The sequence below is a fragment of the Lissotriton vulgaris genome, chromosome 8 (assembly GCF_964263255.1).
Source record: "Lissotriton vulgaris chromosome 8, aLisVul1.2, whole genome shotgun sequence".
Classification (NCBI taxonomy): Eukaryota; Metazoa; Chordata; class Amphibia; order Caudata; family Salamandridae; genus Lissotriton; species Lissotriton vulgaris.
The window spans coordinates 595,939,174-596,227,531 of NC_141696.1; the positions used below are offsets into that span (position 1 = coordinate 595,939,174).

The window sequence follows — 288,358 nt, forward strand, 5'->3', positions numbered from 1 at the left end:
TTCAATGATTTTCAGTAAAGCCACTACAGCATCGGGGGGTAACTTGTATTGTCGAATTCGTGGTAAAACGACACCTGGCTTGAGTGTGACTCGATATGGTGTAATGTGCATACAACCTACATCAGTGGGGCCTTGCGCCCATAAATGTACAGGTACATTCTGTAATCGGGGATCAATATCTCTCAACACATAGTGACCTTTAAAGTCACGTAGAAACAACCGTACTCCTTCCGGAGAACAGCAAATAACAGCTCCTAGAGCTTTCAGAGTCTTGATACCTAACAGGTTTTCTGGACATGACTTTGTGAGCAGTAAATCTGTAGTACGTGTTAAAGGACCAACTGCAAGGGGAAGTGGTTGCGATACTTCATTAATAATAGGCTTGCCTGAAAAACCAAGGGAAACATTCTGTGAGCCTGAGAGGGGTGCCCCTGGGACCTCATCGTGACTTATCGTTGTTCGGCTTGCCCCTGTATCAATTAAAAACTTTCTGTCTTTCCCTAATACTTGACTGTGTACATAAGGACCCTCTTGATCTACAGGAACCTCGATAAGAGGCAAGCCAACTTCCCTCTCTAGGCTGTTTCATGTGTATCGCTGATAATCGGGGTAATCAGTCTGAGCATACTGGTACATCTGCTGTGATGCGTGTTGAGTTGCAGCAATCGGTTGGGGCTGTGGTACCGCTACTGTCTGTACTGTCTGTTGTGAGGCTTGCATAGGCTGGATATTCTGTGGTACTTGTTGTTGGACCTGGTCCTGTCTAGGAGGACGCGGTCTCTCTTTAGTTTTACCCGTAGCTATATTATGTTTCAAAACTGCACAATCGTTTATATAGTAACCTGGCTGTTTACAATAGTTGCATGTCCCTTTAACGGGAACTGTTGTATTATTAGACTGTGTCGTGCCCTTTTTCTGACCGTCAGCTGGAACTGACTGAGCAACTAACATTTTCATTTTTGTGTCTTTCATGCGTCTCTGTTCGTGTTCGTGTTCCTCTCTAATTCTATTCTGGTGGTACTGTAACATTTGTAACATTTGTGAGGGTGTATTTGCTTGCCATGTGCTCTCGACTTTCTGTACACGATTCTTAACTTGGGGCAGGGAATTTTTGACTAGTTTCGTTACGAAAAGATGTGGATATGACTCGCTACTTGCTTTTAGGCCACTATTGATACCAAAACATTTCTCAAAACGGGAATAAAAATCGCTAGTGTCTTCATCGGGTTTCTGTTTACAGGCTGAGATAGCATCCCAGTCCTCCTTTTTAGTTGCTAATAAACGTGGCAATACTTGCACTAACAATCCTGGTAACGCTTTAACTTTGTCTCCAAGCCCTAGGCCTGGAACTCGGGTGTTTTCTTCATTTTCTAATGCAGCCCAATCAATCTTTGCATTTCCAACTTCCCATTCTTTTTCTTTGAGTTTCTCGTAAATACCAGCAGGCAGTAGTACTTTCAATATTATCATAAGGTCAGGATAAGTGTAATCACCCATGAGTAACATGTCTTTTATTTCACGATGAAAACCTGCTGGATCTTTGTCATGGCTGGGCACTAATTTTTTCATTTCCAATAATTCTATTTTAGTTATGGGCGTGTACACAAACACGCGTCTGAGCGTATTATCGGCATTCTGGACCGGATGCACTTCTCGCAAGGGGTTCTGTCTGTCTATGTAATACGTTTTTCTGTCTATGGGTGGAGCTGGAACAAAACGTGTATTCAGAAAAGTATTGTACCTGTGTCGATGTTCTAGAATTACTTTAATTAAGTCAGTACCTAAACCTCTCCATTGTGGCGAGAGTAGTTCTATTGATATATCAGGTAAGGGACTTGGATCAGAATGTTGTCCCTTGAATAATGTAATGAGATGCTGAACCATGTATATACCAGCCAATTTCTGTTCGTCAGGGGAAAGGTTTAAAAAAGTCTGTACTAAACCATCATCACTATATGTATCAGGATCGTCAGTCCATTGTACGGCTGACCTGGCCAATTCTTGTTCATCCATGGAATTGAGTACATGGTACCCCATTCGTTCTTGTAGTATTCTGTCAGTGGCCTGGAATAGGTGTTCGGGGGTCTTTGGATTTGACATGGCAGTTCGAAAGACTCTTTTACTTTCTGGACGTACCGGACGCATTGAGTTATTATAGGGTCTTCCCTTACCTACATATGCTATCATTTCTCTAACTGGTAATTGTGCTTGTCCTCCTGTCTCTTCTGGTGCGTCCTCCTCCCCCGAGGATTCAAGTTTGTCTGAATCTACTTCTGGTGCTGGCTGTCTTCTTTCATGTATCTTTATTACTGCATTTCTGATCCTTCGGTACATATTTTCTATACAAGCCTGTTTATCATGATTCCCGTCGGCTATATTCTGACCACATCTATGAAGTGCTTTTATTTCCTCCGGGTTTGCACCCGGCCTATCCTGTTCTCTTATTAGGCAGTTTATGAAAAAACGTAATATCTTGCCTTGAGTATCGACTTTTTGGTAAGCCATGGCTTCGCCAATACTTTCAGGGCCTACCCCTGTTTGGACAAAATGATATATTCTATCTAGATGATCAACCATTCCAGGTAGTGTCAATAAAAAGTTTGTAACTCGTCGCAATCGTACTGATGCGAGCATCATTCTATCGTCATTCTTTTTACCGGGTACTGGATCATATCTACAATCTGCAAGGCGTTCTTTGTATATATCAAAATCGGCTGCTTGAGGTGTACGTTGTTGTGCTAGATCCCTATAAGTCCATCGATGTGTTGGTGGTGGGGTTTGAAAACCTATCGCCCCTCCTGACGCGCCTCCTGAGGCGCCGGATCCGAAGGGATTCGTGGAGTGTAAAGTAGGAGGAATGGGTGCGGGAAGAGATGGAAGGACAGCCGGAAGTGTTGGAACGGGAGGAGGAGTAACTTGTCGCGGAGGTGGGGGTTGACTATCTCGGGGTCGAGCGCCGCCAGTAGGGGGTGTGCGGGGCGGTGCGGTATTAACGTATTCAGGGGCTACATCGTCTAGATAGGAAGAAAGGAAAATGTCCTTTGTGGTCTTGTGATATACTTTAGTCGGGAGCAAGGGAGGGGGCAGATCCTTCGGTATTTCTGGAGTGGCTTTAGGTAAACCCTCGGCCAGTAAAGGATACATACCATTCATAAGAGTGTTTCGCTGTCGGTCTACTTGTTCTGTTTTTACTCGTATCCCCTCTTCGACTAATACGTTTTCTTGGGCCTTGTCTGAATCCTCTTTATGTTTCTCTGCTTTTCTGAGTGCTTTCTCTGTACGTCTGTGCGATTCTTTACGCCATAGTTCAATGGCGTCTTTCTGAGACTGTCTGGCTTTCTTTTTCCATAATGCTTCTTCTACTCTCATGATGCACTCGGCATCCCATGTCCCAGTAGCGGGCCATCTTTGATTCTCTGCTAAATCTTTAGTGTAGTCTACCCACAAATCGAGATATAATACAGCGTCTAGGCCGTGCTTGTGGTACATAAAGTGCCCTGGAGTGTCCCTAGGTGGAACGGGCACTGCTTCTTCTAGAATCCCTTTTCTGGTTCCTATCTGTCTTAGTTTGGAGAACAGCGGCATGTTTCAGCCGTGCTACTCTGGGCTTGATACTTACTCGACTTCGGACACAAATAAGACAGTAAACACAATAATGCAGATCGAACAATCACTCATACCACGACATTAAAACATACTAAAACATTTCAGAGCGAACAATAATAATTATAATAAAACTAGCTGATGGCATGATACTGGATGTACTGCTAAACAGTACAGATACACCGCTAAACAGTGCAGACAGGATATACTGCTAAACAGTACAGATACACCGCTAAACAGTGCAGACCAGGTCTGTGTACCCAAACCCGTCTTGACCGGCACAAATTAATGCGCTCGTCTAGATGCGTCCCCCGCAATGGTACTCACCGGGAAGCACGGAACGGAAGGCCTCGGAAACTTGACACTGGACTGGACTCGACTGGACTCGACTCGTGACGTAAGCACTTCGGAACTTCGGAACTGGTGGGCCTCCGGATACCTCGGACTCTGCTCTCTCAGCTAGGCTCTGGTCGGGATCCTCCGCACTCCTCACCGCCTCGTCTGGGTGTCGATCGCAGCCTCAGTCACCTCCGTTGGCCTGAGGGAGATACAGGAAATCCTGCAGGTACGCGTAGTTGTCCGTCAGTGCTGGGGCAGGGGGCCAGGCCTGCAACGCACCGCCGGCGCGTGAGGTGGGGGAGAGTCCCTATTCGGGCGCCAATTATGTGGTAAATTTTAATTACCTATACGGAATTTATGCGGTAAAGTTCAATAAGAATAACTCAGTCAAAATAAGAAGGCAGAATCCGTGGTATCTGAGGTTGAAAAAAGGGTTTTATTCCTTAACAAAGGAATTGGCTCGAGCCAATGGTAGCATGACCCATCGCCACGAGGGTTCAGGGTGGGAATTGCAATGGACATGTACAATGATTTATTATCATGGAATCATATATATAGTCATTTCATACAGTAGCTTTGAATGCAGAAGGCGTAACAGCTGAGAGAAACGAGATAAGAACAGAAATACGTAACAGAAGGCGTGCACTAGGGCGTACACGGAGGTGTGTGCTGGAAACGTCACATAAAGGTGTCATAAGTGGGTGGATCCCTAGAAGGATCCTGCAGAGTCAGCAAAAACATGTGGCAGAGATGCGCGCGCAGCAGCATGACGTATGATTGACGTGGAAACTGGAGGGTGAAGGGGACTTGACATTTAGCCCTTCATGAGGAGACAGAAGTCTGGGATGTCAGAACAACCTAATCCCAAATCATATCTAATATCTTGTATTTGAGGAACTGTATTATCTAGAAGGAAAGGTCTCTCGGGCAGAGGCTATTCTATACTGACTGCTAGTGCGTGCATATGCGACTACGTGTCTACATGAGATGTGAGGGGCCATGGGCCTACCATGGTAACGGAAGCTATGAATTACTTGCATGGAGACAGTGAGGCCGGGCCCTTTTCTCTGCAGCTGGGGAAGGATGTTTACCTAAACTACTAGACAGGAATGTATTTTTCGAGGAGCGGAGCAGATAACATGAAGGTTGAATACGGTCTTGGCAGGCAAGGCTGGCTGAACCTGGCACAGCTCGCCGCGCAGGGAGTAAGTCAAGGGTCAGGAAGCAGCAGGCTGCGGCCTTTAGAGGCAGAAGGGAGAAAGAGGCTCGATGGCAGAAATCAGGGCCTAACTCGCCAGAGCTAGAAATCATAAAAGTGTACCACATAAAGACGTTGGCAAGGCACACTTAGGAACTGAATATCGGACCCATTCATGGTGCATCTGAAAGAGGACATGTTAACGTTGGACGCAAATGTATTTGCGTCTTCATGGCAGGTTGTGGAGGGAACTTACATGTACTAGAAGCATGTACATGGAGCCGTTGGGGTCTACGATAGGGGACACAATGGATCATAAAATTTATATTACCTCACTCCAACTCCAACTACACCCTCCAACTCCACCATCCAACTCCAACTCCACCCTCCAACTCTACCATCCCACTCCACCCTCCAACTCCAACTCTACCCTCCAACTCCAACTCCACCCTCTAACTCCAACTCCACCCTCCAACTCCACCCTCCAACTCCACCCTCCAACTCCACCCTGCAATTCCACCTTGCAACTCCACCCTGCAACTCCACCCTCCAACCCCACCCTCCAACTCCAACCCCACCCTCCAACTCAACCCCCCCCCTTTAACTCCACCCTCCAACTCCACCCTCCAACTCCACCCTCCAAACTCACCCCTCCGACTCCACCCTCCAACTCTAACTCCAACTCCACCCTCCACCTCCACCCTCCAACTCCAACTCCAACCTCTAACTCCAACTCCACCCACCAACTCCACCCTCCAACTCCAACCTCCAACTCCAACCTCCAACTCCAACTCCACCCTCCAACTCCACCCTCCAACTCCAACTCCAGCTCCACCCTCTAACTCCAAATCCACCCTCCAACTCCAACTCCACCCTCCAACTCCACTCTCTAACTCCAACTCCACCCTCCAACTCCACCCTCTAATTTCACCCTCCAACTCCACCCTCTACCTCCAACTCCACCCTCCAACTCCAACTCTAATCTCCAACTCCAACTCCACCCTCCATCTCCAACTCCACCCTCCAACTTCAACTCCGCCCTCCAACTCAACCCTCTAACTCCAACTCCACCCTCCAACTCCACCCTCCCACTCCAACTCCACCCTCCAACTCCAACCTCCAACACCAACTCCACCCTCCAAATCCAACTCCACCCTCCAACTCCACCCTTCAACTCCAACTCCACACTCCAACTCCACACTCCAACTCCAGCTCCAAACTCCAACTCCACCCTTCAACTCCAACTCCGACCTCCAACTCCAACTCCAGACTCCAACCCAAACCCACCTCCACCCTCCAACTCCAACTACACCTCCAGCTTCTAACTCCACCCTTCAACTCAACTCCACCCGCCAACTCCACCCTCCAACTCCAACTCCACCCTCCAACTTCACCCTCTAACTCCACCCTCCAACTCAAACTCCACCCTCCAACTCCAACTCCAATTCTACCCTCCAACTCCAACTCCACCTTCCAACTCCAACTCCATCCTCCAACTCTACCCTCCAACTCCACCCTCCAACTCTAATTCCATGCTCCAACCCCACCCTCCAACTCCACCCTCCAACTCCACCATCCAACTCCACCATCCAAGTCCACCCTCCAACTCTACCCTACAAATCCAAATCCACCCTCCAACTCCAACTCCACCCTCCAACTCCACCCTCCACCCTCCAACTCCACCCTCCAACTCCAACTACACCCTTCAACTCCACCCTCCAACATTACCCTCCAACTCCAACTCCACCATACAACTCCAACTCCACCCTCCAACTCCAAATCCACCCTCCAACTCCAACTACAACTCTACCCTCCAACTCCACCCTCCACCTTCCACCCTCCAACTCCACCCTCCAACTCCACTGTCCCACTCTACCCTCCAACTCCAACTCCACCCTCCAACTTCACCCTCCAACTCCTCCCTCCAATGCCACCCTCCAACTCCAACTCCACCCTCCAACTCCACCATCCAACTCTAACTCCACCCTCCAACTCCAACTCCACCTTCCAACTCCACCCTCCAACTCCAACTCCACCCTCCAACTCTACCCTCCAACTCGAACTCCACCCTCCAACTCCAACTCCACCCTCCAACCCAAACTCCACCCTCCAACTCCACCATCCAACTCCACCATCCAACTCCACCCTACAACTCCACCCTCCAACTCCAACTCCACCCTCCAACTCCACCCTCCAACTCCACCCTCTAACTCCAACTCCACCCTCCAACTCCACCCTCCAACTCCAACTCCACCCTCCAACTCCAACTTCACCATCCAACTCCAACTCCAACTCCACCCTCCAACTCCAACTCCAACTCCAACTCCAACCTCCAACTCCAACTCCACCCTCCAACTCCAACCTCCAACTCCAACTTCAACCTCCAACTCCAACTCCACCCTCCAACTCCACCCTCCATCTCCAACTCCAGCTCCACCCTCCAACTCCAACTCTACCCTCTAACTCCAACTCCACCCTCCAACTCCACCCTCCAACTCCAACTCCACCCTCCAACTCCACCCTCCAATTTCACCCTCCAACTCCACCCTCTAACTCCAACTCCACCCTCCAACTCCACCCTCCAACTCCAACTCCACCCTCCAACTCTAACTCCACCCTCCAACTTCAACTCCGCCCTCCAACTCAACCCTCTAACTCCAACTCCAACTCCACCCTCCAACTCCACCCTCCCACTCCAACTCCACCCTCCAACTCCACCCTCCAAAACCAACTCCACACTCCAACTCCAACTCCACACTCCAACTCCAGCTCCAAACTCCAAGTCCACCGTTCAACTCCAACTCCGACCTCCAACTCCAACTCCAGACTCCAACTCCAACTCCACCTCCACCCTCCAACTCCAACTACACCTCCAGCTTCCAACTCCACCCTTCAACTCCAACTCCACCCGCCAACTCCACCCTCCAACTCCTCCCTCCAACTTCACCCTCCACCCTCCAACTCCACCCTCCAACTCGAACTCCACCCTCCAACTCCAACTCCAATTCTACCCTCCAACTCCACCCTCCGACTCCAACTCCACCCTCCAACTCCAACTCCACCCTCCAACTCCATCCTGCAACTCTACCCTCCGACTCCACCCTCCAACTCCAAGTCCATGCTCCAACTCCACCCTCCAACTCCACCCTCCAACTCCACCATCCAACTCCAACTCCACCCTCCAACTCCACCCTCTAAATCCAAATCCACCCTCCAACTCCAACTCCACCCTCCAACTCCACCCTCCAACTCCAACTCCACCCTCCAACTCCACCCTCCAACTCTACCCTCCAACTCCAACTCCATCCTCCAACTCCAACTCCACCCTCCAACTTCAACTCCACCCTCCAACTCCAACTACAACTCTACCCTCCAACTCCACCCTCCACCCTCCACCTTCCACCCTCCAACTCCACCCTCCAACTCCACCCTCCCACTCCACCCTCCAACTCCACCCTCCAACTCCACCCTTTAACTCCAACTCCTCCCTCCAACGCCACCCTCCAACTCCAACTCCACCCTTCAAATCCACCATCCAACTCCAACTCCAACCTCCAACTCCAACTCCACCCTCCAACTCCACATTCCACCCTCCAACTCCACCCTCCAACTCCAACTCCACCCTCCAACTCCAACTCCACCCTATAATTCCACCCTCTAACTCCAACTCCACTCTCTAACCCCAGGAAAAAAAAGAAAATGCAAAAGAAAGTTTAATGTCTGCTTTGTCCTGTATTCGAATAGGAAAGTCACCAGTTAGAAGAAAGGCATAAATAAAGCTTTACTTAACTGACACTGGTCTCCTCTTTCTTCAGTATCTGGTGTGCAGGGAAATCGCCTTGTTCCAGTCTGTATTAAGCGTGTAGGGTATCCACAAACATCCAAATATCCATGCGATAAAGATACCCAAAAGTATTTAGGGAATTCAATAAATAACTCTCCAATACTGAGTTGCTAGTTCGTTCGCAAGCAAGACTCAGAGATTATTGTTGGGGTTAAAAAAGAACGAGAACCGACGTCCTCAAGGTACCAGGCAGAAGCTCTCACTGTTCTGCTAGCGAAGAGAGACAGGTCCTCGGAGCAAGGCTCACAGACGCTGCAAAAGGGCAAAGTTCGCGTATGCGCTCCAGCGCGATCGCAGACTTGCAAGGGTACGATCAAGACAGTCTCACTGATGTTTGAGCATTACTCGCGGCTCCATGGAAAATGCAGTGTATTGCTCAAAGGATTGCCTACAAGAGATTTCCAGGTGGGTAGAGAGTTCAGGCTCTGATGGCTCTTCCGGGATGGACTTCACTTCTAGGAATGGGTGATAAGCCCGAGCAACCTGAGGGGAGGAGCCTAAATAGGAAGTAGAGTGCGATGGACAGAGAAAGAAGACAGAAAGAGATGCAGGCATGCTGGGAGATGTAGTCCCAGTATTCTACTGTTATACTTGTGCCATTCAGACCTCCTATCTTGCTACAATCGTGACATTCCAACTCCAACCTCCAACTCCAATTCCACCCTCCAACTCCAATTCCAACTCCAACTCCACCCTCCAACTCCAACTCTACCCTCCAACTCCAACTCCACCCTCCAACTCTACCCTCCAACTCCACCCTCCAACTCCAACTCCACCCTCCAACTCCACCCTGCAATTTCACCCTCCAACTCCACCCTCCAACTCCATACTCCAACTCCAACTCCACCCTCCAACTCGACCCTCCAACTCAACCTTCCAACTCTACCCTCCAACTCCAACTCCATCCTCCAACTCCATCTCCACCCTCCAACTCCACACTCCAACTCCAACTCCACCCTCCAACTCAACCTTCCAACTCCACCCTCCAACTCAAAGTCCACGCTCCAACTCCACCCTCCAACTCCATCTCCACCCTTCCACTCCACCCTCCACTTCCAACCTCCACCCTCCAACTCACCTTCCAACTCCACCCTCCAACTCCAACTCCACCCTCCAACTCCACCCTCCAACTCAAATTCCACCCACAGACTCCAAGTTCACCCTCCAACTCCAACTCCAACCTCCATTTCCACACTCCAACTCCACCCTCCAACTCCACCCTCCAACTGTACCCTTCAACTTCAACTCCACCCTCCAACTCCAACTCTACCCTCCAACTCCACCCTCCAACTCCAACTCCACCCTCCAACTCCACCCTCCAACTCCAACTTCACCCACCAACTCCACCCTCCAACTCTACCCTCCAACATCAACTCCACCCTCCAACTCGGCCCTCCAACTCCAACTCCACCCACCAACTCCACCCTTCAACTCCAACTCCACCCTCCAACTCCGCCCTCCAACTCCAACTCCACCCTCCAACTCCACCCTCCAACTCCACCCTTCAACTCCAACTTCACCCACCAACTCCACCCTCCAACTCCACCCTCAAACCCCACCCTCCAACTCCACCCTCCAACTCCAACTCCACCCTCCACCCTTCAACTCCATCCTCCACCCTCCACCCTTCAACTCCAACTTCACCCACCAACTCCACCCTCCAACTCCACCCTCCAACTCCACCCTCAAACCCCACCCTCCAACTCCACCCTCCAACTTCAACTCCACCCTCCACCCTTCAACTCCACCCTCCAACTCTACCGTCCAACTCCAACTCCACCCTCCAACTCCACCCTCCAACTCCAACTCCACCCTCTAACTCCACCCTTCAATCCCAACTCCACCCTCCAACTTCACCCTCCAACTCCACCCACCAACTCCAACTCCACCCTTCAACTCCACCCTCCAACTCCACCCTCCAACTCTACCCTCCAACTCCACCCTCCAACTCCACCCTCCAACTCCAACTCCACCCTCCAACTCCAATTCCACCCTCCAACTCCAACTCCACCCTCCAACTCCACCTTTCAGCTCCACCCTCCAATTCCACCCTCCAACTCCAACTCCACCCTCCACCTCCAACTCTACTCTCCAACTCCACCCTCCAATTCCACCCTCCAACTCCAACTCCACCCTCCAACTCCAACTCCACCCTCCAACTCCAACTCTACCCTCCAACTCTACTCTCCAATTCCACCCTCCAACTCCAACTCCACCCTCCATATCCGCCCTCCAACTCCAACTCCACCCTCCAACTCCACCCTCCAACTCTACCCTCCAACTCCTCCCTCCAACTCCACCCTCCAACTTCAACTCCAACCTCCAACTCCACCCTCCAACTCAACATTCCAACTCTACCCTTCAACTCCAACTCCACCCTCCAACTCCATCTCCACCCTCCAACTCCACACTCCAACTCCAACTGCACCCTCCAACTCAACCTTCCAACTCCACCCTCCAACTCAAAGTCCACGCTCCAAATCCACCCTCCAACTCCATCTCCACCCTCCCACTCCACCCTCCACTTCCACCCTCCACCCTCCAACTCACCTTCCAACTCCCCCCTCCAACTCCAACTCCACCCTCCAACTCCACCCTCCAACTCAAATTCCACCCACCATCTCCAATTTCACCCTCCAACTCCAACTCCACCCTCCATTTCCACACTCCAACTCCACCCTCCAACTCCACCCCTCCAACTCCACCCTCCAACTGTACCCTTCAACTTCAACTCCACCCTCCAACTCCAACTCTACCCTCCAACTCCACCCTCCAACTCCAACTCCACCCTCCAACTCCACCCTCCAACTCCAACTTCACCCACCAACTCCACCCTCCAACTCTGCCCTCCAACATCAACTCCACCCTCCAACTCCGCCCTCCAACTCCAACTCCACCCACCAACTCCACCCTCCAACTCCACCCTTCAACTCCAACTCCACCCTTCAACTCCGCCCTCCAACTCCAACTCCACCCTCCAACTCCACCCTCCAACTCCACCCTTCAACTCCAACTTCACCCACCAACTCCACCCTCCAACTCCACCCTCCAACTCCACCCTCAAACCCCACCCTCCAACTCCACCCTCCAACTCCATCTCCACCCTCCACCCTTCAACTCCACCCTCCACCCTCCACCCTTCAACTCCAACTTCACCCACCAACTCCACCCTCCAACTCCATCCTCCAACTCCACCCTCAAACCCCACCCTCCAACTCCACCCTCCAACTTCAACTCCACCCTTCAACTCCACCCTCCAACTCTACCGTCCAACTCCAACTCCACCCTCCAACTCCACCCTCCAACTCCAACTCCACCCTCTAACTCCACCCTTCAATCCCAACTCCACCCTCCAACTTCACCCTCCAACTCCACCCACCAACTCCAACTCCACCCTCCAACTCCACCCTTCAACTCCACCCTCCAACTCCAATTCCACCCTCCAACTCCAACTCCACCCTCCAACTCCACCTTTCAGCTCCACCCTCCAATTCCACCCTCCAACTCCAACTCCACCCTCCACCTCCAACTCTACTCTCCAACTCCATCCTCCAATTCCACCCTCCAACTCCAACTCCACCCTCCAACTCCAACTCCACCCTCCAACTCCAACTCCACCCTTCAACTCCACCCTCCAACTCCACCCTCCAACTCTACCCTCCAACTCCACCCTCCAACTCCACCCTCCAACTCCAACTCCACCCTCCAATTCCACCCTCCAACTCCAACTCCACCCTCCAACTCCACCTTTCAGCTCCACCCTCCAATTCCACCCTCCAACTCCAACTCCACCCTCCACCTCCAACTCTACTCTCCAACTCCACCCTCCAATTCCACCCTCCAACTCCAACTCCACCCTCCAACTCCAACTCCACCCTCCAACTCCAACTCCACCCTCCAACTCCAACTCTACCCTCCAACTCTACCCTCCAATTCCACCCTCCAACTCCAACTCCACCCTCCATATCCGCCCTCCAACTCCAACTGCACCCTCCAACTCCACCCTCCAACTCTACCCTCCAACTCCTCCCTCCAACTCCACCCTCCAACTTCAACTCCAACCTCCAACTCCACCCTCCAACTCAACCTTCCAACTCTACACTCCAACTCCACCCTCCAACTCCATCTCCACCCTCCAACTCCACCCTCCAACTCAACCTTCCAACTCCACCCTCCAACTCAAAGTCCACGCTCCAACTCCACCCTCCAACTCCATCTCCACCCTCCCACTCCACCCTCCAACTCAAATTCCACCCACCAACTCCAATTTCACCCTCCAACTCCAACTCCACTCTCCACTTCCACCCTCCACCCTCCAACTCACCTTCCAACTCCACCCTCCAACTCCAACTCCACCCTCCAACTCCACCCTCCAACTCAAATTCCACCCACCAACTCCAATTTCACCCTCCAACTCCAACTCCACCCTCCATTTCCACACTCCAACTCCACCCTCCAACTCCACCCCTCCAACTCCACCCTCCAACTGTATCCTTCAACTTCAACTCCACCCTCCAACTCCAACTCTACCCTCCAACTCCACCCTCCAACTCCAACTCCACCCTCCAACTCCACCCTCCAACTCCAACTTCACCCACAAACTCCACCCTCCAACTCTGCCCTCCAACATCAACTCCACCCTCCAACTCCGCCCTCCAACTCCAACTCCACCCACCAACTCCACCCTCCAACTCCACCCTTCAACTCCAACTCCACCCTCCAACTCCGCCCTCCAACTCCAACTCCACCCTCCAACTCCACCCTCCAACTCCACCCTTCAACTCCAACTTCACCCACCAACTCCACCCTCCAACTCCACCCTCCAACTCCACCCTCAAACCCCACCCTCCAACTCCACCCTCCAACTCCAACTCCACCCTCCACCCTTAAACTCCACCCTCCACCCTCCACCCTTCAACTCCAACTTCACCCACCAACTCCACCCTCCAACTCCATCCTCTAACTCCACCCTCAAACCCCACCCTCCAACTCCACCCTCCAACTTCAACTCCACCCTTCAACTCCACCCTCCAACTCTACCGTCCAACTCCAACTCCACCCTCCAACTCCACCCTCCAACTCCAACTCCACCCTCTAACTCCACCCTTCAATCCCAACTCCACCCTCCAACTTCACCCTCCAACTCCACCCACCAACTCCAACTCCACCCTCCAACTCCACCCTTCAACTCGACCCTCCAACTCCAATTCCACCCTCCAACTCCAACTCCACCCTCCAACTCCACCTTTCAGCTCCACCCTCCAATTCCACCCTCCAACTCCACCCTCCACCTCCAACTCTACTCTCCAACTCCACCCTCCAATTCCACCCTCCAACTCCAACTCCACCCTCCAACTCCAACTCCACCCTCCAACTCCAACTCCACCCTCCAACTCCAACTCTACCCTCCAACTCTACCCTCCAATTCCACCCTCCAACTCCAACTCCACCCTCCATATCCACCCTCCAACTCCAACTCCACCCTCCAACTCCACCCTCCAACTCTACCCTCCAACTCCTCCCTCCAACTCCACCCTCCAACTTCAACTCCACCTTCCAACTCCACCCTCCAACTCCACCCTCCAACTCCAACTCCACCCTCCAACTCCAACTCCACTCTCCAACTCCACCCTCCAACTCCACCCTCCAACTCCAACTCCACCCTCCAACTCCAACTCCACCCTCCAACTCCAACTGTACCTTTAAACTCCACCCTCCAACTCTACCCTCCAATTCCAACCTCCAACTCCAATTCCAACTCCAACTCCACCCTCCAACTCCAACTCTACCCTCCAACTCCAACTCCACCCTCCAACTCTACCCTCCAACTCCACCCTCCAACTCCAACTCCACCCTCCAACTCCACCCTGCAATTTCACCCTCCAACTCCACACTCCAACTCCACCCTCCAACTCCAACTCTACCCTCCAACTCCAACTCCACCCTCCAACTCTACCCTCAAACTCCACCCTCCAACTCCAACTCCACCCTCCAACTCCACCCTCCAACTCCATCTCCACCCTCCAACTCCACCCTCCAACTCCAACTCCACCCTCCAACTCAACCTTCCAACTCCACCGTCCAACTCAAAGTCCACCCTCCAACTCCATCTCCACCCTCCCACTCCACCCTCCACTTCCACCCTCCACCCTCCAACTCACCTTCCAACTCCACCCTCCAACTCCAACTCCACCCTCCAACTCCACCCCCAACTCAAATTCCACCCACCAACTCCAATTTCACCCTCCAACTCCAACTCCACCCTCCATTTCCACACTCCAACTCCACCCTCCAACTCCACCCTCCAACTCCACCCTCCAACTGTACCCTTCAACTTCAACTCCACCCTCCAACTCCAACTCTACCCTCCAACTCCACCCTCCAACTCCAACTCCACCCTCCAACTCCACCCTCCAACTCCAACTTCACCCACCAACTCCATCCTCCAACTCTACCCTCCAACATCAACTCCACCCTCCAACTCCGCCCTCCAACTCCAACTCCACCCACCAACTCCACCCTCCAACTCCACCCTTCAACTCCAACTCCACCCTCCAACTCCACCCTCCAACTCCGCCCTCCAACTCCAACTCCACCCTCCAACTCCACCCTCTAACTCCACCCTTCAACTCCAACTTCACCCACCAACTCCACCCTCCAACTCCACCCTCCAACTCCACCCTCAAACCCCACCCTCCAACTCCACCCTCCAACTCCAACTCCACCCTCCACCCTTCAACTCCACCCTCCACCCTCCACCCTTCAACTCCAACTTCACCCACCAACTCCACCCTCCAACTCCACCCTCCAACTCCACCCTCAAACCCCACCCTCCAGCTCCACCCTCCAACTTCAACTCCACCCTCCACCCTTCAACTCCACCCTCCAACTCTACCGTCCAACTCCAACTCCACCCTCCAACTCCACCCTCCAACTCCAACTCTACCCTCTAACTCCACCCTTCAATCCCAACTCCACCCTCCAACTTCTCCCTCCAACTCCACCCACCAACTCCAACTCCACCCTCCAACTCCAACTCCACCCTTCAACTCCACCCTCCAACTCCACCCTCCAACTCTACCCTCCAACTCCACCCTCCAACTCCACCCTCCAACTCCAACTCCACCCTCCAACTCCAATTCCACCCTCCAACTCCAACTCCAACTCCACCCTCCAACTCCACCTTTCAGCTCCACCCTCCAATTCCACCCTCCAACTCCAACTCCACCCTCCACCTCCAACTTTACTCTCCAACTCCACCCTCCAATTCCACCCTCCAACTCCAACTCCACCCTCCAACTCCAACTCCACCCTCAAACTCCAACTCCAACTCCAACTCTACCCTCCAACTCTACCCTCCAATTCCACCCTCCAACTCCAACTCCACCCTCCATATCCGCCCTCCAACTCCAACTCCACCCTCCAACTCCACCCTCCAACTCTACCTCCAACTCCTCCCTCCAACTCCACCCTCCAACTTCAACTCCACCCTCCAACTCCACCCTCCAACTCCACCCTCCAACTCCAACTCCACCCTCCAACTCCAACTCCACTCTCCAACTCCACCCTCCAACTCCACCCTCCAACTCCAACTCCACCCTCCAACACCAACTCCACCCTCCAACTCCAACTGTACCTTTCAACTCCACCCTCCAACTCTACCCTCCAACTCCAACCTCCAACTCCAACCCCACCCTCCAACTCTAACTTCCAACTCCAACTCCACCCTCCAATTCCACCCTCCACTCCACCCTCCAACTCCACCCTCCGAATCCACCCTCCAACTCCTCCCTCCAACTCCTCCCTCCAACTCCAACTCCAACTCCACCCTCCAACTCCACCTCCACCCTCCAACTTCAACTCAACCCTCCAAATACACCCTCCAACTCTACCCTCCATCACTCAGGAACACCAACACAACACTCAGGGACACCACCACATCACTCAGGGTCACCACCACATCACTCAGAGGCACCACCATATCACTCAGGGTCACCACCACATCACTCAGAGGCACCACCACATCACTCAGGGACACCACCACATCACTCAGGGACACCACCACATCACTCAAGCACACCACCACATCACTCATGGACACCACCACATTACTCATGGACACCACCACATCACTCGGGGACACCACCACATTACTCAGGGACACCACCACATCACTCGGGGACACCACCACATCACTCAGGGATACCACCACATCACTCAGGGACACTACCATATGACTCAGGGGCACCACCACATCACTCAGGGGCACCACCACATCACTCAGGGACACCACCACATCAATCGGCGACACCACCACGTCACTCGGGGACACCACCACATCATTCGGGAATACCAGCACATCACTCGGAAACACCAACACATCACTCAGGGCACCACCACATCACTCAGGGGCACCACCACATCACTCAGGGGCACCACCACATCACTCGGGGACACCACCACATCACTCGGGGTCACCACCACATCACTTGGGGACATCATCACATCACACAGGGACACCACTGCATCACTCAGGAACATCACCACATCACTCAGGAACACCACCACATCACTCAGGAACACCACCACATTACTCGGGGACACCACCACATCACTAAGGGACACAAGCACATCACTCTAATACACTACCACATCACTCAGCCCAACCACATCATCACTCAGCACCACAACAGCACTGTCCTTGCTTGCTACAAACAAGCATTGCCATAGCCAATAGGACTTGCATTAGGAAAGTGTAAGCTGAGGCTTTGTGAATAACAATGCTATTAATTTATATAATTTGAAAGCCAACACATATTTAAAAAATGTGTAATTTACAATACCAATAACTCACACTTTCCTAATGGGAGACCAATTGCATTGCAAATGCTTGTTTTTAAAATTGTATTTATTGGCATTTATATCAATATAGAATAGTACAGGAACCATAACCATACAGACGGGGGGACGGGGGTGGGGGACATCGGATAAGGGAGTGTTCAGGAGGGAGAAAGGGGGAATGGAATCGGAGAGGGGTAGGATAAGGGATTACAGTATTGATCAAAGTTGAGCAGTGAGTGATCCGTGCACAGCATTCCCATTTGCAATATTACAACAAATAGGTAGAGGGGAAAAGGCAAAAAAGAATAGATAATGACATGAGATACTTACGCGTTTAAAGTAGTACCCTTGCACAATACACTGATCATGACTGAAACATAGTCATCCCCTCTCACCTAGGGATCGCAAACAATTGCAACAGATCAGTAGTGAACTCAGTTGACAAAGTGGTAGGCTGAGTTCTCTCAAGTTCAGAATTGTCACCTGTATCAGTGTCCTCTGTATCCGGCAAGGGGGGGTCTCTTAGGTGGAGAAAGCAAAGAAAAGGTTTCTATATGACCTTGGGGCAGGAGTGTAGTGGCACCCACTCCCAAAAGTTGGACAACTGCTCCAGGCAGTACCGTAAATCATATAGCCTTGTACGTATGGAAACAACCTTCCCTTACCCATTCGACTCATTCAAGAAGAACTACCATTCCGAAAAGCTGTAAAATCATTCCTATTCTGTTAAACCTCGTTAGGAACTTGTAACACTATACTCACACACAACGAGCGCCGGGACACCCCGTTGGGGTAGCCGTGCGCTATATAAGATACACTAAATAAAATAAAATAAAATAAAATAAATATGGTGGTAGCTGGTTTTCGAAACAATGCATGGCCACTTTGCTTTTGGCCAGAAGGAGCAGCCTGGCAATGAGTCTGCGGTTGTTAGTTGGTATGTTCTTGACATATCCCATCAACCCCACCAGGGGAGTGTAGAAGCTTAGCTGCCCGGTCATTGTGTGCATAGTCGAATATACTCCCAACCAGAAGACCGCCACTCTTTGACATAGCCATGCAAGAAGGATGAAAGAGGCATGATGTGAAGCGTGTTGAGGACAGTGTAAGTCGGGGACCAGTCCAATTTTGAGGAGTTGCAGTGGGGTGTGGTAACGGCGGGGGAGAACTTTGAAATATATTATGCGCAGCCTATAGTTGGAGGAAGCGTGCCCCTGGCTGAAGGTGCCAGGAGAAAGCATGAGGGCTCAGTAACTCAAGCAGGACCAGTGCGTGATCTGAGAGGGTTGGGGTAACCCACATCTAGAAGTCATGAGGGACTAACCAATAGCTACTTAGGGACCATGTGTTGAGGTGCACCGCAAGACAAGTGCCCTCCAAAGTATCCTCGTATGCGTGTCTCCATGTGACCTGTAAAAAGTTGTCCTGGAGAAGCGTGTTTAGTTTTAGTTGGGGTGCGGGTGTTAAGAAATCCCTGACAAGTCTAGTTGGGTGTCTAGTGCCACATTAAAGTCCCAGCCCCATACTACATTTCCAGGCCCGACTCCACTGATCAGCCTCCAGATCCCAGAGAAGAAGTCGCGATCATCCGTGTTTGGGCAATATATGGCTGCCAGCACCAGTGGTTGTCTATACAGTGTCCCTGCTAGGATGACATAGCACCCATCCTTGTCGATTATGGTGTGAGTCTGGTGTCATGAGAGCCCTTTACCCAGGGGTAGTGCAATGCCTCTGGCGTCATTTGAATAAACTGAGGTGTGCATTTCCCCACGCCACTTGGGACACAGTACCATGGCAGTTGAACAGGTTAGGTGGGTCTCCTGTAAGAAGCAAATATCAACCGTATGTCTAGAGAGGGAGGCGTTGACAAAGCGTGCTTTAATGTGGTCATTAAGGCCATGATGTTCCAAGCAATGCATGTTGTGGTGATCATGTTGCCTGATGACAAGGGAAAATGATCAGGACAGAGCTTTGTAGTGTAGCTTGCGAAGTGCAGATGGCTAGTAGAGAGGTAGCGTACTGTGGCAGAGAGAGAGGGAAAGGAATAAAGCAGCAACAATCAACAAACCAAACACTCAACATCATACCAGCCTCATCCCACTCCAACCCAAAAACATGGTTGAGAAAAACATTACCACCCCCCACCCAAACATCCCATTCGCAATTTGATTATTCCTGTGGGAATTATCCCTGGAGGCGGAGAGTATCCAGACATACTGCCCTGCCAGGAATGAGTGGGTGGCCGAACAGGGGGAATCTTGAGGGGTGACACACCGTGGGCATTCTGTGGATATCTCGGACACAAAGTTTGAGGTGGCTCCAACATGAAACGCAGACTCCTGGCATCTATATTGCAAGAGGAGTGTATGGAGCAACAACACCAGCCCTATCGACCTGTGGAGGCAGATACAGGTCATTATTGTTAACAGAGTTGCAGGCCATTAGTCATTATCACTGAGAGGTTGCTTCAGATGTGTGCTGCAAATCCCTAGGTGTTCGTTCCTGTTTGGTAACTTGTTTAGCGAATTTTCAGGGCAAATTTGGAATCTGTAAAAAAGTGAGGTTTGCCTTCAAAAGAGATTCATAATTTGGCTTGGTAAAATTAGTGCGAAAGGAATATCTGCTACTTGAAGTAGACTTTTGGTAGGCAAGAATCTACGATTGGCATGCCTGGACTGATCGAGTAGAATGATAGGTCATTTCCCTGATACTGCATCGATCCGAGCTCACACGCAAATTGCAGGACTATCTCTCGGCTCCAATAGTTCAAAAGTCATGCAACTATGGAGCGAACTGGCGCACCAGGAGAGGGTTGTGGACCCAGCGATTGCTGAGTCCACTCCACGATAAAGACTGCGGACAAGCCCTCTCCTAAAAGGATAACGGAGCATGGTCTCCACAAAGTCCTCCATTTTGGAAATTGCAGTGGATTACTGGATCCTTGTTATTCGAAGGTTGTTGCGTCTTGATTGCGCTTCAGGCTCTTTGTTTTTTGTTTGATGATTTCAAGAACTTTGTCCATCCACAGAAGGTCTTCTTTGGTGTGTACTTGTGCAGCGTCAGCATCTGAGAAGCTATCCTCCAGATGCTCCAGTCTATTTTCATGCTTATAGACACGTTGTTTAACGTGATCCAGACATCTAGTACGTCCAGTTTCACATTGTTGGCATTTAGACTGGTCTTTATGTCAACAAGGAGTTCCGTAAAGTCAATGTTATGTTGCCCATCTTTCCCAGACCGATCCAGGGAAGCACCAAGTTGCGATCCCTGTTCCACCTGGCGGGTGAGGTGCCTATCCTCAAATGAGAGTTTTGATTGTTTAGCCTCGTGCTTGCCCATGATAGCGGTGGGTGAGAGTGCCTGAAAATAGAGGCGCTGTGCTGGGTAACCGCCAAGCGTATATTATACGGTCACAGATAGTGTGTAGAAGGATAGACCACTCACCAAGCCCGGGGGATGGGAGTCAAGTCTAGCAATCCGATGCAGAGGACGCAAAACTACTGAGAGTCCGCCACACCTCAGAGTATCCTCCATTCCAGTGGGCACGAGCAGGCTCATGGTCACAACTTGAGGCAGATCAGCAGTGTGGCACAATAATGAGCACTGGCAAAGAGTGCGTGCACGCCCACAGTCAAAAAGCACATGAGTTTATTATCAAGATGGGGGTGAATGGGCAGTGAGACAGGTGCATCAACACCAACAGGGATGGGGATGACTGGAGTGCCCCACATGGCCCTCCCTGTGTTGTCCAGTATGTGATTGGAGGGGGGAGAGCACACTCACCAATTCACAAGAGTAGATGCAGAGGGGGGGCAGGGCACCTGAAGAATGAGCCAGAATCAAGGGCGTTAGCCAAGGTGAGCCCATTCCAATAAGAGGAGTTGTCGTGGCAGGTGGGAAGGCAAAAGAAGGCTTAGGTGGGCGCAGTCCCCCCACAGCACACAGGCGGGCGGAGGAGCCGTGTTTAGTTGGCCCACAGTGCCCACCATTCCACAGCCAACAAGTCAGGTGAGGCTGAGCTGGCAGGCATAATATCCAGTTAGGAGGAAGTGGGGTGGGGGACCAAGCAGCAGTCCATGCGCTTCTGCCGCACATCGAATTATGATGAGGGGCCACCAGCCTGGGGCTCAGCTCCTAGGGCCCAGCCGCAAGACACACATCGTAGACCACCCCTGTGTAGCCCAGAGACTCTGCTGGCCTTCTGCACAGACTGCCACAGGTAGCTCCAGAGCAGATGATACCAAGTGTGTATCATCTGATATCCTAAGTAGATAGCAGAGCCAATTTCCATCCCATGGCAATAGTGAATTTGGGATGAGGAGGTGTGACAAGCCCTAAGATTGTAGTTGTGTCTCCTGCACTCCCAGTAGAGTGTATATTGAGAAATGATCTTGAAGCGTCTGACTGGTCACGGTGGACAGAATAGTCCATGCCAGGATGCAGAACCTCTGTGAGTGGGTATGTGCTTTGAGTAGGTCAAGGCTGCACGGAAGGGAAACACTAAACACTTGGACAATGGGCCAAGCATCCAATAGCAAGGGAACAGGCAATAGGTCAGGTGAGCCAGCCCAAAAAACTCCAGAGGTGCAGTAGAAATCTGACCCTGAAGGGGAGGATCTGACCTCTGAGGAAAGGATTCCATCCCTTCAAGGTCTGTCAGATTTTGCGTAATTGACAAGAGCCAGTGAACCCTCCAGAGAGCAGTTTTGTCAGGGACAGAGAGAGTGCTCTACCCTTGGGGGCTTACAGTGGACTGCCTCAAAGTGAGAAGAGGGGATGACAGTGGATTCCACAGGGTCTACTGGGAGGATTAAAGTTTCTACATTGAGGCCAGAAATCTCAAGAAAGGGACCATGAAGAGGTTGGTGGTCCCCCAGAAGTACAGATAATTCCTCCTGACCTCAAGTCATGATATCTCCATAGCAGAATTTGGGGCATAACAAGACTTGGAACTGGTTGGTAAACCATTTCTACTGGCCCCATGTGTCTGAAGAGCTAAAGGAGTTCTGTCATTCCTGTGTCACTTGTTATGCTAGTGGTAAGACAAAGCCAAAGATCGTTTGATATTACTGTCAGTGGGTGGGACTCCCTTTGAGAGGGTGTCAGTGGATTCTATTAGACCCCTGGCACTGCCAACTGCAACAGGGAACAAGTATATCTTGGTGGTAGAGGACCATGCCACAAGAAACCCTGAAGCAATACGCCTCAGGAGAGGAACTGTTCCGACAGTGGATAGGGCCCTACTTGGTGTGTTCACCAGAGTGGTTTTCACCAATTAGGTGGTTTCAGATAGAGACACCAAATACAGATAGAGGCACAAAATGATGTCCAAATATCTGAAGGTGATGTTGGATGAATGTGGTGTTAGCTATAAGTTTACCACCCCATATAATCCATAGACTACTGGTATGATGGAGAGGTTCAATAAGACCCTGAAACGCATGATCAAAGGTTTGTCTTACAAACTCAGGAGGAGATGGGATGTCCTTCTCCCATGCCTACCATTTGCCTACAGGGAGGTTTACTAAAACATGGTTGGCTATAGCCCCTTTGAGTTGTTTGGGCACCCTGTGAGGGGACCATTGTGCCTGGTGAAAGAGGGTTGGGAAAAGCCTCTCACAGAAGCCAAGAACAATGTGCTAGATTATGTACTAGGCCTGGGATCTCGCATGGCAGAGTACACATCCAAAGCAAATAGGAAACTGGGGGCCAACCAGGGTCTTATGAAGTACTGGTATTACCAAAAGCTACCATGACTGAGTACAATCTATGACGTGGGCGTTGGAGCCTGTAGTTCCTAGGGCCCTCCTGGACAAGTGGACTGGGCCCTATCTAATCCTCGAGAAAAATGGTGAGGTTACCTACCTGGTAGACCTTAACACCCCCAGGAACCCTCACAGGGTCCTACATGTCAGAATGTTGATACCCCACCTCAAAATGTATCCTGCTAAAGATATGCTCCATCCATAAACATCCCCCGACATCGCCTTCCTCACGGATACCTGGATGAGCTTCACCTCAGCCCAGGACATCACCACCGCCATTCCGGATGGCTTCAAAATCATCCACAAGGACCGGGCCACCCGACCGGGAGGAAGCATCGCCATCAAACACAGAAACACCCTCCACGTCACAACCAGCTCGGAATACAACTCTACCATCAGGGAGCACCTGCACTTCCAGATCCAGACCAACCCGAACACCACCCTTTGGGGCACCCTCACCTACCGGCCTCCCGGACCCTGTCTCCCTTTCAACTAATCCCTAGTCAACTTCATCGCACATCACGCCCTTGCCTCCTCTGAGACCTCAAATTCTACCAGGACAACCTGAACAACCAGAACATATGATCCCTACTGGAGAACATCACCACCATTGGACTTAAGTAACTGGTCACCTGCCCAATGCACTCAGCAGGACACACGCTCTACCCCATCTTCTCCGCAAGCAACAACATCTCCTTTAGCCACACCTCCGAACTACAGCAGGTCGGCCACCGCTACATCCGTTTTCCCTTCACCAAACACACCGTACACCATCATGCCCACCGCTACCCTAGCAGAAGTGGGAACAAGGTCCCCAAAACCAGCTCACCACCTTCCTAAGCAAAACCCCACCACCGACATTCAGGGATGCCAACGCCTCAGCATGCAACCTCCACCCCTGACATCTAACTGCACCAATACACTGAGCCCCCCTCAGGAAACTCTCAGGAAAGCAAACCTCCAAGCAAGCCAGCTGGTTCTATCCCATCCTCCAAGAGTCCAGGTGCACCTGCAGATGGCCCGAGAAAAGATGGAGAAGCAGCAAGACCCCTGCAGAACACACTGCAGTCACGAACATCACCACCTCATCAAAACAACGTAGAAAACTGCCATACAGGAAAACATCAACACAACTCACACAACAGCAAACAACTCTTCACCATGGTCAAAGAATTCACCAAACCGGCATGGAGACAGCAGACATCGCCCTTCCCAAGACCTCTGGGACAACCCCGCCACCATCTTCCACCGCAAGGTCAAGGCAATCTACAACAGCTTCACAAACTAAGACCCACCTACATCACATGCAACCACCACACTCAAATGCCTCAGACCCCAGCAGACCCTGCTCAACTGGTCCTCCCTCACCACTGATGAGACCCTCAAGGGCCCTCGGATTCCTGCCCCAACCATATCTTCCACATAGCCAGAACTTCCATCGCACCAAAACTCTTCCACACAATTGACTGCTCCATCAAATCCTCCACCTTCCCTGAAGGCTGGAAACACACAGAGATCAACCCCCTGCTGAAGAAACCCTCTGCCAACTAGATGGACTTAAAGAACTACAGACCCATCTGCCTGTTCCTTTTCACAGCCAAAGTTCTCGGAGAGGCCATGAACGCCCAACTCTCAGCGTTCATCAAATGAACAACATCCAGCCCATTCCAATTCTGGACTCAGAAGCAACCACAGCACCAAGACTACTCTCCTCACCACCACTGACGACATCCACATCCTCCTCAACAGAGGCGAGACCAGAGCCCTCCTCATCCTGGACATCTCAGCCGCCTTCAACACCGTCTCCCATTACACCATCTCCGCTAGACTTCATGGCACCAGCATCCGTGACAAAGCTCTTGACTGGACCTGCTCCTTCCAAACCAGCTGAACACAGAGAGTCAGACTTCCAAATTCTTCTCACAGAACCCAAAGAAATCAGCTGTGGAGTGCCAGAGGACTCCTCCCTGAGTCCTTCCCTCTTCAACTACTGCATGGCCTGCTTGCAACATCGTCAGAAATCATGGACTTAACATCATCTCCTACGCCGATGATACCCAGCTGATTCTATCCCTCACCAATGAAGCCACAGCCTCCAAGAACAACTTCCACAGAGGAATGAAGGCAGTATCCACCTGGATGAAGGGCAGCTGCCTCAAGCTCAACTCAGACAAGACTGAAGTCCTCATCCTGGGTCCGACTCCCTTCATCTGGGGTGACTCCTGGTGGCCCACAGCTCTCAGAAGCTCCCCCACACTCACGGACCACCCATGAAATCCTCAGTATCATCCTGGACTCATCACTCTCAATGAACCACTAGATCAATGCTGTCTCGTCCTCCTGCTTCCACACTCTCTGCCTGCTCTGGAGATTTCAAGTGGCTCCGCACGAGTCTAGGAAAATAGTCACCCATGCACTCGTCAGTAGCAGATTCGACTATGGCAATGCACTCTACCTCTGCAATATGCAAACAAATCTGAAAGAAGCTGCAAAACATACAAAACACCTCCACCAGACTCATCCTGATCATCCACCGCCGCAGCCACATCACCGGCTACCTGAGATATCTACACTGGCTCCCAGTCAACAAAAGGATCATCTACAAACTTCTCACACATGCCTACAAAGCCCTCTCCAATGCCTGACCTGCATACCTCAACCACTGCTTCTCCTTCCAAACTCCCACTAGACATCTCTCCTCTGCCCATCAGGCCCTGGGCACCATGCCATGGGTCGGCATTACCACTGCTGGAGGAAGCACCTTCTCCTACCTTGCTGCAAAGACCTGCAAATTGCTACCTCTACACCTCAGGCAATCTCCATCTCTGGCTCAATTCAAGACGGACCTCAAGACCTGGCTCTTTGACTGAACAGCAGATCCCCCCCTCAGCGCCTTGAGACCTGTATGGGTGAGTAGTCATGCTCTACAATAACAATGATTGATTGATTGCTCACAATCCACTGTGTGTTACTACCTAGTGGCCCTTGTCAGCACAAATCATGGGGGAAGGAGTTAGAGGGTATGTGAAATCTATGGATGAGGGCAGGAGACTTAGGTGGGCACAGGTTTGATTGCTCAGTGCAGGAAGGCATTTGCTATTTGTTTAGGCCAGCAGGATGATCCACCAGATATAATAGAGGCTTTTGCTGTTATTCCAAGCACTATAGCCACCTTATTAAATACTCTGGCTGCACGGCATCATGATTGGGTCCCATGATGGTTTGGTTCTAACTGTGCCAGAGCTTCTAGGAAATTGAAAGCAAAAATACTAGGTATTAAACCAAGGGACCCCAACTTAGTCATGGAATGTCACAGCCGGTTCAAGGCCGAACTGTCAAGATGTAAGGTTGTTTTAAAGGATGAGGCTTGGTCAGACCTTATTGAGGCTAGCAGCCAGAAAAGCAGTTTTAAAGTTTTGGAGCATTGTCAATAGTCCTTTTTGGGCAGTGAACACTGATAATCAATTGGACGCTCATATTACGGAGGATGACTCGGTAAGTCACTTTGAGGAAATGTTTTAGTCCTCTTCCAGTTTGAGGGAAAGTCAGGGTCTGGGTGAAGGGAAACCAGCTGTTGTGTTCTTAGTTGAGGAAGTAAGAAAAGTAATAGCGGGGTTGTCTAAAAACAAGTCCCCAGATCCAGATGGGATCCCATCTGATCGTTATATCTCCAATATGGATATTGGGGTACCGACCCTCATCTTTATCATTAACATAGCCGTTGTAACTGGCCCGCCGTACCTGAGCGACATCTACCATCGTTCCTGATTTTAAAAAGGGAGACAGAGACAGCATCGATAGTTATAGACCAATCTCCCTTCTTGATTTTGGGGTAGTGGTGGTTGGACACATTTTATTATTCAGGCTTTCTGAATGAGCAGACGAAAGCAATATTTTATCAGGGGTTCAGTATAGCTTTCGCTCGGGAAGGTCAACAGTTGATCAATGTTTGAACCACAACATGATCCTTGAGAAAATGAGAGCAGGCCACTTAGCACTCCACTCAATGTCCAATTAGTATGTGATCTCGGAAATCCTAAATTTATATTCAAAATGTGTCAAAACCAGTTATTCTATGTAACGTTGCTCAACATTCATAGATATTTAATGTCCAAGTTTTTTTCTCACACAACTCCAAATTCAGAGATCCAAATCAAGTTGTATTCTTCTAATTTTTTTTTATTTTTTATTGAGACTCCATAGTTATATAACAACTTCACAGCTCACACCGCCGACACGTGTTTCGTCTCACAGAGACTTTTTCAAGGCAAAGAAGACAGAAGTGCAGATAGGAATGTTGTCCAAGGTCCAATATAGTATATCATTGCCCATTCCGGTTCCATCCCCCTGGCCTTTTATGGATCTGTCTTCTACTTATGAGCGCAACAATAGAACTAAGCTTTGGCAGATCATGCTGTCCACTGGTGTAGATAGAGATATTGGTTTTTTGTTAAGGGATCTCCGGAGAGATACTAAGGCAGTGGTTCATTACACAAAAGATCCTAAGGTTACCCGGCAATTCTCAATAAAGTAAGGAGTCCGGCTGGGCTGAATCTTGGCCCCTTTTCTTTTTAACTCATGTGTCAATAATCGGGAGCAGGCCATCTTGGAGCTAAAATTGGATTGCCCCCTGGTGGGACAGCAAAGTCTTGTACACAGACAACGCGTCCTTATGGCTCAGACAGCTAGGGGTGCAAATTTTATTGAATTTGTTTGTCCATTTTATGGAGGATCTGGATTTGCTAGTAAACAATACAAATCCTATGTGACGGTGGTGGGACCCTGTTAAACAAATTCTATACCTTTATGGTTGGGTCCACCCTAGTCCCTAAGACTAGTGTTTTTTTTTATACTTGTGGGTATTGTTCAACTCTGCTTTGATCTGTTGGCCTTTAATAAGTAGAAAGCAAGGTGACCTTGTGAGGCCAATGCTGCTGTTTTTAATTTTGCTTCCTGACTGGGCAACAGACTCACAGGATGCCTTTTGCAAACATAGAGGGCCAAGTGAATCTCCAAATTAACCTAAGGTAGTGGGATCTGGGGCTACACTACCCATGACGAGTTGCAAAATGTAGAAAACAACATTTTGAGACACTTCTATGTGTACCTCAGGGTACTTCTACTTTTGTTATACATGAAGAATTGGGTATGGTCTATCTTTCTAACATACTGGCTTATCGTCCCCTTTCTTTAGAGATGAAAATTTGGCTTAGGAAGGAGATTGTATTAAGTAAAGAGATTTTAAAGGATTGCCTGACCCTTGACCATTTTTATCATGTCCCCTGCCTTAAGTACATCAGTGAGTGTTTTATGAGCCTGGGAAGGGCAGACTTATTTACTAATCCAGAAAAAATTGTAAGAAGGATCTTGGTTGGGTGAAGGAGTTATTTTCAAGACAATATATGCTGGATAGAGAAGAAGTGGTGCTGAGGAAGCCCAGCATCCTAGGCACATCATACTGAAAAACAATACTGTCAACTGAGCAGTATCTTTTATGGATCAAAAGTAGCTATGGCTGTTTTTGATTGATCAGGTTTTGCTTGGAATGTTTTAATCTCCTCCTTTCTAACCCTCGCGGGTAAAAGGGCTAGAGCTTTTTGCCCTGTGGCTGCAACGGAAAGTCTTAACAGGACATGCATCTTTGTGTAATGTTTTGCAGTTTTTATGAGGTGCCCAGGAAGTCACATATTATCCCCATTTAAAAAAAGCACATTTCTTAAGGCCTTCTATTAGGCTTACATCCAACTGTGATTAACAGATGAGATGTATTTATGGGCCAACATGACTCTGAGAGATTATTTTGAACTCTTTATTTGTATTCATGTATTTTTGTGAACTCTTCAAATTGTCTTTGATAACCCAGTATCAATCTTAGTGCATCAATATTGAGGGTGGAGTGGCATATGTAGAGTTTAATTGATTTTTAATGTTGCACATTTATTGTATGATTGAACTTTTATGTGTTTGTCCAAAAGCCGAATAACGTTTGTTGGTTTGATGAATTGAGTGAATAGAGGGCAAAAAAATTACCATGTTGATCGTCACAGATGAAGGAAGGGATTAGGTGATTGAGCCATTGCCAGACCTCCTCTCCAACAATGTGCAAGATGGGTCAGTGGAGGGAGGTGTACGCTCTCCCAAACTGATAAACCAGCAGCGCAAAGATTGCAAGCAAGTGCTAGAGCAGATTACTGATCTGTTCTGTTTGACCCCATGTATCACCACTTGGTGTACCCATGACATTGACACTGGTGACAGCCTACCTGTCACAAATACACTGCATAAGTTGTCTGACCATGTCAGAGACAGCAGACAAGGCTAAGCTAGCTATGATGCTGCAAGTGTGGGTAAATGAACCCTCGGACAGTCCATGAGCCAGCCCAGTGGTACTGGTGCCCAAACCTTATCCTCAGGGGGAAAGAAGGAGCTATGGTTCTGTTTGGAGTACAGAGAACAGAATGCAGTCATTAAGACTGATGCTCACCCTATACCTAAAGCTGAGGAGCTCATTGATAGGTATGAGGCTGCTAAACACCGGAGTACATTAGATTTGACCTCAGGATACTGGCACACTGTCCTTGCTGAAGGAGCATGGAACAGGTCAGCATTCTTCACACCATAGCGACATTACCAATTCAAGTCAAGTCATAAGCTTTTATTCGATTTGAGAAATACAAATCATACAAGCAAAAACATCTAAAAACAATTCATTGCATACGTAATAATTCTAAACAAAGTGACTCAAATAAACTCGGGAGTAATACATAAAAGAAGAAGGGAACATATACTGGTGTACGCTGGACAACAAAGTATAATTAGGGGTATAAAATGGAGCTAAAAAGCTAAAAAAAGAGGTCATGCATTTACAGTCAGGAATAAATATAATTATCACACAAAGTGCTTTTCCTGGCAGCTGTACATTTTAAAGCAAAAGTTCCAATATGGCTCGGGCAAACACGGGGAGGTTAATTTGATGTATAAACAAGTAAAAGGACCATGCATTTACATGCTGTGTGCATAATACAGGGTTAAAATACGATATACAGCATAAAAAAGACATTTATGTACAGACAGGAATATATAAAGTTATAGCAGTACTATGCTCTTCCTGGCAGCTGTACATTTCAAAATAAAGGTGGCAACAAAGAAACAGATATCCACGTTCTCTAGGGAAGATAGTAGTTCTAGAGCGCTCTTTGAAGATCGAATATTGTATTTTAAAAGGATGGGTTTTAGATACCTTACCCTTAAAAAGTGATAAAATTTACAGAAAAGTAAAAAATGACAGCAGCTCTGGCGTGAAGTGTTGTCACACGGGCAGGGAGTCTCAGATCTTATTTTCTGATTTGGGAATGCGACGAGGTGGTGTACAATACCCAACCTGACTCGAGTTAGCACAAATTGATGGGAGGGACGAGAAACATTCAAAAGGTAGGTTTGAAACCCCGGGGTTAAGTTCAGTTCCTTATAGAACTTCACGGTGGCTAGCTTGCCATACACCTTATCTCGCCCACTCTTTTTAAAATTTAAAAATGTTTGTTTGATTTCTTTTTTGGGGATTGCAACCGCCAGTTCGGGGTCAAGGAGAACATCAATTTCAAATAAGGTTTTATACCAGAAATGAATGTATTTCAACCACTGAATGCGTGATGAGTAATCCAATCCTATACAATCAAGAATAATCTCTTGAGTGAATCGAGTCTCTGGCTTAGCCCAAATAGAAACGCCACAATAAGAGTGGCCGAACGGCTGCTAAGTCAGAAATAAACTCGATCCCTACCTCATCATGAATTAGTTGGACAGAGGCAGAGGGAGGGACACATAGCAGTCTCTTTAAAAACTTATTTTCATCTTTTTGGAGCGCGGGGCCTTCAATATGACCCCACACACCCGCCCCGTACAATGCAGAAGAAACACAACGTATATTATATATATTAATCATATCTAAGATACTTCTCGATCCAAGCTTAGATGCAAATCGGAATATACTACTGGTAGTCCGCATCATTTTCAACCTGATGTTGTCGAACTCAGATGTCCATGACCCATCGTTAGTGTAAGTAATTCCCAAATAACAAAATGATTTAACGTGTGTCATCTTGTCGCTATCCAAGAAAAAGCTGTGCTTCAGTTTATTTGCAGACTGCCCGCACAACATTACGTAAGTCTTGGATTTGTTCACGGAGCCTCCTGTTTTGAATAAACAGCATAAATCTATCAATGAGTCGCTGTAACCCAATCTGGGTGCGGGATAAAAGAACAGCATCGTCCGCATATAGTAAGATTGGGACAGGTTTACCTCCAATCTGGGGAGCATCTGCTGGGGTATCAGCCAGGATGCGATCGATACAATTAATGAAAAGGGAAAATAAAAGAGGGGCCAGTACGCATCCCTGGCGAATTCCCCGTGAAACTTTGAGAAACGGCGTACATTCGCCTAGGGTACCATAATGAACCTTACAGGAAAGTTTCTCGTAAAGCCTGGCCAGAAAGTGGACAATTTCCTTCGGTGCCCCTGACTCTAGCAAAACCTGCCAAAGAATAGCGTGATCAACTAAATCAAACGCGCTGCTCAGGTCAGCAAAACATAAAAAAATATTGCCCTTTTTGGCTACAGTGTATTTATTAATAATGAGGTCCAAATTTACACATTGCTCCAAAGTGCCCATGCCTTTCCTGAAGCCATATTGCACTTTTGTTAAAATATTCATGTCTGTTGCCCAGGTTTCTAGTCTTTTGAGCAGGATTCTGCTCATGACCTTTACTGAGGCGTCCAGCAAAGAGATCGGACGATAATTGGAAGCCTCAGATTTGCTGCCTTTTTTGAATAGGGGAATAATAACTGATTGGCCCCAGGAGGGAGGAATGTTACCTTCTGCTGCACAGTTAAAAGTCCTCACCAAAATAGGAGCCCACAAGTTTGGTTCTGCTTTTAGTAAATCAATGGGGACCCCATCTGGGCCCGGGGCCTTCCCCCCTTGCTATTGGAGAGCCCTTCGTGACCCTCCTCCAAGGTTACTCCCAGGGGTAGAGGTATCCAAGAGGAGGCCTCGGTAGCTGATACGGTTAGGGATGTCCCTTCTGGGTTAAAAATATTGGTAAAATGGATGATCCAGTCATTACATGCAACGTAGGAAGTTATTTCCGGGATACCATCAGTATTTAGAAAGGGGCTGTTAATTGTTTCCCAATAAAGTTTATAGTTTTGGGTCTCAGCTGCTTCCTTTAGCTTATCCCAAGCTTCACTTTGTAAAACCTTTTTCCTATTGGAAATTGCCATTTTATAGTTAACCCTTAATTGTTTTATTCCATTGCTGTCTCGGGGTTTGATACCTAGTGCTTTCTTCAATTCCCGTAGGGCAGTTATACAGGATTTATCAAACCATCCCCGCTTTATAACTCTGTTAGATGGGGATTTCTTGGTAAAAATACCTTCAATGATGGTGTTAATCTTGATAAATTGTGACAACAGGAAATCAGGGTTAATGACATTTTTTAAACAATAACTGATTTCAGTTTTGCAACTAATTATGACCTCCCTCTGTTTAGCCATGGAGCTTGTTCCAGACCATTTAATCCTCAGACCATTTGGTCTAATAGGAACTAAATCGCTAGAACAGGTTTCTCCAGTCGCTAGTATTGCACCTCGTCCCGGAAGGGTAACGCAGATGCTGTTGTGATCACTTAGACTTTCCTCTCTGATACACAGGTTTAAGAAGTCTCCTGTACTGGAGAACAGGATATGGTCTATAAATGTACCAGCATCCCTCCCTGTAAAGGTAGGACAAATATCATTCAAACTGTTTTTGTTACAGCTTAACAGGTGTAGGTCTAGTTTAATTAACAGTTTGTTTAAGATTGAACCATAGTGGCAATGTGGGAAGTGAAGGGAATCCTCACTCTCACCCGCACTCCCCCTATGATTAACCATCTCCGTTCCAAAGCCACAGGGATTCCGTTTTGATAGATGACATGGCTGCAAATTAAAGTCCCCTGCCCATAGAACGTCTGCCCTTCTGTTAGAGATGCCCAGAACCATGCAGTCATTAAGACTGATGCTCACCCTATACCTAAAGCTGAGGAGCTCATTGATAGGTATGAGGCTGCTAAACACCGGAGTACATTAGATTTGACCTCAGGCTACTGGCAGACTGTCCTTACTGAAGGAGCATGGAACAGGTCAGCATTCTTCACACCATAGCGACATTACCAATTTAAATTAGTGCCCTTTGGCTTAAATAATGCCCCCGTCACCTTTTGAAGGTTGGTGAACAGAGCCCTACCTGGATTGGAGCCGTTCAATGTAGCTAATCAAGACGATATATCTGTTTACAGATCCACCTGGAAAGGTTACTTGTCCCACCTGAAGGAAGTGCTTCAGGCCCTGCAGCAGGCAGGCCTGGCTATTAAGGTCAGTAATTGCCATACAGGACAGAGTTCAGTGGTGTACCTGGGCAACCTTGTAGGCGGAGGCCATGTATAACCTCTTCAGCCCAATATAAAAACTATTGTTGACTGGGTAGCTCCTACAACCCAGACAGAGATTAGGGTATTCCTTGGCCTGACTGGGTACTACAGATGGTTTGTTCTGAACTATGGACCGTTGTGACTACCCTGACAGAACTCACCTCTAAGAAAATGTCCAAGAAAGTAATTTGGACCCCAGCGTGTCAGAAGGACACTCTGAAAGAGTGCCCCCTGACTACACAAAGTAATTTGTGGTTCAGGCAGATGCTTCAAAACAAGGGATTAGGGCAGTGTTGGCACAAATAAATGAACAGGACCTTGAACAGCCGGCTGCCTTCGTCAATAGGCGGCGTATCCCCAGAGAACAAAGATGGAGTATCATTAAGAGGGAAGCCTTTGCTGTGTTCTGGTCCCTGAAGAACTTGAGGCCATACTGTATGGCACTCACTTCCATGTTCACACTGACCACAGACCTGTCAAATGGCTCATGCAGAGTAGGAGGGGTGAAATCCCACACTGTTGAGGTGGTCCATTTCCCTACTTTTTATGATTTTAACCAAATCAAATAAAGTAATTTTTACTACAGGGGATGGACTGCTAAATGGGATTGCCCATGCCAATGCAGATGGACTTTTCTAGGGTTTACTACTTAGTTGATAAGGACTACCAGGATGTAGGTTAGTTAGCCATCACCTTTCGCCTTGGGAGGAGGGGGCTATGTGAGAAAGCCATGCTTTTGGTCTTGATCACCGTGGCCCCAAATACCACTAAGTTTAAATGCCTTATAACTTTAAAAGTATGTACCCTACTTATCTATACACAAGTAGAAAGTGTATAGAGTTGGCGATGCAATGAGCACAAGGTAAATAGTTGTATTTATTTATTTACTTACTTTACTCCTTACCGTCGTATGTCCGACTACACTAGCCCCCCACCCTGCCCTCCCCGTCCCTCCCCACTGCACAACATCACTCCCTCTGCAAACTGCCACTGATTTACAGTGATTCAAACATATTTCTGTTACTCAATTTGGAATACTTTTAGCAGATTTTTATTGGTAGTGAGTGTGATCAGAAAGATATTTGGTCTCCCATTATAATATTTGAGTTTTACATCTAGCTAACATGCAAGTGGGATTGTTTAGAATCCCTGTTGGTCTTAGACTCCACAAATTAGCATTTGCATTGTATTTAGTCTGGATTCTTTGTGAGACCCTGTAGGGCATGCATTTGTACCTGTGTTGTGAGATGAATGCCACTCCCACCTTCTGTTAGTTATGCTAATTTTATGTGGTTATTTGTTAGACAAATTATATATGACTTTTATCTTATAGGTTCTGAGCTTTTAATTGTACCAGTTGACTATTTCCTTCACTTAAATGTTATATGGTGTGTGATTGCACTCAATTGAAATTTTATTTATACCGTGTTATGTATGAAGTTTATGTTTAGACATTGCAGACCATTTGGGGTTTGTCTCTGGTTGCACATTTTAACTTTTCTTATGTAGTCCTACCTAGTAGAGTATATTTAGTTCCTTTTTATGGAAGTTTGTTGTACTGGTTTACAAAATAATGCATTTTATATTAATTTGTTTGTGTGTTACTTTAATGGCCTACGGCTGAAATACACTATTTTACTGCTTCTACTGTTATTTACTTACTTTACTCCTTGCCGTCGTATGTCCGACTCCACTAGCCCCCCACCCTGCTAGTTACCACTCAGTGGGCCGGTAATATGAGTTCTAGATGTTATGTACAGGAACAGAATGAGTTGGTGTTCGACCTGGCCCTTTATGGAAGGTCACTCCAGATTTTTGCCTTCCTTTGCTTTACCCAGTTTTGTTAGCTTTTAGGACTCTGTGCACTTTGCTCCTGCTAATCAGGGGTAAAGGATTGTACTGTGGCTTAAATCTGAAAGGTTACATTTGCTTTACTTGTAAGACCCTAGTAATGGTACTAAATATACCCAGGGCCTGTAAATTGAATGCTACTAGTGGGCTGCAGCACTCATTGTACACCACCCCTCCCCCCACACACTAAAGTAGCACTGCAAAACATGCCTCAGGCCTGCCACTGCAATCTGCAGTGCAGTTGTAAACTGCCATTTCAACCAGGCAACACAAACCTTTCTGTTTAATACTTATAAGCCACCCCTAAGTCAGACCCTAAATACTCATAGGGCAGGCAGCACTGTACTCGAAGAGTAGGATATGTTTACTTCGGTTTTACATGCCCTGACAATAAAAAAGTCTTAAAGCCATTTTCATAGTTGTAAAGCTAACTCTTCCATAGACTAACTCTGGGTTACCTTGTTGCACTTTATAAGCCAGAACTTGAATTTGTGACCAGACAAAGAGATACTGTCTCCACTCAAATCAATTGTAATTTGAAATCTTCTTTAATGGTAACACCGGATTTTAAGTTACTACTCTGAAAAGGACAGTTTTAGAAGGTGTGCATTTTTCTCCATAAACCAAATGTGCCTTTCTGCCAAGGTCCAGGATCAGATGACTGTGAATGTCTCTCCTGTGGTATTTTGTGTATTACTTCAAGACATGGGGGTGAAAGGACCTTGGGTGTGAGTTGCTGTGTTCATCTCCTGACTACGATGTCCTGGAAGGTAAACATCGTTTACCACGAAGTTTTCACAACGCAGTACCTTTAGTACGCATCCCTTACAACGCAAGTCGTTACCACGACTTGCGCTGGAGGGCGCTAAAGGTTTAAAAATAGTTAATTTACTATCCCAACACCATCCCTAGGGTCCACGGGGACTGGTGTTAGAATAGTAAATTATACTATTCGAAATCCGCACCCCCAACACAAGTCGTGGTAACGACTTGCGTTGTAAGGGATGCGTGCTAAAGGGATGCGCTGTGATGGTACGCGTTGTACCGTCATACATCCGTCCTGGAAGGTTGTGCTCCGCCTTTCTGTGCTTCAAGGTGTAGGCTCAGGGCTTGCCCACCCCTTCCTGACTTCTATGGGTTGCCTGCTGTGCCACTGACCAATACAAATCACAACTAGGTCTGTCTGCTCTTTGTTAACCTACACAGTTTGGAGTCAAACACAGAAAAGAGGGAAGTTTAGATGAAGGTGACAGTCCTCATCTGCAGGTTGGCACTGAGGATAAAAGCAGCACCTTTAAAACCTCTCATAAGAACACTACTGGACCTGTGGATGATTCAGAAAAAGATCTTCCCTGCTATCTGAAGATGGAAGATTGCCCTTGCTTGGAGGCCTCCCTGCACTGCCAAGCTGACCAACACCAACTTGACCTGCCTGAGCCCTGGTGCTGGCCTCTGCTGGAGTAAGCTCTGGTCCCCAAGAGGTTCCCATTCAGGTCTTGGTCCCTTGGCTGGAATCAGTGTGTTTTCATCTTGCCTGAAAACCACAAGTCCTGAGTCTCAGGTGAAGATTCTGAGGTTTTGAGCTCTGTGCGACTGCAAATGTACTTCTCAAATTGCCCGGCAACCATCCGCGATACCCGCCAATTTAATCTCCTGCAAGGACCTGCTCTTTGTGTCACTTTCAAGAACCAGCGCCAGCTCTAGTAACGTAGATCGATTTGGGATTTTTCTTGTGTTGTGTTTTCAGTTTATTACTTTATTTTTTTCACTGCTGCATAAGTACTATACACATTACCACTAAGTTAAGCATGGGTGCTATTGTGCCAAGATACCAGAGGGTAAACACAGGCTTACTTTGTGACTTTTGTGGTTCCGCTTATTGGCTTTGATCAGACATTTTAACATAACACCCTTTGGCAAAACAAGACTATAGGAATTTCATGTGCATCTTGCACCAGAAAGTTATTGCCAATGTATGCCATCATCAATTGTATATTTCCCAAATATGATTTAGCTGTAATGGACAATGTTATTCAAGTTTAAGTTGAACCACAAAGAACCATCATACTTTACATGTTTTTTTATTCTTTTTTTTTTTAATAGTTTTTATTGCAGACTCATGACACACATAATGCTTTTATGTAAACATTGCATCTTTGACCTCCTCTTGCATTCATCATTATTCAGCTCCTTACACAGCCTTGGAACCCACAACCCAGAGGTCGGGCGGCGTTGATCAGGGAAATGTCATAAGCAGTAGTGCAAAATACAGTTGCATCCATTTCGTAAGGAGTTCCCATGTCCGCTTTTGGTTTTTCTCCCTTATCCCCCTCTACATCCCGCAAACTATCCCCAACTTCCCTCCCCCCCCTAGATTCCACCACCTACGCGTAAGAGCTTGTTCGGTCTTCATCTATGGGTGTCATCAGGAGCTAATAGTTCTCTAGGTATGTGATGTGCCTGGTGTGTCTTGGGAAGTGTCCCCGTCCGGGTCCTGTGGCCCCCCTCATCTTGCAATGTACTATCTCGCAAGGCCTGCACTAGCGTTTCCCATGCAGCCGCTGCGGCCATCGCCCTGTCGTCTGGTCTCCGGGGTGCCATTTGGTATCGTAGTGTGCTTTCAGCAGCCGCCCATTTCAAGAGCTCGTTAGCCCACCTCTTGTGCGTGGGACCCGTTCTCACCTTCCAAAGCCTCGTGATTTCTCTTTTGGCTAGGAGAAGGCCCATATCAATAAATTTGCTTGTAACTCTATTTTTGGGAGCGTGTGGGAACCAATTCAGTATACTGACAGCCATATCAAAATGTAGGTTTCTCTCTGTCACCTCGTTCAGCGAGTCACCAATCGCCCGCCAGTAATCCCTCAAGACGGGGCAGGACCAAAACATATGTTCCATTTCCGCTCCCTCTGTAGTACATCTGGGACACGCTGCCTCGGCCGCTCCAAAATATTTTCTAATTTTACCGGGTGTTAGATAGGCCCTATGGAGGACGTAGAAGTGTATTTGTTGGGAGCATGCGTTCCTCGTGCTCTTCCGCGCTCGACGCACTATCTGTGCCCAAGCAGTCTCAGGGATCTCCTTATTCAAGTCAGATTCCCACTTGATTTTCAACGCTGTTAAGGGCGGCAAGTTTTCTCGTAGCATTCTAGAATATAGGCACGTTACTGCCTTATGAGTTCCCGCCGCCATCATGGTATACTGACAGGCCATGGTCGTTGTGGGTTCCGAGAGTCCCCCTCTCCAATGTGACTGCATGGCTCTGGTCACCGCAGCATGCAGTAAAAAACATCCCCGCGGAAGATCAAACCGCTCTTGCAAAGTTTGATATGGTATTAACACTCCATCGTCGTATAAGTCGCCAAGGACCTGCAGCCCAGCATCTTCCCAGGTCTGTAACTGCGACCAATTCCCTCCATGGGGGAGCGCAGTCACCATTCCGAGAGGTATCTCAGGTGCGTACGGATGTCGTACTCCCGCACGACGTTGGGAGCGGTTCCAGCAGAGCCTAAACGTCTGCTCCTCAAGAGTTAAACCGCTCAGGGTTAGTCTGTGCTGCAAGGTAATATAAGCGAGGACATGTCTCGGAGTGCCTCCATCTCTCTCATGCTCTGGGCCACGGAATACCTTTGCCACCTCTTGCGTGAAGAGCTGCAGTTGGGCCGCGAGGTAATAGAGTTCGAAGTCTGGGACCGCTAGTTCTCCCTCATCTTTTTATTGCGCGCCCCCTATGGGGATATCATATCTAGCGGCCCATAGGGGGCGCGCAATAAAAGGAAAATGGAAATGTTTACGGGAGTGTGCGTGTTCCTTTTCACCCAGTGCCTTTGAAAAAGAGGAATCGAAATGCGTCAGGCCAGTATGGTGTTTTGGCTGTGAAGGATATTGAAGGGCTGACACTTCCATACCTGTGAAACGGGCTGCAGCTTGAGGCCTGTGTTGGCGTCTGAGTGCATCTCAAGCAGCAGCACTCAAGCAGGAGCATAATATATATATATATATTTATATATATGCAACAGGAACTTTCTTACAAGAAGAAGGTGAATAATCACGCACTTGCAGAATATATATATGTGTATTATATATATATATATATTCACAGAAAAAACCATAGGTTATAGTGGATATATAGTTAGGAATTTGCATTTACAAAACCTTGAAAATTCAATGAAAAAACCACAGGTTATAGGCCATATATAGTTAGGAATTCGCATTTACAAAACCTTATTTTACTCGCATAAAACCATTGAAATTCCATATATAGTTATAAGCGCTAACTATATATCGCGCACCCGCAATCCACTGCTGATGATGTCACATATTACATCATTCATGACATGGTCAGTGACATCACTGATGACATCACTGATGACATCATCCAGTGATTGTATGTGTCTGTAAAGTTTAAATATGTTTCACATATTGAAGAATGAGTGGATGTATAAGTGTCTGGATGAAGAATTTAGTAGGTGCATGACTGACTGTATGAGTGAGTGATTAAATGTGTCTCACTGAGTGCATGGGTTAGTGACTAAACTGTCTTAATTTGTGCATCAGTATGTTTGTTGTTGTGTAAGCTGCTGCATGTGTTGATCAGTAGCTATAAGAGTGGCCATATGGGTTATTGATTGGTTGCCCAAGTATTTGAATGGGAGGCTGAGTGTGTGTGTGGGTGGCTGGGAGGTGCGTGACTCTGTGCATAGATGTGTAAGCAGTTGATTCACTAGGAGTATGAGTTCAAGAGTGCATGTGGAAACAGCTATATGGGCGGTTGACTGTGCATGGGTGTGTTGGTGAGTGAATGGATTTCTCATTGCTACATGTGCAAGTAAGTACGTATGTAAAACACAATACATGTGAGAGTTGAGATATATAAATAACTGAACATAAGAGCCAGTGAATGTGTGAGTGGCTGTATCGATCACTGTGAGCTTGTATCAGGGATTATATAAGAGAATAAATATGTGTTATTATATGTTTGAATAAGTAAGATGTGTATAACTTTATAGTTGAGGAAATGGAGGTGTGATTGATTCTTTGCATGACTGACTAGGTGTGTGAGTAACTCCATGGATGAGTGACAGTCTGTGAGTGTCTGTTTATACTGAGTGTATGTAAGGTTATATTAGAATCTGAAGAGGTTCATTGTATTATCACATGAGTGATGTGATCAGTGATGACAAATGAGATGTCATCAGTGATGTCATTTGAGTTGTCATCAGTGATGTCATCAGTGATGTCATTTGAGATGTCATCAGTGATGTCATTTGAGTTGTCATCAGTGATGTCATTTGAGATGTCATCAGTGATGTCATCAGTGATGTCACTGACCATGTCATGAATGATGTAATATGTGACATCATCAGCAGTGGATTGCGGGTGCGCGATATATAGTTAGCGCTTATAACTATATATGGAATTTCAATGGTTTTATGCGAGTAAAATAAGGTTTTGTAAATGCGAATTCCTAACTATATATGGCCTATAACCTATGGTTTTTTCATTGAATTTTCAAGGTTTTGTAAATGCAAATTCCTAACTATATATCCACTATAACCTATGGTTTTTTTCTGTGAATTTCATTGGTTTTTTAATAGCAAATATGAAAAGCTTTAAAATGTCAAGTACGTGATAGATAAAAACATTTTCGTATTTATGCACGCTGATGTGCTTTGAACGCTGCACCCCCCCTCCCCTCCCCTCTTTTGCCTTAGTAGTACTCTCTCTTTGCAGATACTGAAGGGTAGTTAACGCAGGCCTTTACCCCCGTTGTAATCCGTCGTGCCTCCTTGTCTCTCCATTTGATTGATTGTTGTCCAAGCATTTACTGTTTTAGAATTGGTTCTCTTTGGATCATTCTCTATTTACAAACAAGCACAAAGTCGCAATACTCTGTTTAGTCTTTGCAGATAGTGAAAAATCGTGTAAAAAAATAAAAGTAATCGAGCAAAATCAGTAGGCCACTAATTGGATCTCTTTTTGACCTCGCTAAAATAGAAATATTAGGAACAACCCTTCATGAGAAATACGAAAATAGTGAGATGAACTGAGCTCCACACCATGAGGGCTGCAAGACAGCTCGGCTCCATCACCCATCCCGCACAAAATAACGACAAACCCTATGCAAATATTAAAAATATAGACAACACACCAGCAAAGAAACAGGGTAAAACATTTTATTAAAAAACTATTTACATAACGTTGGTTTATAAGATGATGTCAGTAGTGGACCGATGTGTGAATAGATCGAAAACAGCACAAGGCTCCAAGATCCGGATGGCAAGCTCCTGGATGTTGGGTGCCATAGTTTAGAGTTCTGAATTTCAGCCTTTTTCAATGCCTGTGCTTTATTGAATCAAAATGGCGGCTTGACACAAAGCTGACTCAAGCGTTGTTACTGATGCTATGCAGACCAAAACTGGTTTTCAGTTTGTACATTTTTCTAGATTTTTCAATCCAAGTTTGGTTGACTTTGTAGAACGATGGCTTCAGATTTTCAACATACGGTGTGGTGGCGCTGACTGGGAGGGGGCGCTTCGCTCCTGCCCCCTCCCCAAGTAAGATTTTCATACGTGAAAGTACGTTAATGGTTTTGGTCCCTGAGATGCTTCGATGTCACTACCATTCTCAAATAGCATAAGTTCTGGATGTTGGGTGCCATAGTTAAGAGTTCTGAGCAGTGCTTGTAACACTGTCTGAAGCTTATTTCCACCTACTGCAGCTTCACTATTCTCAAAGTAAGTGAGTGTCGTTTGTGGACCTGACTGCATTAGAAAACAATGTGATATGTTACCTTCCTAAACAGCTTGACGGAGGCCCCTGAGGGGCGGTGTGATGGCCATGGACTCGGAGAAGACGCTTGGCTCCGACACCCTCCCCAAGTCTTATAGCACTGGTGTAGCCTGAGATCGCCCCCGACATAGGCGGCCGGCTCCCGGGGTCCGGCGGAACTTTTTGCCTTTTGATGACTCTTCAATTCTGGACCTTGTCCCACAATCCGTTTGACCTGAAGACAAGCTGTAGTGGGGCGCCCCTTTATCGTTTTAGTTGCCATTCCGCCCGCTTTTGCTACACTGTGCCTCTTCCGCCATTCAGCTGTTTACCGCCCGCTCTTGCGACTACAGCGTCTCGCTCACCATGTAGTTGAGATGCGCCCGCTCTTGCGGTGCAGCGATAGGCGGCTGCCACAGGACTCTCAAAATGGCGGCCGGCTCTTCGGTTTTGGGCCTGGTCCACTAAAATGGCCCTGGGACACCTTGGAACTCGGACGCTTGTCTGCTAGGGCTTGGGTCCCATTCTCGAAAAGCGTCCCCTCAGCCGTGAAGATTCTACAAAAGTCTTGGGGGCCTCCGACTCCCGCAGGCTTCTGGTGGGGAGCAACTGCCATGATTGCTCGTGGAATGGCCACGACGGAGCTACGAGATGGTAGTGGTCTCATGCTGACGCCAGCTTTAGTCTGAAACATCCAGAAACACTGTAGACTACCAATTCGATCAGTTCCGGTAGCGCCCCAACATGACCCGGAAGAGAAGAACTTGCCCTCCCCTCTTTGACTGATGGTTCTTGTTGCCTGTCCCCTCTGTTGTCATTTAACAGAACTTTTTGGACTGCTGAAAGGGGTTGTGTTCTGAACGCTGGTTGGTGGAGACATTTAGACTATATTCTTGACCTACGTTGTCGCGTAATGCGTTTTATGACACGCCGCGTTAGCGCACCCGGAAGTGATCCGAGGCGCGGCGCGCAGCGCGTAACGTAAGCATAACAGGTCATGTGACTTGTTAATAAAACTTTTCATTGGTTCATTTTACTTTTGTTAATTTAATGATGAAAAGCTTGGTCATATGACCTAAAAATTACGCTTTTTATTATTTTCGAACAATATTTTTTTTTCAAACATATGTTATAATATTCCAGGCTAATGTACTTTCCCGGAAAATTTACAACTGTCTTGCAAGTAAAATATATTCCTTTTTCGAGAAAAAGGGCGTTTCTTCCTTCCATGACGGAGCCGTTGAGTAAAAGAGATTCGGCCTGCTGTCTTAGTCGCCGATACGCCTGATTATCAGATTCTTATCGATCACTTTATGTTGCAGACATGAAAAACACAACTGCCCTTGACCATTTATCTTTACTGCGTTCCTACATATTATACCTTTTATCCGTCATGTAATTGGACTGCTTTATTTCACTTGCCTTTTACTGATTCGAAAACAGTCACTAAAAGTAAAAACTTTACAAATGAAAATACTACTACCGTGTTTTGTTTTAAAAACCTTTATTGTGAAAATGTCAGTATACAAATACGGGCCTATAACCACGTGGGCCGGCCACGGAGCAAACTGAAATCGTATATGATGAGGAGACATTTACACTGTAGAAGAACGTAACGAGCGGGCCATTAGGTGACAAGAACAAAGGTGTCCAACAGTTGCGGAATCGGTGGACGTACATTTTGTAGTTAAAATACGACAGGGCCACTTACAATAACATTTTCTAGATATACATTTGCGGGCAAGGAGTTACGAGTCCCATTTATACCGGCGCCATTTTGGGCGAGGCCGGGCAGGTCCAAGATATAGTCAAAATGTCTCCACCAACCATCGGCCAGACCAGAACCCCTTTCGGCCCTTTATGCTACAAGATGGTGTCTTCCATTCAGAAAATATTGGTGGCAGCATTTTGAAAGGAAACAGAAACAGCCGTTCTCCTAGTGAGTTTCACATTGTTACATTTAGGAAGAATGTTGAAGAGTAGTATGTGGAAAATCTGAAGCCATTTTTCTACAAACTCTCAATCAGACTTGGATGGAAAAAAAAAACCTGAAGAATGTACAAACTGAAAACCAATTTTTGTCTGTATAGCACCAACAGTAACGCTTGAGTCAGCTTTGTGTCAAGCCGCCATTTTCATTCAATCAATAGCGTCCCCCTGCACACATTCAGGGACCTGGTCGTGTCTTCAGATGAAACGCATTGTAGGAAAAGAAGCAGAAAGGAAAAGGAAAAAAGTTCCGCCGGACCTAGTGAACCTGCAGCAGGTGCAAATAAGCTTCAGACAGTCTTACAAGCACTGCTCAGAACTCTCAACTGAGGCACTCAACATCCAGGACTTGCCATTCGGATCTTGGCGCCTTGTATTTTTGTTTTGTTTTTGATGGAGGGGAAACAACAAAAAACAGGCATTGAAAAAGGCTCAACAGGAGCAAAAAAAAAATTACTTCTTGGGTGCATTAGGGCACTTATGGTTTTCGAACACCATATTAATCAAATTGATGCTCATGTTCCCATACGACAACATTGCACCGCAATCTATACAAGTAAACCTCATATGTTGGAAATTTGGTTGAATATTTGGCACAGTTTCCTGTGCCTCTCTTCCTGACAAAGACATTGATGAGGTAGATCTGGCCACAGGAGTTGTCGGGGGATTGTCTTGTAGGTCCCTTAACTTAAGTGCGGCAACTTGCTGGACACAACATCGGGGCCATCCAGATCTCGGCGCGTTCGACTCACTGTACCGCAACAGTGACCGCAACTCAGCTGGACACGCCGTCTTTCGGCGCAGCATTGTAGGATGCCACACCAGTGCGGCAATTTGCTGGACACCACCTCGGTGCCATCCGGATCTCGGCGCGTTCGAGTCACTGTACCGCAACAGTGACCGCAATTCAGCTGGACACGCCGTCTTTCGGCGCAGCATTGTAGGATGGCCACACCAGTGCGGCAATTTGCTGGACACCACCTCGGTGCCATCCGGATCTCGGCGCGTTCGAGTCACTGTACCGCAACAGTGACCGCAATTCAGCTGGACACGCCGTCTTTCGGCGCAGCATTGTAGGATGGCCACACCAGTGCGGCAATTAGCTGGACACCACCTCGGTGCCATCCGGATCTCGGCGCGTTCGAGTCACTGTACCGCAACAGTGACCGCAACTCAGCTGGACACGCCGTCTTTCGGCGCAGCATTGTAGGATGGCCACACCAGTGCGGCAATTTGCTGGACACCACCTCGGTACCATCCGGATCTCGGCCCGTTGTGCTGCCTTCGGCCTATTCGCACATCGGTCCGCTACTGACGCCGCCTCACGTGCCAACGGATTTTCTTCGCTTTTTGTAGCCCTATGCCGCATAACAGGTCATGTGACTTGTTTATAAAACTTTTCATTGGTTCATTTTACTTTTGGTTTCCTAAAGATGGAAGGCTTGGTCATATGACCTAAAAATAACACTTTTCATTGGTTTAGAACATTTTTTTTTCCCAAACGATGAAAGCCCCACCTTGTTTCTGGATCATTCAGACTGAAGCTGGCGTCAGCATGAGAGCACCACCATCTCGTGGCTCCGTCGTGGTCATTCCGCGAGCAATCATGGCAGCCGCTCCCCACCGGAAGCCTGCGGGAGTCGGGGGCCCCCCAAGACTTTTATACAATCTTCACGGCTGAGGGGACGCTTTTCGTGAATGGAGCCCAAGCCCTAGCAGGCAAGCGTCCGAGTTCCAAAGTGTCCCAGGGCCATTTCAGTGGACCAGGCCTAAAACCGAGGAGCTGTCCGCCATTTTAAGAGCCATGTGGCAGCCGCCTATCGCTGCACTGCAAGAGTGGGAGCAACTCAACAACATGGTGAGCGAGACGCTGTGGCCGCAAGAGCGAGCGCAACTCAGCTAGATGGCCGCCACCTGGGGAGGCCCGTTCACGCCGGCTCCCCCACGGCCCCCCCCCCGGGCCGTCGCACACCAATTTTCGGAGCAGCATTGTAGGATACCAAAACCAGTGCGGCAGTTTACTGGACATCACCTGGGTGCCTGTCGTACAAGTTGTGTCAGCCATGTGACACTGGACACAGACCGCTACTGACGAAGCCTCCCCCCGCAGCACCGGGGACGCCCCACGCTGTTTTTCTGTGCTGCATTGTAGGATCCCTAAACCAGTGCGGCACCCAGGCGACATCACCTGGGTGCCGTCCAGAACTCTGCACGTTGTGCTGCCTTGGGACTATTCGCACAACAGACCGCTACTGACGAGGCCTCCCCCCGCCCCACCCGGGACGCCCCACGCCAATTTTCGGAGCAGCATTGTAGGATCCCTAAACCAGTGCGGCACCCAGGCGACATCACCTGGGTGCCGTCCAGAACTCTGCACGTTGTGCTGCCTTGGGACTATTCGCACAAAAGACAGCTTCTAACCATTGTTGCTTTTTGTGTTGAGAAATGTTTAAATGTTTTTAGTTTTTTTTCAGTTCGTTAAAGTTAGTAGTTAATAAAGTTTTATAACCTTACTTTCTTGGAGTGTTATCTATTTTTTTTAAAAACGGGTGAATGGGGCCTTGAATCGGGTTATTGTCATGTGTGGGCTTTGGAAGTGTGCTGCTGCAGGATCGGACATTTCAAACTCAAATGCACGTTCTTTTTCTTACCTTTCCGAAGCATGGAGCGCAATAGCAGGCAGAGAAAGGATGATGCACGTGTTGAACACTACCTGACCTGGCAAGTTGCTGGCAGTGCCCCCCCGCCCGCTCCTGAAAGAGGGCACACACACACCGCCGCCCCGAGTACTTCACAAATCTTTAAAAGACCATGCGCTTGTTCATGAGGCTTAAATGGTTTATCACCTCTTCTAGAACCCCTGCATCGACCCTCTGACGTTTCATGGAAAAATTACCATGTAACACAATACCAAGCCCTGTCAGCTGAAACCCCCAAGGAATCGTGGGGCATATTATCAAGGGGGTTTATCTCCGCTTTTTTGGCTTTAAAAGCCATGAAAGCGGAGATAAAATTATTTCCCTATTACCAAGCTGTCGCTAACACCAGTTAGTGACAGCTAAAAGGAGATAGCGACCATCTTGGGCCCCGCTTTGCATGTCAGTGATACTTATCACTAATGACATGCAAAGTGGCGTGCCAAGATGTTAGCGACTGGAAACAGTCCCTAACATCGCTACCTTCTATTACCAACTTTTGGAGATATTCGCGCTAAGCGCGAATATCTCCAAAATCTAACACCTGCCCTGAGCAGTTCTTAGCCATGTTATCCAATGGGAGGTGGATAACATGGCTAAGAGCATTAGGTCGATAATACATGAATATCGCTGACTTTTCTGCGATAATAGCAAGGTTTATCTGCGATAAAAATCGCCGATGTGCGGCGATAATTTTTGTCTCTAAACAAGTTAGAGACAAAAATTATCGCTAGTTGTTCGTAATATGCCCCCGGGTTTTTGCTTGCAGAAATCGGGAGGCGGGAGACTAGCACTGAAATCAGTAGTCACACGCCTGAATCAGGAGGATTGGCATGTCTGAATTCTCTACAGCTGGGGCCATAAACTACATCCGCAGGGTTAGGTGATAGCCTGGGACCAGCCTGGCATCTAAAATGGCTGCCGTGCACGACAAAATTGTGGCATTCGAAAAAAGGCAAGATGGCGCAGCCGCTGGAAGAGATGTATCAACATATATCAGCCTCTTCAGCCACCCTCAGGAAACATAGGGGATTAGGATACGTCTCCCGCACCCCCTTATACCTAGTACTTTAATTAACGAAGCACAAAATGGCGAATTCCCGTTTCGCTACCAGTTTGCGGCCCAGTTCGCGGCCCGTGAAGCGCTTCTACCGTGAAAAATCATTTTTTTTTTTTTTTTCCCCACGGGACCCTGTAATAACCCCAACAACATTCCTAGGGGGTCAAGAGGGGGATACCTTGCCCCCTTTCATTAAATTCCCCCTTAGTTTTTCACCTTTTCTTCTCTCTCGATCCTACCGAGAGACAAGATGGCGGCCGCTCCGGACTGTCACGCAGCAAAAAAAAAAAAAAAGCTCACGCACAGCCGCTGGAAGAGATGTATCAACATATATCAGCCTCCTCAGCCACCCTCAGGAAACATAGGGGATTAGGATACGTCTCCCGCACCCACTTATAACTAGTAATTTAATTAACGAAGCACAAAATGGCGAATTCCCGTTTCGCTACCAGTTCGCGGCCGCGCTTCTACCGTGAAAAATCTTTTTTTTTTTATTTTCCCCACGGGACCCTTTAATAACCCCAACAACATTCCTAGGGGGTCAAGAGGGGGATACCTTGCCCCCTTTCATTAAATTCCCCTTCGTTTTCCACCTCTTCTTCTCTCTCGATCCTACCGAGAGACAAGATGGCGTCCGCTCCGGACTGTTTAGAATGTTGACAGACACCGGAGAGCCAATCAGCTTTCTGCGCGCAAAGTTCCGATAAGCGAAAAGTAAGCGGACCGGATCGCTGCCCGGAGCGCTGTTACAGATATATATCTTGGTTTGAACGTTAATTTCTCAAAAACTACTGGAGCACATATATTGAGACCTAGCAAAGGCACATCGGGCTAACAGTCCCTACAATTTTGCCAAGTTTCGTGCAAATCCATTCAGCCGTTCGAGCTAAAAGTGAGTCCAACCGCCCTATGGAAAACTCAATGCAAAAAACGCGTTTTGGGACCCCCCTTTTTTCTCAGCCCCCCCTTGACGAAACCCCACCAAATTTTCAGGGGCTGCTCAGAAACAAAATGTTCCATTTTCCTGAAAATTTCAGCCGATTCCGTCCACAAACGCCAAAGTTATTAGACATAGAATTTTCAAAAGTCCCATAGAGAAAAAATTCTAACTATATATACCTACTGGCGATAGCCAGTAGGTAATATATATATATATATATATATATATATATATATATATACATATAGATATATACACACACATATATATACACAGACATATACGCATATATATAAATTTACTGAGGGATTCAACAAAACATAAAATAAAGATTATTGTACAGATTCTTTCTTTCTTTAATACAGCAGTACAGCCAAGAACTACTGCCAACATGTGTCTCACGCTCACTAAAGCTTCTTCAGGGATCTCGTGTTACTTATTGTGGTTCAATGAGCTGAAAACTACCATTTGAACCAAATTCCCGTCAGTTGTTTCTGCATTACAATCCTTCAAATATCAATTAGATGAAGATTCAACATTTTGCCAATAATTCGTGATTCACCACTGCACCTCTCAAATGTTCTGCAATTAGATGTTAGGAAGTAGTCTGAGTCCAATTCTTATCAGTGATATTTTTATGTGCATTTAGCTATGTCGGTATGGAAACAAGATCAATCCCCCCTGATAAGGCATACATTGTACTCTCACAATACGTCTATCCTCACATCTAGTTTAAAGATATACACACACACACATAATCTATCACAGGGGCACTGGGTGTCCTGCATTCATAAATATCACTGTCACTCACTCATCCATTCTGCCAATAGGAGGAGTGTAATGCTCCCCTACAAGTCCCTTATGCCAACTACAATCCCTCCAAGAGACCTGCCCATTCCTTATTGTGATTCATCTACATACTTACTCCAGTAACTTATAAATTAGCTGATTAGGTAATTTTAAAGGCTTTTTGAACAGCCTAGGTGCCATCTTGAGCTGTTATTAACATCTATTTTCTTCATGCTTATACATTTAATTTACAACTTGAAAAGCAACCAAAAATATATTTAAACAATGACGCTACAGTAGACAGAGAATAGTTGTGTCACAAGCAGGTGATGTTTTAGGACATTATTCTCATATAGCAAAATGAAGCTGATTCCATGTAACAAAATCACTCTGGATAGTTAAAAATCGTTTACAAGGTTCCATAGGGCCAACATGTTTCATCCCAAGTCTAGACAATTTTTTAGTAGTCACTTATAGAAAGGGAGTGTTACTTGATGAAAATGTGAATCCCCACAGTTTCTGATATAGGCCAATCCTTTTATGAAAACAGTAACTTAAGGTCTGGGTTTTAATGATGACAAGTGAGGAATTATTTTGTACAGCACATTGCAGTGAAGGTGTTTTCTCATTCTATTTGGCGAAATGATATTGAAATATTTTGGTATTTGGGGATTTAGTATAACAACAGCATAGGTGAGAATCAAGTTTTCTTTTCTCCTCTCGCCTCCCCTGAACTGAACCCTGCATATAGAGATGATGTTCTTTCTCTTATAATCCCTTTTAGACATCAGAAATTATTCATGTTAAAAAATAAGGTCGTAGTTCACAGACCCGACTTGAATCTCCAGTGTTTATAAAGCATATATTGTATACTGTTTCCTACTATGGGAGGCTATGCCACTGATCTCCGACTTTCACAACTCATGGAATCCTTTGCTCTAAAATTATTGTGACAACTGAAGTTCTTGACTCAACTCATTACTTTTCTTTCTTGATTCCTAGTTAATTGTCTACAGTCTAGTTGAGTGAGCACCATCAACCACGGTTGAAATTTGAATTTGACTCAATTCAGGATGTCCAACAATGTGAGTTTTGATTTCATGCCTGTAAGTGTAAATGAGGTATTATGCTTAATTGTCATTATCAGGGTTTGAGTTTCTGAAATAGAGATGAGTACTGCTATTTGGGTGAAAATTCACATGTTAAGGCCCGATTCTAAAAGAAGCTGCAGGTGAACAAAGGTAAAACATAAGACATGCAATGTTTTAAAACAGGAGAGGAAACAATATAGTGTCACCTACTAAAAACACAGGGAGCGAGAACAGTTTTTGTAGTGAACTTTGAACTATGTTTTTGTTTGATGACTGAGAAATGATTGGACCTAAATATATGGGGGCAAATTTACAATCCCCATGTGCCGCCGGTGCATCTAGTTGCATGAGGCACTTGTGGCGTAGACTGATGAGTGATATTTACAAGCACAGATAAAGTCATCCTGCGTGACTTAACCTGTGCTCGTAAGTATCGCCCCAGTTCACGCAACTCTTTGCGTGTTAGGGGCGGGACATGGGTGTTGCTATGGGTGTTCCCACGCAACACCCATGTCCACTGATGCATTTCCAGATTTACAAGAAATTGTAAATCTGGAAATGTGTCAGAATGTCAGAAGGTGCCTCTTCCTGCACAAGAACAATCTCCCCATGATTCAGGCATCCTTGCACCACTGTGCAAGGATGCCTGCGCCGGTGCATGGCAGCTGTTTGTGTGCCAGCGCAAGGGGAAGCAGAGAAATGCAATATACTGTTGTAAATATGTTGCATCCCTGAGCTTTGAAACTAACGCAGTGCAGCACAGCAAAATGACTTGCTGCATCACGCTGCGTTAGTTTCTTGTAGATCTGCCCCACGGTTTCTTCCCAACTTACAATGTTAGTTTAAAAGTTTGGGAGGATAAGTAGTGAACAAAATATAGTGCCTACTTTAAAGTTTTCACTTTCATGAAAAGAGTTGTCATTTGAGATGTTCTCAATTTTGTTGACAATAATTTAGTTTCTCCCAAAAAAAAATGGGGGTGTGATCTCTTTCCCATAGTTGTACAAACATCATGTTTAGTGCTCGCTCCACTACAGGCCTTCAATGTGAAGTGAAAGAGTTACACTTACAATTTACTTCCCCATCAAGGCAGGAGTGAGCTAGAGGGCAGCTCACCGAGGAGGCTCATAGAACGTGTAACAACACCGAATCAGCCCTAGCCCACAAAACTACTCCTGACCCACCCACCAGCCAACAAACCAACCCCGACTCACCCCCTCCAGCCGGCAAAACTAAATCTGACTCACCCCCAGCCTATAAAACTACCCCAACCCCACCAGCCTACTAAACTACAACAAAACAACCCCCAGCCCAAAACTACACCCAGCACAAATAAACTCACCGCTTCTTGCAAGGTCTTCTTGCTTCTGTCCGTAGCAGGAAAGCAGCTAGTATGCATATTGCCTTAACCACACAGATGCGTGCTTAGGGCATATGTGTGGTTAAGGCATGTGCTGTAGATCTAGCGGAGTAGGAACGCTCATGGTTTAGACCCCAGTTTTCCGACTGTACCCCGACCATAGCATTTGAATATAGCGGATTCCCTTCAGTAGTTAGCTACTACATTTCAACGAGAAAATGGCTGAGCGGCACAGGGTGTAACATTGTATATCAATGTGATGAAATGGTGAAATCTGGTTTTAGAGAGAAAGACCAAATGATTCTTCTGTTTCTCTTGTAGTTCCGCATGCGAGCCCGCCTGAGGGCAGTAATCTGCTGCTGCAGACCAGTCCCTGAGGGAGGTAAGTGGTCGAAAGCAAAACCAAATTTACTCTGAGGGGCAGATTTACAAGTCCCTTGACACACCGGTTCATCATTTTTCGTGTTGTATCGGTGGCGCATGGTAACGCTCCAGAGCCCACATGCATCAAACTCCCGTTTTGCGATTCCAAATTTGCGATTTTTACCGAACCGCAAATAAGGAATCGCGAAACGGGATGCATTATTGAAAGTGCATAATATTTTCGATTCGGTAAAAATCGCAATTTTTACCGAATCGCAAATATTATGCAAATTCCAATTTGCGATTTCGCAATTCCCATTGATTCCTATGGGCCAAAAGGCCCATAGGAATCAATGGTAATTGCGAATTCGCAAATTGGAATTCGCAAAATGTTGATGCATTCCATGGGTGCAGGGGGGGGTCCAAAGGACCCCCCCCCTGTACCCCTGAAATGCATTTTAAAATGGATGTTTCACACACACATGTCCTAAGGACATGTGTGTCTGTAACATGACAGAGTTTAAAATGCTAATTTGAGCATTTTAAACATTTTTCGCAAATTACCACGAGGTTCAACCTTGTGGTAATTTGCACTTGCAAACTTTAAATTCGCAATTTTTTTAAGAATGATGCATTACATTTAAGGAATCGCAAAATTGCGATTCCTTAAATGCAATCGCATTTTAGAAAATTGCAAAATTAGCGATTTTCAACAAAAACAAATGATGCATCTCAAAAAGCATTTTTGGAATCGCAAACGGACGATTTTAAGGAATCGCACCGTTTGCGACTCCAAAAATGCTTGATGCATGTGGGCACATATTTACAAGGACAGGAAAAGCCACCCTGTGTGACTTTGCTTGTCCTTGTAAATATGACCCCTTTACATGCAGCACTTTTCATGAAAGGTGCTTTCCATGGGTGTTGCTATGGGTGATCACACGCAGCACCCATGGAACCAGACACATTTTCAGATTCACAAGGAATCATAAATCTGGAAATTAGTGTGAATTCTACTCCTCCCCAGTGGAGGCGTAGGGGGGCGCAACATGGAGAAATGTATTAATTTCTCCTTGTTTTCGTTTCCTCTTTCTATGTGTGCTGCATTTTGCAGCACACATAGAAAGAGGAAATCACCTCTAATGATGCTTATGTACAGGAAGGGTTCCCTTCCGGCACATCAACAATCATTGAAACAATGCAGTTTTTCAACTTCTATGGGTGCTAATGCAGCACACATAGAAGTTGAAAAACGGCATTTCAGATTGTTTTTGTGCAGGAAGGGAATCCTTCCTGAACAAAAACAATCTCCCCACTACACATGGCTCACAGCAGCAGTTTGTACGCCAGCGCAGAGGGAAGCACTGAGATGCGACATATTGTTGTTAATATGTTGCATCCCTGTGCTTTGAAAGTGACTCAATGTGGCTTGCATTAGGCACTGATGGGCATATTATCAAGGACCGGTGCTAAAATTATCGACATTTTATCGGCAGGAAACTGCCGATAAAATGGCGATAATGGGCTTTATAATACGCCCTTGTTAACCTCTTGGCTGCTAGGCGTTTTCCCCCTCCTGTGCTGGGATTTACCATTTTGCTGTTTGCATGACGAGCTCAGCTCGTCATCAGCACATGACACCCGTGGGTGATGACGAGCTGAGCTCGTCATCAGCATCGAAAGGGTTAATTCCCATAGAAGCCCATGTTATTACCAGAACATGGGCTTCTATGGAAATTAACAAGGGCGTATTATCAAGCCCATTATCGCCGTTTTATCTGCAGTTTCCTGCCGATAAAACTGTGATAATTTTAACATCAGTCCTTGATAGTATGCCCCTGGGTCACTTTCTTCTAAATCTGCCCCTGAGTTTTCCCCTTTGTGTGAGTTCTTTGATTGTTTATAGTTTTAATGAAATGAAGGGATGCATTTCTGTAAAAAGTACATTTTCAGCACAGAACACACTGTCCTTGAAGCTATTATGTAATAATATAGTACGTGAAATGCAGGTGAATCAACCCCTCAATATTCAAGTACATGCGGATATGGAGGCAGCAGTCACTCAATGTTACAATGTATGGCGCCGGCGTTGATCATTTAGTATTTCATTTCCGAGCGTGTTGGGCCACAGTCATTGTGGTGGGAGGTACTGGCTGTGTTTCAAATCCTGGCACCACCTCGGCAGAATGGTCATTCAACAACCAAACATAGCACTGACAAATTATTGGAGCCTTATGGCATGTGTGTGGTAGGCTTGGAGGCCACTGGATCACCAGGCAAGATGGTCAAAGACGTTTTAAGGCATAGGCAAATTAGGCAATTGCCCAGGGCCCCCACCTTCCAAGAGGCCCCATGGGAAAGTGAACTTTCTCACTATTTGATCTTTGCCTATTCTGTTTCTCTATTAAAACTCTTTACCTCATGCCACTACTGACTCTTTTGATTCATTTTACGGACTTTTGGGATACCAGTCAGGACATATTTAATCTGTTATTGTGTGCTCCTGTCATAGTGTGACATATGATTTAGTATTGTTTGGCATCAAGCAGGATTGAAATAGTAGGAAATGGGTAATACATTTCAAATGTGTACTGTACAGATGCCCTCAAATTATGTCTTACCCAGGGTCCCCCAAATCCTTATGTGGACAATAAAGATGATCAAGTGTAGTGTGGGCTGTGAAAATGTGCAGCCAAATGCTGCTGGTGGCCGCAGAGCTACGTTAGACGGCAGGTGTCTTTGGAAGTACCTGTCTCACAGAGACCGAGGGACAGCGTATGCTGATGGCAAAAGGAGAAGCCTGGGCTCCCAGCAATCCTCGCTCACAAATGGAATCTTTGTTCAGTACGGACAAATTATTACAGAACTCCTAGGCTGTGGATAGGAGGTAACTAACCCCAGAAATATAAAGCAAAATGAACAGTTGTAGGCTGGGCCACCAAAAAATGCTGACATTTTAGAACTTGCATAGATGTGGCAAATAGCTTCAGAAGTTATGGTCCAAAACAGTGACCTGGAGAAAATACATTCCAATGGGGAGCATAGGAGCAGGAACACAACTTGTAAGCCTCACTAACAAAATGCAGTGATTTGCTACAGGGGCAAATTAGAAGAGCCTGCCATAGCAGTGCCTTCTAAATCTATATTTATTAATCTCTTATATTTGATACAAAAGTCACAAACAGCTGCACCATTCCTGGATAAAAAAAACCCTTATCATAAATTCACACGTTTAGTCACATAACATGAACAATTGTTCAGGTGTATCTGAAGTCTAACATAGATGAGTTGAATTGACCATGCATGGTCCCCCATCACGCATCCTGACTCAAATATTCACATTTTGCAAACAGAGAAAGGCAGGCAACAACTATACAATTGGGGGAATAGGGAGACCCAAGTTGAAGGGCCTTTTTCACCAGGAGCATTACAGGACTGGCAGTGAAACGTGTAGCTACCGAGTTTGAGGACATTTTTGTATCCATCTTTAAACTGATTAGTTTTCAAGCAAACATGGCTTTTAAACTCTAGTAGATTGATAAGTTATGTTATGTTATGTTAGTTTATACTATGTTATTATATTTTATTTAATGTTATAATTTCAATCAGCAGCAACTTGGGGCATGAAGGGAGGACCATCTGAGGAGCCACTTTCTTCAGTTTGTGCAGACATATGGGACTCTGTAATCGAAATTGACATTCAATCTAGAGATACTTGTGTCCTCAAACGAACTCTAATTTCTGCCCAAAGGCTCTTTGTGATTAGCAAATGCCATTTGTGTCCTTTTGGATAGGTTAGAGAGCTCCTATATATGCTGTCTTGTATGCCGGGGGCTTTAACACAGCATAACATTTGAGGAGTCTCATTATAAAAATGGAGAGTAACAGCTCTAGAATTTATCATGAGAGGCACTTTTATTGCGTCTGCATAGTTATGGAAGCTTTGTTGGGAGTGCTAATTCTCTTTACATTTCCCTCCGTAGGCTTCCTCAAGTGCAAGGTGTCGTTCAAGCAGTTAGATTTACATAGAAGTAGGTTACAGGAAATAACCAAACCTGAGCAAGACAGTCTGCCTTTCTCCCACAGAATACTCCGAAATAAAATAAAGCACTCTATCACATGAATTCAACACATTCAACATTAATCTATGATCAGTTATCATGGGGGTCTCAAATGCCACACAATTGCAACAGAACACATAAGACGGAACGTGTTTCACAAACTCAACACAGACAAGATACGGTATTTTCGGGCGTATAAGATGGCTTTTTAACCCTTGAAAATCTTCTTGAACGTTGGGGGTCGTCTTATACGCTGGGTGTCTAATTGCCAGTGTCCCAGTGTCAAGTGAAATGAGCGTGTGTGATCTGTAAACTGTGTCCTTCAAGTAATGTGCAACGTTACAGTGCACAACATTAGTACAGTGTACAATTGAATTCTTTTCCTTACAGATTAGATAAATGCACTCCCTGAATAGAGCAGCTGGGATTATTAATTGATTTTAAAGAACCAAGGGACCTACACTGCCTTTTGTTCGCATATTGGGTGAGTGAATCACAACACAATAGAGGTTGGATTGGCCTTTTGAACATATTTGAGGTTTGATGGGTCATTCATTTCAATACCCATTGACCCATTGAAGAGGGGTAGTCTTATACGGCAAGTATAGCCCAAACCCTATATTTTAACAGGAAAAGTAGGAGGGGTCGTCTTATACGCCCAGTTGTCTTATACGCCGGAAAATACGATATGTAATTTAGCTGGCCAGCATGTGAGTTACAGTAGCCCTACTGATTACGAAACTCACAGAGTTCCACAACATATTAAATAGAACACCACCCACTTATTTAGCATGCCACACACTGCAGGCATGCAGTATGTCGACTATCACAGTAGCTCCTCCAACAGAAAACATTAGCATACATTGAACACAGATTCAGATACACTGTAAAACCAAAAGCACCAACATTAGAAACACTACTCACACAGCACAAACACAGAAGCACATGCACACCTATACTTAGCTATTTGGAGAATGTATCCGCTGATGGTGAACACACACAGCCTTAACCCTTAACTATCCAGTTCAACCAAAGTATGACCAGCCCACAATACCAGTAACACATCTTTACTCCATAAAGCAGAGGCTGGTCTGCTTTGTTAACACTTGCCTCACGTGGAAAGCCACCAGATTGCGGACAGCACCATAGGACAAAGTCAAAGGCAAAATGTGCACTATGCAAATGCTCGAAATATAGTTTAACATGCAGATAAACTAAGCTGTCGCTGATACATTTGAATAAATATAAAATATGAGACAACCTATAGAGCAATGATGCAAAATACCAAACATTTAGCTTTGTATCTCAATTTAGGTTTTGAGTTTAGAAAAGGTTGATATATGAAATGTATGATGGGAAGCTTTTAAGTAGATCCTTGGAGTTGATCATCAACATTTATTAGAAGTGAGCAAATAATTCCACCATTATTTTGCTATATCATTTGGTCCCCTTTCCACATATATGTTTTCACCTTTTAGGCCTTGACCCATTTTTTTGGTACCTACTGGTTCTGGGTCAGGTTAAGCGGATATATTTTGTCAAGTGACCTGGTGTTCACTTCTTAGACAGAACCTACTGTCCCCCCACCTGACCTAATCGTTGCTTTCTTCTTAATGAAATACTTGTCATTTGTCAACCTGGATATACAGGGCCCTCGGGGAGCCACACCTACCTGCACATTGTCTAATGCTGCTTTATCTCACTGCTCTTGTTTTCAGCATCTGTTACCCCTTACACTACTTAACTTCTGTTCTGACAATTTTGACTTGACGCTGCAGTTTAAGCAAGTGCTGTTTCTGAAGGCCCAGATAAAGGGCGTTTCCATGCCAAAGTTGTTACCAATGTTTTTACTGCAGGTGGGGAATATAAGGTTTCACCTTCTGAATTCGTTTTAGAGTTAAATGTACCTGAGAGGCGACCTTGGTTTGATGTTGGAAGGTGAGACTGTCATCGAAGATGAAGCCTAGATTTTTAGCTTTACGCACTGGGGTGGGAAGTATTCCCATAGCTGGGGGTCACCATTTCTGAGACCAAATGGTGGAGTCTGAGCCCAGCAGAAACACCTCTGTTTTACTTCCATTAAGCTTTAGGCACTTTGCCCGCATCCAGTGATCCATGCAGGTCATACACTGATTAAAGCTGGCCGCCGTTTCTTCCAGATTGCCTGAGATGGATACTAAAATCTGGGTATCATCGGCGTAGGACACTAGCAAGAAGCCAAACTTCCTGATGACGTCAGCTAGGGGGGATGACATACTGATTGAACAGCGTAGAGCTTAAAGATGAGCCCTGCGGTACCCCACAAGGAAGGGAAAAATTTTTTTGAACAAGAATCATCAATCTGAACCTACTGTCGCCTATTGTTAAGGTAGGATTTGATTAAGCTTAGTGCTAAGCTTGACACTCCCAACTTCTGAAGCCTTAGAATGAGGATGTCATGGTTCACGGTGTCAAAGGCCGCTGAAAGATCCAAAAGGATCAAGGCGGCCTTTGCACCGGAAACCAGCATAGAGCGAAGCTTCTCTGCTGCCATGACCAAGGCCGTCTCCGGACCCTGCCCTTGCCGGAAGCTGTATTGTGAAGAGTCCAGCAGATTTTCTGAGGAAACAAAGGCCGTAAGTTGGAGATTTATGATTTTTTCCAAAACTTTAGCTGGAAACGGAATCCTTGCTATGGGTTGATAATTATTGTGATCGCTGGTGTCTAGGTTTTTTCAGCAGGGGGAGGATGGAGACCTTCTTCCAAGCCTCTGGGAAAATGATGGACATAAGGATCTCGTTGAAAATCAGACAGAGTTGCTCGCTGATCTCATCAGCTGCCTGTTGGAATATTTTAGGGGGGCAGGGGTCCTATGGAGCCCCTGCTTTCACCAATCTGAATATCTGCGAAACCTGTTCTACATTTGGGGGGATAAAAGCATTCAAGCCATGGCCAGGATGTTGCGTAGGTGAAGAGGGTTGATTCACTTGAGGCTCATTGCCTTTTCCACTGAAGAAATCATAGATAGAAAGCACCTTGTCCCTAAAAGAATCTCTGAGTTGATTGCAGAAAGTAACATTGCTATTCAGTGCTAGTGGGGTGGGAAGTGTCACTAATTCCTTTAAAGTTGAGAAAAGTAATTTACTTGAGTTGCCCGCCTGCTCAATTTTTCAGAGAAATAGCTGCTTTTTTTCTCCAGAATCATCTTTTTATATTCAGTCAGTGACTGTGTATAAACTGTTTTTCTGGCTTCCGTATAAGTTTTTCTCCTGCGCCTTTCAGCTTGTCTGCATGGTTGCTTCTGGATGCGCAGTGAGTCACAGACCAAGGTTCTGATTTCTTCAACCGTTTGCTAGTAAATGTTTTTTTCTGGAGCTAGAATATTTACTGCGGTTGCTATCCAAATAGTAAAAATATTGGTTGATGTATTTACTCCGGGCATTAGTGTCGGTTTAGAGGCAGCTAATGTTAATTGCAGCTGCTGTGGGCTGATTTCCTTCAAATTTCTCCCTTTAAAAGTCCTAAGAGCAGAATGAGGACGAGTAAAATGATGGGACTAGGTAGGTACCAACCGTATGGCCTTATGATCAGACCAGGGGATTGGCAACCTCTCCTGCACTTTCAATTGAGGATTAGATATGAATATTCCATCTAGGGTGTGCCATCCTCGTGGGTAGGATGCTTGATCAGTTGTTCCATCAAGACACTGGCCATCAGCTCTAGAAGCGAGATTGTTTATTGGTCATTTATGTTTTCTAAATGGTAGTTGAAGTCACCTAAGATAGAAAATTCCTGAAAGTCAACACTAGACTCGATGATATGACCTATTGTCTCTACAAACTTGTTCTTAGCCCCTGGTGGTTTATACAGCAGTATGCCGTTAAATATATAGTTTTCACTGATGGTGATTCCAAATGAAAGCAGTCCACAATCAGGACTGCTTTCTGAAGTACAGCTTTTCATCGACAAGGTGTCTTTGATAATAATCGCTATTTCCCCTCCCCACTTATCCTGTCTGTCATTCCTGATTAATAAGTATCCTTGGGGTATGGCTAATGATAGCTCCGGATCAGATGTTCCATCTGCCCACTTCTCCGTGACAAATGCCATATCTATATTGTGAGCTTCGAGCAGCTCGGCGAATTCAATGTTGTGTTTAATTAAAGAGCGTGTATTCAGGAGTAGGCCCTGGAGGGACTTTTTCAAAACTGTTTGCGGGTAAAGGACTTGATGCGAGTTAAAGCTGCATTTTGTTTTGGTGAAGAGGAACTTCATGTCACACAGAGGGCACACCTTAGGCTCTTTCAAAGGATCGAGTTGCAGACAGGAATCCTTCATCTGGGAGTTAAGACTTACAAGAGTATCTCTTGTATATTTTAAACTTGGGCCCAAGATCAGTAGGGAACAGACAGGGGGGGTGGCCCTGGGCCCGATCTAGGCGCGTATAGGTGCAGACGGGCTTGCCTTTGGCGTGCCAGCGGTGCGCCTCTGTGCATCCGCTCCGGCATGCTGCTTAAATAGCAGTAAGTCAGGAGTCTCACACACACATCAGTTGTTTCCAACCCAGAAGTACTAGTCAGGTATGTCCGGTCCCTCAGCCCTCCGCAACAAATAGCACAAGCCACGGCAGAACGGGCGGGGAGGGAAGATCACAACAGCTGCCACCCTGATTAGCAAGCTAAAACAAAGTGCCGGTAAGCATGTGGAATGAGTTACAAAAACCAATTACGATCCTAGCAGGTGGAGTAAAAGTCTAAAATGAACAAAAAGTGTCAATCTCAATGCGGTTTTTAAAAATAGCAGCAGGGCAAAATGATAGGTGACAAGACCTACCGCTGGTGTTCTCGCGTCCGCGCCGGCATGCTGCTTAAATAGCAGTGAGTCGGGTGTCTCGCGCACACATCACATCAGCTGTTCCCAACCCGCAAGTGCTAGTCAGGTATGTCCGGTCCTTTAGCCCTCCGCAACAAACGGCAAAAGCCGCGGCAGAACGGGGCGGGGACGGAAGATCACAACAGCTGTCACCCTGATTAGCAAGCTAAAACGAAGCGCCTGTAAGTTTTATGGAATGAGGTACAAAAACCAATTGTGATCCTAACAGTTGGAGTAAAAGTCTAAAATGGACACGAAGTGTCAATCTCAATGTGGCAAGACCTACCGCTGAATTCCAGATATAATCAATATGTAAGAAAATAACATGAAACATAATTTGCACAAGCACCAATGCATCTTGGACAAGAGTCCTTTCTTTAATATTTCATGCAAATTTTGCTGCAAGTTAACAAATATCTTGTGACACTTTTTTCGAAACTTCTAAAAAATGTCAAGTAACCTCTGTTTGGGCATTATTTGTACATGTGTCTGTTTCTCTGGGTTGTCATTACAGTTCGACTGATGGAATCTGTCCGGCGCATGGACATAAACATCCTGATGGCTTTTTGGCATACAACTGCTTCTACAAATTCAAATGAGAACATCTTGTTATGTTGTAAAATCCTGGAACATCAAAAAAAGGTAACTGTGATTCTCCATTGCTTTACCGGGCATTCTAGGGAATAAGAGGCAATGTGCTTCATTTAAACATGTGGTTGTCTCATGGTATGACATATTATGTATGTGAGAATTTCAGAGTATTATATGATATGACAGTAAAAGCCTTATCATGGAATACAGTCACAAAAACTGTCTTGGGTCCAGTCAAGCTTCTTTGTATCACATTTCTTCAACCCTGGGTATCTGGGGCTTCGAGCAGCAAAGCTTGACAAAGGAACTGAGTGTAAATCATTTAAGAGCACCAAACAATGGAATAAGAAAGTCATACAAGAGATACAACAATACTTTATGAAAATAGAACATATTTTTATACATTTTTAGAATCCATGTTCATCAAATTTCATTGGAGGTTCCAGAGATATGTATTTTGAAAACAATAAAAAAAAACTTTCAATACAACCACAAAACAGCACTGGTCAACAAATGTTTGTAAAAATTTTTAATGTTTAAAACAGTTAGTTTGTCAACTTCAGCCTGACTTAAGGTAACTTTGGGCAGTGACCTGGCCACCAGACCCTTTATCAGTTCAGTTCCAGCCTTTAGAAAACAACCACCATAGAGAACAATGAAGTGGTTCCTATGCTGGGGATGCAGGCAGAAAAGATGTTCAAATATCATCCTAGAGCTGTGCAGTCGACAAGGGTGAGCTGTGGGTGATTCCTTGGTGCATGGGTGAGATGGGGCAACTTTGGCCACTGCATGTGGTTCCCATGGCATCCTCTTTCTGACATTTAAAGGCCAGCAGCGTCTGGGCTACTGTTCTCCCGACCCAGCAATCACTGCGAATATCCTTGGTAGAGGCTAGTGTTCTTCTAAGGCAAGAAATCCTTTGATAGCAGTCCTGGGTCCAGCAGACTCGAGTGCAACTTTTGGCTACATTAGAGATGTCTCTAGGAGCACCCAACAGCAGTCAGTGGTGATTCCTCTGAAGAGGATACTGCTTTGCCGGTTTCGGCTTTCTCAACTTTGGTATCCATGGTGCTGTTCCAGGGGGCCAACCAACTAACCCTTGGAGTCACTGCTTCAATCTGGCTCTGGGATCAATGTTTTCCCAAGCCGGGAGCCGCAGGCACAGTCCAAATTTTACTAGTCCAAAGTGCAGCAGGTGCAGTCCTTCCAACAGTGAATCCTCTCTTTGTGCTATTCCAAGGGCAGGAGGACAGTCTTTGTTGGGTTCTTTTTACAAATCCAATGTGTACTGAGGTTTTGCATGCAAGGGGTGCCTATTTTATCCTGGGAAAGTGCCTGGGGGACAACGTGGTCACTATTCAATGGGCTAGTAGGCCCACTCCTTTTTTGCGACAAAGTTCAGGTTATGTGTGGCATTTCGCAATCCCAGAGTGCAATATTCTTGCTACTGTCACGCCCACAGGAAAACAGGTTTGAGGACAGTGTTTTCCTCTCCGTCCCTGCCTCCAACTTGTCTGCAGGAACAAAAGTCATCCTGCTCGGGTGTGTTGTCACCCTTTAAAAAGGGCATTTCCTTTGAGCCTGCCTTTTGGGCTAACACCTCAGTTGGCCTTTCTGGGAGAGGAGGTGACACCTCACTCTGCGGCAACTGCCTTTGTGCTTAAGCCTTGGAGTTGTTCACATGTCTCCTCAGGTGGGCAGAAAGCTGTCTGTTGGCCCGGACCTGCACAAAGCCACTGGACTAGCTAGGGCACAGAGTGTCAACTTTTTAAAAGCTGCCTAACTTTAACAGTGACATTAATTTTGATTTGGGCATCAAGTTGAATTTGATGTAAGGTAGTCCCATTCAGAAGTTAGCCGGACTAATTTTCCTCATCAAAACAAGGCTATATAAACTTATATGTCTTGCTTAACAATATACAGCTCCCTGCCATAGGGGTCTATATAGCTTCCTTAGGGGTGAATTACATATATCATTAAGGGAACGGGTGGCTTTGCCATTAATGGCAATGCCATAGTCAAACTAGCATTGTGAACACTACATTTCTAGTCTGCAGTGGGAGGCTGGTAGCCTTTTTGTCTTTTGTCACACTCTGCACTGTATACTAGGGACTCACAAGTAAGTTAGTGCTTGCAAATTGGGGTCATCCAATTCAAGAAATCTTTTATAATGGGTCAGTACACTGGCACTGGGGTCAGGTTAACAGTCCTCAGTGCACTGAGTCGAAAAAACAGCAACTAGTACTCAAATAGGGGCAACAACATGCAAAAAGCCCATTTCCTGACAGTGTAGGGTTGTAGGGTGATGTTTTTTGGGCCCTAGGGCACTGCAAACGACTATGTGGTGTGAAGTAGAGTTGTATAAGGTTAGGTTGTCTTGGCTTGTAGTCCAATGCTTTGCTATAGTGTACAGAATAAGTAAGTTTGAGAAATGCTGTATTGTATATAGGAGTTTTTAAAAATTTGTATTCATGGATGTGTTTTAAAGTATACTTTTATGATTTTTATTAATCGAATAAAGTGGTATTGACTGAAGTAACTTAGTGTGGTGTTGCAGTGTTATATCATATTTTTGTGCAGTGTACTATAGTCTTGTGTAGTTTGTCAGTGTCATGCTGTGCTGTAGTGCAGCTATGTGTGTTTTGTGGTGTTATGTTGTAGTATGATGCAGAGATGTATTGTTATGCATTACATCGCTGTGTTGTGTTGCAAGTGCCTGGGATGACATATTTTCTTCTAAAGCATCCATTAAGTATACATATTGATATGGTACTTCATGGATGAGTCATTAGAGAAAACAGTATTGTAACCTTTGTTTGAACATTTCAACTCTGTTCGGTCAGAGACTGTGGGAGAAAATGGCAGACACTAACCTCTCACCGAAACATGTCATGGCAAATCCTTTCTTGGAGTGAAGAAAGAACAGTTGCACTGCTAGTTTGCTGTAAAAATACTTCAGATCTTGGGGTCTACAACCTAGAACCAGAAAGACTGGATCATGCCAGGTATTCAAGATATCCCTGTAAAACAAATGTACATAACCTCATCGAAATGAAGATCATTTAACCACTCTGGTTAATCCAGAAATGTAACCAGAATCTTGCTTTGAGGAACTTATTGTGAAATACCCTGATCCTGATTACAGCAAATCTGTGAATGGAAAGCTCTCATGTCAGCTACTTTTGTCCTTTCAATATTATGTTGAGTGTCATCTAAAGGAGCCATGTGTGAGACACAAGAATGCATGGCTAGTTTCTACTCTGGATGGGATAATTAAGAAAAATGTGGCACAAGGAAAAGATCAATAATTACAGGTCAAAAAAGACTATCATCCCTATTCACAAAAGTAGATATACCTGCAAACATGCACATTTACTCTTAGACTTTGTAGTAACTTTACTGCTTTTGGCTATTCACCGTTTTCACATGTAAAGTTACAACACAGTAGAAATGTGCATATCCTCGATCTCTGAAACTAGAGGGTGGAGGCAAATTTATAAGTGACTAGTTGCCACTGGTAACTTTTCACACTTATTTCACCAGGGCAGAGTTCTCCCTATGGTGTAGTGTTGGGGATTTTTAATCTTTAAAATAAGTTAATGAAAATATTTTAATGTATTTTATATTTTTTTAAACCTAAAAGAAATTGAAAATAAATTCTACAGCAATACTATCTTGAAAGTATGTTAAAATATTTCCTGTAAATATAATAGGCTAATACAAAATTATTTATTTAAATATTTATTTAAAAAATCAACCAGAAAGTAAAATGTATATTTTTATTTAATCTGAATTAAAAATACTAATTGTTTGTTGTTAAATGTATTTAAATTATAATAAATGTTATTCGTATATATATATATATATTTGTACCGTGACCAGGGACAGATTGTTGTCCGAAACGCGTAGGTGGGGATCCTACAGAAAATAAACCCAAGCATTTAACCTATGGAGTAGTGTGCGGCGTGTTTCTTTATTGAAACGGTTTTGCTGAAAGGTATCCTGCGAGGGTGTCCTGAACCTCGCCGCCGGCACCAGCTACAGAAGCTCCTCTCACTATCGGGACATTTGCTCGTAAAATATATATATATATATATATATATATATATATATATATATATATATATATATATATATATATATATATATACCATACAAAGCGGCGTTCCAAGCGTGCTCTCAGTTGCAAATAATCCACGCTCACACCGTAGGTCTGTCAGCAAAGGTAGGGTTTATTCATGCCATAAGCCCTACGTGACGCGTTTCGCACTCCATGAGTGCTTGTTCACACAACGGAGATAACAAAGTTAGCCGTATTTACTGTTTCCGTAATAACAACATAAATGATGGACTTACAAACAAGACTGTACAATGTAGCGCCATCTTGGAATGTTAGAATATACTCTCATTCTATTCCTTAGTTTATATAAACTACATTTGCTCGTATACAATGTTATGATAAAACTCACACACGTCATGGGTTGAACGAGAAATATCAACAGACTAAAACATTGAAATATATAGTTTGTATACAGTCTATAATGATCCTGATAGTCACATGTAGAAAGTACTGATGGCGTAAATGGACAGTCTAAATGTAAGTCTAGATGTAGACATGTAGCTGGATTAGTGCTGGCTGGGGAGTAGTCGACCTACGGGGTGTGGTCGCGTGCCTACCTGCCTACATGGGGGCGTGGATTACTGATAGTTGTAGTGATAGTAACCCTGTGCAGGCACGTGGGCCAGTTCGTCCAGTCAGCTGTATTGTATGGAATATATGGGGGCGAGCGATGCATATCGGAATAGCCCAATATCCGCCACCGGTAGGTGGAGTAATGTAAACACTATATGACCCTGGATAGTGGGTAGGTACGTCTATACAGTTTGACTGGTGGATGGAATAGGAACGAGCTGTACAGTTGCCAGTGGCGTTAATATATAACCCTGGATAGTGGGTATACACATAGAAGTCCAGCACGAAAAGTACAGTTGTAAGATGATATACATTATGTCAAATTGCATGTTAAACTAAGGAGGCTAAACTCTGGATACTCCATAAAAAAATTGAATAGGCCACAAAAAACACTAAAACCCGTACTCCAATGTACCGTATCTGGCAAAAGAAAAACACCTAACATAAAGTGCACATAGTGATCAGTCCAAAATAACAAATATAGAAACATACTTGGAGCGAAGAATGGAGAAAGCCAACGTTGAAAGGATTAGGGTGCAGTTGTCGCAAGCCTGAGACAGAGTCCCTCCCTTTCAACCTGTTGGAGAGAGTACAAAGAGAGAATGTAAATGCACAATAATATCATCTATTTTCAAGTAATCAACAGTCATGCAAATGTACATTATATTCTTCATCAAGATTATGTCCTTTAGGAAAACGGGTACAGAGACCTATGATATGTCTCGATTCCCGTTGTCTCAGTTTCAAAGCGTGGTTGCCACCTCTAGCAGAGAGGATCACCTGTTCAATGATATAGTATTTTAACAATTTGGCATTAGAAAAATGATGACTCTCAAAATGGCGTGCAATTGGATATTGTTTATCCTTGTTAGTTATGGCTCTCGTATGTTCGAGTATTCGTTGTTTTGCCATTTTTGTTGTGCTCCCTATATACTTCAAGTCACACGGACAAACCAATACATAGACCACAAACATAGTAGTTTGGTTAAGGAATACTGGAATCCCAGCACAAGCAAAATGGAAGTGATCAAGCAATTTTTAACTTGTACTACTATGTTTGTGGTCTATGTATTGGTTTGTCCGTGTGTCTCATCACAGTTGTAGCCGAGTGGGTTGGTGCTCTGCGCTGGTGCTGCGCTTTGCACAGCCGTGGAGAGAGGCCAACTGTTGACACAGGCCTGTTCTGGCCCCGGAGGGAGCTGGAATTTACAGGAGGAATCAGGGCACGGGGACAGTATCAGGGCTCAAACCGGCACGAAGTTTGCGTTGACAACAGGAAAGCGGGGTAAGCGCAGCACCAGCGCAGAGCACCAACCCACTCGGCTACAACTGTGATGAGACAGTAATGATCAGAGCACCCACTGGGGAAATACTTAAAGGACTTCAACATCCATCAGGCTGAGGTACAGCCACTCCCATAGGGCGGGGTGATTGAACTTTACTAATATGCTCGGCAGTAGCGCGCTTTTCATTACTCACCTGTTTGCCACTGAAGAAAGGAAACGAATTCCTGAAACGCGTCTGGCAATTTTAAAGATTTGATGCTTGTTTTGGATGCAGTGCTTGCTGGCATGATGTCGACCATTTAACTAATAAAACTTCAAGAGTTTTCCTGTGGCCTCCCTCGCTTTTGGTGCTACCTGAACTGTGTGTATATATATAAATATATATATAAATAAATATATATATATTAACGAGCAAATGTCCCAAGATGAGAGGAGCAACAGTAGCTGGTGCTGGCGGCAAGGTTCAGGACACCCTCGCAGTAAATGTTTTCAGCAAAAAAACTCTCAAAAGAGAAAATGCCGCACACTACTACTACTACCACGGTTACCGTGATCAGGGACAGCTTGATGTCCGAAAGGCGTAGGTGGGGAACCTACAGAAAATAAACCATTAATTCAACTACTGAAGTAGTGTGCGGCGTTTTCTCTTTTGAGAGTTTTTTTGCTGAAAACATATATATATATATATATATATATATATATATATATATATATATATATATATATATATATATATATATATATATATATATATATATATATTACCTACTGGCGGTCGCCAGTAGGTATATATAGTTAGGATTTTTTTCCTATGGGATTTCTGAAAATTCTTTGTCGAATAACTTTGGCGTTTGTGGACGGAATTGGCTGAAATTTTCAGGAAAATGGCACATTTTGTTTCTGAGCAGCCCCTGAAAATTTGGGGGGGGGTTCGTGAAGGGGGCCGAGAAAAAAGGGGGGTCCCAAAACACGTTTTTCCCATTCATTTTTCCATGGGGCGGTTGGAATCACTTTTAGCTCGAACGGCTGAATGGATTTATACGAAACTTGGCAAAATTGTAGATATGATTTGCCCGACATGCCTTTGCTATGTCTCAATATATGTGCTCCAGTGAATTTTGAGAAATTAACGTTTTAAAAAACAGATATATCTGTACCAGCGTCCCGGTTTGCGTACCTGACGCGTAACGGAACTTCTCGAGGAGAAGCGGATTGGCTCCCCGGTGACTGTCAACATTCTAAACAGTCCGGAGCGGCCGCCATCTTGTGTCTCTGTAGGATCGAGACACAAGAGGTGACAAAAACAAAGGGGGAAATGAGCATAAGGGGGCAGAGTACATCCTCCCTGACCCCCTAGGTTTGATGAGGGGGCTTTAAAAGGGCCCCGCGGGGCAAAAAAAATAATTTTATTATCGTTTTTTTGCGGGGGGGGGGCGCAGAATGTTCAAATATTGTATGTTTATTGATTGTTCTTTTTGTTGTTTTTTTTATTTTTATTTTTTATTTAAGTACCAACATGTAGGTACCAATGCAGAGTCTAAAAATAAATATACACCGTTTTCTTTGTAGATATCTTGCATGTTGTTTCAGAAGTTATTGTGGTATATGGAATTCATAGCATAGTCTGTGAGGAAAGCAGACAGAACATGGAGGCAGGAGATGATAAAGAGATGTTAAATACACATTGGAGATAATATAGTGGGAGAAAGGAAGTAACTATGAGCAAACTTACTATGTAACACAAAAAATGTTGCACAGTATATTTTAAGTCTCAGTTTATATTTTATCATTTTTGGGTACTATTTCATAATTTTCATATTAAAAAGAATAATGTCTCAAACAATTTTAACTTTTAAAATTTAAATTTATTGTTCTGATTTTTCAAAATCTAAGAGAATTTGCAACATTAAATCATCAGGAATGTCCTCCTTTTCATTCCAAGAATCACATTCACATTCTTCAGCACATTTAATAATTCTTGGTCTACTGATTCATCCATAAATTCAAGTTCTTCTTTTTCATGGTTTGGATTGCTTTCAATCTTAATTTCAAATGAAATTGTATTTTCTTTTGGCTGTGCTTCCATTTTCTTGCTGTAAATTGCATAAAAAAATATATATCAGTGGAGATAGGGCACTGTTGGGTTTAAGTTCAGACAGGTGCTTGTGAGTTTTTAACAGTGAAGTTATCTTTGGGCAGTGCATGGTTTCAGGCAGGAAGTAAAAACATTAAAAAGTGCCTTTGATGAAGCCTAAGTAAATTCATAATTATACCACAGAAGCCTAACTCAATCAATAATTTAAATAATTAAGTGTTTCTTAATGACTAACTCTTATAGAGGGACAGTATGTAACTATCTGAAAACGTTTTCCTTATTTAATTTAAAGTGCATAACATAGTTCTCCTTTCAAATTTTTAAAATTATATCTTACCTTTGAAAAAGAAGTTAAAGTTGACAGTCAAAATGCTCTTGAAATGTACTTTAGGAAGTAGTAGTCAAAATGGCTGTGTTCCTCTCTCTTTCTTTATATATATTCAGGTACATAACCAATCAAATGTCTTGAAATAATAGTAGAAAATGAAAGTAACATTTTAATTGGTTGTCAATTCTAACACTTCATATGTGTTTCTGTCATGTAATTTACCTCAGGATATTTAGTCAGTCCTACAGCATAATTTTCTCAATGGAATTCCATCAAATGTGGGTAAATGGTAGGGACTGCTATGTAGTAGGGCCTATTCTATATTTGATGAAAGTGTCTCCAGTGGTTTTTCTGTAGATTACTTTCCCACCTTTTTTTAGCGAGCGCTCACCGGTGCGCGCCCCGGTACGCGTACCGGCAGCGTTACGGGAGTCCTCCATTTTGTGTATCGGTAGAATTGAGACACAAGATGGAGGGGAAACAATGTTCGGAATGGGTAGAAGGGGGCACGGTAGACACTTTGTGACCCTCTAGGTTTTCTGAGGGGGGCTTAGGACGCTGATATATGCAAAAATCAAAAAATAAAAATTGAAAAATTTTGCGGGGGAGCGACCGGTACGCGCACCGGTAAGCGAACCGGGGAGCGTACTTTGGTGAAAAATAGTAAAAAAAGTTAGAAAAAGATATACGTTTAGAATGATCAGAGGTAGGGTAGCTCTGAAAAGAGCTATTGGGTTCTGTGGCTGCTTTAGGTACCTACAAGTAGGTTCCAATGCACAGTTTTAAATTCAGGAGGAATATTCTATTCCCCTCATCTGAGAAGTGCACACCATCTCCTCTGTAGATGTCTTGCATGTTGTAACGCAAGTTATTGTTGTATATTAAACCCATTGTAAATTCTCTCATGTAAGCAGAAACAGATTTATTCACATGTTTCCGTGCTTTCTCAAATTGTGGAAAAAATTGGTTGGACCACTTCTATTTCTGTCATTGGCATATATTGGAATATACCAAGGCAGTTTGGGGAAAAAGTGTCATCAAACATATACTAACACATATTTACTCTCTTATACAATCCCTGATACAAGTTCACAATGATCCATACAGCCATTCACACATTTACTGGCTCTTATGCACAGTTATTTATATATGTCAACTCTCACATGTACTGTGTTTTACATATATACTTACTTTGACATGCAGCTCTGAGATATCCATTCAATCACCAATACACTCATGCACACAGTCAACCGCCCATACAGCTGTTTCCACATGCACTTTTGAACCCATACATCTAGTGTATCAACTGCTCACTCATCTATGCACAGAGTCATACACCTCCAAGCCACCCACAAACACACTCAGTCTCCCATACAAATACTTGGGCAATCAATCAATAATCCATATAGTTACTCATAGAGCTACTGATCAACACATGCAGCAGTTTACAGAACAACAGATATAAAGATGCACAAATTAAGACAGTTTAGTCACTAACCCATGCACTCAGTGAGACACATTTAATCACTCACTCATACAGTCAGTCATGCACCTACTAAATCCTTCATCCAGACACTTATACATCCACTCATTCTTCAATATGTAAGACATATTTTAACTTTACAGAAACATACAGTCACTGGATGTTGTCATCAGTGATGTCATCAGTGATGTCATTTGAGATGTCATCAGTGATGTCATTTGAGATGTCATCAGTAATGTCATCAGTGATGTCACTGACCATGTCATGAATGATGTAATATGTGACATCATCAGCAGTGGATTGCGGGTGCGCGATATATAGTTAGTGCAACTAACTATATATGCGAATTTCAATGGTTTTGTGTGAGTAAAATAAGGTTTTGTAAATGGTAATCCCTAACTATATATGGTCTATAACCTATGGTTTTTTCAGTGAATTTTCAAGGTTTTGTAAATGCTAATTCCTAACTATATATGGTCTATAACCTATGTTTTTTTCAGTGAATATATATATACATACAAGTTTCCAACCAGTTCCTCCGAACTCACAACTGGTGCCTCCAATTAGCGGGGTGTGACCCATTTCATTCAACAACCAAAAAAGAGACTGGAGCACTCCCGGGGCTTTCAACATAACTTTATTGGCCACATACGCGTTTCAGCAATCAGCCTTCATCAGTGTGGCAAAAGTAAATGTTCGACATGGGCGAAACCATGTGAATGTAAGCAATTTAATGTCACAATTGGCTATTTTCTATCCAATCGGGAGACAGTACTTGAACCAGTAGGCAGATGGTGAACCAACATCTCCGTTTGTGACTTGTATGCCTAATGGAAAATTTTAGATGTCATCAGTGATGTCACCGAGCATGTCATGAGTGATGTAATATGTGACATCATCAGCAGTGCATTGCATGGGCATGAGTTAAAGTTAGATCTACTGACTATTTCTATGGTTTTGTACGAGTGAAATCTCCAACTAACTATAGCGTCCCTGAAACCTATGTTTTTTTCAGTGTGGGGTCCAACTAGACAACTCGGTACATCCAGTAAGTGCCACAGTGGAGCTTGCCTCTGATTGGCTGCCAACACTTGTAACCAGGAAGTGTTGACAGCCATCTTGTCACTTGGTATGAGGAGAAAGAAAAACGATTAAAAAAGAAGAAAAGGTGGCAGAGTAAAAGTACACTGACCGCATAGGCCTGATCAGAGGGTCCCACAGGACCAATAGAGCATTTTTTGGGGGGGCTGGATTTTCACACCCAGCGTGACTCTGGCCGAAAATATTTTTTAAAATGAAGCGCGGGAGCCTCATGTATGTGGCGCTACAGAAGGTGGCAGACCAAAGGGTCCATTAAGCAAATGTAGAGGAGAGGAGATTAAGGGCAGCCTTGCCTAGTCCCCCTCAATATAGGGAACAAATCCACGAGGGAGCCATTGACTCCCATGCGTGCCACAGGATTAGGATATGAGAACATGACCAAGGAGATGAGTGCGGTGGGGATTCCCAGTTTGATCAGAGCTTCTTTCAAGAAGGGCCACTCCAAGGGGTCAAATGTCTTTTCGGCATCCAATAGGATAACTACAGCAGGTGTTTGGCAGGAGATCCTGTTGACCACTGCAAAGAGATGTGGGTGACTTGTTGTTTGAAAGCTTTATAGAAAGCTCTCATAAGGCCATCGAGGCCAGGGCCATTGGACCTGTCTAAAGAGTCGATCACCTGGGTGACCTCCTAGCAAAAAATCATCTTGCTAAAAAATTGTCATTGGCCATCAGTGGGTCAGACCTATAGTGATCTCCACCAAGTATGATGGGATCTCTGGTGCATTGACAGGCATGCAGGATGTATAAAGGAGTTCATAATAGCATTGGGACCTCTGCCAGAACATCTTCGCCAACAAAAACAGAGGACTCAGAGACGTTGCGCAATTCATCGACATAACTACCTAGGTGATTAGGGTGGATTATCCGCACAAGAGGGCGGTTGGGCGCGCCCCCTCACCATAGCACGGAGCCCTAGTGTGTTTCCCTAGATATGCGATTTCCCTATCAGCCAGATCGCGAAATTCTGTGAACAATACTAAACGTCAAAGTAGTTGGAGACCGCCGCCTTAGGAGGCACTTAAGTCTATACCTTGTAGGTTTAAAAGCATTGCAGTTGGGAGTGGGTATCTCATAGGATACTCAGATGCTTGGATATGCACATCCCACGGATATATGCTTTAAAGGCCTTCCAGAGGGTTGCCTGTGTGGAGACCATGCCCGAGTTCATTGCGAAGTAGTGGACGATGGAATGAAGGAGTTTGCTACAGAAGACAGGATCATGTAGAGCTAGTGATGGATACTCAAGGTACGCTCTGACCTACATCCATAGGGGACCTGTAGGGTTAGGAGAACAGGGATATGATCTGATAGAGTTTGTGGTAGAGGTTTTACCTTTGTAGTCCAGAGTGAAACATTAGCGGACAAGAACCAATAATTTAGCCATGTCAAAATATCATGTGGGGCAGAGTAAAAGGTATAACCAGGTGTGGATGGCTGTTGAGCACATCAAATATCCTGTAGAGCCTAAGCGTCTGCAATATAAGGTGGAGTGCTTCCCATGATTGGGGATAACCACTCAGCTGGGTACTAGAGTCAATGCTAGAGTATGTACCATGTTGAAATCCCCACCCACAAGAGCAAAGTTGGCATCTGCATGTCCCATATGGGCATAAAACTCCTGAAAGAATTGTGGATACTCAGTGTTCGGGGCGTATATGTTGACTAATAGAACTCGCTTGTCAGTGAGGCTGCCTTGTAGGATTAAATAGCATCCATTCGGGTCAGAGTGACATTTATGGAGGGACTAGGGGCTGCTTTTATGTATGAGGGGTCAGAACCCACAGGAATAGGAGCCGTGACAGGAGAAATAGCGGGGGGGCCCAAGTAGTCGCATATGATTGGGCACCATTGGGTAGGACACGTGCTTCCTGAAGGAAGGCTATGTCGCGACAGATATGAGAGGACTTGTTTGCCTTTACGTGGATTATTGATGCCACATATCTTTCATGCAAGGGAAGTAATGTATATTACCTCTCCAGGCCCTTTCTGAGATGGCATAGAGTAAAGAGGTGTGAAAAGAGCAGCGCCATGTCATAAGCTGGCATTTAGTGTACCTGTTGCGCAAAGGGTAACAAACAAATACAAAACTGAAGAGAAAGCAGAAAGGGCCCACACCTATCCCCCCCCCCCCCACCCCCACTATAGAGGAAAACATCCAATAAAGCCCCGAAAAGGAGAAACAAAGAACTAAACAATTTCAATGAGGCTACTGCAGTGTTCTCCAATGGGGAGAGTTGACGTGTTTGCTTGGTGTGGCCCATTCCTAGAGGAATAGCTGAAACAGAAAGGAAGAATCAACAACATATAAACAGAATTTGTATGGAAAAAGTAGTAAGAAGGCAATGATGAGCAAAGCATACTGTCTGAGGCAGTCCACAGGTGTTATGCAGAAGTAGTCCCTGTTTTGAGGGAGCATCCGAATACTGCAGGCCATATCAGCACTAAGGGGACTAAGGAGCAGGAGTCGGTGATCCAGTACTTTGTAAAGTGTTTGCAAAAGTCATTTGCCTCTGCTGTGTTGTCGAAGGAGCGAGGCTTCCCATTGACCTCAACTCATAGACAGGCAGAGTAGAGCATATCATATTTAAAGCCCAACTTGCGGAGAGAGTTATTAACATCGCTGAATTTCCACCAGTTTCAAAACCTTCAAGGTGGGGAGTCATACCCTGGGTAAGGTCCCAGATTTCTCTTACCTGCTGGTGCTATTTGATGCTAATATGAGTTTTAAACCCCTAGTTGAGGGTAAGACTTGTGATTTGGTCAAGACCATGGGGACTGTAGCTAGCTTTGCACGGAGGTTGGGCTCATGTTGACTGGACCCTCTAGTTAAGTTTTTTTAGTCCAAGTGCATCTCCAAGGAGCTATATGACAGTGATGTATGGGGTTACATGATGGTCGATAAAATTGAACTCACAGAAAATACATTTTAAGGTGTATTCTGCGGGTCCACAAAGTACCCCAGCTTTTTTTGTTCATCAGGAACTTTGTTTTAGATACATTGGTGACCTTGTTGCTCTCAGACTCTTGCTGTGCTGGATCAAGATATAGACTGGGGAGGGATGCCAACTAAATAGACTGATTTTGTCTGATTGTCTGACCCTTGACAACATGCATCAAATCCCTTGGATTGGTTATGTGAAGGCAGCTTTTACCAGCATGGGTTGGGTGAACATATACTGCAATTATTACTCCCCGTACCCCCTGGAACTCAAAAGAGTGAGAGACTTGTTTCTCAAAAGTCCATTATTACAACATGAACACATTGAGCTTGTGAAACCCATTGTATAGGGGCATTTATTTTTAAAAACTGTTCAGGGTTTGGAGCTTTCCTTTCTCTCCTATCTAATGAAAGGGATAGATTTCTGTTGGTACGATTCAAGGTTAAGGTGCTACATCATCTTTTGGCCACATCTAGTGGTCAGTCTTTTTCAGGCACTTAGGGCACTGTGGATGCAACAATATGTCTCCACAGGCTACCCTACATTTTGTTTTGCAAATATTTGAGCTTGCCTAGGAAGCAGTTCCTTTTCCCGTTACTGAAAAGTTCTGAACTTCTCACAAGGATACCTGGCACTTATGTATCTGCAGGTCCTGATGATCAAGCATTATCTTTTTGCTGTTTCATGCTTTCTACATGCTGATTTGAGATCAAGACAATCTAGACCTGATTAACCTTGATGTGATGCATGAGATTATATAATGTATTTTTACTGTTGACACATTCGTATTTCTTTAAAAAATGTTAAGCCTACTAGTTTTCACTATTTCATAAACATATGATTTTATGTTCTTGTATGGTTGTGATTATAGCCCAATAAATATTTGTATGCTGACAATATGAATATATAGATGTATGCCATGTTACCTACTGGCGGACGCCAGTAGGTAGTTATAGTTTGGACAATTGGACATTGTTTCTATAGGAAAAGGGTTTTGTAACTTGTTTATATCTTTGACGTAGTTTGACGAATCTTCACTATAAGTGGGTGTGTGAGTGGCTTTATTGATGAGTAAGTGGTTGTGTGAGTACTTGTATGGGTCTGTGAGTGATTGTGTGGGTGTGTGAGTGGGTGCATGAGAGGTTATATAGGAGTGTGAGAGGGTGTGTGAGTAGTTCTGTGGATAATGTAATTAGTGATGTCCTCAGTGATGTCACTGACCATGTCATGAGTGATGTAATATGTGAGGTAATAAACAGTGCATTGCGGGCCCGTAAGTTATAGTTAGATCAGATTTGGTATAAGTGGAATCTGAGCCTAACTATAACGTTCCTGTACCCTTTGTTTTTATAGTGAATAATAGATCTATCTATAGATCTATCCACTCTCCATATTCACTTGAGCAACAAAAAATGGCCAGAGACACTGCACGGCTTGAAATCTGAAGAGTCAACCATTGCAAGAAGGACTGAGAGTATAGGGATTCTTTGTTTGTTTATTTACATATATTTTTAAATCACCTACTGGCAGTTGCCATTAGGTAGGAGGACCCAAAACAACTTTTCCTCATGTAATTTCCCATAGGAAGTTTGAACATGACTATAGCCCGAACTGCTGAATGGAATTACACCAAATTTGGCAGAAAGCATGCTCTCGTAATTTGGTTTAAATCTGTTCAGTAGTTTTTAAGTAAAACAAATATATATGTATATATAGAGACGCGGAGGGTCTGCAGGACTGACAGTTCTCATAGTGAGATCTGATTGGCTGCCAACACTTCTACTAGAAAGTAGTGGTAGACATCTTGGGACTCAGGACTTGGCCCGACTCACAGAAAAACGGGAAAGAAATGCAATGGGGCAGGGTAGGAATACTCTGACCTTCTAGGACTGGTTGCGGGGGGCCCCAGGTAACCGTGTCTGGGCAAAACTGTTTAGATTTAAAATTTTCTCTGATTTTCCAGAAGATCTGTGGCCAAATAAAAAAAAAACAAGTACAGTCTCCTGTGCTTGTTTTCTTTAATTCCCTGGGCGGGTAAGGTCCCATGTTTTTTTTTTTACAGAGTTTTATATAGCACGAACTTAACCCGAATCGGGTATCAACGCGCTTTACATAGCAACAGTTGTATTACTTGAGGGCACATTAATTTTTGTATATGCATATAGGTCAGGGGCGTACATGGCCCACTTCCCAAGGATGAGCCAACCCTGATGTCATGGGACAAAGGTGGTGAGATGCACTCCGTTTTTGTCCTATCATCTTTGTATGTAAGTTTCTTCAATTTTACTTTGTGATGGCGTGCATACTTGTAAGCGCTCCGTCCAATTGCGCTGCAATTATAAAACCAAACACGAAGGAATCACCTGATTCACCTCCAAGTTGCACTGCCAAATGTATCCAACAAATTAAATTCATTAATTATTCCTTCATTTATCCATGGTTCCTTTTCCATATTTCCTTTTATTCCTTTTGTTTGTTCAATCCATTTTACACATTTGCTTAATCATTTCACGACTTTTGACAAACACGCAGGTAGATCAAATGTTCCACATGTCACGATTTTAATAAAAACACCCAATGCATTTCGGGAACTCAACCCTTCATCAGGGGCATCTACAAAAAAATATACATTTAAATCATCAGTTCAATTATTCACACATCATACTAGTCTAACAAAAACCAACTTGTTTGCATTTCAAATCGGTAAAATGATTAAAAGCTACGAAATCTTGCTGCATATATTTTTCCTTTTTCTACGTTTGTACTTTAAAAATGTAACCTCCATTTAATCACCGTTTTACCTCAACTTTACCCATCTGTTTAATAAAGCATTAACTCAAAAGCCCGTAAAAGGGAAAGGCTCTTCGAATTTTCATATTATCTCTGTGTTACAAACAAATGCCAAAAACTCTTTGAATACACTTGTATCCCCACATTTATTGTACGCTTACTGTGACATGTATTTTCCTGGTTAAAATATCTTGTATTCCATACTGTTTATCCTTGCTGCATTCCTGCAACTTCCACCATTATCGCTAACTGCTCGCTATCAATCACAGCCCCTTCTCTCATTTAAACCTTCTACTTCCTGCATTTTAACACTTACACCTTCATGAAACTGAGGTAAAAAACATTTCATTCAAGAAAAAATGCAATCAGTGAATTAACCTTCCGTACTAAACCGGCGAGATTGCACCCAGGGTAAAAATGGAGCACCAAACTGGACAAAAGCAATTGAACTAAGTCAACCAGGAGCTACGCAGGAGCTATGTTCCCTTGCCACAAAACAGTACTGTTATATATCACACTCAGCACCATCTTTTGGACTAGTTGAATAGAAAAATAGTTTTTCTTGTTACAATACCACTGATTGCATTTTTTCTTGAATGAAATTATTTTTACCTCAGTTTCATGAAGGTGTAAGTGTTAAAATGCAGAAAAACACGATGGGTGAAAAACAATTCACTTTGGGCCTGATTCCGATCCTGGATTTTTTTTTCCATACAAATAGGATTTGTAGTTTTTTTCCATACAAATTGTACAAGTCCCTTCCAAACCGTGTAGTACGATTCGTACGGGAAAAATACATACAGATCGGCCCAATCCTTACAAATCGGATCGGGAAAAGCTGTACGACACGGACTTGTAAAAAAGACCATACAAATTGTAAAAAGGCTGTCCAACCCGTCAAGTACGATTCGTACCAGTTTGTCAGCATACGATTTGTATGGAAAATGGCCTATATACGGGGAATGACTCGTACTGGGCAACAAAGCGAACCCCTATACGCCTCATACCCTGGTATGACTCGTTCTGGGGGTACAACTCATACCCGGGTACGGGTCGTATAGAGGTATGAGGCGTACAGGGGTCCCCCCATATGCGAGGCATGTGTATGGTGCGTACACCAAAATTGCATATGTGCGCACCGTACCCCAAAATCGCCAGTGTACGCAACATACCCCAAAATCACGTATGTGCGCACCGTACCCCAAAATCGCCAGTGTACGCAACATACCCCAAAATCACGTATGTACGCACCATACCTCAAAATCGCCTGTGTATGCGCTGTACCCCAACATTGCGCATTTACACACCGTACATACGCGATTTTGGGGTACGGTGCGTGCACGGGCGATTTTGGGGTACGGTGCGTACATACGTGATTTTGGGGCACGGTTCGTACACGGACGATTTTGGGGTACGGTGCGTACATACGCGATTTTGGGGTACGGTGCGTACACGGGCGATTTTGGGATACGGTGCATACATACGCGATTTTGGGGTACGGTGCGTACATACGCGATTTTGGGGTACGGTTCGTACACGGCCGTTTTTGGGGTACGGTGCGTACATACGCGATTTTGGGGTACGGTGCGTACACGGGCGATTTTGGGGTACGGTGCGTACATACGCGATTTTGGGGTACGTGCGTACACGGGCGATTTTGGGGTACGGTGCGTACATATGCGATTTTGGGGTACGGTTCGTACACAGGTGATTTTGGGGTACGGTGCTTGTACGGTGCGTACACGACCAGTACCCCTTCATCGCGTATGTACGCACCGTACCCCACTTTCCGTGTCATTCGTACGCACTGTGCATACGCACCGTACCTCTGTATTCATGGGGTGTACGACGCGTACATGGGGGAGTCTGTCTCGTACTGTTTATGGGTGTACAAGGCTTTTCCCGCACATTTTGGCCCTTGTAAAAAAAGAGCCGTACCGCATGCCGTTTGTACGAATCGTACTTGCTGGGTTGTAAACTGCTGCCGGGAATACATGGGAACATCGCGTACAGAGCAATCCGAATCGGAATCGCTTGTATATACGAGTTGTATGGTCTTTTTTACAATTTGTATGGAGTGCGTCTATTTGTACGGATCGTACTTCCTAGGTTGTAGGGGCCTCCTTACAAGTACGAGTTGTATGGAGAAAACGCTCCATACCACGGTTTGTACAGTGTTTTTCCAGGATTGGAATCAGCCCCCTAGTGATTTCTAAAGGATTCTGGTACACCAAGTTCGATTTTCAAAAGGAGTTGGAAGCCTTTACTAACTTGTTAGCACACAAAATGCTAAAATCCGGTCCACATTTTAGTAAGCACATTATGGCACGTGACAGATTATCCCAGAGGAAGTAGAAGGTTTAAATGAGAGAAGGGGCTGTGATTGATAGCGAGCAGTTAGCGATAATGGTGGAAGTTGCAGGAATGCAGCAAGGATAAACAGTATGGAATACAAGATATTTTAACCAGGAAAATTCATGTCACGGTAAGCGTACTATAAATGTGGGGATACAAGTGTATTCAAAGAGTTTTTGGCATTTGTTGGTAACACAGAGATAATATGAAAATTCGAAGAGCCTTTCCCTTTTACGGGCTTTTGAGTTAAGGCTTTATTAAACAGATGGGTAAAGTTGAGGTAAAACGGTGATTAAATGGAGGTTACATTTTTAAAGTACAAACGTAGAAAAAGGAAAAATATATGCAGCAAGATTTCGTAGCTTTTAATCATTTTACCGATTTGAAATGCAAACAAGTTGGTTTTTGTTGGACTAGTATGATGTGTGAATAATTGAAATGATGATTTAAATGTATATTTTTTTGTAGATTCCCCTGATGAAGGGTTGAATTCCCGAAATGCATTGGGTGTTTTTATTAAAATCGTGACATGTGGAACATTTGATCTCCCTGTGTGTTTGTCAAAAGTCGTGAAATGATTAAGCAAATGTGTAAAATGGATTGAACAAACAAAAGGAATAAAAGGAAATATGAAAAAGGAAAAATAGATAAATGAAGGAGTAATTAATGAATTTAATTTGTTGGATACATTTGGCAGTGCAACTTGGAGGTGAATCAGGTGATTCCTTTGTGTTTTGGCCAACCCTGATGTCCCCATTTCCCGGGGCCCAGCTTTATATAATATTGAGAGGGCAGCACATAGGCCCCTTACCGTTTTCATCCTCGCACCCCATCTTCTGGGGTACAGATATAGGTAAGAAGGGTGAGGGGGCACGCAATCCCCCTCCCCGGGCTGATTTAAGCCCTAGGGACCCCATTCCCCATGGCCCGGCCCTGTTACTAATGGGGAGTAACTATACCTTGTGACCTAAGGCAACTATAACTGGCAAGGTCACCATGCACCTCACATTTTACTTCACTCGTGACATCTTCTCTGACATTATTGATAATAGCAGTGTAACTTTTGCTGTCAAATTGTTGATGAGATAACAGTTCATGGCATTACCTTAGGCACAACTTAGAGTTACTTGAGATAAATCTAGCTATAACTGCAGAAGTTCTATGGTTTTGAGTGTGGAAAATCTGAACCTAACTGCAACCTCCCTATAACCTTTGGTTTTTAATGAATATATATACCCAATCTACTTTTACCTAAAGCTCTCCCATTTAGTAATAACTATTACCTGTTTTCCAGCCACTCACTCCCATCCCTCCCACGGGTAGTGCAAAATTATAGTTGTATGTGTGGGGCAAAGATCTCATAGTAAAGATAAGAGAGGTGGAGGCAGAGGTCTTCAGACAAAGGTTTTGGGATAAGCATTTTGCAGTATGTTTTAGTTTGTGAATACGTTCCTGTTTGACTCTGTTAATCACATGTATGAAATGTACTTTTTCTTCCAGTTAACACTCCTGCAGGAACTAGCCATTGTACATTGTATGTATACTACCATCACTCAAAGGGAGGTGACAATGAGCAACATGTTGGTAACGGCTGACATTCTGGATAGCATCTTGATGGACTCGGTAAGCAACAGGTTCTCACCGACAGATGGTCATCGTTCACTCAGTCTTGGAAAACCTCAGAACCTTCAGGGCAAAGCAGAATTACTTTTGATCATTCAGTCAGAATTTTGGTATTCCAAATAGTTCCATCATGGTCTGCAGCCGGTATGGAAACTAGCTGTGTTGCGATTGAATGGTTAACAGGGTTATACAGATGGTTCTCTCAGAGTATCTGAAAAAATTTGCACAGGATGATTAACTTGTCGCCACAATGGATGTGAGTAGAGAGCCTGGCAGAAGTAGTGCATGGGAGACGCAATGGGGCACAAAAAAAACAAGATATTACTGACATGAAAAAGTCTAATCAGTTACCCAAAGGAAATAGAAGGGATTTTGTTGGATTGGGGATATCATGGGAGCTACAAGTAATATAGCAGCTCTTATAACGAGAACACTGTCTTAGTTTTACAGTGGGTGGGAATGCAGAAATCAACAGAACTATATATCAGAATATTACATAAAGAATATCATTTGACAGAGGCAAGATGGTGGCTGCCAGCTCAGTCGTGTGAGCTGGTGGCTCCTGTCCTCCTACACCCGTGAGGAAGATGTGCTGTGGATAGTGAGAGGACAAGAGGGTGAAAGTGGGTCTGAGCACTTACCGAGGTGTGCAAAGCTCAGTCCTGGTACTATTGGCATGTTCACGTTTGCTGCAACAGCTATTTTTCATTATCTCAGCAAAATCCGATTTGGATACATTGTAGGCGCAAGGGGCCGGGCGTAGACGCCGAGCCGAGAAGCAGCAACTGTTGCAGGCAAAACTACTGGAGAGCCGAGAACAGGATATCGCAGAACACCGATAATGCCACCTAAAGGAGCTAGAGGGAAAGCCCGGGCCCTGGCTGATGGTGCTACCGCTGCTGCTACAGTGGCAGCTGTTGGAACTGTCTCCGGAACGGTAGGAAAAACCGCGGAGCCGCTGAGCCGTAAGAAAGCCTCTACTCTCAATGGTAAAACAAATAAGGGCGAAAGCTGTGCCCGTGGTAACTCTACGGGCATGGTCAGTCCTGCAAAATGCACTATCCCGAAAATGTTCTCACAAGGCAAAGGGGGGAAGAGTGGAAAAACGGGGATCCAGGGTATTCCGAATCCCCAAACAGACAAGCTCCTAGGAACATTGGGTGTTGAAGATGTGGTTGGCCCCCGGTCATCATGAAGGAGAGTTCAGGTGCTCAGAAGATTTCTCTGTATGACGCCGTTGCCGTGGACAATTTAATATCTGGCAGCAATAGGGATCTGGCTAAAGGCGCTGGTAAAAAGGATGGGTGCAATCGTGCAGGAGTGACAGCAGTGGGGTGAACCCCTGGAACTGGGTTGCCAAGATACTGAACCAGTTGTACCACAGAAGCTTTGTAATGATAATAACATTGTGGTTAGAAGCAAAAATGGCTCGGTTGGCTTGGCTGGGGCTCTTAATGGGACAGAGTCATTCAGTCTAGATTCACTAACGAATGAGGCGGAGTTGGTGGATCTTGTGGATAAGTTCTTGTCATTATCAGATCATTCGGATATATCCAGTGAGGAGATGATGAGAAACGGGAAAACGCCTATGGCTCAACATTGGGATGAACTGAGTGAGCATAGTACTACCCCCCCTGAGGATGCGAGAAGGGATTCATCGGAGGGAAGCCCCCAGACAATGCGGAAGAAAAGGGCTTTGACAGTGGAGTCTTGCTATTTTGCCAATTCCTCTTTACCGGTGCGAAAGTCAATGGTTAGAACCCCAGATAAATCTGACCCTGTGGTGCGAAGAACACTAGAGCCATCAGAAGAGGTATCCTTGAGTCTTATATATCAAACAGTAATGACTCACAGGGAGGAAACGTGATTAGAAAGCCAAAGGACACAGAATATCTGTCGTAAATTACAAAATTCAGTACGGCGCATCGCCAAGACTTGCTCAGAGTTTACTGCAAGAATTACAGAGGCAGAAGCCTGTATTTCGTATTTGGAGGATAAACTAGCTTCACAAAAGACGATGAATAAGACTTTACGTGCAGTGAAGGATGATATGCTATGGAAACTTATTGATTTGGAGAACAGAGCTCGGCGGAACAATCTGCGAGTCTTTCAAATTCCTGAGGGGGTTGAAGGACAGGACCCTCGTAAATTTATTATTGAATTGTTTTCTGAGGCGTTTCCAGTATGAACTCAATGGGACTGGCAGACAGAGGATTCAGAGGGCTCATCGTTTTCCCTTTTCTGTCCGGGCCCGGCCAGGTCAGTCGGCGGAAGTAAACCAAAGGCCATACTGATTTATTTTAGCAACTTTTTGGCACGAGAAGCAGTTTCCGATCTGGCCCGCCCCGATAGGAAAAGAGTTGGCAAGGGGGTTGAATTGTTTGTTAGGCCAGATTAGGGCCATCAGACGGTAGAGAAATGCTGGCAATTACCTCAGCTTATTCTCCCATTTCAAACTAAGGGGGCCCAAGCTTTCTTACTACGACCAGCCAAACTTAAAATCATCCATAAAGGGAATACTAGGTTTTTCACCTCTGAAATTTTGGTGAAAGAGTTTCTGCAAACCCTCAAAGAAGGATAAGGAGGGATTAGGCTTATAGAATTCTTATCAAATTTGCAGCTTCCTTTTGTGCTCTTATGCTTAATTATTTGCATAACTCTTGTTTATGAAGTTGTATACCCCCCAGCTGTTGCAACAGGTTATGTCATAGGGTAAGAGAATGAGTATGCGTACTGTCTGTGGCCTATTGATCTGTAGGTTAATGTTTTTTTTGTTAGGTTCAATTGTTGGAGGACTTCATGGGTGTGGGAGACACATTTGGGTGTAGGGAGCATATCACCGCTAGGACTAACAGTCCTAAAGCCTCGAGGTCGTGGGGCTGTGGGGTGTGCTGTTGGGGTGGTGTTGGGGGGAGGGTGGTGGAGAGGGTAAGTAGGAGGGTGGGGGGTAAAAGTAAAAGAAAAAGGAAGATTCATAGCAGCAAAGAAAAGTATAGAGGGTTAACAAGATTTGTTTTATAGGCCTGTAGGTATGGCAACCTTAAATTTATGGCAAATTTAGGCCTTCGAATATGCACACTGAATGTGTGCGGGTTAAATAATTATAATAAAAGGCAGAGGGTCTCCAGAGAGCTTCGGGTGATTCAGCCCGATGTGGTGTATTTGCAAGAGACGCATATTCCATGGGCAAGACGTAAGGTTTTAGCAGAATTAGGCTACACAGTATTAGTAACCTCAAGGCAGTCAAACATGATAAGAGGGGTGGCGATTTTAGCAAGACCTTTTATTCAAGCTACTGGGCATATTTTGGCAGATAAGTTTGGACGTTGGGCCATTGTGGAATGAACGATAGGGGGCGTTATATTTACCCTCTGTACAATATACGGCTTGATGAAGCCCCAATATTGGAATATTTGAATGGGGAGCTTGATACATGACCCATTCCGCTATTCATGTGTGGGGATCTTAATATAAATTTGACCTCTGAAGCTTTTCAAAATTGGGGGCGAAACTATAAAGGTAGGAAACCCCGGGTCATCAAGGCTCTATTTCAATTACTAACGGATCATGGGCTATTGGATGTGTGGAACAGCTTGCATAGGCAAGACCCAGGATGTACATTTTATTCACAGCCCCACAACAGCCTTGTACGTCTTGATTATTGTTTTGTACCTACATCAGTGTTCACTGGGCTGAAAATCTGTGTATACCCAAGGGTGACCCTGGACCATGCCCTTGTGGTAGTTGAAATCCTGGCACTTGCTCAGTGTGTAGCCCCGAGAACGTTTACATTTGACAGGAAGCATTTGATGGATGAAAAATTTATTGAACACATGAAGGTGTGGATAAAGGAATTTTGGCAAATTAATAGACACTCCGCGTCCTGAGGGACTGTGTGGGATACATCCAAAGCTGGATTTAGAGGGGAAACACAGAGCCTTGGGTATTTAAAATGTAAATTAGTGAAACAGGCATTGCAGGTTTTTTATGATGAGCTTAAGATTGTCGAAGAGGAATTAGTTAATGGGTTAGCTGCAGGATATAACACCACACCACTTCAGAATAATCTAGCGAGATGTAAGGCCAAAATTAATCTAGAATGGAGCAAGGAGAGCGCCATAAAATATCAAACATATAGAAAAGAGTGTGGCGAGGCCACAGGCCGATGTTTAGCCTAGAAATTTCAAATATAAGAGGACGAACAAAGAATGGCTCGGTTATTGTGTCTGATCCCTAGGAAATTCTTATAGTGTTTTATGATTTGTATACAGAATTATATACAGAGAACAATACTGGGGGCCTTTCTCTGACAGATATGGGACTTCCAGCCACTTTATGGGGCCAATTGGCTCAACGTTGAACCTATTAGGATGGGGGAATTAGAGCAGGCCATAAATTCTCTTGCAGTAGGGAAAGCTGCGGGACCAGACAGACCCCCCTTGGAAGTATTGAAATTCTTTTTTCAGGAGATAAAAAATGATATGCTTAAAGTTTATCAAACTTCACAAAAAGGAGAGATTCCACTAACCTGGTCCGAGGCCAATATTTGTGTGTTGAAGAAAAAGTGGAAACCATCTGAATTACTGGGGTCTTATCGTCCAATCTCTCTTCTTAATGCCGACAGTAAAATCTATGCAAAAATCTTGGCCACACGATTGGCAAAAATTATACCATCAATAGTATTGTTAAAACAACACAGCTTTATACCTGGGTGAGGGAAAGTAGACCATGTGCGTAGAGTGCGTAGAGTAATTACTCTCCAAGATATCGCACAGGTAGAATCTCGAGAACTTGGCCTGATTTTACTCAATGCCGAAAAGGTGCTCGACCGGGTTTTGAGGCATTTCCTTTGATGGGGACTGCAACACATGGGTTTCGGGCAGGGCTATAAGCGCCCTTTATTATCTCCCCTCAGTGAAAATTTGCTCAATGGGATATCACTCAGAGACCATCGCGATTTCTAGAGGCACACGACAAGGCTGTCCTTGTTCACCACTTTTATCTGCGCTGTATATTAACCCTTTTATTCTTATGCTAGAACAAAATAGAAAGATTTTGCCTTGTATAGTACAACAAGAATAGTATTCTGTAATGGCTTAGTCAAGTCAAGTCAAGTCAAAAGATTTATATAGCGCGCTACATACCCGGAGGGTCTCAAGGCGCTTGAAGAAGGGTGGGGAATTACTTGTCGAATATCCAAGTTTTAAGTTGCTTTCTGAATGCTAGGTGGTTCTGAGTGAGACGAAGGTGAGTGGGGAGTGAGTTCCAGGTTTTAGCTGCGAGGTAGGAGAAGGATCTACCTCCCATGGTGGTTTTATTGATGCGAGGTACGGTAGCAAGGGCTTGGTTGGAGGATCGTAGTTGGCGGGAGGGGGTGTAGAAGGAAAGTCGTGTGTTGAGGCATTCGGGTCCAAGATCGTAAAGTGCTTTGTGTGCGTGGGTTAGGAGGCGGAAAGTAATCCTCTTATTGACGTGGAGCCAGTGGAGGTTTTTCAGTGACTAGAGATGTGGTCTTTATGCGGGATGTCTAGTATGAGTCTGGCTGATGCGTTCTGGATGCGTTGGAGTTTTTTCTGGAGTTTTGCGGTGATACCGGCGTATAGGGTGTTTCCGTAGTCCAGGCGGCTTGTAACCAGTGCATGGGTGACCGTTTTTCTGGTTTCGGTGGGGATCCAGCGAAATGTTTTTTTGAGCATGCGAAGAATGTTGAAGCAAGATGATGAAACGGCGTTGACTTGTCTGTTCATAGAGATTGAGGAGTCCAGGATGACGCCCAGGTTCCGTGCGTGGTCCGTCGGGATGGGTGCTTTTCCAAGGGCCTCTGGCCACCAAGAGTCATCCCAGGCGGAGGGGGAGGTACCTAAGATAAGGACTTCTGTTTTGTCTGAGTTCAGTTTCAGACGGCTGTGCTTCATCCACTCGGCTACTTCTTTCATTCCTTCATGTAGGTTGGTTTTGGCGGTGTTAAGGTCTTTGGTGAGTGATAGGATCAGTTGAGTGTCATCCGCGTAGGAGATGATGTTGAGGTTGTGTTGGCGTGCGATGGCCGCGAGGGGGCTCATGTATACGTTGAAGAGGGTGGGACTGAGTGAGGACCCTTGTGGTACGCCGCAAATGACTTCAGTGGCCTCTGAGTGGAATGGTGGGAGGCGGACTCTCTGGGTTCTTCTGGTGAGGAACGAGGTGATCCATTCCAGTGCTTTTCCTTGGATTCCGATGTTTCTGAGGCGCTGTAGAAGGGTGCTATGGCAGACTGTGTCGAAGGATGCGGAGAGGTCGAGGAGGATGAGGGCGACTGTGTCTCCATTGTCCAGTAGAGTTCGAATGTCATCTGTTGCTGCGATGAGGGCGGTCTCCGTGCTGTGTTTGGCTCGGAAGCCGGACTGTGAGGAGTCGAGGGATTTGTTGGTTTCGAGGAAGGCGGCGAGCTGCTTTTCCTTGGATTCCGATGTTTCTGAGGCGCTGTAGAAGGGTGCTATGGCAGACTGTGTCGAAGGCTGCGGAGAGGTCGAGGAGGATGAGGGCGACTGTGTCTCCATTGTCCAGTAGAGTTCGAATGTCATCTGTTGCTGCGATGAGGGTGGTCTCCGTGCTGTGTTTGGCTCGGAAGCCGGACTGTGAGGAGTCGAGGGATTTGTTGGTTTCGAGGAAGGCGGCGAGCTGGTTGTTGACGGCTTTCTAGATGACTTTGGCCGGGAATGGAAGGAGCGAGATGGGGCGGTAGTTTTTGAGTTCGGTGGGGTCCGCTGTGGGTTTTTTCAGAAGGGCGCTAAGTTCTGCGTGTTTCCAGCTTTCCGGGAAGGTGGCGGAGTTGAGGGAGCAGTTGATGACGTCTCGGAGGTGTGGTGCTATGATGGAGTCTGCTTTGTTGAAGATGTGGTGAGGGCAGGTGTCTGTGGGGGATCCTGAGTGGATGGAGTTCATCAGGTGGATGGTGTCCTCAGTGGAGATTGGGTTCCAGTCATTAAGGATGTTCAAGGGGGGTGAAGGTCCCGCAGAAGGTTGGGTGGGTTGGTCTCCGGGTCGGTTGTCGAAGCTGTTGTGGATGTCTGCGATTTTGTTGTGGAAGAACGAAGCTAGGGAGTCGCAGAGGGCTTGAGAGGGGGTGATGTCGTTGGAGTTGGCTGAGGGGTTGGTAAATTCTTTGACGATGTTGAATAATTCCTTGCTGTTGTGGGCGTTGTTGTCTAGTCGGTCTTTGAATGCGGCTTTCTTGGCAGATCGGATTAGTTGGTGGTGTATGCGGGTGGCGTTTTTGAAGGCGTCCCTGGTGCTGGTGTTTGGGTCTTTTTTCCAGGCCTTCTCGAGGGAGCGACAGAGTTTCTTCGATTTCTTAAGATCATCGTTGAACCAGGAGGCGTTTTTGCTGCCTAGTTTGATTTGACGTTTTTTCAGCGGTGCTAGGATGTCGGCGCTGTTGGATAGCCATTGGGTGAGGTTAATGGCTGCTTGGTCGGGGTTTGAGGAGTGGGCAGGGGGGTTTTGAAGAATCGATGAGGAGATCTGGTCGATGGTGATTTTGTTCCAGTTTCTTCGCAGAGTAGGTTGAGGATGGTTGTGAGTTGTGGTCTTATTGTAGATAAAGTGTACGCAGCTGTGGTCCGTCCAATGGAGAGTAGTGGTGTGACTGAAGGAGACATGTTTGCTGGAGGTGAAGATAGGGTCGAGTGTGTGACCTGCGATGTGGGTGGGCGTAGTGACAAGTTGTTTGAGTCCGAGGTTGGCGAGATTGTCCAGAAGGGAGGTGGCGTTGCTGTCATTGCTCTTTTCCAGGTGAAAGTTGAGGTCTCCCAGTAGAATATATTCCTCGGAGGGAAGGGCGTGTGGGGTGATAAAGTCAGTGATAACCTCGCTGAATTGTGCACGGGGTCCTGGAGGTCGGTAGAGGAGTGTGCCTCTGAGTGTGGTCTTGGGGTCGGTGTGGATCTGGAAGTGAAGGTGTTCGGCGCTGGCAGGGTTGACGTCTGAGCTGGTTGAGATGCGGATGGAGTTCTTATGGACGATAGCGATGCCTCCTCCTGTTTAGTCGGTGCGGTCCTTACGGATGATCTTGTATCCTTCCGGGATGGTAATGGTGATGTCTGGGGCTGATGAGGCGTTCATCCATGTTTCTGTTAGGAAGGCGACGTCGGGAGAAATGGTGTCCAGTAGGTTCCAGAGGTCGATGGCGTGTCTGTGGACTGAGCGGGTGTTGAGCAGGATGCATTTTAGGTGGTTGGAGTCAGATATCTGTTGTGTGTTCGTGGATGAGGAGTTTTTCTTGGTGCCGTCAAACTTGCAGGAGTAGCATGTGAAGGGTCCATGGGTGTGTCCAGGAGCGGCTTGGGCGCAGTTGGAGAGTCGGCCGGGGTTAAGGGCTAGGAGGGTGGAGGCGTTGTATGTAATGCGGGAGGGCTGGGCATTGCATGGACCAGGGGGTCTGGCGCTGGGCGCGGTCCAGGCGTGGACGGGCACCAGGACTGCCAATAATATAGCGATTGTTACTTGTAATCCCTGTCTCGCTGTACCTGAAATAGAATCCCTGGCACAGACTTTTGGGGCAGTTTCTGGGTATAAACTTAATACTGATAAAACCCAAATTTTATGTACAAATCAAGCAATCAATGTAGATGCTAGGTGTGTTAAGGAAGCTATCTATCTGGGTATTAAGATCCGTACCTCTTTTAAAGAGATCGTTGATGTTAATTGGGGCGATATTACTTGGGGAGTAAAACACTCACTTGAAAGGTAGGAGAATCTCCATCTGTCATTAGTGGCAGAGCTAACGTTCTGAAAATGAATGTCTTACCGCAAATTATGTATTTTTTTAGGGCTTTGCCCCTGGAGGTATCCTATAAACAAATTCAATATTTACATATTTACAATCACTCTGTACTAAGTTTATGTGGGCCCCTTGGAAAACTCGTAGGGCTGCTCGATATGTGACTCCCTCTTGAGAAAGAGGAGGATGGTCTATCCCTGACTTTGCTTTGTATTACTATTCCTGTATTTTGGTTAATGCACGTATTTTACGTACTGGAGAAGAGATTAGTAATGTGGCCAAAGCCCCCTCAATTTATCAGATGATTCTAGGGTCAACGGTCAAGCATTGCCTATTCAAAAGAGTGGACAGAAGTTATTTTAAAAGAACGCACTTCAAGGTATTAAATGCTGTGTTTAAAGTCTGGAAGACTGTACGGAAAAGCTTCGAGATTCCAGTACTTTCCATGTATACCCCCACTAATGCCACAGGAGTGCTGCCCCCGATCTTCTAGGACCAGGTGGCCTTAGGCTTGAGAAGGAAGGGGATTACCTGACTTGGCAACTTATATTATGATGATGGGAGATTACACTTATTTGCGGAGTTGGCGGATAAATTCCATCTACCCACAACTCCATTTTTTAAATACTTACAAGTAAGGAACTTTCTGGAAAAACACCCTATTTGCATTATGAACTTTAAAATTGTAGAATCTATTAGACAGCAGGGAAACATCGAGCTAATTCATAAAACACTGTTAGAGGGCAGAACGGATGATCTAGAACAATATAATATGAGATGGAGAACTTGGTTGGGGAACCCCGAAATCTCATTGGAAAAATCCATTGATTTGACAGGGAGGATCTTTCTGCAGCCAGCCTTAAAAGTCAACATTATAAAATGTTATTCAATTTGTATCATACCCCTCTTAAAATGATGAAGTGGGGGGGGTCAGCATGGTGGGAAGTGTTGCCGCTGTGGAAAGGATAGCGCAGAAATTGTGCACATGTTTTTTGCATGTGCGGTATTGGACTCTCTGATAGAATCTATAGAGAGGTTTTTGTCAGAAATAACTGGTGACTGTGTTAAAATTTCTCAGTCTATGATGTTGCTTGGTATTGGGGAAGATTGCTGCCAGGGGCAGCTACTATATGAACACCGTTATCCTATTTTTATGCCACAGTGGTTGCTCAGTTGGCAATTGCCTCACTTTGGCTACAGCAAGAGGCTCCGCCCTTTGAGATGTGGCGGGCCAAGTTTCTCAATGAGTACCACATGGAATAGAGTTTATATCCTGTTAAAGGCTACAGAAAAAGGAGATTAGGGTTAATGATTTGGGGGGTGGTGAGGGAGTATATGACCGGGTATTTAAGTCTATTATGTATCATATAGTTAGTACCTCATGTTAACTTGATGTCAAGGGCATTGGTTAGGATTGGGGCTTAAAATGGGCAATGATGGAAGTCTTGATGTATGTGTTCAGTTATGTATTATTTATTTTGCTGCTATGGAATTCTAATAAGATTAAAAAATAGTTGATCATTTGACATAAATATCATGTCCTAAATGTGGCAATACTGTTTATGAACAATGTCTAGTACAGAGTATTATGTCAGTCAATATTCTGACCATGCTATTCAGGTACAACACCTTCAATAGAATTTGACAAAGGATGACAGATTTAATAAAATAAGGGCTGTTAGCAGGAAAATCAGTAGCGCTCAGACAGGCTGATGTACCGTATGAAAATCCAGTATGTATGGCCACATGTTGACCTTGCACTTGGGGCTGTTCATTGAAGGCAGAGCAGAAAAACTCTATGTACAGTATTGCATTGACACCAGCAGCAACTGTGTCATAACATTATGTCAGATGGACCTATATGATAGAGTAGGTGCTAGTTCATCTGTGTCTGCAGCAAGAAGTTATATTTGATTTCACAGAGTTTGAAATTCAGCCATACTATTTCTATTTCAATTAAACTGCAAACACTTAACGTAACACTGTATCCATACACATTATTTTTACAATGGCCTTATTAACTAAGTAAGTTTAAATAAGTCAGTTTTATTTGTAAAGTGCATAGTTAATTAAAACTATTGCACAGATAAAAAAGTAATTAACTATAAAATATGGCATGTTCCAAACAGTTTTGTTATGTACACACCTGTTTCTCATGTATTTCCATTAAGACTTATTTAGGAAGGAGTAAAATGCAATGTGCTGATCTTTTTAACTACCATCTCTGATACTATTGTGGGTGCAATATTCAATTATTCACTTTTAAAAGTTTTGGGTCCCGATGTAGGTGCCCTAATACCGGTCGGAAATGGCCGAATTCGGCCGTTTCCGACCGGTATTACGGTGTCCAGATGTAGGGCATGCATTTACAGAATCGGTATTTTACCGGTTCTGTATTTACCGATTCGGTAAAATTACCGAATCAGTAAATACAGACTCGGTAAAATACCGATTCTGTAAATGCAGATGTAGCTGGCACATGTCAGAGTGCCACAGGGCTTTAAGAATGGGTATTTTACCACCCAATCCTATTGGGTGGTCAAATACCGAATACGGGTGTGCATGCACATGTGTGCATGCACACCAGTGCCATGTGATACACGGACATGCCCTAAGGGCATGTCTGTGTGTCGCATGGCACACGTGCCTGAATACAGGGTGCTAGAGGGTGTCAAAGTGACACCCCCTGCACCCTTGCAAAAATCGGTATTTACCGAATCGGTAAATACCGATTCGGTAATGACCATTGATTCCTATGGGCTGCAATGCCCATAGGAATCAGTGGGCTTTACCGATTCAGTATTTACAGAATCGGTAAATACCGAATCTCAACGATTCGGTATTTACCGAATCTGAAATACCTACATTTTCCCCCTTCTAATTTACCACTTCTTAAATACCGAATCGGTATGATTCGGTATTTTAGAAGTGGTAATTTAGAATTACCTACATCGGGCCCTTAGTAAGGAGTTTCTCTGCTGTTAGCATTCAAAAGACAACAGTTCATTTTTTGTTATCTAGTATTTGAATGTTATGCTTTTTATCATTCTAGGTCCTTTAGTTTGGTGTAGTAGTACTTTAGAGTTGATAGTGATGAATTATTATATTGATATTAGGGTGTGTCCTGAGGAAGAAAGAAATAGTGTGCCTTAAATGGTCTGCCTGTAGAAAATGAGTGTACTGAACATCATTATGCAATGCACATTAGGGTAAGCATGACACTCTCATACTTTTGTAGGGATATCTGACACCACCAGCTAAACTAAAACCTGCATCTACACTGCACTTCCATACCACTCCTTCACTACCTACATCGTACATGAAACCTACATCCCAATGTTTGCTGTTCTACACTCCTGCATCACAAAATACATCAGTTACAACTAGCTAGCATATACTTCTTTCCCCATCACATGCAGCCTAGAGTTCAATAAGCACTCTTTAAATCAGGAGTCTCAAACCTTTCCTGAGCTACTGTCTAATATAGGAATTTTATCAATGCACACAGAGACCAAATAACTTAAACACTGCCCCTAGAGTACCCTTAAGTTCTTCATTCCAGATACAGGGAGCATAAAGTATTAATAGAACAGGAGCTGTAACGCAAAGGTTTACAATTGGGGTCCCTGAGCATCAGTGTTGTCCCTTTGCTCAAGAAAGAAAGAAAGAAAGAAAGAAAGAAAGAAAGAAAGAAAGAAAGAAAGAAAGAAAGAAAGAAAGAAAGAAAGAAAGAAAGAAAGAAAAATATAGTAAAAGAAATAACAAAATAAAGGAAAAAAACAACGAGAACAAAATACCCAGAGAAAAGAGTCAAATGCAGGAAATGAAGGAAGAAAGCAATTAAGAAGACTTGAAAGACGAAGAAACAAACTAGGAAAGGAATGAATGAAAATACAGGAAGAAAGAAGGCATGGTAAAAAAGAAGTAGGCAAAACAATCAGAGAAAGAAAGACATTGAAAAAGATGGAGATAAGAGAAAAGTAAACAAGGAGAGAAGGAGGAAAATTAAGTAAGAGTAGAAGAAAGAATAATAAACGAAGAAAAGAGAAAAACAGAAATTGGAGAAAAAAGAAAAAATGAAAGAATTACTGGGAGACACAAGATTGAAAAAGAGAAGAAAGAAATAGTAAGAAAGAAACAAAGAACTGGAAAATGGAGGAAAAAATTAAAATAGAGGTTGAAATGAGAAAAAAAGACTGAAAAATATCAAGAAGAATATTAAGCCAATAAGAAAAAAAGAAAGAGAACTGAAAAAGAATGCACAACAAAGGAGGGAAAGAAAGAGATAGTGTAAACAAATAGGGGGAAAGCTGGAAAGAGGGAAAAATAAAGAAAGAGGACAGCAAGAAAGAGAGAATAAAATACATTGAAAAATGAAAGAGAGACATAAAAGCAAGGAACACAGAAAGACATGTAAAAGGAGGCTAGAAAGAAGTAGAAAAAGAAGAAATTATTTTCAGAAAAGGGTAGTCTGCATCCTCAAGCACTGTCAGCGTTTGAGTAAATCATTGGTACGGGAGCTGTGTTTTAAATAGCCGTGTTATCAGGTGGGCATCTGTATATTCTCAAGCTTGTTGACAGGCAATTATCATATGTGAGCTACTCAATGGCAATCTGCGAGCTACTAGTAACATGTGTTTGATTAGTTGGAGACCATTGCTTTTAATCCACCAATAGGAAACACGCCACTGCCTACTCTTTAAGTCTCTCTTACTTCTGTACCTACATTCCTCCTCCTTCGGTGCCCTACATTAACACCTGCACCAGACATCCTATAATTTTTTTTTTAAAACATATTTTAGTAGGTTTTCATGCAATGCACAAACAATTCACCGATACATGCAACTTCATAACCTTAGTCTCGCAACACTTGACCAATAATGGTATCCCCATCCAGATTTTGCCTCACCCCGCCAAGTCTGTGTTAGTCCATCCATTTGTTCCACATATAGAGTGAGGCCTTTCTAATAGCAAGAGTTATATCCCAGTGAACCCGAGACACAGTTCTACAGGGCTAAATTGTGTTGCTCTTAGCCTATTCAGGCACTGTCAGCTTCTATGTTTCAGTACGGATAATAACGAACAAAATCCCCCCCTTCAACTCAAACTCCCCACCCTCTAGCACCCCCCCGAACCCTACCACCCCCCCTCCTCTCAGACATGTCGCTTTCCCTAGCCGCGCATGTAATGCTCATAATGTGTTCTGCATACTCCACCCTAGTCCTATGTCAGTAGCCCACATCTCCGCCGGAGGGACACTCCCACTTCCATGCTCGCTCCTCCCATTCTCTCAACTCACTACCTGTTGTTGCAGTCTCATATAATAAAGAGGGCACCCATAGCCGGCGAGGTCAGTCATCATGCTCAGTCGGATTCTTGAGCAAATCCACCATCCCCACCCAGGCTCTCGCCGAGTCCCACAATTTGTTGTTGTCAGTCCTCCGAGCTTATTGGAGGCGGAGCGTCCCCTCGCAATCCGCCCACTTAGTAAAGTCACGTAGCCAGCGCGCAATGCTAGGGACCGTGGCCGCCTTCCAATGGCTAGTGATTTCACGCTTGGCTAGAACTAATCCCAGGTCTAGGAATTTACTGGTGGTTTTGTTGCGGGAAGTGTGGGGAAACCAGTGCAACAGGCACACCCCTGGAGTATTCTGCAGGTCCCTCTCCATCACCTCCGTCAGTTTGGCCAGTACCTCTCCCCAGAATCCCCAAAGTAGTGGACAATCCCAGAACATGTGTATGAATACCGCACCCTCCAGTCTGCATTGTGGGCAGGTAGCGTGGGAGCCAAAAAACTCAATAATTTTGTGAGGCGTAAGATTCGCCCGATGAAACACATAAAATTGAATAAATTGGAAGTTCGCGTTTCGGGAACATTTCCAGACCCGTTCCATTAACAATTCCCAAGGTTTCTCCTCTATAGGCGTTCCAAGGGCAGTTTCCCACTTAATACGCAGTCCCTCCAGAGGTGTCCTCAAGCCCTGCGTCAACCACAGATACAAGCACGTCACTGCCTTGATCCTACCTACAGAGGTGACCACATACTGGCAGGGAAGGAAGACCCGTGGTTCCTCGAACCCTTTTTTCCAGTGCTTGCGCACAGCAGCTGTTACGCCCGCGTGCAAGAGAAAGTCCTGAGCAGAAAGTTTGTGCCTCTGCATGAGGTCTTGAAATGGTAAAAGTGCACCATCTTCATACAGATCTCCAATGGAGGAGATCCCTGATTCCTCCCAGTCATGTAGCCGCTGCCAATCTCCTCCATGGGGGAGCTCCTCACAGAACCACACCAGGATCTCAGGGGCATATGCCGGGCTCCCTTTATTGCGTCGTATAGCCCTATACCAACATTGCCTCAGGACCCATAGATCCCTGGATACCTCACATTCCCGCATCGGGAGCAGTAGCAAAATCAGACTCAAGTGACGTAGCTCTAGGTCCCTTCTTCTCTGGTTTGTCTCCATTCCCAGCTTCCCTGCCAGCCGTAGTGTGAACCATTGGAACTGGGCCGCATTGTAGTAAGCCTCAAAATACGGCACTGCAAAGCCTTCCTCCCGACGCGGGCGCATCATGGTCGGCAGAGCCACTCTTCTTCGTCCTGTTCTCCACAGGAAGCTCGAAACCATGTAGTTGAATTGGGCAAAGCACTTTCCAGGTATTCAAATCGGCAGGGTAACAAAGTAATAAAGTAAACAGGGAGGGTTATCATTTTTAATAATGCCACACGCTCCGCAACCGACAAAGGCAGGGAGGCCCAGAAGTCAAGGTTACTCCTGGTGGAGTGCAGAGCCCTCCCTATGTTACCCTCAAATAAATCAACTGCCTCGTGGTAAATTCTATCCTCCAGATCAGACATCCTATAATTTATACCTACATACTGACCAACAACTCCTGCACCACCACTGTCACTCTCAATACCCGCCAAATCATAAGTCTCACAAACTTTACTCTATACAGCTTATCTCAAACATAAACACAACATCCCACACTGATACCCATAAAAAATGCAACAATAAAACTGTTCTGCTTTATCTCTGATTCTATTGCAAAATAATGGTATAATAGGTTGTGATTTTTGTGACTATTAAATACATTTTTTGCATATTGTGTTCAGAGGTTTTGAATTATGAATACATCTAACACACCTTATACATTAGAAAAACATGAATCTGGTCAAACGGAAAAAGTCATAAAATCTCAAATGTTATCCACTCTATTTTTTCTGCACATTGACAGTAAAAGAAAGAGAGGTTTATTTCACAACTAACGGCAAAAGAAAGCTGTAAATACATAGATCAATTAAAAAGTAAATGAGCATTCATCAAAGTAAATATTTCTTTGTAACAATATGATGCTCAATATGTATCTAGGAGAGAAACCGGTGGATTTCAACGCAGTTCTATGATTGTTTCACCTCTTTATATATTTTGCAGAGCCATTAATAAGACTATAACAAACATTAGGCCCCTGATTCAGAGGTTTGCGTACAGGTTACACTGTTGCAAATATGACGGAGTACCCTGCCCTCCAAGCTTTTGTCCACCTGCCTTATTTAGAGGTGGGCAGACTACAACTTTTCAATCAGTGGATTTCTTAATGGCTCAGTCGACCAAAGCCTAGAATGATTTTCTTTTGCCCATCACTGCAAAAAAACTTGCCTGTGAGGGACAGGAAAAAACAATAATGACTTCCACACCTTGGGAGAAAACTCCCACAGTGTGGAGGTCATGACTCTTTTTTGTTTTTCAGAAACTGCCGCTTCAGGGGTTTCTGAAAAAAAAAAGTTAAATAGTTGGTGAACAGCTGTCAAACCGAGGATGGCCATCCACCAAACCTTTTGTACCTTGATGGAAACCGCTGTGACAGTGGTTCCTTTCAAAGTACAGAGATGATCGCTGGGCAAGAGGTCAGCTTGAAACATAACAACTCAAATACCATTGGGGTGGCGGACGCAATGTCCTCTGACACCCTGGAGGACACTGCTTTGTCTGTCAAATACAAAATCAGGCCCCAAAGTTGATATTTTCACTCCTAAAGAACTTCTGAAATATCTTAACAAAGGTAGAAATATTGTAACACCGAGATTTGAATTCTTCTTTACATTCCACAGGTAGGCAAGGGCTGAGAACACAAAATAGAGTCAATCTGTATATAACAAACTGATAGATTCAAAGGTAAAGCTCTCTCATAGATCTTGATTTGTATTTTGTAGAATGAATTGCCTATTTTAGTACCTGATTTGCACACAGAAATGTGTGTGCATGTCTGTTCTGGTTTATGTGTGTAGTTGTTTATGTGTGTGAGAAACTGAGAGAAGAGAGAGTAAGAAAGGGGATGAGAGTTAGGGGCTGCACTCATTTAAAATCACGGACTAGATTGGCAAAAACCACAGGAGGTAGGTGGTGTTTGTTTTGCAGCAGATTCTGCCAAGGCATGTGCTGGGCCTTTTGTAACAAGCATTGTACTTGCACCCATTTCACCCCCACACTGTGTCAAGATGCATTACACCATTTGCTAGGAGGCTAGGGCCCATACAAATGAGGGAACACTTTTGTCCAGGTGTTTCTGTCAAATTACTAAGCACTGGCAAAGGCGAACTGGATTGCAGAAGATATCTAACTCTAAGGGAAGCGGTGCAAAGGTAGCACACCTACCTAGGCACACTTTGGGAGGTGCTACAGAGAGTCTCAGAAACCCAGTCATCCCCATGAAGATGAAGTTAAGTAATATACCCACCTCCAAATGTGTTCCGATATGCTGGCAGTACAAAACAGAACAGCAGCTTGGAAGTGCCACACATCTATCACCGTTGCACCCTCTCTGGCATCTGAGACTTCAGGACTTCACTAGCAAGGTCATGTTTTTATCAAGATATACAAGGAGATGAAACAACTTTAGACCTATTTCATAATGCACCACATTGTTATTAGCATGTAGTTCATGTATTATACCATTACAGTACTGTTGATTTATTGACATTGTGCTTTATCATGTATTTCCATGTATTTTTATCTAAGACAGTCCATCCTAATTAGAGTATATAAAATACAGTTGTGTTAGTCTTAAAATAGGTAAAATATTTGTAAAAATAATCATTCAGTGTTTTTAAAGCCAGTTTACCTTTTGTTCCGCTCAAAAATATATTGCAGTCTCTAAGGCCAGTATTGTGTTGAAAAGAGGTTAAATATTTCACAAACTCATACCCTTAGTACAGATATTTTATGAGTATAAAACACTAAGGTAATCCAGGTCTAGAGAATAGCCAAATAGAATTAATTATTTCTGATGATATATGCCCCATGCCAATACAGAAAGCGACTAGGTCGAATAGCTCGCACCTCCAAGCCTGTACCAAGCAATACATTTGGTGCACATCCTAAATGGTATCAGTCACTTTTGTATACCTCTACAGTGCAGAAAGACATTCATTTATGAAAATAAAAAAAAACGTCTTTTTGATGTGAAATTAAGAAAAGACAAGAATTTCTGATATTTTGATGGACTTATTTATTCATTCATTGGGGGTGCCGATATATTTATAATTTTATTATGACCCATTTTTATCCTGTAAACCTTCTTGCTGCTAGGGGTCAAGAAATCTCAGGCTACAGACTTATTTTCAATCTGTTTTGGCAACTGCTGGTTCAACTTAGTCTATTTCAAGGAGTGATTACATTGTTGTTATTTGCTCCGCTTCTATCTTATTGTTAATTGAGTCTTAGGGCCTGATTAGGAGTTTGGAGGACAGGTTTACTCCATAACAAACATGAGGGATATCCCGACCTCCGTATTACAATTCCATTATATCCTATGGATGGAACATGTAATTTGGTGGATGGGATATCCGTCACGTTTGTGACGGCGTATCCCATCCGCCAAACTCATAATCAAGCCATTATTGATTTGTTCAGGCATCTCCTGTTTCACAATATTCCCTCTATACCTGATCCATGGTACTTAATACTTGTTTTGGATTTGTTTTTCTCCTCTTGTTCGTCACAAATGTTTCAAATTACCAATATTTCCTATTTCTGCATATTTAGGAGAATGCGCTTGAAAGGATGGCTTTAATGTGTCAAATTTCTCTTACCAAGTGGATACCACAGTCAATATCAACTAAGATTGTAAATCTGTTTACGGTGCCTTCTATTCCAGAGGAGATTCTGTTTTGGGCCATTCATCAAATGACAATTCAATACGGTAATTTGAAAAAATGGTATGTTGTTGTCAAACACTGTGCTCTGTGGCAGTCTATCGAATTCTACATTAATTTTAGGTCTGTCTGCAAATAGTTTTATCTGTCTATGGCTCATGTCATCACAACACTCAAATACACAGAGTGGGCTCTGAAGGATGCAGCAACATGTTCTTTCAGTTCCATTACTCCATTGTTCTTTCAGTTCCCTTACTCCATTGCTTGTTTAACCGCATCGCTGCTGCGGCGATTTTTGCGCTGTGCGGCAATTTTTAAATTACCGCGTTACATGACAAGCTCAGCTCGTCATCAGCACATGCCACCCGTGGGTGATGACGAGCTGAGCTCGTCATCAGCATCGAAGGGGTTAAAGTATTTCTACATTTTGTACAAAACCCATAACAGTATGGTGAATTTATGCATTTTACAGTGGTGATTGAGAATGGATCAATCACTAGCATTGCAAATACAATGCAAATTGAAAGTGGAAAGAAGCCACAGTGTATATTTAAGTTATTTTCTACATATATTTCAAACTGATTGTGGCATTCAGAATAGAGTCCCATGCCCATGCCTTAGCCATTTCAGCCCGCATAGTTAAAACAATTAATTTTTTAAGGAAGTGACAATTAATTGGAAGGAAATAAAACAGCACCACTATGTGTTGCAACCCCATGTCATAATGGTAATTCAAATAAGCTCCTGGACGATTACTTTCTGTACAGTGCTAATTAAAGGAACAAGCATCTCCGTGCTTATGCCATCAGAAGGCTTCAAAATATGGAACTCCAGCAAGAGGCCTTAGAAGTGAATGGTTGCATCTTAAATACAGGTCCACTGACAGCCACTTTTGAAAGATGCAAATGTATTGCTGCTATTTTGGTTATTATGTTCAAATGATACATATTGTTTTAGATTTGTTGAAATTTAGTAATTTCACATTGTAGATTCACATTTTAGCACCACATACCAGCACTAGATGTCCCTTACAGGTTTTGTTTCATTATGTCTCTTGAGGAAAAACTGTTAAAAACTGAAACAGCTCTACACCAACCAGCTATTTAATTATTAAGCCGCCTTTATTTGTACAAGGATTTAGAATTTCTGTAAATGCAGCAAATCTGCTATAATGCCGAACTCCTTCATCACGTCATAAAAAGGTGCGAGTGAATCCTGGGAAAAGACAATGTGAAAAGTTCTTTAACGCTTATTGCATTACGTTTTATGTTCTGCTGGGTGAACAATATACAAAGCCATGCATCAAGATTTTTTTTCAATATGTTTCATGACCAACACCACCTTTGCAGCACACCCGTCATCTTAAGTTGGTATTAGTCTTTAATTTAATTAAAATTGTTTATCCTATTTTCTCTTACAGGTCCGGAAATGGAACCACATCTAGATCTGATTCTCAGAACGTTCTTTCCTGTAATGAAGACTGCTTCTACAATCAACCAGAAATATTGGTTTAGCCTTGGTGTGCACCTGCGCTGGTGGAGCGGTCGGGTTCGGTTTGATGGTTGGGAGAGTGTGGGGAGAGGACACCTTTATTAAGTTCACTTTTGTAACATTTCCTGAGAGCACCCTTCATGCAAAGAGATGCAATTTCTTATGTCTGATTGGTACAGAGAATGACAGTCTCTATTCATCCCATTGTTTTCAACAACTGATTACTTATCTGCATTAAACTTTCTTTTGTGGCACAAATCAGAACTCAACTGCAACATTGGTCTGCATAATGTGTAACTCCACTACTTTCTAGTACATTTGCCAATTGAACTGGCATGCTGAGCTACTGTGTCAAGTTTGCCATGTAATGACTGGAACACATCTCTAGTCTGTATAGTGCACCTCCGGGAAACACCCTATTCTTTTCAGTAATAAAAAACTAAGGGCTTGATTTAGAGTTTGGTGGACAAGTTGTATCCTATTGTATGTGTAATAAGAAGGACGGGCTATCCCATCACGTTTGTGACGGGATACCCATCTGCCACAGCCTGAATCAGGCCTTATGTTATGAACTTACCTCCCTAGGAAGTGGAGCATTAAAACCTGTAGAAATTGTACATCATTTCCCAGAGGTAATTGTTCACTTCAATAGCACAGACATCTTGTTGCAACCTAGAGCTCGCATAATTGCAAACTAGTCACCGTTTTAACACCTTGGCTGCTAGGTGTTTTCCCCTCCTGTGCTGCAGGCACCTCTTTCCCATTGTTCATGACGAGCTCAGCTCGTCATCAGCACAGCTCAACCGTGCATCATGACGAGCTGAGCTCGTCATCAGCATCGAAAGGGTTAAGTAAAGATTTAGACTGGTGCAAATCATGGAGTAAATATATTTTTACCATTTTTGCCTCTTGAAAAATAGAGAATGCAGGAAGCAAGATTTGCTCCCAACTAAACATTTTCAATATTAGGACAGAAAAAGGGGCAATGTGATTTCACACGTTTTGCTATGCTTAAAATAGGAAATTGAATGAATCAGTGTTTATTTAGATGTGGGATTAAAACTAGTGTAGTGTCTTCCTGCCTGATTAGCAGATTAGTGCAAATTCATTACACCACTTTTTTACTCTGGTGATATCTGAACCAGCACTTCTTTGTTAACCACATAAAATTATTCACACAATTACTGATAAGGAATGCTCAGATGCATCATCTTTTATATTTTTACATACTTTTTTTTATTTTGCCAAGAGGGCAAATATCGTCATACAGTAATAACTTGTGCAAAATCTGATTTCTCCACTCTTATTTCATAAACAACAAAACTGTACAAACTAAATTGGTTTGTTGCTAATTGTATGTAAAAAGTACTCTGGTGACACATATTCTGCCTTTCCTTCATGTTAGTTCAATACAATGAGTTGCAGTAATGTGGAATTATTACCATATATTGTCTAGAATGCTTCAAAAGTGCAATAGGATGCATGATCGAAATGGATACCATTACAGTATCTATGACAGTCAGAGAATACTTATGGGAATTGAGTCTAATACCTGCTAAAAATCATTTCCTATCAGCAGACGCATTGCACTGTTTTTGCTCAGTATGTCCTATGCACTACCAGACAAGGTGGTACATGTGTAGATTAATGCAACACTTAAGCCTTTGAACTTAACTGTATATTTTTTTTATTTTTGTGCAGGCATTGAGATGTTATCAGGCCAGTTTGCTTCCAGTGTAGACACTCCTCTAGTCACACTTTTCTTTGAAGCCTACTCAACCTGTAAGGTATTTCTTCTTGAAACCATCCCCAGTCTCCAGGAGGTGAGTTGGGAAAGTGGGGAAAGAACAGAGTGCAGTGGATGAAGGTTTAGAGCTGTTACATTTTGTGAGATAACTGATGCATACATATTGACTGCCCCTTCATCTGCCTTTGCATATCTACTTCATTTCATTAAATACAAAAAAATATGAAATTCATTCTCTTGACCCAGACTTGTGATCTCTATTTATGTAGCTGAATAAAATGTGTAAAAACCTTTATTGTATCCAACTAAGTATCAAATTCCTATCTGGTCAGATATATAAAACAAAATCAAAGCTAAACAATGCTATAATACTTAAGTATTAGGGAACAGTAAGTGTAATAAGTATTTTTGAAAAAGAAAGTGACAGAATTAGATTCTAGGGCAATTTAATAAAATCGCAGCTGCAGTAGTGTATTTTCTATGTCTACCACAACCTGTCCATGAATAGGAGGCAAGGAAAATATATTTTTTTAAAAGAGCTGGGGAGAGGGAGAAAATAGAGAGAGCGGGTGGGGAACCCTCATCCAAATAAGACAAGAGCGAAACAAATTCATGGATAACATTTCTATTTTAGAGAATCAGTTTTGTCTATTGGAATATTCTGCCAGTGAAACAAACCACTGCCTTTGCATGACAGAATCACTTCCTAGTGAACAGATGTCAAGTGCAGCTGCCTCTCGTGGGAACCCTCTACTTCCACATGTGGCTCATCTTTTCTTAGTAGTTAATGTCTAGTGTGTGTAACTGAAAACCTGGTGTAATTTATCTTAACAGGTCTAGGGGGCAGGTCATCACCACTCTGGGACATTTGGCCTCCGTTCTGCCAGAGGAGCAACTAGATAAGGAGCTTCCTTGGTTTGTCAATGAAGTTGAAAGGCTCCAGACCCAGCTGCCTGCTGATATGGCATTTCGCTTGCTCACGGTGAGTGTGACCTTTATTTGCTGTCCATGCTTGCCACTTCAACCAATCCCAAATGATCCACTCACAATGAACACTGTATCCCATAATGAGAGATTAGCTGCAATGAAACACTACATTATTGAGAAATGAGGGTTGAATACAGAACTACAGGATTCCATTGGTGAGTTAGTTACACCACAGGTGGAGTTGTGAGATGGTTCAGGCCTCCATCATGTGTACATTGGGCCAACATATTGGCATTCCGCTCCCGACAGTACCAATGTTGTGGGTATCAGAAATTTTGGGATGTAGGAAAAATTTATGATTCCAATTTTGCCCCTTAGGTACCCCTCAAAAATGGTTCTCTCCCGCCCTGAAGGTACAAAAACTAAACCTCAGACAAGCTGAGCAAAAATGGCGAACGAAATATGAGCCCGAACTGAAAACCAGCTACTTGTCCTTTTTTAAGGATTAAAAAGCTGCTGAGTTAAAATGTAAAACCGAGTTCATCACAAGTAAAATCTTGAACTCGGCTAACAAAACCAGAGAGATCTTCTCGATAGTCGACGAACTGACAGGGATGGAGAGAGTCTTAGCACAACCAGTGCACTCTCAAGAATTGTGTGACAGGTTAAATAATTACTTCTTCGAAAAAATTGACACAATTAAATCAAGCATCCCCTTAAAAAGTACTCCCAGTCCCTTTGCCTTGCCTGACAAAATCTTTCCCCCTCTACTGGATCATTTCCCCTCCATCAACTCAGATTCCTTTTTCAACCTGATGAACAGGAACAAATCTGGCTCCCCTCTGGACAGTGGTCCTCCCCACATACTGCGCGAAGCTTTCGGCGCATGTCCTGACCCACCCATATCTCTTCTCAACACTTCTATCTGCAGTGGAATGGTCCCCGACTCGTTCAAAAGCGCAGAGACCCTCCCCATCCTCAAGAAACCTGGGGCGGACCCCCAAGTGCTGAGTAATTATCGCCCAATATCCCTCCTACCTTACTTAAGTAAGATTTTGGAGACACATGTGTTGGAATGCCTGAGCTCCTTTATTGAGGAGTCTCATTATCTAGACCCTCATCAAGCCGGCTTTAGGCCTGCCCACTCGACCTAGGCGGTTCTTGTAAGGGTCATGGACGAGCTACGCACAGGTGTGGACCACAACTCCCCCCAGGCCTTGATCCTCCTCGACCTTTCCGCCGCATTCGACACGGTCGATCACAACATCTTGATCGACCGTGTCCGCGGCGCTGGCGTTGGAGGCCAGGCCCTGAGGTGGATACGCTCCTTCCTGAAGGACAGACATCAATCTGTCAGATTGGGCAATTTTTGCTGAAAAAAAGGTTGGCTCTCTTGCGGAGTCCCAAAGGGCTCCTCATTATCCCCCCTTTTATTCAACCTATACATGCAACCTTTAATATCGACCCTGAAGGAAATGGGAGCCCTGGTTTACAACTATGCAGATGACCTGCAACTCATGTTTAAAATCCAACCTACGAGACTTTTCTGAAATCAACCTACAGTCCACCATGACCTACATTAGTACTTGGATGAACACCAACCAATTAAAACTTAACCCTGACAAGACAGAGTTGGTCTTGACACTCACGCCTTCTAACTCCTGGAATACCAGCTTTTGACCTCCCGCTTTGGGCTCTCCGCCCACCCCAGTTTCTTCGGCAAAAAGCATGGGCGTCAAAATTAGCAGTGATCTTTCGATGAACCTTCAAATCAGTTCTGTGGTGTCAGCTTGCTTTCTCATTTTACGAAAAATAAAAAAAATAAAAAGATTTTTATCAATAGAAGCCCTTACTCTGGTCGTTCTTGCGCTCATCATCTCACGGCTGGATTATGCCAACGCACTGTACGCAGGTATTCCTGCCTACCAGATGCATCGTTTGCAACTGATACAGAACCAGGCGGCCAGACTGATCTTCCAACTCCCGGCTCGCCATCACACAAAACCATTGCTCAAAAAACTGCACTGGCTTCCCGTGGAACAACGAAGCATCTTCAAGCTCAGTTGCATTACGCATAAAGCCCTATCAGACATAGGCCCTAGGTTCATCTCCAATCGGATCAAAAAATACATCCCCTCCCATACCCTCCGTTCCTCCGGTCAACATTTATTGACCGTCCCTAGATATAAGCGCCAAAAATATGGCGGTATCGGTTTTTCCACGCTTTCCCCCCAAATCTGGAACTCCCTCCCTCTTTCAATACGTTCCACTGATTCACATTTCCACTTTAGGAAGCTGCTTAAAACGTGGCTATTCCGGCAAGCCTACTCCTCCTAAGCCACCAACCCATAGAGCTCTATCCCAGAAGAGCCAAGAAACTGACCAGGTGAACGTTGCGCTATATAAATATTTTAACATTAACATTAACATTAACATAGAACCACCACACCATTTCGGACTGTAATTCCCCACTATTTGACACATTCACGCCTGGTAATTTTTTCAGTTTTGAGCTGGTGTATTGTTTTGGGAGATGAAGGGATTACAGGGAATATAGTTTTCCAACATTAATTCCAAATACTGAACCAGCTCAAATGTAATTAGTACACAATCCATGAAGGCAGCCAGAGAAGGAAAATGCACATTTGTATTTGTTACATATGAAATCGAGATTAATAAAGGAGAAATGTGTACCAAAGCAATTGTGCTAGAATTTAAATAAACATCAAAAGTGCTGACATTTGCTTCACCTGTTGTTGTGGTACTGGGTAAGTAAAAGTTGGTTATGGAAGTGAAATTGAGCATAATGATGCTCCATCTTGATGCGTTAATCATAACAAAACAGCAGATCTTCACTAGAGCCCTGACATAGGTCCCAAGTGGTAATTGGGCTTACTTAGCCCTAGTGACCTCTTATAACAAACAATGTGCCATTGCATCTTCTCTAGTCTGAGAGGCTGCTTACACCCTGTGAAATACAAGTAAATTTACAAATGACCTTCACTAAGGAGCCCCATGACTTTGCATTGTACTCCTGGTGACCGGAAATACAGGTAAAACAGTGAAATCTTAAGAGGAGCACTGGAAATGTATCATGTTGGTAATCAATAATGTGTTGGAATTATAGAATACTACTTTTAGTTGCTATAAAAACAAATATTAGCAAAGGAAAGAGTTCATAGCTAGAGACGTGCGAACTGTATTAGCTGAAAAAGCAAGAGTGACGTAGACCTTGGTGGACGCACTATTAGAATCATTACGTCTCCAATCTGCCAATTTTCATTTCCACAGAACTATTGGTTTTGAGGCTTGAGAATTGTAGATTAATGTTGAGGCTCTAAGTGGAACAGTTTCTGGTAGGTCTGAGCACTTACAGTTAAAAGGACAGGATGTTCAAATTTCCTTACAAGTCCTTCTTTTGACAGTCTCCACTTGTAATAAAAATTTGAATACCAGCTACAAACATAAAAACATGACAGAATTTTGTTGTATGGAATATTGACTATATACATCATTTGAAGTTGTTCTCCCAATGAGTCTTCCAAGCCTTCATTGCAGGTGATCATTCTCCTCTTTAGCATCTGTGTAGCTAAATGTGTTCCTAAAACTGCTTTTAGTCGTCACCGATCTTCTGTGTTGCAGCTCCTGCCTCCACGTTGCCTTTGATTCTCATAAGCAAACACTATCCTTTTAGGCTCCTCTGTACTCCCATGGTTCATAGTGTGCAGGGGTGCAAGAGGGACATTGAGCAATCCTGGTCCACATCTGTTAATAGTGAAACAGATGTAGCGGCGCATACATGGATCCAGGTTTTAGAGGAGCACCCCAATTATGTCTGTATTTTACTATCTAACAGTTCAGTTCAGTTCTTTATTTATTTCGATGGTTAAAAAACATCATAAAAATACATATTATTACATACAACATAAAAACATACTGAACATCAGAATTAAAATCATGTTTAAAAAAGGTTTTGTTAATACTATATACATACTTTAGGCATAAAAAAAGAGTGCAGCACATTTCATTTCATCCCAATTCGTCCACCATCATCCCCTTGTATTTCTTAATTTGAACACAATTTTTAGAAAACTCATAATGCCACTCAAGGTACGTATCTCAGTTGCTCTTTGCAGAAATAGTAGAGCAGATTTGGCATGGTTAATTTTTGATTCCTTTAAAATGTCCACCAAAAACCTCTGCCTCGGGATTTTATAAAAGGAACAAAGTAATACAAAATGAAGGGTGTCCTACGGAGACCTATTGTCGCAGCCGCAGGCACCCTTCTGCTCAATTGTTAGCGTAAAACCAGACGGGTAAGCTAAAATATTGTGCAACAAATTGAGCCTAAAACGAGTCATTAAAAATCTCTCATGTTGACTGTACATTAAAAAGAGATACGGTTCCATGCCAATTTCATTGCATACAAGCGAGTGGGCTAGTACCGTGGATTTGGTAGAGTCAAGTTCCATCCTCCAGCAGTCATATTTTTCCATTAGTTGCTTGTGTACATAGTATCTGCAGGAGGGGTCCACATTTGAGGGGTCAGAGAATAACATTTCTTGGTTGATGGACCCTAGTGATTCTTTGATGTATTTCAACCAGGGGATTTGGAGCCATCTCTCTCTCTGTAAACAGTCCTTGATGATCTGTCTGGTTAATTCGGCATTAGGGTTTTGCCAGATTTTACACCAGGTCAAGATTGGTCTCATTCTGATCAGGTCAGATATATATGGGGTACCTAGCTCTTTGTGTGTGATTGCTGCTGAGATGCTGTGGGGAAGCTGTAACAGTTTTTTTAAAAATGTGTCTTCCTCTCCTTGTATCTGTTGCGCATCCCTAAAACCCCAGACTTCTGCTCCGTAGATAGCCTTCGAAGTACTAACCGCACTATACAGTGTCATCACCTGCTCAGGAGACCAACGACCCATTCTTCGAGCAAAGTTTAATATAGCCCCATTTGCTGACACAAGTTTCCTCGATCTTTCCTCAATCAGTGGGGCAAACTTGATCTTTTCATCGAATAGGAGACCCAGGTACTGGAAAGTGGTCACAGTGTCCAGGACGTGATCCCCTATTTTGAACACAAATCTCTTGTGTGGTTTCTTCCCTACTACCATAATAAAAGACTTTGTCAGATTGACGGAGAGGTCCAGGTTCTGCATGAATTCAGCAAAACCTCTAATAAGTAGCTGGAGACTGACTGCAATTCGAGCGACGAGGACCGCGTCATCTGCGTACAAAAGTACCGGTATGTGGCGCGGTCCAACCCTTGTGCAGTCAGTCCCCAGAGCTAGCAGGGCACTCTCCAGATCATTTATGTAGAGGGAAAACAAAAACGGTGCAAGGATACACCCCTGCCTCACCCCACCAGAGCACGGGAAGGGATCAGTGCTCACCCCCCGTGCTATAGCGGACCTTGGCAGTGGTATTCCAATGCAACTCCTTGAGTAAATTGATCAAATCTGGGTCAATTCCCAATCTATACATCAGTGTCCAGAGTTTATCTCTATTAACATATGCCGCTGCTAGGTCCATGAATCCCATATACATGGTCCCTTCCTCCGTCTTAGTGTATTTGGCGGCGAGAAGGTATAGGTTGAGACATTGGTCACTAGTTGACCTGCCTGTTCGGAACCTGTACTGGGTGTCCACCAAGATGTTATGGGTGTCCGTCCACTCTATTAAGCGGTTTAAAAGGGCCCTCCCAAGTACTTTAGCAGAGACATCAATCGGCGAGATTGGTCTGTAGCACTGTGGGTTGTCCCTACAACCTTTCTTGTATATAGGGACAATCACTGCAGTTGACCAAGAACGCGGGAGGCCAGATTTAATTGCTGCGTTCAGTACTCTAGTCACAATTGGTGCCCATAGATCGGTATTACTAAGAAATAGGTCTGGGGGGGGTGCCATCCGGGCCTGGAGCTTTGTTGCGCGTCAACCCTATAATTGCTTTTAAAACTTCCTCCAGGGAAAATTCTAATGCTTCTGGTCTTAGTCCCTACCAGGTCCCATCCCTGATATCTACCTCCTGCTGGTTATACAGAGATTTAAAATGGTCAATCCATTGATCAGGTAATATGTTGGTGCTGATAACTGGGGCGCTTGAGTCTTGGTAACAGGGTCTATTTATAATTCTCCAAAACTGGGCATAGTCCCTATTTTCTCCTGCCTCTCTAAGGTCTGCCCAAACTTCCTTTTGGAGGGCGCTCTTTCTTCTCCTTACCTGTGTTTTATAGTTCTGTCTGCATCGGGCAATTTCAATCTTATTTCTCGGGACCTTTTTTAAACTCTGCTTTAGTTCTCTTAGAACCCTTGAGCAGTCAGTGTCAAACCATCTTGGGGAAGATGATTGCTTGGCAGGCCTCTTAGTTGTCAATAACCTTTCTATTATTTTAGTTAGGGATTCAAAAGCCATGACCACTCCTCTACCCTCTATTGTGGGATCTAAACAGGTTTCTATATGCCCTTTCCCTTCACCCACTAACTTGGTATAAAACTCTTGCGGGTTGATCATTGTCCTCCCTTGGTCCGTTTCGGAGACACCCCCTAGGTTTTCCCCCGGTAGGTCTTTGTAATTAATTTCAAGGGAAAGGGAATGTTTTTGCTGAAGGGACTCCACTCTGTTCTTGTTCTTAAAATCTGGTCTTTGGAGTGAGCAGAGATCATTATAAAGTCTATTATAGACCCACAGCCTCTCCCTTTAAATGTGGGTATGGATGTCTCCCCTGTTTTCAGTTCAACTAAGTCCATAATATATCTAACAGGAAAAAAGGGGAAAATTTATTTCCAATTGTGTTCATCCACCCATGCTACATTAAGTGTGCCCTTTGGCTTGAGGGTGTATTTTGCTGACTTTGGATAAGACTACATTAGTGGAGTGTGGATCACTTGGAGAAGCAGGCAGATAACTAGAGTACCTGTAGGATGAACAGGGAGAAACAGGAGGGTGATCACTAGCAGGATTAGGAACACACGGAACTGGATTTCCAAGATAATGAAGAGAAAGCAATAGCAGGAGGGCCATGGGAAAAACCTGGAGGATCAGGCAGCCAAAAACCACAGTCGACCAGGATGACTGAGACCCCAAGGACATAAGGCCCAGCATGCCCAAGACAAAGAGGAGGATCATTAAAACCAGGAGTATAAGTAGAATTAAGTAGACCAGAAGGACCAGAACCAGGAGGCCAAATAGGAGAAGAAGTACAAGTAGCCACTTTATTAAGCGCCATAGAAGCCAGAAACTAGCTGACTCCAAACCCTTTCGGTGGTATAACAATGAATGTATGCAAGCAAGAATTGCCCTTGGCAATGCTATCAGGGTTGGGGAAATGGGTACTGTCCATACTGCAAGATATGAATACAAAAAAGCTATCCATAAAGCCAAGACCCTATGGGATGAGCTTAGATGGCAGGACCTAAAAGAAGCTACTTTGCAGAATAATACCAAAATATTCTGGAATATCATTAACACCTTGGCTGCTAGGTGTTTTCCCCTCCTATGCTGACTTTTTCGTCCTGCCATCATTTCATGACGAGCTCAGCTCGTCATCAGCACAGCTCAACCGTGCATCATGACAAGCTGAGCTCGTCATGAGCATCGAAAGGGTTAAGTGAGGCAGAGGGCGTCAACCTGATCAGCCCCTAACTCATGTCTCTCATGAAGGATGGGTTAATTACTTTAGGCCCCAATATGCGCGTTACCCTTTAGATGATCAAATGGAAGAAGTTAGTTATGTTTTTTATACTGATGAGGCTTTTAATGACAAAAAAGTTTTAGCAGCTCTTAGTGCAGTTGCTGGAGGTAGAGCACCAGGACCCGATGGTGTCCCTGTGGATGTATTCCTCTACGACAAAATACGATGGGGTAGATACATCTGGTTGATGGCAAATGCAACGGGCCAGGGTGCCCAATCCCGGTTTCCTGGAAAGGGGCTGTGATACTTCCAGTATGTAAAAAAGGAGATAAAACTCAACCGGGGAATTACAGACCAATCAGCTTGATAGATACGATTCAGAAGGTAGTTGGGAGGTTGATCCTTAACAATATCTTAGACTGGATTGAAGAGAATAGTATATTGCCCCCTTTCTAAGAGGGTTTCCGTAAAAACTCTAGCACCATTGATCAAGTCATTCATTTTATTCTTTTATAGTGGAAGACTGTGACATTGGGCAAGGGCAGCCTTTATGCTGCCTTTGTTGATCTACGTTCAGCTTTTGACCTTGTCCCCCGTTCCCGGTTATGGGTGACGTTGAGGGAATTAGGCCTTTCGGACGACATCCTAACCTTCGTAATGAGGCTACACGGGGCAATCATGCTAGAATCCGCTAGGGATGGCAGGGTAGGGTCACCGCCCAGTTTCCGGTTGAACGAGGGGTATGGCAAGGCTGTGCCATGGCACCAACGTTATTCTCTTTGTATATTAATGGAATAGTGGACCGTTTGTTGCCAGAGAATACAGATGCCCCTTCTCTAGCAGGTGTAAAAATTCCAATTTTAATGGTTGCAGATGACACATTCATTATTTCCAAGACTCCTAGTGGCCTCCAGCAAGCTCTATCAATTTTTGAAGATTTTTGTGCTGCTCGAGGCCTGGAAGTTAATGTGTCAAAAATGAAATTAATGGCTTTTAATCCACATCGAAGTTTTAAGGGGAGGGTTTTTATGAATAAACAACCACTTGAACTGGTCAGGGCTTTTACCTATTTGGGTATACAGTTAGAGAAGAACCTTAAGTGGGACTGCCATATAGATTTAGCAGCCCTGAAACATCAACAAGTTATGGGAGATTTAAGTCTGGAGCATAAAAGGTCTCTAACAAAACCAATTAGACCAGTCCTCCAAGTTTATGAATCTAAATCTGTTAGCTCCGCCGAATTATGGGGGTTTGAGAAAGCAGCTCCTTAACTCTTTCTGAAATAAGTTCCTCCGTAGCATTTCAAATCTCCCACAAAGCATCCCTCTTAACCCACTTAGATATGATTTTGGTAGAAAAGCTATTATTGATGTCGCCAAGTTGCGTTCAATTTTATATTGGCGCAGGTTGTGAACGACACCTGAACTCTCATCATGTGCCTCAGGTTTTCCAGATGTAATACAATCTGATGCCTTCCACAAAATGGGTTGGTAAAGAGGTGTTAGGAATAGCCTGATTGGCCTGGGAATGAGAATGCTATGGGAGAACCCATTATAGGCTTCTTTTCCCTCTAAAAACATCCTAAAAGCGAAGTATTGGGAGTGGGCTGCTTTTAATGCTTGGAGTAACTCTGACTCCTCTTCTATGGTGGGAATCTTCTTATAAACAAAACTCACTCCCAGATTAGAATCCTACTGGGATAATATCACCAGGCCGAGAGATAGGAAGCTTACTTCCAACTCAGGGCAGGCTCCTTACCTTTAAAGTCCCTTATGTCCAGGTGGACTCTCACAAGTGATAACATCTGTCCTGTCTGTGGGAGTCATAACGGAACAGTTGCCCACAAGCTTTTTGCCTGTCCCGCCTATGCACTCCCTAGGCGAGTTTGGCTGGCTCCAGTGTGCAAACTATTTGGCACATTTAGGAGCGCCGAAGAGGAAAGGCTTATGCGCACCAGCACTTTACCATTTATCACAATAGCGGCAGCCAAATACCTAGGATGGGCGTGGGCTATAAGGCTGAAACCTAAATCTGGGTAAGTCTTTGGAGAGCATTAATTTTAACTTCCCTAGCCTGGCCACTGAACGTGATTGATTATTTTAACTGGGTGTAACTTTTATCTGGTCCATTTGCTCTGAGATTTAAGTTTTATCAAACATTTTTAACTATCCAGCCAAGGCATTTTTAACTGTATCTAAATGTAGTTTGTTTTGTGCTTTTATGAGTATACTTCGAATAAAGCTACTTTGGAATGGAATGGAATGAAGAAGAAGGAAGTGCAAGTGGAAAGGGAGGGTCATCAGGAGGACCAGGACCACCAGAGCAAGAGGGAAGAAGATGGGCAGTCAACATGGAGAACCTACACCACTGTGAGGACCCTACACAGAATGAGGAGGAGGAAGATGGCCATGAGAATGAGTAGAAGGGGAGGTGAGGGTCCAGGACAGCCAAGAAGTTTAGAAACTCCAGGACCACTAGAAGGATTTGGAAAACTTAAACCAACAGGGGACCAATAATACCATGTCCAAGAACTAGGAAAACCAAGAGGATCGAGACCAGGAAGAATAGGAAAAGGATTTCTAAGAGGACTAGGAAAATAAGGAGGAAAACCAGGAGGAGGGAGACCAGTAAGAGGAAGAAGACCATGAAGAGGAAGCGGAGGCTAGGAGGTCCAGAACAGCAGCCACCACCATGGCCATCATGAAAAACCTGAGGGCCAACTCTAGGATTGCTAGGAGTAACAGCACCAGAGGATCCAGAGGACCTTGGAAGAGGGTGACCAAGATTAGCTGGACCATGAGCATAAGGACAATGAAGATCATGAGGACCAGCAGGACTGGGACCAGAAGAATGAAAAGATTGAAGAACACCAGGGCAAGAGCACCAGAAGAACAACTAGGAGGGACACAGCAATAAGCACCATGGTAAAGATAATCCTTTTAACAGGAAGTAGGATCTCAGGAGGATAAGGGCTACTTATGGCCAATGACCAATACCTAGAAGACCAGGACCAAGAATATGTAGATGTAGACCAGGAGGATGATTGTGAGGAAAATATGAGTTGACAGAAGGGAAAGAATAATAAGAGGATGATCAGGAGGAAGAGACCTAGAAAAAGGAGAACATGAAAATCAATATGAAGATTAGGAGAACTATGAAAAGGAAGACCTGGTAAACCAGGAGCATGAAGAGGAAAACCTATAGGTGGAAGACCAGGAAGAGGAGAATGACCAAGAGGAGTAGAGGGACCAGGGCAACCAGGAAGTCCAGGAGCACTAGGATTATCAGGTCCACCAAGAGGACAGAACTATCAAGGGAATCACAACGGGACACGCATCAGGAGAACTAGGGACAGGAAAAGCAAAGGCAGAATGATGATTTGAAAAGGAAAGAGAGATCAACAAAACTGATGGGTACCATTAAGACCAAGATCAGCAGGAAGACCAAGGCCATGAAGGAAGGGACTAAGATGGCCCAGAGGATCTAGACAGTGCCATAAGAAGAAGGAGTAGCAGACAACCAAGAGAACTAGAACCACAAACAGAACTAGGACAACCAAGGCAAGGGCCATCATCAAAAGTGGCTAAGAGTACAGGGCCTACGATGACAAGAGAGTCTAGGCTACATGTGTTAGGGCATGCCCCTGTTAAATGCTGAACATGTTCTCTTCTGGTTCCTTGATGGACTAAAATCCAACATCTGACTCCAACAGATAACCTCTACAGAAATCACTATGTGTATCTGAGAGATCCTAAGGCACTGTGAGTCAAGAAAACAGAGCAACCAGGAAAGATTAAATTAGGCATAAGCAGGGTCATCTGTCAAAATCTACTTGTGGTCATATGTATTTAGAATTAGTACACAAGAGAGCTCATTCACACACCAACTCACTCTTGCATTCAGACAGAATTTACACTTTGAAGTTTGTAATTCACCACTGACCATCATCATTTGCACAAACTGCCCCTTGGCCTCATCTTAATTGTCTTATCTCCTTGCAGACCCTTGAGTTATGCATCGAGGCAGCTGTTACTAAGAGTTGCAGAGCGCTGAATGGAACTGTGCCAACCGTGCTTGCCGTCCTGCATCACCTGGTAAGTATATACATGAGGACAAACAAAGTATTTCAGTGGGAGGCGACAGACATTTCCTGTATAACATATTGTAACAAATAAAGTTTCTACCTTAATCCAATTTATAGTAGGAGTGTTTTTAAAGGGCAACATTTGGGAACTCTCTTGCATAAAATATTAAATTATAATCCATATAAATCCTATATGAACCAATTTGCTTCTAGGATGCAAAGAAAGAAGACAATGGATATAAATCTGTCAGTGTTGAGAGCTCCTCTGCAAGAACCCCCCATAAGTCTGCCTCTCAGCAGCTCTAGCTCTGATAATAGGTAGAGTGACAGGGAAAGGGAAGGGACCCAGGGGGAACACCAAGGATAGAGACCTGAAAGAAAAAAGTTGTACCCAATAGCAATGGTTTACAACGGAGACATAATACTAACAAAGCTTATCTCGGAGGTTCAATTGTACAGTTAGACTTTACTATATAACATATACTGGACTCTTCATGACATTCCCAACAACAGTACACCCACTCTTAAATCTATATATTTAATAATAATAAGGCTATATCATATACACATTTGATTAATGCCATCAATCAAAGGAAATTCAGTCTTTATTCCGCTAAGGTTCCTAAAGTCAATATGTGCAGAAATTACCCCACAATTTAGTTGAAATAATCCAAATGCACAACATTTCTGGAATATCCTTACAATATAAACTTGAAGCATTCAAGACCTCAGTCTACATATAAGAAGGCCCTCTGAAAACAGGTGCACAACTTGGCGGCCATAAGCATGAAATTCCAATAGCAATGCTGGCACGTGGAATCTGGAATGAATGGAAAACAAAAGACAAGCATCTCTGATGAGGACCAAAGTGTGAGAACTGAATACCGGTAAAGAAAAGAAAATGAAGTGGGACAGCAGAAACAGCGAGTGGCGGCGAGAACAGAAAAAGGTGCTAATGAAGCCACCAACAGAAACACTCGCTCCCCACTCTGCTGACTAGAGACCTGGGATGCAAAATGGGGAAAAAGAGAAGCAAAAAAGGCCTGCTCTGAAAAGCAACCAACCCACTCTGCTGGCCAGACACCGTAGGACGCAAAAGGGGAACAGCTTTACCATCCCCAGAGATAAACCAAGATGAAGTGTAACAACAGCCTTCATCTTGATTACCTTGAATAGCCGCCACTAGTGCCAGCTTTGTTAAAAGCATTAACTACCACTACCTTCTGCAATCTCGCCAGACTTCTGAATCTACAAACTATCCAAAAACCATAGGAAACTAAGGCATCCATCTTAGAGTGGTAACTGAGAATTTGCACTTCCACCAATATCGGGCACCCTGAATATGCTGTATTCCACACAATTAATTTTTCTGTAGCTTGGTATGGATCATGGCCCCACAAGTCCTGACAAACTCCTATGCTGTCATTCCCCCACTGGAAGTTATTTGCTGTCTGGATGTATGGGATTGGCTTTCAGATAGCCTAGCTTCCATTATTATTTATTATGGCTTTGTTATTGGCAGATCTGCACACCCTCAAGTGGGGTATCCGATGAAACAGAAGAGCCACTCAAGTTGGCCATGGCTATTATCCTGTCACTGGGTGAGTTGGTAATACATGTATGTATGTATATATTTGTGATACTGCAAGTATATATTGGCCTTTACTAGGGATCAGGTTCTCTGTAACATTAATTTCTGTAAACTCTCCTGCACGTAACTTGATTGTCTTAAAAGCTACTATTGCTTCAGTAATTATCTCCCTTCCCAGTACATTGGTTGACTTGCTACTGGAATATGGTGCACAGTTTACTATATACAGCTATAGTAGTCACATGAGTACCATGTGCTCGTAAGATCATCATTAAATGTATCAGACCATTGATACATACCTCCTGGACATGCGTTGAAGAATGCCTTGATGGGCTGCTCCCCGGCGTTGAGTTCCTTCTTGCATAATTTTATGTTGTGTTATTTTTCAATTATGTCTATTTTTTCTTTTCACTTTACTCTTGCAGCCCATTCTCACTCTAGTGAGGTCCTTAAATATTTTGAAAGTAGCTTGATGCAGATAGGTGCAGAGTCCCGTGCCTCAACATTACAGCTGCTCTGCAAGCTCCTTTCGGAAACTGGTAAGACTGTCAGTGGGTGGGTGGCAGTGTGTGATTTAGGTAGGGAAAATAGTGAAAGGGATATAATGCTTGTCATAGAATCTGGAACCCTAAATTGTATTCCCAACTTACTCCCTTACTTGTCCAACATGGTGCAGCTATAAGCAAAATACTTCAATTTTATATTCTTCAGCTACATTAACTGCCAACTTTTCCTGGTAGAGCACTGTAATTTACGAATAAAGTCTTGATTACATCAACTTCAATTATGTGAATGTGCCACTGTTTTCTTTTTGGTTAATTGTTCCCATTGTGAGCCATTAATGGGACAGGGACACTGTGAACACCGAGCCTGACATAGACACTGGACAGGAACAATAAAGGAAATAAAATATGGAGCAGGTCGACACAGACACGCTCAGTGGTACATGATGACACAGACATGCACGGCGAAACAGGAAGGCATTGATAGCCCCATGGGGCTCACGGTCACAGACTCACACACCAAAACTGAAAGACAGGACCCTCAGGGTGGTAATCACAGTTGATAGTGGAAACTTCACTACTTATGTATTAATCTTGATCTTACTAGCCAAAGTCAATATCTATGTGTTATGAACATTTGGTGTATGGCTTTATTTAATAGATTCAGAAGGTGCCTTTTATCTGGATGCTGTCCGTCACATGCTTGAGGATGACAATCGCAAGGTACCATCAAGCTATTATACGTGTGTTAAAGCACTTTCATAATTAGCAACTCAATCTAATTAAAGTTATGCAGTTTTTGCATAGTGCAGTAGTCCTACTTACATAGACTCAGAGCTGTGGTTTGCACACCACAATCTGTTGACTTTCTCCAAGGCAAGTCTTCAGTGGAGGTGTTTGGTCATGCAACTTCCAGCCATGTCTGTCAGTTCAGTGTGTCTTGTGTTCCATTGCCTCCCTGTCCAAGTGGACATATCCCAATTTTCCTGCCCTAGTCTGTGTCAATGCATTATTTTCAGACCCAATCCCAGAGGTTGCTGATAGCTAATTGTTTAATAAATGTGTGTTAAAAAAAGTTCTACATATTTGGTCTGTATTTCACATTGAGTTGATCTGTAATACCCCTCCATGAGGAGGAGAATGTTGATGATCAAATAAGGGGTTTTAAAGTTCAGAATATTAGTATCTCCTCAAATCTTTAACAACCGTGGTGTAAGGTATTTCAAATGTCTCTACCAAGAATAATATTTGGGCTATGTCTCAGCAATATCTCACCAAACGTGGATCGATAATACAGGATAATATTCAATGTGCACGTTTGAAAAGTCTGATTGTGATATAAAAGATGTATTTTATGTAGAAATTGGAATATATGTGACTTTCTTGATGCCATGTATATCCACAATGTGCCTGACTTCAGTGCCATGGAGAAAGCTGAGGTTCCGTGACGATTTAAACCAGTGTTTTCAATATCGTCGGAAATACATAATATTGGTATCAGCGAACCGCAAATGATCCATTTAGCATATCCTGGTGTTTTCGCTACGCTACGAGCAAGAGCACTCCTTTTATAAACACATTTCTGATCTACCCACGGCATCCATCTTAGATCATGGCCGCCATTTTGTGTTTCTTGCCCTCACATACGCAATAACCTCTGATCACTTAATTTCGATTAAGGACACGTAGCCTTAGCCGGAGATTCACCTCTTTCATGACACGTGCACCTTAAACCAGATCACGCTGTAGCTGCATGACTCGACAAAGGCTGCCTCCTCTGCCCGAGGCTAGTCCTGCTAAACTGGTCTTCGTGTCCATTGTCCTGATCACGATTAGGCGGCCGAAGCCGGTAGCCTTGCCCATTTACAACCCACAAACATCCCTTATCCTGCTTTTCTATCTTCTGCACCTGGCTCTGCTCCTTTCCTTCTGGGCCTTTATTAGGGGGAGGTAACGAAATTTACGATGAGGCGGTCCGGGTCTTGAATGAAAAGTTGACATGAGATTATGATGGAAAAGTGGGAACCCCTCGTTCGTAATGTTTTGACATCAGATATTGTCGACGATTCCTGTGTACACCAAATATTTATTGTTTATGACACAAAGGTTTGGGAATGTACTAACATGTGAAGAATTCGCCTAAAGGCCAAAATTTAGTATATAAGGAGCAACCCTCTTTGTACAATTCGAACAGGCTCCTGGTTACTGCCCATGCGTAGTTTCTGTGACTTCTGTGTCCCTGCAGTAATAAACCTTTGGTCTTTGACGCCACCATCGAGAAGCCCGTGTTTCTGTTCATTTGTGCACCAAGGCAGGTGGAACTCCGGGGTCTTTGGGTGTTGTTCCCTGACACCTCTGGACGGAACCAAAAAGTCCAGAACTCAAATTGGCGCCCAATGTGGGGCGACGTCATTCGGTACCGGTCCAAAAGCCTGAAGAGTTCGAGAAGCTTCGTGTGAAGATTCCTGAGGGAGGCGCCCCACTTCATCGATCCCGGCATATCGCAAAAGTGGCCCGACGTTCTCTTCCATGAGGGTTCCCGTTCAGGACGGCTGCAGTGGGCCGTTGCCTTGACCGTCGCCCTGTCTTGGACCCGAGGTGCAGTCCTTAGTACAGCGAAACGTGACGGGTTTCTCCGTGATGACGTCTTCAGTGCCTCAGTTAAGTATTTAGTGATAGCTAGTTGGTTACTTTGTGAGGGTTGTTAAAATCCTTTTTGGTTCTTGGTTTGGTTTGGTCTCGTAAGATTATCACTGGTTGTTCTAGTTACGATAATCTATTTGGTTTAGTTTGGGTATCGATACATCAGTTCGTTTTGGTAGGCCTAAGTTCTTGGTTCGAGTGCACATATCTGTGTCGTGTTTTGTTTGTTTTGTGTTCCGGACTGAAAATGGTAAGTCGGAAAAACTGTATGTTGTCTTGTTTCGGTTGCAACAGTGACTCACGATTGGAGGACTCATGTCTGGTTCCTCCGATTGGGACTCCCCTGTATGACTTGTATTGTAAATATGGTGTGGGTCCTATATCTTATAATGAGGTGTGGGTCCGATACACTGAGAAGGATGGTGTCCTTAGTTGGCCACTGCATGGTAGTTTTGAACCCGAAATTCTCGACAATTTAGAAGCGAAATTGTTTAGGAAGAAAGCCCGGCCGGCAATGTTTGATTCTTTCCGTTACTGGCGAAAAGAATCCAAACAGAGAGAAATGAAAAGGTTAAAGAAAGAACAAAAAGAGCAAGAAGAGTTGACTCTGGAGCAAGCGGCTAAGCAGCTGCAAGTTAACGAGTCAGAGAAAGCCATAGAGGTGGCCATTAGAGAGCACAATTTAGCAATTGACAAGTGCTATCCTGCCTTGCCATCGAAAACAGCTAAGATACTGGAGGATTCCGAAAACGATCCTCTGCTATCTTATTTGTTACGGTCACCTCCACCGTATGCACAAGGTGCTACGGCTCCACCTTTACCGAATGTACAATTGCCGGTTGCTGGACAACCTGGTGTTCCTGCTCCTGTCCCTCAGAATCAGGTTCCTGTACCTCCTGTGGTCAATGTAAATGTTCCTACGGCTCCTCCTCCTCCTGGATTGCCGACTTCTATACCTGTATCTGTCTCGCTTACACCTACTGTTCCACAAACTATATTCCTCGATACTTCTACTGTTCCGTTATCTGTTCCTACCTCTACTGTGTTCTCTGCATCTGCGAGTATGTTGACTCCACTTTCTGTTCGTCGGAGAATCACTGATTCTGTGTCTAACATGCTGTCCCATTTCTATAAAACTTTAATCAAGACTCCTACTTCCGACTCTGTTCAGAGACGTAGTCAGCTTCCGAGTACTGAGGAACGGGGAATTTTAGATTCCACGGCTCTCAGATGGATTTCGAAGAGTAGGAGATATAGTACGAGAGATGTGCTAGACACGTTTATGCAGTGGAAAGAACCAACGCAACGGTATGTCTTTGACGAAATGTGCTCGTTGTTACGTGAGGAGATAGAAGAAGACGATGTTGAATCAAATTTAGAAGACTTAATTAAGGTTCAGAAAGAGTTTGCTGCAGGAATGATAGTGGGTGATAATATAGAAGAAGCGATGGAACTGATTTTAAGTTATAGGAATGATCCATCACTTCGTTCACCGAGAGATTTAGAGAAAAGCAAGACGAAATTAAGTCGCCAATATCCAATGAGGGAGGTTCCTCCTATTTGGCGCGAAGCTGTGCAAGCTGATCATAATAATGGTATTGTAGCCGCTCCAGCCCAATTCCAAAGAGTGTGGATACACATACCGTGGAGGCGAGCTGAAGTGTTAGCAGTGAAGCAGGCCTTGCCAGATCCACGTAAGAATCCTGCTGGATACTATAAGGAATTAACACAGACAGTTGAGGCTTGTATAATGAACTTAGCAGACATCGATATGTTATTTGGCAACGTAGTTCCACAACCAGTGTGGGCTAAAATTCGTAGAGAGGATCATCAAGTTGCCTTAGGTGGTGACTGGGCAGCTATCACTGCAGCGGATGGTCAGCAAGTAGGTGGTGCAAAACCCGAACCCCTAATTGCTAACCTTCCAGGTAGAATAATTGATCTAATGAAGACTCTGATGCCCGCATTGCGTGTTAATTGGGACAAGTTATCAGCATGCAGGCAGAAGAAAGACGAAAGTGTCTCCGACTTCTTCACGAGGTTCGAAGAGACTTTTGTAGATCATAGTGGTCAGGACATGAGCACAGAAGGAGGGCAAAGACTGTTTGTCGATAAATTTGTGCATAATTTGTTACCTGAATTATGCAATAAATTAAAGGATTCAGAGAGTGCGTGGGCTGTATCCACAACTGCGCAAATACTTGCGACTGCACAGTACTACGAAAACAGGGATAAAGAGGAAAAGGAAAAATCAGATAAGAAAACGAAGGATTTAAAGACTAAAGTTCTTTTGCAGCAGGCGTATCCGCCTCGCACGAATCAGACTAATATGCAACAGGGTCCGTATCAAAGGACAGATTATAGTACATCGAGACCTCAATATCAGTGGAACCAATGTGCGTACTGTAAGAAAGAGGGTCACTACAAAAATGAATGTCCGATCTTAGCGCAAAATAATGCAGCAGCAGCTCAGAGAGGTCGTGGTGGTTTTGTGCAAAATTCTAGAGGTCGAGGGCGAGGTGCTATGCCTCCACAAACGAATGATCGTCCTTCCAATCACTTTGATCAACGAAATGGGCAGTCTACCCAGCAAAATAGATCTCAACAATATCTTGTTGAAGATTATTGTGAAGTGGATGAGGGATTTCAGCAAAATGGGTACTAGGACAGCCATGGACAGAGAGAGGGAGTAGTATCAGTTCCAGTGGATCAGAGTGGGCCTTATGTCGCAGTAGCAACATCAGGTGTAGTCGAACCGTTTCTGTTGGATACTGGTGCCGCAAAAAGTTCTATCATTCATGCGAAACTCCCTGGCGCACCTTTGTCCGGCTCAACAAATGTTTCTGTAGGTTTTTCAGGCGCCCCTGTTTACAACCCGATATCTGGTCCTTTGTCTATTTCTGTTGGACCGTGTCACTTGAGAGCACCTCTGATTTTGACGACAGGTTGTAATGAAAATCTGCTTGGTTTAGATTTGTTAAAACGACTATATGCGACATTGTACTGTTCTCCGGAAGGAGTACAGCTTACGTTGGGTAAAAATATCACCTCTCCGATGTACTTGTCAATGGATGCACTCCCGCCAGAGCTACGTTCACTCCCTGATTCTCTTTGGGCGACTGGTCCTAACGATGTAGGCCTTTTAGAAATACCACCATATGTAGTAACTTTGAAAGCAAATGTAAAATTTCCAAGAATTCCTCAATACAAAATATCTAGTGAAGGTGAGCGTGCACTTTTATTGATTTACAAGATTTGATTAAGAAAGGTGTGGTTGAAAAAACGAGAGGAAATGTCTGTAACAGTCCTGTACTACCGATTTTGAAACGAACTGATCCTACAAAGCCTCCAGTTTATAGGTTTGTTATCGACCTTAGAGAAGTTAATAAGATTGTAGTCCCGCAGTTTCCTGTAGTCCCAGACATTACTGCCTTGTTAACACTGATTCCTGCTACAGCCACTTGGTTCTCAGTCATCGACTTGAAGAATGCCTTTTTCAGCATTCCGATAGCCGAGGAAAGCAGAGATATTTTTGGCTTCTGTCTAGGAGGTCGAAGTTTCAGATTTAAACGCGCTCCACAAGGCTATTGTGAGAGCCCATCTATTTACAGTCAAGCATTAAAAAGCCAGTTATATTCCTTTGTCCTTCCTCCAGGTTCTACTCTAGTACAGTATGTAGACGATCTTCTAGTGGCTGCCGATGACAAGGAAACTTGCAAAGCAGCTACAATTTCGTTATTGCATCATTTGTCTAATTTGAATCACAAGGTGTCACCTTCGAAAATGCAATACTGCTGCCAAGAAGTGACCTACCTAGGTCATCTCTTGTCAAAGGAGGGAAGGAAGTTGACCCCAGAGAGAATAAAAGCAATTACGCAGATGAGTGTTCCACGCACACAGAGAGAAGTGCGTGCCTTTTTAGGCATTACCTCTTACTGTAGGCAGTGGATCCCAAATTTTTCTCTTTTAGCAAAACCGTTGGTAGCTTTGACTGGGAAAAATGTTCCGAGTCCGGTGCCATGGTCTGATGAATGTCAAGAAAGTTTTTCTGAATTACGAAAAGCATTGTGTTCAGCTCCTGTATTGGGTACACCTGATTACAGTAAGCCATTCACGCTCTATGTTCATGAGAGAGAAGGTTGCGCGTTGAGTGTTCTGACACAGAAGTTTGGTGATAAACAACGCCCTTGTGCGTATTTTTCATCAACATTAGATCCGGTAGCTAGAGCGTTGCCTAGTTGTTTGAGAGCTACAGCGGCAGCTGCGGCTTCCATTCGACAATCTGCTGGTTTGGTGATGAACAACATGCTAGTGGTCATGGTTCCTCATGCAGTGGATACACTCATGAATCGAACGAAGACACAACACCTTACCAGTGCAAGACTATCTGGTTACGAGCTGACATTACTAGCGAGTCATATTCAGATCAAAAGATGTAATGTATTGAATCCAGCAACGCTGTTGCCGACTGATCAAGAGTCGAGTGATTCCGAGCCACATGATTGTTGTTTCAAAACGGAGGAAGAGACAAAAGGACGCATTGACTTAAAGGATACTCCGTTATCCGATCCAGATGGCACGCTGTATGTGGACGGGTCATGTTTTAAATTGGAGAATGGTGATGTGACTGCTGCTTACGCAGTAACGACTTTGAAGACGATTGTGGAGACTGCAAGAGTGAGTCAGAATTCTGCCCAAGCTGCAGAATTAATAGCTCTAACAAGAGCGTGTGTTTTAGCTAAGGGAAAGAGAGTGAATGTCTTTACAGATAGTCAGTACGCATTTGGCGTGGCTCATAGTTTTGGCCGTTTGTGGAGAGAAAGAGGTTTCATTACGTCCCATGGGACTAAGATTCAACATGGTCAGCTAGTTAACGACTTGTTGGAATCTCTAACCCTGCCGACTGAAGGTGCGATTGTAAAGTGCAGTGCTCATAAAGCAATCACGGATGATGTTGGTCGCGGGAATGCTTTTGCTGATGAAACTGCTAAACAGACAGCTAGAGACACGATGAGCAGAATGTATGTTGCTACGTCTGCAAGATGGATTGCTGACTCTGGAATGTGTGAGGATACTATGGAAAGTGTGAAAGAGATTCAGAAAGAAGCAACTGAGGAAGAAAAACGTGTATGGAGAGAAAGTACGAGCAAGTTGGATTCGAATGGGTGTTGGATTGATTTGACAGAACAGCAGCGATGGATGTTGCCTGACGCGTATGTGCTTGCAGTGGTGACAATGGCGCATGGAGTAGCGCATATAAGTTCTAAAGGAATCTGTAAGATGTTGGCTCCGGTCTGGAAGAATGATGGGATCAGTAAGTGTGCAGAGAGAGTGGTGAAAAATTGTATGGTATGCCTGATGCATAATCCTGGCAAGGGAACTCCAACTCCAGCTGGTCACTTCGCTCCTCCTTCCTGCCCCTTTGAAGTGATTCAGTTAGACTTCATTCACATGGATCGCTGTAATAATTTGAAATATGTCCTGGTGGTAGTCTGTGCTTTTTCCAGGTGGATCGAAGCATATCCACTAAAGGACAATACTGCCCTATCAACTGCCAAGATTCTTCTCAAAGAATATTTCCCTAGGTATGGAATGCCACGGATTGTATGGTCAGATAACGGAAGTGAGTTTATAGGGAAAGTTATGCAGAGTGTGTGTGCCGGCCTAGGTCTGAAACAAAAGTTCCACAGTGCGAACCATCCCCAGTCTGCTGGTTTAGTGGAGGGTTACAATGGTACCCTTAAGCTGAAACTAGATAAAATACAAGCATCCACAGGTTTGGCCTGGCCAGACGCACTTCCTTTGGCTTTGTTATCAACGAGAGCAACTGTACATTCTAGAGTGGGGCTTAGCCCCTACGAAATCGTTTTTGGCCGCCCGGCAAATATTTGGGGTGTGCCGAGGCCTAAGGAGTTTTGTTCTCTAGAATATCCTATGTTGATAGACTACCTTTACGACTTGACTGCTAAATTGAGTCTTATTCACCAACAGGTTTTCGATGCTTTGCCAAAGCCTCCGGAGAGTCCAGGGCATCAGCTGAAACCAGGAGATTTTGTGGTTATCAGAAATTTCGCGAGGACGAAGAACCTTCAGCCGAGATTCGTCGGCCCCTTTCAAGTTCTACTTGCAACGAGAACAGCAGTTCGTGTGGCTGGCCGCAAGCATTGGGTGCATGCATCCCATGTAAAGCGTGTACCTTTGCCACTTCCTTACGACGACTGGGTGAAGAAGGGAATTGGTTCCTCTGAATTTGAAAGCACGCCAAAATTCATCCCTTTCAGCGATGCCGAATTGATCACTGACACTCCAAGCTCTGACTCTCCTCCAGAAAAGACTCCTTTGAACACTGAACATTTGTCCTCTGCATCAGAAAAAACTCTGTCATCTGCGAACTTGAACACTGCAACAGCTACCAGTGAAACGCTATTTGCTGATCAGACAGTACCTGCGAAGCAAAGATATAATTTACGAAACCGTAAAATGGACAAATAAAGCAGGCAACTGCCTATTGTGATATTTTGAAATTTTGAACTTTTGCCTTCAGCCAGGAAGTTTGCTATTATTTTGTTGTTTTAAAATTGCCTTGCCGTCTGGGTAGCCGTAGGGCCGTGGCTGTGTGCCTAGTTGAATTTGCAGGGGTCTGACACAAGGTCGATCTTTCTGTTGGTTCTGGGAACTCCGAGGGCGGGTAGAGGCATTTTCATCTACGTACACATCATCAGTGGTCGCAAGCGGATTGTAGAAGATGGAGCTTCCTGCGCTGCAACGAGAAAATGTGATTTATGTTCGCAGAAACAGACTTTATAGAATTCTTCACAGCAAATGCTTTTTGATGCAATGTGCCATTACATTCTTGATTGTTTTGATAACGTTGGTGGGTGGAATCGTTTTCAGTATAAATTTGATTTTTGTGCCAGTTACTACAGTACCTCCCCTTGATCCTGCTACTTCTACTGTTTCTTCTATACACTCTTTTCATTCGTTTCCCGAACATGAGCAAGCCCGACGCTCAGAATTCATTAACAACACTTTTGTACAGCTCTTGCACCAACACCAACTGGTAGTTAACACTACAGACTGCTGGGTGTGTGGCTTGATACCCCACACTATGGATAAAGGTATTCCTTATCTGGTTTTGCCTTTCAGCTACAATGGATCATTTCAGGCCCTTCAAACCATCTTTGCTTATGCCCTTGAAACCTATCCTCCACGTCCACCACGTTCCACTAAATATAACTCTGCCAACAAAGCTTTAGTCCAGGGAATTATTGACATGGTCAAGGACGTCAATAATACTCCATCATACCCTAGAGACGAATTGCGAGTGTATTTAAGTTGGAATACTTCAGAGTATCGCCTTAGTTTAGGAGAAAGCAAGCGTAAAAGCTCAACTCCAATCTGGGTCGTACCTCACCGAGGTCAGGTCTGTTTGCAAGGGAATGGGAGAAATCCGAGAGCTCAGCTAGGGAGGAGTGAGTGCGTAGAGACTTATGTGTTTCCGGCTAACTCTTCCCCTGCCTTTCTTACTGCTAGGGGTACCTACTTCATCTGTAGAGATAGAGCTTATACATGGTTGCCTGCCGACTTTTCAGGATCATGCTATATTGCTCGATTGTTGCCTCCGACATACACTGCTTCATCTGATTACCACAGAACCAGAGTAGCGAGAGGTGTCTTCAGCAAGGAAGATACTGCTGGTCAGGAAGCTGGAGACTTCTTCAAAGGCTTCCTTCCGTTCTGGGGGCCTATGGCCAATAGTAGAAACATACGTCAGCTAACACGGGTAGTTGAATCTACTATTACCGAAACTGCTGGTGCCCTTAGCAATTTGACAGCTGAGCTTCAGGCGGATAGACTCATGACGTTGCAGAACCGTATGGTTCTAGACGTTATCCTTGCAGATCGAGGTGGGGTCTGTAGAATGATCCAATCGAGCTGCTGTGTCTTTATTCCTAATAATGCTCCAACAGTCTATGAGGCGATCTCTAAGCTACACAAGATTTCCGACTCTATTCACGTAGACAAGGGAAACTGGTCCTTCATGGAGTGGTTTTGGACTCTGATCTCAGCGTGGGGATGGAAGGTTCTAATGGTCATTGGTGTCATCTTAGTATTCCTATTCTCATGTTGCCTGATTATCCAGTGTGGTCCTGCTCTGTGTAGTCTTTGTGCTGCAACTTGTCTTAAAAAACCACCTGCGTTTGGAGAAAAGGCACGAGAAAGGATGATGATACAACAGCATGTCACTGACCTGATGAGCATAGAATTAGACTCTGACATAGACTGAGTAATTGCCTATGTAAGGGCAAAAGGAGGGTCTGAGGTTCCGTGACGATTTGAACCCGTGTTTTCAATATCGTCGGAAATACATAATATTGGTATCAGCGAACCGCAAATGATCCATTTAGCATATCCTGGTGTTTTCGCTACGCTACGAGCAAGAGCACTCCTTTTATAAACACATTTCTGATCTACCCACGGCATCCATCTTAGATCATGGCCGCCATTTTGTGTTTCTTGCCCTCACATACGCAATAACCTCTGATCACTTCATTTTGATTAAGGACACGTAGCCTTAGCCGGAGATTCACCTCTTTCATGACACGTGCACCTTAAACCAGATCACGCTGTAGCTGCATGACTCGACAAAGGCTGCCTCCTCTGCCCGAGGCTAGTCCTGCTAAACTGGTCTTCGTGTCCATTGTCCTGATCACGATTAGGCGGCCGAAGCCGGTAGCCTTGCCCATTTACAACCCACAAACATCCCTTATCCTGCTTTTCTATCTTCTGCACCTGGCTCTGCTCCTTTCCTTCTGGGCCTTTATTAGGGGGAGGTAACGAAATTTACGATGAGGCGGTCCGGGTCTTGAATGAAAAGTTGACATGAGATTATGATGGAAAAGTGGGAACCCCTCGTTCGTAATGTTTTGACATCAGATATTGTCGACGATTCCTGTGTACACCAAATATTTATTGTTTATGACACAAAGGTTTGGGAATGTACTAACATGTGAAGAATTCGCCTAAAGGCCAAAATTTAGTATATAAGGAGCAACCCTCTTTGTACAATTCGAACAGGCTCCTGGTTACTGCCCATGCGTAGTTTCTGTGACTTCTGTGTCCCTGCAGTAATAAACCTTTGGTCTTTGACGCCACCATCGAGAAGCCCGTGTTTCTGTTCATTTGTGCACCAAGGCAGGTGGAACTCCGGGGTCTTTGGGTGTTGTTCCCTGACACCTCTGGACGGAACCAAAAAGTCCAGAACTCCAAAGCAAGTAACTCAGTATCAGAATCACCATGTTCAGCATATTAGCAAGCACAGGACATAGGTACAAAGAAAAATCAACAAAGATGTCTTCTTTTGATAATGAACAAAAGGCTGTATTGCCATAACTTTGTCTCTATTGGATTCTCTTTGAGAGGTATATTGGGTTTGTCATTTTTAACCTCAGGGCACAATATAAACCAAGTTATCCTTAGATATTTTTCAGATTAAACCAGGAACATCAGAGACAGGACTCTGCTAGGAATGTTAGAATCAAAGAAATCAAGCATGGATGTATTCTTTGGCAGTTGAAGCCATTGTGGCCAGATTGTGCAAATATACAGCGTACAGAACCATGTTAGGGATGTGAATTTTAACTCAATACTAGATACAGGAGGCTGTGACTATTTACGGTCTTGAGCCAAAACGACTTCTTGAAAGTGATATGGATCAACCAAACAACAAGTTGTGGGACAATGAACTCCCAGTACTGCAAACCATTTGTTATCTGCTGTCCGTGTTGGGATGTCTGCTCAATTTTACAGGTGGAGTTAGACAGCAGCCATCATTCTTCCCACAGACGACTCTAGTTTTTTAAAAATTCCCTCAGCAGTGGAATCCACAGCCTATTGAATTCTCATTTGCATTGTTGTAATCAATATCAGGTTCTGAGAGCTTTTTTGTTGGTTGTAACCTACCTAGGCCTATTTTGCAATGTTTTTTAAATCTTTTATCAAATCTCAGGCACCTATAGAAGGTGTAGCCCACCTGGAATATTTGAATATTCCCTCAATCACACATCAGTCAGACACTCTGTAAAAACATTTTAATTAAGTTGAGTCTAGTTTCATTCTCAGAGTGTCATAATAGCCCTTTTTGCAACCAACATACTTTAAAAGGTTGTATCCAGGTACTGGCTTTCCACACATAAAAATGTATATCTGGCTACTCGGTGGACAAAAGGAAGGAGAGAATGTATGGTTTTCTCACACTCCCTTGCTACTTTCTCACTGGAATGTGTGATTTTCTCCTATTCATACACCAAAAGGGTTTCTCACTAACCATGCTTACCTTTTCTCTAAATTACAGGTTATTCTTGCCACTTTAAGTTTAATGTCCAGTTTAACAGCCAAAGGTTTTTATGATGTGAACGGAAGAGCTGTGATGGATTATGTGCTGAAAAAAAACAGCCTCATAATCAAAGAGCAGGTAAGTGGCAGATGTACTTATTTGGGTAGGTGAATGTGTTAGGGAACAGCAACAGTAGTCAGCACAAAAGAAATAGGTGGACCTTTTAGCCCCCTTGTCCCCCAATATAGTTACTTTGCCATATAATATACATCAGCAGTGTCACATATTTGCCCCTGGTGGTGGAATATAGACCTCATGTCCCTCTAGTCAGTTCCCATAGGTTCACCTTGACATTCTATGTTCTTCATTTGAGCTTGATGTTCCCTACTTCCACTCCAGTGCGTCTTTCTCCCTCCGTCACTTTTATGGGTGTCCCTTATCCATTTGTCAGCTTACATTTGCACCTGAAATTCAGCAGCTGCCCATCAGTGCTAACACTGTACATACCTTTTCTTCATGTCTTGTTATTCCTGGGGGCCCATGATGTGAACCAAACCACTCAAGTGAATTTACTTATAGCTTTCACTTCAAGAGTCATTCTTCCAGTACACCCAATCTATGGTTTTTCCATTATTATGAAAAGTTTAACCTAGTGTACCCTTACTATTGTGGGTCTGAGTTAATGATGTCAAATGCAAGTGGAGTCGTTGTACGGAAGTTCAACTATTGCAGCTGGTTTGATTCGTACTGTGGCACTTCTGGCAATTTTATAACTTTTATCCTGCTCTTATGTTGTGCAAAATCGTCCACTGTTGTGAACATCGAGTTTCAGAAAGTGGTCTGATAATATCCTTTAGTTATTCTCTTTCTCCTTCATTGCCCTCCCCTTCCACAGGCCTCATGCATGATTTTGTATTGGGCACTTCTTCTGTTTCTTCTCTTTTCTTGGACCATTTAAAGTCCTTTGGGCACTTACACTTTGATCCTATCTCTAGTAGCTGGAGGAAACACCTGTCATCTGACTAGGGGCCAGGAATGGGTGTTGGATCAGTGCTCTTCACCGGTGCTTGTGGGGCTGCAGGTGATATGTGGCAGCATGGGCAATGGCAGGTGGCATGGTGTCTGAAAACTGCAGTATTCTTGGCTTTGTCAGTGTCTCTGGAAGAGTAGGCCACAGTGGCTTATGGTCTCACCAATTCCTCCATAACAGCAGAGTTGCCATGACCTTCTTGATCACTGTGAACCTGGTAGGACTTCCTCAAGCTTGGCCAATGCATCCATGTTACAGAGTAGTTGTACCAAGATGCACAACTCAAGTCCATGCTCAGTAATATGTGTGGGGATTGGGTACCACTGATGACGTCTGGTATCCATCTCCTTCGGGCCTGACGATAATCCAGAGTGTCTGCAGTCCATGCTTAGTCTTACTCTTGGGTTCCCATTAAGCTCAACTAATAGATGAGCCAGACACTGTCCATATTATTTTTTACCACAGGCCTGAGGCATCATGCCAGGAACAATTCAGATGCCTGTCCTTATGTTGCATCGCATTGTAACAATGGTGCTTGAATACCTAGATCTTAGTAACCTGATGCCCATGTTGACTGGCATGAGTGCAAGAAATAAGATGCTCAGACACTGTGAGAATGGGACTCGCTCCATACACGTCTCAACAGCAGTGCTCCCATGCAGTACATAGGCCTACCACACAATCCAGCCTATGTGAGACAACTGGCCCTTAGACTTTGCCGGGGCTAACTGGGAAATTTCTTGAGTGATTGGGCAAGGCACATGGGCATTCAGCGAATGCACTGATAAGCTGTGTTTTTCACTGATAATACATTATCTAGTGGGCTCCTTTCTGTTACATACCTCGCTTTATCGTCGAAATGCCTAACAGGGCAAACTACCAAATCCTACACAAAGTAGCACAAACATACTTCAAATCAGTATTTCATATCAACACTGCCTCCCGAAAATGCAGTTCCCGGTATGTTTTTGTCTTATTGAGTGTAAGAAGTACCATAATGTAGCACATACTTCCCCATCAATCAGCAAGGGGAGGGCTCATGGGGCATCACAATCTGTGTAGTGAGCAAGAGAGACTACCTTGTGGTGCCAGAGGTGCAATGTCTCAGATGTAGTGCCCAGTGCATCAGAACCTTACATATTATAAGTGAGACCACCGGTATGATGACTGTATATGAATGCTATACACTTCTCCGCCAAATGACCATATACTTTTATACTCTGTAGAGCGGAGCATGGGTGCATAACTTCATTTATACATTTTTATTTACATGTTTGGGGCTAGCGGTTTTAATTTCACATTTGAATTTAAGCCAATAGGTTATCTCTGTGCTTACAACCTTGATTTGAAAATTGTGATGTTATCACTCTCAAATCTCTTGAACCTCCAATGAAGAGAGAAAACACAGTGAAAATGATGTGAAAATATGTTACTTTACTTCTCTTGCTTTTCCACATTTTCACAGTGCATTAGTAACATGGATCCTGAATCTGATGTTGAAGAAGAGACCATCCACATCCAAATCTCTCAGCTCCTCAATAAAATTGCATTACGCCATAAAAATACTGACGAGGTAAGTGAGAAGGATGTGAAATAAGATGGGTCAATGAACTAGAAGTGTACAAAATATAAATTGAAGAATGTCCAAAGACTCCTCAAATCTCAGGTTATCTTCTTTATCCTCTAACTCACATAATAGCATGTTTTAGTAAAGTTCTCTCTGCTGCAGGTTTGTTTGTGGGAAATATGCACATAGTGATCTGAACCATGAATGCATGTTTAAAATGCATTCCTTTTTCACCCAAGTCGTTACCATGATTTGCCTTCGGGAAAGCACTGGACTTTGTAATAGTATTTACTATTCCAACTCCAGTCTGTGCAACTGTAGGGAAAGAGTTGGACTTAAAGTCCAACATTAGTCCGACAACGCTTTCCTTCAGGGAAGTGGTTGTATTGGCTTGCTTGATAAAGGAATGCATTGAAAAGACACATTAGGGCACGTATAGCAATTACGAGTCTTGCAGGGCAATGTCTTGGGATCTTAAATACATTAAAAACATTTTGTCTTCCTGCCAGAAGCTGCCAGAAAGACAGTGGCCCAGTCTGTAATCATGTTGAGACTGTATTACTGCATTGTTCTGTATCTTGGAGTGTCACAGACATGAAGAAGAAGATGACAGTGGGTGCAAAATATGGCAATTTGGCTGCTATTTCATCTGCCTAGACACTCACCATCAGCCCCAGCTCTACCAATGCTGCTCTGGCTTCCGTTAAGGCATTGGGTATATTTCAAAGCCAGGTGCTATTGTCACAAGATTCTCAATCATAAAGGCCCTAAATATCTTCACCTCTGATCACACCTTATGTTCCTAAAATAAATCTGAGATCAGCTGATGCCTCTCTTGCATCTATCCCCAGAATCAAAAGTGCTCACATTGGAGGCCATTCCTTCAACTACTTGGCAGGCAAGATGTGGAACTCCCTACCACTTTGGTTTAGGCAAGAAAAATCTGAAATACGATATCACAAGAATTTAAAAACATGTTTTTTCACGCTAACTTAGATTAGGGGAATTTACATTCTTACTCTGTATAATAGGACTGATACCCCAGTGCTGGGACACGCAGCTGACACAGCTATGTGCTCTATAAATCTCATTATTATTATTATTATTAGTGGTTTGGACCAAGTTGATAAGGCACAGCGTGATTTGAGACGCAATGTAAAGTCTGTTTCCTCTGCTGCAGGGATAGAGGTCTGCTGTCCCATGCAGTCCTCATTCCCAGCATTTCCGGCATTCATAGAAGATTGTCAAATCCTGCCTCATTTTTTTTAATGAGGCAGGAGGTTTTCCAAATTATTCTAAATAGCCACTTTGAAACGAGATTGAATGGCACGTCAGTCACATTGCAAAACATAGCTACTCAATCTGCATCTCCTATTTGCTACTTGCCCGATGATACATCAAGCACCAATATTTCATATCAACAGGGTCGTTCATTCCCAGACATAGCTTTGCACACTCTGGCACATTTATAAAGATAGTTCTGTTTTGCGAATGTTATGAGGATAACAGCAGATAATGAGATAATTTACAAAGCAGCTCACTCGCAGTGTTTTTGGAGAATAAATGTTGCACTCATTCTCTGCAAATGATTGCTCGGATATAGAATCACGGATTGTAGCATTGAACAGGGTTGGTGCCACATCAGTGTAATACCAGCAATCTGTCTTGGACTCCATCAGCAAGGAATGGTATCAGGAAGGGGATAATTCAAATGTAGCCCCATCTCCAGAAGACCCACCAGAAACCCTCCCACCGGCTATGACTGTTTATCTGTGGGAATGCAGCCTTATTAAATGCTAATGATACTAATAATACATTTGCTGCTCTTTCTTGCAGGGATATTGGAAAGAGATTTTGAGCTACATGCTGGAAGATAACTATACTTCATCTGTTACAATCAACAGAAGAGTGCCCACACAGGGATAGTAGTGTCCAGCACAGAGAAGAAAAGAAAGTCAAATCAACCTGAGTAAGAATTTCTCAGGGATTTCTTGGAAGCCCTCACTCACCACCCTGGGTGGTGACATGCTTCATCATCGGGCCCACCAGGAGAAGCCGAATGCCTCCCCGGTGTGCTGCAACGCCAGGTTACTGCGGAGCGGGATTTTTTTGTGACAAAATGTATGAAAAAAGTGAGTTTAAAAAATACCAAACAGCTTTACCAAACAAAAAACTTTATTCCGTGGTTAGCTGGGTATTGGTTAAAAGGTATGTGTAGGGAAATATACCAACTAATGTGTTGGGTGTTTTCCCCTTTTAAATTACAACGGGGTCAACATGTTTCTGCCCTTTAAGTGTATGGATATTACTGGGCATTCGTCAGGACCATGTAATTGTGTACCTCGGTGGTGTGGGCGCGCTAAGGCCCACCCTAGCCAGAGGACGTGACAGTTAAAAAACAGAATTATGTGTATTAAAAGATCCACACTTCATGGGTCTCGGGAGGGGGGTGGTGGCGACAATGGCACACCGCCCATCCACGGGGTCCGGTTCGAGGAGAGCGTTAGGTGCCTAGTGGGTGTTTGGCGTTGCGGGCGGTGTGCCATTGTCGCCACCACCCCCCTCCCGAGACTCATGAAGTGTGGATCTTTTAATACACAAACCACAGGTTCATCAAATTTGTTCGAACCCTTTTTTTCTGGTTTGTTTTTTTGCACTTTTTTGACACATAATTCTGTTTTTTAACTGTCACATCCTCTGGCTAGGGTGGGCCATAGCGCGCCCACACCACTGAGGTACACAATTACATGGTCCTGACGAATGCCCAGTAATATCCATACACTTAAAGGGCAGAAACATGTTGACCCCGTTGTAATTTAAAAGGGGAAAACACCCAACACATTAGTTGGTATATTTCCCTACACATACCTTTTAACCAATACCCAGCTAACCACGGAATAAAGTTTTTTGTTTGGTAAAGCTGTTTGGTATTTTTTAAACTCACTTTTTTCATACATTTTGTCACAAAAAAATCCCGCTCCGCAGTAACCTGGCGTTGCAGCACACCGGGGAGGCATTCGGCTTCTCCTGGTGGGCCCGATGATGAAGCATGTCACCACCCAGGGTGGTGAGTGAGGGCTTCCAAGAAATCCCTGAGAAATTCTTACTCAGGTTGATTTGACTTTCTTTTCTTCTCTGTGCTGGACACTACTATCCCTGTGTGGGCACTCTTCTGTTGATTGTAACTATTACCTGGGGGACTGAGAGTGCCTCTTCCCTCTCTCTCTAGTTGTTATTATTATACTTCATCTGTGCCAGCACTGTGCCAGATGCTACTTGTTGTATATAAGAAAGCAAGCATCAACTTTCATGAATGTGGTGAGTCTTACGCATCCTACTCATTGACACAGTGGGATCCACCATTGAAGGTGGTTAATGTTTCCTCCTCCACTCCCCAGATCCCCTCTTACTTTGTCATGATCAGGCATGAGTTGAAGAACCAGTCCATTAGCTCAGGATGTTATGGTTGAGTTACTATAGAATGTGGGTGTCAATATTTCAAATAACATGTATTGCTCTTCTTTTAGAGATATATGTATCTGTGCTGATGTTGCTGCTCGCTGTGAGCCTTATTCACAAGGAATTAACTATTTTGTTGTGCCTCAAGCCATTTGGCTGTGCCACGCTGCATTAATTCCTAAGCACCGGGATGCTTCATAACTACAATTATATAATGGATCACTTTGCTTTCCCAGTGCTGGTGCATAATTAGCTGCCATGCACATATGAAGACACGCTTGTACCATGGTGCAAGAGGGGCTGCGTCACACGGATGATTGTTTTTGTGCAGTTAGGCATATCTTTGTTTTTATGCAGTTAGGCATACCTTTGTGCACAAAAACAATCACAATAGGTAATTTCCATTTCCTAAATGTGCTGCAGTATGCAGTACGCGTAGAAAGAGGTAAACAACGAGGAGAAATAAAAACATTTGTTCTTGTTGCACCCTATACCTCCCCCTGGGGAGGTGTAGCATTCTGACACATTTCCAGGTGTACTATTTCTTGTAAATCTGCAAATGCGGCCGAAGCCTTGGGTGTTGTGTAGGAAATCTCACAGAAAAACCCGTGGCACAACTGTTCCACACAAAGTGTTGCATGTAAAGGGGCTGTAGGAAGGTACATCCTGACTATGGTTGCCCCCAACTTTTTTTGCCCTGTGTTTTAGCTGGTTTTGGACATAGTCGACCTGGGACCCTGCCAATCAGGACCCCAGGCCTACTGCTCTCTCTTTAAAATGGATTCCATGTACCCTAGGTACATTTCCAATTGGTACTGGGCCACCTTATCAGACCCTGTAACTCAGGGCATAGGTGTACCCAGGGCCGCCAGGGGCTGCAGCATGTATTATGCCACCCCTGGCTGGCCGCCTAAATTTGACACAACTGGCTGCATGACAGCTGGGGCAAAGTCGTGTAATCACCCTTTGCTTTAGGTATAGTAGCTCTATATCTAACCATACAGTGGACACCCGAGTTCCTATCAGTCACTCCTATGGCAGGCCTTGACAATCCTGAAGGCAGAGTGCGTGGGCTCGTGTGAACTAGGTTCTGGCCCGAGCCGAGCCCGGTTGCAGCTTGCGGAATCAAGACCCAATGGCTGTTCCATGATAACGCGTACCACATCGGTAACTTCGGTGTCGCGTTATCGAGGCATGTCGAGTAAGGTGTCATACGAATCGGGATGCTGCCCCCTCACCAATTCTGGCGACGAGGTTAGCATTCCGCCCTTCTAGAGGGACACGACATGTACGTAACTGTGAACCCCGGTTAAAGTTAACTAAAGCCTCAGCTCCACAAAATGGATGCTGCCACCACAGACACGAGTCTGACCTCCTGCTGCTGGGAGTCCTTCCAGCGAGGAGAGCTTGGACAAAGGGTTTCCTGTCGAGGGCGGTGTTCGCACCGTCCCAGACAGGGTTTGTGTATTCTGGGTAGGTAGGGCTTTTGCGAGAAGGTGACTGCGGAGTGGCACCCCGGTGCTCACTACGCATCTGCCGGTTGGAACCAGTTCCAGGGGCACCAGCCCTGGCCTGGGGAAAGTCCGGCAGGGGAGAGGGGTGTAACTACCCCCCTTCCTGGTCCCACCCTTAGGGCAGGACCTAGTCATGTACCCACCCCTTTCTTTAGAATAAAGGCCGGAGCGGGGACCCTTCCAAATTAGATCATCTTTGAATCAAGAACTACTTTCTACGAAAGGACATTCAAGACTCTTCTCAAGATTTCTCCCTTGTGACTAAGGAGTAGTCACCCTGCATCAGCGGGCACCACCTAAGAACTCTGCGGTTTGCTGTAAGTCCTTCCTCAAGGAATCCGACGGCCCAGCTCGACGAGAACCGGCTTCCCTGGCACCTCTGACCTCTACCCACGTCATCAGCTCAGCTGTCATCTGTGGGTGCGACGAGACCTCGAGGGACCGGCCATCATCAGAACCTGCACGCTCTTAACCAGCACGACCATCAAAGCAATTCTCTGGTGAGTGCTCTGGGGTCCGAGAAGCCCCGACCCTGAGCCGCTCCAGCACCGAAGTGCAGCCTCCCCGCATCTCCACGATCTGCGTGGGGCCCTTCTGCTCGCTGCTCAGCACGTTGTCTGGTCACTAGCCGCTGGCTTGTGCCCTTCCTTGACGACGACCGACAAACAACTCTGCTGGTCTGGTTGCTCCAGATCGGCCCTTGCTCCCTTTTCCGAGAGGAGCACCCCGGACCCTCCTGGTCCATTCAAGACGCCATCTTAGGCCTACCACGTGGCCCTGAGATCTGCCAAGGCTTGTTGCCCCAATCCTGGGCCCAGCGACGCCGACAGCATCATCCTTCGTGGGACAGCTCGCACCTCCATCCTGGTCGCCGACAACGCCTCCTGATCCGTGAGACTGCAGAGCCTAGCGTCGCCCACTCACCTGGTCGAGGTGACGGCCAACCGGTGCCCTCCTGGTACCCTCTGACTACTGGCTAGTAGTACGAACTTGGTCCCCTCTGCTTTCAGGTGTCAACGATCTCTGATCCAGGCTTGGATCTCTACGAACTATTCATCACTGGTCGCCGGCCAGCAACTCCTTTTCTTCCGGCTCCTGGCTCGTCAGCGAAGACCCCCGACGCCTGTAAGACTTGTGCAGCCGCAGCCCTCGTGGCTAGGTAACTTCGGCATTTCGGTGCCTGCATAGCCTCCTTACTCTAGGGTCCTGAGTCCCTCGCTTCCGACTTGCCTTATCGGGTCCGCCCGAGACCACTAAACTTTCCGTGTCCTCGGACACTTGTTTTAATTGTGCACTTGAAGTATTTTCCTAAGAGATTTGGTTTGTGCTTAGTACCCTGTCCTCATAAAGAGTACAGGGCTGTTGTGAATCTTAATAAATATCCTGTTTATTTTCATAACACTTGTGTGGTGTCCTTTCACTTGGTGTTCAAGGGGTACATGTGTGGTAAACAGCTGGCTTAACACGCCCTCTCGAGTCTTTAGCCTTAGACTGCTCGTATCCACGCTACTAGGATAGCTGGTCTATGGGTTGACTTACAACCAATCATCATAAGGGTCGTTTGGAACGATACATAGCGGTCGCTAGAATAGCGAACGCTGCATATCGGGCCAACTTCTCACAGGGGCCATATTTACAAGGGCATTAAAAGCCACGCAGGGTGGCTTTACCTGTCCTTGTAAATATGGAGCAGCAGAATGCACAGCTGGTGTGTCTCAAAGAGTGATGCAGAGGTGGCACAAGGGGCTTGTAAATAATCCCTATATACTTTTTGTAGTTTGCCAGACATAAAGTTGCTTTCCTGTTTGTTTCTGCTCTTAGTCTGGTTAATGCTCCTACCCCCTAAATACAATGTACTAACTGTCCCAGGTTGCCACACACCATGAGGCTACTCAGGGCTCTAATGCTCCTCTTCAAACCTTGGGGTATTCTTGCTCTCCATGATGTTACTTTTGTCTAGTATGTTGATCATGCCCTGCTGGGTATGGTACCTATGTATGTGTTGTTACTTTTGCCGACCGCAACAGGGATATATTTTATTTCTCCATGGAGTTACTTTTAGTTATGATATTTGTCTCTGCAATGTTTCTGGTTCAACATTTTGGACTTCAGCTCCAGGCTAAAATGCTAGTTATTGGCCCTCACTTGTAAGCAGGGATGCATGCTCAATGATGGTAAGTGAAAATAAATATTTTGACTGACTCCAAGGTTAAGAAGAAGATTCGCATCTGGTGGTGAATACCTGTGATTGCTATGATTCCAGGGTTCCAATTAGCTCTCCACGCTCAACTTTCCAGTGGATGTGTTGATAAAGTGAAAGTGGCCTGGGCAGATGGTATCATAGTCTATTTATCTGTCACTCATGTTAGGAGTCCTGAGCAGAATCGAACAGGCAAAATATGTGCTCGTTCTTGCTTGCCCCAGGTCGTTAACCTTATTAGAAAATAGATATGCAAAAACATGTTCTGGAGTCCTCTTTTCTTCTGGAATATCCGCTGTCAGAAAATGGCTCCCATTTTTCCAAGGTCCTTCAGGATGTTAAGCACGTCCACGGCTCCTGACGCATCCTCTCTTATCCCACTGGAGTCTTCTATCCCTCAATGAAAGCTGTAGCAGGAACCTGTGCATGGTAGCTTAGGTAGCTCCTCCTTCAGCTTTCATTCCTTGACAGCAACCACTAAGGGAGGGAGGAAGAGAATTGCAGCATAGGCTGTCAAGGAACTGTACACCCCTGGGCGCTCCTTCGTGGTAGGGGTGCCTTTGCCAGTATTTGCAGGAATTTCAAAGCATCCTCATGACCTCTAGAGGCTCATTGAAATGCCAACCATCACCCATCATCTTCTTTACAGGTACTAATGAGTGTCTTAGGTGTGTGTGTCAGCCATATGTCTTCCTTTGGCAAGTATTGCTCAGTAATTTATGGATTGAGTATGACATGTCTTCGTTATTTTGTACCTAAACAGCTAAAGAAATTCCAATACACAGACTCTTCATAAGATTGCTGGTGAGTATCGCATTCCACCCCCATCATATTCCACCAGATCCTTCTTCCCAAGTTGTTTGCTGCCATTTCTATGCAACCTGCTAATAGAGATCTTGAATTCAACTCAGCTCTTATTCTTTTGAATTTGATGGTTTTATTTCCAGTCAATTGGTTATCAGTACGATATGCTACTTACATTGTACAGAAACAGCCAAAATGTGATTGGTACTAAGTACTGCGTAGAGAACAAGGTAGCATTTCCAGAAGTTTTAAAGGCTAGAGAATAGTAACTCATGAAAGAATCACTTTCTAAATTCTTTGTTGTGGGTTTTCAGGTAATTTCTTCATATCCTCGCTGGGATGTTGAAAGGGGAACTTCAGTCTTGGCTCTTCTCGAGCGCCTGATTCCTGCAAATTACCCATTTCTAGCAAAACTCCTCAGAATGAAGATCCCCCCGCTGATAACATATTTAGAAGGTGAGACCCCAAAGCATGAACCAGTGTGCAAACAATTTAAACAAGAATTAATGACATTTCAAACAACCATTGACCAATGACAAAGCCATTACGTCTGGTGTTGGCTGCTAGTTTTTAGACCTTGTCCACTCATGTTTTTTTCACTGTTTCTATAAACTTGTATTGTGGGAGGTGATGCCAGGTACATACCAAAATACTGTTTATGGTCTCAAAAGGTCATATTCTTATTGTTGTCCCTGGAAATAAATGAAAATAATTTGTGTGAGGATGTGCTCCTTGTGAAAAATCAGAACACCATTGTTCACAGTGAATTTAGCCAAAGTCAGAATTGGCCCATGATGTATGCTGTGGAGGACAAAAGAGAATGTGAATGATAGGACACGTTAGACCAGCAGATTAGGAGGTCTGGCTGAAGGCTTGTATAAGTAAGCAAAAAAAGAAATAGTCACAGTCTTTCTTTGTAGCTGGCCAATGCCATACTCCAAACCGAAAAAGGCAATAACAGAAACTGAGTCAGCTATCTTCTTGCAAGTTCTGGGTTACTTCTGCATATAACAGAAAGGCCGTTGACACATTGGTTTGCCGAAAAAATCTGTTTCATACAAAGCTTCTGCCATGAAGCGCTTCATCTGTCAGACGCAGCCTTGATCGCATAAGAATGCGGCATCTTGATTCAGTGTTTTAAAGTACATATGTGCCAAAAAATTCCATAAACATAGAAAAAAATATTTCTTCAGTATATCCAAGGTCAACATTACTTTAGAGCACTACCTGTTTTGGCACCTTTTCTTTTATTTCAATTGTGACTTATTGTAACAACTCAGTAGCACCAACTCTTCTAATGACTAAACTTAAAACAAAGACCCCTGGTGGCCTCAATACAGAAGATTTTGCACACACATTTATAAACACTAAATGCTCTCTCTGCGTTTGTATTAGAAGTAGGTATTAGTCAGGGTACATGGTAGGTTAGATTAGTCTACTCGGGCATAACATTGTTTGTGTGATGATTAAGGATGAACAGGGTATTTCACAGCAATTAATATGAAAGAAAATGTTAGAACTCTGGTACAACCATATGTTGCAGTTAAAAGTAATGTTTTAAATGTTGCCTAATTGAATCCTACTATGTGTGAAGTTCACATGGAGGAACATTTAGAAAAGTTGGTGATATTATGTTGTTAATAAATTGATTGATACATATTTCTGTAAGGTTAGACACCCTTGTTTTCTGAAAAACAAGATTTATATTTCAGCCTGTGTAGCAGATATCATGCAGAAGTGTTTTATTCTGTTTTTAAGGTAGAATTAATTGCACATTATAATGTCACTTATGTGAATTAGTCGGGTAGTTCCTACAAATCTATAAAGGATCTCCATGTTTTAGACAACATAAACTAAGGGATTGGTGTCCAGAATGATTCCAGACACTCCCAAAGGATATGTTAGTATGTAGACCAGCTAGCTCACAGTGCCACTATAAGCCCCACAACCTTACAAAGGAGAGAATAGTTTCTGGCAACTATCGAACATGAGAACCCTGACCCCTCAGGGATCATGGAAACAGTACAATACTTTTTGCTTGGTCACTTGTGCTCACTTTATCTCAGAGAGATACACAGACTAAATGGTGGGGGCGTTTTCAATAAGTATTTATTGAACCAGAGTCATTCTAGCATAAAATACATGTGCTGCAACACCCACGAGACAGAAAAAGATATAGACGATTACAAGCACCAATAGAGTAAATAAAAAGTAGAATTCTACCATGGTGCTAAAATAGTGAATATATGCAGACATATAAATACATGAAGTTAATAGTGCGTACTGTACCTAAGTGTACCTAGCATGTATGTTGGTGCATAGCCAAGAACCTCCTAGGAAAGAGCAAACCCCAATACCTGATGTGAGAAAGCAAAGGACCCCATCTTGGTCTCGAGTGGACAACCCACAAGTAATGTCAGACGACTGCTAACTGGAGTATCTGCATGCAGAGACTTCAGCGTCTTGTGTCAGCATAGAATCTTTTTCTGATAGATACATCTGCCGTGTGGATTCCTCACCTTGTGAATTTCCCCTTGCGCCAGCAACATTCGGAAATTCTTTTCGTAGCTTTGCGCCGACGTGGACATGGTCTTCATAGACGCACGGCAAAGATGTGGTACTTAGATACCTGAAAGGTACCATCAGGGGTTCTACCTAGATGTGCCATGGTACTGTGGGCATGTCAGCCAAGGATGACGATAGTGGTGACCCTTATACAGAGTTATTATGCAGAAGATTGTAATCCTGCTGTGATACTAAGAATCGTCATGCATAATAAATTAGGCTACTTTTTTTTAGAAAACTACACAACATTTATGCAGCAACTAACTAGGTAAAAGGTCAGGGCCAGAACTGTTATGTAGAGCAAGGTAGGACAAATGTAGGTAAAAGCTTATTGGGGTACATTGGGTATTATAGCAAATTAAGAAGTGTTACAAAATATTTTGGTCTTTGATATAATAAAGGAGTATTTTTCTATGTGTATTTAATTTTAGAGCACATGTGCACTTTTTTACTCTGAACCACAACAGCGATCCCCTATGTGATCAAGGCTTCATCTGACAGCTGAAATGCTTATTGGCAGTAGCTCTGCAAACAAGTGGTGTGGCGACCTTTCTGTTATATAAGAGAGGAAACCAGAATATATAAACCTAAAATTACAACCAGATATAAGGAGCTAAGAGTGACATCAAGGGCACCTGAACAACTAATGACCTTGAACTCAATTCCCATGACAGGCTGAGCCAACAAACACATTTTGCACACTTTAAATTGTGTGAATCTACTTCTGCTAGTGCTTGGTATGTAAGCACATTGCCTTTGAAATGTTGCTTGCTATTCACTTTTACTTCCATATATTTCTTTTTTACCAACTATTATTTCAGCTTCCACGGAAAGAACCTTTGACTTGGCAAAGTGGAAATGCACGCTTGTTTCAGTAAGGATGAATTGCTAATGAATGTCACACATGACACTTGTCTCTTTGTTTTCCATAGCCACTCATTCGGCGTGAATATATGCAGATATTAAATTCACCCCATCATAGTGCTATTCTGCTACGAGGTTGCAATATTCTCACCATATCCCTATTATTTATATGGATTATGATTGTTACTATGACGTTGATTATGATTGGGCACAGAGTGGGAGCAGCTGTACTCGATACATAACATTTCCCTAATATGCAATATTTACCAGAAGCATTAAAAACCTTATTGGCCCAAGTTGACACTCATAAAACTGGAAATTGCATGCTGACAACACCTAGTCCTATATGTATCAGAGTTTATCTGCATGTTTTACCCAGGTAAATTACAGGCTCTACAGTGATCATTGCATTACTCATAAATCTGACTGTTGCTGCACAGGGCTTTAAATGTAGCCCCTTACTGGTAATTGTTTCCCCCGACTCATTTTTATCTCCCAGGATAGTCACACTAGCACAACGTTCTACTTTCCCTGGATTGTCAAACTATCACTCTTCCCACGGCATTCCACATTATCAGTTAGTTCATATTCTGCAATCGGATTGGCACATGATCCATGCTCCCTATCTTCATTTGAATTGTCACTCTGTAACTGTATGTTTTGCCAGGCCATCACACTCCACTGAGCTTCTATTGTGCTCCTGAGATGCAATTTTATGTTCCTTGTGTTCAGTCTTCACCCTTGTTCACACTAAAATTACATTCTGCCCCCATGCTGGAGACCCAAAATGTATTTGCATTCTGCTTCTAAGTATGTGGTATTGTTGCATGGTCCCAATGTGTTTTCTGTCTGGATGGTTGCACTGTTGCTCTTTTCACAATAATTTGTGGGCAGCATGGTTTTGTTGCATGTGTTTCTGTGTAAATCACGGCCACTGTCAAGGCCTCCTGTTTCTTCTGAGCACTGATATCACACCACACTATTTAAGCATTGCTGTATGTGTTCTCTGGTTCTTCTGTCCAAATATAATTTCGTCATTACAGAGGTTGTTAGCTGAAGTTTGTTTACTCTTATCTTCTCAAAATCACTGCAGACGTCAGACGTGGATACTGCATTTACGTTTCTATTACTGCAGTAAAGTCTCTCACTGTTTTCCTTGCAGTTCCTGGGGACTATCCTAAAACAAGCCCCATACAGAGAATGGCATGTCTCTTTTATGGAAGAACTCACCGAACAGATTGACAGTTTTGCCCATCATGTGAATGAGGAGGTTAGTGCTCTCAAGGGTCAGTATTGAACCATTGGGGAAGTCAATTTAAAACAAAGTCGGAGAAGGGTAGAACTGTGTATTTCATTAGTAAAGGTAATTTTTATATTATGGGTACACAGCATTGGGCTTAGCCTGTTGGGAAAATCAGGTATGGTTCTCCCACTCCCTGGAAGGACTGACCTACTAAGAAGCAGATGGAGATGAACTCCCTGAGGTAATCCTCTCCACTTGAATAAATAAAAGCCACAACATTTCAGGGCTATACTCATTTCCCTAATGGATCTCCTTTAGCCAATAGGTAGTCTTCATGTTAGAGCCAATCCCCATTCAGGGGATATGAGGCCATATTCATGCAAAAAGCAGTGGAGGTATTGTTCCAATCAAAAAGCAAAGAAGAAAGGAAGGCGGGCAAAGAAGGGGGAATCTTAAGGATTATTTCTTGGTGCCCTCACACATCACTGAGGATGTAATGCTTCATAGAGGGCTTGCTTCTCATAGGTCCAGCGCTATAATGCCCTACGGGCCCCAAGAAGGGTCACTTTAGGGGAGATATTTTTATTTTTGCTGTCTGATGAGAAGTGCTTGTGTAAGGGCATTTTGAATGTGAGGGGTGATGTAAATGTGTACAGTGAAGTAAAGGGAGACTAAAACTATCTAAGAGATACCGAACTGAACTGTAATGTGATGGTTCCCTTGGTAGGATTAAAAAAATATAATTTGGTTGGGGCTAATACAGGGGCGTGATGTACCCAAGTAGACTAAATCTGTGAGTGTTGTCAGGTTTCGATGGCCTAAAAAGGTTCCACAATGATTCGTCAGGACCACAAATATGGGGATAGTCCGACCCCACACCTAAGACATGATATGCTGCTAAGGTATTCCTTTAGAAGAAAATACCTGGTTCAAAATGTTTAGAATGTATCATCTAACCTAGAAAATAAATGAAAAAATAAAGAAAACACTCAGTAAACAAATGTTTTGTATGTTTGGTTCAATGTGTCACCAGAATCGATTTTCCAACTCACTGTATCATAGTGTCTCTAAAGGTAAACATGCGCATGCTATTTTTGGCGCTGACCAGTCACCACAACGTGAAAGAAGTGAAAAACACACAAGTACATAAAATATAACAGAATGAGCAAGTGAACATACATGGAACAGACAAAATAAACCAATCTGTGTTCGTGTTACTCAGCGTATCATAAGTGATTGGTTGTCCTTCATTGTGAGTGACGGGTCTTACCCTTTGGATCAATTAATTATGCCCTATAGGTCAAAAGCAGACGGTAGTGCTTAGCTGCTGACAGTGGAAAGAGCTATGATGGTCAGTAAAAAGAAACAGTAAATCAAGGGGACACAAATGACTCAGTGTTAAAAAAAAAAGAAAACGTTTTCAAGAGAAGCAACCATTTCCACATGGTTTCTGCACCGAGAGCCCAAGAGACCTACCCTCCTCTGCTCGCCTGGCTCGAGAACTGAGCAGAGGAGAAGACCTGTCATTGAAGGTATGGGCAATTGGAGCGATTTTCCTCAGGTGTGGTGTGGGCAGCAGCTGGAAGGAGTGATGACCTGGTGGAAAATGAGGAGAGGAGAGGAGGAGAGGGGCGAGCTTGAGCCAAAAGGAGTGAGCTTCTCACGTGCTGATGTAACAGAGGTATCATGCTTCAGTGGTGCCTCTCTCAGAGTGTGCAGTGGTTAAAAGCTGGGCATCCCAAAGTCATCCATGGTTTTTGTAAGGTGGCGTCTAAGTAGTAAACTAAGACAGTTGAATGTTTTGTTAATCAAGGGTAATGGTAAGAGAAAAGTATAGTAAACCTAAGTACATATACGGTGATGGAGAGCAACTCAGGCCACATAACTCCTAGCGATCCCTCATGGTGGAAACTAGACATATTGGCATCTGTGTTCATGTTGGCAATCCAGGCCACCTCATGTAATAAGTAACACGAGGCGACCAAGTGGTCTATTCCCAATGGATTAGGATGCTTGGTGAGCACTATTGGGAAATGTCAAATGAGGAGAAGAGGAAAGAGAAGAGGTAGGCTGGAGCCAATAGGAGCAAGCTCCTCATGTACTTATGTAGCAAAAGTATCATCCCTCCATGGTGGACATCTTGGAGTGTGTAGCGGTCAAATGCAGGCCGACCAAAGTTGTCAATGGTATTAGTAAGGCGGCTTCTGATGGATGCATCTGCCAGTGGATTCCTCACCTTGTGAATATCCCCCTGCGTCAGCAACGTTCTGAAAATTCTTTGTAGCTCGCGGCTTCGCTGACGTCACTTACTCCATAATAGGCCTACGCCGGCATGATGACATCAGTTCCCTTTTTTCCACGTCGTCGACGCTAACGGTTTCGGGGAACCTCTGTAGCTGTTAGTAACTTTGTTACTGTTTTTCCCTGTTTGGTGTCTTCTTGCTTCTTTGTTTCTCGCTGAAGATGTCGTCTAAGAAGACCGGGTTCAAGCAGTGTGGGAAGTGCGGCAAGATGATGTCGATTACGGACCCGCACGAGGATTGTATCTGGTGCTTGCGTTCGGACCACGATGTCAAAGGCTGTTCTTCGTGTAAGAAGATGAAACCGAAGGCCCTTCGAGAGAGGGAAGCGAAACTTCTGGTGGCGAAGTTGAAGGTAGAAAGGAGAAGAAGACTTCGAGATCGTGTCGAGTAGGGCGAGGTCGAAGTCGATGTCGATGTCGAAGTCGAGGTCGAGGTCCCGCATGGCGTCGCCTTCGAGGTCGTCATCTGGTCATGCTTCGAGGTCAACGAAGAAGAAGCATAAGAAGCGAAGGCTTGGATCTCAACATCACTCCAGTAAGGACTCAGAGTCGAGACCGAAGTTGCCTAAGATGAGGCATAGAAAAGATGAGGTGTCTCCTTCACCTGGTGTTCTAGAAGGTGAGGCTTCGCCCTTGGAGTCGCCAGTGCGTTCTCCGGCTCTGGTATCTGATCTCTCTCCCACGCCGTCCCTGGCTCAAGAGGAAGAAGAGGCTCCATTACCTGAGGGTTCGATGACTCCAGTCCATCCGCCTGTGGAAAAGGAGGCGAATCTGGAACCTCCGAGAGAGCATCCTGTGGGTCCTTACCCGCACTTCCAAGCTCCAGGTCAAGACCCTACTTTGTTTTTAAACGCAATGTATGGAGTCTACTCGAGAGCTTTGTAACCCTCTGGTGCACCTTCGGATCCCATGGGTCCATTGGCATATAATTTAGTAGTTCCCCACTCCTATGCTCCAGCTCCTTTCATGCCATTTATGCTGGCACCGGCTCCGCCTTGGCATTTCTTGGCGCCTCCGAGGTCGTCAACGCCGATTCCATCGTCGCCGGCTCCGACTCGACCTCGTGAGCAGCGACCTGGGCTTCCGGATCCATTCTCGACGCCGGCTCCGGCTCCGTCGGAGTCGGTCACGGATCCGACGGCGCGACTCTTGAAGGAGAGATCGAGGCGAGAAGCTCAGCGCCTTATAGAGGAGCAAAGATTTAGAGAGGCTGAGCCTGAGGTGGAAGAAGGTGAGCTTCAGGAGGACTATTTTGATGATTTGAGGGATGCTAGTGGTTTGGAGCTTTCCCCTGAATTGGAGCTGTCCTCTGTATCTGGTGCCCCTTCAAAGGACGTTGCACCATACCATGTGGTCATCAAAAAAGCTGCGGATCTTTTAAATTTGACTTTGCCTACAGCTGAATACAAGTCTAATCTTTTGACTGAGGTCCTCCATTCCCCATCTTCAGTTGTAGAACCATTGCTTCCTTTTAATGAGGCTTTGACTGGGCCTATATTGGAGGTTTGGAACAGGCCTCTTACAGCTCCTGCAGTGGTTAAGGGTGTTGCAAGGAGGTATAGGGTAGCACCTGGTGATCCTGAGTTTCTATCCTCGCATCCTTTGCCTGAAAGTCTGGTTATACAGGCAGCCTGTTCGAAGAAGACTGTTGGTGCTTTCCCTCAAGTGCCTGGGGATAAGGAGTCCAAGAAACAGGATCAGACTGCGAAGATGATTTTTTCTTCGGCAAGTATGGCTCTAAAATCGACCAATGCCACATGTCTCTTGGGGAGATATATACATGCCCTGATGGACTCTGTACGGCAGTTGGCTCCCAAAATTCCTGAGGACAGCAGGAAGGATTTTAATGAGGTGTTGGCCGATACACAGGTGGCTGCACGTCAAGTGATTCAAAGAGGTCTTGACACTGCTGATTCAGTTGCTCGCATTATGGGAACTTCTGTTGCCTCTAGGAGGGCTGCCTGGCTGAAGTCATCTGACTTTTCTGCGGACGTTCAGGCAGCCTTGTTGGATTTGCCATTTGATGGTGCTGGACTATTTGGCAAAAAATCTGATGCAGCTTTGGAAAGATTTTAGGACAGTAGGGCTACTGCCAGATCTTTGGGGCTGCAGTCCAGAGGCTCTGCAACTAAGAGGTATAGAGGTTTTGGACGTTTGTCCTTTCGTCCCTACCGTCAAACTCAACAGCAGCAGCAACAGCAAAATCCACTATATAAATCCTACAGGGGCAAACAAAGAGCTTGTCCTCGAGGACGTCAAGCCTCCTCCTCCTCTTCCTCCTCCTCTTCCCAACCCCCTTCACCATCAGCAAAGCAGCCCTAGATCTGCCATTCCGGATCATGCGGGTCCTGTAGGGGGTCGGCTTACCCATTTTCAACGGGATTGGGGATCGTTACATCAGATCTTTGGGTTCTCAATCTTGTAGAGAATGGGTATGCTCTTCCCTTGGTACAGAACGGGAATATCGTTGCAAAAGTATCGACTTACCTAAATATCGCTGCAAAAATATCTACAGGAAGAAATATCGATGACAAAAATATAGTCTGACCAAAATATCGACAGACAGGTAAGTAATATCAATAACATTAATATAGTTGTAATAAATATCGTTTACAAAAACATAGTTTACAAAAATATCGTTTTTTAAATAATTATAAGTAATGTAGTGTTTTTAATGAGTATTTGTAGTCAAAGTAGTATTTTTTGTAGTATTTAATTAGTTAATAATGTATTTTATGTTGAATTTAGTATTAATAGTTCCGTAGCGGGTTGTGGGTTTATAGGGGAGTAGGGTGGGAAGTAATTTAAATATAATAAAATAATAGATTAATTAATGTTTTAAATGAATATAAATAGTGTAATAAATAATAGTTAATTAATTTCAATTAGTTAATTGATTAATATTTACGGAATTAATTATGTTAATTTTATAATTAATTTTAGGTGTGTGTACTGGAATTTTTTAGTGAAAATGTAGTAAATTAATTACTTTTTAATTGATTAATTATTTAATTAATTATTGACTAATTAAAAATAAATATTTGTTATTTTATAAATGACTAAATACATTTAGTAATTTTTACCCCTACGCTATCCAATGCTTTCCCTACTGTTGCACCCTCTGGAGTGGGAATAGTAATTTTTACTCCTACGCTATCCAACGCTTTCCCTACTGTTGCACCCCCTGGAGTGGGAATAGTAATTTTTACCCCTACGCTATCCAGCGCTTTCCCTACTGTTGCACCCTCTGGAGAGGAAATAGTAATTTTTACTCCTACGCTATCCAACGCTTTCCCTACTGTTGCACCCCCTGGAGTGGGAATAGTAATTTTTACCCCTACGCTATCCAACGCTTTCCCTACTGTTGCACCCTCTGGAGTGGGAATAGTAATTTTTACTCCTACGCTATCCAACGCTTTCCCTACTGTTGCACCCCCTGGAGTGGGAATAGTAATTTTTACCCCTACGCTATCCAACGTTTTCCCTACTGTTGCACTCTCTGGAGTGGGAATAGTAATTTTTACCCCTACGCTATCCAACGCTTTCCCTACTGTTGCACCCTCTGGAGTGGGAATAGTAATTTTTACCCGTACGCTATCCAACGCTTTCCCTACTGTTGCACCCTCTGGAGTGGGAATAGTTATTTTTACTCCTACGCTATCCAACGCTTTCCCTACTGTTGCACCCCCTGGAGTGGGAATAGTAATTTTTACCTCTACGCTATCCAACGCTTTCCCTACTGTTGCACCCTCTGGAGTGGGAATAGTAATTTTTACCCCTACGCTATCCAACGCTTTCCCTACTGTTGCACCCTCTGGAGTGGGAATAGTAATTTTACACCTACGCTATCAAATGTTTTAACTAATAATATATTGTATATTTTAATTATATGTATGTATTATTGTTGTTATATAAAGTAATGTTTTAAATATATGTATATGTACACATTTATTAAGTTTATAATGAAAAAGTGTAGTTAATTTGTTTTAAATAGTTAAAAAATAAAAGTAATGTAATGTATTTTGTTAATAGTACTTATATTTATTTATTATTTAATGTAATTTTAATTAATTTAAAAATTCGATATTTTTTACATCTATATTAATTACAACGATATTTTTGAGTAGATATTTATGTACTTACCTGTTTAAGTACAGGGTGTCGATATTTTTGTAAACGATATTTTTACAACTATATTTATGTCAGCTATATTTTTGTAATCGATATTTTACCACCCTACCCTTCCCTTTTGGGAATTTCCTCCAGATTACCCTCCTTGCCAAGGATTTTGCTCAGAGGACCACCTACTTCTCCTGCAGGAGGAAGTCCTGCCACTGTTACGAAAGGGTGCGATAGAGGTGGTTCCGGAGCAGGAAAGGGGTCAGGGATGCTACTCCCGGTATTTCCTGATTCCCAAGAAGGGTGGCAGACTTCGTCCAATCTTGGATCTTAGGATCTTGAACCTTTACCTGAAACAGGAGAAGTTCAAGATGCTCACCCTTGCTCAGGTTCTTGAGGCGCTGCTGGAAGAGGACTGAATGGTGTCAATCGACTTGCAGGATGCTTATTTCCATATTCCTATCCTGAAGTCGCACAGAAAGTATCTCCGTTTCACGGTGGGATCACAACATTACCAGTTTGCGGTCCTTCCGTTTGGTCTTACTGCTGCACCTCGAGTTTTCACCAAGGTGATGGCTGTGGTGGCAGCACATCTCAGAAGGTCGGGGATACCTGTATTCCCGTATCTGGACTATTGGTTGATTAAAGCAGAATCTCCAGAGACAGTGCTCCATCATCTGCAAGTCACAACTCAGTTGTTGTACAGGTTGGGTTTTTCAATAAATGTACCCAAATCTCACCTGGTGCCCTCCCAGCGCAACCTGTTCATAGGTATGGTACTGGACACAACTGTATGTCGATTATTCCCTCCACCTCAAAGGATTCTCGACATACAGGGAATGATTCCTTTATTTCACAATGGAGCGGTCGTTCCAGTCCTGAAGGTCCTTCGCCTGCTTGGTCTGATGGCTTCCTGCATTCTGTTGGTCAACCATGCACGCTGGCACATGAGGGCACTCCAGTGGTGTCTTCGCAGGCAGTGGTATATACACAACAGAGATCTCAAGGAGTCTGTGAGGATCTCCAGAGAAGCTGCAGCGGATGTATCTTGGTGGAGCGTGGAAGGCAATCTGTCTCAAGGAAAGCCTTTCCATCTACCTCCATCGGTTGCCACGGTGAACGGATGCATCCACTCTAGGGTGGGGTGCTCATCTGGGGGATCTGGAGATCAAGGGTCTTTGGGCTCCAGAGGAAAGGTTGCTTCACATAAACCTTCTAGAGTTGCGGGCGATACGTCTAGCACTCAAGGCCTTTCTCCCTTCCCTTCGCGGGCGGTTGGTTCAAGTCCTGATGGACAACACCACCGCGATGTCGTATGTCAAAAAACAGGGAGGAGTGGGGTTGCAGTGTCTCTGCAGAGAGGCTCTGCGTCTCTGGTCCTGGGTTCAGGACCATCAGATTTGTCTGATGGCAAATCATCTGGCCGGAGTTTTGAACGTGCATGCAGACAGTCTCAGTCGGCAGTTCTCGGCCGACCACGAGTGGAGGCTTCATCCAGAGGTAGCTTGTCATGTCTTTCGGACGTGGGGAACTCCTCAGGTGGACCTGTTCGCCACTCACAAGAGTGCTCACTGCCCGTCATTCTGCAGTCTCCAGTATCCGATGCAGGGAGCTTTTGGGGATGGGTTTCAGTTGAGTTGGGGCTCACAACTCCTTTACGCGTTTCCTTCCATACCCTTGATTCCTCGGGTTCTGAGGAAGATTCGCCAAGACCGGGCCCAAGTCATATTGATCACCCCAGATTGGCCAAGAAGGGTGTGGTACACAGATCTTCTCCATCTCTCCTCGTGCCCGCCGCTCCGTCTCCCTCTAAGGGCAGATCTCCTCTCTCAGATGGAGGGGCAGGTTCTACACCCCCACCTCCAGACCTTACACCTTCATGCCTGGAGATTGAACGGGGCAACCTGAATTCCTTTTCTCTCTAGCATGATGTAGTGGATGTCATTCTATCGGCCAGACGTGACTCCACCAAGTCTTTCTATTCTTATAGGTGGTCTCGGTTTGTTTCCTGGTGTGGGGAGAAATCCATCGATCCTTTGATAGCTCGTTTATCAGATATACTGCAATTTACTCTTTCTTTAGCGCAGCAAGGGTTTGCTGTTGCTACAGTTAAAGGTTATCTTTTGGCTTTGTCGGCATTTCTCTGCCTGCCGGATCAGCCGTCCTTATTTAAGTCTCCTGTGGTTTTAAGATTTCTAAAGGGCCTTACGAATAAATGTCCTCCTACTCCCTTTATCGTACCTCAATGGGACTTGAATCTGGTGCTTACTTTTCTGATGGGTTCCTCTTTCGAACCTTTGCACAAGTGACTTTTGTATTTTAAGACGGTCTTCCTGGTTGGTATTACCTCGGCAAGGAGGGTAAGTGAGCTTCAAGCTCTTAGTTCGAAGCCTCCATTCTTGGCCATTCATGCTGAACAAATGGTTCTTAGGACCAGGGCTGCTTTTCTGCCTAAAGTGGTAACTCCCTTCAATCTAGGACAGTCTATTACCCTTCCTACCTTCTATCCTCCCCCTCACCCTTCCAAGGAGGAGGAACGGCTTCTCCGTCTAGACCCTAAGAGGGCGGTGAGCTTTTATCTTGATAAGACAAAGGACTATCGAGTGGATGACCAGTTGTTTGTTGGATTTGCTGGCTGCAGAAAAGGAAGAGCTGTGCACAAGCGCACACTTTCGAGATGGATTATTCTATGCATCAAGATCTGCTACGCCCTGGCTGGTAAGGAACCTCCAGAGGGTATAAGAGCTCACTCTACTAGAGCAAAGTCATCAACATCTGCTTTGTCTAGGGGTGTTCCTGTAGAGGACATTTGTAGAGAGGCAACTTGGGCCTCTCTCCACACTTTCGCGAAGCATTACTGCTTGGATACCGAAGTGAGGAGGGACGGCCACTTTGCGCGTTCTGTCCTTCAGAACTTTCTGCTATAGAGGAGTGGACACCCTCCTCTGGGAGTGGGGACTGCTGTGGGAATCTATTCACAAGTTGAGGAATCCACTGGCAGATGTATCCATCAGAAGAACAAGTTACTTACCTTCGGTAACACTTTTTCTGGTGGATACATTATCTGCCTGTGGATTCCTCACATGCCCACCCGCCTCCCCGTTGTCCACTCTTCTATACCTGAATTTCTGGTAATGTTTTTTTAATGTATACATGTTATCCTCAAAGGAAGTGTGTTCTTGTACATGATTTACTATGTTATATTCACACTATGTGTGTTACCTTGACTAGTTTGTACTGTGTATACTGTGTATATAGCTATTGTTGTTGGTCCGTCCGTGTGCCTCGAAGGCACAGAAAAAAGGGCGGAACTGATGTCATCATGCCGGCGTAGGCCTATTATGAAGTCGGTGACGTCAGCGGAGCCGCGCGCGATGTTGTGCGTTCCTGTGATGTCGTCCATGCCGGCGAGCTACAAAGAATTTTCCGAACGTTGCTGACGCAGGGGGATATTCACAAGGTGAGGAATCCACAGGCAGATACTGTATCCACCAGAAAAAGCGTTACCAAAGGTAAGTAACTTGTTCATCTCAAACAGTAGACTAAGACAGTTAAATGGTTTCTTATTGGAGGGTACCACCTCATTGGTATCAACAGAATCATTTGTGGTACTGAAGAAGAGACCAATGCCAAGTCGCAAAATGCTTATCATAAGCACTGCTTAGTGTGGTGTCTGGGACTCCATAGCCCGGCATTCCATATGTGACATGGTGTAAATCGTGATATGGTATATCAGGTCCCATGTATGAAGTAAATGTCAATCTAGCTATAGTAAGAGGGTATCTGATTTCACAGGGGACTGAATTACACCTCGCACTAGAGGATTTCATCTTTTAAACCTTTGCTGTTGGTGGAGAGGCATAAAATCCACCCTTGCTCCATTCTGAAAAGGTTTAAAGGGCTCCATGAATTAATAGCTTCCAAAATTATCTGCCAGCGGTCATCTGGAGAGTGGTTGGAGTTGGAAAAGTGATGGCACATTTCTGTAGTGCTGTGTCTGCAGCATATGTTGCTCCAGTGCTCTATTATTCTTGGTTCGATAGCGCTCGTGGTCATTCCCGCGTAATGAAGGCCGCAAAGGCAGGTGATCCGGTAAACACTGCAGTTACTGTGACTTTTCTGTTTCCAGGCGAATTGGGAACCCAACCTGACCTCTTAGGAATGTTTAGTCAGTGGGCATACCCCGTAGGACCCACAGGGATAGTGCCCTGTGACAGGTGGTATAGCCCACAAGGTGTTCTGCATGTGGGACTGTTGAATATGAGGTCTGGTGTTTAGCAGGATGTCCTTCAGTTTCTGGATACACTTAAAAGCGAATCATGGCTCTGGAATCTCAAGGGGCCCAGTGCGTCATCACTCCTTCCCAAGGTCGCATGCATCCCACCCAAGGACAATCACTACAATTACCTGCACCTTAAAAGACGGGTCTTCTCCCCTACTCAGTCTCATTCCAGATGAACAGAGGATGGTAGGTCTCCTGCGCTCTCTGTACAGAAACCACATGAGTATGGTTGCATCTCTTGAAAACTCTCTGTTTTTCTTTTTTTTCTCACCCCAAGGCAATTTGGGTCCCCTTGACTTGCTGTTTCTTTATGTTGACTATCATTGTTCTTTCCACAGTTAGCAGCTGAGTGCTACACTCTGCTTTTGACCTATGGGTCACTGATCCAAATGGAAAGACCCTTCACTCACTTCTGAGGACAACTTGTGATGCACTGTGTAACATCAACAGAGATTGGTTTTATGTTGTCTGTTACCTGTATGTCCACTTGCCTGTTCTGCTATATTGCATGTACTAGTGTGTTTTTTACTTCCTTCACATTGTGGCGACTGATCAGCCATAACAATAGCATGCACATACAGTGTCCCGGAAACGCGATCCTGGAGACACATTGGCCCATACATCCAAAACATTTGTTTACTGTGTGTTTTCTTCATTTTCTTTCTAAGTTGGACGATCAATTTTAAACTTTTTGAACAAAGGTATTTTCTTTTAGGGGATTACCTACACTTTATATCACATCTTAGATGTGGGGTAGGGTTAGCTCTCTCTTTTTTAGGTCCTGAAGTAGTGGTACAGATACTTTTTGGGCCAACAGGCAAGAAACACGTTGACCTGACCACATTCACAGATTTAGGCTACTTGGATACATTATCTCCCTGTAGTCGCCCGTACCAAATTATGTTTTTTTTAAACCTGCCAAGGAAACCATCAGTAAAAAGTCCAGTTGAATACCTCTTCTTAGTCTCTCTTCATTTCACTATACACAGTCACTCAACCTCACACATTCAAAACGCCCTCACACTGGCACTTTCATCATATGGCAAAAATAAAAAGATCTCTGCTAAGCGACCCTTCGTGGGGCCCATAGGGCATTGCATTGCTAGCCCTATGAAGAACACCCTTGATGATGAGACATTACATGCTCATGGATTTGTGAAGGCACCAAGAAAAAATCCTTAGGATTCCCCTTTCTTTGTCCGCCTTTCTTTCTACTTTGCTTTCTGAAAGGAGCAGTATTTCCACTGGTTTCTGCATTAGCACTTTCAGAGCCTAGGTACTGGACCTTCATTGGCTCACATTACCCCTCACTTCCTTGTTTTGAGTCATATTCAGGGCCATATACAAATCTCTACAATGTCCAGAAAATATAACTATACTATACATAAGATAACAGACATCTCACTCAACTTATTAAGTGCTATTTGAAAGTGGGAGACACATTTGTGTGTAGAGTGAATCAAATATGAATAATCCAATATAAGTAAGACTTTCATAGAGTGAGCAGGAGATGCTGTTTATTCTTAACTCAGACTGTCTTTAATTCACTCCCATATTTGGGTTTTATTTTCCAGTGCCTTGGTAAGTGCATGGCCAGCTGTGATGATACTGCACTGATCTTACCCTTCCTTCGAAGCATGTTCGAATCTACTAGGTTCATCGCTACGCCTTACCATGCAGTAAGTATCAAGTGCATTTCTTAAAATTATCAAAGATTTATTTCCCTAGGGTATTTCACCCTGTACGACCACAACAAAAACAAGTTGAGAAGGTAGTCATATGGGGCTGTGGAGCATCTGGATGTACATTGTGTAAGTTTGTAACTTCATTCATAGAGCTTGATGGTAAATTATTGATGACCGGTGAAACAATCCTCACTCAGTACTTCCTCTCACCCAATAGTGTGATTTTGTACTCCGTGCATAGCCAAATTATATTAGTGTGAAACCCCTCTACAGAGTAGATGAGGACTAAGTTAGCAGAAACTAAATGTAGAACTTCTTTTTTCAGTTGACTAATAATGCATTTCATCAGGGATAGTTAGGAGCCTCTTTAGGTAATCTCTCTTGATAGAAGCCAGTGTTTGAACAAGATAAATCAAGTTTAATCAATGTAGCAGATAAAGCGGTGAAAGACATAAAGCTATGTGAAGGCTTTGAAATGACTCTCTCAAAAAGGCCTTCAAAATAGACAACAGTAGACATGAGGAAGAAAGGATAAGCACCCCTTCTAAAGAAATCGCACTCCTTTGTTGTAAAGAAGGCTTGTGTATTGAACTATCCTTGCAGTTCCTTTATGTGAAACACCAGAGAGAACAAAGTGACAGAAAACAAATAGTGACGAAACTCTCATCTTATTGTCCAAAGATGCTTTTTAAGTAGCATGGTAAAGGCCCTCCAGCAAGGCTGTATAAAGGTATCCTTAAATCATGCTTTCAGGACACTTAATATATTTGCTTTACTAGTTGACAATCACTCACCAATAGCAGCTGTAAACACTGAATGTGAAATCAAGAACCAGCTTTATCCTTTCTTTCTAATATGAAATCTCTTGTACTAAATGTCTGTGTTTGGTTAATGTCTATTGTCTCCCTGAGGCTGTGAGTAGTCTTTACCTATTTGCAGGGCATAGTAATTGGTTTCCAGACATGTGCCAAGGTTCATCCTTTCGCATGCCGGCAGGTACTTGAAGCGTACAAGGGTTGTCTTTCTGATATTGAGCTGGTAAGTACCATGCATCTCTTTCTGTCTCATATTTCAAACTTTCTTCAGCAGCGGCGGTTCACATTTATTAAATGTATTTTACAATTAGATAAAAGCTTATGAGAAAGAAAAGCTAAAATATGTCTAAAGACGTAGGCAGTCTACAATTCCAAAAACAAAACTGTATCAAATAAATGGCCAGTGCAGCTTCCATTCCTCATGTGTATATAACATTTGTTGAAGAAATTTATAAATTTGTTTAGAAAATGTATTTTGAAGGGGCTTATGATACCAAATGCAACAATCTCTTAAATTTACCTTATAAAAAAGTCATTCAACCTTTACTTTCTCCTTTGATTTACTCATGACTACAGAAGTAATAGAGCACCAACGGAAATGCCACCCTCCAAGACAACTTACATTTAGGAATGTGGGTGTTCAATACAAGACCAGGTCTAAGACCAGGCCCTGGACTTCAGGGGTGGAGTGGTACTCGATATTAAACAACAGGCCTGGGTAAAGGCTGGGCTCTGTATCTACAGAATACAGTTACATTGAGGAAAGGTATACAGCTGAGTCCATATTCTATAGCACACAGCTTACTGTGTTCTAAACTCCTACTGAAATGGTGACTGGCCCGGGCCAGGAGGTAACCGGCACCAGCACTGGTGTGTTGTGTTACAGGACTACCTCTTCTGTCTGAGGATGGGCCTTCACGAGGCCAAAGTGAACAACCCACCCTGACACATGGGTAAGGCAGTGTGATTGCGTTATAGGGGCAGAGAACCACACATATCCCCTATGCCTAGGACAAGGCCAGGGGGGATCATTGTATTTGGGGGCTGGGTGACACTGAGGCCAGGATTGATTTAGGCAGCCGGGTAAGGCAATATTTACTGGATCATTGGTTTTGCAGGGCAGTTTCTTCGTGGCCTTCCTGTCGCCTTTGAGGTTGTGTGTGTGTGGGTGTGTATAAGAGTTAGGGTAAGGGTAATGGTACACATTAAAGTTAGGTGTAGAGTTAATGTAAGCATAAAGGATAGAGATTGACTTCATGTTGCGTATATTGTGCCAGTTACGGAACAGTTCTTGTTTAATGTTAGTCTTAGGGATAACTTTATGGCTAGAGATGAAGTATGGGCATGATACAGGGTTAGGGTAAAGAATAATATTAAGCATACTTTGCTGGAATGAACTAGGTTCAGGTCTATGAAAAGTGGTGGGTATATTATCCTCCTAGTGTTAGGGGGTTTGGGTTTCGGTTATAGTACATAATAGTAATGGGCAAGTGATAGTGATAGCATTATGGTTAGGCATAGGATTTTGGATTTGTGTACCTTACAACAAGAATAAAATCCTATAAAATCATTTTCAGATACTTATATAGCATTAACATTTGAAATATCAGTTTCTCACTTTTCTTTTTGTATTTTTTCCTCAATATTTAATTTCTAAATTTTAACCTAAATACCACTGGCAGGGGACAAGTGTCTTTTGAGCAGACAGGTGCATGAGGTAGTGCTGCCCAAAAGTTCTTTGACACCATAATTCAACTTTGAGTGAATAATTTATGTTGCCTGTGCCACCCCAATTGTCTAGCACAGAAAAAGAATTGTGTTTAAACTTTATCATAACCAACAACCATTACACAGCCCTCACTTATTTCACAGTACATTGCGTACCAGGGCAAGTGGAAGTTGCACTCCAATAAATGCACCAATAGCTATGACAAAAAATGTGTTTGTTAAGGCATGAAACCTATGAGCTGCACCCTTTAAATGAAATAAAAACAAGCTGTATAAGTTTATAAATGATATTAAGTGTGATGGATTCATATCTGAAATTTAGGTTTTCGTTTGAAGTTTAGCAGTGCCCAGAAGCTGCATGAAGTCGTCACTAAATGGATGAAATTACTTTTTCCGACAGTTCAAAGATCCGCTTTCTGGCAAAGCTCTTAACTTACAAAAGTGGTTACTTCATAGGTCTTCGCTCTAGACAGCGCGTGTGCGCTGCTCTAACCAGCCTGCCCATAGGCTTCCCTTTAGCTGCCCCAATCGTCACTTCATTAGTCCATGGCATGAATACGTCATGCCTCTTCCTGTATTGAACCCCCCCTGAAAGTACCAGCCAATTACTTATGTGTTAACACAGTGGCCATTTTAGGTAGTCATTTTGGGAATTCTTTTTCCATTGGTTAGAACTACTGTGCACGGTGGTTACAGGCGCACTCTCTCGTTGATCTTGGAAATGCTTTTTTTTTATTGTTATCTTGTTCTTTTATCTCAACACATTATTGGCTCAGGTTTGTTTTCCGTTTGTGGTGTTTCCGTTGTTCAGCAGGTGCCCCTTTATGGCCGCTGCTTCATTGATCTACGGGGTATCGCAAAGAAATTGGAATTTCAACAGCACAATGCCTGTCGTGTAAAAAGCAGTTTTTCTGTAGTGAGAGTATAATTCTGACAATGCCCAATGCTGTGTTGCCTAAAACACCGCTTCTAAGTTGTGAAAATCAAATAGGAGTGCTCAGTCAGATCACATTGGAAGCAAGTCTGCCTATAGGACCTGGCAGTAAGATCATAGATAGGACCAAGCAAGATGTGAAAACATGTGGTACACGCTGAATAGGGCTGCAGTCTTCTCTGCAGGTTTCGTCCTCACCCAGCAGAAACATTCAGTTTACTCGTATACTTTCTTTCTGCTCTCCCCCTTCTGACTCTGCGCACATGTTCATGTTTAACAACCTGAACACCGTAATGATAATAATGTATATTTTCATTTATAGCTCATGTAACTTCATTTTTGAGAAGTGGAGTGGAGAAGTGTGGCTCAGGGGTTAGAGGTGGCAGACTTGGAGCTTGAGTTCGGCCCGGGACCAGGGTTCAATTCCCCGCCTCGGCGGGTCTTGGGCTTAAAAATTCCACAGACTCGTTAATTCTCGCTCCGGTGCCTTCTCGACTCACGGGTTCACACTCTGCGACTCTGGGCAATAGCTTGCTTAATCTCCACAACGGCCCCTCGTGGCGGGATGCCTGGCTTTCACCTTGTGGATACCCTGCCAGGGTATCTCACAGGAGAATACCAGGACGGGTTCCCTAAGCAAGCGCTGAGATGCCCCAGGGTAAGTCGTGCGCTATATAAAACTCATTCATTTCATTTCATTTCATTTTTGTAGTTTCATAGCATTGCCGCACGTCTTGCAGATAATGTTTTTAACAACCCAGGCACAAATAGATATGACATAGGCCGAGGGCTTTAAGTGGGCTGGGTCTTGCTGATGCACCAACAGTTCTAAAAAGCAAGTGCTGGGACGGGTCCTTAACGGGGTCTCCATTTTTGCCCGCACCCTCCAGGCAGAAACCTCAGTTTTGTCTGATTCCTGTTTTTGCTGGAATGTCTGCTCCCGCTGCTTAAGGGAAATAATGTTCCTTGCTACAGGGAAGCATGGGTCTTTTACCATTGCAATATACTCTACAGAACAGCAATATAATGCAGATTACATTATTACAGTGTTCACTACAAATGACATTAACTGTCATTGTCCTCTACTAGGGAAGGTTTCTGCCCTTCATGTGCTTGTATACTTCTGCAATTAAGGCAACGATTATGCTTACATGCTGTTGTTGCACAAAAGGACATATGACTACCAGGCCACACCAAGGTCACGTTATGCTTTTTTCTTTCTTTTTTTTCTGGCAGTTTATATAGTGTAAACTTGACCCTATGGCACTAAAGGGCTTTACATGTAAACCATATATTTTTACATGACAACTGTTCTGCAGGAAGAAATGCTTTCAGTGTGTAATCGAGGTATTGAAGCATATATTTTGTTAAACACCAAGGTTGTTACAAATAAGTTGTGCAGGAAAAAAAGTTTTGAGAGAAAGGCAAGGGCTTTAAACTCTGGAAAAACAGAAGATGGCCTATTTAAACTAACCTTTGCAAATCCTCCCTTTGATAACCAGCCCCATTGAGAGAGAAAAGACTTAAAAGGAAACAAATTATCTGAAAAGGGCATGAAAATGTTCACCCTCAGATATAGGCAATGGAAATACACACCATTGACAAAGCTGACAACCTGGGCTTGTTGTATCAGGCATGTAACTTGCTGTATTATATATCTGGGTGCAATGACAGCAGCTCCAAAATACTAGTGGGGAGGCACACTATACAGAAGAACATATTATTAGCTTACATGTTTTAAGCCACATCCGTAATCTTCTTGCCACGCCCCTTTGAGGGACCCACCAGTTTTTTCATACCACTTGAAGCCCTGCATAGGCCTTTCGTCGTAGGCCAGGGTTTATTTAATGAAGCATGCTACAAACAGTAACTTGCTACATTTAATTTTTTTTCTTTCTGAGCATGATGAGCTGCCAACTGTGGTAGACTTTTATGTTTATGGTAATTCAGCATTAGTCGTATCATGTTGGAAATTTGTATAACACGCCCTGGCATCCGGGGATGCCGCAAATTGCTGGAATATCTGTTTCAATTCTTTTGAGGCTAGTCTTGTTCATTATTCTATGATTCTGACTCCTGTGGCCTTGCATCCCTTACACTGCAGTGGAATTGAAAGTGTGAGCATTTAATTGTCCCTTGCCACCGCCCACCTGGGCTCTGCAGGTAGGGCCTTTTCCTGCACAGTGTGGCCCGCACTGAAGTGGCTACCCACTCCGTGCACTGTCTGGTCAATAAAAATGAACATTGCCTATTTTTCTCAGAAAGTAAATGTAGGTCAAACAGTTAGTATGTGAATGGAAATGAGTGGCAAACTTTAAGGTACTACACAATAAACATTTTGGTAACTGTCAAAGTCATTTTACACTCATTATCTGATCCGATGAAACCTGTTACATATGTTTCTGTTATTATATTGATTATACCGTAATTGCATGTACATGTGATTTTTCTAGGATTACCTTCGTGGGCATTCTTCCAAGGGCAGGATGACATATTGAACATTTAGTGACACCCATATTTTCTGCATCTACAAATCTGTCAACTGCCCCCACACCGTGGTCAAAACACACACACATCCATTTTGTTTGTCGGGAATGCTGCTACCACCAATTCATAAACTACAATGTCTGCTTGCTCATTCAATCTTGCTCTCTGTCTCACTCTGAGAACACGGAAGAGAACACATATGCGCTTGTACAGGCAAAGCATTGCAGCGCTATTTGGTATCTCTCTGATGGTAAACCACGCAGCTGGATAAAGTCATGTTTTTTAGGCCTTCGCTCTAGACGGAGCATATGGGCTGTCTCAAACCGAGACATGCTGCATCTACTGGAGGGATTTAGCCTGCCCATGGGCTTCCCATTTGCTGCCACCATCATCACTCTTCAGTTATATCCACATATTCAAGAGCACACCATGCCACATATTTCCTCTACACAGCTTCACACCATGCCATACAATTCTACAACAAACAATTCCAATCTAACACATCACTCACTCCCCTGCACTATCATCAACCCTGTCATCACTTCCCTACACACCCACTGCCTCTCTCATCTCTCCCTCAGACTCCCAGTACCCCCTCTCATCTTACAATACAGCTGATCTCTCCCATCTCTCCCTCAGGCTCCCTGTCTTCTCTCTATACTACCTGCTCACATCCGCTACCGTCCTGTACCTCCTCACGCTCTTCACTGGTCCACCTCTCACCTATTATTGGTGCCCCTTCCACTTGTACCTCTATCTCTCTCTCTCTTACTCTCTCTCACTGCTCTCTCTCACTCTCTCATGCACTCTTCCCGCCTCTCTCATACGGTTCACTTGAGTTCTCAAGCACAGTTTCCATACCATGCCTTTTCACACATTTCTGTCCCTCAAACCCACACTCTCCTCTTATTCTTTAAGTGTTTTACTTTCCTGCGTACATATGTGCCCCCACTTTATGCATCTGTGTATGTTGTGACCTTACAGTAGAAGGCTCTCTGTTTAACCACAACAGAATTTTTTGGAAGCATGAAACCTTCAGCAACTGTAAAACTAAAAATATAATTTATGGCATAACGTGCCCTTGCGGATTACTCTATATTGGGAAAACCAATCAAGAAGTAAGACAAAGAATCTCCCAGCACAAATCGAGAATCAAAACAAATGTTGAAACTGTACCACTTGTCAATCATTGGAAAAAGAAATCACATAGCGTAAATTATATAAGGTGGACTGTTATCTCAAAAGTTGAAAGAGACCCGCGGGGTGGCAATATTGAATTAAAACTAGCTCAAAGGGAAGCACTCTTGAATGTTAAATTTGACACGTCCGTGTCAGGTCTCAATGAAATTTCAGAAATTTATAAACTATAATTGGTATAAATTATACAATCTTTCCTTATGCTTGTGCCCAAGCTTTACATTCTAGCGTATATTTCAGAAGTCGTGATTGGCAGGTGGAATAAGAGAGCGAGAGAGGGTCTACGATCCTTCACACATATAGTCAGAAGTTAAGGTTAAGACACCAGCATTTGTCGAGCCTACCATTACAAGATGGCACGCAAGCTCACCAACATGAAGGTATTCGTAGTGAACCATCCTTGCTCAATCCCACATTAAATTTAGCAAATCTACCATTTTGTGGAATAAACTGAGGGTGAGGAACTCTGGGTGACATTATAATTTGAGAGGCTAGATAGACCATCTGGGTCTCAACGCGCCATTTACTTGTTGGCGTGTGTGACACACTGTACAGAAATCCCTGTTTGCCATGCACTGTGTGCTCCACATAGACTCTGTGGTTAAAAGAGGCATCTTACAGGTGGAGATTCCAATTAGAGGACTAGGGTCTATAAGCGGCTTGTATATAGAGTAATTGGCAGTCTATACATGTGGATATGCACTCGAGACATAGATACATCTCTTCACATATTTTTTTAATCATTTTTTTAAATCCTCAATACAGCCATCCCCGAGTGGGGCCATCTGTTATTAATTAGATCTCCACATTCCATGCCACATGAGGCATTAACGGCAAAACCAATAGTCGTTAAAGTTTTTGGTATACACAATTGACTATGCACAAGAAGCGTATACAACTGGAATAAACTACATCATCCATGATGCTTGGGGACGCTATTCAGGAAACCCCTGATCTGTCATTTCCGATTTACTTCGGCGCATATTGTCAAATACACGCATGCATGATGCAAAAAAAACTACAATATCCAAGATGTTGCCGATCGTTATTGACGCCATACCTTGATGCCGTGGCTTGCACACTAATTGTCAAGCATTGCAATGAACAGTCAAACGGGGATTAATTTCTCGCCTCCGGTAAGCTTCTACCCCATTAATTAGACCGACTAGCCCCTGTTTGCCCCCTTTTCCCTCCAGGTTGACGGTTTTGTAATCAGAACGTTTTGCCTCTATCCTCAGCTTTCACCTGAAACTTTCTGGACCATTAAAAGACCGCGAGTGATCTTTACGCTGGCTGGCGTTAAGAGGTAAGACGGGGACTACATTTCCCTGCAGTGCCTCTTGTCCAACTGTTGGTAGTTGTATTGGGTGCATTTTGAATTTGTTATTTGTATCCTTTCTCATTTATAGAGTATGTGCTGGTGCTCCGAGTTTTTCATCTCAAATCAAATAATGGACGCAGGGGGTCATTACTAGGTAAGACTAATTTGGCCACACGAGTGAAGTCTAGGGCGTTCAGACTATACAGGAGCTGACCATGACACCAGACTTATGTTTTTCAAAATCCTCTATTTCTCTCTCTCTCTCTCTCTCTCTCTCCTGTAGAAATCTTCTTTCACAGAAAAAGGTCCAGTATTATCTACATTTCGGGTAAGCTTTAGTTGGAGAACAGTGGTTTGATCTCAGTCATCTTTTTGTACAAGATCAAGTCAGACATATATATTTTTATTTATTTTTCACAGATTGGTGTGTTCCTGAGGAGAGCCCCAAGAGTGTGGGACTCAAAACTCGTAGACCATCGTTCTGCCAAAATTGTCTCTTTACCAATAAGTTGTAACAGTGTCACATTTAATTCATTTATTGTATTGGTGTTGAATTAATAAAGTAGAGCACTACTAGTTGTGTATAGGTAGAAACATTGTGGATAATTAGTTGTTTTGGCAGACTAAATGCTCCCCTTCGGGTTTACTGTTTTTTCCCCGGTTGTGCGTGCATCTATTGTGTTGTATGTATGAAGTATGTTGTGCATAAGTGTTTGTGTTTGGCTGAATGAAGGTCAGTGGTAATTGCCACCAGTTCCCTTGTCCTTAAATTATTTCCTCTTTGTTTTTTGTTTCTCTAATGAAAATTTTATCAAATGTTGTATGAAATAAAAACAGTGCATTTTTTAAATAAACCAGCTACTAAAGAGCTTCTAAATGTGTATGACTTATGCATTTAGGGTAAATATTTCTGAGAAATAATCAGTACTGGCACTCCTCTTGTTATCTAATTTGATGTTGTAGGGCGCCTTTAAACCAGAGCTGATGCTCTTGGTAAGTTAGTGGAATTTCAATGTCCTCGAAAGGAGCGTATTCCGCTGGAGGTTCCTCTATCTTATAGAAATGGAGCACATGTGTTGTTGGATTTGCTTGTGGAAAGATAATCCATGAATAGTATACCTCTGTCTGCCGATATTCATGTGCCTCTATGAAAAATATTACCCTACCACCTCTCGGTGATAGGCCATTTTCTATAAGTTTTATAGCTATAGTTTTCCTTAAGTTTTCTGGGATGATTACAGCATCATCGTCGTCTTCATTAAACCCTGTAACGTCTAAACCCGGTTGATTTGCATTCACTGCAGCTCCACCGGTTGCGTTTTCAGTCATTTTGTTTGACTGAAAGTTTGCAGAGCAAGTTTCAAGGAAACAAAGATAAGTTGCACAATATTTTGGAACTGGAACACTGTATCCTTCAATGTTGAACAAACCAAAAACTAATACATAGGATTTTCGTCCTTCTCAGTTATGGCAGATATTTTATCCATTAACCCACTCCAGACGTCTATTGGAGTATTTTACGGGAAAAAGGGGTCTCTGTGAAAAGCACGACTGAGTTACTGTAGTATCTAGTATTAGTGCCTTACCAAACGTTGGGCGCCATATAGTGTAGTTCCTATATTCCCAATAGGCTCTGCACATTGGAGTAATATATCCTATCACGTAGAACTTGTGTCTACTAGGTCTCTATCGAATATATTAAACTTAATTGTGAGTGCCAGCTAGCTCAGAGGTCACTAGAAACTTTCTCAAATGAACAAGAAGGGATTAGTTTCTGAAAACCGCTTAAACATGACAACTTTGTTTCCCCAAGATAAAACGTATCTTCAGAGTCGTGGAAACAATAGATAGATATTTCACTCAGTCAATCGTGCATGCTTCGTTTCATCAGAGGTGCAGAGAAATAGAGAGACGGGCGTTTTCAATAAAAGTATTTAATGAACAGTCTTCTTTCTCATGCAGAAGAAATAAACTGCTACAATCGTAATACTGGCTGTAAAGTATAATGCATACAGCAAGAAGAGTATTATTAAATAATACTGTAAAAAGCATGGTATGGTTTCTGAGCCATAAAATACATACATAAATAAATAAAGACTGAAAGTACTCAACTGGTGCTTCTAAAATACGCCTACCCCGATGTACCTAACCTACGTCTAGTACGAGAGAAGGAAGTGTGGTATAGCATAAGTTTAGTATTCTTTTGCCAAGAATCTATCCAAGATTTCTCTTAGGGTGTAATCAGCTCCGTACCTTGGTTTAGAATGAAGGAGGTCTGGTATCTCTCTGTCTCAGGACTCGGTTTACCAACAACCCGCAAGGGTAGCTTGGAAACACTGGAGCTGGGTTTCTCAGCAAGAGAAAAGACAGCGTCTCTCTCAGTGCGTCTGCTGGAGGGTCGACTTCCTTCTGCACTTGCTGCAGCAGGATGCATCGGGCAAGTAGATAGTCGAACTGCTCCAAACCACTGTGTGTTTGCTAGGGCAAGTGTGGGCGTATTTATACCTTGAAGGTGCCAAGTTTGACGTAAAGGTGGACATAATAACGTCATCAAAGAGTCTCAGTTCTTTGAAAACTCCATGAGTTCTTGGAGAAGTCAATATTCAAGCAAGGGCAAGTCCCTAACTGATGAAGCCGAGTTTTCCAAGAAATCATTGTGGGTTTTCGGAACTAGTGGAAGTAGCCATGCCGTATTTGGACTGCATGAGCTATGTCTAAATATGGTTGTGATTTCTATGCCTGTATAAGGATATGGTGATTTATACCTATATAAGGGCATGAATCGTGAAAATTACACTAGGGTCCTAAAATGCTATACAACAGGGGGAGCATCTGCCCCTACCTCCACCCGCAGACTGGGAGTGTTTGCTCCAGAACCCCTGTGCAGGTTCCGCTCTTTCAGATCCAAAGAGGGACCTTTATTACTGCCAGAGAATAGAGAGGAAATGAAAGGTTGAGATTGGAACCCCTTAGATCTCCTAGTTGGTCGGTTTTGCCAGCTCGAGTCCTTGTGCCACCATCCAAATTGCTGGATTTCACATTTCCCCTGTCAGGAGCTCCTTCATAACTTCCCCCCTCACCTTACCGGCATCCAGCGTGGAGGGAGGGAGTACACCCGAAGAGCATGTGGCCACACCCATTTTCTTGGTCCCAGGCCAGGTATTCTTACATTTTTGGCAGCTGTAGTCCAGGAATGCAGTGGGAGGCGTCGGAGCTACAAAGCCGACAAGGAAGCCGACAAGCCTGTATAATCCAATGGAGCCACGATTCAGCTCCAAACACGCCTCGCCTGCAAAGTTCATGAAATTGAAAGCCGGACAGCATACTCCAGGGCCTGGCACGGGGGCTGCGTTTTCCTCATTGGAATGTGTAACAGAGAAGTGACGCAAGCTCGCGTCTCACACCGACGCCATCTTGCTCGATCCAACACCTTAAAAGATCTAGGAGAGAATTAAGCATAAAGATGTTTGTTTTAGAAAATGTATGTATTTTCATTTGAAAAACATGTTGTTCAATCTCTTAACTCCAAATATATGTTATACTTGACTAAAGGAGACATTACTCAAATAATATTCTCCCTTGAAGCTCACATTTGTGGTTATCACAAACCAGTTTGTACCTTTGCCGTTCCATGGAATCAAGCAAATGTTTACACTAAAGGGTCACTAACATTCTGAGCCTTCTTCCTTGACAGAGTCAAGATATCTCATCACCCACAAAAAGCACTAGGCAGGAGTATCTAACTAGTCTCAAGTTCGTTCCTTCAAGAAAATACTATTTCATGTGCCTATTTTTCAAGGACATGCCTTACCCTTTTTGTCTCCTTTGTATTCGGAGGCAGAATCAATTTCACTGGCTTCATGTGAAACAGGCTCATGGTTACAAGGAGTAATCTTGTCTCTGCAAGGAGAGAATTTCATAGGTTTGAGTATTTTTCATTTGCGCTAGCTGCTAGGTGGCATTGCAGGGTAATTCCCTAAAGCCCTTCTGAGACTTGGATATGGGTTTTACCCTGGCATTTTCAGAACCATGGTCATTCAGATCCAACAGGGTCGCTACCCTGCACCTTACACCTGAGCCTCTGTTGGTGCCTCACAGCGGGGTGTTTGCATTTCAAAGGTCTCCAAGAGTTCATTTAAGTAAGGTGCATTCACTTGAAATATTGGGGACATTTTCTGTATTGATTACACACTAGGTGCAGCAGGCAAAGATAAGAGCAGTGTGGCGGGGTGGGAAGTCAACAAACGGCGGGATAGGTAAAAGTACATTTAAAAAAAAAACACCTACCTTGCATTCACCACATTGACCATCTACAATGCTGCGAGTGCAAGGTACGTTTTTTTATTTATTAATTTATTTAATTTTTCCCGTCGTCTGTTGAATTCCTCTCCCGCCCGCCTCACCACTCTTACCTGTGCCGGCTGTGCCTGTTACACACTCCTCTAATCTCTGTATCTATCACTTCCCTCTGGGATTTCATTGAAAAGACTGAACAACTCTTTATGCTACCTAATGGGACACTGTGATCTGATGTTTGTACTGACTTTTATTTTTGTGTCATATTTTGTATGTTATATATTTATGTGTTTGTGTACTTTGCTTATGCAATTGGGGAGTCTTTCTATTCTGCTCTGTGCTCCTCTGAATATATGGCAGCTGAGCATCCCTGTGGATCCACTAGGCGAGCTGCTCAACCACAAGCGTGAAAAGAAGGAATGAAAAAGGTCATCCCTGCCTGGTACTTCTCCCAATTGGGAAAGTGTACAACAACACATTGTTGCCTCTAATCCACACCAAAGACTCACAATATAGTGTTGAAGTATACTCAGGAATCAGGGTCCAAAGTTCATTCTAGCTTTTGAAACAATTTCTTCTTTTTTGCAGCAAATTCTAGGACCTGTCACTTGTCTCACCCAAAACACTTTGCCTTTACTATGCCAGAAAGTGTGATGTTTATCCGTGCCGTTTTATGAATTGCTTCAGCTCTTCCCAAGCTTCTGTGATTAATCAGGGGCAGATAAATGAACCATGGCTGTGGCCATAATGATAGTCAAGATTTAATTACCTTTTCCTGGTATAAGGGCCAGTCACCCTACCACACCACTCCTCCCCTACACATCCCCCCCCCCCCCCCCATGATCAAAGGGTAAGGTAAAAAGAAAGGCACTTTGGCAGAGTTCAAAATCTCTGCTTCATAACAATACCACACCCCTGGCTCCAAAGTGGAAATGGGTCTAAAATATTTTTACATTTTATTTTTGGTGAGGAGGGTTTCTGATTGCTTAGTATTTATAAATTAATAGCAGGGACCCACAAGGTTTTCGTACTTGTTTTTTTACGAGCCCTGCATGGGCACTTCAGAATTCCAGGATTGCTGAGTATCAGGGCTACTTTGGTTTGATTCCACCTCTTGGTTCTTTTCATTCACCCACCGAAGTAATGTCTTTGTCAATTTTCCTATCTTCTCCTCCTTCCTACCTTTTCTGCCTTTCTTTCTCTTACTCTAGGTAAGAAAAATGAAGATGAAAAATATGACGATGGTAATAAGTCAGTCGCCAGTCCCAAAGCTTGAGTACTGGTGTCCACCAATTTAGCAGTTGCACAGCCCTAGCCCCCAGGTCTTATCTGTTTCTGGTCCTCCGACTGGGTAAGTCCCTTTCGAGCCCAGCTCCAGTGCCTTGAAACTCCCGCCTTGCTTCTTTTCTGGTTGCTCTCATTCTTTCCTTGTTTGTGTCTCTATTCCCATTCTTTACTTTATGCTTGTGCCATCTTTCTCTTTTGTCTCTGTGCCTTCTCTGCCTTTTATAACACCTGATTGTGCCTCTTTACCTGTGTGCCTGTTTTTATTTTTGTGCCATCTCTGCCTTATGTGACCTCTGAATGTGTGTCTTGTCCGCTCTGGCTTTGTGCTAATTCTCCCTTTTGTGACCACTGCCCTGTACCTTCATTGTGCCCCTGCTGCCCATTTTCTTTCGATTGTTTTGGGCAATATCTCTGCTTGTGTCTCCTTATCTCTCTGCCTGTTTCCCCACTTTGCCTTTGTGCCAGTTCTCCCTTTGTGACCTTTCTGTGGGCCGCTTTGTGCCTGCTTTGTCAGTTTCTCTCTCTGTTATGTGCCCTATATATATATAGGGCACATAAATATATTTTTGTGAAGTTTTTGACCTGTCTGTGACCTTTTTTTTTGTTTTTTTGTTTTTTGTGATTTTCTTTTTGCCTCATTATGTGACCCTCTTTTTGCATTTTTAGGTCGAGCCTAGGAGGCGTGCAGGAGCTGTCTGCAATACTGCTATATCTTCTCTGTGGGCTTTGGGCAGGCCCATCTTTGCCATTTATTATTTGTTATGCCATTCAGAATTTCTGTCTTTTTTTTGGTGCTTTAGTTGTAATTGTCCCTCTTTTGGGTGCTTGTTTCCCTCCCAGATGTTTTCACTAAGTAGTTCTTTTTTTGTTGGCCATCGCAACACGCTCACGCTTCCTCCTGGCACAGTGCGCGATGGCCCCTTGTAGTGATGACGCCAACACCAGCGGATACTAGAACATGCGTTTATTTCTGTCAGCAAGTACCTCAGAGCAACAAAGGAAGCGTGTTAATGCCACGCCAGCCAGACACCATTTACCGCTCATAGAATGCAGCGGCACCAACATTCTAAACAAGAGTAAATAAGGACAGGACACAGCCGAGTCCAAAACAGTAGTTATCGCATCACTACACACACTCTCCCTTCACCCTAGAAAAAAAGAGGAGACAAAAAAAGGAGAGGGGGAAAGGGAAAGGAACAGGAAGAGAAAACAAAAACAGGAAACAGGAATTATGTGAGTACATAGTCAGCCAAATAACTTGGTGGTCTACGCTCACAGCAAGGGTGTGAGGACTCACTCCGCCTTGATGGAGAAGGGGTACCATCAAGAAGGTCATGGGCATTATCAGAGTCACACACTCGCCCTCCTTCACTCTCTCCGCTCCTTCCATTTGTTCCCATTTCAATATCACTCATAAGCCAAAAGTCATTGGGACATTCTTCGAAATCCTTCACATTTGCTCCCTCTACTTTGTCTTCAGGCTCCTTTCCTTTGCGGTACAAAGTGACTTTACGCTTGTTCCGTTTGTTGCCATTCTCCACAACCACATAGTTTTGGAATACTTGCTTAACTTTGAACGTCCCCAAAACTTTGATAAGCCACAGACTGTTCTACCGTGTTTAATTTTAACTATGTCACCCACACAGATACCTGATGCTTTATTGCTGGAAACAGTGTCTTGTTCGATATGCACATTGGGTGACACCTGCCTAGCAGGTACGAGTTTAGTACCTGGTTTCCTCCCTCGCATTCTCTCAAAAGGGGAAACGCCAGTCACACTGTGCTCAGTAGTGCGATGTGCCCACACCATTTCATTTACCATCTTTCTCACATTCTTCTTGCTCAGGACTGCCATAGAAATGGTACCTTTGACAAGCCGATTGGCTCGCTTGACCATGCCATTGGCCTGAGGATTGTACAAGCTGGTGCGGTGGTGTGGGATCCTGTACCTGTCTAGGAAATCTTTAATTTCTTTCTAAACCAATTGCGTACCATTATCAGTTATAAGAATGCGTGGAAGACCCTCCTCCTGAAAAACCTCCTGAAAAAACATTTTTAGTTTCTCTATGGTACTTTGGGTAGTGACCTCGGGCATGAAATGCACAATCAACCACTTAGAGTGCACATGTACCATAACCAACGCATTCTTAAGCCGTTCATCCACGCCATGCATGGGTCCTTTGAAGACCAAGCACACTGTATTCCATGGGGAACCTGGATCCTCAATATGGTCAACATTGCTCTTCACACCAGTCTTGAGCCTCTTCTCGCACTGGACACATACCTCACAACTTACCACCTATTTGTTGATCTCCTCATCCATGCATGGCCACCAAAGGTTTTCTCTGACACGTTTCTTGGTCAAAGTTTGGCCAAGATGTTCCTCATGGGCCAATGCTATGACTTTACTTCTGACTGAACCAGGTGGGACAAATTTGTCATTCCTCAAAAGTACTTTAGACTCACTCATGCTGAGTTTGTCCAGAGTGACAAAGCAAGCGTGTTCATGCCACTCCAGCCAGACACCAACTGCTGCTCATAGAATGCAGCGGCACCAACATTCTTAACAAGAGAAAAGAAGGACTGGATGAGTCCAAAACAGTAGGTATCACATCACTACACCCCTCCCCCGTCTGTACATCTTAGCCTCAGGGGTTCCTTCTAGTTGTCCATCTGTTTGTTCTGAACAGATGTGAACTTGCATCTACAGTGATGCCCTATTACTGAAGGGCTCAGCCGTTGCTCAGACTGGGTGTGACTGGGTCAGTTTCACACTCCGATAGAGCGCCCACTCTATTCTTCTCCAACACACAAGAAGGGACCTACTTATGGGATCCTGTGTTCTTTGTGCACTCTCCGGTGCCCTGGGGCTACAGAAGGCATCCACATCTGTGTGCCTTTGTAGTGTGGAAGAATTTCCAGAATAATACATTTTTAAGTGGGGTCTGGACCAAGAGTGCAGTAGTCAGCTGAGAGAAGCTGCTTTAGGGAGCATACAGGTTCGCTCCTGATCCATGTTATTTTGAAATAAAGAATCTATCCAGAAACTGCAGATGTTGATGTCTTTAGTAGATCAGCCTACGACAGTCCATTACACCAACAAGAAACTAAGCAACGTTTACAGTCTAACATTGTAAACTGCATTAACTTTTCAGAGGTGTTTGTAAACCAGACGCTATTTCATGGAAGTGGCGCATTTTCTACATTAAGCTAGTCTGCTATTTATGTCTTAGGCTACTACTTTTCACTATGTCTGACACCAAGTCACTCGTTGTAGTGTTGTTCTGGCCCCTCTCTGTCATAAGCAGGCAGAAGGTAAAGGGCCCGCCGCCCCCATTGCGACTCTCCTGCACTGACTGATGCTGAACCTTGCCGGCAGCACTCTTGGAAAGTCTTGAACGACCTTTAGAGCAGAACTTTAAGGAAGAATTGTTTCCTAGCTATTTCTCCCTGTAGATGCCCGGTCAGTACTTGATTTTATCATTCTTTGTCCTTGCCTCACATTGAAATCAGAACACAGGCAGATTGAAGAGCAGGAGGACGCCTGCCTCACTGCATTTCCCTCTTCAGGTCAGGCATTTGTTAACCTGTGGGCAGTTATTCTGTAGATTTACAAGCCCCTTGCGCCACTTTTGCCTCACTTTTCCCATGTTAAAAGTGAAGCAAAAGTGGTCCAAGAGGCTTGTAAACCTGCCCCTTAATTTGTGTAAGTACAACGGCGCAACCTTTTTCTCAAATTGGTAGAAGAGCACTTAGAGGCAGATTTACAAGCCCCTTGATGCACATTTGCGTCATTTTTGACATGGGAAACGTGACGCAAAAGTGGCACAAGGGGCTTGTGAATCTGGCCCTTAGATTCTTACTGATGAATCAACTTAATGCAAATCCTTGAGTCATTATATCGGGCTGGCAGCCACTCTCAGTCCGATTACCTTTTTCTTTTCCTCTTGTTCAATTGTGCGACTCATGTTTGGTTCATGCGGGTAGTGATTAAGAGAGCACTAGGGCGTATTCACTGCCATGTCACAGGTGCCAGTAGTCCAGTGCCTCGAGGTCTGTAACTTCCACTTGTAGCTCATCCCCTATTACACTGTAGTTTACAGGCCGGCTCACCTTAGGGCAGAGGTCTTCAAACTTTTTGATGCCGAGACCCCCTGTCAAAAAATGTTAGGGGTAAGGACCACCTCCAACAAAAAATTGTAGAACTTTGTACTCATCATCATCGACAACCAAAAGCGCCCCCAATTACCACGGCAAATCATTTTAGAGTGGGGAAATAGTATTAAAAAGTGTTTAGCAAATCAAAGGTTTGTGATTGATACAGTCCCTAAGGCTTAGGGACTGTATCAATCCTAGCCTCCTCTCTGGATGAGGACCTTTGGGGAGGGGGCGTCGAAGCAAAATTCCTTTTCCCTTTAGTTTTTTTCTTCCCTTCATTGACATAGTTCGATTTTCACCTGTCTTTAACTTGGACCTCTTTTTTCCCTTTCGATGTATGACCCCCTTAAATTTGGGCAAGGGTGCCCCCCTTTTGCGTCCAGGCCGAGAGGTAGATGGTGAAACCTACAGACACCGAGTAACAACGTGACATGCCTTATTTCCTTTCAAATGAGGGACGTATCAATATACCATTTTGGGCACCTTCAATTGCAAGTGCCCAAGGACCTTTGTGACTCTTTTACAAGTAAGTGCTTTTGTGCCTGTCAGTATCTTAGTAGCTCTGGCACCTTTTAGCTTTTGCTTGGTGGGCACCGTGCAGCAGCCCTGATATACCTACTATTGACAAAAGGTGTGCTGCATGTTTAGCCCGCGCGCCTGAGCACGCGATTGGTACATGCATGATGTGGGATGACATAAGGGTATAGTAGGGGTTTCAATTGGTGTCGCATCTACTAAAATACTTCACTTCTCAGAATGCATGTTTGCATTCCTCCACTGCACTATTGTCTACAACAATGCACCAAACCTTTATCCACCCTTGCCAAATTATAGGCAAATCAGTGCAATTTTTATAGGCTGAAGTATGCAAACTGCAAACCAACCGCTCAAAGCACGCTGTAGTCCATGATTATCTACATTTTGCACTCATTTTCCCATTATATTTACATTTTGCTTCCCCAGTGCCCCTCTTCTTGTTTGCAGACCTACCCATAATGTCTGACAGTTAAGAGCTCACATGTTCTATTAATGCATTACAACTACATCATTGTACTGTAGTTCGCCACCTATTGTGAGTGTTGCTGCATTTACCGCCCGATTCATGAACCGAAATTGCGCTCGCAAGGGGCCGGATTCTGAGAATCCAGCCCTTTGCGAGAGCGATTTTTGCATTTGGGATTCAGCATCCCAAATGCAAAAATCGCTAATTGCGATGTCGCAAATGTGCGAGGAATTACATTTAAGGAATCTCTATTAGAGATTCCTTAAATGCAATTCAACATCCAATTTAAATTTGCGAATTCGCAATTTCTTGCCGCAATTTACCGCGAGGTCAGACCTCGCGGTAAATTGCGAAAACTCAGAAAAATGCATTTAAATGCATTTTTCTGAGTTGAATGTTACACACACACATGTCCTTTGGACATGTGTGTGTGCAACACCTGTGTGAAATTTCATTTGAGGGGTGCTACAGGGTGTCCTGTGGACACCCCTGGCAGCCTTCAAATCGCAATCTTATTTGCGATTAGCTAATTGCTAATCACAAATAAGGAATACTCCCCATTCATTCCTATGGGCCTTTTGGCCCATAGGAATGAATGGCGAGTTATTCCTTATTTGCGATTAGCAATTTGCTAATCGCAAATAAGGAATCAGTAGGAATCGCATTTTATTATGCGATTCCTACATGATTACCGTTTTGCGAGTCCTTAATAGCGAATCGCTATGATTCGCTATTAGGGGCTCGCAAAACGGCCCGTTGATGAATCAGGCTGTTATTTCGAACCACATTGTGCAAAAGCAGCAGATGTACATCTGCACAGAATAACCCCTCAGCAGAGGAGCTTAGCATCGGATGGTATTTGTTAGCCGTGACCCCTTCAAGAGTTGAACTACATTGGTGCCTTTTCTTCAGAGGTTCGGCATTATTCTTTTTGAGCGATTGATTAGATAATTTGTATTGCAATAAATTGCTTACTGGCAAATTTACACTGGTTGTGTAGACGAGGAGTGACCAACATAGGTGCAGGATGACCCGAGCCACTCTAAATTTTCAGGATATTCAAACCGATTCTATTATAAATTAGTTCCATTGGGGTTTACTGTATGCAGATGTATTGTAGGTGAAAACTCTGAAAATGTGGTATGAATCAGGCCTTCATGGGCACATGTTAAACCACCGGATTTAAATATTTGATCTCATTCTTTTCTCCCATACATACTCTTTTTGCATTTGTAGAACCTGCGGAATTGGTGTGCTGGATTTCACATTTTCATGGTCATTGTCTTACATACGAGCCTACTCTTCAAAGACAGTCTTCTATGTTTCAAGAGACTACTGACCGGAATTAAATGCTGCCATTAATGTTAAGGAGCAGTCCAATGCGTTTGATGTATGCAGTGCAATAGGCATTTTTACATGAAGAAGAAGCAAACAGTATACCCTGTTGTCATTTGACATGATCGTCGGTGAGTTCCTGCAAGGGATATTACAGGCTGATACATTTTCCCCAGTATGATTATTGTCTAAAGTCTTCAACCATTCAAACCCCAGTTCTGTTTTTTTAACACCCAAAGACACAGATCTGGGGCTTAGCTTCTACCTATTTGTTTTTCTCATCACCAAAAAGGCAAACCTATCCACACAGTTCCACGCCACACAATTCCACACATTTCCAATCCACACCACATAAATTGACACTGAACCACATCATTTTACTTAACAACACACTTACACAAAACACCACAAACATCAAATCCACACCCCAGAATTCCACATCATGCAACAAAATTCAACAGCACACCATATAATTAAACTCCACTACATACCACTCCACAACATAAAACACCATTCCACATAATTCCACTCCATAACACACAAGTCCACTCCATATAATCCCAGTACACTCAATACCACATAATTACTCTCCACATTATGGCACTGCACACCTTGCCACATAATTCCACTACACAAATCTGCTTCACAACCCACTATTCCACGCCACATTATTCCACAACTATCAATTCCAATCCAATCCACATAATTCCACTACACACCAAATACATACAATCATAACAAATGGATAAAAGACATTATCATTTACAACACCAACAGCTCTAACTCAAGAAAATGCGAGACCAATTTGCTTGTTTTCCTCGCTGTGCCTATGCTTCCAGCCCTTTTACTCTCCCCAGCAGTCTGTGCCTACTCCAGCTCCCTCACTCTCCTACTCTCTTGCACTTCCCCTTCCTCCCTCCTGCTCCACATTAAGCCCTGACCAACGACTCCTGCATTGCTCTCCACTCTAAGGACCTACTTAATGGTGGCTGCAGCGTAGACCAGCCATTAAGCAGGAGCACAAACGTTTCCCCCCATGACTTACCTATGCCTTGTCCTCCGATCAGGCAGAGCCTTTTGGATCTGACTCCCATGCCTTGAGGTTCCCACCTATTTTCTCTCCTGATCCATCTCACCCTCTCTCTCTCTCACACTCTCTGTCTCTCTCTTATTGTGCTATTTTCCTTGCTTGTGCCCATTCTTTAGTTCATTCTTATGCCATCTTTCTCTCTTTCAACCGTCACATGTGCCTCTTTACTTCTGTGACGGTTGTGTCCTTATGCTATCTCTTCCCTTTCTGACCTATTATTGTGCCTCTCTTTCCTGCTCTTTCTTTGTGCCAGTTCTTCTTTTCTGACCTCTTCCATGTTCTTCTTTGCGTACCCCTGCCTCTTTATTTTGAGTTTGTTCTTGTGCTAGCTGTCTGCTTGTGCCTCCTTGCATCTGTGCCCATGTTCCTGCTTTGTCTTTGTGCCAGTTCTTCCTTTGTGTCCTTGCCTCTAGGCCTCTTTGTGCCTCCATTGCCAGTCTCGCGCTCCATTCTGTGACCTTTTGCTCATTTTTGTGCAGTTTTTCACTCCCTTTCTCTGATCTCTGATCGTTTGGTGACCTACATTGTGCATTTTCTCCTTGCTGTACCGACCCTGCACTTCCCACCCTTTTTACCCCCAGCACTCCGGATCTCTTGCTGTCCCATGCTCCTGTTTCCCGCCTCCCGCCCCACCCTTCATTCGCGTCCACCACCTCCAATGCTCCTCCCCTCCCAGGACCTGCTTAATGGAGGCGGCAGATCGAACTCGCTGCTGGCATGGCACAGGTACTCCAGTCTGCCCCCTTCAGGTGCATGGACCATGCCCAGCACCATGAACTCTGGTCCTCCTCCACCCCACCACTGCCATGCTACTCCATGCCCTCAACCCTGGTAGCGGCTCACCACACTGCCTCCACACCAAATGACACGTGTGCCTCCTCCAAATTCTTATACACTCTCACACACCTGTCACTTATTACTTCTGCACTAACAGCTCCCAGCTCCTCACTCGATCACACTTGAAAAAAACAGTCAACCGCCCATGTTCACACAGACCAGGCCGGCTTCGCAACTCACCATGTTCATATACATGCTCCTCAACATGCTCTGAGTTATGTAACCTGCTACACGAATGCGTTCTAGACCTGTTTTTCCCCACAGAAACATGGCTGAACCCAACCTCTGAACCAGAATTTACTAGATCCATCCCTGCTGGCTACAAGATCACTAAGCAAGACCGTCAACAAAATCCGAGCGGCAGAGTCACCATCATCTTCAAAGGCACCTCCTACATGGACACATCCACAATCTACATGGAACACCTCAAACTCAATCTACGCACCATGGCCAACTTATTCCTGGGTGGAATCATCAGGTACAGACCACCAGGCCCGCACCAACTTCGTAAGAAACATCACAGACTTCATAGCACCCCTCATCATCAATTCAAGCACCCTCATCCTGCTCTGCAACACAATCCTTTACCTAGTAGATCTGACCAATCCTAATTCCATGGCCCTCCTAGAAATTCTCAGAAACCTCAGTGTAACACAGAACATGATCAGGCCCACCCACGCTGCTAGAACCTAACTGTACCCGGTCTTCTTGTCCATCAACACCATCACAGCTGGCAAGCCAGCACCTATGACCTGGACAGACCATACCATCATTACTTTCACTGTACCCATCCTGGTCCATTACAGACCTTCCACCACTGGCCCCATTCTCTGAAGCTGGAAAAACATCACAGAGGAGGACTGAGATTCTGCCCTCTCTATTCACCAGACCGAGCATACCAACAGCCTACCAAAAGCCATCAAGAACTGTGGGATCATGGCATGCTCTGATACCCGCAGTTCCTTCAAGCGTAACCCATTGGTGAGATCCTAATCTCAGGCCAGATAGTACATAGAGGAACTCAGACTGACACAATGCCACTGCAAGCAAATGGAGCACAAGCGGAGAACAAGTCAATACAAACCAGATAAAGACATCTTTAAATCTTCCCTGAGACGCTACCACCAGCAGATCCAGAATGCCAATCGCACAGCTGTGGCAGACCACATCAACATTAGTACAAACAGCAGGTAGGAGATTTTACCCATCATCAAAGATTTCACCACGCCACCTGCAGCCTCCAGCAACATTGCCTCTTAAGAAGATCTCTTGAACTAGCTCTTGGAATATTTTTGGAACAAAATCACCCCCATATATGTCAACTTAGACCCTCAACCAAACCCTGTTACTCTGTCACCCTCACTACCCTTCCCCCCATCACGGAAGAAGACTGCCCACTGAGAAAAACTCACACTGCCTTCAGCTGCAACCCAATTGTGCCCCACCAGCGCTAAAGCTGTCCCTGGCCATCACTATGAAGATTGATGTTTTGTGTGTACAGAAGATAAAAACCGATACAGGGGTGCATGGTATTTATTGTGTGCAATAATTACCATTTATTCTGATTTGGGCCCTAAAATGGGGCACATATTGCAAGTTTGGAGCGTACACACTGCGGGGAATGAGATTTTGATACCCTTTTTGATCACTTAGATACTAATCTCATTCATCAATTTGGATCGGTTATTTTCTGTCATTGAGTAAAAGACAAACCCCGCATAGGTTAAATTAACCCCATAAACTGACGCAACTCTGAAGGACCACTTACGACTGATGAAGTTTTAAAAGTTTTATATAAAATCAGAATTGAGTGCATATACAATCCTCTCAGGATAAGATTCAACAAGTATACAGGAACTAGAAGGAACATAAATTCCCTAAAGAACCTCAGTCTACAAAAGAATACGATTAAAGTCAATTCAAGAATCAACAGATTAAAAAGCATCGACACAATGTGGTTCCGTTGCGTCATCTACAAAAAGAATAAACAAGTTAATTCTGTCCCTACTCTGTACTAGGTGACATCCCTACTTCGCAAGTTCCTTACCTAAAAAGGTGTCAGCAGTTTGACTTCCAAAGAAGTTCAAACTCTCTTAACCCCTATTGTTAACTTATGTTGAAAAGCAGTACCCTCTCTGCCTACCCATCCGCTCTCTAAGGGTCCTCGGCCTACTGCTCTCTCGCGCTCTGTTCTTTCTCTCTGACTTCTCAGGCCATCTGCTCAAGTCATCTGCGCTATCTTCTCCCCGGGGTACTGTCCCTAAAATACACAATCACAGTATGGGTGGAACGCCCCTTCGACGCCCACCACGTACTTTCCCCATGATGTCATTCTTTGCTCTTTCCATAGCTTCATCTCTTCGCGTCGTCCGTTAAGTTGACCTTCTCCTTAGACGCCATCTTCGTCTTCTTGCTGGTGACTTCATTGACATTCCAATTGACACTTTCGGAGCAAAGTCTATCACCTCAGCAGACCTTTATTCTTTACGACTATATTCTTAACCTCATTTGGTCCTGTGAACAGTCATTTCTAAACAAGACTCAAATTCCAAGCGTCTCTTATCACGTTTAGGCCATAAACTTCGTCCAGCATTGTCACCTTAAATCTAGCAAGACCTTTGACTCTTGTCTCGCACATTCAGATCAAGGCTATTCACGACTCCTGTGAGCCCACTAAATTACATACAGCGGACTACACTCCTGCGAACTCTTGGTCAGTTAGGTTAAAATCACATATGACCAAACTCTTTTCTAACATTCCTACAAAAGCTTTCTACACAGTATAACCTTTAACACACATTTATATATAATCGAATTTAGTAAAGCAATGATTATAAGTGAATACATCCTACATATAACGCAACATTTATTTTTCGTTCGTTACATCGTGCTATACATACTCTACACATTTCTTCGCTTTACGTTTTCGCCGTTTCCTCCGTTTCATGATTACACACGTATATTCTGTTTTGCACATTCTACTGTTCGTAAGCATTTCTATACATTTCTATTTTAGCCCACTATGTACACGGGCCTTTCTAATTCTAATATACTTTATAGAATAGATACAGATACATTTCCTATTACATTGGTTACATCGGCTAATTTTACGCTACAAGTGTTAACTTCACGTTATAGATTCCACGTTTATGCGATATGCTTGTACATATGGTTCATACATATTTTTTATTCAAATTGCGCTCTCTCAGTTCCCCCCTTTGATGACCTCTAGGAGTCATCACTAAATGCAATTTGAATAACACTTTACACAGAACTAGTTACAAGATTCCCTCTTTTTATCATTTCGAGAGCTCTTAAACTTTTGTACTGTTGATCTTGCAAAGCAGCTAATCTCCTTTCTTGCTCTCTCATGGATCTTTGTAACCGGTTCGACCTATACCATTTGTACAATCTCACTAACCCTAATAATGTAATTATGCAAATCAATACTATCAATATAGGTTTTAGTATGTACCATACAATGCTTTTACCAAGGTTGGCAAACCAACTTCCAACCTTTCCTACTCCATGACCTACTTTCTCCCAAACATTTGTTTTTGTTAAATCTTCGATTTCTTTATGTATCTGTGTAATGTTTTGTATGACTTTCTCAAGTGGTTTTGAATTGTCTGGAATGTAAGTACAACATTCTTGGACCTTCAAAGCCTTGCAGACTCCGCCCTCTTTTGCTAGCAGTACATCTAAAGCAAGTCGGTTCTGAAGAACCATTGCCCTAATCGACTGCATCTCTCCTTCTACTAGCATTAATGACCTTGCAGTACTTGCAGATAATCTATCTACAACTGTAGCTAGTCTCCTGATCTTAACATCGTTAAGTATTAAACCTAACATAGGAAACATTGCTCCAAAAATGTCTCCAACTACTTCAGCATCTCTTACTTCTCTTTTCGCTCTTGTCGAAGCCTTTCCTTCTATGATCGCTAAATCCTTTGCATGATATATTTTGGGGAAGACAATTGCCAAGTAACACGAACCATACCAATTGTCAGGCAGTTTTACATAGGCATTTCTTCCACATACAAAATATACATTAGGAATCGCTTGCATCCCTTTCATAAAATCTTTCGTATAGTACTCTAATCTAAAAGCATGTTCGCATTTTACTTCACCTACAAATACACTCTCATAATACGTCTTGCTTCGAGTTAAACATAACTTTCCTGTCTGCGTTCTATCCAAAGCTATTGGACCATTGCTACCTTTCTTCTTGTGTGCTTTTTCTTCTTCGGTCCAATCTGTTTTCCATTGTCCTGACATTTTTAGAATCTTCTGCCTTCTGTATCTGTCGTCTACTTGTCCTATGAACTTTTTCTCTTCTTCTGACACTTTGCAAGTCAGATTATTTCTGCGTGCATATGAAGTATCTAGTGTATCCCAAGGAAGAAAGAACTTGGCTAATCTATCCTCCTTTTTATAATAGTCCCACTTATTCATTTGCTTATAATTAGGGACTTCAGGCAGTACCGAATCATAATTTGAAAAGTAGTACTCAAATCCTTCCCTACCATAAAATATACTGAGCAGTAAACTACATGTTATCCCATAAGTCAGTGGGAGATGATGATATCGGATGCCTTCGTCTACGGAAACCGGCAATTGCATACATACATAACATTCTTTGGCCTCCATGGCATCGATATACTCATACAATAGCTTGGCATATGCATTTGACCTAAAGTTTCCCTGTGACTCGTCTACGTGTAACCTACGAGCTTCATTTGCCAGTAACGTCTTTTCACGGATGACATTGCTCTCCTCCTTTTTCCCAACAAGAGCAGGTTTCAAAGTCGTTACAGTCTTTACATCTGTTGTCTCTCTTTCACTTGCATGTCCTACCATGTATGATGTGGTAACTACTGTAATAATAAGAAAAATTACTACTGCTATTAGTGTACCTATTATGCATTTGGCTTTTCGGTTTGGGTTGCCATTCTCCATGTTATCAAAACAGCGTAGCTCTTTCTCTTTTCGAAGAAAAGTTTCTCTTTTCAAGTCTTTGGTTTGCTTTATTTGCTTTTTCAGTCTGTAAAGTGCTCTATATAAACAAAAAGTCTCTTTTCACAACAATGTCTTTTTTATCTTCAGCAATAGACAACCCTAACCCTTCTCCGTCCTCTAAATGTAATCCCTAATTTTATTCTTCTTTCCACTAGGCGCTAGGTTATCTTCTTCTTTATAGCTTAAACACAAAAGTCTTTATGCATCTACAATTATTCTCGTACCTGCAGCTTTAATAACATGTTCCAATAATTCAAAACGAATGACTTTTTCTTCTTGTTCTGGTATTTGATGACCAAAAGTCGGAAACTGTAATCGATTTAGCACTAGATCTTTGATCCGACTTAGGTATGGGGGTATGGGAAGTGTGAAAGTCAGTAACCCCTCAGTCTCGAGCCCAGGCGTCAACATCCATATCTCCACTGCCACAAATGGATCGAGATCGATCACTTTCACTTCTCTCACTCTCCCAGATTTCTGTCCCCAAGACATCTGCTAGATAAGTCCACTCTGGGGTGGCGTACCTTCTGCAGGGCACACGTACCCTTCTCGATCTTCTCGGACTCTCAGAACCTGAATCCGTAGTTTCTTCTTCTTGATCCGACTCTTCAGAAATCGGGACATGGGTTCTTTCTTGATTTGTTTTTAAGCCTGGCCTTCTCCTTCTCTCCGGCCAACTAGCTTCGTCACTCCTTGTCCTCCTGCTCCTTGTTCTTGGACTTGTCTCTTGATCACTCACAGCTTGTTCGGTATCTGATTCGAACTCCCATGTACTCTCTTCTTCTGAGACGACTTCGGTCCCACTGGTGTCCTGACCGTCGTCGGCCTGCTCGGACACAGGCTCAGCCTCTTCGATCACCTCTACAGCTTGGCTTTCCCCCTCTGTGGCTTCTCCGCTTTCTGCTGGATTCTCATCCGAGAGAGGAGCTGTTTCTTCCAGAGGTGTTGGCACTCTTCGGGTGTGTGAGGCGTGTATCCAGTTGGGCAAACCTCCACACTTTACTGCAGTGTTCGTAACTAGTATGACTTGGAACGGTCCTCGCCAGCGCACGTCTAGACAGTTCTTCCTGACGTGCTTCTTCACCAGGACCCAGTCCCCCGGACACAGGTCATGGCACAAGTCTTGTGCTGATGGAACCTCTGCAGCCTGGACCTGGAGGGACACAGAATTAATGGCATCAGATAGTCCCTTGCAGTAGTCCAAGATCAAATCGTCTGTGATGTTCAATAGCGCTGCAGTCGGAACCGATGGCAATCTCATAGCTCTTCCCATTAGCACCTCGTGTGGAGACAGACCTGTTTTCCTATCTGGTGTGCTACGTATACTCATAAGAACCAATGGAAGTGCATCAGGCCAATTCAGGGATGTCGATGAACAAACTTTGGCAAGTCTGGACTTGATTGTACTGTTGATTTGTTCTACAATCCCTGAAGCTTCTGGTCGATAACTGCAATGGAGCTTCTGGTCAATACTCAAAGCTGAACATAGCATCTTCACTATTTCGCTATTGAAATTAGTTCCTCTGTCCGATTCCAAAGAGGATGGCACCCCGAACCTCGGTATCAACTCTCTAAGCAACAATTTTGCTACTGTGAGTGTATCGCACCTACGTGTCGGGTAAGCTTCAACCCATCTAGAAAATATACAGACAATCACTAAAACGTATCTGAGTCTATTGCATTGAGGCATTTCGATGAAATCAAGCTGCATTCTATTGAAAGGCCCCCCAGACCTCCCAATGTGACTCAGTGTGACTGGTGTTCTCTTTCCTACGTTTAGTTGCTGACAGATCGCACAACGCTGACATACTGCTTCTGCCGCTACCCTAAACTTCGGATTAAACCACGTTTGTCTGAATACTCTCACCATGGCATCTCTACCTATGTGTGCTGATCCATGCAATTTCCTTGCCATTGGACTAACAAGTTCGTTTGGTAAAACTGCTCTCCCATCTGCAGAAATCCAAAAATTCATTTCACTTTTTGTACATCCAGCTGTCTCCCAGCCCTTTTTCTCATCATCTGGTGCATTTTCCTGAACACATTTCAACTCATCCCATGTATCTACAGTATCTAACAACATTGTCAATTCAGTTCTTTCCTGTATTCCTCCCACTTCTACATTGGTGTGAGAATAACCTTGTTCTGCACAGTAACGTGCTACCTCGTCAGCATAACGGTTGCCTTGCGACACAAAGTCTACGTTCTTCGTGTGCGCGGCACATTTGACAACTGCTATGGCTGACGGACCTTGCAATGCCTCTAACAATAATCTCACGAATTCTCCATTCCTAATAGGAGAACCCGAGGAGGTCATGTAACCTCTTTGAGACCATAACTGCCCATAGTCGTGAAACACCCCGAAACCATACTGGCTATCGGTGTATATGGTGACTCGAATTTTGTTACCTGCTAAACAGGCACGGGTCAAAGCAATAATTTCAGCTACCTGAGCGGAATGTACTCCTTCCAGGCAAGCGGCTTCCACAACTCTGGTAATAGTACAAACTGCATATGCTGCTCTCAGCTGACCGATATCGTCTCTTACGCATGAACCATCAACAAAGAATATTTCATCGGGGTCAGTCAATGGCTCATCTACGATATCTGGTCTTGGTTTGGTGCATAGTTCAGTCACATCAAGGCAGTCATGATCTGTACAAATTTCATCATCAATATCATTTGGAAGTGGCATCAAAGTTGCAGGATTCAAGACGGAGGATCTTTTTAGGGTCACATTCTCGGCAGCCAATATGACTAGCTCGTAGCGTGTGAGCCTGCTATTCGTCAGATGCTGAGTCTTAGTCCTGGTCATTAACAATTCTACAGAATGCGGTACGTACACCACTAACTGATGTCCCATTACCACACTTTCACACCTTTCAATGCTGACACCCGTTGCAGCTACGGATTTGAGACATCCGGGCAACGCTGCGGCTACTGGATCTAATGTAGCCGAAAAGTAAGCAACTGGCCTACGCGCATCTCCGTGTATCTGGGCCAAAACTGCTAAAGCGCAACCCTCTCTTTCGCAGCAGTAAAGCAAGAATGGTTTTGTGTAATCAGGCATTCCTAAAGCCGGGGCACGACATAAGTCCACTCTCAGCTGCAAAAACGCCATTAAACAATCCTTGTCCCATGGTACCGGATCACCCACTCCTTTGTGCGTCAGTTGTAGTAAAGGTTTTGCCTTCAGTGAAAAGTTGGCTATCCACTGCCGACAATAACCGACCATGCCTAAAAACATCCTGACTTCTCTTTGTGTTTTAGGCGCGTTCATTTTCATGATCTGCTCTATTCTGTCTGGAGACACCTTCCGTTTTCCCTTTTCAATTCTGTGGCCCAAGTATTGCACTTCGGTGAGACAATACTGCAATTTACTTGGAGACACCTTGTGTCCGTTCTCGGCCAAGTGATTTAGTAAGGTAATGGTATCTACTCTGCAAGCTTCCTCAGTTTCTGACGCCACTAGGAGGTCGTCTATGTACTGGACTAGAACCGAGTTCTTGGGCAGTACTAGACTTTCAAGATTCTTCTTCAGCAGCTGGTTAAAAATCGATGGGCTTTCTGTATACCCCTGGGGAATACGACACCATGTTAAAACGCGATTTTCCAGCTTAAAAGCGAACAAATACTGGCTCTCCTCATCTAAAGGAATCGAAACGAAAGCCTGGCATAAGTCTATCACGGTGAACCATTCAGCTTGGAACGGTATCTGAAACAATATCACTGATGGATTCGGTACCACTGGACAACATGAAACAACGATATTATTAATCTTTCGAAGGTCCTGCACTATTCTGTATTTTCCACTAGGCTTCTGCCAACCCATAATCGGGGAGTTACATGGACTTCCCACGATCTCTTTCAGTATTCCCTGTTTAATCATGGATTCGATCACAGGCTTTATTCCTGCAATCGTCTCCGGTGTCAACTTATATTGTGGTGTTCTTGGATACTCGGCATTGGGTCTTACCATGATCTTTACTGGCTCTACCCCTTTGATCAATCCTATTTCTTCTCCAGTAAAATCCCACACCTCAGCTGACACTTTCTCCCTCAAATCCTGTGGAAGCTCCTCCACTGTCAAGGTAGGATATAGTTCCACGCATTCCTGCGAGTTTACAACCTTAAAATCGGCATCCTCATCGTTGGTCTGCACTTCTACTCCTTCAGGTGTGCAATGTATTGTGCAATTCAGTTTACACAACAGATCTCTTCCCAACAGACACACAGGGCTAGAATCACAGATTACAAACTGATGTTCATCACTGTAATTCCCTATCTTTACTGACACTGGTTCTGTCAGAGGATTCGTCATCCTCCTGTTTGCGACTCCTACCACCTGGATCGTCTCTCCCGACATTGGCAAACCTGGGACTACCGCTGATCTCAAAGTGGATCGAGTGGCCCCCGTGTCTACCAAAAAGGTCGTAGGACATCCAGCCACCTCAGCTTCTACGTATGGTCCTCTCTGATCTACTTCCAGGGCCGCTCCTAGAGTACAGTCTTCTTCTCTATTCACTCGTTGCCCTGTAAGAGGATCAACGTAGTAGCATTCTTCTCCTCCTACGAACAATGGCATTTGTCTATAGGTTTTTCCTCCATTTGTAATGCGAGGCGGTTGAGGGAACGGCGCTCGAGGAGTCTGATTCCCCCCTTTGATAAACTTTCCCTTCGGGACTGCTGTTCCCTTTACCATGCTGGGTTGAACCTCATCCTCCTCCTGTTCTAACTCCCCCGTCTCGACATTATAGGGACACTCGCGTCTCCAATGTCCCACCTCGTTACACTGATGGCACCTCGTTGTCTTTTTAAGTGTCGCAATATCTATTCTCGGTCTCGGTCTTTCTTCCTCATCTCTGTTTTGATTATTCTGTTTCTTTGCTGGTGTTCCTGTTCCCTGTTGCCGCTGTCCACCCTTTCCAGCTGATTGCATCTGCACCAACATCAGCTTTTCTTTAAGTTTCTTTGCTTTTGATTCTATTTCGTCGCTACAGTACCTCGCATACCTCAGAATCTCATCTAACGGTTTGTTCTGCCAACAAATCAAATGCTGTTGAATCATTAGGCTTATGTCTGGTCTCAATCCTAGAACAAACTTCGACACAAATTGTCCTATATCTTTAGGATCCATGACATCCAACCCGCTATACTGTTTGAATGCTTTCAGCAATCTCTCATAAAACTCGTGAACTGTCTCTTTAGGTTCCTGAGTTGTTCGATCTATCTTAACCCAGTCTATGTCCTGCACTGGCACTTTCTCCTTTAACCATGCTATTACTCTCCCGTACTTTTCCATGACTCTATCTGATGGACCATTCGTCCTGGCATCTCTCGGAGGCTCACAAGCGGGCCATTCGACACTAAGCTTGCATGCCGTCCACAAATCTCCGGGTACTACGATATCAAACAGGGTGTTCAAATCGATCCACAGTACCTTAGAGATCTTCACAAACCTCTCTACCTGCTTGTACCACTCAACGGGGTTCTCTCTGAGTTTTGGAAAGGAATTGGTAAATGCCGCTAAATCCCCCCTACTCCAGGGTACATGCACGTAGTTTCCATTCGCGATTTCTCGCAAAGGAAAAGCTTCCATTCGCATTAGCTCTCCATCTTGGGACCTCGCAAGTGTACTCCATCTGACGGATCCCCTCTTAGACCATCTTTCCTCCCATTTATCCAAATCCCTCCATACTCTGATACTCGGGATCAGTTCCTTTATGTGTACTTTCAGCCCAATCGTCCTACGATCATCCAGATCTTGATCCGTGCAATTTAGCCTATGGTTACCCTGTAACGCTTTAGTTCGTGACATGTCTATCATATACCTGTCTGCCAACTCAGATAATTTTTCATGAGCTGCCCTTGCTTTCCGAGTAACATCCTTAGATAAAAACAGTATTTCATCCGGTTCGTACAGCTCTAACCTTTCTATTGCCACTGTGCCGTCAATTATCTCATCCAAGTCTGATTTTAAACTCGTTACATCAAGCCGTCTTGCTTTTATTTCAGCTCTTAGTACGTCAGTCCTAGGTTGTTCACTCACACCCCTCTCACCTCCACTATGCGCCCTCCGTCTAAGCACAGGTGAGTTATGAGGAGTTCTTCTTCCATCTCTTTGTTCCCACCTCTCTAGATCCCAAGCTTTTCCATCTTCCCTTGGGGTATGGTGGAACGTTAATCCATTCCCCATCACTACATTCCGTCTTTTCAGCTCGGTTTCTCTAGATACAATATAGGATCCTCCGTGCTGTTCTGTATCACTGCAAATCCCTTGCTGTCTGGTGTCGCTCAATAAAATGAAGGGTCCTCCACGGTCCTCCATGTTCCCGCGATCTCGTTCGTGATCACCGGATGCATGGCGAGACGTTTCGCGACTCTCCATGTTCCCGTGATTCCAATGTCGCACATTTTTGTCCGGGGCATGGTGAGTGCACTTGAAACTATTTCGGTACTCCTGCGTCTTTCGTTCCCCCTCACTAAGGATGACGCGAGGCACTCCCCCACACCCTGCATTCCTGTCGTCGCACATTTGCCTATTGCCACTGGCAGTATGGCAAGTATCTCCTCGGCTTCCTTGACTCCCTCCCTCCCACTCAGGGCTGCTTTCGCCAGCTCCGCAGTGAGAGAGGATCCTGTTATCTTGGTCTCTCCATTCTGCTCCTGTTTCTAATCTTTTATTCTGAGTCTCTTCGGCAGCGTCCCATTCTCTCAAATATTCCCTTAATTCCTTATAGGATTTCGGTTTCGGTCCCCTCAAATCCATCTGTCCTCTTTGGCCCCCCTGTTCTATCCAGGGACCCGTTGCGGAATCTAGTGGGGTACTCCGACTCATTGGTCCTAGCAACTGCCTCTGGGAATTGATCGTATTATTCCTACTCTCTATCTCTGCCCTCTCTCTGTCCCATCGTGCCTGTTCCTCCTGCTGGACCCCCTCTGGGTTGTAGATTGACACTATAGGGCCTATGGTAACAGGAACTTGTAAAGCGTCGGGCATTTGATACGACTTTGCATGCTGTGTTTCTGGCACCTTCTGGACCACGAATCTTCCCACTACTCTCTGTTCGGGACTAGATTGAGGTACTTCCTCACCTTTCTTGGCATCCCACTCTGTTACTGGGAGCGATTTATATTCCCCCCATCTAGCTCCGTCCCCTTGCTGTAATGCGGGACTTTCGGCTTCTCTGTTGTACGGAGGTGGTCTATCTGTTAATAGTCTTTCTATCAAATCCTCATCTGGCTCGCTATCCTCATCTTCTTCTAGAGGTTTCTTTTCTCCCGTAGCTTCTAGCATTGTGAACAGTTTGTCTGCTTCTATCTTTTGCACCCTCCACTTTTTAGCTTCATCGTCCCATTTAGCATCCTGCACTGCTTTTACCGATCGCCTCACTCTTTCCTGGCGTCTCTTTAAGCTCTTTTCGTGTGCTGCTCTAAACCATGCACTAAGGGCTTCGAACTGTGTTGGCCTCGGTAGAGGTCTTGTTGCAAGCCTTACCACTTTCAGTTGGTTCAATACTTCCAACTTAAACGTCCCGTATCTCGGAAACGTCAGTTCCTTATTCCCTTCCGTTAGCTTATTCCACTCTGAGATCCATAATATCGAGTGTAAGCCTACATTCACTGCCATATGATAAGCTGGTGTGCCTTCTGGTGGAGCTTCTTCTCCGGCATACAAGTTTCTTCTATCTCTCTTAAAGATCGCCCTTAAACGTTTAAAACACTTCATTTTCGATAATCTACGATTTTCCTTTTCTCTTCCTTATTTGCGTCCCGATGACAAACAACCAATCCCTACGCGGCTCTCGCTAATCAGCCTATCCCAGCGCGACTCTACGCTGACCGACCAATCTCAGCGCGGCTCTACGCTGACGTCACTCGTCCCCCCTGCAGCAGTTCCCCTCCTTTCTCAACTCGTCTCACGATCTTGCATGCGTTTTCATTCATACGCTGAAAAATGACTACTTCCGTCCAAGCGATCACTTTTCTCTGACTGTACGGCCACAGTCTAACTGTAATTGTCACCTCAACTGACGAGACGTCTTTCCTCTCACGATCAGACGCTCGCCTTAACTGATAGGTTACTTACACACAGTAAACGTCCGACCAGCGTCCGTTACTCATACACTCACTCTTACGCTCCCCCTATCATCGGTCCTTCGGGCGATCAATGGTACCTCATGACCCCCTTTACAATGGTGAACAATTACTCTGGGTGTTCGATACACCCGAACCACTTAAGCTCTCCTTGAACTTAAGATTTTATCCGGTTGCGCGCGCTCACAACCTTCCCTCAATCACACTACAGGCATTCAACTCCGCTTGACATTACAACACAGGTACAACATAAAATACCGCAATCTTACAACGCATGACCCTTATACTCACTCTCGACCGACTCTGCTGCTTTTCTCTCGACGCACCGTCAGCACCTTCCTCGGCAGGGATTCTTCTTCTGGTCGTCGATGACTAGGGACCTTGGGGTAATCTAAACCTGACCTAGGTTGTCTTCCTCAAGAAGAAAACCATCTTTCTCTGCTACCAACTGCGGGGAATGAGATTTTGATACCCTTTTTGATCACTTAGATACTAATCTCATTCATCAATTTGGATCGGTTATTTTCTGTCATTGAGTAAAAGACAAACCCCGCATAGGTTAAATTAACCCCATAAACTGACGCAACTCTGAAGGACCACTTACGACTGATGAAGTTTTAAAAGTTTAATATAAAATCAGAATTGAGTGCATATACAATCCTCTCAGGATAAGATTCAACAAGTATACAGGAACTAGAAGGAACATAAATTCCCTAAAGAACCTCAGTCTACAAAAGAATACGATTAAAGTCAATTCAAGAATCAACAGATTAAAAAGCATCGACACAATGTGGTTCCGTTGCGTCATCTACAAAAAGAATAAACAAGTTAATTCTGTCCCTACTCTGTACTAGGTGACATCCCTACTTCGCAAGTTCCTTACCTAAAAAGGTGTCAGCAGTTTGACTTCCAAAGAAGTTCAAACTCTCTTAACCCCTAATGGTAACTTATGTTGAAAAGCAGTACCCTCTCTGCCTACCCATCCGCTCTCTAAGGGTCCTCGGCCTACTGCTCTATCGCGCTCTGTTCTTTCTCTCTGACTTCTCAGGCCATCTGCTCAAGTCATCTGCGCTATCTTCTCCCCGGGGTACTGTCCCTAAAATACACAATCACAGTATGGGTGGAACGCCCCTTCGACGCCCACCACGTACTTTCCCCATGATGTCATTCTTTGCTCTTTCCATAGCTTCATCTCTTTGCGTCGTCCGTTAAGTTGACCTTCTCCTTAGACGCCATCTTCGTCTTCTTGCTGGTGACTTCATTGACATTCCAATTGAAACTTTCGGAGCAAAGTCTATCACCTCAGCAGACCTTTATTCTTTACGACTATATTCTTAACCTCATTTGGTCCTGTGAACAGTCATTTCTAAACAAGACTCAAATTCCAAGCGTCTCTTATCACGCTTAGGCCATAAACTTCGTCCAGCATTGTCACCTTAAATCTAGCAAGACCTTTGACTCTTGTCTCGCACATTCAGATCAAGGCTATTCACGACTCCTGTGAGCCCACTAAATTACATACAGCGGACTACACTCCTGCGAACTCTTGGTCAGTTAGGTTAAAATCACATATGACCAAACTCTTTTCTAACATTCCTACAAAAGCTTTCTACACAGTATAACCTTTAACACACATTTATATATAATCGAATTTAGTAAAGCAATGATTATAAGTGAATACATCCTACATATAACGCAACATTTATTTTTCGTTCGTTACATCGTGCTATACATACTCTACACATTTCTTCGCTTTACGTTTTCGCCGTTTCCTCCGTTTCATGATTACACACGTATATTCTGTTTTGCACATTCTACTGTTCGTAAGCATTTCTATACATTTCTATTTTAGCCCACTATGTACACGGGCCTTTCTAATTGTAATATACTTTATAGAATAGATACAGATACATTTCCTATTACATTGGTTACATCGGCTAATTTTACGCTACAAGTGTTAACTTCACGTTATAGATTCCACGTTTATGCGATATGCTTGTAAATATGGTTCATACATATTTTTTATTCAAATTGCGCTCTCTCAACACCAAAATCTACATGTCCCATCATTCACCTGCCATTTTCCCATTGATAAATGTCTGCTGGTTTGGCATGCCGAAATGTATCCAGCTAAATGGGTTCTATCCCACCAGTATGTACTGGATGCAATAAAAAAATGCAAAACTCATAATCCAATATGTGCAGTACCAGGAGTTACCATAGACACTGGGACACTCGTGATGAGGGGGGTAAGTGTGCGGTGACACATATGAAGGACTTTCCAAAAGCGTTCACTGTGTTTGCAAATTACAAATGAGCAGAAAACAGATAATTTATCCGGTTCTAAGGCACTGATGTTGGTGGTAGCTTCAAACCTGCAATAAACAAAAACTGAACTGCACCCATGCCAGTGCTTTGTCGAAGCTCTGCGTTTAATTAAAATCAAAGTCAAACAGTTTGGAAGGGACCCACATTCAAAGGCGCAACTAGAGGGAGATTTCAGGGGGTGGGAGGGCTAATAAAAATTTTGGGACGGGGGGCTAATTCTTCAGCAATCAGCAGCGTGAAGAGGCAGGCCCAGCTCCCAGTACTCGCCTTGCGGTCCACGATCTCGGCGACGTGCTCGGAGAGCTGGGCACCGGCATGCACTCAGTCATGTTGACGCTCTTCTTGCAGCTGCTGCGGATGCTCATCTGCTCGGCCAGCAGTGAGTGGCCCAGGGGGGTATAGCTGGGGCCCGGCGGACCCTGACCGGCTGGGGGCTGTGTGACTGCACCGTGCATGGGCCCGGCGGTGTTGCTGCCTCCTCTGTGGGGTGGGTACTGTCCTCACCAGGGGACCCCCTCGTGGGGGTACTTGCAATACTTACTACTCATGCCATGCCTCCCTCTCCCCTAGTAGTGGCATCACTGTGGGGGAGCTTACTCCCTGGGACGAAATGAACTATGCAGGTGGTCACTGCCTTCTCCAGGCTCTGAACATTGCATGCAAGTGTAAGTGTTCTGCTGACAAAGGCCCCCTGCAACCTGTACTATGATCCCTCCTGCCCTTCACTGTATCAGCACCCCCTCCCTTGAGCATGCAAGCGGTCCTTGCTTCCACCTTGCCCCTTAAATTTTTCTTTCTGAACCAGTGGGTGGCCCTGTCTTAATTTTGTATAGGTGCCACTCATCGCAGCATTAGGTGAGTGTCCCTTCCAATGCCCTCTGCTCTCCCTTCGAGATTTACATCAGCGTGGGTCCACTTGTGCAATGTCTCCATCAGGTGCCTTTGTTACACCGACATGAAGAGTGCAGGGCGTGAGTCCTTTATCACAGAACAAGGTGCTCAGCCCCTTCATCGGTGAAGGGTGGGTGGCGCCCCTAGAATCATAGCTGCTTGGGATGTTGTATTCAAACTTTACTTTTAGTATTCTAGTGCCGTGATTGTGGGGGACCAGGTCTGACTTGGAGCTGCAGGGTTCTGGGGAACCAGGCAAGTGTTCCTGGAGGCATGGAGGATACGAAGGACCGCAGGAACTGTAGGAGGTGTTTTGTGGTGCCGTAGAGATAATGGCAGACTTTTTAGTTTAAGATTGAAACTCCTTCTCCAGTAACAGGAGCACCACTATTGCAAACATTTGCAGAACTGAATACAGTCCCATCTTTGAATACGTGTAAAAGATGCCTGGACAGGCGCAGTCACTCAAGTAAGCAAATGACAGCGTGCTGCTGTCCACCAGCAAAAAATAAATGCAGTCTGAAACAGATGCTATTGTAACTGATAGGCCCAGGCTCTGCACTCCTTCCCTCGACCACGGTGGAAAGGGGGAGAGCTTCTTGCCAGCAAGTGACGACTACCTTTCAGTACAACAAAGCTTCATTAAAAAGTAAATGGTCTTTCAAAGACCTGTGAAGTACCCGGGTGCGGATGGCAGCTCTGTGTGAGCCCGGGAGCTGTCTCAGCCCGGGCTGACACCTCTTAACCCTCTAAGGAGGGGGAGACACCAGATGGTTGGGGTGTGTTTCTATTGATCTCAATGAGGACCTCACTCGAGGGGAGGAGCGGAGCCCCAAAAATGGCTGGGGCATCAATAAAAGCGGTTTGTGTTACTGTAGGCAGGTCTGCTGGAGCACGGCAACACACCAAAATGTATTAGTATTTTCCCGATTGAATACATAAATGCAGATAAAGGAAAACTTGTTTTCCGTCTGTATTTATATGTAAAAATCCGTAAAAACTGAAAACCGGGAGCCCTAGTTATGTTATGTTATGACAAAGGTATTTATTTGTAAAGGGGTGCCCTGCCAACTTTATGAGGCTTATTAGGTTACACCACAGTCCACTGAGAAAACTCTGCTTAACCTCATGCAGTCTTGCACACTCAGGAGGTTTTCCCCAGAAAAAAAAGCATGGCATGTTCAGGCAGTACCAAACAACATTGAAGTTAAGAAAACACCACCGTGGGGGCGTGGCTTGGCCAGCAACAATGGCGGCCGTACTGTGAGCGAGCTCCGGCCAGCCGATAAATATCCTGTGTTACTATCCTGCCCCTAGGGTAAAGCGGCACATCCTCACGAGATCACCTGACCTCCGGGTGATACTCCGGTGGCGGTTGCTGCCGGACATCGGTTCCGGCGGGGCGTGCTGAGCTCTGGTGCCGAGGAGCAGCCTGGTGGGTGCCAGCAAGGAGTGAGCCGGGGCCTCCCGTACTTTGCCAGCCCGGCGGAGTGCGCCTGGTGATTGGCGCGGCAGTGGAGGTGCTACCGGCGCAGTCGGGGCTTCTGTTGCGCCGGCGCCCCTGTGTGCGAGTGGCCCCCCGGGACAGTGGAGTTAGGGGAGGCGTAGCCGCGGCAGCTGACGGACGAGTTGCATAGTGCCTGAGGACGCCTGGTCGAGGGATCCTCCAGAGAGGTCCGACGGGAGTGGCCGCCATTTTGGGGAACTTCGGGGACCCGTGGAGGCTGTGACGGAGGGGTTCCCGACATCTTCTCACCAGGGCGGTGAAATCTCCGGTGGCGGCGCGGTGCTGGGTGGCCCCCCCTGAGCCCTGGTGGAGGCGGACCGGTCGGGCCCGCCGAATTGGACGGGTGAGGCCCGGGACGACGGCAGCCTGACTCTGGTGCCCTGAGGGGCAGACGTGAGCGACCTGGACCCTGGTGTGGTGCATTGGGCAGGAGCGGGCCTGCATGGGGCAGTGAGCGCCTTCCTGTCTCTTTCCCCCTCCCCCCCTGCCCCCCTCCTAGAGAGTACTTCCTTGGACGCCATTGACCACGGAGGTAGGAGAGATCGGGCCTCTGTGGTGGTTGAGAGTGGAGGGGCTCAGTGGTCTGGCAGAGAAGAGCCTGAGCAGAGGTGAACCGGCGGCGGCTTCCCGGGTTCGGCCGCCACAATCTTCATTGTGGGGCGGCAGCTCCACGGGGGCCCTCCTTTAACTTGCAGCTGGACCTGTCAACGGTGTGTGGTGGCCTCAGGTTGAAATTTGGACCTGGCTGGGGTCATCCTCCTACATTGGTGGTCGCCGGCGGAGTGGAGTTCGGACGCACAGCCCTTGTGCAACAGTGGCTAAGAGGCTGCCCCTGCGGGCCACCACGCCGGACACAGCCCACTTGCAGCCCATTGGATAGCGTCCACTGGAATGAGGGACGTCCTGCCTGGCTCCTGTGTTGCTGGTTGCGGCTGACCCGTGGGGAGGAGATCTATTGTTTGGGGAGACCGGCTGTGCCACGATGATGCAGGATCGCACGGGTGGCGGCCACAGCAAGCAGGGCACCATCGATAAGTTTTCAGAGGCGGGCGTCGTGGCCGGGGCGACGGGGGTCACAGAACCAGGCCCGGACAACCCGGCGCTGTTGGCAGCAATAACCCAGTCCAGGGACATGCTGGATGCCAAGATCAGGGCGGTGGGATCGGACATTATGTTGCTTCGTCAGGACGTGAGGAATGCAGTCGAGCGCATTACTGGAACAGAGACCCGCATCTCGGAGGTGGAGGATGATATGTCCATCCTAAAGAAGAAGGTTGCGGACATGGAGAAAATACAGAAGGGCCTGGCCATGCGCGTCGAGGATGCCGAAGGGCGGGCTCAGCGGAATAACCTACGCTTCGTGGGATTTCCGGAGGGCTGTGAGGGAGATAATGTGGAGCACTTCTTTACCCGGTGGCTGGAGGGCTGGCTCCCTCCAGATGTGCTCTCACGCTGCTTTGTGGTGGAGCGGGCCCACAGGGCTCTGATGCAGAAGCCCTCCCCTAGGGCACGCCCACGGCCGATCATCGCCAAATTTCTGAACTATTCGGATCGCAACACCATCCTGAGGCAGGCGAGGGTCAAGGCCTCTCTCACGTGCGATAACGCAACCATCCACATTTTCCCCGACTACACACGTCTCGTGCAGCAGCAGCGACAATCCTTCCTAGCAGCAAAGGCGCGCCTCAGGGGCCTCAAGCTTCAATATGCCTTGCAATACCCGGCTCGGCTGAGGGTCATCTACAAGTCTTGCACACTGTTTTTCGACTCCCGAGAGGAAGTGTTTAAATGGACAGACAAAACGGTTAAGATATGAGTCCATACGTCGCCAGGTAGAGATTCTGACTCTTCCTTGAGTGGGATGGCCCGCGAAGGCCTCAGGAGCCAACAACGACGCAACAGGAGATCGCGGTCCGGACGCAGATCTCATTCTGGCTCCACGCTCCGGCAGAGGGATCCGTCCCTGGAGCAGCAACCAGTGGTGAAATTAAACGTGGGACTTCCGAACTGACCTCAAAGTATGTTAGGTATGGATTTCTAGTTGGGCTAGTCTTCTTCAGGGCTGGGAGCCTGGCCCTGCAGTAGTGGGTGGGTGGGTGGGAGTGAGGTCCTGAAGTTGTGGGTTGTTATTTGGGGATCCATTGGAGGGGGTGATTCTTGTCCCACCTTTGGGGACTTGGCTACGGTCCGACAGAGACAGGTGCTTCCATGTTAATGAGGTACGGGGGTGGGGGGGAGGGGGAGGCGAGGGGGTTTGGGGTCGGGGGGAATGTTTGATTATGTTTTGATGCTGTGTGTTTGCCACATTTTTTGCATGCTGAGTCGCAGAGACACCTGCAGTTTAAGTAGAGTTTTTCCACCATGTCTACCACAGAGGGGGGAGGGCGGGTAGCCCCCGGCTCCCTGCGCATACGTAGTTGGAATGTGGGCGGGGTGTTGGATAGGGTGAAGCGTGGGCAGGTTCTTCAGTTTGCTAAAAGGGCCGGGGCTGATGTACTCCTGCTCCAGGATACCCATTTACTTGGTACGAAGGCGCTATGCTTGCAATGCTTTGGATTCCATCAGGTATTCCACTCTGGGTTCACGAGGGGCTTGCGGGGGGTTGTGATCCTGATACACAGCAGGGTTTCCTATACACATGAGAAACTCTGGTCTGACATGCAGGGTCGATACATCATAGTGCAGGGTAGGGTTGGGGGAGATAGGTTGACCTTGGGCAGCGTTTGCGCTCCACCGCCGTTACAGTGGACCATGGCAAAGCGTCTTATGTCGCTTTGGAGTGACATGCCAGACACCCTATCTGTGGTTGGGGGGGACTAGAACGATGTGATGGAGCTGGGCTGCGATAGGTGGAGGAGTGGGGCGACTGACGGGGCGGCGGCCCATCCACTAAACTTCATGCCCTGGCCACAGGACTGGACTGGACTGATGTCTGTAGACATATGCATGGCCCACGCAGGGAGTATACCTACTTCTCCATGGTACATGACTCATTCTCCAGACTGGACTACATCTTTTTCACCAAAGGGACTGACACATAGGATACTATCAGCTACAATTCTACTGAGAGCCCTGTCAGACCATTCGCCAGTAGCCCTAACTTTCAGAAAGGCCCGGGCAGGCAGCCATTTAGGTGGCGTAAGTTGGGGTGGCCCCTGCAGAAGGATGAGTACAGGGAGCACTTGACCAAAGAAATAGATAATTACCTAGTGTCTAACTTAGGATCAGTTGAATCCCCGGCTACCCTTTGAGAGGCTTTAAAACCCACGTTGCGGGGTGTCGATATCTCCTGGTGTGCGGCGGCGCTTAGGGAGCGGCAACGGGATTCAGTGCAACGGGAGGCAGACATGGAGGCACTGGAGCGTAGGGGTCGGAAAGCAGGTGGCGGACCTTCTAGACGACAGCTTGTGTTCGCTCATCAGCAGTACACCGCGACACTGATGGAGGAGGCACGGGAGGCCTGGCTAGCCACGTGAAGTCGGGTGTATCAGTGGGGAGATAAATCAAGCAAGATGCTCCACCGCTTGTGCCAGGGCATTCTCCATTCTCAGCCATTGCCCCAAATATTGGATTCGGAGGGGGTGCCTATTCTTGAGCCTCCGGCCATCGCGGAGAGCTTCCTCTGCATACTATGAGGATCTTTATGCGCCCAAGGAATGCCTTGCGGAAGATCTAATCCAGCGGTTTATTGATGATCTACCCCAACGGACCGTCTCAGACGACGTGCAGGAGCAATTAGATAGGCCCCTGTCAGATGATGAACTGGGCGCAGCCCTTGGAGAGCTAAACCCTGGAAAGGCCCCCGGCTCCAATGGCTTTCCGTGCGAATTTTTCAGGCTTTTTTTGTGCAGTTGGGCCCACATCTTCGACCGGTCGTGGAGGTGGCACGCGAAGGTGGCCTGCTCCCCCCGGATTGGAGGCACGCAGAGGTGGTGGTCTTCTTAAAACCGGGTAGACCCCGCGAGAGCCATGCGTCCTACCGCCCTATACCCCTACTCAACACCGAGGCTAAAGTCCTGTCTAAGGCCTTGGCTAATAGGCTCAAGCCCCACATAGTGGATCTAGTCCACCCCAATCAGGCCGGGTTCATGCCCCAGAGGGCAACTCGTCACAATATTAGACGCGCTCAAGTCACGATATCGGCCTGGGAGAGATTGGGGGAGCAGGCAGCGTTATTTTTAGCGGACATGGATAGGGCCTTTGATTCCCTGAGCTCGGTATATCTTTTTGCCCTGCTGCGGTGCCTCAATCTTGGCCCACGCTTCATGGCCTATCTGCAGTAGTTATATACAGACCTCACGGCGTCAGTACGAGTAGGGGGAGCAATCTCTCGCTCCTTTCAGGTCCGGAGGGGCACGCGACAGGGCTGTCCCCTCTCCCCCTACCTATCCACGCTCGCCATGGAGCCCTTGGCGGCATGAGTGCGCATAGACGCTCAACTCAAGGGCTTTAGGTGGTCACCGGGCCTCACCGACAAAATAGCATTGTATGCTGACGATGTCCTGTTCTTTCTCATCAACTTGGATCGGTCGGGCCGCGACTTCTACGTATTATGCAGATCTTCGGTGAAACCTCCGGCCTCTATATGAACATGGGCAAATCGACATTGTGGGTTCTGGGTGGAGTGCGGCAGGTGCGAGCCTGGGCATCTGGCCTTCAGCTGGTGTCTGGAGGGATGAAATACCTGGGGGTGTACCTGTCGGAGGCGACAGCCGCCTCGCGAGATCGCAATCTGACCCCCGGTATGGGACCGCACGCACCAGGACTTGAAGGTTTGGTCCCGCATGCCTCTGACAATTTATGGCAGATCAGCCATCATTAAAATGGTGGCGCTCCCCCGTCTATTGTACCAACTGCAAAATCACCATACCACATCAAATAAACATTAAAAAACATGCCTAAAATGTGCACCCAAAATTGCATGAAACAGGCAAGCATTATTTTAAGCTACATAATTTTGCTCGCGTATTTCATGGGCATGTTTTTTAATGTTTATTTGATGTGGGGGGCTTACATTTAGCTTGCGGTGAATGAAGAAGTGGTTACCGGTGTATGCATGGTGTTTAAATGGGGATTGTTTTTCGTTTTTACCTTTTACTAAACAACTTTGTAAGCTGTCCCTTTAAACGTTTGAATTTCCACTGGATTAGGTCATGGGGGTTAAACACACCTGTGTCTTGTAGTGTACGTGTTTATAAAAGCATTTTTGAAAAGGCTTGAGTCAAACTGAATGCTGGCAGTGACGAATGAAGTTGCACGTTAAAATGAGGCTGCCGGTGTTGTGTAATATGTGGTATCCCCACGGGATCAGGTATCCCCTGCCCTTCGGCAGGCTCCGGAGGTCGCGCCTATTGGCCATTTCGGACGAGCCTCCAGCTGCCCCTCCCACCCCAGAAGAAGCGAGCCTCGGCTCTAGCAGGCAGAAGCAGCTGCACACCGAGCAAAGCTGCTGATGGAAATACACCTTTCTGCTTTAGAGCCGAGGTGCCACCAAATTCATAGAGGGTTAAACCCGTATGTCAATTTCCTCCGGGCATATTGTTAAAATAAATCACCAAATCTGTCCATTGTAATGGATTTACAAAATGCGATGATGAACGCAGTGCACGTGACCTAAGGATTGGCGGCATGTCTTCTATGCTTGTATTATTTTACTTTGAGTCCTTATGGTACGAGTTGTTTTCCCTCTAACTTGTATTTAGGACAGGCTTATCACTCATTAAAAAAAGCAACAGGGGCAATTCACATTAGCACTATGAAATGCGTGCTCCTTGCTCAAGTTTTGAAACTCTCTGGCAGACAATAGTTTTATAATTAATTAACTCGAGGGTTTTTACATCTGTGTAGCACAGCGCTACGTTGCATATTGTCATATGTAGAATGATATTTTATCAGGTTATTTTAATAAGGGCTTTTTTTAAACACTACTAGACATCGGACCCCTACCCCAGTGTGCTTTGTAAGTGGGCATGTTCAAAATAATCTGTCCTAAGGCAGAGCAGGTAGACAATCTATCTATCTATCTATCTATCTATCTATCTATCTATCTATCTATCTATCTATCTATCTATCTATCTATCTATCTATCTATCTATCTATCTGATGCACACTCTATTGAGCTCAGAAGGATGAGATGATGTATCTATCTATCTATTACTGTATATATATCAGAGGATTGCAGGGTCCCATCTCGCACCAGCACTCTGTTTGTACTAGATCCAGCTTGGAAGGATAAGATGCAGATGAGGCCCTTCATGCCAGCACTCTAATGTCTGTCTGTCTGTCTGTCTGTCTGTCTGTCTGTCTGTCTGTCTCTCTGTCGGTCTGACTGTCTATCTATCTATCTATCCTTCTATCGATCTGTCTATCTCTCTGTCTGTCTATCTGTCTATGTATCTATCTATTACAGTAGATATCAGAGGATTGCAGGTTACCTTTACCGTTGTCTTGTGTGATATGTGATTCACTTTCCCTCTTCTATCCCTCTGCTACCATTCTCAATCCAAATAACTGACCAACATATCCACCACTCAAATGACTTTCATATTTCACTATACAAATTCATCACTAATCCTTTTGTGGATTCCTGAGTAGTATGCTGCTCGCTGAAAAAAGCACTTCAACACCCCATCATGGGTAAACAAGAGCTATATAAATGCAAACTTTTTTCCCTCTTCTGTCCCTCCACTATCCTTCTCAATCCAAATAACTGACTAATATCCACCACTCAAATTACTTTCATATTTCACTATACTATACTAATTCACCACTAATTCTTTATGGGTTCCGAGGTAGCATGCTACTCACCAAAAAAAGCCCATCAGGGGTAACAAGAGCTATATGAATGCAAACTTTTTTCCCTCGTCTATCCCTCCACTATCCTTCTCAATCCAAATAACTGACAAATATCCACCACTCAAATTACTTTCATATTTCACTATACTAATTCACCACTGCGCTTTAAGGACTGCGCGTTTCTGCCCTAATGCGGTGATTTTAATACTGCTTCTATAGCGCTTGCATTTCTCCTCGTGTATATTTTAAATTCAAATTGCTCCCACCTTGTTTGCCTTAGCGCTACTCTTGGCCCCTCACTTGCACGTAAAAATTACCTAAGCACCGCTGTTTTGCGGGCCCGGTTCTGGGGTGGTGAGGGAGCGCTATACTTGTGTAGCAACTGAAGCCTGACGCCGCCATATTGGTGCGGGTCGTGGCGCCTGTTTCTGTTCACTTCCGCCGGCCTACTTAAGGCGGAACTTGATCGACGAATCCTCCTGGCAATAGGTGCCTAAAGGTTAGGCTGCTTACTCTGCGCTTTAAGGACTGCGCTTTTCTGCGCTAATGCAGTGATTTTAATACTGCTTCTATAGAGCTTGCATTTCTCCTCGTGTATATTTTAAATTCAAATTGCTCCTACCTTGTTTGCCTTAGCGCTACTCTTGGCTCCTCACTTGCACGTAAAAATTACCTAAGCACCGCTGTTTTGCGGGCCCGGTTCTGGGGTGGTGAGGGAGCGACATACTTGTGTAGCAACTGAAGCCTGACGCCGCCATATTGGTGCGGGTCGTGGCGCCTGTTTCTGTTCACTTCCGCCGGCCTACTTAAGGCGGAACTTGATCGACGAATCCTCCTGGCAATAGGTGCCTAAAGGTTAGGCTGCTTACTCTGCGCTTTAAGGACTGCGCGTTTCTGCGCTAATGCGGTGATTTTAATACTGCTTCTATAGCGCTTGCATTTCTCCTCGTGTATATTTTAAATTCAAATTGCTCCCACCTTGTTTGCCTTAGCACTACTCTTGGCCCCTCACTTGCACGTAAAAATTACCTAAGCACCGCTGTTTTGCGGGCCCGGTTCTGGGGTGGTGAGGGAGCGCCATACTTGTGTAGCAACTGAAGCCTGACGCCGCCATATTGGTGCGGGTCATGGCGCCTGTTTCTGTTCACTTCCGCCGGCCTATTTAAAGCTCCACCTCTCTCAATGCGCAGCGGTGACGCGCAGGGTGGCGCCTTCTCTGTGCCTGAGTCGTGCCAGAGTCCTGCCCGTCTGCGCCCGTCAGCGTTCCGGCAGCAGACGGCGCAGGACGGCTGGCTGGCATTTTTATTTGGTTGGTGCCTTACTCTTCTCGGCTTTAGCTATGTGTTTCTTTTACTCGTCAGAGACCCTCTTAAATCTCCGTCCTCCGTTATTTCGCTGCCACTCTGTCTTTCCTGGTCGCCGTGCCCTTAGAAAAGGTTGCACTAAATGCGGATGGCGCTTTCCTACACACAACAAGCCGCAACTGATCCATCATCCTATCACTACCACTTGCCTACTCCTGAACACACGTTCCCTAGGCTGTCATGCGCTAGATATTTGGAATTTGCTCGATAACTCTGATATTTCCTGCCTTTTTCTCACAGAGACTTGGCTTAGTGATACCTCGGCCCCTGACTTAGTCAAGGCCATCCCACCTAATTATTCCATCATCAGGAGGGACAGAACATCTGGGCGCGGGGGTGGTGTGGCTCTTATAGTCAACAACCAGCTGCACTGCACTACCTTCCCGATAGACAATATTCAGGACACCGAGGCGCTCGGCTTCACACTTCATTTGTCTCCCCACCAGGCATGTACCGGCATTCTCGTATATAGAACTCCCGGTCCCTTAGGCTCTTTCCTGGATGATTTACAGGTAGCACTTTCAGTCCCATGTCTTAAATCGGAACATTGTTTACTTCTAGGCGACCTAAACATACACATGGATGAGGCCACAAATCCTGACACAATGAAACTCATGGAGGTCACAACAGCATTAGGACTCATACCTTTCATTCATGATCCCACGCATAATAAGTGCCATATTCTGGACCAAGTTTTTTCCACCGTCCCTATTAATGTACTTGCTCCTCAGCCAGTATTGTGGTCGGATCATTACTTAATCTCCTTTTTCCTATTAAGTGCCCCTCCCCCTAGACCAAATCCCACTACCTCTGCTAAACGACTTTCCAGGCCTTTTCATCTGCTCTCTAATGAGATGCTACTACAGGCCATGTCCTGTTCACCCTGCACCTTGTCAGGTAATGTGGAAATCGATCTTGCTCATTACACTGAATGGCTCACGACTATATTGGCAGATCTCGTGCCCGAGAAAGCCGCTAAACCTGGAAATAAACGTCCTTCTGCCCCTTGGTTCACATCTCAGCTTAGAGAAGCCAGTCAAAACTGCAAGAGAGCAGAAAGAGCCTGGAGGAAAGACTACAATCCTCTTGAGAAAGAAAAATTTAAAAACTTAACTAGATCCTACCACAAGATGATTTGGAGTGGAAAAAAATCCTACCTTGAACGTCGGATAGACGAATCTGAAAACTCCTGTAAGGAAATCTTTAAAATTGTTAAGGATTTTACTTCTCCGTCCCTAGGCATCTCTACTCAGTCTCACTCAGAACCTTGGCTGACTGAACTGGCACATTTCTTTGTAGATAAAATAACATCTATTCAAGCCTCTCTTGCTATTTACTCTAAACAGCCTCAGGATGCTGCTCTTGGTGTCCTTTCCTCTTCACAACCCACTCTCTGGGAATTCCCGCAGCTGAGCCTTGCTGCTTCATTAGACCATCTGACAGGCTTAAAGTCGGGCTCTCCTCTAGATCCCTGCCCGGTCTCTTGCCTCAACAAAATAGCCCCTGCGATAAACGGCCCCATCAACTCCATTCTCAATTCCTCACTGTCTTCTGGCGTAGTCCCCCAGGCTTGGAAGAGCGCTCTCATCCTTCCACTCATAAAAAAACCAGCTTTGGATCCCATCATACATGCCAACTAGAGGCCTATTTCTCTCCTCCCCGCTCTGGCGAAGGTGGCGGAAAGACATGTGCACAGATCCATCTCTGATTTCATCGAGAATAACAATCTGTTGCACACTACTCAATCTGGGTTTCGTGCGAATTACAGCACAGAGACCGCGCTACTTGAAGTCACCACCGCCATCAGAGAGGTCTTGGATACTGGAGGAAAGGCCATGTTGGTCATGTTGGACCTGTCGGCGGCGTTCGACACCGTTCCCCATGATACCCTCCTAACTCGACTCTGGGATTGTGGTCTCCGGGGGACGGTGTGGAACTGGCTCAAATCATTTCTAGCTAGCCGTCGACAAACGATCTGGGCACCACCTCACTCCGCAGCTATGGCAACTATGGAAGTGGGGGTCCCTCAGGGGTCTATTCTTAGCCCCCTGCTCTTTAACATCTTTCTGGCCCCCCTTGCAGAGGTTGCGCAGTCGTTCGGCGCTCAGATCGTGTCCTACGCTGACGACACCCAGCTCTTGTTCACATACAACAAGAATGAGGTGTTCGATGGGATCCGCATCAGAGGCTGCCTAGAAGCAGTCTTTGATTGGTTCAAAAGACAGGGCTTAAAATGCAACTCCGACAAATCGGAGCTGCTCTTTTTTGGATGTGTCTCTGAACCAAACTGGAAAAGTTGGTGGCCACAAGACCTGTTTCCACCTGCTAATGCAAGTACCAAGGCTAAAAATCTAGGTATCATTGTTGACAATGAGTTAACCTTTGGGCCTCAAATATCCTGTCTTTCGGGGAAATGCTTCGGGATCCTGCGGATGCTCAGGAAATTCCTCCCCTTGATTTCTGTGAATCATCGAAGGGTCATTGTTCAAGCACTTGTCGGGTCGCGTTTAGACTATGCAAATGCCCTCTATCTAGGACTCCCTAAATATCTCGTGAGGAGACTTCAAGTAGTCCAAAATTCAGCTGCCAGGGCTATTTATGGACTCCCTAGACGAGCTAGTGCCTCTGACTTGTTGAAGGAACTGCACTGGCTTCCTATAGCCAAGAGGGTTCTCTTCAAAAGCCTGACGCTGACCTGCAAGGCCCTTCTTGACTCAGGCCCTAGGTATATTAGGAAGCGCCTTGCTCTTTACAAGCCGAGCAGAGCTTTGCGATCTGCCTCCTTGTCTAAAATGGTCGTTCCGTCCATCAAGCGAACCAGACAAGGGGGGCGTTCTTTTCATTACCTGGCCCCGCGCGCTTGGAATGAGCTTCCTATTTCCCTCAGACAGGCCCCTAGTCTGCTGTCTTTCAGAAAGGCATTAAAAACCTGGCTTTTTACTAGTTAACTTCGCTGTTCCTTTTATTCTGCAGTTATGTTTCCTTTCCTTAAAGGACTTCTTCGCCAAAGCGCCGGGACACTCCTACTGGAGTAGCCGTTGCGCTATAGAAGAACCCAAATAACATAACATAACGTAACAATCCTTTATGGGTTCCGGAGTAGTGTGCTACTCGCAGAAAAAAGCGCTTCAACATCCCATCAGGGGTAACAAGCTCTATATAAATGCAAATACAATACAATACAATCTATCTAGCAATCTATCTGTCTATCTGTCTGTCTGTCTGTCTATCTATCTATCTATGTAGTCATCACAAAACAGAACACTGTATCGAACTCGGAAGGATGGGAGCCTCACTAGGCCCATCGTGCCGCTACTTTGAGGCACAATGTATCAAGCTCGGAAGGGTGGGAGGCTAGCTAGTCCCGTCATCCCTCCTGCAGACAATCTTGCTGTTGTAAGCATGCAGAAGATTGCCAGAAAACTCATGCACACTGTACCTCAGAATGTAGGGGGTCTGAATAGCCCTTCGTGCTAGCACTCTGATGCACACTCTATCATGCTTAGAAGGATCAAATGCTGACTAAGCTCCTCGTGCCAGGACTCTGATGCAAACTGTATTAATCTTGCAAGGATGGAGGGCTGACCAGGTCCATCGTGCCAGCATTCTGATGCACACTCTATTTAGCTCAGAAGGATAAGATGCTGATTAGGCCTCTCGTGCCAGCACTAAGATGCAAACTGAATCAACCTTGGAATGACAGAGGGCTGACTAGGCCCATCGTGCCTGCACTCTGATGTTAACTATATCCAGTTTGGAAGGATAAGCTGCTGACTAGGCCCGTCATGCCACCACTCTGATGCAAACGTTATTGTTCTCAGAATGATAAGATGCTGATTAGGAGCCTCATGCCAGCACTCTCATGCAAACTGTATCAACCTTGGCAGGACGGAGGGCTGACTAGGCCCATCGTGCCTGCACTCTGATGCATACTCGATTGAGCTCAGAAGGATGAGATGCTGATTAGGCCCCTAGTGCCAGCACTCTGATGCACACTCTATTGAGCTCAGAAGGATAAGACTCTGATTAGGCATCTCGTGCCATCAATCTGAAGCACACTATATCCAGCTCGGAAGGATAAGAGGCTGACTAGGCCCCTCGGGAGAGCACTCTGATGCACACTCTATCGTGCTCAAAAGGATAAGATGCTGATTAGGCCCCTCATGCCAGCACTCTGAGGTACACTGTATCAACCTTGGAAGGATGGTGGGCTGACCAAGCTCATCATGCCAGCACTCTGATGAGTACTATATCCAGCTCTGAAGGATAAGATACTGACGAGGCTTCTCTTGCCAGCACTCTGATGCGTACTATATCCGTACAGAAGGATTAGATTCTGATTAGGCCCCTCGCACCAGCACTCTGTTTGTACTAAATCCAGCTAGGAGGGATAAGATGCCGATTAGGCCCTTCATGCCAGCACTCTAGTGAGTACTATATCCAGCTAGGAAAGATAAGATGCTGATTAGGAGCCTCATGCCAGCACTCTGATGCAAACTGTATCAACCTTGGCAGGACGAAGGGCTGACTAGGCCCATCGTGCCTGCACTCTGATGAGTACTGTATCCAGTTCTGAAGGATAAGATACTGACTAGGCTTCTCTTGCCAGCACTCTGATGCGTACTATATCCGTACAGAAGGATTAGATGCTGATTAGGCCCCTCGCACCAGCACTCTGTTTGTACTAAATCCAGCTAGGAAGGATAAGATGCCGATTAGGCCCTTCATGCCAGCACTCTAGTGAGTACTATATCCAGCTAGGAAAGATAAGATGCTGATTAGGCCTCTCGTGCCACCATTCTGATGCACACTCTGTTGAGCTCAGAAGGGTAAGCATGAGAGGAAAATTGAGAAAGTTAACCTTTTGGTTTTTTAATAATAAAACATATTCAAATCTTTAGAGATAGTACAGGGACAGAGCAGTAAAGGCCTTCCATTATTGCAAGTAGATGTGCCTTGTGATGATATCTCATATGACTCTGACACCCTATTGAACTCAGAGCTAATGAAAATCATCCAACAAAGATTGTGTAAAACATGGTAAAGTCTGATCAAAATTCAAAGAAGTGTATTTCTGTAACCTGTGGAAGCTTTGACTTTAATATGTCACATTATAGAGCTGCACTGAGAAGTACTTAACAGTGACAGCTTTTAAACATGGCTACAGAACCATTCCTGCCTCAGCCTCCACAATGGTGACAGTGAACTGAACCCTGTATACGTCCTAGATCATTATCAAGCAAAATTATGATCTATTAAATCAAAAACCCTTATATTGAACTCAAGTTTTTGAAAGTACGGTCAGATGTAATTTTGAAGAAAGTTGAGTTTTAGTTAAATTAAATATATACTTAAGATCACATTTTTGCAGGTAAGGAGTGATTTATCTAGGCTTTCTGGTTTCACTTTCTAAAAAGCATTCACTAAATAGCTATGTATTTGTCTCATTTTATGTTAAGATTTTGTTTTAACCTCTCTGCGTTTTTTCTGCAGTTTTTATATAGTGCAACCACTTAACATCTGCATCAGTTAAATTACACAAAGTCATATTTTTTTAATGTTGAGCCAGTGTTAAGACTGCCGGTTACCCAGTTCCAAAATCAACAGCTCTAGCCATAACGTCACATCCTGGGCTCAGCAGTGGATAGTAGGCAGAAGCCATTTGAAAGCTCAGCTTGTTACAGGCTCAAGGTTCCAATAGTACCTCGAGCTGGACAAGAGCCAGTCTTCAGGTTTGAGCCTGGCTTGAGCTTTCTGCTAATTACCCACCTCTAGTTCAACCTGCTACAAGTTGCATTGTGGCATGTGAAGGCTTTTATTTTAACCAGTGCTGCATGTGGAAAAAATGGCTAAAGAATCCCATAACCTGGGGCTGACATTATGGTAGATGAACGGACTGGAGGGGCCCTGCCAAGTTTCCCTCGCCCCCAGTGCAGATTTTTTTGTTTTTAAATTCTGGGACTTGTAGTCTTGTTTATTCCATTACAAAAATGGACTACAAATCTGAGAATTCAAATAAAACCTGGCTAGAGCAGCACATCATGCATTTATCAGGGACAATTGGCAGCATTGCTGGAGTCACAAGTGGGAGAGATAAGTGTAGCTTCAGATCCAAAGAAATTGACAGATTACAGTAAATGTGTACTTGGGTACTTTTTTGGTCAAAAGTAGTCTACATTTTATATATATTGTCTCACAATAAGGTATTTGCTGTGGAGATCACTGTGTAAGCAGATTCCCAGGTATAGCATTGATGAGATATCTATGAAGGTTAATGCACTTGCTGAACAGATGTGTGTACAATCTAGTTACAGGTTTTATTTAGCATAAAATAGCATAGACTTCTCACCAGGTCTTGCTCCAACACTACCAGTAGAGGGCAAGACCCCTGTAGGCTGTTTGCACCTTGACAAGTATGCTGCGTTGTATACCAAATTGTGACCCAAATGCATTATTTTGTATTCATTGTATTTTCTGTTTAAAATATACAATAAAAGATTTTTTCTGGGGGGAGGAGCTTGCTCGAGACCAAGATGGCTGCCTAGGTCTCGAGCTCCGTAACGCTGAACAACAATCCTTAAATAATCCGACAGCTCACCACTAAAAAATAGCCCAAGTATAGCAATCCGAATATCGGAGCACGGCCGCTCCCAGAGGAACTGCCCCTTAACTCCCCAGCCCCAGTACTTAAGGAGTTATAGCCGAGGCAGGCAAGCGATACACCAGGCCGCTGATCCCCGGGCCCGAGTGCAGTGACGGGCGCAGCGATGTCTGCGCACGTGTGGCAGCGGATCGCTGATCGCGACCGGCTCCCCGGTCCTGTGGGTCTGGTACTTGCGACGATCACCTAGGAACAGGCGGGCTACTGTCGGCGCCGGGGGAGTCCCGGACAGGAATGCAGGATGCCCGAGGTGGCTCGCTGAGACAACCGGAGCGGAGGATTGCACAACGACCCCTCGACTTAGGCTGGGTGGTGAAGGCAGGAAGAGGCTCTAGACAGGGGATCTCACTAGGTGGCAGAAATTAGCCCAGAACGACAGGACTGAGCGGCCATCGCAGCTGTGGGGAACCACCATTTTGTGTGCTGGTGGAGGCTCTGCGCTAGGGGAGATAGCGTCAAGACGGGACCCATTCCTGAGGCCCTGCACGCCCTGCATGGAACAACCTGGGCAGCGTGGAGCAGCACAACACTGCGCATGGGGCTGAACAGTTTATACAGCCAGACTCCAGGGGATATTAAGCTGCAGAGCCGGCCTGAGCCTCGCGTGCGGTCACGGCAATGAGATACCTTTAAGGGGTGAAGCCGCAGACGAATGATCGACAGGCTTGCTGTGAACAAGACTAAGAGGGCAGAGTTAAGGCAACATTGAGAAACCTATCGGAGTGCGGCACTGGGAGCAAGAGCTAGTGTGGAATCAGAGAGAAAGGACGTTCTTGGAGACAGAGCAGCACGGCAAGTCTGAGGTCAGTGGAGTGGTGGACTTGGGTTGCCGGAAGCTTCCACAGTGACTAACACAGCTCCTCGCTGCGGGCGCCAGATAGCGTGCCGACACAGGGAGGCGCCTTCCCCTGGTAAAGGACTGCGACGGTGTACGCAGCCAGGGAGGTAATAGACCTCAGCTCAGTCCCTATTGAGTAGCCCATTGCGGTGACGTGGAAGATAGCCCTAATACGACGCCCTCACAGGAGAAAGTAATGAGAAGTATGGACAGGACACAACCCAAACTCACTTTCCAGCAAAAACGCATTAGGTCGCATGACATCGCGCCAGAGGAGGCCAATAGGACTTCTGCTCCTATGGAGGATGAACCAGACATTCAAAGTATGCTGCTGTTAATGGAAAAAGGCCTACATAGTGGCATCACCTAATTGGGCACAAAAATCGATGCTCTTTCATATCGGATGGACCGATTGGGAGAAAGGCTGGATAAACATGCCAAGAGGTTAGACATGTCAGAGCGGTGGCTTACAGAGGTAGAAGAGGCACAAACTACGCTAGACTCTGACCACAAACAGCTTGGAAGGGTCATACGTGTATTGCAGGACAAAGCAGAGGACTTGGACGCCCGCTCAAGACGCTGTAATCTACAAATTACGGGCCTACCGGAGTCGATGCATACTGGTATCAAAGAGCAATTTGTGGAGAAGTTGCTAGTGAGCCTCCTGGGGGCAGAGACATTCTACAACATGTTTGCAGTGGAGAGAGCTCACCGTTCTCTGGGGCCCCGTTATAGCGAAACTGTTGAATTACCGGGACAGAGATGCTGCCCTGCGGACGGTGATGGAAAAACAAGAGTTGATATATGAGGGATCATCTATATCACTTTACCAGGATTTTACCGCCCGAGTGCAGGAGGAATGTAGACAATTTGCACCCATGAAAAAACAGCTGCTTGACCTAGACTTGAGGAGCAGGACTGAGACTCACCAATTTACACTGAGCCGATTAGTATTGTGGGGATGGGGGTGGGGCGGGACGCAGGGGATAGAATCGGAATTGTAGATATAGAAGTAGAGGGTTTGCAACCTGTCGCCATTCCTATAAAGGGGAATAGGCTTGACTCCGCCATACAGTTCTAAAAAACGCACAGTAGCAGAGAGCTCTATCGCGGGAGCTGTGGCACTAAAAAGTCGGTGTGCGGAGGACGGGACGAGAGAGTGCCTGTAATTTTCAGATATGAGTAAACAGAGCAACCTCCACTTCAGAGTGTAAAACAACACTATTGTTCACTAAATCCGTGGGGGAGGTTGGGTGTAAGGGGGGATTCCTCAGGGGATGCTGTGTGACCGAGTTGTGGAAGGTCTGTTGTGGGTAGGTAAAGGGTGGGGTTGGGTGTTGGTTATGTTGTTCTTGATGTTGTAGATGTCAACAGAGTTGCTGCACATTGCACGTTGCATAAGCAAGCTACATGAGACAGGACACGCTGTGAGAGTCCTGCTGGCTACGGCTAGTAGAGCTACTGCCCCGAGAGCTATAGATTCCCTTAGGGCACTGTCGCGGAACGTGAAAGGCCTAAACTACCACAGCAAACTACGTAAAGTGCTGAGCTACCTAAACAGGCAAGATATTGATGTTGCATTGCTCCAAGAGACGCACCTCCCACTACATAGCCCAATGCTGCGCCACAGGGGAATCTCGGGCCATATCAATGCCTCTGGCTTTACAACGCACGCTAGAGGGGTAATGACCTGGGTAAATCCCAGATCTGACTACACGATAATGCAGCTGATGGTGGATACGGGGGGTCAGTTTTTGATCTCTAAATTACAGGGTAGAGGATTAGACTTGCTTATAGTGAATGTATATGGCCCCAACTATGACTTCCCGGAGTACTTTGAAACTTTACCTAACACGATCGGTAATGAAGAGGAGACACAAAAACTTTGGGGAGGCGATTTCAATCTGGTCAGAAATTCGGATTTAGACAGATCGGAAAGATCGCCAGCGGGCAGGACTACTGAAAGAGTTATGATTAGCAAGGGCCTTACAGATGTATGGAGAGAGATTCATCCATATGATGGTGGCTTCACACATTACTCAGCATACCATAACCTACATACAAGCATAGATTATTGGCTGGCATCGACGTCCCTCATGTCACGGATCCATGCTTGTCAGGTGTTGTTGCGCACTTTTTCCGATCACTCACCGCTGTTACTGGTCTTGTCCACACCTAAGAAAACAATACCACCATTTACATGGCGGTTCCCCCCTTACTCATTACTAGACCCGGTTTTCAAAGAAGAGATGGCAGAAGCTATAGATACATATTTTGCCACTAATATTGGCACGGTGGATAGCTTCTAGGCGGTATGGGAAGCTTTTAAAGTATACATCCAGGGAGTAGCCATGTCTAAACATTCGGGGGTACTTCGCTCCATACGACAGCGTTTATCGACCCTGGAATGAGAACTGGGGGATTTGGAGTCACGCCAATTGGCTGGTGAAGGCGAGGAAGTTGCAGATGCAATGAATGGCTTATTGGCGGAGTATCAGGAAGCGGCGGATAGTGAAGTGAAACATTTAGGCAAATATGCTATTGCGCGCGCATATGGGGAGAGTGACAGGCCAGTATCGGTGCTGGCTAACATGTTAAGGGCCAAACGCAGCAAAACTTTGATTACTGCAATCCGGTCGGAAGGGGGCGAACTGCTAACAGACGAAGAGGACATTGCGCACAGGTTTAAGCAATACTACTCAGAATTGTATGCTTCTCGCTCGTCGTGCTTAGACGAAAAAATATTGGACTACCTGGAGCACATCAAGTTGCCCTTCCTATCTGATACTCACAGAGAGTTCCTCATGCATCCCATTGAAAGAGATGAGATTATGGATGCACTGGCGGGGATGCGGTCGGCCGGCGCCCCAGGGATGGACGGCCTTGCATTAGGTTTCTATAAGACCTTTATAGAAATATTGCTTCCCCACATTTCAATGTTATTTGATGATTTATGTGTGTTGGGTGTGATGCCACAATCTATGAGAGAAGTGATATTAGTGGCCATCCCTAAGCCGGGTAAGTCCCCTGAGGAGTGTGGCTCTCATCGGCCGCTCTTTCTACTGAACGTGGACACCAAGTTGTTCGCCAAAGTATTGGCCAACCGCCTAGCCCTGTTATCCCCGGAACTTGTTGCACCGGAACAGGCGAGGTTCATACCGGACAGGAACCTAACTTACAATTTGCGTACGGTGTTTGGCACTATGCAGCATGTATGACGAGACACAAAAGCTATTGCAATATTCTTGGACATGGAGAAGGCCTTTGACTCGGTAGAGTGGCCTTTTATGCAGCTGGTACTGACCAGGATGGGACAAGGCCCCCTTTTTCTGCAAATGATCGGAGTGTTGTACAATGCCCCAACGGCTCGCATACGGCTGGGGAATCTGGTCACTGGAGCAATTACTATTTCCAGGGGGACCCGGCAGGGATACCCCTTGTCGCCGACACTATATGCCTTAATCGCTGAGCCTTTGGCATGTGCGCTCCGATAATATCAAGGTCATAGAGGCGTTCAATTCCCTACCTACAGCATTGTGGTCTCTACGTACGCGGATGACACATTGCTATTTGTGAGGGACCCAGAAAACAACCTCTCCCCGGTTCTTAGAGAGGTAGTGCACTTCGAAGCATTATCTGGGTTAAGAGTAAACTGGTCCAAATCCATAGCCTTTTTCGCTCCCCCCGGCCACTTCGCAATTTGAGATGGAATATCCTCTTCAATGGTCGGAAAACTCGGTGAGGTACCGAGGCATCAGATTGCATACAGACTCAGAAATTGTGTTCTGTGAGAACTATGGTACTGGTGTAGCCAAACTAGAGGATGACGTCGATACTTGGATTGGTCTGCCACTGTCTCTCATTGGCAGGGTCTCAATTATGAAGATGGTGGTGTTACCCAGTTTCCTCTTCCTGTTTGTAAATATCCTGATAGTGCAGCCACGCTCCTTTTTCGTCATAATTAATAAATCATTAATAAGACTTGTGTGGTCAGGCAAGCAGGCACGAGTGCAAAGGTGAGTGCTCACCCTGCCATATCACTTGGGAGGGCTTGGCGCCCCCGACTTAGAGTTAAATTACAGTGCGGCACAGGGAGCACAGGCCCCATGTTGGATCCACAGAGTGGATGACATACCGTACCTTCGGCTCGAGAAGCTTTGATTCTTGAGCCGGTAGACCGCAGGACATGGATACTGGACTGTCTCAACTCCACAAGACATGCATGGCACAGTCTGCTACAGCAGCAAGTGGGGGCGCTGTTATATTCTCCGAAATGCCAATAAGCTGAATCGTATGGCTTGCCCCCTGTAGAGACAGAGGGGTCAGGCGAGCATTGCAAGCGTTAGACATACATAAAGCAGGAGACCTGTTCTTGGGCGGGGTCGTGAAGACATGGGATGAGGACACACCCACTGCTGAAGCTCCCACAGTGATGCAACGCTTCCAGTTTTACAGAGTGCGCAGGGCGCTGCATCAACAATTGGGAGATGACATGAACGAACCACCAGAGGTACAAGAACTGTCATATCTTATTAAAACTGAGTCCCCTCGCAAAATTGTCTCCAACATACATAAGTTAGCAATGTCCCACAGAGCAAATCAGTATACGAGGGCCAGACTAGCCTGGCAGCGCGATCTCGACATGACGATAGACGATGCCATGTGGTCTTATTGCTGTAACAACACAAAATGGATATCATTACACGGCAAATACAGACTCATACATTTCAAAGACATTAACAGAGTGTACTATATGCCGGAGAGACTGCAAATATACGGGCTGAGGGAGGAGGCGACCTTTGATAGATGTCACTCCCCGGCAGCAGATTTCATGCACTTAGCGTGGAACTGTCCGTGTGTCTCACAGTACTGGGAAAAGGTATTTAGCGAGCTGAGCACCATAGTTGGCTCTGTGATTTCTCCTGACCCGGCCGTGGCACTGCTGGGGTATTCCAAAACATTGCAGAAGTCAAGCCGAAGATTGGTGGACATGGGCCTGCTGATGGCAAAACGTAGAGTAGCAATGTGCTGGATGAGGGGTCCCCTGCCCACGGTGTCACAGTGGTCACACTATGTCCTTTACTGTTGCACACAAACAGAAACCTTCAGCGAGCTGCTTCCTCCTCGGAGCAGACGAAGAACTTCTGAGGGCTATACACAACATACTTGAATAGTAAAGGTGAGGGTACTACTGCAGATGCAATGACGGAGCCTGAAATAGATATTAATACCCCTGTTTCATAGACAATTGCGCTGTACAGAGACCTCTAGCACACACAGCCTGTAGGGTAGGGGGATGCACCCAGACTGATAGATGGTGTAGAAGACTTGGACGGGAATCAGACGGCATTGGGATTGCTTGGCGGGAGGTAACGTGTTCAGAAGGGCAATGTTATATAGGCGCTAGGTAGTGTTGATGTCTCCCTGTTTGTCATAAATGTTTGTGCACTGTTTACGTTGCTGATGCACAGCAAATGCGTACGATATAAGGAAGAGAGCTACAATCCTTAATAGTGACGCTGCCCTGCCTCCGGGATGTGGGCTTTGAAGCTGTGTAAAATGCCTTATATTGACTAGCTACCGGCCCCTGGGTTGTAGGCATACAGCTGTGTATTTCATTGACAACCTTTCTAATAATTATTTTTTTAATTCAAATGAAAAATAAAAAGATTTTTTCTAAAATCACATTAAGGTTTAATATGCCTGTTGCAAAGTACAGTGTGTAACATGCAAGTATGTATTCTTGTGTGATAGCTTTGTGTTTTACGTTGACAACTGAGTGGGTTACTACTTTTTTGTGAGGTGATCCTTGTATTAGTAAGTGCATCCTAATAATGACTCAGAAAGATTCATCTGACATTCTGATAAATATTACATATGTCTTGGTTTGGAAATATCAAACATCACACCAAATGGTAGATTGGTCAAACATCTTCCCCTCTGCCATCAAACATCTACTCTAGTTTACCTCTTGAGTACTTCTGAAGTGACAAGCTCTGATAGATCTGCCAGCCGCCGGGTGGTCTTCTCCAAACATTTTGCTTTTCTTCTCCATGGACTCTGAGCACTTTACCTCTGCTAACCAGAGCTAAAGTGCATGGGCTCACTCCTTTGAAACATGGTCACATTGGCTTATCCCTAATTGGCATATTTAATATCCTTTTAAGTCCCTTGTAAAGTGGGACTACCTTTGCTCATGGTCTGTAAACTAAATGCTACTTGTAGGCCTACAGCACTGATTGTGACACCCACTTAAGTAGCCCTATAAACATGTCTAAAGTCTGTCATTGCCGAATGTGTATGCTCATTTAAACTGCCATTTGAACCTGGGAAAATAAACCCTTTTCCAAGCCCAAACCTTCCTGTTTAATATATATAAGCCACCTCCAGGGTAGACCTTGGAAGCCCAGAGGGCAGGGTGCAGTGTTTACATGTCCTGGTAGTCAAACACTCCTAAATTCATTGTTCACTACTGCAATGCATACCTCTTCCACAGGATAGCATTGGTGTTATTTTATTACATTTAATAAACTGTAATTTCCAAATGGAAGCAGGTTACAAGTTTGTGTTTGGTGGCTTTGAAACTGTATTTAAAAATCCTAACTTATGATGAAGTCAGATTTTAGCTTACAATTCAGAAAATACCACTTTTGGAAAGTTGGTATTTTACTGCTGCCTTAGCCATTTGGTGCTTAGTCTAATGACTGGGTGTAGCTGACTGATGGGCTTTGTGTGTTTCTTCTGGAGTGGTGTGGCTCACTGGTTAGAGGCGGCAGACCCGAGAGCAGAGGACGGGCCGGGACCAGGGTTCGATTCCCGACACGGCAGGGTCGTGGGCCAGGGTCAGCAGACTCGATAATTCTCATCTCGGTGCCTACTCTAACCAGGGATCACACTCGGCAACTCTGGGAATTAGCTTGCCTCATCTCCACAACGGCCCCCCACATATGCCGGGGATGCCTGGCTTCACCTTGGAGATACCCAGTAGGGACCATCTCACAGGGAAAGCCAGGATGGGTTCCCCAGCGGTCTACTGTGCAGAGATACTCCTTCGGGAGTCGATTCTAGCGCATTACAAACCCACAATTAATTAATTAACCACATCCAATAGGACGCAGCCCCAGTAACACTTGAATAGGCCATGTCCTGACTCCACACAAAGGGCTGCTTACCCCAAGTAGTTAGGGCCCGATGTAGGTAATTCTAAATTACCACTTCTAAAATACCGAATCATACCGATTCGGTATTTAAGAAGTGGTAAATTAGAAGGGGGGAAATGTAGGTATTTAAGAATCGGTAAATACCGAATCGTTAAGATTCGGTATTTACCGATTCTGTAAATACCGAATCGGTAAAGCCCATTGATTCCTATGGGCATTGCAGCCCATAGGAATCAATGGCCATTACCGAATCGGTATTTACCGAATCGGTATTTACCGATTCAGTAAATACCGATTTTTGCAAGGGTGCAGGGGGTGTCACTTTGACACCCTCTAGCACCCTGAATTCAGGCACGTGTGCCATGTGGCACACAGACATGCCCTAAGGGCATGCCTGTGTGTCACATGGCACTGGTGTGCATGCACACCTGTATTCGGTATTTTACCACCCAATAGGATTGGGTGGTAAAATACCGATTCTTAAAGCCCTGTGGCACTCTGACATGTGCCAGCTACATCTGCATTTACAGAATCGGTATTTTACCGAGTCTATATTTACCGATTCGGTAATTTTACCGAATCGGTAAATACAGAATCGGTAAAATACCGATTCTGTAAATGCATGCCCTACATCTGGAAAGCCTAATACCGGTCGGAAATGGCCGAATTTGGCCGTTTCCGACCGGTATTAGGGCACCTACATCGGGCCTAGTGTCTGGAGCCAGGGCAGGGAAGGCAGGATGCCTGGGGACTTTAAAGGCAAATCTCTAGTGGTTCCTCACCACTTTAAAGGCTCAGCTTTATATAAATACTGGACCTCAGACACCAACTCTTCAGTACACTTCTGGAACTGTGGATACTCTGCCAGGAAGAAGGACTACTGCCCTGCTGTGCTGACCTGCTGGCATCGTGCCTGAGTGAGAAGGACTGGATCTGCATCTGTTGAACTCATGACGCCAAAGTGACTGAATGGGCTACTTAGCGGTCATCCTGACCTGGCCCTCAGAGACAGAAGACTCCAGTAATCTTGATCTCAATGCCTGGAATGTGCCATTAGTGAGTATACCCTGCCAAGTGGTGCCATCTCAGTCCTGGACCCTTGTAAGTGGGCCTAAGGTGCTCTGCCAGGTTTTGTGAATCCAGTGGAATTTATGCATCTTCGCTGCTTCTAAGCATAACTCTGAGCAGAACCAATGTTTGCCATGCTGCTTGGATCAGTACCGCGACAAAGAGCTGCATTGCGTCCCAGCCCAATGACGCATCAGGACTGCTAATGTGAGACACATTCTTGGTGCTGGACTTCTCATCTCTCATCGACGGCAGCCTCGAATACAATGCCGAGCGGAGCACCACAGCCTCTTAGCTCCTCAGTACAGAGGCATGGCTCTAACTGTGCAACGCTTCCTTGAAAATCGAATTTGCATGCAAGCCCTCATCAATGGTATCATCAATGACCTTGCAGGACCTTGCACCGCAGCATTGCTGCACCTCAGAACCGATGCATCCCTTCAGCGAGGCGATGCATTTCTGACTCAGAAACACACAATGCTGTGCAAACCAGGATTTAAGGTACTTTTGTCAGCAGGCCTAACTGGGTCCCTGTAGCCAGCCCACGCTCCATCGTTGTTGGCTTTAAATAGTGACTTTGTCCCAGTCTGGTGCAACCGGATATCCACAGTTGGTGCTTAGTGAGTTTTAATGCTATTTTAGCTGAAATGTTACAACCTGCATATCTCCATTGATTGGATTTTTGTTGAGGGATCCTTTTATGGAGTCTTTTCACTCTGTTACTGTTTGAAGTGTTGCACAAATACTTTACACATTGCCTCTGAGGTAAGCCTGACTGCTCTGTGCAATCTATCCATTCGTCTTTATTCGATCTCCCGAAGGAAGATCATAAAAGATACATACAATAAAAAGAATTATGCAATATAAGACACATATGTTAAGTATGTAAAGTGTCTGTGCTACATTTTAAATCCAAGCACAGACAAACTAAAAAGACAATAAAAGGGGTAAAAAGTAAGATGGCAAGGACAAAAATGTAAATGTTTTGAACTTGTATAGCGCACAGCTACCCGCAGTGGGTTTCCAGGCGCTTGCTTAGGGAACCCGTCCTGGTATTCCCCTGTGAGATAACCCCGGCAGGGTATCCACAAGGTGAAAGCCAGGCATCCCGCCGCGAGGGGCCGTTGTGGAGATTAAGCAAGCTATTGCCCAGAGTCGCAGAGTGTGAACCCGTGAGTCGAGAAGGCACCGGAGTGAGAATTATCGAGTCCGTGGAATTTTTTAGCCCAAGACCCACCGAGGCGGGGAATTGAACCCTGGTCCAGGGCCAATCTCAGCTTCCGGGTCTGCCGCCTCTAACCCCTGAGCCACACTTATAATGTACGCCTTACAATACAAGACCGCAACACTTTTTAAAATGGAAAAAAGAAACTATTTCATCAAAACAATATGCTCCTTCTTTTAGCTAAGACACACGCCAAGAAGCTAGCAACTGCACGGCATATACATTGGTCATTGAGTTGCAGCAGGTAAAATAGGGCGGCTTTACATTTCAAAAATGTATATCTACGTAATAAGGGTAATAAAAATGTCCTTGTGTAGGCAAATAAAATTGACAAAAGAAGACAAAGTGTAAGATAGTTTGGTTTGAATATTCATCACATGGACAAGTACAAATAGAATCTGAAGAATACTGGCAGAGGGGAAAACAAATTAGCCAGAAGAAGGAGCTTAACCTGAACCTTGCCAGCACTGTTCTCTCACACATATTAATCATGTATAATAAGTTTGGGGCAGTATTTTGCATCATTTGAATGATGCAGTAATCTCAGACTGCAGGCTTGGTCACTTCTGTTAGTTCTCTAGTTGCTTGTTTATGCTTAAAAAACAGTCTAGGACTGAGTTTCTATCTTTCTTCATGATTATGTCAGGGTGCTCAAACAGGCGGGCACATCCCAACACCAAGAAACTCTGATCGATATACTTTAACCAGGGGATGGCCGAGCCTTGCTCACAGGATAAGCAATCTCTAATGACTGCCAGATTAAGTTCAGCTATTTCTTGTACCAAATAGAACACCAAAGGGCCAAGGTTAAGGCATTAATAGTGTCTTGAGCATAACCCAAGACCAAGTCCAAATGCAGCGGAGAAATGCGGGGTAGAGGGAGGGACACCAAGTAACCAGCAATAAAATCTATTCTCTTCCATGTGCATTAGAAGGGCATCCCTATATCCCCAAATATCCATTCCATATGTCAAGATTGGCAAGCATTTCGGAATATAGATCTCTAGAATCGGTGCAATGTTTTTTTTGCCGATGGACATGGCAAGCGAGGAAGTGGTACCAACAGCTTGAGTAAAACACATTATCCTATTTTTGATACAGGTAGACCAAGTACAGCCATCATCAAAGTCCAAACCCAGGTAAGGGAAGGAACTAACCCTGTCTAATGTTTAGCCAGCCAGTTTGAAGGTGCATTTTTTCGTATTTCTGGGTTCGCAGACCATAGTAAAGATTTTCTTAAGATTGTCTCCGAACCCAGCTCTTTCATGAAGTTGACATAACTAAATATAAGACTCTTAAGGCTGTTGGCCGTCCTTGCCAGGAGCACAGCATCATCAGCATATAGAAGTGCTGGAACTGACTTTTTCTCCACACACTGCACGTCTGCCCCAACGGATACCAGAGTTTTTTCCAGATCATTTGTGTAAAGGAGGAAAAGAATTGGGGCGAGCACGCATCCTTGGAGCAACCCTAGCTTAATACTAAACGATTCTGTGCATTAATTAGCACTAGAATACCTAACTGTTGCCGTAAGATCATGGTGAAGAAGTCTTAAAAATGAAACTCACCCCTTGGTGATGCCCATATTCTCTAAAATAGACCACAGCTTTGTTCCAGATATGTAGTTGATGCCTCTTGACAGGTCTATAAAAGCCAACTGTGTAGAGACTCCTTTAGCAGAATGTAAGTCGATACTTTGCATGATTTTAGTGCAATGTTTTTACTTAGCATAAACCATTACTTTGCAAGTTTTAACTGTGCATGTATTTATAACGCAAATGGTTATAAATGTGCTATGGTTTATGCTAATTAAAAACATCACACTAAAGTCATCCTTACACTACTTAAACACCACTATACTACCCTAAACCCTAATACACTAGCCCCTTCACGACCATCCCCGTCCCCCTGCCTTGACCCTACACTCTAACACTACACTTCACGACCCCCCCAACACTACCCTAAACCCTAAAACACTACCCTACACTATATAAACACCACACCACTACCCTAAACCCTAAAACACTACCCCCTGCATGACCCTCACCCTTCCCCAGTCCTCTCCCTACACTATAACAGTACCCTGCACGACACCCCAAGACTACCCTAAACCCTAAAACACTACTCTACACTACACAAACACCACAACACTATCCTAAACCCTAAAAGACTACCCCCTGCACAACCCTCCCCTGACCCCCGTCCTGTCCCTACACCCAAACACTACCCTGCACCACACCCCAACACTACCCTAAACACTAAAACACTACAATACACTACACTAACACCACAACACTACCCTAAACCCTAAAACAATACCCCCAGCATGACACTGCCCCTACCCCCAGTCCGTACCCTACACTAAAACACTACCCTGCACGATCCCCAACACTACCCTAAATCCTAAAATACTACCCTACACTACACAAACACCACACCACTACCCTAAACCCTAAAACACTAGCCCCAGCACGACCCTGCCCCTACCCCCAGTCAGGTTCCTACACTGAAACACTACCCTGCACAACCCTCCGACACTACCCTAAACCCTAAAATACTAACCTACACTAAACAAACACCACATCACTACTCCCCAACACTACCCTTCATGACCTCAGACACTACCCTAAACTCAAATACACTACACTACACTACTCAAACCAAACCCTACAACCTAAAAGACTACCACTGCAATACCCAGAAAACCTACACTTACCTCTCTCTCCTCCGTGGTTCCTTTCTTCTGCGGCTTCCAGTGACATCAGATCTGCACGTCGTTGTTTGGAAACGAAAGTGCCTTCCAAACAACGATGTGGATAGAGCATACCATTACAACTCATGTGTTGTAACAACGCTTGCGATGTAACAACTTGCATTCTAATGGTACGCGTTGTAACATCGGAAGCGTATTAACGCTTGCGAAGTAATGGTATGCACACTAGCAGCAACCGCATACTAATGGCTGTTTACCCCTTTAGCATTCTTATATTTGGCCACAATGAAGTGAAGGTTGAGGCACTGCTCAATAGTCCCAATCCCCTTTCTGAACCCATACTGGCATGGGGCGAGTATTCTATTTTTATTAGTCCAGTTGAGTAAGCGATCTAGGACTAATCTCCCATTAATTTTGGCTGTGGAATTCAGGAGGGATATTGGGTTATAACATTTAATGTTGTGCACATTACCTTTTTTAAAGATAGGTTATGTTATGTTGTGTTATGTTATAAAGTACTTCTCAAGCGCACGTTCACCAAACGGTTTCTTGGCGCTGGAGTGGAAGTAAGGCAGCAACAGAGGGGTAAGCCTAATTGTCATATGCCTGGGAGAACAACCATGTCTTCAGCTGTCTTCTAAAAGGTGCGTAAGAGGTGACCGACCTCAGCTCCACGGGGAGCGAGTTCCAGAACTGAGGAGCTAAGACTGCAAATCGGAAGCCACCATGTTTCTTGCGTTTAAAAGTAGGAGTGACTAATAGATTCAGATGGGAAGATTGTAGATTACGAGGGAGGACATATTGTAGAATCTTGCAAGAGATGAAGGTTGGACTGTTGCCGTGAAGAGCTTTAAAAATCGTGCATCCCATCTTAAATAAGCCACACATAGCCACAGGAGCTAATGGAGGCTTTTCATCAGTAGTCTGACATAATGCCATTTAGGTTGGTGAAAGATCAGTCTAGCAGCCTGATTCTGGACTAGCTGGAGGCATCTAATTTGGTAAGCCGGGATGCCTACGTAGTGTGAATTGGCACAGTCCAGTCGGGAGATGACCAAGGCCTGGATCACTATGGTCAGAGCTTCCAGAGACAGTAATCTGCTAATCTTCTTAGTTTTACACAGTTGGAAAAACCCAGCAGAAACTACTGAGCTGATCTGGGCCTTCATCAATAGGTCATTGCTTACCACTATACCCAAACATTTGGCTGAGCTAACAGGAAGGGGAGGGTTGCCCAGGGTAGAAGTCCAAAGTTGGTGTTCCATGGATTAGCAAATCCTCCAGTGAGGATCAGCTCGGTCTTATCAGGGTTGAGCTTCAGTTGATTTTCATTCATCCACCCACTTATGAAGGTTATAGTGCCTCGAAAATGTGACACAGAAGATGGAAGGAGATCAATGTTGAAGTCCAGTTGAAGATCATCCGCGTAATTATATGCCCCAACTTTCCTTTCCCGCGAAGAAGAGATTAGAGGAAGGAGGTACAGGTAAAAAGCAGCGGCGAAAGGGAGGAGCCCTGGGGAACCCCACAGGTCAGGTCCATTTTCTTAGGAGAGAATTTGGCGAGACGTACCATTTGAAACAGGTTACTAAGGTCTAAAGGGAGGTCTATAAAAAAGGGCGCAAGTGAAAGATGACTGGGGGATTTCCAGTTTAAGAACTAAACTGTCGACAGAAGGCAGACCGGTAACCCCTTATATCTTAAACTGGTGATCCTTATGAAGGATAGCTGCAACCCCACCCCCCTCTTTCCCTGGGGAGCGATTAGCTTGCAGGATGTAGTAATTAGAGAGGGAGGTGGGGAATCTCTACCCAGGTCCTGCTAAAAGCAGGGGAAAATAGAACCAAAATACAACCAAGATAAAAAACTGGAGATTTTAAAAACAGAGCACTCGTAGCAGCGCGCTCCAGCAAAGTGGTGATAGCAGTACCTGACCAATGTCCAAAAGACCGAGTCCGCCTAAATAGGCGTTCCTTTGAGCCGAGCGAGCGTCGATACGCTCCAAGATGGCGCCCGCCAAAAACGCCAAAGCCCCAATCCAAAATGGCGCCTAAAGCTGCGAAACAGGACCACCCTCGGGACCCGGACCCGCCAAACGGCTGTGCGTTTTTCAATTTTTATGTGCGGCAAGAGGGAGGTGGGGAATCTCCACCCAGGTCCAGCTAAAAGCAGGGGAAAATAGAACCAAAATACAACCAAGATAAAAAACTGGAGATTTTAAAAACATAGCACTCGTAGCAGCGCGCTCCAGCAAAGTGGTGATAGCAGTACCTGACCAATGTCCAAAAGACCGAGTCCGCCTTAAATAGGCGTTCCTTGGAGCCGAGCGAGCGTTGATACGCTCCAAGATGGAGCCCGCCAAAAACGCCAAAGCCCCAATCCAAAATGGCGCCTAAAGCTGCGAAACAGGACCACCCTCGGGACCCGGACCCGCCAAACGGCGGTGCGTTTTTCAATTTTTATGTGCGGTAAGAGGGAGGTGGGGAATCTCTACCCAGGTCCTGCTAAAAGCAGGGGAAAATAGAACCAAAATACAACCAAGATAAAAAACTGGAGATTTTAAAAACAGAGCACTCGTAGCAGCGCGCTCCAGCAAAGTGGTGATAGCAGCCCTGACTGAGGAAGGCAGTACGCATTGTGTGACCTTGCAAACAAGTTAACTAGAACCACTAACTCCCAACCTCAATTGTCCAAACAATCAACAAACTGACCCACAGTTGGGAATATCCCTGTGGCATATTGGAATACAAACCTATATCTAAGGAGAGTGTGTAGGGGGCAATTGGCATACCGTGATCAGATACAGTACATCCAAAAATCAGCTCGCCATCAAGGTGGTACAGCGACCCATTGCAGCTTAGTGATAGTCAGTAATATAAGAATCTACTCCACCCAGTCCCAAGCATTTGCTGTCACAGTAAATAAATAGCTGGCGTTGCTCACCACTATCTTCAATTTGGCTGGGAAGAGTAGCGAGTAGGCCAGTCCCGCCAGTTTCAAGCATTTCTTTACTGCCAGGAAGGAGGCCCTACGTCATTAGATGGCTAGAGTGTAATCTGGGAACAGGAATATATATATGTTGTCATAGAATAATGGCTCTGTGGCCCTACAGCTCTTTGAATGGCATTTTTATCCCTGTAGTTCATAAGTCTGGCAACCACCGGCCAGGGAGCCACTTGTGGTGGCGGTCACCGTGCCGCCACTCGATGGGCATGCTCCACAACGTGCTGAGCTTATAGTTTCAAAGGTGCCACTGCTTGCGCCAACCATGTTTCAAAAAATAGCACAGGGTTGGACCCTTACTCCCCTTTGGGGATGCCCATCAAATGCAGATGAGAGATAGCACTCTGATGATAGTGCTGGAACTATATCTGCACTTGTGCTATCTGTAGTACAGAAGGGGCCGCACAATTGTCTGTGTCCCCTTCTGCAATATCAAAGTGCCCTCACACAAACACACTTTGCTCCCCTGGGGTACTTTGTACAATATAGCCCCTGTAATAATTTGTTTCTGCTAAGTAGAATCAATGGCATGGGTACACATGGCAACTGTGGGTGCATACGTGGAAGAGTCTCTCACTGAATTTCAATTTAATTTATATTGCATTCGATTTATCAAAAAAATGTCTATAAATGATAAAGCAAAAATGTAGTGTATGGCATGCAAAATGTATAACATAAATGGAAAAAATATTGGCAGAATTCAGGATGAAAATTGCATAACACAGCTTAGTTTCTTTTACGTTTGAGAATGTATGGAGGAAGGTGAAATTAAACCAAAGTTTCGGATATGAAGTCAGCTGGTGAGGAATTGTTTTCCTGACTTGTCATGTGGGCCAGTTTTACCAGAAACCTAGGGCAATAATCCCTTCTTCTCTCTTCAATATGCACTCATCTTTCAGCTGCAGACCAGTATCCAATACTGGTATAGAACATGACTCTAGTTAGGGCCTTATTCATGGCAACTAGTTAGTTGGACAACCAGGTTATAGGGCCAGAGTAAAGGAAGAAGAGTTCACAGAAAAGTTTGGGGCAACATTTTGCTTGCTTGAGTGTACTGCCTGCATTTCTGCGGCTGGAGAATGCATACCCACACAATGACAAGTGGGAGGATGGAGACTGGAATACCCTTTGAAATGTTATGAGGACCTTTTACCAAGGGGTTTCTCATCCAGGATACTACTATTTGATGGTTAGTAGGGTAGAAGAAGTGTGCCTAGAGATTCTATTGCTAAAGGTGAGCACATTTCAAGGCAGGGCCTGCCTTTTTCTATGTCCTTATTGCTATTTCAGGAAAGAGGCTGATGGATGGTAGCCAGGTGAAGAGACTTCAGACTTCACTATGCCAGTGTATTAGATACTGCTGCTTTGAGTCAGCATCATAACTACGTGTTGTGAAAGACATTAACTTCAACAAAGGCTATGTGGTATCTGCATTTTTGCTTGTACTACAGTCAAAGAAGACATCAACAAAGGAACACCTTAGGTAGTAGATCCACGCCCTGTCTGGAAAATTAGTATAATGGTTACGTCCAAAAAACGGTTATGTAGTTTCCAGTTCCTCTTGACCATGAAAGAGAATGTTTTGCAGAGTACTCACAGAGGTGCTATGATGCAGGCCTGGTATCTGCATGTCACCCAGTCTCACAGAGGTGAGTCTGTATAACCAGAAGTCTTTAAAACTAGCTTGAGAAGCTGTGGGTCCGCCTAGCACTAGGAAGACTGTATGCCTGCTCTGAGAGTGAAGGAGAGAGCTTAGGCCTAGCCATACTGGAGGAGAGGCTGTTCAGGAGGAGAAGGCCAGCTATGTTCCCAGCTGTGGAGTGACCAAAAAAAGCCGAATGACACTGGAAACCAAGCCTGTGCTGTCTGAAGTTGTGTGATGTCAACCGTTTCCCTGCGCGACTCATGTGTGAAATTGCATCAAGAAACTACAAGACAGCCAACGGTGTGCTATCCAGCAGTCTTGCAGTGTGCCTGAGGCACTTGTCCAGGTGCTGCCCAATTTGTGGTACATCCTGTGAGAGCCATCATCACTGCTGTAGTGGTACATGGAGTCTGCAACTGACAAAGCCATACATTCACCATACTGGCTTATCATGCTGTTCATTCAAGTCTGCCCCCTCCCAAACCTTCTGTAACTCTTTGAACTCTTTCTTCATTGATAAAATCCTAAAAATAAAGTCCAGTATCCCGGCTTGCAAAAACCTGGACTCTAGTCTGCACATCATTCGAAATCTCAGCACCTTTAAGCAATTCCCTAAAATCTGTGAACATACCTTTGTGAATCTTCTCTCTAAAGTTAAATCTGGCTCCCACACTGACTGCTGCCCTCCCAGCTTTTTGAAAGAATTTTTTACTGCCCTCCCCAGTCCTGCCCTTCATCTCCTAAATTAATTATTGTCTCAGGGTATTGTCCCTGCAACGTTTAAAAAGGCAATTGTTATCCCCCTCTTGAAGAAGCCCGACGCCGATCCACAAGTCTTATCTAACTATCGACCAATCTCTCTACTTCCTTACATAGCGAAGGTTTTGGAAGAGTATGTCACAAGCTGTCTCACTGACTTTCTGGAAGAATCTGAATTTCTGGATTCTCATCAAGCAGGGTTCCGCCCAGCCCATTCCACTGAGGCGGTAATCCTCACAGTATTGGACACTCTCCGCGGCAGGGTCGATGGTGGCTCATCACAGGCTCTTGTCCTGCTTGACCTCTCCGCGGCCTTTGACATGGTCGACCATAATCTTTTGGTCGACCGGGCCAGAGACGCGGGAATCATGGGCCCTGCTTTGGGCTGGAAAATCGTTCGCAGGCAGCCTGCACAGCACCGTTCACCGCCCCCAGAATCAGTATCCCCTGCGGAGTTTCCCAGGGCTCTCACTTTCTCCTTTGTGGAGGAACAGCAATCATCTTAAGCTTAATCCAGACAAGACAGAGCTGGTTCTGACTGGTGGTATTGCCAAAAACCCTTGGGTCCCTCACTTTTGGCCCAGGGAAAAGGGTCAATCCCCTTTTCCCTATAACTCGGCTAATCATCAGTCAGGATCGCACAATAAAGCCACAGATAGGGTCAGTGATCTCTACCTGTTTTTACCATCTCAGGAAAATAAAAAAGATCTGCAGATTTCTCACCTACGTAGCCCGGACTCAGCTGATTATCACCATGGTCATGTCCCATATTGACAAGACACCTCACTCTATTTCGGCATTCCCCTCTATCTATCCAAACACCTACAGTTGGTTCAAAATCAGGCAGCTCCCCTGCTTGCTGACCAAACTAGGCACCATCATGTCACTCCTCTCTTGAAAAAACTTCACTGGCTTTCAATAGTCCAGCGTTGTGCCTTCAAGGTTGGGTGTCTTATTTTTAAATCACTCAAACGGAGAAGCCCCAAATTTGTGAACGACCTGATTAATGAGCATGTTCCCTCACACAATCTTCAGTCAGCACACAAGTTACTCTTGTCCACCGCCTCTTTTAAACTGAAGCGCACTGGAGGTGCTAGGTTTGCTATTTTGGCCCCCAAGTTCTAGAATTCTCTTCCCTCTGCAATACACCTTTGTTCCAATCTTCTTAGTTTCAGAGGTCTCCTTAAGACCTGGCTCTTTCGTCAAGCCTTTTAACATGCATTAGAACTTGGGTATCTTTCAAAGTAGCGCCATGAAACCTCCCCGGTGTATGTGCGCTTTTAAATGTATTTTAACATACATAACATAACATAACATAACATAACATAACATAACATAACATAACATAACATAACATTTGAGTGGCCTTAAGGATGTGGGAGTCTGCCACCTGATGTCCAAACTCAACTCAACTCTATTTTACTCCAGTGTACAACACTGTATTACAGTCTATACTAGTGCACACCACAGTAGTTTACTCTATGCCACTGTACACAACTCTACTCCACTCCGACACGCTATGCCCCTCCACACCACCACAGAATACTCCACTGTATGCTACTCCACTGTCCAATACTGTACTCCAGTGTATGTCAATGTTGAGCACTGTAGTCCACTGTATGCCACTCTACCACACTTTACTCTGCTCTCTTTCACTCCCTCTACACCACACCGTCCCAATTTATTCCATGCTTCTCAATGACACATTACTCCACTGTATTACTCTACTCCACTCTATGCCACTCCATGCCATTCCATGCCACTCAGCTCTAAGAAATTATATGCAACTCCACTGTACCACACTCCACCACACTGTACTCTACTCAACATTACTTTACTCTACAAGACTAGACTTTATGCCACTCCTCTCTATGAGTTTTCTAGACTATATGACATGCCACACCACTCCACTCTATGACACTTTACTACACTCTATGCTATGTACTCTATGGCACTGTACCGTATGGCATGGCACTCCACTCTATGACACTCTATTTCACTCCACTCAATGCTGCTTGACTATACAGTGCTCTACTATACTCTAATCAACTCCACTATACAACACTATACTACGCTCTATGCCACTGTACAACACTATACTACATTGTATGCCCCTACACTCCACTGTACAACACTCTACTCCAATCTGTTCCACTTTACAAAACTCTACTTTATGCTAATCTACAACACTCTAAGACACACTACGCAACTTCCTCTGGGCCACTCCATCCCACTTTACTCCACTCTACACTGTGACACACTACTTCACTCTACTCTATGACACACTACTCGCATATACTTCACTCTACTGTATGCCAATGCACTCTACTCCACTCTATACAACTCCACTCTACCAAACTCTACTACACTGAACAGTGTAGAGTACGCCACTCCACTTTACTCCCCGCTATGACACTCGACTACACTGAACGACACTCTGCGCCACTTCACTCTGCCATACATACCCCCACTCTATAGCATTCCACTGTACACTAGTGTAATCTAGTTTATTACTTTAATATCCACGCATATGTATGTGTGTCTTTTTATATACAAATATATTTATATAGTGCTAAATAATTAGTGAAATGTATTTACTTTACATATTAATTTTATATATTACTACTTTTTACTACTTTAAACTGTATGCATATGACTAAAGTTAGATTTTGGGATCCTATTACTGTCTACAATATTTTTTTAATATTTTGACACAATCTTCATTTTTATAGGAACACAATATTGTGGCAAACAATATTTTTAACACAATATTTTTGTTAACAATATTGTTCACCATAAAAATGTATCATCGAACCCAACTTCCAGGGATGTGGCCCAATGGCCATCAGATAGGGGCCTGAAATGATGAATACTTAGGTCTTCCTATTGAGTGCTAAATTCAATTTGATCTGTCTTGAGGCACACTAGAGGAAGTTTGTTTATGAGGGCTATTGAAGGAAGCTTTGCGTAATCTGCATATCGTGATGTTTCATAAACTGAGGCACTAGCTTAGAACTACAAGAGTTGTTTTCACACTAACAGGTGACACAAGTGAACTTATTTCAATGCACCAGAGCTTGAATGTGAAAGACAGGTTGTAGCCTTGCACAACCCAATACATGGTTGGAGTTGTGTCTGGCTTTTTGGTTACTAACCGTCAGCAGCAGCTGGTGCCAACATAAAATGGTGTGGCAGCGCGGGGGCGAATAATTTTAAAAAGCACTTACCTGCTAGTCCCGCTGCCGCTCCCACTACCTGCTACCTCTGTGCTTCTCTCTTCCCGAAGTCCCTGGTCCAGCACAGGCTCCCAAACTCCCCACCCAATCCAGGCACTGCTCTGATGCTATGAGAGCAGCACCTGGATTGGTCTCAGCGGCCTGGTTAGGTGCTCACTAGACTTGGAGCCTATGTCATTTCACCACCGAGCTGTACATACAGCTGGCTTAGAGAAATCTAAGTGCGTATGTCCATTTGGATGGCCTAAGATGGGGGATGAAACTGGCATGTCACATTCATGTGCCCTCCACTCCTCCCAGGCACGGCACCGTCACAAAAGGATTGCTTGGTCCACCTCTAGACTCAACAGCGTTGGCTACCAGTGAAAACTAAAACGATAATAAAATTGTTTTATTATCATTTTATTTCCTTATCTGCAGTGGGGGGGTTCTCCTCCTCTATTACAGATGAGCCGCCCCTGCTAACAGTCCCTAAACAGGGATTCAGAGACACAGTGGTGACTTGAGAGCCCAGCGTTGTTCTTTTCAATATTATATACAAACACTGCACTAAGAGGAATGCTTTTATGGCATCTCTAACAGAATATCGGAAATAAATATGGTATGGACAGAATCTAATGTCAAAAATATCAAGGATGAAACTATTGAGAAGGTAAATGCAAATAGGTAAGTATAAATTGACTATTCTTAACTCCAAGTCTATGTACTTTGATGCTATATGGTATTGTAAAGGTACATATATGTGGAGTTATATATAGTCAAACTTTGCTTACCTATAGACACCTACCCTTATGATATTTTTGTCCTCAATATTCTTGATAGGGTGGTAAATAGAGAGGCGCCCCCGGACCAAAGGGACAAGGCTCCATGTAAGACTAAAAAGTCGAAAGAAATCTCCTTTTGGGACTTCAATCAACCACAACTTTGTTTCTACAAACATTTGTTCAAACATTCACCGGATTGGACACAGACCTAATTCCATAACAACCGCAACACTGATCAAGTCAAATACCATATAAATTGCCAGATTGTTCAGATCTTTTATTGAAAATCTTTACACATTATATTTAGGGCAACAAATAAAATGTATGAAAGCTGTACAAAAGTGAACCAAATCGCTTGAAATCATCAATTAAAAAACATATATATTACATAAAAATGACCAAGATTCATACAAAATAGAAAGATTTTTTCACATAGAGGAAGGAACCACTTGTGTAATGGAATAAAAAGTGTGAAAAATATTGTAATCTGCTATAAAAATGCAACTTGAATTGGTCAGTGGCTAAAAGGTAACCCTTGAAAAGTAGGGGATACCAGATATTACAGCATTGCAGGAGCCTTAATATTTAATTTCTCCTCAGTAAAATATGGTGGAAAACACAGGGAAGGGTGCTATTTGGCAGGAAAATACAGTGCTGACTCAGAAGGCCATGTCAAATTGAATCCTGGTAAGAACTAACCCGAGAAACATAGGGGATACCAAATCGTATATAGCTCTTATGAGGCATTACAATCGGTATCTCCTAAAGGAACCACATGTAAAAGCTTGCGGAATTAAATCACAAATGTGACAATTGACTGTAGTCTGCTATCAAATAAAAGATAACTTGAAGTGGTCAACGGCTAAATGGTAGCCCATAAAATGTAGAGGGCATGAGATTTTACAGCAGTGCTTGACTCATAATTTTTGGTATCTCCATAGTAAACGATGTTGGGAAGTAGAAGGAAGGGTGCTATTTGGGATAGAATTACCGGGCTCAACCATCCAACATAAGAACATGTCAAAATGAATCCTGGTAGCTTCTACCCCAAGAAACAAAGGGCATAACAAATATTATAGACGGTAGAGCTCATTATATCTGGTTTCCCTTAAGGCAACCTGATGTAAAATTGTGTGGAATGATGTAAAAAATGTGGTCAATGGCTAAAGGGAAACCGAAGAAATGTAGGGGACACAAGACATTACAGCAATGCCTGGGCCATAATATTTGGTATCACCTTAGTAAATTGTGTTGGAGAGCAAAAGTAAAGGTGGTATTTGGCATAGAAATACCGTACCCACTCATCCAACATGAGATCATGTCAAATTGAATCCTGGTGGGTCCTACCCCGAGAAACACAGGGGATATCAAATATATTAGGTGGTAGAGGTCACTTTGGGTCAATTGCCTCAAAGAGTTTTGCCCATTGTGTGTCTATGGGAAAATGTGTTGATGCATATGGCCCAATGGATTTGGTATCCCCTAAGGGAACCGGACGTACAATCTTGTGGAATGATGTAAAAACTGCGAAAAGATACTGTTGTCTGCTATCAAATAAAAGGCAACTTCAACTGTTGAACGGCTAAAGGGTAACCTGTGAAACATAGGGGATACGAGATATTACAGCAATGCGTGAGCCATAATATTTGGTATCCTCATAGTGAACGATGTTGGAATGCAAGAGGAAGGGTGCTATTTGGCATAGAAATACTTTGCTCACCCATTCTACATAAGACCATGTCCGATTAAATCCTGGAATGTTCTAACCCAAGAAACACTGGGGATACCAGATATTATAGCCAGTATAGGCCATTATATTTGGTATCCCTTAAGGAAACCAAATGTTAAATCTTGTGAAATTATGTAAAAAATTTGAAAAGTTACTGTAGTCTGCTATCAAATAAAAAGCAACTTCAAGTGGTCAATGGCTAAAGGGAAACCCATGAAACATAGGGTACACCAGATATTACAACAATGCATGAGCCATAATATTTGGTATACCCATTGTAAATGATGTTGAGAAGCAAAAGGAAGGGTCCTATTTGTGATAGAAACACTGCACTCCCATCCAACATAGGACGTTGTCAAATTGAATCTTGGTATGTTATAACCCGAGAACCACAGGGGACACCAAATATTATAGGCTGTAGAGGTCGTTATATTTGGTATCCTCTTAGGAGTGCAGTATAAAATGTGAATAGATACTGTAGTCTGCTAACAAATAAAAGGCAACTTCAACTGTTCAATGTCTAAAGGGTAGCCCATGACATTTGGGGGATATGATATATTACAGCAATACATGAGCCATAATATTTGGTATCCCCATAATAATCGATGTTGGAAAGAGATGGAAGGGTGCTATTTGGCATAGAAATATTGTGCTCACCTGTCCAACACAAGACCATGTCAAACACAGGGGATACCAAATATTATAGCTGGTATAGTCCATCACACATGGTATCCCCTAAAGGAAATGTATGTAAAATGTTGTGGAATGCAAACAGCTACTGTAGTCTGCTATCAAATAAATGTCAACCTCAGCCGGTCAATGGCTGAATGGTAGCCCAAGAAATGTAGGAGATAGGATATATTACATCCATGTGCGAGCCACAATATTTGGTATCCCCACAGTAACCAATGTTGGAAAGCAAAAGTAATGGTGCTATTTGGCATAGAAATACTGTGTTCACCCATGCAACATAAGGCAAAGTCAAATTGAATCCTGATAACTTCTCCCGAGAAACACTGGGGATACTAAATATTATAGGCTATTATAGTTGGCATCCCCTAAGGGTACAGACACAAAATCCTGTGGAATGATGTACAAAAATGTGAAAAGATACTGTTCTCTGCTAACAAACAAAAGTCAATTTCAGCTAGTCAATAACTAAAAGGTAACCCATGAAACATAGGGGATACAAGATATTAAAGCAATGCATGACCCATACTATTTGGTGTCCCCATGGTAAATGATGTTGGAAAGCAAAAGGAAGGGTGCTATTTGGTATAGAAATACTGTGCTCCCCAATCCAACATAAAGCGAGGTCAAACTGAATCCTGGTAACTTCTAACCTGAGAAACACTGAGGATACCAAATATTGCAGCCGGTAAAGGTGATAATATAAATTATCCTCCAAAGGAACCAAATGTAAAATCTTGTGCAATGATTTAAAAATATGAAAAGGTACTGTAGTCTGTAATAAAATAAAAAGCAACTTCAACTGATCAATGGCTAAAGGGCAACCCGTGAAACAAAGGGGATACAAGATACTACAGCAAAGCATGAGCCATAACATTTGGTATCCCCATAGTAAATGATGTTGGAAAGCAAAAGGAAGGGTGCTTTTTAGAAAAGAAACACTGTGCTCACCCATCCAACATAAGACCATGTCAAATTAAACCCTGGTAAGTTCCAACCCAAGTAACACATGCAATACCAAATATTATAGGCCATATTTAGTATCCCCTATGGGTACCGGATGCAAAATCTTGTGGAATGATGTACAAAGTGTGAAAAGACACTGTAGTCTGCTATCAAAGAAAAGGGAATTTCAAATGGTCAATAGGTAAAGGATAACAAATGACACATAGGGGATACGAGATATTACAGCAATGTGTGAGCCATAATATTTGGTATCCCCATTGTAAATGATGTCTGAAAGCAAAAGGAAGGGTGCTATTTGTGATAGAAATATTGTTCTCCTCCATCCAACATAAATTAATGTCAAATTAAATCCTGGTTGCTTCTAACCCGAGAATCTCTGGGGATACCAAATATTATAGGCCATCTAGTCTATTATATTTTGGTATCCCCTAAGGGTACCGGATGCAAAATCTTGTGCAATGAAGTACACAATGTGAAAAGATAATATAGTCTTCTATCATATAAAAGGTGAATTCAATTAGTTAATGGCTAAGGGGTAACCCACGAAACATAGGGGATACGAGATATTATGTCAATGCATGAGCCATAATATTTGGTATCCCCTTAGTAAATGATGTTGGAAAGCAAAAAGAAGGGTGCTATTTGGTATGGAAATGCTGTGCTCCTCTATCCAACATAAGAGGGGGCCAAATAGAATCCTGGTAACTTCTAACCCGGGAAACGCTTGGGATACCTACTTTTATAGGCTGTATAAGCTAGTATAGTTGGTATCCCCTAAGGGTACGCATGAAAAATCTTGTGGACTGATGTATAAAATGTGAAACGATTCTGTAGTCTGCTATCAAACAAAAGGCAATTTCAACTATTCAATGGCCCAAGGTAATCCATGAAACATAGGGGATACGAGATATTACAGCAATGCGTGAGCCATAAGATTTGGTATCCCCATATTTAATGATGTTGGAAAACAAAAGGAATGATGCTCTTTTGTATAGGAATAATGTTCACCCCAATCTAATATAAGGCATAGTCAAATTGAATCCTTGTAACTTCTAACCGGAGAAACACTGGGGATACCAAATATTATAGGTCATATAGGCTGTTAAATTTGGTATCGCCCAAGGGTACTGATACAAAATCTTGTGGAATGATGTAAAAATGTGAAAAGATACTGTAGTCTGCCATCAAATAAAAGGCAAATTCAATTGGTCGATGGCTAATGGGTAACCCATGAAACATTGGGGATACGAGATATTACAGCAATGCGTGAGACATAATATTTGGTATCCCCCTAGTAATTGATATTGGAAAGCAAAAGGAAGGGTGCTATTTCATATAGAAATACTAGGCTCCTCCATCCAACGTAAGGCGATGTCAAATTGAATCCGGGTGTCTTTGAACCCTAGAAACGTTGGGGATACCAAATATTATAGGCCGTATATGCTATTATAATTGGTATCCCCTAAGGGTACTGGAGGCATAATCTTGTGGAATGATGTACAACATGTGAGAAGATAGTCTGCTATCAAGTAAAAGGCAAATTCAATTAGTCAACGGCTAAAGGGTAACCCATGAAACAGGGGATACGAGATATTACGGCAATGTGTGAGACATAATATTTGGTATCCCCACAGTAAATGATATTGGAAAGCAAAAGGAAGGGTGATTTTTGTTGTACAAATACAGTGCTCCACCATCCAAAATAAGGCGGTGTCAAATTGAATCCTGGTAACTTCTAACCCGAGAAACACTTGGGATACCAAATATTATAGGCCGTATAGGATACTATATTTGGTATCCCCTAAGGGTACCAGATGCAAAATCTTGTGGAATGAAGTACAAAATGAGAAAAGATACTGTAGCCTGCTATCAAATACAAGGCAAACTCAATTGGTCAATGGCTAAAGGGTAGCCCATGAAACATAGGAGATACAAGTTATTATGGCAATGCTTGAGCCATAATATTTGGTATCGCCATAGTAAATTATGTTGGAAAGCAAAATGAAGGGAGCTATTTACTATAGAAATACTGTGCTCCTACATTCAACATAAGGTGACGTCGAATTGAATCCCGGTAACTTCTACCCCAATAAAACACTGGGGATACCAAATATTATATGCCGTAAAAGCTATTATAGATAGTATCCCCTAAGGGTACGGATGCAAAATCTTGTGGAATGATGTACAAAATGGCTAAACATACTGTAGCCTGCTATTAAACAAAAGGCAATTTCAACTATTCAATGGTTCAAGGCTAACCCATGAAACATCAGGGATACAAGATATTATGGCAATGCGTGAGCCACAATATTTGGTACCCCCGTTGTAAATGATGTTTGAAAGCAAAAGGAATTGTGCTATTTGGTATAGAAATACCTTGCTCCCGCGTCCAACATAAGGCGAATTGAAAATGTAATCCTGATAAATTGAATCCTGATTAATTCTCACCAAAGAAACACTGGGGATACTAAATATTATAGGCCATATAGGCTATTATAGTTGGTATCGCATAAGGGTACGGATGCAAAATCTTGTGGAATGATGTACAAAGTGTGAAAAGATACTGTAGTCTGCTATCAAACAAAATGCATTTTCAACTAATCAATGTCTCATGGGTAACCCATGAAAAATAGGGGATAAGAAATATTACAGTAATGGTTGAGCCATAAGATTTGGTATCCCTCTAGTAAATGATGTTGGAAAGCAAAAGGAAGGGTGCTATTTGGTATATGAATACTGTTCTCCCCCATCCAACATAAGGCGAAGTCAAATTGAATCCTGGTCACTTATAACCCGAGAAACACTGGGGATACCAAATATTATAGGCCGTATAAGCTATTATAATTGGTATCCCCTAAGGGTACCGGAGGCAAAATCTTGTGGAATAATGTACAAAATGTGAGAAGATACTATAGCCTGCTACCAAATAAAAGGCAAATTTAATTGGTCAATGGCTAAAGGGTAACCCATAAAACATAGGGTATACGAGATATTACGGCAATGCTTGAGACATAATATTTGGTATCCCCACAGTAAATGATGTTGGAAAGCAAAAGGAAGGTTGCTATTTGGTATAGTAATACTGTGCTCTTCCACCCAACATAAGGCATTGTCAAATTGAATCCTGGTAACTTCTATCTTGGGATACCAAATATTATAGGCCACTTAGGCTATAATATTTGGTGTCCCCTAAGTGTACAGGATGCAAAATCTTGTGGAATGAAGTACAAATGTTAATATATATTGTAGTCTGCTTGCAAATAAAAGGCAAACTCAATTGGTCAATGGCTAAAGGGTAATCCATGAAGCATAGGGATACAAGATATTACAGCAATGCGTGAGCCATAATATTTGGTATCCCCTTAGTAAATGATGTTGGAAAGCAAAAAGAAACGAACTTTTTTCTACAGAAATACTGTGTTCCCGCATATACCATAAGGCAAATTCAAATTGAATACTGTTAACTTCTAACTTGAGAAACACTGGGGATACCAAATATTATAGGCCGTATAGGCTATTATAGTTGATATCCCCCAAGGGTACGAATGCAACATCTTGTGGACTGATGTACAAAATGTGGAAAGATACTGTAGTCTGCTATCATATAAAAGGCAAATTCAATTGGACAATGGCTAAAGGGTAACCCATGAAACATAGGGGATACGAGATATTACAGCAATGCTTGACCCATAATATTTGGTATCCTCACAGTAAATGATGTTGGAAAGCAAAAGAAAGGGTGATATTTGGCATAGAAATATTGGGCTCACCCATCCAACATAAGACCATGTCAAATTGAATCCTGGTAAGTTCTAACCCGAGAACAACAGGGGATACCAAATATTATAGCTGGTGTAGCCAATTATATATGGTATCCCCTAATGGAACTGGACGTAAAATGTTGTGGAATGATGTATAAAATGTGAAAAGCTACTTTTGTCTGCTATCAAACAAATGTCAACCTCAACTGGTCAATGGCTGAACGGTAGCCCATGAAATGTAGGAGAAACTAGATATTACAGCAATGTGTGAGCCTTAATGTTTGGTATCTCAATAGTAAACAATGTTGGAAAGCAAAAGGAAGAGTGCTATTTGGTATAGAAATAATGTGCTCACCCATCCAACATAAAGCAATGTCAAATGGAATCCTGGTAACTTCTAACCCAAGAAACACTGAGGATACCAAAAACTATAGGCTTTGTAGGCTATTATATTTGGTATCCCCTAAGGGTACCGGACGCAAAATTTTGTGGAATGATAAACAATATGTAGTCTGCTTTTAAATAAAAGTAAATTTCAATGGTTAATGGCTAAAAGGGTAACACATGAAACATAGGGGATATAAGATATTAAAGCAATGCAGGGACCATAATATTTGGTATCCCCATAGTAAATTATGTTGGAAAGTAAAAGGAAGGGTGCTATTTGGTATAGAAATATTGTACTCCTCCATCCAAAATAAGGCCATGTGAAATTGAATCCTTGTAACTTCTAACCCGAGGAACGCTTGGGATGCCAAATATTATAGGCCGTAAATAGGCTATTATATTTGGTATCCCCTAAGAGTATTAGGTGCAAAATCTTGTAGGGTGATGTACAAAATGTGAAAAGATACTGTAGTCTGCTATCAAATAAAAGGCAAATTCAACTGGCCAATGGCTAAAAATGTACCCATGAAACATAGGGGATATGAGATATTACGGCAATACGTGAGCCATAATATTTGGTATCCCAATAGTAAATGATGTTGGAAAGTAAAAGGAAGGGTGCTATTTGTTATAGAAATACTGTGCTCCCCCATCCAACATAAGGTGAAGTCAAATTGAAACCTGGTAACTTCTAACCAGAGTAACACTGGGGATACCAAATATTATAGGCCATCTAGGCTATTGTATTTGGTATACCCTCAGGGTACCGGATGCAAAATCTTGTGGAATGATGTACAAAATGTGAAAATATACTGTAGTCTGCTATCAAATAAAATCCAATTTCAACTGGTTAATGGCTAAAGGCTAACACATTAAACCTAGGGGATACGAGATATAACAGCAATGCGTGAGCCATAATATTTGGTATCCCCATAGTAAATGATGTTGGAAAGCAAAAGGAAGGGTGCAATTTGGTATAGAAATACTGTGATACCCCATCCAACATAAGGCAATGACAAATTTATTCCTGGTAACTTCTAACCCGAGAAACACTTAGGATACCAAATATTGTAGCCCGTAAAGGCCATTATATTTGGTATGCCCTCAGGGAACGGATGTAAAATCTTGTGGAATGATGTAAAAGATGCTAGAAGTGATTGCTGTCTGTTATCAGACAAAAGTCAACTTCAGTTGGTTAATGGCTAAAGTTTAACCCGTGAAACATAAGGGATATAAGATATTACAGCAATGCATGAGCCATAATATTTGGTATCTCCTTAGCAAATGATTTTGGAAAGCAAAAGGAAGGGTGCTATTTGGTATAGAAATACTGTGCTCCTCAATCCAACATAAGGTCAAGTCAAATTGAAACCTGGTAACTTCTAACCAGAGAAACTCTGGGGTACCAAATATTATAGGCGGCATAGGCTATTATATTTGGTATACCCTAATGGTGAAGGATGTAAAATCTTGTGGATTGATGTACAAAATGTGAAAAGATACTGTAGTCTGCTATCAAATAAAAGGCAATTTCAACTAGTCAATGGCTAAAGGGTAACCAATGAATCATAGGGGATACGAAAAATTACAGCAATGTGTGAGCCATAATATTTGGTATCCCCTTAGTAAATGATATTGGAAAACAAAAGGGAGGGTGATATTTGGCATACCAATACTGTGCTCCCCATCCAACAAAAGGCAATGTCAAATTGAATTCTGGTAACTTCTAACCTGAGAAACACTGGGGATACCAAATACTATGGACTGGATCGGCTATTATATTTGGTATCCCCTAAGGGTACTGGATGCAAAATCTTGTGGAATGATGTACAAAATATAAAAACATACTGTAGTTTGTTTTCAAATAAAAGTACATTTCAACTGGTCAATGGCTAAAGGGTAACCCGTGAAACATAGGGGATACGAGATATTACAGCACCGCAGGAACCATAATATTCGGTATCTCCCATAGTAAGTGATGTTGGAAAGCAAAAGGAAGGGTTCTATTTGGTATAGAAATATTGTACTCCTCCATCCAACATGAGGCCATGTGAAAATGAATTCTTGTAACTCCTAACCCGAGAAACGCTCAGCATAACAAATATTAAATGGCATATAGGTTAATATATTTGGTATCCCCTAAGGGTACCGGATGCAAAATCTTGTGGAATGATGTACAATATGTGAAAAGATACTGTAGTTTGCTTTCAAATAAAAGTACATTTCAACTGGTTGATTGCTAAAGGGTAACCTGTGAAACATAGGGATTACGAGATATTACAGCAATGCAGGAACCATAATATTTGGTATCCCCATAGTAAGTGATGTTGGAAAGTAAAAGGAAGGATGCTATTTGGTATAGAAACACTGTACTCCTCCAAGCAACATGAGGCCAAGTGAAATTGAATCCTTGCAACTGCTAACCTCAGAAACGCTTGGGATACGAAATATTATAGGCCATATAGGCTATTATATTTGGTATTCCCTAAGGGTTCAGGATGCAAAATCTAGTGGAATTGTGTACGAAATGCGAAAAGATACAGTAGTCTGCTGTCAAATAAAAGGCAAATTCAACTGGCCAATGGCTAAAAATTAACCCATGAAACATAGGGGATTAGAGATATTAGGCCAATGTGTGAGCCATAATATTTGGTATCCCCATAGTAAGTGATGTTGGAAAGCAAAAGGAAGGGTTTTATTTTGTATGGAAATACTGTGCTCTCCCATCAAACATAAGGCAATGTCAAATTGAATCCTGGTAACTTCTAACCCGGGAAACACTGGGGATACCAAATATTATAGGCCGAATAGGCTATTATATTTGGTATCCCCTAAAGGTACCAGATGCAAAATCTTGTGGAATGTTGTACAAAATGTAAAAAGATACTGTAGTCTTCTATCAAACAAAAGGCAATTTCAACGGGTCAATAGCTAAAGGGTAACCTATGAAACATAGGGGATACGAGATATTACAGCAATGCATGAGCCATAATATTTGGTATCCCTATAGTAAATAATGTCGGAAAGTAAAAGGAAGGGTGCAATTTGGTATAGAGATACTGTACTCCCCTATCCAATAGAAGGCAATGTCAAATTGAATACTGGTAACTTCTAATCCAAGTAACACGTAAGATTCCAAATATTGTAGCCGGTAAAGGCCATTATAATTGTTATCCCCTCAGGGAACCGGATGTAAAATCTTGTGGAAGATGTAAAAAATGTGAGAAGCGTTTTTAGTCTGTTATGAAACAAAAGGCAACTTCAATTGGTCAATGACTAAAGAGTAACACTTGGAACAAAGGTGATACAAGATATTACAGCAATGCCTGATCCATAATATTTGGTATCCCCATTGTAAACAATGTTGGAAATCAAAAAGAAGGGTTCTATTTGGCATAGAAATACTGTGCTCACCCATCCAACATAAGACCACACCAAATTGAATCCTGGTGAGTTTTAACTCAAGAAACACATGGGATACCAAATATTATAGCTGATATATGCCATTATAATTGGTATCCCCTCAGGGAACCGGATGTAAAATCTTGTGGAATGATGTAAAAAATGTGAGAAGCGTTTTCTAGTCTGTTATGAAACAAAAGGCAACCTCAATTGGTCAATGGCTAAAGGGTAACCCGTGGAACAAAGGTGATACAAGATATTGAAGCAATGCGTGATCCATATTATTTGGTATCTCCATTGTAAACAATGTTGGAAAGCAAAAGGACAGGTGGTATTTGGCATAGAAATACTGTAATCACCCAGCCAGCATAAGACCATGTCAAATTAAATCCTGGTAAGTTCTAAACCAAGAAACACAGGGGATACCAAATATTATAGGCCATATTGTCCATTTTATTTAGTATCCCCTAAAGGAACCAGATGCGAAATCTTTTGGAAGTGTGGAGTCCCTCAGGGATCTGCTTTGTCCCCACTCCTTTTCAATCTTTATCTGCAGCCCTTAATCAACTCCTTGGTAAGCATGGGCTGTAAAACTTTTAACTACGCTGACGATACTCAGTTGTTACTGAGTATTGACAATACGGCATTTGCACAGACCCATGCCCAAAAAATTCTTAGACATACAGTGAGCTGGATGACAGCAAACTCGTTGAAGATCAACCCAGACAAAACTGAGGTCTTGGTGGTTTCAACTGAAGCATCTCCTTGGGGCGATCTGTTTTGGCCTTAAGACCTTGGCCCCACCCCGAAACCATGTTCTAAGGTAAAAAGTCTAGGCATTAAAATTGACCATGAGTTGTCAATGGCTAGCCAGATTCCTCTGTGGTTGGGACCTGTACAAATCTAATTAGACAGTTACGTAAGCTAGTCCCTCTTCTCTCCTCTTCCACGCTTCGTACTATTGTTTCCGCCACAATAATTTCAAGATTAGACTATGGGAACGCCCTGTATTTGGGTTTGCCCAAAACTTTGATTAATAGGCTGCAAGTGGTCTTGAATGACGCAGCCAGGCTGATCTTTAGGCTACCTAGACGGACTCATGCATCTCCACTGCTGTGTAAGCTACATTGGCTCCCCATAAAACAACGTGTGGAGTTCAAAAGTCTATGTATCACCCATAAGGCTGTCTATGGCCAGGCACCTGCGTACATAAAAGAACGCCTTGGGGTTTATAACCCCACATGATCATTAAGGTCTTCCAACACCCAACTGTTGTCTTGTCCCCGCTATAAATTAGCAACGAAGGGTGGCAGATCTTTTTCAGTGGTGGTTCCACAGATCTGGAATAAACTCCCAGAGTCTCTCCGTAAGGAATCAAATCTGCTGCATTTCAGGAAGTCTTTGAAAACACTCCTGTTTAGGGAAGCCTTAAACACTGTCTAACACCATGGCTTTATGCATATTTTCCTCTACTTACTATTATTGTTTTCTTCTGTCAAAAGCGCCTAGAGACCTGCCGGTGATTTGGCGCTATATAAGCTGTAGTTAACAATAAAAAATAAAAAAAATGTACAAATGTGAAAAGATTCTGTAGTCTGCTATAAAAATAAAAGGTAACTTTAACTGGTTAATGGCCAAAGGATAACCCATGAAATGTAGGATATGGAAGATATTGCAACAATGAGTGAGATATAATATTTGGTATCCCCATAGTAAACAATGTTGAAAAGCAAAAGGAGGGGTTCTATTTGGCATAGAAATACTTTACTCCATCATCCAACATAAGACCATTTCAAATCGAATCCTGGTAAGTTCTAACCAGAGAAGCAAAGGGGATACCAAATATTTAAGGCCACATAGATACTCTAGGCTGCTATCAAATGAAATGCCATTTCAACTGGTCAACGGCTAAAGGGTGATTCATTGAACGAGATATAGTAGATTAATACATGAACCATAATATTTGGTATTCCCATGTAAATGTAAATGTAAATGTAAATGTATAGGCATTTATATAGCGCACTACATACCCGGAGGGTCCCAAGGCGCTTCGACCGCTGCAAAACCCTTCCTGGCTTCCCTGAGAGATGGTCCCTTAATGGGTATCTCCAGGGTGAGACCAGGCATCCCCGGCGGTCTGGTGGGGCCGTTAGTGAAGATGAGGCAAGCCAATGCCCAGAGTTGCCGAGTGTGATCGCTGATCAGAGTGGGCACCGAGGCGAGAGAATTATCGAGTCCGCTGACCATGGTCCAGAAACCTGCCGTGCCGGGAATCGAACCCTGGTCCCGGGCCGTCCTCTGCTCTCGGGTCTGCCGCCTCTAACCAGTGAGCCCCATAGAAAGAGATATTAGAAAACTCAAAGTAGGCAACCAGTTGTCAAATAAATACTGTGCTCACAAGCCAGCCAGCATAAGACCATTTCTAATGGAATCTTGTTGTGATTTTACCCTAAAAACATAGAGAATACTAAAGATTATAGTCTGTATGGGCCTATTCGGTATCCCCAAAGTGAAATCAATGTGAAAGCATTTGAAATGCATTAAAAACTTCAAAAGAACTAATAGATGGCGTAATCTGCTGTCAAATAAAAAACAATTTCAACTTGTCAATTGTTAAAAGGTAAACCTTGAAAGGAAGGAGATGCCACACATTATAGCAATGATTCAGAAAAGGGGGTGGTGATGAACAGAGTGTCTGAATTAAGCAGACCACTCTTACCCAGTCCAAAGATCAGGGCTTGATCCAACACCGTTTTTCAGCTCACTGCACCATCCCAGCTCAGAACTTGGCTATATGCAAATTAGTCTGACCCTGGCCCAGTGCATCATGGGAACAGGGCAGACCAAACTACCAAGCCAATTCTTATACTGGGAAGGAAACAAGCTACCGGGGACCGGTTTCTGGCATTTCAGCCGTCTTCGGCCCGGCTTGCTTGAATCCTGATGGTGCAATGAGCTAGGGACTCACATCTGAGTATACCCTTCCACGCTTATGGTGGACAAAAATGATTCAGAAAAGGGGGTGGTGATGAACAGAGTGTCTGAATTAAGCAGACCACTCTTACCCAGTCCAAAGATCAGGGCTTGATCCATCACCGTTTTTCAGCTCACTGCACCATCCCAGCTCAGAACTTGGCTATATGCAAATTAGTCTGACCCTGGCCCAGTGCATCATGGGAACAGGGCAGACCAAACTACCAAGCCAATTCTTATACTGGGAAGGAAACAAGCTACCGTTCACCCTAAGCGTGGAAGGGTATACTCAGACATGAGTCCCTTGCTCATTGCACCATCAGGATTCAAGCAAACCGGGCCGAAGACGGCTGTAATGCCAGAAACCGGTCCCCGGGAGCTTGTTTCCTTCCCAGTGTAAGTGTAAGAATTGGCTTTTGTAGTTTGGTTTGCCCTGTTCCCATCATGCACTGGGACAGGAACAGACTAATTTGCATACAGCCAGGTTCGGAAACTGGGATGGTGCAGTGAGCTAAAAAACGGTGTTGGATCTAGCCCTGATCTCTTGACTGGTGAGAGTTTTCTGCTTAATTCAGAGACTCTGTCCCTCACCACCCCTTGTTGTAAATATTTTTGTCCACCCTAAGCGTGGAAGGGTATACTCAGACATGAGTCCCTTGCTCATTGCACCATCAGGATTCAAGCAAACCGGGCCGAAGACGGCTGTAATGCCAGAAACCGGTCCCCGGGAGCTTGTTTCCTTCCCAGTGTAAGTGTAAGAATTGGCTTTTGTAGTTTGGTTTGCCCTGTTCCCATCATGCACTGGGACAGGAACAGACTAATTTGCATACAGCCAGGTTCTGAAACTGGGATGGTGCAGTGAGTTAAAAAACGATGTTGGATCTAGCCCTGATCTCTTGACTGGGTTAGAGTTTTCTGCTTAATTCAGAGACTCTGTCCCTCACCACCCCTTGTTGTAAATATTTTTGTCCACCCTAAGCGTGGAAGGGTATACTCAGACTTGAGTCCCTTGCTCATTGCACCATCAGGATTCAAGAAAACCGGGCCAAAGACGGCTGTAATGCCAGAAACCGGTCCCTGGGAGCTTGTTTCCTTCCCAGTGTAAGAATTGGCTTTTGTAGTTTGGTTTGCCCTGTTCCCATCATGCACTGGGACAGGAACAGACTAATTTGCATACAGCCAGGTTCTGAAACTGGGATGGTGCAGTGAGGTAAAAAACGGTGTTGGATCTAGCCCTGATCTCTTGACTGGGTGAGAGTTTTCTGCTTAATTCAGAGACTCTGTCCCTCACCACCCCTTGTTGTAAATATTTTTGTCCACCCTAAGCGTGGAAGGGTATACTCAGACATGAGTCCCTTGCTCATTGCACCATCAGGATTCAAGCAAACCGGGCTGAAGACGGCTGTAATGCCAGAAACCGGTCCCCGGGAGCTTGTTTTCTTCCCAGTGTAAGAATTGGCTTTTGTAGTTTGGTTTGCCCTGTTCCCATCATGCACTGGGACAGGAACAGACTAATTTGCATAGAGCCAGGTTCTGAAACTGGGATGGTGCAGTGAGCTAAAAAACGGTGTTGGATCTAGCCCTGATCTCTTGACTGGGTGAGAGTTTTCTGCTTAATTCAGAGACTCTGTCCCTCACCACCCCTTGTTGTAAACACATTATAGCAAAGCATGAGCCGTAATAATTGGTATACATATAGAAAGTGACTCTGTTATCCTCTGCTGCAATATGGCTGACAAACACTGTGTTCACCATGCCATCATAAGCACATCAAATTGTATCTTTGTAAGCTTTACTTCTAATAACATATGGACTAGCAAGTATTACAGCCCGTATTGGCCATTATATATGGTAGTCCCCAAAGGGCCTGGATATGAAAGCTTGTGGAATGCATTTAAGGATGCTTAAAGATAATTTCATCTGCTGTCATATAAAAGGCAATTTTAACTTGTCAATGGTCAAAAGATAACGCTTGACCAGTAAGGGATAGCAGATATTACATCACTGCATGTTCCATAATATTTAATATCCCCATTGAAAGAGACAGTGGAAAACATAAACAAGGGTATGATGTGTCAGAAAAGCACTGTGTTTTCCACATCCCTATAAGACCATATCAAATAGTATCCTGTTACGTTTTAACCCAAGAAACATGAGACACAATATAATATAGCCCGTATGGGGCATTATATTAGGTATGGCTTAATGGACCCAGAAGTGAAAGCTTGTGGAATGGTATCAAAAGTGCTAAAAGATATTGTGATCTCCTATCAAATAAAAAGCCATTTCAGCTAGTAAATAGCTTAAAGTTAAGCACTGCATTATAGGGGAGACAAGATATGGCAATAAATGAGCCATGATATTTGGTGTCCCAGTAGAAGAAGATATTGTAAAACAAAGAAGGATGTGAATTGGCTGGAAAATACTGAAGTCACCAGGCCAACATAAAACTGTTTCAATTTTATCAAGGTAAGAGTTAACTCTGTAAACGTAGGTGATACAAAATATTATAGCAACGTACAGGTACATGGTATCCTTCACAAGAACTGCATGTGAGGGTGCACTAAAAATGTCAAATGTAGATAGACCTACTGTGATCCCCAGCCAAATAAAATGAAATTTGAAATGGACAATGCCTAAAAGGTAACCCCTGAGAGGAAATTACTAGGAAAGGTGTGATGTGACAGAGAAGTACTGCGCTCACTTAGTCAACAGGTGAAGAGCATGTCAAATTCTATTCTGGTAAGTGTTAACACTTGGTATGTAGGGGCTACTAAATATAGCCGGTATGGGCCATTATTTTTGGGACACTGTTCACTTAGCCTATATGGACTCATCGTCTTAACTACTAATTTGGAGTTTTTGCGAAATATAAAATACACAATGCTATAGTGCATGGCAAGCATGTGCTCTAAACAGTAGCAAACCAGACTTGCTGACATTAACTAACTCGGCACCATAAGCAAACCAAATAGATGATGCATCCAACCCAGACTTGGGATTTTTCTAATTTCATGTTTTTTTTTAAATTTGAAAATGTTTCCCTCAAATTTGTATGCACTTCTCTTGGCTCTTTTAGAAGTACATGTGTACTAGTGTACTTACTGTAGCTATTCTGTGTTTGACTGGGGCTTATGCTGCAGGTGCCTGGGAAGTACTGATTCTCCTCAAGCTATTGACTATTGCACTGTTGATGCCCACTCAGAATATTTAGTGTCCTTCTCATTTAGCCACATCAGCACATTGCACCTTTTATTTTTCAGTTGTACTGTCAATTATAACAGAGAACCTTTTCCAGTCCCAGAATGCAACATGGTGTAAATTAAAAAGTGTAGACTGCTATCTCACATGGCATACAGCTCCTTGATAATCGGGTTACACTAGAAAAAATATATAATTTGCTTATGTTTGCTATTTTGGAACAGCCAAGAGCTGGTAGGTAAAAACAAGTTTGCGTAAAATGCTAACTCCACATTTGTAACAATCATGCCTTCATTTCCTTAAATAAGTATTGAAAAATTAGACACTTTTAAATGATTTATTCATATACTTGCTCTTTTAGGTTTATGTCAAAAGAAAACATACAGAATTGTATGCATTTGCTTTGTAGGTTTCACCAAGCAGCGCATGTGCTGCAAATTTGAGATATTTTGTTTTCTAAAAGTGGGATTAGAGCCTGCTCATTGCTTACCATTTGTTGGCTTCATTGTCACTCTCATTTGTTTGCTTTTTATTGGTAAGATGCTGTAAGCGTCCTTTCTTTTTACGTATTTGTCCCCCCACTAGAGCATGCACACATTACTTGTATCCTTTCACTGATAATGTTTTTTAAACATAACATTTTCTTTGTGTTTAAGCACTATAGCAGAGTGCATCTTGTACTTCTCCCCCTGAGGGTTCCTCCCTCATACATGATGCTCCTGTCCCTCCTTCCACAGTTGTCCATGTTGTTGCTTGCCCCATCCATCCAACGTCCTTTTGTTGTTGTCCGTAATTTAACTTACAACACCCATTGTCCCACCTCTCACTTTTGCTCATGTTGTAGCGTCCTCCACGCACTCTCCTTCCGTCCTTCCATTGTTGCCAGTGGTGTTTCTCACTTGCCCCCACCCTCCCTCCTTCAATTGTTGTCCGTGTTATTGCTTGTTTCTACCTGCCCACCCAACTTCCATTATTGCACTTGTTGCTTGACCCATGCTCTCCCTCCTTTCAGTGTTGCCCGGGTTTTTGCTTGCAACATCCACACTCTATCCTCAGTCCTTTGTTGCCTATGTTGTTGCTTGCTTCCACCCACCCTCCCTTTTTCCATGGTTGCACCACTTATTATTGCTTCCCCCCACCAATTCTCCTTTCTTCTGTTGTTGCCTGTGTAGTTGCTTTCAACACCTACCCTCCTTCCGTTGTTGCTTGCCTCCGCCAATACTAACTTCTTCTGTTGTTGCTTGCAACCCCACCCACCCTTGCTCCTTCCATTTTTCTTGTTTTTTTTGCTTTCCCCACTCACCCTCCTCGGATGTTGCTCGTAATGTTCCCTACCTGACCTACCCTCCCTACTGTTGTTGTACATGTTGTTGCCAGTTTGCTTGCACCCACCCTCCCAACATGCATTGTACATGTGCTTGCTCTGAGGCCTTCCCTTCCACCATCTAGTGTCCGTGTTGTCCCCCTGACTCATCCACCCACGTTGCCACCATAACAGCTTATTTGCTGCTTATGTGTGACATTTCAATGGCTTAAGCTTACTTATGAGTGACATTCAACGCCCAAATATGTGACATTCAGAGTGACACTTTCTCATGAGTAAAACCAAGCACTGAAGTGCATAGAAAGCAAAATGACTTACCTTTGAGCAATAAAAAGTTCTATAACAATCTTGAAACAGTTGCTAAGTACCTCAAATAGGAGGTTACTATGACAACCACCATCCATTATAAAAACATGAGAAACTCGTGGACTAGCCACTACTTACCAGGGCTACTTTGACCCTTGCAGCAACATGGACAAATTATGGCATTACTGTCTCCAAAAAAGGTGGAATTGCCTGGCCATGATGTAATGTGGCTACATAAACACATCTTTTATCACAACTTAGAAATTTTATTTGAAATCTCCTTTTCTCATTGTTTCAGAAAACCGCAATATGACATGCAAATATGATCACCACAAACAGCACAGTGACAGACATATCACTTTGTCTTTCTCTTAATGGTTGCTCTGCCTGCAACTTACCAACTCTGTCTGCTGGCTCTCAGCGGGCTGACACCCATGCTATAGCTGCTCCAGGGTTGACTCACACTGGCTGCCTTTTGACGCTCAACTAGTGCAGAGATGCTGCTCCCTAGTTTGCTGGCATGTTCTGCTGAACTCGACCACTGCTATTGGAAATTGAGCTACTGAATATTATTATTACAAATTAGGATTGCTGAAAATTTCACCCTTACTAGGGAACCCGGCTGGGTCCTCTAGTATTTTTCCTATATTTTTTGTAAAAATTGGTTAATTGGATTTTGGAATGCAATTCTAGATATAACTGAATCAGTGTATGAGTTTTCCTTTCTCTTTTGACATTCACTTAAAACCCTGGTCAAATACGATTCTCACCTTCTCTGCCTTAATTAATATTAAGTATATATGCCACTGGAACCACTGTTTCTTAAAATACTTAATCACCCTGGTTCCTTAATGAGTAGGAGTCCCTTGTTTTCCTATTTCGTTTTTCTCAAGCCAGCAGGTAGGCCCAGTGTGCCCTGTCCACTGGCAGTGATGCCTTTCAGGGGGAAGTCAGGAGGATTTTGAAAAAAACAAACACAGCACTGCCAAATGAGGCCAGGGGTCTGATACGCTGCATGGTCTGAGAGGTGCCAGCAGATCCACTCACTCTATGCCTGTGGGGGAGCACACGGCATCCAGCAACACAAAAACTTAGTTTTGCCCGTCAGTTGCTGGGTCACTGGCCAATCATCATCCAATTACTGACTTCTTTGTGGACTTGAGTTTACTGTCACTGAAGGTGTCATGCAGGGTGCGCCAGTTTTCAAAATACAAAAGGGCAAGTCGCCGCACCCTGGATGGATCATCACTCTCTGTCTCAGTCTGGGCAAGGGGCAGTGCACTGCTGGGTGATATTAGGGTGATTATTACTTTCCAGAGAGGATACAATTTTCAGAGTCTGTTTGACAGCCTTTGCAATGGCACGTCACATGCCTGAGTACCTGAGGCCCGGCTTTATTGTGCACTGCAGCCAGAGTCTGAGGCAGGCACTGCACCATGTGATGACAATTTGTGTTCATTATTGGAAGTGAAGAAATGGAATCTTGAATGGTGTTGGACTTGGCCCATTTGGCAGGTCCGCCCCTGAAGTTTTATGGTATATGTAACCTGGGGATGGTGATTCCCCCTCTGAGTGCGTGTGAAGATAGAGCGACCTACCCTTCCATAGGAATGCATTGGGAATGTATGTGGCTCTGGTAGTTCCTGATGCGTGGGGCGTGCCGGGTCGAGTTTGGTATGTGTGCGCTCGTGAGGTTGAATGCTACAAGACGATGTATGCGGCATGTGGGTGACTAGAAGGGAAGTGCCACTTCTAGACCTTGGTGCGTGTGTGCAGTAGGTGTGCTAGCGTATGATTGGCTGAAGCCGGCTGGGCCTTCCCCCACCAGGCTGGCTCCACCCCCCTGGGGTGCGTCCAGTGTCCCTAGCCTGGCCAGTAACAAGAAATTCCTTATAACCAGTTCTAGCTGGTTCTCGCCCTGCCTGCCCCTTTGGAGACAAAGGAAGCTCCTGTATAAAAGGAGGGTGGGCCCTCTTCTCTCTCTCTTCCTCTTCTTCTTCGTCCTGCTTGGAACCCTGCTAGGGGCGTGCTGCTGCTTGGGCTCAGGGAAGGGCTTGCCTCCCTGAGCCCTGCACTGCTCCTGAACTACTTACTTCATGGACTTCCTATAGACTCTGCTGTCTATGCTTCTAGCGCTTGGGAGCGCTTTCCTGCTGTCCTAGCGCCTTGGGCGCTTCACCTATGCTTCTAGCGCTCGGGAGCGCTGTCCTGCTGTTCTAGCGCCTTGGGCGCTTCATCTATGCGTCTAGCGCTCGGGAGCGCTGCCCTGCTGTCCTAGCGCCTTGGGGCGCTTCATCTCTGTTCCTAGCGCTGGGAGCGCCATCCTCCACCAGCAGGTGCCACCCGGCAATTGCCCTGTTCGTGTGAGGGCCCCGGGCCCCCAGCGAGTGCCTACCTCGCTTGCCCCCGCCCTCGCTGTATTTATCGAGGGAGCCCACTCCTCGTTAATCCCCCCGGTGTTGACCGCCGCAGCCCGGAACCCCTCGTGAGGCCCGCCCCCGGGCCGAGCTGGGAAGGCAGGGGACGGCGGGAGCTTACTCCGCGCCCCTGCGTCCCACCAGAACCACTGCCGCTTCCCCCTCCCGGGGCCCCCAGGAGCGGGAGGGAGCCCGGAGAGCGAGAGGAGAGACCGGCGCGTCTGCCCGCCGACCGGTGAGTGCTGCAGGAGGGGAGGCGGGGCGTCAGAGCACATTGTCGGTGCTCGCCCCTCCCCTCCAGCGCGAGCACACATGTGCATAGAGGCCCGCGGGGCCGCCTGTGATACCGGGTCCCCTGAAGGGGACCCCACCTGCCCGCAACTTCATCCCTGAGCCCCGCGAGGCTCCGTCACGGCCCCTGGGGCCCCCATTGATGCCGGGTCCCACGAGGGGGATCCCGCCTGGCCATCCCTTGTCCCCCGAGCCCCGAGAGGCTCCATCTGCACCCTATCCCCCGAGCCCCGAGGAGGCTCCAACGTGCCCTGCTTATCCTGAGCCTGCGAGAGGCTCCACCACGTGTCCCTGACCCTGCCTGAGCCCTGAGAGGCTCCACCACGTGTCCCTGACCCTGCCGAGCCTGCGAGAGGCTCCACCATTGCCCCCCTGTCCCCCAGAGCCTGCAAGGCTACATCCAAGCCCCTCAGCGGCCCAGCACTTCGTGGGTCGCTGCCACATTTAGGTTTGCCCCGGGCCCCTTGCAGCCCACTCTGGACATCGAGACTCTAAGGCACCCTTGCCCCAGGAAGGCCATCTGGCCTATGGGGTGCTACTGACTAATATCAAAGTGATGCTGAGAATTATTATGTGTTGCCCTGCTGATGGGGGCCTCTGTTGTGTTATGTACCTTGTCCCTTCCCTCCTGAATACCCGATGTCCCATGTATGTGATCCCTGGTCAGAGTGAGTTCTACTGCTAGTTCTAGGAAGCTCCCAGTGGATATGTGTTCTAATGCCAGTTCCATCATGTGCATACCCCTGGCAGGGGCCCCTTGGCCCTGCCCTGTACCTTCTTCCTTGTAACCCCTGCCGTGCCTCGAGCACATTGTAAAGTGTATGTTCCTATGTGTCCTTCTTAATACAAAGACTATTTTCATATATACTTGGTGTGGAGTTCCTTTTGTGGGAGGCCCGGGATGTTGTTGTTGGTGGGTGTGTAATGCTTCACACATGTCCTCCGAGATAGGCCTGACTGCCCACGCCGCGTTACCTAGAGGGTGAGCAGGGGTCGATTTTACATAGGAGTGGCGGTCTCTGACGGGCTGTGGCGCAAGCCCTTGCCGGCCAGGGGTCCCATTTCCTACACTGGTGGCAGCGGTGGGATCCGGACTTGTGTTTGCGCAGTACCACAACGATAACTGGCCTCCCTACAAAACTCTGCATTGTGAATGGTCGCAAAGAAAGAAGATTATTGTTTTTAAGAGGTTACTTAAATGTCCGTTCTGTGAAAAATGTGTTCTGGTTAGGTGGCCCTAGCTCGGGAGGGTAGATCAACTCCCTAGTGCAATGTGTTTTCTGGATTCGCCAGAAGGGTGGGATCCAGTGGTGGCACTGGCAGCGTAATTGTTTTCAATGTGTATGGTCCCTGTCCCTTCCCTGGAGTAATGGTACTTGTGCCACAAGGGTCAGTTCAGGTTGCTAAAAATGTCTGTTCTGTGGAAACGTTTAATGATTAATAGAAATACCTGTTCTGTGGAAAGTTTTAAAGGTTACTTAAATGTCTGTTCTGTGGAAAAAGTGTGCGTGTACACTGTTAGTTAGGTGCCCCCAGCTTGGGAGGGTAAATCATCTCCCTAGTACAATATGGGTTTCTGGATTCACCAGAAGGGTGGGATCCAGTGGTGACTGCGTAGTTGTGTTCAAATGTGTATGGTCCTTGTCCCTTCCCTAGAGTAATGGTACCTGTGCCACAAGGGTCAGGTTGAGGAATCAGGGGTGGTGGAAAACTGTCTTACCAGTCTAGGGGACGGTGTGTGGATGAATGTTGAGGTGTGCTGAGTAATGGAGTGTAAGTTCTCTGGGATGGGGAGCTTGCTGAATCAACGATAATCCTGTCCTTCCTTACCCCGTTGAATGTGTTTGACGCATCTTGTGTTTCGTACACCGCTGAATGTGTTTTAGGCGTCAGGTGTCGCCCTGGCTGAATTTATGTTGAGTTGTATCCCGGACAAGGAAGACCTGCTGGCGCTGCCGCGGCTTGCCTTGGGGAGAGCTGAACACTGAGACCTGCTGGCGCTGCCGCGGCTCATCTTGTTGTGTTTTAGGCGTCAGGTGTCGCCCTGGCTGAATTTATGTTGAGTTGTATCCCGGACAAGGAAGACCTGCTGGCGCTGCTGCGGCTTGCCTTGGGGAGAGCTGAATACTGAGACCTGCTGGCGCTGCCGCGGCTCATCTTGTTGTGTTTTAGGCGTCAGGTGTCGCCCTGGCTGAATTTATGTTAAGTTGTATCCCGGACAAGGAAGACCTGCTGGCGCTGCCGCGGCTTGCCTTGGGGAGAGCTGAACGCTTAGTTCCCAGGTGGAAGACCAGTGGAGGGAGGAAATTCCAAGACTGGTAGGAGAATGTGTTCTGAGGGTGTTTCTCCTGGGAGAGCGCGGAACATCAGAAGTAGAGGTAGGGTGGGGCATTCTTGCCCGTGACCTCTGGCAAACCTGAGGGTGCGGACCCTAGGTGGAAGGAACAGTGGTAGTCGTGGCTACCCTGAGAAAGGGAGTGGAGAATGGCTATTGTGGGCCAGGGGTACCGCCCCCCACTTCGGATTAGCAGGGACCAGTGGTATCTGGATGGCTTAGGGCCTGGTCCTAGTCATGGACAACTAAGGAGTACCAGGTATCGGTCCATGGGGCGTAGAACTGGAGGGTGTCCGGCAGTGCGGGCCGCGTCCATGTTCTATCGCCCTGCAGCAGGGAAGTTCATCACGGTAGTGATTGGTCTACGCTGCGTTTGGGCTGGGAGGGGCATGTGTTGGACTTGGCCTGTCTGGCAGGTCCGCCCCTGAAGTTTTTATGGTATATGTAACCTGGGGATGATGATTCCCCCTCTGAGTGCGTGTGAAGAGAGATCGACCTACCCTTCCATAGGAATGCATGGGGAATGTATGTGGCTCTGGTAGTTCCTGATGCGTGGGGCGTGCCGGGTCGAGTTTGGTATGTGTGCGCTCGTGAGGTTGAATGCTACAAGACGATGTATGCGGCATGTGTGTGACTAGAAGGAAAGTGCCACTTCTAGACCTTGGTGCGTGTGTGCAGTAGGTGTGCTAGCGTATGATTGGCTGAAGCCGGCTGGGCCTTCCCCCACCAGGCTGGCTCCACCCCCCTGGGGTGCGTCCAGTGTCCCTAGCCTGGCCAGTAACAAGAAATTACTTATAACCAGTGCTAGCTGGTTCTCGCCCTGCCTGCCCCTTTGGAGACAAAGGAAGCTCCTGTATAAAAGGAGGGTGGGCCCTCTTCTCTCTCTCTTCCTCTTCTTCTTCGTCCTGCTTGGAACCCTGCCAGGGGCGTGCTGCTGCTTGGGCCCAGGGAAGGGCTTGCCTCCCTGAGCCCTGCACTGCTCCTGAACTACTTACTTCATGGACTTCCTATAGACTCTGATGTCTATGCTTCTAGCGCTTGGGAGCGCTTTCCTGCTGTCCTAGCGCCTTGGGCGCTTCACCTATGCTTCTAGCGCTCTGGAGCGCTGTCCTGCTGTTCTAGCGCCTTGGGCGCTTCATCTATGCGTCTAGCGCTCGGGAGCGCTGTCCTGCTGTCCTAGCGCCTTGGGGCGCTTCATCTCTGTTCCTAGCGCTGGGAGCGCCATCCTCCACCAGCCGGTGCCACCCGGCAATTGCCCTGTTCGTGTGAGGGGCCCGAGCCCCCAGCGAGTGCCTACCTCGCTTGCCCCCACCCTTGCTGTATTTATCAAGGGAGCCCACTCCTCGTTAATCCCCCCGGTGTTCACCGCCGCAGCCCGGGACCCCTCGTGAGGCCCGCCCCCTGGCCACGCTCTGATTGGCTGTCGGCCCGGGCTGGGCTGATGACGTTTCCCCGGGCCGCGCTCTGATTGGCCGGTGGCCCGGGGAGCTGTGGAGACGACTGGAGAAGAGCAGGGAAGGCAGGGGACGGCGGGAGCCTACTCCGCGCCCCTGCGTCCCACCAGGACCACTGCCGCTTCCCCCCCCCCCGGGGCCCCCAGGAGCGGGAGGGAGCCCGGAGAGCGAGAGGAGAGACCGGCGCATCTGCCCGCCGACCGGTGAGTGCTGCAGGAGGGGAGGCGGGGCGTCTGAGCACATTGTAGGTGCTCACCCTTCCCCTCCAGCACGAGCACACATGTGCATAGAGGCCCGCAGGGCCGCCTGTGATACCGGGTCCCCCGAGGGGGACCCCACCTGCCCGCAACTTCATCCCTGAGCCCTGCGAGGCTCCGTCACGGCCCCTGGGGCCCCCATTGATGCCGGGTCCCCCGAGGGGGATCCCGCCTGGCCATCCCTTGTCCCCCGAGCCCGAGAGGCTCCATCTGCACCCTATCCCCCGAGCCCCGAGGAGGCTCCAACGTGCCCTGCTTATCTTGAGCCTGCGAGAGGCTCCACCACGTGTCCCTGACCCTGCCTGAGCCCCGAGAGGCTCCACCACGTGTCCCTGACCCTGCCGAGCCTGCGAGAGGCTCCACCATTGCCCCCCTGTCCCCCAGAGCCTGCAAGGCTACATCCAAGCCCCTCAGCGGCCCAGCACTTCGTGGGCCGCTGCCACGTTTAGGTTTGCCCCGGGCCCCTTGCAGCCCACTCTGGACATCGAGACTCTAAGGCGCCCTTGCCCCAGGAAGGCCATCTGGCCTATGGGGTGCTACTGACTAATATCAAAGTGATGCTGAGAATTATTATGTGTTGCCCTGCTGATGGGGGCCTCTGATGTGTTATGTACCTTGTCCCTTCCCTCCTGAATACCCGATGTCCCATGTATGTGATCCCTGGTCAGAGTGAGTTCTACTGCTAGTTCTAGGAAGCTCCCAGTGGATATGTGTTCTAATGCCAGTTCCATCATGTGCATACCCCTGGCAGGGGCCCCTTGGCCCTGCCCTGTACCTTCTTCCTTGTAACCCCTGCCGTGCCTCGAGCACATTGTAAAGTGTATGTTCCTATGTGTCCTTCTTAATACAAAGACTATTTTCATATATACTTGGTGTGGAGTTCCTTTTGTGGGAGGCCCGGGATGTTGTTGTTGGCGGGTGCGTGCGCAAATGCTTCACACATGTCCTCCGAGATAGGCCTGACTGCCCACGCCGCGTTACCTAGAGGGTGAGCAGGGGTCGATTTAACATAGGAGTGGCGGTCTCTGACGGGCTGTGGCGCAAGCCCTGGCCGGCTGGGGGTCGCATTTCCTACAAATGGCAGCATGGTATGCATAGCATTGCCAGCAGGCAGCCCACTACTTGTGATTTTGCAATGTCCTGCACCTATTTGCAGTATTTGTGCCTCACAGTGCCACTGCGTTAGGAGGCACTGTAAATGCATAACTAAGCATTTTAGTGCAGTGATGAGGACTACCACACAAACTGTATAAGTCTACCCACTGATGAATAATACTTGGCAGAACTGTGCCACCAGCCTGGAAAAAAACTAAACGTTATTTTATACCCACCCCTCTATGTTGTCCATGTTGCCTCCCACACCCTTCCTTCCTTCCTTCCATCCATACCTCCTTGTGTCCCTGCCCTTCCTCCTACCCCACCAGCAATGGAGGTTGGTTTTGGCGGTGTGTGGGTCCTTGATGAGGGAGAGGATTAGCTGGGTGTCGGCGGTGTAGGAGACGATGTTGAGGACGTGATGACAGGCCACTTGTGCGAGGGGAGCCATGTAGATGTTGAACAGCGTTGGGCTGAGGGATGAGGCCTGGGGGACGCCGCAGATGATGTCGGTGGCTTTGGATCAGAAGGGTGGGAGGCGGACGCTCTGGGTTCTGCCGGAGAGAAAGGATGTGGTCCAGTCAAGAGCCTTCTCTTGGATTCCGTCTTCTAGGAGGCGTGTCTTCAGAGTGCAATGGCAGACCCTGTCGAAGGCGGCTGACAGGTCCAGGAGGATGAGGGCTGATGTTTTGCTGTTGTCTAGTTGGTGCCGGATGTCGTCTGTGTGGCGATGAGGGCTGTCTCAGTGCTGTGGTTTCGTCTGAATTCGGACTGGGACAGGCCCAAGATGTTGTTGTCTTCCAGGTGGCGGGCCAGTTTCATGTTGACGATTTTCTTGATGACCTTTGCTGGGAAAGGGAGCAGGGACATGGACCGAAAGTTCTTGATGTCCTTGCGGTCCACCGGAGGCGTAGCTAGAGCTTGTGGCGCCCGGGGCTATCCCTCAGATTGCCGCCCCTTGAGGTGGGGTGCTGGGGAAAAAGGACGGCGAGAACTTGAAAGATGTCCGAGAGACGCGTAGTATTGCCGCTAATAGTTACCTCGATCATGCAAGTTACATGCACATACATGACACGGTCAAAGGCAACACAATTGAATTCACCGATGACTGGCAGTACAAAAGAGAACACACAGACTGCATGATCTATCTGTGGACTCAGAAAAACCGCATGTGACACCCATTAGAGAGCTGCGTGAACAATTACCTGGTAATCCCCTCAGCACAATGCAAACATGCACATACATGACACTGTTCAGGGATCCATCATCTACAGCTGACATTAAATGACCATACATCATAGTCCCCCCATTAAAGCAGTGGGGACCTGCACAAACGTGATGTGCTCTGGGGACCCAAAACCAACTTAACAGTGCTGAAGCCTGTGATTCTTTATCTTTCAAAAAACGCAAATTAATTATTCACAGGGAATGACTCACTGTATGCCCTTAGAACTAAATGCAGCACAAAGGGGTCAGTCAGCTCCACATTGCCAATATGTGCATATTGTACCTCTTCATTGAATAACAAGGGCGCAAACAAGCCATAGGTGTATCTCATACCTCTTTATTCAATAACACTGGTGCAGACAGGCTATCCATGTATCTCATACCTCTTCAGTGAATAAGAAGGGCGCAGACAAGCCACCCACGTATCTCATACCTCTTCATTGAATAACAAACACGCTCACAGGCCACCCATGTCCCTCATAACTCTTCAATGAATAGCAGGGGCGCAGACAGGCCACTAGTGGCTCTCATACCTCTTCATTGAATAACAAGCATTTGCAATGCAATAGGTCTCGCATTTGCGAGAGTTTAACTTATTGCCATTGTAATTGACAATGTCTTTTTTCACGTTTTAAAAACCAACACATAAATAAAAGGCATTGCCATTTACAATTACTATACAATAAAGATGGAGGGTCCCCAGCATCAACGGTGGCCCCTCCGTGCATACAGAATATTCGTTCATTAACATTGAAGATGCCAAGTCAATTGTTGTAAATGTCCTGAAGAAGGTGTGAAGATCAAACAAAGCACCGAAATGCCGCGTCGACTGTTTCACTCTTGACTGTACATGACTGTTTCACCCTTGATTGCATATAGATGTATGACATTACCACTGTTGGTGGTTTTTATTAATTGTTTTTCATATGTTTTAGATTGTAACCCGTTCGGGAGGTAATAAATTTCATGTTTTATTTTTGATAAATATTGTTTGCTTAGTGTTATTAATCCTAAGTGATCTTATGGTTTTTGTCTACTTTGCACTGCTTTTTTGGTATTCATTCGCCATTCATTTGTCATAAGGTTATAAAGAATTACTTTAATTTCTAATGGTAAACCCTAATCAGGAGACATGGTTTAGTGTATCTAACCAACCACAGTAAAGACAGGGACCCTAACACCTTTTCTAACGTCAAGATTGCCATTTACAAGGGGGGCGTGGCTTAAGCGCCGACCGGGATGGCTGTGTGAGCTTGAAGCTCCGTGCCGAGTCCCAACTAATATCCTGGAAACTTGCCCTTTAGTGCCCTAGAAGGAACGTTCCTGCTGTGTGGGGTGCTGTAAAGCCGGAGGGGAGAGTTTGGAACCCAGCGGGCACTTGATTGCGGCGTGTGGCTCGGACCTCGGAGCCCAGAGGCGCTGGACGGCAAACAAAGGGAATATGGCGGTGATCGACGATCAGAGGGACTAAGAGCTATGGCCTGGCTCTGCGCCGATCCACCGGAGGCTGCTTAGCGGAGTGAGCGGAGTGAGCGGAGCGGGGACTGGACGGGGACTGAAGGCGGTAAGGAACGGCGGGGCTCTGGGCACCCCGCAGCTCGAGGAGTACGGCACCCCTCCCCCTCCCGCTCCCACGCTCACCGACGAGAGAGCTTGGAGGAGAACGGGCTGCTCCTGGGCGGCGGCACAGGCATCTGGTGGTGGCCTTTTGCCCTAAGGACAGATCGGACTACACAGAAGGGGGCCTGTCCTAGTGAGATCGACCGCCCTGCGTGGGGCGCAGTGGAGAGGTGGCGGCATGCACGACGGGCCCGAGAGCGAGATTGGACCTGGGTCCCTCCGGTCCCTGTGGCCCCGTATGAGCGACTGGAGCTAGTGGGGTCGTCCTGGGTGCCCCGAAATCGGCGGCGGGCGCTGCCTGCCTCGGAGCCTGCATAGCGAGGGGACTGGGCGGCCGAGGAGAGTGAGCCGAGTCAGCAGACCTGGTGTCTGTAGTGTGCTGGACTGAACAGCGGGAGTGACCGGCCCTGACCAACGCCCGCCCACCCTTCTGGCGGGGAGCTGAGGGTTTGCTACCCTGGTTGGGCTGAATGCTGATGGCCCCGGGCAGCTCCCGGCCATAGACTGGCGAAACTGATCTGTGAGTGGAAGGGCGCCCAGGAGTGCTGTAGGGACTTGTTGGGACTGTGATTGTGGGGGCCAGACACACGACTAGGTGACACAGAGAGGTCTGGGACCGTGAGGCCTGTACTGGGCGCACGGAGGACTGGTGTGGCCCTCAGCGGCGGCCCGAGTGCTCCGCGTGTTGCGATCAAGATGGCTGCTCTGGGCGAGGTACCAATTGCGCAGCCGAGGCGAGACGATGCGGCCGCTCTGACCCAGGATGGCGGCACTGGCGCCCCGCCGGAAGCCTCAACGCAGGAACAACGACTGCACCAGCGCCTTGACGCCATCCTAGAAGCGATCACTGCGACAAAGGACTCTCTGCACGAGGACATTGAGCAGGTAGCCACGGGGCTGGGGCTACTGAGAGCCGACCACGCCAAGCTCTCGGATCGAGTGAAATCGAATGAACAGCTGCTCCAGGAACTGAAACCGGCGGTGGTGACGGCGGAGCATAAATTGACGGATATCCTTGGCCGTCTGGCGACTCTGGAGCGACGTGCGGAGGATGCGGAAAGTCGTAACCGGAGAAACAATGTGAGGGTAGTAGGTCTTCCAGAAAAAATTGAAAAGGGGGACGCTGTATCCTACATGGAGGACTGGTTCAAGACGGTGGTGGCGCCGGAGGGGTTGTCTCCCTTCTTCTCCCTGGAACGAGCGCATAGGGTTCCCGCCAGGCCGCCCCTGGAGGGCCGACCACCTCGGCCGATGGTGGTCAAACTGCTGCACTATAAAGACCGCGATCTGTTGATACAGAGGGCGCGATCCCAGGGCCCCTTCCAAGTGGACAATAGTAGAGTCACAGTCTTTCCGGATTACACTCAGGAAGTCCAGAAAAGCAGAGCGTCCTTCTTGTCAGTCAAAAAGGAACTGAGGGAGGAGGGGATCCAATACTCTTTGCTCTTTCCTGCGAAACTGAGAGTGATCATTGACGACAGGACCCACTTCTTTCAGACTCCTGATGAGGCTTGGTCGTGGCTTGAACTGTATCGTGCAGGGACTGATCGTGCACACAAAAGCGGGAGGGAGCGGCAGAAACCTGTACGGATCAGAAAATCACAGCGCATCCGCTCCCGGAACAAGCTCCAAAAGGCCGAGCGGGAGGCGCAAATGGCGGCGGACAGGAGGGGAGCGCTGGCCGCAACGGCGACCATCACAGGATCGCAACAGGAGAGGGCGTCCGGTGCGTCGGAATCGGAGGAGGAAGGGGAGAAGTCCGGAGGCGACGACTCAGACACGGGAAGTGTGAAGGGACCGGCGGTCACACCGCAAACCTCGGACGGTTTGTTTAATGAGTGAGGCTTGAGAACGCTGGATTATCCTGAGGTGTCTACTGGTACAAACTCTCCGGACATTTGTTGGACTACCAGGTACGGGGCTGTACTAGCACTATGGGACTGCAGGCGTAGGGTTGGGGCTCCGCCTACGCCGGATCGGCGCTCCATCGACCTCTTGAGGCCCTTAAGGCCTTCTGTGGTGACGACCACAGGTTAGAATAATGTGTGGGGTGTTGGTGGTTTGGAACGGGGCTGAAGCTGGGTTACTAGGTCCTGTCCTGGGGAGAGGGGTTTGGGGTGTTGTTTGGGGTGTTTTGAGGGGGGTACACAACTGCTGCAGTGCGGGGGATAATTGTTGGCTAGTGCCATTGTGCAGAAAGGTACACCATGGGGACGTTACCTAGTTTGAAATGTATCACATGGAATGTCCGAGGTCTTCGTACAATGGTGAAACGTCATAAGGTGCATGCCTACCTGGTGAGGCGGGGGGTACAGATTGCAATGCTTCAGGAAACCCATTTATCCAAGACCGAGTGCGGGGCTTTACAGAAGAGGTGGCGGGGTCAGGTATTTGGCACGACATACTCAGCATTCGCCAGAGGGGTGCTAATTTGGGTGAGGGCGGGCACGCCGTTCCAAATGACGAGCCAACGAATTGATCCTGAGGGCAGATATGTAGCGGTTGAGGGGCGACTTTGTGGCAGAGAGGTGGTTCTATGCAATATTTATGCCCCCAATTCCGATCAGGCCCACTTCTTTGAGGGTTTATCAAGCTCGCTGGCCTATTTCTTGGCGGGCCCTCTCTTACTGGCAGGAGATTTTAACTCAATCACAGATGTGCAGCTGGATAGGTCACATCCGCCATTGGTCGATTCCCCGGTGCGCAGGCTAGCAACCCAAAGGAGGGAATGGCAGGAGAGGTGGGGACTGATAGATGTGTGGAGGGTACAACATCCTGAGATCAGGGATTACTCTTACTTTTCCACGCTTCATGACTTGCATGTTCGACTGGACTCTGTGCTATGCGGCGGCCCCCTGGCGGCTGTGGTGACCCAGTCTGAATATTTAACTAGAACCATTTCGGATCATAACCCTTTACTGATCTCTATGCAGTGGCAGCAGGCGAGATCGGCGGTTCCATCATGGCGACTGCGGCCTGATACATTGGAAGATCTGGTGTTTAGCGACACGGTTCGACAGGGCATTGACTGTTATTTTGAAGACAATGGAGGCTCGGCCTCGACCAGATCAGTGGAGTGGGATGCAATGAAAGTGGTGGTGAGAGGAGTATGCATGGGCAGATTTTCGAATGCGAGAAAAGCAGTGCTGAATGACCTTGCGAAAGCAGAAGAGGTGTTGAGAGGGCTGGAACGACGAAGGCCTGAGCGGCCAGACTTACAGGAACAACTGATGCAGGCTAAAGAAATGGTGGCGACTGAGACGGAGCGGCTGCGGTGCTATGATTATAAGTCATATGTTACTAAGGTGCATGAGGAGCGTGATAAAGTGGGTACGCTCTTGGCCAAACTAGCTGATCCGGAGCCTAGGGGGTGCCTGGTCATGAGTATACGAAAGGAAGATGGAGATGTGGTTTATTCTCAATCAGCAGTCCTGGCGCGCTTTCAATCCTATTATACGGGACTGTATGAAAGCCACCTGGAGGCTGAGGTCTCGGAGATAGGCGAGTACCTGGATCCGATTCCGCTGCCGGCGTTGGATAGCGAGGAAGCGACAGAATTGGGAGGGCCCATAACATTGGCTGAGATAAGGGGGGCAATTAAACATATGGCGCGAAACAAAACCCCGGGGGTGGACGGGCTGCCTATAGAATTTTATGCCAAATTTGTTGATATACTGGCACCTAGATTGTTGGTGGTGTACTCGGAGGCGAAACAGAGGGGGTGCTTGCCTGAATCAATGAGGGAGGCACTGGTGGTGCCACTGCTGAAGCCGGGCAGAGATGCGTTGGACGTGACATCTTACCGCCCATTGTCCATGTTGACGGTGGACTATAAGATTCTGAGTCGCATCTTGGCAGCCAGGTTGATGCCGCACATGACTACATTGGTACACAGGGATCAGGCGGGATTTATCCCGACTAGGAACACTTCGATGAACATACGTCGTCTGATCCGCATTATGGATGGTGCCGGGGCGTCGGATCTTGACCCTGTGGTATTGGCGGTTGATATCGAAAAGGCTTTTGATAGCCTTGAGTGGGAATACCTGGATGGAGTACTGTTGAAATTTGGGATAGGCGAAGGCTTTCGGAGGTGGACGAGGGTGCTTTACTCGTCGGCGAAGGCGCGAGTACGGCTGGGGCCTATTGTATCTTCAGCATACCCAGTGTGTAGGGGGACGAGGCAGGGTTGCTCGTTATCCCCTCTGCTGTTCGCTTTAGCAGTGGAGCCGTTGGCGGCACAGGCACGGTTGGGCACCATGTACAATGGGATAGCGCAAGGCCCGGAGTCGCATTATATCTCACTATACGCCGATGATCTGTTATTGTATCTAGCGGATCCAATGCAATCACTAGAGGGGGCAGTGGATATGCTGGGTAGGTTTGGGCAGCTATCAGGCCTCCGGGTGAATTGGACCAAGACCTGTGTGTTTCCATTGCGGAAGGGCACGCCCAGTCCGCCGCTGACGAGAGAGGTGGTGTGGGAGCCCTTCTGTTTCACCTATTTGGGGGTGCGCATTTATCATGAGGCTGTGGATCTCTTGGAAGGGAACGTGGAGCGGTGTATTCGGGCGCTGAAGGGCTGCATGGATTTCTGGGCCTCCCTTCCGTTGTCGGTATTGGGACGGGTGGCATTGTTGAAGATGGTGGCACTCCCGCGGCTGCTTTACTATTTCCGGACGCTACCGATATGGATCCCGCAGAAGATTTTTAAAGATCTGAAGACATTGGTGACTGGCTTCCTTTGGGGCCATGGGCGGCGCAGGGTCGCGTTGAGTACTCTGACTAGACCTAAGCCTGAGGGAGGGTTGGCCGTTCCTGACTTTGAATTATACTACCTGGCGGCGCAACTCCAGGTGTTGACACAAAATGTCGCCAGAGTATTCAGGGGCCCTGAGCGTGATCGGGAGCTCGGCATCTAGAGGGGTGTTTTGTCATATATAATAATGCAACAGAAACTGGACATGAGGGAGCTCACGATAGAAGAAAGAACGCTTAAATTGTGTTGGCACAGGAGCTTGAAAAGAGCAAAAAGAGACCGTCCGTACGCGCCGGAGATACCGCTAGGAATGCTGACCGCGCTGCCTCATGGAGGCGATTGGTCTCAACTGTTGGGGTGGGAGGAGCTGGGCCTGCAGGTAGTGGGGGATCTGTATGTTGATGGGACATTAGTCCCCTATCGGACGCTGCAGGATCAATTTGGCCTACCGGATGGGACTTTCCTGCTGCACGCAGCTGTGGTGGCAGCGATGCAGCGATATTGGAGGAAAGGGTTGGAAGAACCGGAAGTGACCATGGCATGTCAATATGTGGTGATGGCGGCGGGCACTGTTAAGGCGGTGTCTTGTCTCCATACTAGAATGCTGAGTGAGGGACTGGCGCCACTACTGGCATTGAAGTCGCGGTGGGAGGTCAGCGTAGGCAAGCCCATACCGGACACGGTTTGGAGCCAAGTGTTACGACGGACGTGGAAGGGAACGAGGAATGCGCGATTTCAACTGGTGCATTTTTTCATTATCCATAGGGCATACATGACACCGGAGAGAGTGAAACGGTATTTCCAAGTGCCCGATGCCGTGTGCCCGAGATGCTTGACACCCGAGGTAGATTTGGATCATATGCTATGGAATTGCCCGAAGTTAGGAGCGTACTGGCCGGCAGTGGGGGAACTCCTGAATGCAGTAACGGATAGGGAGGTAGACTTTGATATGGCAGCGTGTCTGCTCCTCTGGTTCCCTCATACCAAGAAGACAAAAGTTACTAGTAAATTTATAGACCTGGGAATCATGCTGGCTCAAAGAGAGATAACTTGGCACTGGAAATCTAAGGAAGGTCCGTCAGTGAGGAGATGGATGAGTGAATTGTTGAAGTGGTCAGGCTGCGAAAGTGTTATCAGAATGCGGCAGGCCACTAGGACTGGCCATGAGAAGTGCTTGGAGTTGGCGAGGGCGTGGGAGATGGTGGTCCAGGCATTGCGTGACTATGTGGCGGAAGATGAAGAGGAGGAGATGTGATAGTTGGGTTCCATGTGGATTGCACGAAGGTGAATGGATCCTATGGGGGATGTACACTGGTGTTTGCAAGGTTTGTCAGTACCCGAATCAGCAGCAGTTGTGGGGGGGGGGGGGGGTGTTCTTGAAAGGGTAGTTAGGCACCGCGGCGTAGTTCAGAAGAAACAACTGGACCTGTTAGGATGTGGACGAGAACTGAAGAACGTACCCAGGGAGTATTCTGGGTTCTGATGGTGCAAGGGGGGGGAGGGCGTTAGGGGGGTAAAAGCAGATACAACATGATGTGACCGACCGAGTACCCGAGCAGGGCATACACTGAGGCAGCTTCTGGAGAACAGTGCTCTTGGCGCGCCGCCCAGCCTCCGGGATGTGGGCTGAATGGCTGTGTAGAGTATTTGCTTCATTTTCAACTGTGATGTCATAAGTGTAATGGTTGGCCTAATTTTGATGACTTGTCTCTAATTCTGCAATAAAAACAAATTTAAAAAAAAAAAAGATTGCCATTTACAATGCCAGTGGCTCAAACTCTACAACTGCAAAACCTATTGCATTGCAAATGCTTGTTTATTTCAGTTCTACTGTCTATCCAATGTCAGCCCCCCTGAACAAATAAACTGGAAGACGTTTAAATTAGGTTTTACATTCTAAATAATACATTGATTTCAGATCCCAAAAATTGGCAAAGCTCAACTAGTTTAGTCAAATATATAAGTATTTGAGACACTGCATGGCAGAAATAGTAAGGCACCAAGGATACAATCAGTGACATAATATTCTTCATGTGCTTTCCATAAACCTTTGTAATGTATGGCGGTAATGAAATATTTAATATTTGAAGAGTCTTGGCCAGTGACTACAGCTGGAACTTAGAATGCCACCTCTCTCTATTCAGTGCGACTAGTTTGATATAATTTACTAACTAGGTGCAACACAGCAGTAAAAACGCAAACATGAAACACCACGGGCATGCTTACCCCACTGCTTGCTATACAAGTCCTCAAATTCCCCAATGGAGCCTTCTGGGGGTTGGATGTCGTTTCCGGCACTAGAATCATCTGCAAGAGCGTAGCGGTGAAGCGAGTAACTTGTCACTGCTACGTTCATTGCGAGGGCTGGCCAAAATATCACTGTACAGGGCCGTCATTAGTAGCGCTCGCGCACGCCGCGCATGCTACAAGATTGACGGCCCTGGACTCTGTCTGAGGCTGCGACGGGGGCACCAACGGTCGAGGAGTCTGAGGAGACACAAGTGTGGGACTTCGTTTTTGGCAATTTAATTGAAAGCACAGCGGCCGCCTGCCTGCAGTGCTTTCAATTAAATTGCCAAAAACGAAGTCCCGCATTTGTGTTGTGTGCAAAGTCGCGCTGCACTCCACTCCTTCTGACCTGCTTTGGTAACAGCTGAGCTGCACAAGCTCAGCTGTTACCATAGCGGGTCATAAGGAGACGGAGTGGAGTGCAACCCGGCTTTGCACTTTTAAACTGGGCCCCGGGCGGCCGCGGCACTGGAGGGCTGTTGCGGCCGCCTTTATCATTTATTTGGGGGCACTCTGTTTGTTTCCAAATAAATTATAAAGGCCGCCGTGGCTGCAACGGGCCTCCAGCGCCGCGCGGCTGCCTCCAAAATGATGCTGCCTGTGGCGGACCGACGACCCCCCCACCCGCCCTAGCTACGCCACTGGGGCCCGCTTTGGGCTTCTGGAGGAGGGCGTTGATTTCGGTGTGTTTACAGCTTTCTGGGAATGTCGCTGTTTCGAAGGAGATGTTAACCTTTCGTAGTTGGGGTGCGATGCCTGCGTCTGCTTTGGTGAATACGTGGTGTGGGCACGGGTCAGACGGAGATCCTGAGTGGATGGAGTTCATGACCTTGCGTGTCTCGTCATCGTTGACGTTGGACCAGGAGGTCTGGCGGTTGGTGCTGGTGGTGTTCACAGGGGAGGTGGAGTCTGGCGTAGTCGGGTGGTTGTGGTGTTGAAGCTGTCGTGGATGTCAGCGATCTTGCGGTGGAAGAAGATAGCTAGTAAATCGCACAGTTCCTGTGAGGGCGGCATGTCGTTGGCATTGGCGCGGGGTTTGGAGAGTTCCTTTATGATGCTGAAGAGCTCTTTGCTGTTGTGTGCGTTGTTATCCAAGCGGTCTTTGAAGGAGGATCTCTTGGCTAATCTGATGAGGTGGTGGTGTCTGCAGGTGGCGTCCTTGTGGGCTGCGGGGTTGTCCGGTGTGCTTTCGTGGAGCCATGTTTTCTCCAGTTTCCGGCATGCGCGTTTGGAGGTCTGGAGCTCGTCGGTGAACCAGGTGGCTCTCTTGTTGGCGTGGTCGTTGGTGGGTTTCTTGAGCGGGGCGAGGGTGTTGGCGCAGTCATCGATCCACTGTCTGAGGTTGCGGGTTGCGGCGTCTGGGTTGGTGGGGTCAGTGGGTGGGTTCTTGGCGAGGGAGGTGATCAGCTGGTCTTCAGTGACTTTGCTCCAGCTTGGCGAGGCAGCTGTTGGGTTCGGTGCTTGCTTGGTTGGTTTCTTGAAGATGAAATGGATGCAGCAGTGGTCGGTCCAGTGGAGTTCGGTGGTGTGGTCGAAGGCAACGTGGAAGCCTGTGTAGAAGACGGGGCCCAGCGTGTGGCCAGCAACATGGGTGGGTGCGGTGATGAGTTGTCTGAGGCCGAGGTTGGTGAGGTTGTCGATCAGGGTGGTAGATTTGGCATTGTTGTTGTTCTCGAGATGGAACTTCAGGTCCCCGAGGAGGATGTTGTCCTTGGAGGCGAGTGCGTGGGTGCTGGCGAGGTCAGCGATGGATTCGCTGAACTGAGCCCAGGGTCCGGGGGTCTGTAGATGAGTGTTCCTCTGAGGGTGGTGTTGGGATCAGTGTGGATCCGGAAGTGCAGGTTTTCGGCGGTGTTGAGGGTGTCGTCTGCGTGGGTGGTCATCTTGAGGGTGGACTTGTGGACGATGGCTATTCCTCATCTGATTCAGTTGGCGCGATCCCTGCGGGTGATCTTGTAGCCGTCCGGGATGGCTATGGCAATGTCGGGCGCCGAGGAGTCGTTCCACCAGGTCTCGGTCAGGAAGGCCACGTCTGGGGCGGAGGTGTCGAGCAGATCCCAGAGCTGGACGGCGTGTTTGCGTGCGGAGCGGGTGTTGAGGAGTATGCAGCGGAGGTGGTTGGGTCCAGTCCTTGGATGTTTGGTGGTTCTGTCCCAGGAGAAGCTGCAGGTGTGGCGGGAGAAGGGTCCGTGGGTCCGTTTCGGGGCAGCCTGGGAGCAGGTGTGGTTTCGGCCGGCATTGAGTGTGTGGAGGGTGCTGGCGTCGTAGTGGATTCTAGTGTTGTGGCGTTCGCAGGGTCCAGGGTTTCTGACCACATTACTCCAGGAAGTCGGCGATCGAGCCAGTGGTAAATGCGCCCAGAAACTCTGGCCAAATCGCGCAAGGACGGCACCTTCCGTCAAAAACAGATAGACTGCCATATCAAAGGGGTCTAAGACAGTGTGCCCAGCTGGGTTCACTGTAAGTAAGATTGCATTACTTTCACACGCATGGGTTATAATTCCCTTAGCCCACTACAAGACGTCCCACATTCTTTGTCCTGACGAGACCCTCACTCTAAGGGTCGAAACGCCGTCGACGCAGTTGGAGGCGAATAAGACTCACACAGTGTCTATGACTGTATAGCAGCTGTTTCAAAATTGTTTCTTAAAAGAAATTACTCTGAGTCATGTCTCTCTCTTGTAAATAGCCACCACTGTAACCTGTATAGTCCACTCCACTGTCGCACATTGTCTTCGTTGGTTACTTCACAAATCACTGGGGACACATTGCACTGTATATATTGTAGTATATGTTGTAGTCAAAAGTAATTTCTATTATTTGTGTTAATTGAAAATATATATAAAAAATGGTTCAAAACTGACATAATAGTGTCTCTCTCTCCTTTTTGCCACCCGTTCTCCAATATCTAGATCGGTATTAAGTCCCCATCTACTGAATATTTATATAAAATGATATTCCACAGGAACCATTGTTTTTCTAGATAAAAGCTGGGCGCAGTCAAGGCGCGGACGGGCGCAGACGGGCTTGCCTTCGGCGCTTCTCACCCTGCATATGAGGTGGCTTGGGATGGAGGAGCAGCTGGGAGGCGGGAGCGGGGGGCGAATGGGTGTGCAGGGGGGCGGGCCGCAGGGAAGGAGCAGCGGGAAAGGGCCGGATCGGGAGCGGCGGGGGGAACTGGTGCACAGGCCAAAGGGGAAGGAAAAAAAAACAGGAAACAAGGAGGCAGCAAGGGAGGCAGGAACCAGGCAGTCAGGTGACGAGCAGCGACGTGGGGACGACCTGCCTGCAAGCAGGGTCAGAGGATAAAGACATTGTCATTTACAGCACCAATACCTCTAACTCTAACAAATGTGTGACCAATTTGCATTGCAAATGCTTGTTATATATTCATTCTGCTGCACTCCAGCCATGCTCCTACACAACATTACTTAAAGACTTAGACAAATAAGTCTCTCATAGGCAAACATATTGGCTTTGCCAATGCTTGTTTTAATTGGCACAAGCCTTATTATTGTATGTATATAATTAAAAAAATACTGTTGTTGAACTTACACCTCCACCTTTCTGTTGTTACTTGTAATTTCCCAAAACCCTCCCGTCATTGCATTCAGACCTTCCCCTTCCATCTCGCTAGAAAAAACGCATTGGTAGACCTTTGGAAATGCTGTTCATTAATTTTTTTTATTTTTTGTATCTTTATATAGCGCCAATTCAATACAAAGGTATTGGACTACTTGCCATGAGCACCAATTACATTGCCTTATCCACCTAAGAAGGGCCTGTAAAGCGGCTAGCGGTGGCCACTTTATAACGCTTTTTAAAATCACATGCCTTATCCGCCCCTCTACACCCCGCCCCGCTAGCTACCCCACTAGCCACCCCACCAGATTGCCTTTAACAATGCTGCTTTACTTAAATCTCAGCATTGATGCGCATGGGCAGCACTCACTTCTTAGAATGACAGTTCAGCAAACAGCCACAGCGTGCTCGGGGTAAATAAATACAAGAGGCAGGGTACTAAACAGCAGAGACAGTGTGACTGACTTGAGACGGGGCACTGAAGTTCCTTGGCACTGCGTTCTATTGTTAATTGATAGCAGCTTTGTGGTACAGACCAGTCAGTGCCTGTTGAATTCCCTGTAAGCTACCAAATGTTGGTATTTTGCTACCTCCTCTTGTCTACCGTATGCAGATATCTTGGCTAGGGAGAAAGAAATTTGAAAGGTTATATCTGAAAGTACTACCAGCATGACCACAACCACGTTAGCAAACCGCATAGGACGATTTTTGGTGCTGAGCATCCCATTTGACCAAAGACACAGTCAGTATTTGTTGTATAATTGCAGCTTTGTTTTACTATTGTTCTTTCTGTGAGTGGCGCATGGCAGGTCTCAACACACAATGTGGTGCAGTGGATTGATTGTTGTGTGTTAATTACTAGCACAGTATCTTTCTTAAAAACCTGGTCATTAAAAAACAAGACGTCTGATTTCTACAAAAGAAATGCACTTCCCTTCAAACTTCACCACACGGAAGTGCCCCAGTCTGGTCATGCGATATCAGAGCTGGAACCTTCCTTCTTACAGTATTTTGTACATGTCATGCAGTACTGTCCCTAGAAAGATAGAATTACTGTCACTTTCCTGTGTGACGTCTGTTCACACTTGTCAGTTCTCCAGTGTGACAGCCCTGCTGGCAGTTAACTCGTTAAATAATTGTTCTCGGTTTCCTTGTCCACATTTACGTGCCATTTAACATGTTACATTACTGTTGTAGGTTTTTAGGTCTCGCAAACGCAGCCCGCATTCGCTGCTTAGGAGGGGACCTCTTGGAATCGATCAGCATTTTGGCCAAAAACGTGCAGGTTTTGCATTGCTTTGTATTGCAACGCGTGCACCTTGGCGTTTCCCTTGCGGGAAACGCCATCTGTTAGCAATTATCGTGCCTTGCTGCTCGCTCCAGCAAGATAAACTCCAGACATTGCTTCTCTCTCGCTCGGCTTTGCCATTGTACCTAGCAGACTACCTAGTGCAGAATCAGTTATCAATTAATATACAAACAATAAAGCGCCTTGCAAGTTTAAAGCACTTTATTACGCTCAGCTCAGCTCTGAAGGTGGCCGCAGTTTCGCCTGCAGTAAAGGTAGAGCCCCGTTGCGTTGCTCGGCTGAAGTCTTCCCTGGAATTAATTGGTGAATTCCGAAGTTTTCTTAAGGTCACTGAGGGCATGTACTTTTCACACGGCGCTGTCCTATGCCTGTGGCCCCCTAGGATTAATGTTTCACTCATTGCTGAGAATGGGCTGAAATACGAGTGGGAGAAGATCATCGCCCACAGCTGGGAACGAGGGCTGGGCTACTCAGTGACTAGAAGTCAAAAGAGGTCTTACAAGTGAGTACCTATGCTTAGCCTTGGCGCATGCATAGGAGTTAAACAAGGCGGCCATTTCTGTAGGATTCACTTTTCTAAACATGCAATAAAAGTTGACAAAAATGCCTGTAAACTCTTTCACACTTTACTTAATGGAGAAACCTTTGTGGTTAAATCAGAAAACAAGAGTTAGTCTGTAAATTAACCTCCAAAGTGTTTTTTTTAACCCCACTATAGCTCTTGCTCTGTACAATGGCGTACTATTATTTTAGTGGGATTCTAACGTACTCTACCTCAGGTCTCGTACAAAGGCACAATTAACTCCCAACGCCAGTCACTCGTTTGTAAGATGGCCGCAGCAGTCACTCATCTGTTGCGCAGACTGCATGAGTGGCACGAGCGCCTATTCTGTAAATCCTAGTTGACCCCTTCCTTGCTGCCGGCGGCCATTGGCTGACGGCAGCACTACCTCCCCAGTGCTGCCATCGGCCAATGGCCGACGCGGCCCTGCCCGTTTTGCGGAAGTGCCGCACTGCGGGAAAATCGGGGCCGCAGTAAACGGGTTAAAGGACGCTAGGGTGGTGCTCTAGTAGGTGTTTATCTGCCAAAACTCAGCTTGCCACAGACAAAAACGTTATGCAGTTGTGGGGGAAGGGGGTGATGTTGGGAACACAATTATTCCCGGTTAGCTAGCTAAACGTTATTCCATCTACACGTGTCAACAAAACAGTACAATCAAACCTCTTTCTGTTCCCCAAAAAAACTGCTGTGCTAGTTTAAGTCAAGGCGCCCGCCTGCCACTCGCTGCTTATATGCATTTCAAGGGCAAGTTGGTGTTTTTTACGGAGATAACATACAATCTACATTCAGGCTGCGTTTTTAGTCACGGTTTTTAGAGTTCCATATTTCCTAACTTAAATATGTTAAACAATTCTGGGACTGTCACCGCTCACCCTCACAGTCCAACCCCTCGCACCCTCACCCCTCCGTGGCTGTGTACCCTAACAGCCCCACCCCCTGCATTAAACTACTGCTTTCACTCTTTGGTGTCTCTTCCCCTCCTCTTCTCACGCTCTCTTCCTCTCAGCCCCCCTCACAGTGTCACACCTGCATCACCACGAACCGTCTGCCCACCGACACTCCTTCTCGGCATTCCACCTGCCTCACATCCTCACCGTGTGCAGCCTCTCCACCCCTTCGACCTCTCATCTCCCACTCCTCCGTCACTCACCCTCTGCCTCACCCCACCAGCTGTCTCACCCCACCCTGTCATACCTCTCAGCCATGCATCGCCAGCCCTCTCACCTCACCCTCACAGTCTTATCCCTCACCTGTCACGCGCCTGCACACATTCACCCACCACTCTCCCTGCATACTCTCGCTTCCTTCCCATTGTATCTCTCACCCCTGCTTCACCTCGCCCCCTGCCTCACCCTACCCTCATTTCATCACTCTCGCAGTGTCACTCTGTATCTTCCCTGCCCATCCGATCTCCCCCTTTCTTAATCCTATCTCCCTTAATGTCTCACCCCACCTTCACACCATGAATCACCCCCCCACCCACAGACTTCCAGCGCTTGACTCCATTCATGCTGAAAGCTGGCAGTGTTTGCTGCATCTCGTGACTAACCCCTTCAAGCCCTCATCATGCCTGCCGGTGCTGCTGGGAGCCATGCATGCCAAGAGCAGCTTCCTCACTCTGCCTTAAACAACGGCCCCACACACGGGGCGGGGGCACCCCAACACCAGAGGAGCCCGCTTTTAGGACCTTATAAGTATTTTGTTATGCAGCACAACATCCTTGGTGCACCAACATTAACTCTTGCATAGTTAAACACTTTTAAGGTCCCAAAGGCGAGGCCTATGGGCTATGCCAATGCTTGTTATGTGTGACATTGATCTAGAAAACTTCACCAGCATCACAATTGTTAATTGGTCACATGAAGATTTTGGGGGGTCTACTGTGTCACTGCCAGTTGCCTCATGTGACATCATGCTATCAGTCCTCATGTATATCACCGAAGTCAATTTGACAAAGTAGTTTCTTCTCTTTCAGTTTTCCTTTTTGACATTAATTCAAATATGTCCTGATGTAATGTCACTGTTTGTCAACTGCTGTGCTTGATATCGCTATTTTTGTAATTGCCTCTGATGACTTCACATTTGACAGCTGGTTTTCTTGGGTGACATCAACATTCCCGTATATAGAATGTTATATCTCTGCTGCCTATTTCCTTGTGTGATATCACTAATGTCAAAGCGACTATGTTACATCACCTGTCACTTTCCTCATGTGACACCACTGCTGGTAGTTCAATAATGTGACATCGCTCGCTCTTAGGCGCTTCGTGAGGTGTCATCAATCTGTTCCATATTGTGAAACCACCACTCCACGGGACTACGTCTTTCCCTGCTTTCTCACGTGTGTGCAGCATTCATTCAGAAATGCCCCACTGATCGTTGAAATTCGCTCTCTCTGCCGCCTCTCTAGCTCATAATTTCATGTGCAGACATACACATCAAAGGTCTTTTACTTTTTCTGCTGACGCTGAACAATATCGGCAAGAAACATAGTCACCTCAGGGCCCACATGAACACCCGCCCCACATGCCCAAACCCGCAAATAACACAAGGACACAAATGTTAGGTTTGGGTAAAAATTGCTGCAGGTTTATTACATACAACATATGTAATGACGGTGGGTTAGCTTACGGGCGATCCTAGGGCAGGCCGCATTCTCGCCACCTGCCCGCCTGTTGAGCCAAACAACACAGTGGCGAACCACCCAACTGTTGTACAACTACCATAATTATATGACACGCCCATTTGCTGGGCGTGACTAGGCAAACCCCCGGTTGCACAGGCCCACAACCGCCCGAAGGACTACTGGGGCGCCGACACGGATTCCTGCGCCTCCCATGAGGTTCCAGGTTAGGCTCTGAGGTTATGCTCTGGCACCCCTATGTGCCCGCTGACGTCCAGCGTTTGCACCTCTCTTCTTCCGGATCGCCCAGTAACTCCGCCTGCAACGAAAAAGGAACACATTAAATGCTCCCCCCTGAGCCCCCTCAAGCAGACACTCTGGGTTAGAGGAAGGGCGGGAAAAGAGTGTCCCAACATGGAACTACATCGACGTCCGGAGCGGCAAAGAGGCCTCCCCAGCGGGGAAGTGGACAGAAATACTCCCGCCGGCTCCTCCCAGCCGCCCCGGACGTGCATCACCTACACAGTCTCCACCAACCAGGGGAGACTGCCCTGGGTGAGGAAGTACTATGTCATGTGGGGGCGGGACAGCCCTCCATGACTAAGAGCCCGCCCTCCTAATGGCCACTGCGTGGCCTCGGGCAGGCGCATAGTCACCTCAGGGCCCACATGAACACCCGCCCCACATGCCCAAACCCGCAAATAACACAAGGACACAAATGTTAGGTTTGGGTAAAAATTGCTGCAGGTTTATTACATACAACATATGTAATGACGGTGGGTTAGCTTACGGGCGATCCTAGGGCAGGCCGCATTCTCGCCACCTGCCCGCCTGTTGAGCCAAACAACACAGTGGCGAACCACCCAACTGTTGTACAACTACCATAATTATATGACACGCCCATTTGCTGGGCGTGACTAGGCAAACCCCCGGTTGCACAGGCCCACAACCGCCCGAAGGACTACTGGGGCGCCGACACGGATTCCTGCGCCTCCCATGAGGTTCCAGGTTAGGCTCTGAGGTTATGCTCTGGCACCCCTATGTGCCCGCTGACGTCCAGCGTTTGCACCTCTCTTCTTCCGGATCGCCCAGTAACTCCGCCTGCAACGAAAAAGGAACACATTAAATGCTCCCCCCTGAGCCCCCTCAAGCAGACACTCTGGGTTAGAGGAAGGGCGGGAAAAGAGTGTCCCAACATGGAACTACATCGACGTCCGGAGCGGCAAAGAGGCCTCCCCAGCGGGGAAGTGGACAGAAATACTCCCGCCGGCTCCTCCCAGCCGCCCCGGACGTGCATCACCTACACAGTCTCCACCAACCAGGGGAGACTGCCCTGGGTGAGGAAGTACTATGTCATGTGGGGGCGGGACAGCCCTCCATGACTAAGAGCCCGCCCTCCTAATGGCCACTGCGTGGCCTCGGGCAGGCGCATAGTCACCTCAGGGCCCACATGAACACCCGCCCCACATGCCCAAACCCGCAAATAACACAAGGACACAAATGTTAGGTTTGGGTAAAAATTGCTGCAGGTTTATTACATACAACATATGTAATGACGGTGGGTTAGCTTACGGGCGATCCTAGGGCAGGCCGCATTCTCGCCACCTGCCCGCCTGTTGAGCCAAACAACACAGTGGCGAACCACCCAACTGTTGTACAACTACCATAATTATATGACACGCCCATTTGCTGGGCGTGACTAGGCAAACCCCCGGTTGCACAGGCCCACAACCGCCCGAAGGACTACTGGGGCGCCGACACGGATTCCTGCGCCTCCCATGAGGTTCCAGGTTAGGCTCTGAGGTTATGCTCTGGCACCCCTATGTGCCCGCTGACGTCCAGCGTTTGCACCTCTCTTCTTCCGGATCGCCCAGTAACTCCGCCACAGCCCGTGAGGTGGTACCCGCTGCCGCACGGGCCCCCCACCATTATTACTGCTCTTTACCTGCAACCTACACCTAGAATTGCTACCTCCAGACAGGAGGAACAGGGCAACGCCCATAGGCTTGGGGTGCTACCATCAGGCACCAATAAACCTGCCCTACCACCCCTCAGGAAACTAAAGGGATAGGAAGGGGGCCCTACTACAGAGGCCCAAAGTAACATGAAATAAGCTGTCCAGCACATGCCGCTGGGGCACCCACACATCCCTTCCCACTGAGCGACAGAAAACTGCGCCAGGAGTCACTGATACCGCTGAATCACCATCTTCATAATCCAGCAAGGAGAGTAAGTGTGCTTACTGACACGAGGGAATAGGAGGGCACCAGACATACTATAGAACTTGGACGAGTCCCTGTTAAGCGATATACCGGGACCACAGGCCAAGCAGCCGGCATCCCCTGCCCTCATGTGTTATAGGCTGGAGGCGGCTTCAGACGTAATACTGTTAAGTTAGCTAGACTGAAGGCCAACTACGACCACCTCCCGGGGACCGCAGCGCCACAGAGAGCCCCCTAAGCTGACCTGCGCAGGGGCATGCATGGGTAAATGCCAGCCACCCGACTCCAGTAGGCATGACCACCCGGGAACAATCCCTCTACCCCAATAGGGAAGACTATCCCAGGCAAGAGACCAGGTGATGGGAAGGGGCCCCCCAGCAGAGAACCCCCCCCCCGGGTAGACAAGTGCCGTCACAAAACCAATCAACTGCAAGATTACGCTTTGGCAATAAATCCCCTACAGGATACAGAAGTCTATTGCGGTACGCAAAAGGAGAACATGCGCCTGACACTGAGACACACCACACACCTGCACACAAAGCCACAGCACACTACACCCAGATATGTAAAAATTCCTGCCAGAGTGTAGTACAACAACTTCAACTGAGAACAGAGCTGTGAAAACGCTCGTGCAGCTGTGCGCAAGCAAGTCCCGAGGGAAAATTCAGCGTGTAATGCATAAATTGTATGCTTGCGGGTGGACCTAAATTATTCAAAACAAGCATGAAAGGTACACCGCTGGTGACGCATGCCCCCTAGTAGCCAGTAGGCAGCATAGACCCTGCTACCAAGAATAGCTAGTCTATATAGAAACTTATGACCCCAGCCAAAGCGATAAACAGCTGAACCCAGGCACACCCAGAATTGGCGAAAACAAGCTCAGGCCTACATCTCACCCTGGGAAGAGAGCAAAAAATCAGAAGGTTACTCAGGTGCGCCACCAAGCTGTTCCAATGCCAACAGGGGAGTCCCAACCACACTAACCCAGCAAGGAAGTCGTGTGCCTGATTCAGATAGGAGCCCAACGGGCAAAGCCACCACCCCAAAATCGTGTAAAGAACAATAGGGGTGATGGGATGATGGGATACCAATAAACGTCCTGAGTTCCCCTAACCGCTCATAGTGACTTCATAAGCAGTTCTAAAATGAGTCTACAAGGGGCCCGCTCCGAAGTATTATTGGCAGTCGTGGCTCAGGCTGTGAATGCGGTTGCCCCGCTAGTACGTGACACGAGTGTAACCCTTACGGGCTGAAAACCTTACCAGCTACTGAAAGGCCGCAGGAGCTCCCGACCTGATGGCACAGAGGATAGGCTGCCTGAAGGTATAGAGCCTAGGATTCACAGGCAGACAACTGCAGTATTAAGGAAGAACAAATTGACTTATCATGTTACCTATCTCCACCTGGGGAGTAAACAGCAGTGCCGGTCCCAGGAGTATTCATATATAACAGACTAACAAAGCCTCTTGGAAAGGCCCCGGGAGATCAATATGCGAGGGGGATATCTGAACCAATTAGCCTAGGGCTAGACCTAGAATTAGCAAACTATCCTCATTAGGGCACATCCTAGCCGGACGCCCGGCAGTCATACCTGCCGAGAAAGTACAGTTTGATAACGCCCACAAGTGAAGACCCCTCCCTATTGAGCGCCACAGGAGTAGGCACCACAGCCAATCTACCATATGTATGAGGTAGGAGTCAATTCAAAATTCCATACACACGATTAAAGAGTCAGAACTCGGCTCGGGGCCCGCCCCTAGCACACTTGAACGTGTAATTCTATGGGGTGCCTGCTCTACGCTATTGAAAACAGACCCTAAAAGCACCATCTTGTTTTGCGATAATCAGAATAGAGACCCGGAGTGCAGAAAGGCCCTGCAAAATGCGCAAGAACAGACAGCCGCACACATACCTGTACACTGAGTGCACAGCTGCGCGTCTCACCTGGGCCGAGCAGTCCTACATAAGTCTGCTGTGCACACACGAACCCTGGCTCGGCACTGCTCCTGCTGGTGACCGGCGCTAAGTACAGCACGCTGCGCACAACACACCCTGTGTCTGTTCCCTGCCATTCCTCTGCCAGAGATGTGCACAAGCAAACAGTTGTGTATACAATTTGTCCACACTATGCAGTAACATTGGCTTGGCCGGAGTATTGCAAATGTCCTAGAGCAGGCAGCTCGGTCGCCAGTGCGTGCGGATCACCTCGAGCCTAGCTGACTTACTGTTTGTCTGGAAGAACGCCATTCTCTAATATGGGCACACCGATACACATACCCAAGGGTCACCTCATACAGTTCTAGCTTGCTGCATGCCTGATGTCACACCACTTGCGCAGGGGCACCCTGTCGGGATATACTAGCTGAAGGCCTAGGGTACTGCACATATGTAGGCCCCTACGATATGCACCTGCTGAGAACATGTAAGTCTGCTTGCTGCTAGCCTCACACCCCTGGCAGCACTTCCAATTCATGTGTACCTACCCAGATGTCGAGTAATGAATTGCAACTCAGCAATGTGCACCCCACCACAAGGGGCGAAAGGCCACGCTATATGCAACCTTAGATAAGAAGGCACCACCCCAGCCCCGCAGCATGACGGAAACCAGAACCCTGGCTGTATTATGCGACTCTGCCCCCTATAGCAACGTACGCGCCCGCTTGGTACAATTATGTAACATGCACACGCCACACATCTAGAAAGACAGCTTGTAATCCGAACACTTGAAAGTTGTCTCCTCCTGTGACATGACCATTCGTGATGTAAACCGCCCTGCCGCCTGCATGAACAGAGTGCGGGGGCATAAAGCACACTGGAGTTGCTACAAGACCTCCCACACTGTACCAGTCACCTCCCACAGCACTGAAATAATCGTACACTGCATTACTGTAATTAAGCGCATCTTGACTGCTGGGAGGTATAGCCCTATGCACCCGTCGACGCAGCAGGGGATGAAGATCCCAGGAAGGTTACCCGGTCACAGGTAGGGAAAGGGGCTAACCATTAAAGGAGACAGAAACAAATGGAAACCACAAGGGCCTCCATGGCTAACTGCAGCCAAACAGCATGGAGGAGAATCAGCCCGACGACCTTGCTCCTGTCTCGAGCCTTTCTAGCGCACGTTGAAGTGTTATATACCTGCCCGCCCCAGCATAAACCGGGGCCGCCCTATAGGCAACGACCTGGGCTACCGGGGATCAGTAGGGCAAAAGGCATGCTGACCCGCCGCTCTCTGATCAGAGTTATTTCTACGTCCGATCCTAATCGTGCTGTTTGAATTAAAGTCAAAAGCGGACGGCAGAAAAATACCTTAGTTATCATGTCCCTTTAGGCGCGAACTCGTGACACCC

The 288,358-nt window shown here is 45.4% G+C and overlaps 2 protein-coding genes across 2 annotated transcripts; both read left to right on the forward strand.

Moving 5' to 3' along the window:
- The first annotated feature begins 51,223 nt into the window (after positions 1-51,223).
- Positions 51,224-103,669, forward strand: LOC147697768 (uncharacterized). Its single transcript, XM_086933337.1, has 6 exons — positions 51,224-51,235; positions 52,923-52,983; positions 62,391-62,518; positions 83,040-83,162; positions 101,964-102,120; positions 103,494-103,669. Exons 1-6 carry the CDS (start codon positions 51,224-51,226, stop codon positions 103,667-103,669), a joined length of 657 nt encoding a protein of 218 aa, XP_086789463.1.
- Positions 103,670-104,440: 771 nt separating this feature from the next.
- On the forward strand, positions 104,441-176,688 carry LOC147697769 (maestro heat-like repeat-containing protein family member 1). Its single transcript, XM_086936136.1, has 18 exons — positions 104,441-104,445; positions 106,146-106,293; positions 117,877-117,969; positions 119,482-119,560; positions 119,976-120,089; positions 120,715-120,776; positions 133,051-133,174; positions 135,375-135,381; positions 135,536-135,635; positions 137,466-137,505; positions 138,867-138,947; positions 143,566-143,606; positions 143,921-144,062; positions 146,993-147,045; positions 148,198-148,305; positions 160,514-160,660; positions 161,606-161,704; positions 176,578-176,688. Exons 1-18 carry the CDS (start codon positions 104,441-104,443, stop codon positions 176,686-176,688), a joined length of 1,554 nt encoding a protein of 517 aa, XP_086792262.1.
- The last annotated feature ends 111,670 nt before the right edge of the window (positions 176,689-288,358 follow it).

Bases quoted from the DNA above. Each gene is read 5' to 3' on its own strand.
- LOC147697769 (XM_086936136.1), top strand. The intron at 135,636-137,465 runs GTAAGTGAGAAG...TCTTTCTTGCAG, and splicing joins GCCATAAAAATACTGACGAG to GGATATTGGAAAGAGATTTT. The intron at 144,063-146,992 runs GTGAGACCCCAA...CTATTATTTCAG, and splicing joins GCTGATAACATATTTAGAAG to CTTCCACGGAAAGAACCTTT.
- LOC147697768 (XM_086933337.1), top strand. The intron at 62,519-83,039 runs GTAACTGTGATT...TTTTTCTTCCAG, and splicing joins TCCTGGAACATCAAAAAAAG to TTAACACTCCTGCAGGAACT. The intron at 83,163-101,963 runs GTAAGCAACAGG...CTGCATATTTAG, and splicing joins ATAGCATCTTGATGGACTCG to GAGAATGCGCTTGAAAGGAT.